The sequence below is a fragment of the Alligator mississippiensis genome, chromosome 11, assembly GCF_030867095.1.
Source record: "Alligator mississippiensis isolate rAllMis1 chromosome 11, rAllMis1, whole genome shotgun sequence".
Lineage (NCBI taxonomy): Eukaryota > Metazoa > Chordata > Crocodylia > Alligatoridae > Alligator > Alligator mississippiensis.
The window spans coordinates 31,489,467-31,777,824 of NC_081834.1; the positions used below are offsets into that span (position 1 = coordinate 31,489,467).

At 43.0% G+C, this 288,358-nt stretch overlaps 3 protein-coding genes across 4 annotated transcripts; 1 reads left to right on the forward strand and 2 right to left on the reverse strand.

Moving 5' to 3' along the window:
• Positions 1-748: 748 nt before the first annotated feature.
• On the forward strand, positions 749-178,190 carry HERC1 (HECT and RLD domain containing E3 ubiquitin protein ligase family member 1). The gene is given in 79 exon segments (XM_059714771.1): positions 749-849; positions 31,488-31,601; positions 31,604-32,442; positions 36,687-36,782; positions 37,871-38,065; positions 44,011-44,322; positions 45,117-45,213; positions 48,906-49,049; positions 51,334-51,461; positions 55,166-55,310; positions 55,405-55,576; positions 56,943-57,077; positions 58,229-58,394; positions 64,833-64,958; positions 70,025-70,246; positions 71,382-71,534; positions 71,783-71,915; positions 72,725-72,916; positions 74,450-74,671; positions 79,419-79,592; positions 81,962-82,076; positions 82,160-82,280; positions 84,833-85,004; positions 86,413-86,719; positions 89,021-89,141; positions 90,505-90,556; positions 98,939-99,210; positions 99,434-99,649; positions 103,485-103,605; positions 104,765-105,002; positions 105,926-106,119; positions 109,171-109,326; positions 109,511-109,617; positions 109,827-109,937; positions 110,019-110,195; positions 112,711-112,950; positions 113,175-113,258; positions 113,791-114,311; positions 115,937-116,712; positions 117,898-118,096; positions 120,768-120,928; positions 124,529-124,645; positions 124,832-125,063; positions 127,265-127,389; positions 127,619-127,839; positions 129,379-129,647; positions 130,482-130,534; positions 131,575-131,775; positions 133,237-133,411; positions 134,307-134,577; positions 135,604-135,817; positions 138,308-138,513; positions 139,333-139,460; positions 143,363-143,490; positions 146,366-146,566; positions 148,482-148,612; positions 151,601-151,800; positions 152,224-152,338; positions 153,021-153,167; positions 153,744-153,845; positions 156,122-156,295; positions 160,241-160,534; positions 161,851-161,916; positions 161,996-162,121; positions 163,415-163,553; positions 164,831-165,012; positions 166,831-166,986; positions 167,541-167,663; positions 168,486-168,588; positions 169,399-169,568; positions 170,901-171,039; positions 171,269-171,438; positions 171,794-171,963; positions 172,158-172,323; positions 173,085-173,161; positions 173,632-173,884; positions 174,494-174,646; positions 175,963-176,268; positions 177,533-178,190. Coding segments are annotated over 78 exon segments (14,589 nt in total). The 5' UTR covers positions 749-849; positions 31,488-31,513; the 3' UTR covers positions 177,719-178,190.
• An 8,135-nt stretch (positions 178,191-186,325) lies between these two features.
• FBXL22 (F-box and leucine rich repeat protein 22) lies at positions 186,326-191,455 on the reverse strand. Its single transcript, XM_006261335.4, has 2 exons — positions 190,781-191,455; positions 186,326-187,378 (listed from the first exon to the last, which is right to left on the reverse strand). The coding sequence occupies exons 1-2, from the start codon at positions 191,113-191,115 to the stop codon at positions 187,033-187,035; spliced, it is 681 nt and encodes a 226-aa protein (XP_006261397.2). The 5' UTR covers positions 191,116-191,455; the 3' UTR covers positions 186,326-187,032.
• Positions 191,456-195,245: 3,790 nt separating this feature from the next.
• Positions 195,246-262,492, reverse strand: USP3 (ubiquitin specific peptidase 3). Of its 2 annotated transcripts, none has more exons than XM_006261334.4 (15): positions 262,150-262,492; positions 239,190-239,250; positions 237,002-237,133; positions 218,337-218,420; positions 216,632-216,713; positions 213,560-213,642; positions 212,048-212,161; positions 211,010-211,123; positions 206,358-206,504; positions 203,880-203,986; positions 203,615-203,695; positions 201,401-201,519; positions 201,112-201,225; positions 200,939-201,006; positions 195,246-198,992 (listed from the first exon to the last, which is right to left on the reverse strand). In XM_006261334.4, exons 1-15 carry the CDS (start codon positions 262,238-262,240, stop codon positions 198,827-198,829), a joined length of 1,563 nt encoding a protein of 520 aa, XP_006261396.1. In that variant the 5' UTR covers positions 262,241-262,492; the 3' UTR covers positions 195,246-198,826. The 2 variants fall into 2 exon arrangements, with proteins under 2 accessions (XP_006261396.1, XP_014452848.1); XM_014597362.3 differs by lacking the exon at positions 262,150-262,492 and adding an exon at positions 259,477-261,800.
• Positions 262,493-288,358: the final 25,866 nt, after the last annotated feature.

Below are 288,358 nucleotides of genomic sequence, written 5' to 3' on the forward strand. Positions count from 1 at the left end.
TGGCTTTACCCTGGGCAGGGTGGAGGGATAGGTGGGATGGGGCTGATCCCGCCTGGGGCTGGGGGCTGCACTAGGTGACCTGTCAAGGTCCCTTCCTGCCCTGCTTCTCCCTTATCCGGTCTGACCCCCTGGAGAGCGGGCTCTTATGTTCTCAAGTGAATCCCAGCTGCGGCAGAGCCGGAGGCGCTCAGAAAGGCGGGGCGCCGCGGGCAGCGGCCGTGTCGGAGCCAGGTGCCGCCTCCCCCGCAAGGCCCGGGGCAGCCGCGGGACCAGCGCGACGAGCCGGGACCCGGGCGCACGTGGCGGGCGCGTGACGTCATCCCGCGGGCTCGGGGCTGCGGCAGCCGCTGCCAGGAGCTCGGCTCGTCCCTGTCGCGGCCCCGGCCGGGCTCCCAGCGCGCAGGCAGGTAACGCGGAGGAGACGGGAGCGGAGGAGGAGGACTATGAGGAGGCCGGGTCGGGCCGGGCCGGGCCACCCGCAGGCAGCCACCGCCCCCCACCCCGCCGCTGAGGCGGGGAGCGACCAACGCTCGCGAGACCTGGGTGCCAGACCCGCGAGATCTCGCTGCCTCACTCCTCCCGCGTCATGTTTTCTCTTTGACAAGCCGCCGCCGCCGAGAGGACGCGGCTGGGCCCAGCCGCCCCCGACCCGGTAACGCCGCGCGGCGCCCCCCTGCGCCGCCGGGCCAGCGGGAGGAATGGGAGGCGGGGCAGTGGCGCTTCTCCTCAGCGCGGGGCCGGAGGGGTCACCCCGCCGCACCCTCCCCTCCCCCGGGCCCGGGGCAGCTGCACTCGCCGCCGGGCGGGGCCCGCAGTCGGGGGGGCGCCTCTCCCTGCCGCCAGCGTCAGGTGCCTTTGTTGTGTGACCGGGTTCCTCCCTTCGCTGCGTAACCGCCGCCTGTCCGCGCGGGCTTGTGCTCCGTGCCCAGCGCTGCCCGCCCGGGTCGGGGCCAGGGCCGGGGCCGCTTCCCGCTGCGCGCGGCTCCTCTTCTGGCCTCGGATTTGCTCCCGAGGCGGGGCTGGTCGGGCGCTGCGGTGAGGTGCGGCCTTCTCGCCGCTCCCCGGGGCCTTTGGGCTGCTGCGCTGCTGGGGTCGGCCCCGGGGGGGAGCGGGAGCGGCGCCGCCTGCCTCGCGGCGCTGGATCCCCCGCGTGGTCCTGCAGATGCTGACACAACATCAGGACAGCCACATCTCCGCACCCGCAGCAGCCCAGTGGGTCGCTACAAACAAAAGGGAGGCCCCAACGGCTTCACTTGACTGCTTTGTAACCCGGGGCCCCCACAAGGCACAAGTGTTGGGGCAGTCCCCTCCACCCTTTCTTTTGTCGACTCCCCCTTTTACGTCTGATATAGTTCTTTCTCCTAATCTGAAATTGCTGAAGACCATTTGTTAATGCTGCCTTTCTTGAACAGATCATGGATCATTCCACTCATGGCCTTAGTGGTAAAGGTGTCATGGTCTCTGTGGCTGGGGAAGTGGAAAGAGATCCAGGGTTGGAATTAGCTGCTTCTTAAGTATTTAAAACAAACAAACAAACCAGAAATGGTTTTGTTGTCCTTCTCTTTTTGCCATCAAAACCGTGATTGTGCATCAGCACGTGGCATCGTGATGTATGTGATGCTTGATTCTTGTACTGCAGTCCGTAGAGGTGCCTGGAACCATGTCGCTGCTGGCAGATTTTCGTCACTTCTAGTTGCACATGGTTACTTGGTGATCCATGTACTGTGCAGTGTCATGTATGTGGAACATCTGGAGCCATCAGTTCTGTTTTCTGCCCTTCAGTACCTCCAAAAAAATAGAAAAATAGATGTTTTTGTTCCTGGTGTTGCTTCTGAAATAACTGTTCCTTCATGATGTGCTAGTGACAGGTCAAAAGAGATCAGGTAATGCAGCTGAAGATGAAAAAGATTTTTCCTTGAACTTTGTGGTTGTTGAATTTAGCAATCAATAGCAGAGACTACACACTGTCTGGGAACTGGCCAAGTATATCCTCCGGCCTTGATTGCCTGTTGTGATTGGCCTGCTGTCATCAAGTCTGTTGAAACGTGTCCAGGCACCTCTAGCAATAGCATTCCCTGTTGGAAGTTTCAATATGATTTAAAGAGGAGCCAGAAATCCGTAAGTCCTTGTAATAGGACACATCATCTGTGTTCAGAGTGGTCTGAAGTAATAGATTTTAATTCTGAAGAAAAGAGCTTAAAGTTCTTTAGAAATGTAATAATTTATGTATTAGTTCATTATTTGCAATCTGAGAAATTTATATGCCACATGTACAAGACTTTTTTTTCTCTCAAACATGTTTGTTTCAGTCTTGCTGGAATAACTAGGAATTGTACTTGTATGAGGGCAGAATTGGCCCATCATCTTACAGCTAACTAAAATACTGTATATGTATAGTGTCAGTGAGCAAAGATGTTTTGAAAATCTTACCTTCATTTTCTGACTTCCTGCCTTTAAGGGTGATGGGGTTGAGAATAAGTTTTGGTTAATTTCCTTAGATTTACAAGAGAGAAGGTAGAAAAAAAACATACTTCCTTTGTATTATGACAGTCAGAAAGGGTTTGACTACACAGCTGTACAATTATATGAAATAAAGGACATAACAGGAGACCATTCTAAACTTCATAGAAACTTCATACTGCATGTGAACATTACTCTGTTTCTGTAACTTATAACTTTGATTTTTAAATTAGATCTTTTAGCAGATTGAGATGGCACAAGTCCTCAGTGAAAATAATTTCTTGGGACGTTTCTGTTCATACCTTAAAACTGTGCTTGAGTTGTTCGTATGAAAGATCGTACTTTTACAGCAAAATAATTTGTCATTCTTATGTAACTTAAACATTCAACAAATAAGTCTTATTTTTGTTTAGTTTTTCCCCCAAACCTCTTACTTTTTTTAAAACCTCTTAATGTAACGGGTGGTAACACTTGGCACCCTCCTTTCCACCTCCCCCCCACACCTTTCCATGCTGCCACGTGCACACACTCGCATCTTCCCCACATGCTTCTTAGCAGGACTTGGAGAAACCAATAACCTTGCTAGCTCCAAGCTCTTGAAAGTTAGGGTGAGTGGAGTTAAGCAGATTGCAAGATCTGATGGAATTATTATTTTTGTGCTCCCTGCTGTGGTGACGAGCAATAGTACATCCTTGGAAATGTCCTTGGACATTTATTAGGGACTTCATCCCATGTGTTATTCTCTAGTTAATGTGTTTGATAAACTTAGAGCCTTTTTCTGTTTACTGGAAATGGAACAGGCTGTCTCTTGACAGCTACAGGCATGCTGATGTGAAGCATCTTTCTTGATCGTTCTCTCTTCTGGCTGCTCTTGAAAATGACTTTAAATTTGTGCTGCTTCTCTTCCAGCTTCTGCTTTTGTTTAGCTCCGGTGTTATGTCTCTTTCCAAAGAAGTGACAAAGCGAATTGATACAATTCTTGTTAGTTTCTCTGTTGTTGGCCAAATTCTAAATAGTAATAATAAAGCCAACATTTCAATTTCTCTTCTTTTTCTGGGGAAGAGCCTCATAGAGTGACCAAGGTGGCTGTAGTGTGTCTTAGTTTCAAGGGCCATCTTAGTTCAGATTCTGAGGGTTTTTCTTCACAACCATGAAGTCTAGAAACTACTTTTAGTACTAATTGTACAGTGGGGGGGGAGGAATAACTTGAGCTTCTTTCCCTGTCAGTTTCCCATTGGCAAATAGACTTTTTCATGTGATCATAAGTAAAGGTTTTATGTACTCCTGGGGCAGGGAGATCACTCCTCTGGCTATCCTCCCTCCCTGGGAGTTTCATGCACTCCTGGGGGTGGGGGCATTGCCAGGGGGCCCACTGTTGGGACCCAGTGTCCACAGATATGGGACTCTGGGTCTCAACAGCTGGGGGGTACTGCTAGAACCCAGAGACCGCAGCCACTTGGGCTGGGAGTCCCAAGCAGCTGTGGGACTCTCAGCCCCCACTGGGCAATGTGCACCTCTTCAGTTTGGAGCCGTCAGTTGACAGGGCAACCAGTGAGGAAGGGGGGGGGGGGGGGCCCTGCTATAAGTACAAATTAAAACTCAATAGCAACCAGCTATAAAGTTGTACACATTTTTGAGGTCTAACCTTATAGCTGGTTGAAGCTTTTTTTATTGTGTGATAGGTACTTTGCACGTGTCACTGGTCTTAAGGTAGTTGCGCAGGTAACCAGTGAATTTCACAATACCTGTAATTAGTAGACGGGGCCTAAATGTGATTTTGCTCGGCTCTGTTCGAGTCCCTGAAAAACAGTCAGTTCCAAAGGTGGATGTTTTTTGTGACTCAATCTTGGAGGTCAGTGGATGGTATTTTACAAAAAAATATATATTAATGGGTTTTTGGGGACTTGAACTCTGGGAACTTGATTATGCTTAGGAGCCTAGGTCTGTTTAGATGCTTAATAGGTGGAATAAAATCTGGCCCTAAGGTGGGGTATGAATGCTAAAGATGGGTGGGAGAACAAGTGATGCTGCATGGGTAGCTGTACCCCTGCTCCCAGTAGTTTCCCTCCAACTGGGGTGAATATACCATGCTGTGAGAGCAGCAGCTGGGATCTTTTCTTAAGTCCTTCAGTTAGGTAACAGTCTTCCTTTCTGTGCAATGCAGTTTGTCATTTCCCTTCTCTTCCCTTGTCTGCTGCTGTCCCCAGCTGACAGGGGTGGCGGGTGGGGGAGGAAGAGGTTCCAGAACCACTCCTGCCCCATTCCAGCCAAGCTATACATGCACACAGGACTGACTAGAGACAACGGCAGCAGCAGCAGGCAGGTTCCCCTCTTCTGTGCCTGCTCCTGGGATGTCAGGGAACACTGAGGGACTGTGCAGGGAGGAGGAACCCACCCACTGTTGCTGTCCCTGTCTGAGCCCAGCTCACTACAGAGCCTGGCTGGAGAGGGGCCGAAACAGCTCTGGAGCCTTGTCCCTGAAGCAGCTGGGGACAGGGACAGCAGGGTGGGGGAGGCAGCATGCTGCTGAGCCTTGAGGAGAAAGGAGGGGGTGGGGAATTCTTTCCTGATTTGGGGACTTAAAAATATGTGTCTAGTTGTTGCTAGAGGTGCACCGATACATTGGTCTGCTATCAGATTGGCACCGATATAAAGAAAATTGATTATATCAGAAATGGGCCTGATGCGGCTGATAAACGCCCGTGTGTGCACGCAGCCGCAGCGTAGCATATAGGCGGCGAGGAGTACAGCCTGGCAGCTTGGAGAGCTACGTGCAGCTGGTAAGTCTGTTGTGGTGGAAGGGAAGCGGGGAGGGAAGGGGTGTTGGGGACGCAGCTCAAGGCCCCTATGGTGAGGGAGGAAGTAGGCCTGGGGCAGGCGCTGCCCAGCTGGGGCAGGGTGTGGGACGGAGCCATGGGTTGTCTGGGGGGCACAGGGAGGGGGTGGCTCCCGTCACTATGCGCACCACAGGAGGGCACGGGGAGGTGGGGGGCATGTGCCCCTGGATCTGCATGGGGCATGGGTGGGGTGAGCTGTGGGGTAGGGCCAGGGGCTGTGCTGGGCTTTTCCTGGTGCGGGGGGGGGGAGGTTGTGCCAGGGCTGTGCTTGGGGCAAGCGGTGGTGTTGCTGGGAGTGGGGATTACGGGGGAGGATACAGTGAATTTTGGGTTGGTTGCAGCCCCCTACTTCCCAGCACCACTGCCACCTGCCCCCGAGCGCAGCCCAGCCCAGTCCTGCCCCCCCACCCCGGGGTCAGGAAGAGCCCAGCGCAACCCCAGTCCCAGTCCACTCTGCCCTGCCCTCCCTGCACAGATCTGAGGACACCCCTACACCTATGCCCATCCAGGGTGTGTACAGCAGCAGGAGCCGTGCCCTACCCCTCCGCACTTCCTGGAGGAGCTGCGGCTCCATCCTGCCCCACTCCCTCCCTCATCTCGGGGGGGGCCTTTATCTGCCCCACCCTCCCCTTCCCTCCCCTCTCCCCTTCCACAAAACAGACTTACCAGGTGCATGCAGCTATATTAGAAATTGGATCAATATTGGCCGATATGCCTCCTTAAAAATCTGTTGTTGGCCCCCAAAATCTCTATCAGTGTACCCCCAGGTGCTGTTTCTGAAGCATCATGAAAGGGGGGTGCATCTGAGCCATTGCTCCCTCTCTGGATCTGCCCTTGACCATGAGTATGTTAAAAAATAATGTTATAGTTTGCCTAACAAGCATCTCCCTTTTCTTATTCTATCAGCTGCTCCCTTCTCTTTGCTTCTTGTATAGATCTAATTCACCCCATGTTTTTTTAGATATCTAATATAGAATTAAACCAAATGGCTAACAAGGAAAAAGGGGGAGACCTGTCTAGGGCAAGGATGGCAAAGATCTAGCCCACAGTCAGGATCCAGCTCATAGAGCTATTGTATTTTGGGTTGTAGGAAGTGTGGGGACATGGCCTGCATCACAATTTGGGCCCTTTGGGCCCCTATATACATGGCCACTGTTGGCATGGGAGCAAACAAAGACTGTGTGGATGCAGCCCTGCTTGTTCTGGTGCCATTAGACCCTAGTTGTTACTAACCCTGTGGATCTTGTCTAGGAGGAGTCATGTGGTTCATGTGCAGCCTGAATGAGTTTGACACCCCTGTTCTAAGACAGTGCCTAGGTAAGATGTCAACTCTATCTATTACCTGTTGCTGGAGTGTTGTCCGTAGAATTTTGCATGGTGGCTCCTGTTTTTTGCATTGGTTTCCAGGTGCTATTTAAAGTATTTTGGACCTTGCCTCTCTACTTGCAATTTGTACCACTTTAACTATATCAGTGTAGTTGTACTAATTTAACTGTATTGATACAGTTTAACTATATTGATATAGTTAAAATGGTAAAACCTATATTAGTATGGTTCAAGTGGTACAATCTCCTTAGTGTGCGGGAAGTTATACTGGTATCGTTTCTCTTTCTTTCCTATATGGAAGTAAAGGCTTGTCCTCAAGGGAAAGTGTATGTGTATGTTAATTATTTTCTTAATATGATATTCAGTCCTGTATCTATGCACAAGTGGTGGTAGTGTCGTGCCCCCCCCATTTCAACTTATATGAAGTATCCTGCTTTAATCCACTTTTAAAGTGACCTACAATTTTGGGATGAGTTATACTGGTATAAAGTCCATGGAAATTAGGGCTGTGCCAAACAGCACCATTTAGTTTCGACTTCCATTTCGACAAGACAGTGTTTTGTTTCAAGTTTCCTTTATTTTCAAAAGCACTGTTCCGTTTCATTTAATCAAAATTGCTTTGCTCTCTCAGCGCTGTTTCAACGTTTCACCCATAAGCTATAATGGGGAATCATGAAACTGCCTATAACTTTGTCATTTTTTGACAGATTTGGATGAAAACAGCAGGGATAGTAGCCCCTTCTGAGGGCATGAAGCCTGCCAGCTTTCAAGGAGATAGGTGTAGGGGTTTCTGGGAAACTGCACCTCAAGCTGCTGACAAGCAAAACTCATGACGCGTGAGTGTGTGCGTGCGTGCGTGCATGTGTGTGTGTGTGTGTGTGTGTGTGTGTGTGCCCTCGCTGGTGCTGGGGCCTCTACACAACACGGTAGTGTGCCCCAACGAGGTCTCCTCCTCTAGAGCCTCAGTCCGGTCCACCACTTTAAATAACAACAGGTAAAATAATAACTTAGTGAGCAGTAGCACTAGCAGCATCTCAGGCAGCCAAACTGTGACAGAGCCCTTCTTCCCTCTCCTGCAGGAGTTTCTTTTCCAGCGTGTGTGCTAAGGCACACCCTCACTGTGTCCTTTCCCCCTATTCCCCTTCCCTTTCCTTACTTTCTGTTTCCCTGCAGGCAAGCCCAGCTTCAGCTTCGAAACTTGAAACATTTTGCCCTTGTTTCGTTTCATTTCATTTCGATGTTGCTGTTTTGAGCTCAAAATGAGTCAAAATGAAACAGCTGGCGAAATTTTGCACAGCTCTACTGGAAATGTATCCTTATTTCAGATTAACTATATCACTTTTGTCAGCCCATCTTCTGCCAGATAATGATACATTGCTTCACAGCTGAATTGCTTGTCTCCTTACATACATCTGGGATCTTTCCCATTGTACTTGGCCTCGGTGAGGCCGCAGCTGGGGTGCTGCATCCAGTTTCGGGCTCCACAATTCAAAAAGGATGTGGAGAAGCTTGAGAGAGTCCAGAGAAGAGTCACATGCATGATTAGAGGTCAGGAAAACAGACCTTACGTCGACAGGCTGAGAGCTATTGGGCTCTTTAGCCTGGAAAAGCTCAGGCTCAGGGGTGATCTGATGGCCACCTGTAAGTTTATCGGGGTGTTCACCAGGATCTGGAGGAACAGTTGTTCACTAGAGTGCCCCAAGGGATGACAAGGTCAAACGGTTATAAACTACTGCAAGACCGTTTCAGGCTGGACATAAGGAAGAATTTCTTTACTGTCCAACCCCCAAGGTCTGGAATAGCCTGCCATCGGAAGTGATGCAAGCACCTACTTTGAACGCCTTCAAGAGAAAATTGGATGCTTATCTTGCTGGGATCCTGTGACCCCAGCTGACTTCCTGGCCCTGGGGCAGGGAGCTGGGCTCTGATGATTTTCCGAGGTCCCTTCCAGCCCTAATGTCTATGAAATCTATGAAACCATCTTGTTTGGAAGTAACTTTCCTGCTGACGTGTGCCCCTGGAATTATATGCTTGTAACACCCCTGGAATTATATGATCGAAACAACCGTCCCCCGTTTCTCTCTGTGGTTCTTTCCCTTGTTTTTTGGGGAGAGGTGTTACATTTTAGAAGCAGTCACTGGAATGCCAATAAGGGGGAGAGAGAGGCTGCAAATAGATTTAGACAGACTACAGAAGTGGGCAGACAAGGATAGGATGGGGTTCAACGTAGATAAATGCAGGGTGCTGCACCTTGCGAGAAGGAATCCACAGCATACATACAGGCTGGGGAGTTCCCTTCTTGAAAGCACAGAGGCGGAAAGGGATCTTGGAGTTGTTATTGACTCCCAAGATGAACATGAGCTGCCAATGCCAGACTGCATCTCAGGCTGGTTCAGAGAGGTGATACTCCCCCTCTATGTGACTTTGGTCAGGCCGCAGTTGGAGTACTGCGTCCAGTACTGGGTGCCGCACTTCAAAAGGGATGTGGCCAGCCTGGAGAGGGTTCAGAGGAGGGCCACCTGCTAGGTGAGAGGGCAGCAGGACAGGCCCTATGAGGAGAGACTGAGGGACCTGAACCTGTTCAGCCTCAGCAAGAGGGGGCTGAGGGGGGACCTGGTGGCTGCCTACAAACTCATCAGAGGAGATCAACAGCAAATAGGCAGAGCCCTTTTCTCCCCAGCACCATCTGGGGTGACAAGGAACAATGGTAATAAGCTGAGGGAAGAATAGGTTTAGTTAGAGATCAGAAGGTAATATTTTACAGTTAGGGTTGCCAAAATCTGGAACCAACTTCCCAGGGAAGTGGTCCTCACCCCTACCTTGGGCAAATTCAAGAGGAGGTTGGATGATCACCTGTCTGGGGTCTTGTGAACCCAGCATTCATTCCTGCCTGTGGCAGGGGTCAGGCTAGATGATCTGTTCAGGTCCCTCCTGACCCTAGCTACTATGAAACTATGAAATAAATGTGTGTCTGTTAAGGGAAACATGAGAGAAGGGGCTCTTCCAAGCCATGTTCCAGTGCTGGAGCATCACAAAGGAGCCCCAGCAGAATTAAAGTAATTTTTGGAGACAAAAACAGTACTCTGGTAATACTCCTGTTCTAACCTGTGCTTATTAAAAGGAACTGAACTAGATTCTTGCCAAGGAAGGCATCATCGACCATTGGAATAGGCATCTGGAAAGTTTGATTGTGGCATCAGATAGGTACCCAGCTGACTATGAACCTGGCTAGGAGGAAATTCCCTTGGACAGCCAAAATATTTTTGGGACTGGAGGTATTCTGAAAATCCAAAGGAAGAGCCAGCCTGACAGTGCAGTGAATAAGACTCCTTCCAGTGGTTTCTGTATTAACATACAACTATATATGGGGATTTAAAAAACTGTGCTCTAGCTAGTGTCGGGCATGCCTTCCAAGTTAGTGAACGTGAACTATGAGTCTCTCTTCACTTGCTTAACTTATTTCAGCTCTTGCCCATGGGTGTTCAAAGTGCAAGATACTTTAAACTGAGAACTGCATTGACTTCAGTGACTTAAGAGGAGTAGATTAAGCCAGCCTAAAGAGGGTAGTAGGGGAATGCACTCCTAGGATAGTTATATCAGTGGGTAAAGAGGAAAAACTAAAAGAGACTTTCTCATGCTCATGAGCTCTAAGCTATGCCAGTATAATAGTATGTCAGGGGTTTCATAGATTCATAGACACTATGGGCTGGAAGGGACCTTGCAAGATTCAGTCCAGACCCCCTGCCACAGGCAGGAAGTCTGCTGGGGTCAAATGAGCCCCACAAGGTAAGCATCCAAACGCCATTTGAATGAGTCCAGAATAGGTGCTTGCATCATCTCTGTGGGGAGTCTGTTCCAGACCCTGGACACTTGGACTAAAGAAGCTTTTCCTTATGTCCAGTCTAAATTGGCCGTCCAGAGATTTGTGGCTGTTAGATCTTGTTATCCCTCGGGGAGCCCTGGTGTACAACTGTTCTCCAAGATCCTGGTGTTAACCCCCTTATTACTTACAGGCTGCCACCAAGTCCTCCCTGGGGCCTTCTCTTCTCCAGGCTGAAGAGTCCCATGTCCCTTAGCATCTCCTCATAAGGCTTGCTCTCTTGGCCTTGGATCATGTGCGTAGCTCTCCTCTGGACTCTCTCGAGCTTATCCAAGTCCCTCCTGAAGTGGGGGGCCCAAAACTGGATGCAGTACTCCAGCTGTGGCCTCACTAAGGCCAAGTAGAGTAGGAGGATGATGTCCCTGGTTTCACTTGAGATGCTTCGATGGATGCATGCCAGAGTTTGGTTTGCTTTGCTAGCCATGGCATCGCATTGGTGACTCATGTTTATCTCGTGGTCAATCAAGACCCCCAAGTCTCTTCCATTCGTGGTGCTAGCAAGCGTAGCACTGCCAAGCCTATAAGTATGAAGCTGGTTTTTCCTCCCACCTGGCACTTCTCTGCATTAAATCCCATCAGGTTATGGTCCGCCCCGCTTGTGATCCTGTCCAGATCAGCCTGTATTCCCAACCTGTTCTCTAGTGTGACCTCCTTCCCCCATAGTTTAGTGCTGTCCGCGAGCTATGCCAGTCTGCATCTGATGCCTGAATCCAGATCATTTCAACATTTTCATTAGAATACTGACCTGAGTACTGAGCCCTGAGGGACACCACTAGTCACCTCACACCATGTTGATTTGCTCCCATCAGCCAGTATTCTTTGGGTCCGACCCCGGAGCTAGCTCCTCAGCCATCGGACTGTGAGATGATCGAGGCTGCAGTTTTCCAGCTTAGCCAGGAGGGCATCATGGGAGACCAAGTCAAAGGCCTTCTTGAAATCTAGATATGACATCAACCTCGTCTCCCTTGTCCAGGCAAAGGAGACTTTGGGCAAATTGTCAAAAATACCCGCAACCTTGGCTTGTAAGATGTTGGCATGCCAGGAAAAGATGGCAGGGGAGGGAGCCAAGAGGGGCCTAATCCTTGCTGTGGCAATGCAGCCCCAGTCCTTCCCCCTCTGTTCACCATGGGGCGCGTGTGCCAAACAAAATGCCTTTGTGTGTATAGCACTTGTGCTGGGGGTTGCCTACCCTGTTTTATATTAAGGAGATAGTACCGATATAGCAAGTTTGGCTTTAAAAAATATCACACTAATTGCAGTAGTTATACTGGTACAAAATCTTTGTACAGGCCAAGGCATAGATTTTGTTCCCGTTTCTGTTTTGGAAGGGAAAAGAATCATTACTTTTTCACCTGCAGAGTTGGGGGGTGGCACATGGGGGGCGGGGAGGGCGACACAGCACTTGAATCACTGGCTGGAGCCATGCCTCCCCCACCTGTTGCTGCTGCGGACGGACCGACAGATGGACAGGGGACGTGGCTCCCCAAAATTTCATGGCACACCTGTTCATGCCTAATGGCAGACCAGTTGGGAAATGCTGCTCTAGAATACCTTACATGGGTGGGAAATTGGTAAATAAGCAGGTGAATTCATGAATTGATCAGGTTCTTATTTTTTTAAGTAGAGGTGCACCAATACACTGGTCCATATTGTATCAGCATTGATAAAAGGAAAGTTGACATTATCGGCAATCGGCTATTTTTGGCTGATGTCGCCGATAAATGCTGCTTGCATGTGTACAGCTGTCGCATACACGTGGTCCGCCTGGCAGCTTGAAGAGCAGCGTCTGGCTGGTAAATCTGTTGGGGAGGGGGGCTGATAGAGGCCCCTGTGGTGAGGGAGGTAGTGGGGCTGGAGCAGGTGCTGCCGAGCAGGGAGGGGCATGGCACAGCTGCGAGCAGCTCATCCAGTGTGCGCAGGGCAGGCAGGGCAGATCCTGCTGCTACACATACCCCCGGGGGAGCCATAGGGGGCATGTGCTTCCCCAGATCTGTACATGGGAAGAGAGCAGCCTGGGGGTTGTGCCAGGCTCTTCTTGGTGGCAGCGGGGCTGGGCCAGAGCTACACTCGGGGCGGATGGCAGTGGCGTTGGGAGGGAGGACTACAGGGGGTGCTATGGCAAATTCTGGAGTAGTAGCCTACCCCATAGCCTCCCCCCCAGCCCAGCATTGCTGTTGCCCGGCCTGAGTGCAACCCTGGCCCAACCTCTCTCCCAGGTGGGACGAGCCCAGCCTGCAGCGACAGCCCACCTTTGCCCTGCGTGCAGATCCGGGGGACCCCCCCCCCCCCCATGGCTCCCCAGTGGGACCTGCGCCTCTCCTCCCCCCCCCTGACAAGCCTCTCGTAGATCTGTTCTGTGCCCTGCTCTGGCTGGGCAGCACCTGTCCCAGCGCCTGCCCCAGCCCCACTCCCTTCCTCCCTCCCTCCCCTCTCCCTCACCGCAGGGGCCTCGATCTGCTCCTTTCCTTCCCCCTGCCCCTTTCCCCCCCCAACAGACTTAGCAGCCGGACGCTGTTCTCCAAGCTGCTGGGCTGCATATCAACAATTAGGTTGGTATTTGGCTTGTTAATAATCAGCCATTGGCATCAGTCCAAAAAATCTTTATTGGTACACCCCTATTTTTAAGCAGTACAAAAACCTGAAAAGATTATTCAACTGCCCCCAATTGAATGAATTATTCAAATTCATTATTGCAACTTGGCAAACCTGCGAGCAACAGCTCAGCTGTCTGCTGAGGTTGAAAAATAACACTACATTGATTTATCCACAGTTCACATTGAGAAGCTTTTCAGAACCATATGAGTAAGGAACTTTTCAAATGAAAGTTTAGACTTTTTGGGGAGGGAAGTTGCAGCGGGGGTTTTGTCATAAAGCAATAGTCTTAAATTTCGCAAAAGCTTTTGATGCTTGATGAGGAAGGATTTTTTTTCATCATGGGTGAGAGTTGATTGGTTTGTTTGTTTTCATTTGAATTCTCATAATATATTACTAGCTTCTAAATTAATTGTAACAACTCAAGAAAAATGCTTGAGTGCCATTCTGGACAGCCAAATGAGAATATCTATTTCCAAGCACATCAGTTATGGCTACTTTGAGAGGTATGTGACTATATTTGGTGTTTGGCTTGCTTTTAAGTAAGCAAATACAGTACATTTTAATAATTGAACTTACCCACTCCTGCTCGTTTTTTTCTTACTTGTCATGTTCAGATGAAAATTCTTGGAGCAGGCACAACATAACTTGATTTGTGCTTAGCACAGTCGTTCTCAGCCAGGCTGCTAAGACACCCTGGGGGTGCCTCAAGGTCCTTTGAAGAGTGCTAGAGGAGATGAGCTAGGCTCAGGTTTGTCCCTGCCTGGCCAGTCCCTCACTCCCACTGTCTGATTTCTATGCAAGGAATTAAGCACAGTAATATATAAATTATTTTTTAAAATTGTGTGCTGTTCAGTTCACAAAGTTTTGGAAATGTGCCATGATTCCAAAAAGATTGAGAACCAGTGGTTTAGCCTATAAGGTCCGGATCCTGATAGGGGTGTTTTATATAGAGTTGCACCGATACATTGGTCCAATATTGGATCGGGACTGATATAAAGAAAATTGTCTGCATCAGAAATCGGTCTGATGTGGCTGATAATTTGGCCGATAAATGGCCCATGCATGCACGTAACTTGTAGGCGAGCTTGGAGAGCTGTGTCTAGGTGTTAAGTCTGTTGTAGGGGAAGGGGCGTGGGGTGGGGACAGATAAAGGCTTCCATGGTGAGGGAGGGAGTGGGCTGGGGCAGGCTCTGCCCAGCTGGGGCAGGGTGGGTGCACGACAGAGCTGTGGCTCATGGGGGGGGGCGTGGCAGGGGCTCATGCTGCTTTGCACACCCCAGGAAGACATGGGGGGGCGTGTGCCCCCACATCTGCATGGGTCAGGCTGGGGCTGGAGCTGTGCAGGGCTCTTTCTGGCAAGGGCTGGGCCAAGCCGCGCTTGGGGCGGGTGGTGGTGGCACTGGGAAAGGGGGTTGGGAGGGCTATGGCAAATTTTGGGGTAGCTGCAGCCCCCCCATGGCCACTTCCCAGCACTGCCACTGCCTGCCCCAAGTACAGCCTGGCCCAGCCCCCACTGGGTAGAGCCCCGCTGGGCCTGCAGCGGCAGCTGCCTTGCACCGGGCAGATCTGGGGGGGCACATGCCCCCCCCGCCCCCCCACGTCTTCCTGGGGTTCATGCAGTGGCGGGAGCCGCCCCTCTCCCTGTGGCCCCCCCGATGAGCCACGTGTGGCTCTGTCCTGTGCCCCACCCTGCTCTGGCTGCCTGCCCCAGCCCTACTCCCTCTTTCTCTCCCTCACCTCAGAGGCCTTGATCTACCCCCCTCCATGCCCCTTCCCTTTCCCTTCCCCTTTCACCACAACAGACTTACCAGCTAGACACTGCTCTTCAAGCTGCTGGTTTGGTCTTGGAAATTGAATCAGTATTGGCTGATATGTTTCCTTAAAAATTGGCTATTGGTATCAGTCCCAAATATCTCTGTTGGTGCACCCCTAGTTTTAGATATTAGATTTGTGCAGTATAAAGTAAAAACTTTGGAAGCATTGTACTGTCATAAAAACCGAAGGTTCAGCATCATATAATTTATGAGAAGAGGATGAAAGAACTAAGATTATTTAGAGCAACAGTACTAAATCTTTTTCCCTAGCAGGCTGGCTGGGCAGTGCCCAGTCTGTCTGTGTGCCAGTGGTCCCAATCTGGTGGGTGCTGTGGGTACCATCCATCTGTTCAGGGTTGGGGGATAGGCTGGCCCTAATGTGGCCCTATAGGGTATAGGAGCTTGACCCAGCCCTCTGGGGAAGATGGGGTATGACCTGGCCCTACAGTGGAGGGAGGGGTTGTGGCTCCGTCCCAGCCTAGCCCTGCTGGGGGAAGGGGGCATGGCCTCAATGTAGAAGTGGGGGGAGGGAGTGTGGCCTGGCTGCAGGGGACAGGGGAGGGGCAGTTAGGAGGCATGGCCCGGGTCCAACCCACAATGTGGGACTTAAGATTTGGGAATTTGGCAGAGGGCAGGGTTAATATTAGTGGCCAGTGGTCCCCTGTGACCAAATTTCTGGACCCAGGGGGGGGAGCCTGTGAGACAGATGCAATGGCTCCACAGGCTGCATTTGGCCCATGGGTTGGAGGTTAAGCATCCCTGGTCTGGAGAGGACCAAGGGGGATTTGATAACAGTCTTCAAATACCTGAAGAATTTTTACATAGAAGACAGAGAAAGACTTTTCCCAGTGGCTGTAGGGGGATAGAGCTAAGAGCAATGACCTGAAGCTGCAACAGAGGAAATCTAGGTTGGAGAGTAGGAAGAACTTTCTGATTATGGTCAAGCTTTGGAATGGGTTACCTAGAAAAGCTGTGGAATCTCCATCCCTGGAAGTTTTTGGGAGCAGGTTAGACAGTAAGGGATGATGAGATCCCGTCCAGGCCTGCTTTCCTATGGTCAGTAGAAAACTGCTCAGTTTTTATCACAGTACTTAAAAAAATGTGTAACAGAAAGAGGAGTGCATAAATGGGAATGTAAATAAATTATTACAGATTTTGAAACAATTCCACATAAGAGTCTGAAAAGATTGGGCTGTTTATAAGGAGGATATGAATCGGAGGGGGTATGATTGAAACACAAAAATAATATAAACTTTTATAAATTGCTTTTTTGGTTTTTCCATATAAATATTTTTAAATAACTTACTAATAAAGTAAAAATAATATAGGAAAATATAGAAGTGTATGCTTTCACTGAAGTGTTATTATAAGCTAATATAAGAAAACATGTTAACATGGCTGTTGCACATACTTAAGTCTTGTAGTATGGCTTCTGTGACATTAAATGTGGAACATTTTGCAATCTTTTACCGAAAATAAATAGCCTTGGCTAGAAAAGTGACTGTAGAATTGGTACTTTTTTTGCTTTAGAGATTAGTTTACCTGCATGCATTCCAGTTCATCTGCTTACCTTAAAGAATAAGAGGAAGCCTTTATTTATATTTACTCCTTTTAATACTATAGATCATTCCAGCTTCGGGTAAGTAAGGTCAGTGGCTATAGTGACCCAGCGGAATTTTAATTACATTATTTATGCAAAATGTTTTACTAATTTTAGGCAAACCAGAAAGAGCACATCATGGTTTTTAGGCTATATCTGCAAGATAATTTTAAACCAATAGCTTTGTGTCTTCTCTTTTCTATGGTGGCCTTCCAAATATTCAGACGTTTTTATGATGTCTCCCCTTTTCTCCATACTAAAGATGCTTAGTTCTCTCAATCTTTCCTTGTACAGTGTGTATTCTAGACTGTTTATTTTCTTTATCATTCACCTCTCCAGTTTCTGTGTGTACTGCATTTACCCAAAGTCCAGGATGAAGTTTTTTCCCCGCAAACAAGGGTGGGGACTTGTTTTAGATTTAAGTACTGGCCTGGGACAGGTGGTGGCTTATATCTGGCTTTGTGTAGCCTGGTTTTGAAAACTGCCAAGGATGGAGACTCTACCACCTCTGAATAACATGTTCCAGTGTTTTCATAGATCTCATAGACATTAGAGCTGGAAGGAACCTTGGAAGATCGAGTCCAGCCCTATGCCCCAAGGGCAGGAAGTCAGCTGGGATCAAAGGCTTCCAGCAATATAAGCATCCAAACGCTTCTTAAAGGAGTCCAGAGTAGGTGCCTGCACCATCTCTGGAGGGAGCCTATTACAGGCCTTGGGGGCTCAGACAGTAAAGAAGTTTTTCCTTGTCCAGCCTAAAATGGTCTTGCAGGAGTTTGTGACCATTAGACTTTGTCATCCCTTGGGGTACTCTGGTGAACGGGCATTTCCCCGGATCCTGATGCACACCCCTTATGTACTTATAGGCTGCCACCAGGTCACCCCTGAGCCTGTGCTTTTCCAGGCTGAAGAGCCCCATGGCTGTCAGCTTCTTTTCATAAGGTCTGTTCTCCTGCCCTCTGATCATGCGCATGGCTCTCCTCTGCATTCTCTCAAGCTTCTCCATATCCTTCCTGAATTGTGGAGACTACCCTCCTAGTGAGAAAATTCTTCCTAATATCTAACCTAAACTTCCCTTGCTGCAACTTGAGGCCATTGCTTTTCGTTCTGTCATCTGCCATCACTGAGAACAGTCTAGCTCCATCCTCTTTTGAACTCTGCTTCAGGTAGTTGAAGGCTGCTATTAAATCCCCTCTGTCCCCTCTTCTCTAGACTAAATATGTCCCATTCCCTCAGTCTTTCCTCATGAGTCATGTTCCCCAGCCCCCTCACCATTTTTGTTACCCTCTGCTGGACTCTCTCCAATTTGCCCACATTCTTTCTGTGGTGGGGTTCCCAAAACGAAACACAGTACTCCAGATGTGGCCTCACCAGTGCTGAATAAAGGGGAATAATCACTTTCCTTGACCTACTGGCAACACTCCTACCAATGCAGCCCAGTATGCTGTTATCCTTGGCAACAAGGGCACACAGTTGGGTCATATTCAGCTTATTGCCTGCTGTAACCCCAGATCTGTTTCTGCAGAGCTGCTGCCCAGCTACTCAGTCCACGGCCTGTACAGGTGCATGGGATTGTTTTGTCTTAAGTGCAGGCCTTTGAACTTGTCCTTGTTGAACCTCATGAGATCCCTTTTGGCCCAATCCTCCCATTTGTCTAAGTCACTGAAACCTATCCCTACTCTCCAGCATATCTACTACTCCCCCCAGCTTGGTGTCATCTGCAGACTTGCTGAGTCCAGGTGCACTCTGTCCCATCTTCCAGGTCATTGATGAAGACAACAAAACCGGACCCAGGACTGACCCCATTGGTACTCCACTTGATATTGGCTGCCAAGTAGACATCGAGCCATTGATTACTACCCTCTGAGCCTGATGCTCTAGCCAGTTTTCTATCCATCTTACAGGCCATTCATCCAGCCCGTACTTCCTTAACTTGCTTCTGAGAATGTTGTGGAAAACCACATCAGAGCCTTGCTAAAATCAAGGTGCATCACATCTACTGTTTTCCCTGCATACACAGAGCCAGTCACCTCATCATAGAAGGCAGTCAGGTTGGTCAAGCATGACTTGCCTCTGGTGACTCCATGCCAACTGTTTACCTAACCACCCTTTTCTCCTCCAAGTGCTTACAAGTGGATTCCTTGAGGATCTGCTTCATCACTTTTCCAGGGACTGAGGTAAGGCTGACTGCTCTGTAGTTCCTTGAATTTTCCTTTTTCCCTTTCTTAAATACAGGCACTATGTTTGCCCTTTTCCAATCACCTGGGACCTCTCCTGATCGCCATGAGCTTTCAAAGATGATGGCCAATGGTTCTGCAGTCTCCTCAGCTAACTCCCTCAGCACTCTTGGGTGCCTGCCATCTGGCCCCATGGACTTGTGAACGTCCAGCTTTTTGAGTAGCCCCTAACCTGTTCTTCCACCACTGAGGGCTGTTCACCTCCATTCTAAGCTGTGCTGCTTGGTGCAGCAGTCTGTGACAAGCTGGAGAACTGCAGACTTGACAATTAAAATTAGGTAGATAAATAATTGGTTGTATAACAGTAAGCAAAAAGTAACTATAAATGTATTAATGTCAGAAAGGCAAGAGGTCTCAAATAAGGCTGGGCGTGTGGTGGGACGGGTTGCATGGTGGCCGTACTCTCTGCCTGGCTGCTGCTGCCGGTCTGCCCTGCACCCACCACTAGGGGTATTGGGTAGAGAGGACAGTGGGTGGATCTCCTTGTACACCAACCTGGGATCCCTGCAACCAGGGGTGCTTGACCAGGCAGATGGTTGGGGCCACAATTGTGTAGGAAGCAGCATCTGAGAGCGCTTCCCACATGTCCCTGCGACAGGCGCTGCTTTTGCCTGCAGGGGCATGAAGGGAGCGGATTGCATTTCTGTCCAGGCCCTGGCTCTGCACTGTCACCTCCCCACAGTCCCAGTTCTGGCCCCAGCCCTACCTGCCTGTCCCGCTCCCGGATGCCGCTTTTCCCCCTCCCCCCACCCATCCCATTCATCTGACTGCACATGCCCTGCCCCCACAGGTCTCAGGCTAGTCTCCATGGACCCCGTCTGCTCTGTCTAGTGCCCCTGGTGGTGGGTGCGGGGCAGATGACCTGGGGCCAGATAGGACCAATTGCCTTCCCCCCAGCCCTCCACAGCTCTCTGAAACTTCTTAAGTGGCCCTCCAGCCCAAATAATTGCCCACCCCTGCCCTACCCTGTTCTTCAGCTATTCTAGGCTGCTTATTTTCTTTTTTATCCTTGCTGCCAACTACGCTTGTCATTTGGTAGCTGACCTAATTTATGAAGACTGAAGTAAAAAAGGCATTAAATACTTCAGTCTTCTCCACATAATCCATTATTAGATTACCTTTTGCATTTAGTAAAGCACCAACACTTTCCTTGGTCTTCCTTTTGCTTTAGACATACTTGTAGAATATTTTTTTTATTGCCTCCTTATTACATTTTTTTTCTTAAATCTCTTGCTGGTTGTATTTTATATCTTGCCTTTAACTGCAGAAAAGAGGAAGTTGGGGGTGGTGATGATGGATTTAATTGATGCAGACCACTTGGGACTCTGGGAGATTTTGGAAGAAGCTTCAGTTTGTGAGTCAGTTTGTTACTGTTAGTGTCCAGCTTGAGTTATGCTTCCACATAGGCCCCTGGTAGACATGGAAATGAAGATAAGATGGGATCTTGTGTGGGATCCCCACAATTGTGTTGCTTGCTATGTCACACGTGCGTGGCAAGGAGGTGTGGCTGTGGGATCCAGCATCAGATCCGATCAAGCCTTATTGCTGGTGCAGGGGGAGCCTAGGATCACAATCCTGGGTTCCTCGTGCATTGCCAAGTAGCAAGCTCCTGCTTCTGGGAGCCGCATCAGCTGTTGGGTCTTCCAGCCACAGGAGTGTACCCTCTGCCACTACAGCTGGCAGCCCTGTCAGCTGAGGGGGCTCCTAGCCATGGAGTGGGGGGGACATATGGTGTGCCCCTGCAGCTAGGTTCCAAGCCTGGCCACACGTTCAATTAATGGCATGATAGGAGCCAGCTACAGATTTACTACACACTTTTTGTATAATAACTTTATGGCTTATTTCTTGTTTCATTACACCATTACTTATATTAATATGCATCAGGGTGACAGTTTAAGACTGGTTAATCACATCTTAAATGTAATGTGTCAGGGGCTTTAGAGTTCTCTAGTTGCTTGCTTTTGGAGTCCTGTTTGATCTACCAGTGTCTGTTGGAGACAGAGAGGAATATGGCTCCAAATAGGAGCCTGGACAGATCCAACCCTAAGAGGCTGAAGTCACCATGATTTGTCACCAGTTCAGCCAGTAAAGACTTAAAACAGAAGGAACCTGTTCTGCTACTCTGGTACCCATGTCTGAAATAACTTATGCTGCACTACCTAAAGAATGCGTTCTGCTGCCTGTTACTCGAAACCCTTAGTACTAAGCACTTTGTAATTAGTATAGAGAATGGGATAGATTTGCAGAGAGAGCAGTATCTTACAGCAATGTGCCAACTATCTCTGGTATCTTAGGCTTCAGATATGCCTGTGCTAGAGGATATGGGAAGTAAGATGGGTCATTATGGTACTTGTCTCTTGTGTTGAGAGTTCTGTCTCATTTGCTTACAGTTGGAGTCTTTGGGCAGTTGAGCTTCCCCAACTACAACTACTTGAGGGGAAGAGAAGGTTTTTTAACTTAACCCAATGGAGGAGGCCCTTACATTTTGGTTCAACCAACCATTCAGGTTAAATCCTAGATCTTTCCCCCCTCCCCTCCAACCAATGAGCAATATTCATGTTAAAGTGCAAAATATTTGTCAATTCTTACTTATTTAAATTGGTAGATTCATGATTTTTATAGAATGGGATATGCTGTCTAATTTGGCATAACTTTTAAAGGGATTTTTTGCCATGCTTAATTCCAAAAGGTGAATGTTTCTAAAAGAATGTGAAACAGCCATGGTGGGTGGATGTGGTATGGGGGTGGGCGGGTGTGTGAGTGAGGGTGGAGGGGTGAGGGGATAGATTTTATATAGTTTGCCACTCCTTGAGAGGCAGTGATTCCTTGCCTACTGAAGAAGGCCCCATTCTGGATTGTAGTTGGATTCAGCCTAATACCCAGCTGTTCAGTTTTGTAGCTGTGGCCAAGAATGTTTTGTCTTGCCAGAAGGCAACAAAACTGTTCCTACTTCCTGTGGACAAAGGTCTGGTTGTAATACTGTGTTTATGTTGCTGGTTACATCAGGCTGGGTTACAGAAGTGCTTTCTGTCTATAGAAGTTGTGCTAGTTGCCACATAGAAGCTGCAACTAGTTTGAAATGCAGACACCTATTCCTTGTATGCAAATAGTATAACATGCATTGCTCCATTTGTTTCCCAGCTGATACCTTATCTAAGAGGAAGTTTTTATTCTTGTAATTAAAGATATTGTTTAGATGAGTATCATTAAGACAATGGGTATGATGTAACTGAGCATATTTTGGCAAAGCGTATCAGGGCTGAAAATGAGGCTCTTGGGGAAAGGTGCTAATCTCTGGACGTGTTTTGAAGGAAATCAGAATTGATATAAAGGCAGCTTCTTCATATGTCTCATTTCTTCTTAGACGACTTCTTCAACCAGGGCATTGCCACAGGAGGTGGAGTAGTTAAGAAAGAAAGAGTCTGTGGAATGTGAACCTTCTGAGGGATAAATAAGGTGCCTTAGATCATCTATTACATAATCGCAAAATATAAAAGTAAGCCTTGCAGCTTGCTTTTTCTCACTAGCTTCTCATTAAGTTATTTTTCTTTCAATTAAATTGATTAGGAAAAACTTGTACCTGATTGGGGGCATCAGAGTACCAAAGAAACCAAGTCTGTCTCTAATTAATTTAAAATACTATACAATATTAATTTTATTCCTTCGTGAATTCATAATATAGTAAAGGGCTGTTGCCTTTCATAGATGCTAGGGTTGGAAGGGACCTCAATAGATCATCGAGTCTGACCCCCTGCATAGGCAGGAAAGAGTGCTGGGTCTAGATGACCCCAGCTAGATGCCTATCTGACCTCCTCTTGAAGACCCTCAGGGTACGGGAGAACACCACCTCCCTTGGGAGCCCATTCCAGACCTTGGCCACTTGAACTGTGAAAAAGTTCTTCCTAATGTCTAGTCTAAATCTGCTCTCTGCTAGCTTGTGGCCATTATTTCTTGTAACCCCCGGGGGCACCTTGGTGAATAAAACCTCACCAATTCCCTTATGTGCCCCCATGATGCACTTATAGGCAGCCACAAGGTCGCCTCTCAACCTTCTCTTGCGGAGGCTGAAGAGGTCCAGGTGCCCCAGTCTCTCCTCATAGGGCTTGGCCTGCAAGCCCTTAACCATATGAGTGGCCCTTCTCTGGACCCTCTCCAGGTTATCCACATCTCTCTTGAAGTGCGGCGCCCAAAATTGTACGCGGTATTCCAACTGCGATCTGACGAGCGCCCGATAGAGGGGAAGTATCACCTCCTTGGATCTGTTCATCATGCATCTGCTGATGCACAATAAAGTGCCATTAGCTTTTCTGATGGCTTCGTCACACTGCTGACTCATGTTCATCTTAGAGTCCACTATGACTCCAAGATCCCTTTCCGCTTCCATGCCACCAAGCAGGTCATTTCCTAGGCAGTAGTTATGCTGGACATTTTTCCTCCCTAGGTGCAGCACTTTGCATTTCTCCTTGTTGAATTGCATTCTGTTGTTTCCTGCCCATTTGTCCAACCTGTCCAGGTCTGCTTGTAGTTGTTCCCTGCCCTCCAGTGTGTCCACTTCTCCCCACAGTTTGTGTCATCCGCAAACTTGGACAGAGTACACTTCACTCCCTCGTCCAAGTCGCTGATGAAGACGTTGAAGAGTATCGGTCCAAGGACCAAGCCCTGCAGGACTCCACTGCCCACACCCTTCCAGGTCGATACCGACCCATCCACTATGACTCTCTGGGTGCGACCCGCTAGCCAATTTGCCACCCACCAGACTGTGTCGTCATCCAAATCACAGCCTCTTAACTTGTTCACCAGTATGGTGTGGGATACCATATCGAAGGCCTTCCTGAAGTCTAAGTAAACGATGTCAACCCCTACTCCTGCATCCAGGCGTTTTGTAACCTGGTCATAAAAAGAGACTAGATTAGTCAGGCATAATCTACCTGCTATGAACCTGTGCTGGTTTCCCCTCAGCATAATTTTTCCTGCCGGGCTCTCACAAATGTGAGCCTTGATAATTTTTTTCAAAGACTTTGCCAAGGATGGAGGTGAGACTGACTGGCCTATAGTTGCCCGGGTCCTCCTTCCTCCCCTTCTTGAAAATGGGGACCACATTGGCCCTTTTCCAGTCCTCCGGGACCTGGCCTGTGCACCATGGGTGTTCAAATATTCCCGCCAGTGGCTGTGCAGTGACGTCAGCCAGTGCCTTCAGTACCCTCGGATGGAGCTCATCTGGGCCTGCCAACCTAAAGGCATCCAGTTCCTCCAAGTGACTCTGCACCATCTCAGGGTCTACGCATGGTAGTCTGGCGCCCTGCTGCTGCCTCTCTACAATCCCAGTGAGAGACTTGTCTTGCCCCTCGCTTAGGAACACTGAGGCAAAGAACTTATTGAGGAGTTCAGTCTTGTCCCCCCTGTCTGTCACCAATTGTTTCTGCCCATTTAGTAGGGGCCTATTCCACCCTGGACCTTCCTTTTACTCCCTATATATCTAAAAAACAATTTCTTGTTATCCTTAACTTGGGATGCCATCCTCAGCTCCATGGTAGCTTTGGCCCGTCTAACTGCCTCCCTACAAGTGCGAGCAGAGGAGGTATACTCCTCTTTGGTAATGTCTCCCTGTTTCCACTTTTTATATACTCCCCTTTTAGCCCGTAGGCTGCTCTGGATTTCTCTGGTCAGCCAGGGAAGCCTCCTGGCCCCTTTCCCTCTTTTTCCTCGCATCGGGATCGTCTCCCTCTGTGCCCAAAGGATCATTTCCTTAAGGCACAGCCACCCTTCCTGGGCTCCCATCTCTTCAAAACTCCTACTCTGCAGTGCGTCCTTGACTAATCACCTGAGTTCATTGAAATCAGCTTTCCTAAAGTCTAGCACTTTCACCGTACTAGTTACCTTACCCACTCAACGTCTTATGATGAATTCTTTTATTTGGTGATCACTGTCCCCCAGGTGACCACCGATCTGTAGGTCCCCTACCATGTCATCCCCTGTTGCCAATATCAGGTCCAGTAAGGCATTCCCCTTAGTGGGACCATGTACCTCCTGCTTCAGATGGAGGTCCTGTACGCCAGATAGGAACCTGCGTGAACTGTGGGACTTTGCTGTCTGCGTCTCCCAGCAGATGTCTGGGTAGTTTAGGTCCCCCATGACTACCGCCTCCTTAGTTTTTATGGTCTCCGAGAGCTGCCTCAGGAGCCCCAAATCTAGCTCTTCCACTTGGTGTGGGGGTCTGTAACAGACCTCTACCACCAAATCCCTTTCTCCTTGACCCCCACGTAACCTAACCCACAATTCTTCTACTTCCTCATCCTTCGATTCCGTCTTTGTTGGGCCATCAATTAGAACTTGGCTTGAGTAACTAAAAACAGTTATTATTCAAAGCCTACCATGTGGCCTGTAGTTAATAACTTCATTTTAGATTTTATCTCCTATTTAGTTTCTGTATTGCAAAAACTGTCACTCATTACAACAAATCTACAAGTACAAAGAGCTTAACTGGTACTGACCAAACTACTCTTTTTCTTTATAAGTGATTCTGTAAGAAGACAATGAGACATGTTGATTGTAATAAGGCTGTTCTGTAAAGCAGGATGCACCCCATTTTGAGATCTTTTAAAAGAAAAATACCAGTTTGTTTCATTTTTATTAATCCCTTGAAATGACATACCACTTACAAGAACAGAAGCACTTTAAAAACTCATTCTTACATAGTAGGTGACTTCTAAGCACTTTAGGAGTTCTAGTCTGAAGCCTTAACAGAAACTGGAGCCATGCTAACTGTAGCAAGCAAAGGAAGAATAAAGTAAATGTGTCCCATTCCAAGAAGTTGAGGTTGATAGAAAGGGTCTTTAATCCATATTTGGGTTGCAAAACATAGTCAAGATATGAGACTGTGCTTTGAACCAGGACTCAGCTAAACTTCAGAACAATGCTTATGGGACCCTTGCTTCATTTTAATTAACTTAGTCATTACTATGAGAGAGGCTCGTTCATTTTTATATATTTTTTTTAATCTTGCCTTTACTTTGGTTTCAGAACAGCCATAAGCTATTAACTTTTCCAGTGCAAGAAGAAAGGGGGTAAGGAAAGAACAGAACACATGATAAAAGGACATGATAAACGATGAAAAAGTATGTGCATCTCTTCATCAAACTTTGCTGTTATGCATTGTCCTTTCTCTTTGAAGAGTGAAAATAGGAGGTGAAATGAAACCTTTATTAACTTAGGCTTGAAATGTCACTTGACCCAAAAAATTCCCACTTGCCTGGCTGCCTTCCTTTTGCTTGGATTGTTGAACCAGTGGTCAGGCTTGGCCTTATTGTCTGCTACTGTGTATTGTCTACTGCGCTGATGAAAAATGAAGGTGTTATAGAATAAGGCTGGCAATCTGTTAGTTAAGTGAAGTCACTGTGTTTGTCCTCCAGCCCAGGGGTGTCAAATATACAGTCCATGGGCCAGATCTAGCCCATGAAGCCGTATGATACGAACCGTGGATCTCAGACTGACCCTGCATGTGATGTTCAGAGCCAGTCTGGCACATGGGCTGGACCCAGTGCCACAGGCACTCAACATAGTACAGAGGGTGGGTCTGGGGTGCACAATGCATGCGGAGTCTGTGCTGGACTGGCCCTGTGCACTGGTGCCATGGCTGGTGCCAATCAGGCCATGGTGGAGTCAGTGCACAGGTCCAGTCTGGTGGAGTATGCCCCGTGTCAGCCCCCTGGCCCACATGCAGCGCACACAGCACTGGGTCTGGCCCATGTGCAGGGTGCACTGGCCCTTCTTTGGGGCTTGTTCTACCTGCTGTGTGGGGGCTGGACTTGGTGCTGTATGCTGACTTTGCACACACAAGGAGCCAGTACGCAGGGCTGGTTTGGCAGGGTGCCTCATGCAGTGCACGTCCTATGCTGGCCTGCATGCAGTGTCTCTGGCACTGGCTCCAACTCATGTGCTGCCTGTGGCGCAAGCCATGGAGCAGGGCCAATGTGTACTGCGCGCAGCACAGGGGGCTGGCTTGGGGAATGCAGTGCACAGAGTGCCCTGCCAGACTGACCCTGCATGCTGGCTCTGGTGTGGCCTGATTCAGCCTGCAGCCCAGCCCAGAAACCCTTATTTGGCCTCTGGCGCTGAATTAGTTTTACACCCCTCCTCTAACCTATTTCCAGAATCAATTTGCAAAGATAATACTTGCAGCTTTCCTGCTCTTATCTAGCTGTCAGATGTTTCTGGTTAGTTCTAGCCTGTAGTGCTTAATATTCTGGGGAGAAAAGTGTTAAAGAGAAATCTGTCAAATACCTCCTACTCCTGAGATACTAGTTTGGACTTGCAGTTGGTTGTTAAAATCCTGTTTGAATCATGGCTGTCATGCAGGCAATTCTGCAGGGTCTGGAAAGATGCCTTGCAGTCCTGGTTTTATTTTACTTTATTAAGCTTGTTTCTTTTGTGTCCATTCTGTTAAGAGAACCAAGATGCTTAGCCTGTTTACTGATATGGGGTTTGCTCTTGTGAAAGTTCAAGCAAAAACATTTAATTCCTCCCTTGTGGATTCTAAGATAGCTGAGTTGAATAACTTCATACGTGTGAGCACTTAGTGAAACATTATTGCCTGGGATCCTGGTTTTCTCAGTTGAAATATCCCAAATTCTTTTATTTTAAAAATAAATTCTCTGGTTAAAAAGGTTCAGCTGTGTCTGTACTTCTCCCCCCCCCTTGCTTTGTGGCGCTGAGCAGCCCTGATATGCCAGTGCCCTGTCCCTGCCCTGCACTCCCAAGCCACTGCCCCCCATCCCTGCTGGTGCCCCTCTCTCCAAACCCAGAGCCCCCTGGCCCTGTCAGTGCCCCTCGCTCCTGAACCCATAGCCCCCTGCTCCCAGCCCTCCAGTGTGTGAGGAAGGGAGTCCATGTGTGGGGAAGGTGCAGTGTACTAAGATTTCTGCTCCCACAATGGGACATGGAGCTGCTAGCTCTGGGTAGGAACTGGCTCCATGGCCCTCCGGACAGGACCTGGCACCACACTACGATGTTGTGGTGCAGCAGTGACAGTGATAGCGGCGTGGAGTTGTGCCCCACTGCTGCCAGGCAGACAGGGGGAACCTCACCTTGGCAGCCATGGTGGCGCAACACTCACTCCCATGCCATGTCTTCCCTCTGGGCGATGGAGGCGGGTCCTGCCCACAACTGGTCTGACCCTGCTGCAGCCTCTCACCCCGCTGTGGACGCAGAAATCTTGGGTGGGGGGGGCCATGCTTCCACCCCCACAGCCCAGTGAATGGCCTGTCGGGGGGCCCCCCCCTCCCCCTCCAAAGCATGGCATATGCTCCTTTCCCTCCTATCCCTGCCCAACACATGGCTTGGGCCCCTCTGCCTGGAAAGTTGCCAGCCTGCAAGGGGAAACCTATGGTTTCCCACTATTTTTTCTTCTTTAACGGAGAAGGTCTGTGACTTTTTCTCATTTGAAAGAGATAATGCACATTTTCCTCTGTTAAAGGAGTAAATCCACATTTTTCCACAGCAAACGGAAAACCTGGCTCCCTGATTATTACCTTACAACATACCACAGCTTAAAGTTTCAACCTCTGTAACTGCTGATGTCCTACAGTTTAGGATTCAGCCTGCTTAGACATAATAAATCAGGGGTGTTGGTTGTAGCCATGTTGGTTTAAGGACATGGGCAGACAATGTTTTTTGGGTAAGTGTAATATCTTTTATTAGACCGACTAAATAGTTGGGAATTTTTTTTGCAAGCTTTTGGGCACAAAAATAGATGCACATATTGAGCAGTGCTGAGCTGTGGGATCACTATGGCTTGAAATGCTGTTGACTCTGGTGGGTCCCAGCTCACTGAACTGTAGGATAAATCATGAGCTTTTGCCTTGGACTAATATCATTTAAAGTTCTTATTACCTAAAAATAGGTGCCAAAGTACTGCTTAAGAAGTGTGTTTATGGAGTACCTGTGCTAAAACTTGCAGCAATTTTAAAAAAGGTAACATGCATCAATTTTTGATTAACTAAGAATAGGGGTACTATGTGCAAATTGCTACAGCCATGTTTAATTTCAAGGGTATTGTTTTCAAATTTGGTTCTCTCTTCCATATACTTAGAGACAGAAGGATCTGACAGTAAAGAGAAGGGGAAGGGGAAAAAGTTGGGGGGAAACGGAGCAAATTCCCCTCCCTGCAATTTATTTTTTCTGCTATTGCAGTGGGAGGGGGACATATTCAAGGCAGCCCTCCAATAACTAGTTTCTGTACATGGGAAATTATAACAAATTAATACATTTTCCACATATAGAATCTAATTGCGGAGGTGGGGGGTTGTTTTATAATCTGGTTTATTTTCTATTCAGGTATGTTCAGTACTAATGAGAGCCCAAATGTCTTTCAAATAATTTTTGGGTTAGACAAAATGTTAGTTTGTAAGTCTTTTAAATGTTCATGAATTTTAAAAACCTGTTTTTACCCATCAAGACCTAAATTTTGAATTAGACTGTCTGTTAGATTGTATTTGAAGTAGTAATTTGTGAAGTTTAGATTAGATTAACAGGTGAAAATAAACAGATGTAAAGAAAAATATGATCTAATATGCAATTACAGTTTTGTAGCCCTGCTCTGCTTAAGAGAGAAACTGTATAGGAAGAAATCTCTACAACTTAAAAGGAATAATACCATGCATCACTGTACTTGATAAAAGACCCCTACCCAATAATTGTGCTTTGTTTGTCAGACAGGAGGCAGATAAGTAAATCATTTTGGCATACTGTAGATCTTAAAGATGAATTGATCATCCAGCTAACTCTCTTTGTTCAAAAGAGAGCAGAGTCAAAATGAATATGACTGTGTTCTTGCTACAGCTAAGATTGTGTAGTTTCTTTGGAAAGAGTCCTCTGAGGCATTCGTTTTATCCTTTTGTACCCCAAAACAAGTGTTTTGATGTTTTTAGCCATATCTCACTCCCTAAAGGTACAAAAAGGAAAGTACTTAATAATATCTAATATTTATTATTTGAATATTCATTTTTTTACTTAGAATAAATGTTAAATCTCAATATCCCACTGATAAATACAGTACAACCCATGTAATATGTAAGTCTTAAGTTTGATGCCAAGCTCTTTTTGCTAGCCTCCACTGAAGCATTTGTATGCCACTGTTCTTTACACATGTGCTAAGATTCTCATTCTAGAAATGAGTGACTACTTCCATTGACACTATGTCCAGTAGTAAAATTAAGCCTGTTGATTTTTTCTGGGTTATGCCTTTAGTTGTGATATACTTTTAGACTGAATTAGTGTCTCTGGCAATTGTCATACTTAGTTTGCCACTGCTACCCCAGTTTACTGTTTTGTTTTGGGTTTTTTTGCTTCAGTAATATCCCAAGTTTAAAGAATCACGGAATACTTGTTTTGAGAAAAATGCATAGTTATATAATTCTGTTAGCCTACCACACACACAATATACCTATATGATAATGAATGTAAAAACTTTTTGTGCATCTGATCATTTATTCCTTTTACTCTCAATATGTATGTCTTGAAAGATGCAAGTTTTGTGTAAGGCAAATGCAGAGTATTTGTGTGATTCTGCATGTAACGTTTGCCTGTCTTTTTGCTGTCTTGTCTTACATTGATGGTATTACCTTGCTTGTTTAAATCCAAGGCAATTTTTTATTCCCCATCATTTAACATGGCGCCGGGGGGAGGGGGGGAGGGTCGGGTCCCTTGTCTTGGATTTCAGTACATGTGGGGGGCAGGCAGCCACTGTGGCTCTTGACTGTAGCCCCTTGAGTTGGAATTGGAGTCAGAAATGCAGTTTCTGTCTGCCCCCTTGCCACCACTTACCTTCTGGCTTTGGTTCCAGCCTGGCTGTATAGCAGTGAGGCCAGGCTTTGCTGGAGCCATGTACTCTGTACCCCAGGCTGGAGTGGGCTGGAGCCAGGGCTGGAGGGTAAGTAGTGGCAGGGGAACAGGTGGGGTTGGGGCCAAATGCTGGGGAAAGCAGGCAAGTGGATGGGACCAGGTGCCAGGAGGCACACACACATATGGGGTACAGGTCTCACAGCAGGGGCAGGCACTGGGAGGGGGAGGGATTTGGGGAGGTGTCTGGCAGGCGGTAAGAGGCAGAGGTGAGACCACTTGACTCCCCTTATGCCTGCCACTGCTTGACTTGCTGCAGCAGTTGGGGTGGGGAGTGAATTTAAAACAATTCCCCAATAATTAGATTATTTACATGTATACAATTTGTTAATAGTTTTCCATTTTCCATGTATAGAATCTAATTATTAGAGGTAGTCTTAAATTCAGAGTAATCTTGAATTTAGTTAAATATGGTACTTTGATTCTGAAGTAGGTGATGGTACACATTTTATATTGTAACTTCTTACAGTATATTGTTAGGGAGCCATTGAGGTGTGCTTTCAAGTGAGGATCAAAATTAGTCTGCAAGAATTCTGTGCATATTTCTACACTGTAACATTTTGACATCTGGTGTAACTGGTAGGAAATCTGGTATAACTGATAGGAACTCTAATGGTGTAACATCAGGCAACCAATTCAGTAATAAGTGCTTGACTTGCCATTTTCCAGTTGGTCTAATAAAAGGTATCATTTTGGAACCAAGAGTTCTAGTTTTTTGTATGACTTTAAGCACCAACTATTAGAAAACAGTTCCTTTATTATGATGGATGTTTCAATGTGAGGTGTCAGTAATGTGAATGACTTCGTATATATCTATTTTTATTCTTTTTATTTTTGGATCTCTAGGACTAATGGCAGAAGAATAAACAAACATGGCAGCTATGGTTCCACCAGTGAAGCTGAAATGGCTTGAACATCTAAACAGCTCTTGGATCACAGAAGATAGTGAATCTATTGCGACAAGGAGGGAGTGTCTGTCTTGTATTCTAAATTAGTCAGCAATAAGGAAGTAGTACCATTGCCCCAACAGGTTCTGTGCCTCAAAGGGCCTCAGTTGCCAGATTTTGAGCGTGAATCCTTATCCAGTGATGAACAGGACCACTACTTGGATGCCCTTCTTAGCAGCCAGCTGGCACTGGCTAAGATGGTGTGTTCAGACTCTCCATTTGCTGGAGCACTTCGTAAACGTCTACTTGTGTTGCAGCGAGTCTTTTATGCACTTTCTAATAAGTATCATGATAAAGGCAAAGTGAAACAGCAACAGCATTCACCAGAAAGCAGTTCTGGATCAACAGATGTTCATTCTGTCAGTGAACGTCCCAGGTCAAGTACAGATGCGCTCATAGAAATGGGGGTTCGGACTGGACTAAGCTTGTTATTTGCACTACTGAGACAAAGTTGGATGATGCCTGCATCAGGACCTGGCCTGAATCTTTGCAATGATGTCATCCACACTGCAATAGAAGTTGTGAGCTCCTTGCCACCTTTATCTCTAGCAAATGAAAGTAAGATTCCACCAATGGGGCTGGATTGCTTATCACAAGTAACAACATTTCTTAAAGGTGTAACAATTCCCAACTCTGGGGCAGACACTTTAGGTCGTAGGCTAGCTTCTGAGTTGCTGCTTGGTTTAGCTGCCCAGCGTGGTTCTCTGAGATATCTTCTTGAATGGATAGAGATGGCTTTAGGTGCTTCGGCTGTAGTAAACACCATGGAGAAAAACAAAATGCTGCAGAGTCAAGAAGGAATGATCAGTTTTGATTGCTTCATGAATATATTAATGCAGATGCGACGATCTTTGGTATGTATGCAAAACTTGCATTTGAAATGTGTTAATTAACAGCTTCAAGTAAAGCCAAATTAAAATAAATGTATTCTAATTTGACCTTAAGCTGAATGGGATGTGGCAGCTTTTAATGGTATTACAGTTGTTTTGAAGATGTTAGAAATTGAATAGGTAATGTCTAGAATGAACCTGTTGGAATTTCATTTCTATTACCAAATCTTCTAACCCAATAAAATAGCAACCCCCCCCCCCCCGTCATCCTCCTTGGAATTGCCACTTTTGTTTTTTATGGTATCAGATAGGTTTAAAAAGTATCAAAGACATACTGTATAACCATGTTATCTGCTTTTAGGTATAATTTTATTCCAAAATTATAGTGAAAAGTACAGAACTTGGTTCTGAAGCTTGCTTTCTATTTGACTTGCTCAGTATTCAGAGTTATGTATCATGACGTTTTACCTGCCCACCTCGTTCATGTGAACCTCTGTTGCCTGAAATACTGTGGATTCTTCACAGTCTGAAAATTATCTAATCAATTTCACTACTGCTCAGAACTTTATACAGAAAATTGTAATAAATTCTTGTTGCATTGTGCTCTTAACACTTCCTAGGGAGAGATTCTTCCTCACCACTTGTGAACATTCTTTAAACCAGTGATTCTGAACTGGGGTGGTGCAAGATCCTTTTAAGGGTGCATGGTGCCACACAATATGAAACCAAACTGAAATTAATGCTGTAACAATATTACTGTTGTGTGTGCAAACACCTACACACAATTCGCAAGATGAATCCAGAAATTTTAAATAGGAGTCCAAAGCATCAAAACATTTCTGGCCTGTCATGATGTTTCTGAGATCTTTGCAAAAGAATTGCTCTATTTTTCCATAGTCAACAAATAAGTAAAAGCTCAGACAGAGCTGGGCTTTTTTAAAGAGTGCCTTTATTCTAAAAATTTTGAGAGCTATTGCTTTTAACCCATTAAAGTCCTGAGGGGATGCATCATCACCAGGGATCCTGGTTTCTCTGTTTGCCAAATTCTTTGATTTAAGAAATACCAGTCTTATTTTAAAAACCCTAAATCCACGTTTTTCTGTGATTGAAATGAAACTCTGTATGTGCTTGTGTGTGTATGTGTATCAGTTCAACACAGGGGTGTAGGTTGTAGCCCTGCTGGTCTAAGGACATAGGCAGACAAGGTTCTTTGGTGAATCTGATATCTTTTATTAGACCAACTTAAATAGCTGGAAAACAATTATTAAGCAAGCTTTCGGTTCAAAAACCCTTCGTCAGGCTAAGGAAGTTTCAGCAGTTGGTGTGTGCTCTTCCTAGATGGAATGAAAAGTAAAGAAGCCAGAGGCTGGTCTCGTATGCATACAAGACAGGTAGTCAGTGAAAATGTAGATTGAGGAGTCAATGGGTGAGAGAGGCGGGGGGGGGGGGGGGGGAGAAAGCCTAGCTTGTCTCTCATCCATTGACTCCTCAGTCTACATTTTCACTGACTACCTGTCTTGTATGCATGCCAGCCCAGCCTCTGGCTTCTTTACTTTTCATTCCATCCAGGAAGAGCGCACACCAACTGCTGAAACTTCCTTAGCCTGACGAAGGGTTTTTGAACCCGAAAGCTTGCTTAATAATTGTTTTCCAGCTATTTAAGTTGGTCTAATAAAAGATATCAGATTCACCCAAAGAACCTTGTCTGTCAGTTGAACACAATGTTTTACTGATATATTTACAATTTGCAAGCAATTTGAGACACTGTAGGCTTCCAATCAGTATAATAAAATAAATTCTAAATACCTATATATTTTCACATTTTGATTTTGTTTTTTTTTTTTAATTGTAGAAAATCAGAGCTCTTCCTACCCCTTTGCTCGCTAGGTTGCAGGTCCAGCTGCTGCTGTTCCCCATGCTGTTTTGCGGCACTGAGCAAGTCCTTGATATGCCAGTGCCCTGCCCATGCTGTTACCCCTTACTCCCAAACCACAGATGCCCCCTGTCCTGCCCCTCATTCCTGACCCACAGCTTCCCCCTGCCCCCAGCCATGTTGGTGTCCCTTGCTTCCAATCTGCAGTTCCCTGTCCCTGTCAGTGCCCTCACTCCTGACCTGCAGCTCCCTGCCCTACCCCCCCAGCCTGCTGTAGGGGGCCTCCAGCTGCTCCCTGGCCTGCCCAGCCCAGCCCTATGCAGGCTCACAGAACTCCAGCATGGAAAGGGGGTGATGGTCCTTCAGGGATGGTGGGGAGCTGCATGGCCAGGCCACTGGGGACCAGGGCCCGTGCTCTTGGGGGCAGGGATGACTTTGTGGCTGGGAGATACTGCCTGAATTGGAAGGTGGGTTATGACCAGGCCACCTGGTGCAGCACAGGTGCTACAGACATCTCCTCCTTCTCCCTGCAGCCCGCACCAGGGCTGGGCTCGCTCAGTGCCGCCTGCATGAGCAGAAGCCGCCACAGCCATTGCAGGCAGGATGGAGACTTCCTGGAGTCCCTCGCCCTCCTCTAGCTTCCTGCAGCATGGTCCTGGTTAGAGCCATGCCCAGCTTCATACTGCTGCATCAGTCCTGCCAAGTGTACTGCAGTCCCAGCCGCAGCTGGCAGTGCAGGGTAGTGTGTAGTGCCCCAGCCGCTGCCTTTGTGCCATGCAGTTTCCCACCCCTCTTGAAGGACCCCCCACCCCCCTCCCCCACTATTGAACTGGGTTTGCCAGTGGCACTGATCACTGCCTCAGCCCTCCTGCCCTATTTCAGCCCTGGCGGCTGGATTTCTTCCCCTAGTACTGGCAGGCACCCCCCCCCCCCACACACACACTGGCTGTTCCACCAACCTTCCTGGCTGTATGCTGGCCATATGTGTGCACACAGGCACATATGTGGTACCCTCTGCCTCCATCACGTTCCCCCTCTGCAATGGGAAACTTGCAGTTTCCCATGGTATTCTTCTTTAAAGGAAAAAACCTGTTTTTCTGCAGCAAACAGAAAACCTGGATCCTCGTCACCAAGAACTCTACTAGCTTAACACCCCCACCTGAACCCTCCCAACCTAAATTATTAAACTATTTTTAAATAGATTAAAGAAATGGGAATTTATTTTTTTAAAACTGAATAAGTCATATAGGCTGCTGACAGTTGTGGACAACCCCTCTCCTCCCCCCCCCCCCCCCCCCCCCCCCAAAAAAAAAAAAAAAGGAAAAAAAAAGGCATAATACAGGAAGAAGCAGCCTGTTAGTTTGACTCGGCTGTGCAGCGTCTGTCTAGATCAGGTGCTTCAGTGAGGCTTTTTGGTGCTTTTATCTAATAGCTGATTCAATTTGCTGTTAGATAAGAGCCAAAAAAGCCCTGCTAAAGTGCCAGATCTATGCACATGTTGGGTGAGCCAGGTGCAACTAACTTGATGCCTTTTCTGGGTATGCCTGGGCTCAGCATGGGGGTGCATGGAGTTTAAAGTAAAGCACCTTTTTTTAAATGTCTGTAAGCAGCCATAAAGGATTTTTTCCCCATTTAAAAAATAACAAATTTCCTATGGAAAACACTATCTGCATTCATGGTCACCCTGGTAGTATAGTTGTATTGAAGCTTGTATTTAACTTTGTTGAAGAAAATTGAGCTAACTGAATTAGGGTAGATCTAGTGCTTTATTGAATGACTTGTATAAACTCTGAATCAAAACAAGTGCTGTGAAATGCTTCACTGATTACTGCTTGTCTAACAGATCCTCAACTGTGTGTTACAAAAGTTCTGTTGAAATCAATGGGTTTTTTCTTTTTTTTTCCCCCCAAGATGCTTTTTGGGTGGAAAATATTTTTTGGTGGAAAGTAAGTTAGTGTGTGTGGGGGGGGGGGGGGGGGGGGGGGGGGGTGCGCTTGCTTGTTTTTTAATTTTCAGTATAAAAATATAATTGGAAACTTTCAAAGCTTTGTACAGAATAATCTACAACTTAAGTATTCTAACACACAAACACTTCAAAATCATATTAAGGGAAATTGAAACTTAGTGTTAAGGATTAAATTGCTAAATTTCAAAAAATGAATAATTAAAATATAGTCCCAAAGTCTTATTTCTCATGTTGTAGTTAGTTGTTAGAAACATCATCCAAATAATTCAGTTTATTAGTAGAAATGGCTTAATTTTTTTTCTATTGCTTTTCAGAATAAATTTATTGCACAACTGTAAGAGCAAATGTATTGCATATTTTGTTTAAATGTGCTGTTGACAAATGGGCTGATCTTTTTTTACAATATCAACGATATTTTTTAAATTATAGGGATCATCTGCCGATCGAAGTCAATGGAGAGAACCAACAAGAACATCTGATGGTTTATGTTCCCTTTATGAAGCAGCTTTATGTTTGTTTGAGGAGGTATGTCTTGAAATGAACCTAGAATTTAAGCTAATTTCACTTTGCATTGTCACTTTTATATTTGTTTAGCTTAATAGTATTTTTTTAAAGCAAAACTACGAATTTTTCAGTCATTCTTGAGATGATCAGTTGCTTTACAAACAATTGAACCAGGCCTCGGATCTACCCTGTAAAGAAGGGAACAAATCCCCATTTTACAGATGGAAGACTGAGTCACAGTGAAGTGAAGTAACTTGACCAAGATCATAATACAGCAAATCTATGGGATGACTGGGCCTAGAAAGATGTCTTTTGACACCCATTCCTGCATTCCAATAAACCTCAGAAAACATGAAGGTGGAATTATTCAGAATATAAGATTTAAGATTAGTTGAGGATTTTTTGTGATATGTTTTTAATAGCTCAGCTCTTTAGTTGGGAGAGATGTTCGACAGTTTTTCAGGCACAAAGTAGTGTTCTTCAGGTCTGGGGAAGAAGCAGCCCCAGGCTTACCTTAATAATAGTGGCTTGTGTTTCACTCCATGTAAATGAAAACAGTCACTTAAAGGATAGAGAATAGCTGTAAAGTAGGAGCAAAGAGATGTTATCCAAAGTATGTGCAAAACAAGGAAAACACAGTTTAATTGATAACTTGATCATATAGAACAAGGGTAAGCAACCTTTTCTGTTTGCAGGCTGGAATGATCCACCCCAAGCCAGAGGTGGGTGGATGGGTGGTAGAACCCTGCCAGAGAGGCTGCTTGTCTCCCTGGCAGCATGGGGAGAGCATCTCACAGCCAGTGTTCGCTAATGTTGTCAGAACCTGTGCTGGCTCTGAAGGTTCTGTGGGTGGCATCTGGCCTGTGGGGCACAGGTTGCTGACCCTGGGTGTAGAAGAACTTAGTTTGGCCTGTGCCTGCTTCTTTCCCCATAAAACATGTCATACTTGCTTCCTGTATATTTCTTGGACTATGACAGCTATGCAGCACTCTAACCCTGCTACAACATAGATTTAAGATTACTCAGTTAGTGTGTATGATGAATTGGAATTAATTATGCTCTAGTTTAGCTACTTTGTGGACATCTTTTTTTTTTTTTAATTTCAATAGGTTTGCCGAATGGCATCAGACTACTCTAGAACATGCGCCAGTCCTGACAGCATACAAACGGGTGATGCTCCCATTGTTTCTGAGACTTGTGAGGTATATGTTTGGGGTAGTAATAGCAGCCACCAACTGGTGGAAGGAACACAAGAGAAAATACTTCAACCCAAACTAGCACCAAGTTTTTCTGATGCACAGACAGTGAGTGATATTTTTTTTTTGTAGTGGTATCTAGTGTAATGTAAGAGTTAACTGGCAAGTGTCTTATTCTGTTTAAAGTACAAAAACCTGATAAACTTGTATATATCTTATATATCTATAAAGATTTTTTTGAGATTATTAGTATCAAGTCTTATATTTAAAAAGAGTAAATTATCTGGAATATCGTAATTGTTTGTGCTTCCATAGGAAAATGTGATTTTTTTTTTTTTTAATTTTATTTAATTTATTTATTTTTTAATTCCTAACAACAGGTTACACACACATCTATATGTAGAGCAGGGATGGGCAAAATACAGTGTATGGACTGGTTCTGGCTCACCAACTGATTGTATCCAGCCCATGGTTTGGCAGTTGCAAAGTTATAGGATCTGGTCCATGGGAGCTGATGGCTGTAGCCGCTGTGTCGTGCTGGGTGGGTTGGCATGTGCCAGGCAGGAAGGCAGGCATATCCTGGTCCCATATGCAGCTTACACCAGCTCCCACCCTGTGTGCTGAATGCAGAGCCAGGTGTGCGCCGTCATTAGGTGTGGATGCTGACTGTAGGTTCCCGCTGGGGGTCGGGCCAACTGCCCTGGACCACAGCTGGCATGCTGATGCAACAGTATCACAGTGGACATGGGCGGACAACCCAATCCCCAGTGGGAAGTTGCCGGCTGTGCCTGGCGCTGATGTCTGTACCTGTTCAGTGCTGCTTCCAGCACATGGGGCGAGAGCTGGTATAAGATGTGGGGATGTGCTGTAGGTGTGGGACAGTTAAGGGAAAGGTGGGGGTGGGGAGCAGAGAGAGGCGGCAGCTAGTGCTGGGTGCCAGGCAAAAGCAGGACCCAGTGGCGGGCATGTTCACTGCTGCCGGGGCCCTTCTGGTTGCAGCTGCCCAGAGCCCACTCTGGGGCTGTCCTGTGGCTTCTCCCCACCACCATGTGGACCCAGGGCAACCTGGAGGTAATGCAGGGCAGTAGCAGCAGGGAGTAGCTGCAGGGCAGCCCCAGTGTGGGCTCTGGCTGCTGCTGCAACCAGAAGAGCCTGGCAGCAGCAAGCGCACCCACTGCCGAGTCCTGCTTTTTCCCAGTGCCCAGCAGTGGCCGCTGCCACTCATCGTGGGCATGGCTGTTTCTTTGTTGTCCCGCTCTGCCCCCCCACAAACTGTCCCACACCTACAACACATCCCTGCAGCTTACACCAGCTCGTGGCCCGGATGCAGGAAGCAGCACAGGGCAGGCACCGATATCGGTGCCAGGTGCAGCCAGTGAATTCCTGCTGAGGATTGGGGCATCTGCCTGAGCCTCCTTGGGGTAGAGGGGCAGGCTGGAGGCTGAACCTGCTGCCTGTGCCTATGCCAGCTTCTCACCCCCCCCCCCCCCCCCCCCCCCCCCCCCCGTCCTGCCCTGCCCGCTCTTGGCCCCATCCCATTCCCACATACGGAAGTTTTTGGTGAGCTGTTGTGGGGGTGGGAAGATGCTGACCTGGCCCATGAGAGTTCTCCAAAATTCCCCATGTGGCCTGTGGGCTCAAATAATTGCCCACCCCTGATCTAGAGAATGAGAACATAACTTACTGCATTAGGTCATGATTAAGAGATGTTTGAAAGGGAGATTATTCAGGTTATGTTGATCTAAATCAAGGCGACTTAGATGATCAAGTAAAAAACCTGTTTTAAATTAGTGACTTTAATGAGCTTTTCCATTTACACTTAAGTTTTTTTTCTAAAGAAGGGTGCATTCTCATTGTTAATATAATCATCAAAGGATGTAGATTTACAACTAAATACAGTATTTACACTGGAGTTGATATGTTCTTCTGTTACTTTGGAGGGTAGACTCCAACTGCATGCATTTTATTTTAAGCAATCCTCTATTGTGCCATATCTGCAAAGCTTGGCTTTAAAAGTAAGATTTCTCCCTGATTTTTCTTTATACAGAAAAACATGCTGCCTATAACTCAATTTTTTTAAAAGCTCATTGTTTTAGGATACTGTATTTACTTTTTGTTTAAATGCTTAAGAGAATGTAATTTTAGACCTTAATTTATCGTGCATTAATGCAGACTTTATTTTAAACACATTTATTTTTAAAAAGGAAACTTCTTTATAATTTAAGCAACAAAAAACAAATACCAGATTTTTTTTCTAAATCATCTATTTTTATCAACCCCAAGGTTATTTTTTTAATTACTATCTTTTTTTTTTTTTTACTTGACCCTAGTTGTGGGTATGTGCTTTTGTGGGTTTTATTGATATAAGAATTTTCCAAGAAGCCAAAAGATGTTGGAGCTGCTGTTTGCTCTCTATTAATAATTTTCACATGAGATTTGCTTAGTGTAAAAGTCTGAACAGGACTGTCTAACTGCTGGCACAGCATGCTCAGCTAGCTTTCTGAAAATCAAGCTGCAGTATGTTCTTTCAGCTTTCAGTCACATTCTATAGTCACAACTTAGCACTTTTGTTGATGGATGACACAAAATAGAATAGTTTACTCTTCTGTTGCTTTATTGGCTTTGCATTGTTGACTTAAGGTAAAAGCTTGTGTTTGGTCACTACACAGAGAGATGATAATACTGTAGTGCAGATTCTGCAATAATTCCTAATGAATCAATTGGATTTTAATGTACCAAAGGACTTCAGGTTCAGGTTTTGCAAGGCAGCCTTATGAATTAGCATAACTGCAGTGTTAGCAAACATGCTTATTGTTTGGATTACAAGTCAACCTTTTTCACTTCAAAACATAAACATCACTTCAGGTGGCAGGGGTTCAATCCATACTTGCAATAATATGGTAATATTATACAGACCCTTAAAGGCCACAATGGCTGGATATGATACTAGGGGAGCAGATAGTCCTGTACAGCACCCTTAAGGACCAGCTGTTGTGGCCCCACAATCCAGCTGTTGTATCCCTTAAAGGTACCACACAGGACAATTACCTCTGGCATGGCAGATTCACGATGTTCATAGAAGGGCCAAAGTAGCTGAGTGAACTACCTTGCAGTTCCCAGGATCTCCTTGGTCTGCTTCACTGCAAACTAAGATATTAATCCTTCATTAGGGAGCTAGGAACTGGGCATGGAAACAGACATCACCTTTGTGCCACCATCATTTTTATGGCGTCCCCTGGAGTGACATATCTGTGTTAGCAGGGAAACTTGGGCCTTCGGGGCATGCATGTCTGTAAGTAGGCATTTCTTGCTTGCTAACATGCCCCTGGCAGCATGCAAGGGAACCCCTCTGCAGGGGATTTCCCTGCATGCCTCTGCATGTATGTGTGCGCGTGGTGGGGGGAGATAGGGGAACGACACATGACTGTCATGGTGGGGAGGGCTTCAGATTTCCAACTTGTGCATTGTGCAGTTATCCCATCTCTGTGCTTGCAGATGTGGGGAAATTCCCTGCAGAAGGATTTTTCTGTGCATGGGTATTTGTCAGTTTTTGGGGGCGACTTGCTTGCAGATATGCCCAAGGGGAAATCTCCTGTGGGGGAATCCCTGACTCCCCAACGTGGGGGACATTTCTGCAAGCAGGTGTTTTCCCTTGATCAGTGCATCCAAAGTCAAGGTATGGTAGCTGGAGACTTCTATAGACGTCTGTGGAGCGCAGTTAGCTGTGTTCTGACATAGTGGTACAGCTGATCATGCTCCATTGAAGATGCCCTGTTTCCAGCCTTAGACATGCTATATCAGGTTGAGGCTTCCAGATCTTGGGCTTCATTTTAGCAAGCAGGAAAACCAGCTTGGTCTCCACCTCTGTGCAGTCCATGTGACAGGTAGCTTCTAGAGCCACAGAGCTAAGAAAGAGCCCATCAAGTGAATTGGCAGAAAACCAGGCAGAGCTCTGTCTGTGTTGTTTTAAGTTGGCCAAAACTTAGGATTTGTTAAATTAGTATCTTCCAAGAAAACTGAACAAAAATTGCCAGAACAATCCCATACAAAAGCCCACTTTCTACATCCCCACATCTTTAAAAAAAATTGGGAAAATTTGGATTTGGAACTGTTTGCATCCAAGACTTTGGTTCTAAGTATCAATGAAATTTGAATCCAAAACTGCAATCCACTTCTGGCTATTTAGTAAGGGCCTATCTTTGTTTAAGCCTGTAAATAATTTCCATTTAACTAAAAATGTTTGTCTGTGTGTTGCCATGGAATTTTAGGCTTAAGACAATTTTAGCCAAGACTCACTGTATCATCTTTGGTACAGAAGACAATTTTTAATTTTACATTTTTAGTGTGCTTAACCAATAGCATCTTTCCTGCTTATTTGATTCTCATGTGAGATTTTGGTAAGGGCTGAAGCAGTTCAAAGGCTTTTTTATGGTCACTGACTTAATTAAAATTAGGGAAAAACTATTTTTTCTAAGCTTTGACCCCACATTTTCAAGTTCACTTTTATGCAGGCTGAACTTGTACTCTAAACAGTCCAGTAATACATAAAGGCAGGATGGTTGTTTTATGTGTAATTCCTTGAAAGATACTGAGATTCTTTTTCCTGAGCCACAAGTGGCTCTTCGACTTTTCACTTGTGGCTCTTCATGTAAAATTTGAAAATGTCACCATGGTGGTAGTTTTTTAACTGCATGCACTGGGTATGTGGTCATCTGTGATGAATCATTCAAACTGCAGTTTTCTCATTTGAACTCCAGTATTCACATATGTGGTATTGTGGCTTTTTGGTTAATAGTAGTAACTTCTTGTGTCTCTCCAGTTAGGAATTGTGTTATTGCCACAAGTAATGTAATATATACCTGCAGAACATATTTACATGTTTTATGGTTGAGGTGCAGCAGTTCTCGATTGACTCCTTTAATCTTCATATGGCTTAACTACATGGGAAACCTTAGTGTACAGTAATTTAGGGGAGGGCTGTCCAACTTCGGAGATGCTGGAGACTGCATACTGTGTGGTGTGGGCCATCCTTCCACAGGCATCCCTTGCTGTGCGCCACTGTGAGTGCCCACCTCTGCTGCCCTGTGTTGTACAGCATGGGTGCCCCTACATTGTGTAGCGGGCCTTGGGCTTCCTGGTCCCTACAGGCTGCTCTGTGTCCCCATGGTGTTGGCAAGGGGGCAGGTGATCTCAGACCTGGGTGATAGCAGGAGAACAGTGAGAAGAGAGGCACCCAGAGTGCATGCAGCCTGTCAGTGGGACAGCCCTGAATTAGGTACGAATTTACAGCCCCAAATCTCCATGTTCATGTCATTAATATCTACTAAGGGCACCTTTGCAGAAGGTGGCTTACTCTACTTTGAGAGTGGAATAATTTAATTTGGACTTGGTACACACTGAGAGTGCTCCTATGAAAACTTAGTACATAATCGTTGGTGCACTGTAAGTTCCTATCCCAGTCTGCTCTGTACTAACTTCTCCATGTAGACAAATCCGTATACCCTTAAGTATACTGTCCTGTGGACTTATTTTCCTTAAAAACATAATTTTTCTGTTATATACATAGCTGTACAGTACACACATTGATATTCAAACATCTTGTCCAGCATTGTGTTGGGCCATTTGCTATCTACTCTCTGTTGTGTTAAGTTGTTCTTATTTAAAAAAATGTTCAAAAGCCACCCCACTTCTTTTCATGGATCTGATGAACCTTGGGTGGGCCAAATCCTGCTCAGGAAAAGTTTGCTTTTCATAATGTGTAAGCTATGTTTTGTAGTGAAGAGATGCAAATGTACAAGTAAAATAATTTCACTGTTGAATTTAAACTATCAGGGTAACAAGAAAGCGGATCTTAGAGTTAAGAATAGTCTTAAGAGTTGGATTTGAGTTTCCAAAGCTTGTTGAAATGCAAGTGCTCCTTATTTTTTTAGAATGCAATATCACAAAAGCAATATGTAAACATTTTAAAAACAATCTTTTAGTCCCATGCATTTTATTAGATAGGTTTGAAAATATTCATTCCTTTGTAATATTTTAATCCTTTTTGTTTATAGATTGAAGCTGGACAATACTGTACTTTTGTAATTTCTACGGATGGCTCTGTAAGAGCCTGTGGTAAAGGCAGCTATGGAAGGCTAGGACTTGGTGATTCCAATAACCAGTCTACACTGAAAAAACTGACTTTTGAGCCTCATAGATCTATCAAAAAAGTATCATCTTCAAAAGGATCTGATGGTCATACATTAGCATTTACAACAGAAGGTGAAGTCTTCAGCTGGGGTGATGGTGACTATGGAAAACTGGGACATGGAAACAGTTCAACACAGAAATATCCTAAACTTATTCAGGGTCCTCTACAAGGAAAGGTGTGTGATACTGTGGAATTTGTTTCGTTATGCCTTTTTAATTCAGTATTTACTTCCTTAAGACTTCAAAATTTTCTACTTGTATGTTATATTTCTGTTTGTATTGGAGGTGATTTTTGGACCATATTTCAGCAAAACGCTTAAACATGATCAGCTTTAAGCATATTGTGTGCGTGCATGTCAGGGCGGTGATTTCGTTTGCTGAGAGATAAGTTTGTGCTTACATGTTTTGCTGAAGGAGGCTTTAATTCCAGAAGGTTGTCGTTTTACTTAAAGTAGTATTACTCATAACAGTAATTGACTGGAGTCTCTGGAACGGGGTGTCCACTGCTTGTAAAGATGCTTTGTGGTTCCTTTTATGCTTTGCTCTAGATTTACACCTTTAAAGAAGAGGGGCTGATGATAGCCAGGGGTGGGTGTTTCCTGCTTTATCATCTTAATGCTGCTGTCAAGCCAGGCTGTCTTGTAACATATCCTGTTATAAATTCTTTTATTTATATTTGCTTGATTAACTAGAATTTGGCCAGGTGGTTACAACTCATCTGTCTGCAGTCATATTAACTCCCCCTTCCCTTTGCAAATACTTATTAAATACTATAATAAATGATTCAGTAAAGAATTAATTTCTGAACAAATTCAGTGTTCTTCAGAAGGGAACTATATAATAGGTTTATAGTACACTGGTCTCTTAACACGGACTTTCACAGTCTGGTTCTTAGACTTAGAATTCTGTGACTTCTGTTTGTGCAACAGGTTTGGGATTAGCAGTACTTTTTTTCTTTCTTATAACACAGGTGGTTGTATGCGTGTCAGCTGGATACAGACACAGTGCTGCTGTCACAGAAGATGGAGAATTGTATACTTGGGGTGAAGGAGACTTTGGAAGACTAGGTAATTTAAAATTTCTTACATAAAACTGATCTGACCAGACACGTTTGGGAAAACTCCACCTGTTCAGTAAATGGCGCTACATATTTATTAGTCAGACTTTTCTTTCAAAGTGATAGGGTAAGGAGTCTTGAAACATCACAAGTATAGCATATTTTTATAAAAGATAGATGTTCTCTTTCCGCTCAGATTTTTAAAACAAGATAACTATTGCACTTTCTTATCTTGCTGGGAAAGCTCATCTTTTTGGCAGGGCAGAAAAAATTCTTGGTATATTTTTCAGTTTCTATGTTCCTAAAATGTAAATAAGAGTGTAAATCAAATGCCATGATTCCTAGTCATGAACTGTGAAACAAGAACTCCGAGAAGAGTGAACTGTCTCTGTTTATTTCAGTGGACTATCAGTTGACCCTAGAGTTTTCATATTTAGATTGCAAAGTAAACTGTTCCATGGAAGATTATTTTAACTTTTAAGTCACATACCTTTCACAGGGCACATCTACACGAGACACTATGTTGCTGCAGCAATGTAGCATCAGTGGTCACAAACCATGACGCTGCAGCTACATCGCCATAGCAATGCGCTCCCTCACTATAGCACATTGCTACAGCAGCATAGCGGCTAAAAATAATCATGTGCTGACCATCATTTAGTACTTCCCAAAGTAATAACGGTGCCATAGAGGCACGTGTAGACATTCCTACAGTGTCCCAAACTGTCTCTGGTCTTCTCTGCTGACAAAAACCCATTTGTCCAAAACTCCATCTTTTCTTAACTTGTGTAATATGGTTATTTTATAACACAACTTCTGCTGAACACTGAACATTTGAATTAAAATGTAGATCAAGCTTGTTCGTAGAATATATAGTAGGATTATGGGCAAAACTATCAGTTGAAAGTTAGAAATGTTGTGGCTAATCCCATACATAGTCATCAGAGGAAAAAAGTTGGATAAAAAGATAGCAACGGTTTTTCTTGTGTAAGGATTAGTTTGTGTAGTAGGATTTGTATTCAGTTTTCTTTGGAGGCATTTCTAATTCTGGATATTTTATCTTTACATAATTAGTGTATAGCTTACTGACTTGAAAAATGCACTTTCTATTGAATGGTAGATATGTTAATGGATAATTTGGTTTAGTTGCTGGTAAAATCATTTGCAGAAGTAAACTCCTAAATCAAACCAACAGTGCTCCAGGAATTCTCAAACAGGATGAATCGTATTAGCTGCACTAAATGAAAAGTAATCTTGATTCTGTTTTATAGTTTCATAACTTGCAAGTTTGCATATGTTTTCTAAAAGTTGTTAGGAAGTGATTTTTTTTCACTGCAAAAAGGTGGCTTAAATTACAGTATCTCTAAAACATTACAATTTCTTACTGAGTAAAGTGAGCTACTCTGATTTATTCAAATTTGCAGACAATTAAAGCAAATTTTTCATAAATGTTTTTTCATTTATTTGATTTTTGTCCTGTGTTATCTTAGACGTTGGGTAATATAGTTTTTCTTCCTTATGGCACTGCCTCTACACTTAGGACTTGCTGCATATCAGAGTCCGCTTACTCCTATTCTCAGTAGATGAATACTTCTGCTCGATGCTCTGAGATTTAGGACTTTTCTGCTGCATATTGGATAAGCTGCGCCTGGACGCAGGAGTAGGGGTTGATGTTGTATACTTAGACTTCAGGAAGGCCTTCGATATGGTATCCCACACCATACTGGTAAACAAGTTAAGAGGCTGTGACTTAGATGACTACACAGTCCAGTGGGTGGCGAATTGGCTAGAGGGTCGCACCCAGAGAGTCGGAGTGGATGGGTCGGTATCGACCTGGAAGGGTGTGGGCAGTGGGGGACTGATACTCTTCAATATCTTCATCAGCAACTTGGACAAGGGAGTGAAGTGTACTCTGTCCAAGTTTGCAGATGACAAAACTGTGGGGAGAAGTGGACATGCCGGACGGCAGGGAACAACTACAAGCAGACCTGGACAGGTTGGACATATGGGCAGAAAACAACAGAATGCAATTCAACAAGGAGAAATGCAAAGTGCTGCACCTAGGGAGGAAAAATGTCCAGCATACCTACTGCCTAGGAAATGACCTGCTTGGTGGAACGGAAGCGGAAAGGGATCTTGGAGTCCTAGTGGACTCCAAGATGAACATGAGTCGGCAGTGTGACGAAGCCATCAGAAAAGCTAATGGCACTTTATCATGCATCAGCAGATGCATGACGAACAGATCCAAGGAGGTGATACTTCCCCTCTATCGGGCGCTGGTCAGACCTCAGTTGGAATACTACGTGCAGTTTTGGGTGCCACACTTCAAGAAGGATGTGGATAACCTGGAGAGGGTCCAGAGAAGGGCCACTCATATGGTTAAGGGCTTGCAGGCCAAGCCCTATGAGGAGAGACTGGAGCACCTGGACCTCTTCAGCCTCCGCAAGAGAAGGTTGAGAGGCGACCTTGTGGCTGCCTATAAGTTCATCACGGGGGCACAGAAGGGAATTGGTGAGGTTTTATTCACCAAGGTGCCCCCGGGGGTTACAAGAAATAATGGCCACAAGCTAGCAGAGAGCAGATTTAGACTAGACATTAGGAAGAACTTCTTCACAGTCAGAGTGGCCAAGGTCTGGAATGGGCTCCCAAGGGAGGTGGTGTTCTCCCGTACCCTGAGGGTCTTCAAAAGGAGGTTAGATAGGCATCTAGCTGGGGTCATCTAGACCCAGCACTCTTTCCTGCCTAGGCAGGGGGTTGGACTCGATGATCTGTTGAGGTCCCTTCCGACCCTAGCATCTATGAATCTATAAGCTACCTTCTTATGTTTAGGTTAAGGGCTGCCATAAAGAAGAGGGAGAACCCCATTTCTTTTTTCCTGCAGTGTAGGACATGGACTAGTGGCTTGAATTTGCAGCAAAGTAAGTTTACACTGGATATTAGGAAAAACTTCTTCACTGTTAGAACAGTGAGGCAGTGGACTAGATAGACTACCCAGGGAAGCTGTGGACTCTCCATCCCTGGAGGTGTTCAAGAAGAGGTTGGACAGCCACTGGTTGGGGGTGATCTAGGCATAGCTATGCCTATGTTGTTCTGTGGGTATTTGTAATGCTTCTTGGTTTTGCTGGCTTCTTCATGGGGCAGGGAGTGATTGTTCCCTCCCCATCTCCCTTTTTCTGCTGTCAGATGTTTGTTTTTCAAACCTTCCTTGGAGGCATTGGGTTTTGGCTGTAGCCAAGGCTGGGGATTTTGACTGGGCTGTGTCAGTACTCCAGCTGAGACTTAAACCCGGAGATTCCTGCCTAAGTGGGTCTTACCCCTCTGCTTAGGGTCAGACCTATTGCCATATTTGGGGTCAGGAAGGAATATTATCCCATGGTCAAATGGGTATGGACCAGAGGTGGTTTTGCCTTCTTCTGTAGTGGGAGGCGTGGCCCTCTACATGGGACCTCTTCAGCGTATATTAACAACTTTTTAGAGAAGCAGGACACTGACTGCTGTGGTCCCCTTGGTAGTAATATGCCTTTAGTAATTTTTCTATTAACTTCTCAGAGGGGTCACAGATTTTTTTTATTTTTTATTATTTATGTTACAAGGTTGTATAGCCTGGCAGAGTTCTGTTGGAATTTTCATACAGAGTGGGTCTTAAGATTCCCAGAGGAAGAAGGAAATACATAATTTTTTTTTCCTTTTTTTCCCCCCAAGGTCATGGTGACAGCAACAGCCGTAACATTCCAACATTAGTAAAAGATATTAGTAATGTAGGAGAAGTTTCCTGTGGCAGTTCACACACTATAGCTCTATCCAAAGATGGAAGAACAGTGTGGTCATTTGGAGGAGGAGATAATGGTACGTAAAACCTAGAATGGAATTAGTAGTTAGTAAGTCTCATTTATGGTCTGAGAAATTATAGTCTTTTAATATATTTTTGTAAAATCTTCTGTTCTTCAATTGGATTGAGTCCCTTCGTAGATAATTGCTAAAACTGACACAAAATTCAAAATTCCATTCCAGGTGCAAGAATTGGAGATGGAAAATTTCTTATGAAATTATGTAGATGGTTAGAAAGGAAGGAGAGGACATTGTTGTGATCTGAGAAGACTGGAGTTCATGTGATTAATCAGAAGGTTTTTTAAAGACAAAAATGCATTTGTACAATACAATTACAATTAGAAAAACAGTTACTATTTCTGGTTTTATATTAAAACTCCATTATAACGTATTCTCTGTTCCAACAGACTCTTAAATATCTCCAAGAATTTAATAAGGTTTGTAGAAGATTTTACTGAAATATAGTGATTGGACACAGGCCTGGGACCCAGAACTTACGGTCTTGGTTTCTGTATAATCTTACATAGCTAAGTGACTTATCCATCAGTTCTCTATCTCTTAATTTTAGAATTCTTCATAAATGGGAAGATCTCATAGCTGTATTGTAATTATATAACAGTTTCTCTAGTTGTCTCTGTGCATGGTAATACATCTGGGTATGAGAGATCAGAATCTAATCAGTGGTTTGAAAGTAGGTGAACTGTCAAAAGATGCAATGAACACTAAATGGTGTTTCATCATGTTCATTACATTCAGAGCCTGTAATACATCTTAATCTCTAATGCAATGGTTTATATACTATAGTTCTGTACAGACATCTTAAGTATATTTACATCATATGAGTGCTCATATAATTCCATTACAGTTTCATATTTTTTCATCTATATTATAGTCTGCTCCTGTAAAAAGCTTACCGGTACAAATATTTGTTCTGATACTGACTTCATGGTATCATTTTTGTTTTAATAAGAGTTATCAAGTTATAAAGAAGTCAAATATCAAGGACTATCAGATCTATGAAATGAAAGCTATTCATGAAGATAGTCTAAAAGCTATCTGCAAAGGTTTTTTAATGTTTGTTTATTTTTTCAGCTTATGAGATTCTTAGTCCATGAAGTTTTGTTAAGACTTATATGTGTAAAGATTTTTATTGATATGTTTTTAATATTAGCATTGGTTGTAATAACTGCCTTATTCTTACAGAAAATTAAAAAAAAAACTGAAGAAGAAGAAACCTGAGTTTTGACCCTTGCTGATTTCATAGCTAGTTGTATGCCAACCATGCAAATTGCATTCCCTTTTTCTCATCTCTTTGACTAGCAATGTTTTGATTAGAGCTTGCTGTGTCATTCAGATTAAAGTTGCAGCACAGCTGTTTCCCAGTACATTGTGTGTAGAAGGCAAAAAAACTAGGAGCAACTCCAGCTGGAGTCATCAATTAATGGAACTGATTAGTTCTTCAGGAAATACCAAGATGTTAAAATTCATTTGGTTCCCAATCAAAATGAAGGCAAAAATCTCTACTGCCCCCCCATCCCTTAAAAATTTTCAGTAATAATTTTTTTAAGCATTTCCTTTCAACTTTTACAGTATATTAAAATACTGATTTTGAACTGTTTGTACAATATTTAATACTAATGTAATAGATGTAAGAAAACCAAAACAAATGAATCAAAGCATCGGAAATCTTGTTGAAATAGTACTTATGAGTCATACACTTTGATTTCTGCCAAAAAAAAAAGTTCAGGTTTCATCAAAAATTGTTCTATTGAGTATTCAGTAAGCTCTAAACTCCATGGAACTTTGATGTCATTTCACAGAAAACAAAACAAAAGGCTGTAGTTGAAGAAACTTTGAAGTTTAAATTATTTGGTTGGCTTAACTCATGCTTATGAAGACTGCTATAAAAATTCACATTCTTTACATGTTATATTTTTAAGAGGGGGAAAAATTCAGTAGCCCTTCTTTTGTGTTGCTGAACATGCCAGGGCTTTATGTATTTGATGACTTCAAATGACATCATAAAATGGGGAGCTAAACAATGCATTAGTGAAGAAAGATGGCTATTGACCTTACTGTTTTAATAAATGCTTCCATTTAAAACTGTAGTATAACATGTCTGTATTCTTCCTTCTATTTGATAGGAGTGAAATAGAATATTTAGCCATTTTTTTTTTTTTAAATGAAAAACATGGAGGTATATTTTTGGAAATGAAAAATTCTCATTAGAAATTTAAATCTTCACATGACTTGCATATCAGTTTACTTTAGTGTAATGCTATCTTGTATCTCTGTTTAATAGGCAAACTTGGCCATGGTGATACTAATAGAGTATATAAACCTAAAGTTATAGAAGCTTTACAAGGAATGTTTATTCGGAAAGTGTGTGCTGGGAGCCAGTCTTCACTTGCTTTGACATCGACAGGACAGGTAGGTAAAAAGAAAAAAGAAAAAACAGACATCAGGAACATATTTTATTTTAAATAGGTCATAATTTCGAGATACATTATTGAAAATTGTCTAGTGCTGAATCTTTTTGCTGAACATTAAGCTTGGACCTCAGGTTAAAAAGTCAATTAAAATTATATAACTTCAGTAATCAAAGTAATACGTTATCTAATACACTATTACCCATAATATAATGTTAAAAGTTTCTATAAGTATAGTCTCTGTTGTTTCATTATTTAGCTAGTACTCCATATGCCATGAACCCAGATCTAACAGCTCATACCTGTTAAGAAAGTCAGTTAAGCATGTACTTAGGCCCTGTAGATGTCAGTAGTAGTAACATGCCTAGTTAAATAGGTATGGTTCAAAGTAGGTTTTTAACTACTATAATTAAGAAATTGGGGGGAAAGGCATGAAAAAAGTGTTCCCCCACAACCCCCATCCTGCCACACACATGGGGGGAGAGGGGGTGTCTAGGGGGCAGGGGGTACTAGGTTGAGAGTGAGGGGCACCAGCAGGGCTGTGGCAGTGAGGGCCTGTAGGTTGGGAGTGAGAGGCAGTGACAGGGCTAGGGGACTGTTTTCTGCTTAAACTATTACACTGGGTTGGGACTAGCCATCAGTGTTTACAAATGCGTCTTGGTACAAAAAAGTTTGCAAACCACTGATTTAAAGGGACCCCTGGCACAGCTTTATGAGCACTCATGGTGCTCTGGTGTGGTGCCAGAGGACTGGAAAAGGGCCAGTGTGGTCCCCATTTTCAAAAAAGGAAGGAAGGAGGACCCAGGAAACTAGGCCCGTTAGTCTTACCTCGGTCTTGGGGAAGCTTTTTGAGAGAATTATCCTTGCATGTGTCCACGAGGGGCCAGCAGGGGTGAGTATGCTTAGGGGCAACCAACATGGGTTTATTAGAGGCAGGTCCTGTCAGACCAACCTGGTGGCCTTCTATGACCAGGTTTCTAAATCCTTAGACGCAGGTGTAGCAGTGGATGTAGTCTTTCTGGACTTTAGGAAGGCCTTCGACACTGTCTCTCACCCCATTCTCATTAAAAAAAACTAGGAGACTGGCATCAACACCTACACAGTCAGATGGATTACTAGTCGGCTGGAGGGCCGTGCCCAGACAGTGGTGGTGGATGGGTCTTATTTGACCTGGAGGGATGTGGGCAGTGAGGTTCCCCAGGGCTCGGTCCTCGGGCCCGCACTGTTCAACATCTTCATCAGTGACTTGGACGGGGGTGCAAAAAGCACCCTGTTCAAATTTGCAGATGACACTAAGATGTGGGAAGAAGTGGGCATGCTAGAAGGGAGGAATATGCTGCAATTGGAGCTAGACAGGTTACAGGGGTGGGTGGATGAGAACAGGATGGGTTTCAACACTGACAAGTGAAGGGTACTGTACCTGGGGAGGAAGAACCCGCAGCAGACCTACAGGCTGGGGAACTCCTTCTCGTCAGTGCAGAGGCACAAAAGGATCTTGGAGTCATTATTGATGCCAAAATGAACGTGGGCCAACAGTGTGGGGATGCGGTCAGGAAGGCCAACTGTACCTTGTCATGCATCCACAGATGCATCTCAAGCAGGTCCAAGGAGGTGATCCTCCCCCTCTATGCAACACTGGTCAGGCTGCAGTTGTAGTACTGCATCCAGTTCTAGGCGCCGCTCTTCAGGAGGGATGTGGACAAGATGGAGAGGGTCCAGAGGAAGGCCGCTCGGATGGTCAGGGGTCAGCAGGGCAGGCCCTACGAGGAGAGGCTAAGTGACCTGAACCTGTTCAGCCTCCACAAGAGAAGGCTGAGGGGGGATCTAGTGGCCTTTTACAAACTAGTCAGAGGGGACCAGCAGGCATTGGGGGAGTCTCTGTTCCCCCAAGCACTACCGGGAGTGACAAGAAATAACGGTCACAAGCTGGCAGAGGGTAGATTCAGACTAGACATCAGGAGGCGCTACTTCACTGTCAGGGCGGCTAGGATCTGGAACCAACTTCCAAGAGAAGTGGTGCTGGCTCCTACCCTGGGGGGTCTTTAAGAGGAGGCTAGATGAACACCTAGCCGGGGTCATTTCACCTCAGTACTCTTTCCTCTTGTGGCAGGGGGTCGGACTTGATGATCTGCTCAGGTCCCTTCCGACCCTACCAACTATGAAAGTATGAAAGTTATTAGTCTCTCAAATATATATATATATTTTTTGTAGGTGTAAGTTGGAATATAACTAATTGAAATGTTTTTGGTTTGGGGTTTTTTTTTGGCCTTTGCTTGCCAAAATAATTAATATAGGGAAGACAAATTGGTTGATAAGTACTTAAGTGGGTAAAGCCCTGATTTGTATGACGTGTATATATACAGTTATACAACTTGTGTGTACAGCAGGGGTGAGTAATTATTTTGACTGGAGGGCCACTTAATGAGTTTTGGTGAGCTGTCAAGGGCTGCTAAAATCCTTGAGAAGTTATCATCTTAACCAGAAGAATACATATACTAAAAATCAAATATCTACTATAACATTTTCAATTTTTTTCAAAAAATAACTTTTGTCCTGACTTTGTTTTTTTGAGTAGTGTATATAGAAGCAATTGCATAATAGGTCAAAATAAAGTCTTGCTCTTGTATATTGTGTGAGGGCTGGGGGAACATGGGGTGTTTGTGGTGTGTGTGTATGTCTGGGGGGGCAGAGGGGGGCTTGCGTGTGTGTGTGTGTGTGTGTGTGTGTGTGTGTGTGTGTGTGTGTGTGTGGGGAGGGGCTGTCCATCTGTTAGCTCCTGGGAGAGTTGGCTTGGAGGTAGGGGGAGAGAGGGGGGCAGAGGTGGGCAGGGGGCACATGTAACAGAGCTTGTCTGGGCAGTGCAATGCATGTGTAGTCCACTCCCCTGTCCTCCCCCAATCCAGCCTGTAGCTGACCCCATAGCACTCTGCCTGCTCCTGCCCAGAATAGCCTGCACTGTGCTCCTGCCCACACCTGCCCCAAACCCAGCAGATGGCCCTAGCTGGTGCACACAGCTGTCCAGCAGGGCTAATGTTATAACTGCCCACTTACTGCTCAGCTCCCCCTACCTCCAGCAGCAGTTTCTTCTCCTGCTTCTGTTGTGCTGCTCTGGGCAGCAGATAATACAGGGAAGTAGTGGGGACTTGTGCTGGGCAGCAGATACCCATCCAGGCAGGGGGAAGCTGCATCCAGGTAACTTCTGCTTCAGCAAGTGGGGCTCCTGGTTGCCTTCTACCCACTCTGCCTGCTCAGCATGATGAGCAGCCAACTGCAGGTGGCCAAATGGGTGGAAGGCAGCCAGTAGCTGGGGCAAGAGCCACTCAGCTGCAGCTTCCCTGTGCTACCTGCTTCCCGAAGCGGTGCCACAGGGGCAGGAGGAGGAGGAAGAGGAGGAGCTGCTGGATGCCGGGCAGAGCCGAGCTGTACCTCGGACAACTTCATTACCCTGAGTGGGAGGGAGCAGGGCCCAGTTCCATGTGGAGTGCCGCAGGGGCAACTGCAGGCTGGATCCAAAGAGTTTTTGGCACCTGCCCACAGGCTGGATCCAGTCATTTGGTGGGCCTGATCTCACCTGCAGGCTGTATTTTGCCCTCCCCTCATGTAGAATTAAATGTCCAATTGCAGTAATTGCATGTGTAATCATCTGGAACTTGGAATCTTGACAAATTCAATAACTTGTTGAAATAAATTATATTTGTTTTTTAGGTGTATGCGTGGGGCTGTGGTGCATGTCTAGGCTGTGGTTCTTCAGAAGCTACTGCTCTTAGACCCAAGCTTATTGAAGAGCTGGCTGCCACAAGAATAGTTGATATTTCAATTGGTGACAGCCATTGCTTGGCACTTTCTCATGGTAATATAAATATGGCATTTAATATTTAGAATCTTCTTTTGATGAAAAGGCACAAATCTCACATTTTTGTTTCCTCTTTTTGTTGTTCCTGTAGATAATGAAGTTTATGCTTGGGGTAATAATTCCATGGGACAGTGTGGTCAGGGAAATTCTACTGGTCCCATTACTAAACCAAAGAAAGTAAGTGGTTTAGATGGAGTAGCAATTCAGCAGATTTCAGCAGGAACTTCCCACAGCCTTGCCTGGACAGCCCTTCCACGAGATAGGTAAGTTACTGTGTTATTTAAAAAAGTACACTGATGAGTGTGTTTGTGTTTGTCCTTTGAAGTTATTACTGAGATTATACACCATGTGCTAAAATAGTGCTATTGCAGTAGAAATATTGTACGTTAAGCATTTGTCTTTTTACTGTTGTGATTCATTTTCACTATTGGTTCATGTTGAACAGCCGTGACAACAGTACATTCAATCTGAAAATTATTTTTGTTTGAAGATTTTGGACATCGCATCAAGTTGCAGCAAGGGAACTCCTAGGTGCTTCCTGCCATATCTCCTACGAATGGCAGAAGGCGTGATCATGGAATTGAGCATAATGCAAAGGGAGCTCCTTGTTTTATTACACCATTAATTGAATGAATTTGTGATCAGGTCACTACTTAAGATGTGATTAACCAGTTAATCACGTCTTAATTGTAACTTGTGTTAGGAGGTCTTTGTTCTTTGTGTTAGTTATGTTTTCTTGCCTATTGTGTTAACAAAGAAGAAACTTTTGAACTTGTATAAGCAAGAAAGTTGTACCAGATAAAATATTAAGGTATGAATATAAATAGATTTAGTTAAATTCGGGTAAATATTTGCACGTACACACTATTTTGAGGAGAATGGATTTTAGTTTGGTTTGGATTGGGGTTGGCAATTTATGGCCATTTGAGTTGAATCCAGGCTAGGAAGAGATTGGATCTGGCCCATGAAGGTCTAAACTAGCTTTGGGGCCTACAGTGGTTGCTGGTTACAAGTGGCAGGGCACCATTAGTAAAAAGTTGCTGAACTGTTGTATAGTTTTTAGGAAATTGATTTCAGTTAACAGAACTAAACTGTTCTATAAAAATCAGTGTTTGTAGTGGCTTAACTGGAGAATTTTGGATAATGCCTATATTGAAGATCCTAAGACAGGAGTACAAGACTCTAACAATTTTAAAGGATTTCAAACAATATAGTAAGACATGCTTTTTCAACAGATGCCATGTTAGACAACAAAATTTTAAAAAATCAGGCTACTTCTAATAGATGACAATATCCTTTTCAACTCTGCCTGTATTGTGTTCAAAACTCTTTGGCAAGATTCCATGATGTCAGACTTGCTCTGGGAATGCATTACAGCTTCTGTAGGAGTCAGTTGAAGGAGGAAAGATCTGTATCCTTACATTTGTGGCACCTGTAAAACAAAATAATCTTCTTTTAATTATTCATTGTTTGATTTGTAGAGAGATTTACAGGAGAGGGAGAGAAGCTAGCTATAAGGATCAAGAAGACTGGTGTTCTCTTTGTAATAATTATTTTGTTCAAGGTGTCAGCCGAACATTCATGAAACAGTGAACTTGTAATCCATGCAGCTCTTTTGTTTGATTCTAGACAAGTTGTGGCCTGGCACAGACCCTATTGTGTAGATCTTGAAGAAAGTACCTTCTCCCATCTCCGTTCCTTTCTTGAGCGGTACTGTGATAAAATTAACAGCGACATACCCCCTCTTCCTTTCCCTTCATCAAGGTATATATAAAACAGGCATGTTAAGTTTCTTTTTTTTTTTTGTCTTTGGTACAGCAGTGATGTGTGGTTCTGATGCTGTTTGTTTTTAATTCGTAAAATATTACAGATAGTAACATATTCTGTTTTCTTATATTAACCTGTTTCTGCTTTTCAGGCATGTTTAATTTTTGCAATACAGTAACTTTTACATTAAAAAATTAAAAAAAAAATTAAAGCTGTACCAGAAACCTCTTTATCTGAAATTTATAAGTGGTAAATTAATCTTTTCATTTTAGATTATTCCTTTGTGAAATAAAATTAGTTTTCTGGATGCACATGTACGCACACACACTTACAGTATGTTTCACTCTGTTTGCCTGTTCTTCATAATTTCCATTCCTTTTATTGAGTCCTGTTTCAGTGGTTATTTAGCCAATTATTTTTGGTAAGTGTAAAAAAAATTGGAGTGATAGTCTATATACTTTTTTTTTGGTTCTCAGCTTGAGAACATAGAAAGGTATGCGTACCACTCAATGGACTCTGCTGACTACAAGGATCTTTCTGCTCAATCTATTCTTGTCAGACTCTTAGGGTAGGGAGCCTGATCTGACCCTGAGCATGTAACTAAATACGTTCATTTCTTTTACCTGTTAAATATTTTTTACATTTAATTAAGCATATTTGGCTTTCTTTACTGCCCTGCACCATAAAAAAATACCTGGAAAATGTCACTTTCAGAATGTTTATATATTTTTTAAAAAGGAAAGAAAAGATTATTTTTATGTTTATTTTTATTTTGCACAGTTGTATACTCATCTCAAAATCACTTCAAAATTGAAATGACCACTGAATAGTCTTCCTAGTTTATTCATTTTGTGTACAGAGTTTGTCTTCCATGGTTTTTTTGTTTTATAAAATTGTACAGTCAGATAGGCAGTGTCTCTCTGAGGAGTTGATTTAAAGTCATGATAATGATTTCTTCTCTTCATTTAGCTTGTCAAATGTCACAGTAGGACACACCAGAAATACTGGTGAACTGTACAGGGTGGTGAAAATTGCAGCAGAAAAGTAGAGAGAAGAAAGTTTGATGTACAAGCAAACATTAAGAATGACTCTTCTTTTTTTTCTCTCTCTCTCCTCTTCCCCCTGGCCCTCCTCCCCACTTGCTCCAGGGAGCATCACAGTTTCCTCAAATTGTGCCTGAAGTTGCTTTCTAATCACTTGGCTCTTGCATTAGCGGGAGGAGTAGCAACTAGCATTCTTGGACGTCAGGCAGGCCCACTTCGAAACTTACTGTTCAGGCTTATGGACTCCTCTGTCCCAGACGAAATACAGGAAGTAAGTCATTTAAAATAATCTGTCAGTTAGCTGTTTTAAATATGTGGTTATTGTCAAAAGTAGGTGTTCTGTAAAACAACTCCCCAGGGATCTGGAAATCTGGTGGTGGGGGAGTGGTGGTAATTAACACTGCCACCACTCCCCCACTGCCAAATTTCCAAGCTTGGCAGGATTGGGCCCCAGCCATGCTGGCCCTGTGTAGTGGGATTGGGATTGGGATTGGGATCAAGATGCAGCCTGTAGACTGACCTGACACAACTCATCTGGCCTTCAGGGCAAAAAGGTTTGGCACCACTGGTATAACTGATACTTGATTTAGCACTTCAAAAAACAAAACAAAACCTCTGAGTTGTAAACAGAGGCTGTTGGTTATGTGATTATTGAGAATTATTATATGTGGGATCCTAGTTTATTTCCAATCTGCTTTTTAATCATACATGTAAAGTTGTTTTATATTTTTCCCTTGTTTTGAATGAGTTGCTCTCCTTAATTGGCAACATTATTTTTATCTTAAAACCAAATGGGGGAAATAGAAAATCTATGAGTAACAAAAGTTTTTTGGGGGGATGGGGTAAGACTATACTTCTGATTGTGAAAACCCATAGCAAATGCCAGATTTGTTGACTTGTACAACTGTTGTCATTAGAATGATGAGCTTGCCGCATCAGGCTCCAATCTGTATACTTCCTTATAACTTTTCCACAAATTTATAGAATGAGCTATGGTACAGCAGTTACTTTTGACCAAAATCATGAAATCACCATTTAACTACATAGGGACTTAAGGCACTTGGAGAGCTTCAAATGTTAAGTGCTCCAAAAAGTGAGGATACAGATGTAAGCTGATGAAACATTTCAAGTTGGGCCAGTCCACCTCAAATATGGCCTTGGAAAAACAGGAACAACTTTGAACCACTTCCTGTTGCATTTTTACACTTCAGCATAGTACAATAGGGAATTGCTGAGTTTGGAATCCCATAATCCTTCATTTCCTAGCCATCATTGCTTTGAGGAACTGTCTCTGACTCGAGCTGAAATCCATTGCTCCGAGGTCATCCAACCTGCATGGCATTTGACCTCACCTGTCTATAGTCAGGTATGAAGGCACGCTGCAGCTGGATCTCCAGTCAGGGCACTCAGCATCTCCTGTACTGGAGCAGTCTTGATGTCCATTTGAAGTATGCTGATGGAGCCTGCACCCAGAATGTCAACATCACTGTCCTTAGTTGCATCTGCAAAGTGGTCAAACAACTGGAGGTGGACAGGGGTAATGGACCCCTTTGCTATCTTGGTGTAATATGAATTCTAGCACTCGTTGTGCATGAGCACATTGCCTCTAAAATGGCTGCTTGGGAACATAACTGGCTGGTACCAGTGCTGTACCACAGAAAAAGTACTGAAAACACAGTTTGAGAAGGCACATGATGCCACTTAGGTCTTGTAGGTGACCTGTACTTACTCTGAGTGGGATATCCATCCTTTTGTTTGGGAGCACTGAGCCAAGAGGCTTACCAGCCATCTGGGCATGACCACTCTGATGCTACTGGCATCAGCCTTTCCCACAACTTCACACCAGACCAGTCTGTCAACTTCCTGCCCTACTGTATTCATCTGTGCAGCAGATTCCCCTCCACGTTTCTACCAACTGCACCATTTCCACCCCTGCCAAATCTTGTTCTCCTCTACTGACAAATATCCTCCCATTCCTGTGACCAGCCAGACCTTTCTCCCATCACTCAGAATCCAGCCACTAGGGGACCAGACAGCGCAGATGGCCACCCAGCCACCTGGTAAGTTTAATCATTCCAGCATAGTGACAGCACTCGTGTGTTTCCATACTCCTGGCCCTTCCCAGAGACCCTGGGCATCATTAGGCTGTCCGTGGGAGGGCTTCCTGGCAGCAGTGGGGCATGGGAGAGGAGGTACCATGTTAGAATTCTCTGCTTTAGGGCTTGGCAAGACTCCTTGGGGCTGTCACTAGGGTGATTAACTACTCTCCCCAACCGTAACAGTAAAACAGTTATGCTAAAAGGGAGAATGATTGAGCTATGTTTTTGGTGGGGGGAGAATAAGTAATGCTTTGGGAAGTTCTGCCTGTTCCAGAGTGGTGTTCATGGAGTTATATGATGGTTATCAAATAATTCACCATTGGGTAGCTTAACACTGCTTTGCCACCTGAATTGGTGAACAATAACCTTTTCTCTTCTCACCTCTCAGTCAGGGAAAGCCTTTCCTATTCCCAGCCCTCCTTCAGTTTCTATTAAGAGGGAGCTGTGGTAAATGCTGACTTCACTTGAGCACTAATTACACTCCCACCCTTGCCAGTTAGTTGGGCTAGCCACACAAGAGTGGCCAGCACCAGCTGTCCACTACTCACTCTGGGCACTCCCAACCACTTCTCCCAAGTGGCTGGTTTGGCAAGCAAGTAAGCAAGGGAAAACAAAGTGATGTTGTAAAACCCAGATAACCCCATTCAGAACCTTTGACATGCTTTTGTTTGATCTGTTGGTGCTGGCTGTGGGAAGATCGCTACCACTCACCTCCTTCTGGTGCTCATTCCCCAGAAAGCTGCAGATGAGTACCCATGCCCCTCTATGGAGGTCTCATGCTTCTTCTCCACACAAGGCCCCCCAGGATTGTGGGAAAAGAGAGAGATTGTCCATAGAGGGGTGGGAATACAGCAATTAGCCATGGTACTGCTTTTATTTGCTAACATGGGCCATCTCAGCCAGGGCAATTGGATATTGAGAAAGGAAAGCAGTAATAAAAAATAATGTTCACCAGCAAACCACAACCCACCCTCATGTCCAGGCCCCAACAGCAGTAGATCACTGTGGTTCACAGCAAGATGACAGCTTTTTAGAAGACTGAGCCTAGAGTTAGTTTCTCGCAGCACAAAGTGGTAACGCACTGAACCCAGGGAATCCCAACACAAATGCCTTACTCAACTTCCTTCATTCATTCTATTGCCAGGATCAAGAAGCAGGGATGGAGTGAATAGCAAGACAGAATGGGGTGATTTGTATTTTTCACAGCCCAGAACAGAGTCCCAAGGGCAATCCTTGCAGAGCTCTCTGGCTTGCTAAAACAGTTTAAAATGTCATGGGCCAGATTCTTGGTTGCAGCTGAAGTCCACATCTGTTAGTGTTGCAGCAAGGGGTGGGATCCAGGATACCCAGTTTGTTGGCATGGATTCCCACCCAGATGTACAAGAAATGATACTCGGTTCATTCACCTGCCTTTGGCTACTCAAAGAACTTTGGCAGGCAGGCCTTGTAAGGATGGCAGTGGGAGTCTGCAAGTTTGCAGATCTCATAATGAATGAGAGATCCTATGCTCTGCTTGAAGTCTCTGCACAGTTTTTGCTGTATTCCTTCAGCCGAGATAGTCAGTGGTCTTCACTGACTGTTAGTTAGTTGGGGACAGGTATTAGAACTTCCTCTGGAGGTACTCTGTCAGTCAGGGCCTCACATTTAAAGGTAGCCCTCTTCTTTCCATAGAGCCAGCAAAGCAGGCCTCTCCGGGGGGCTAGATATTTGGGCAGGACCATCTTGTTCAGTAATAAGAGACCATATAGAGTGGTGTTGCCCCCCTGCTTCCCTCAACAGTTAGTTGTCTGTGGAGCATGGTCACATGGAACAGGGCAATTTCCCTATAGAAGAAAGTGTCCTGCAAAATTAGGAATAATGATGGAGAGAATCTGAGGTATAGATCCTGACTAGGGAGCCCCCACCTCCCCACACCTCAAAGAGATATCCATATCAGTGGACAGGGGAGAATCCCATATAGGGGTCCGCTAGGGATTGTCCACCAGTATACCACAGGGCATCAGGTCCCTGAGCCGGGTTTTGGAGATGAGTGGCTACTGTCCTGGAGCACTGGGAAAAAAGGTGGGAGCCAGGATCATGTTGAGGTGTTCATCACTGTATCTTTACATTGCTGAAGGTTAATAATGGGCTCTTCCCTGCCCCCTACCCCTTGCTGTCATTTCAGGGTCAACACCTGCTGCAAATGGAAATACTGCAGTAATGGGCATAGAGGCCCCAAGGTCACCACCCAAGAGTGCAGAGCAGATTCACCTGACATAAGAGGAGAAGATGCAGCAAGGGAGAGTTGTTGGCTGCCCTGGTTGTCATCTTGCTTTCTGATTTCCCACCTCCCATGCCCAGAGTTTCTTCCAGCCCTGGTGGCAGGCCTGAGATCAGGGCCACAGTTAATGATGTGGTTACAGATTCAGATACACCTGAGACATGCCTTTGCATAGCCCTTGTGCATCTCCAACTCCCTTCCTTCTTTGATTCCAGCCTTTATCTTTGCATGAGCTCAAGGTCAAGGACCCTTACTTTCACTGGAGAGTTGGGATCTGGAGGAACTCAAATCTGTGACAGTTCTGGTCCACTAAGGGCATTGCAACCTTGAACTTATGCCTCCTTTGATTCCTCTGTTCAACATGATGGCATGCTGTCAAAGAACCCTCTCCCCACCTTCCCTCAGGCACCACTTGACAGCCTCCATTTTCCCCACCTTTCTTTTGACAAAGTGCCCTGTGTTCTTCCCATCCACAGCCTGTAAAGCACTCCCTTGTAGCTAACACAAGTTTTTGGGCTGTTACAACTGTTTACCACTGTCTTTCAACTCTACAAAGCCATGTAGTAACCATAATTTTTCAATATTTTCTCAATAAAGTTTTTAATCTAAAAAACCTCTTTTGGTTCTCTAAGCAATCATTGGCTGTGCCCTTTGCCTTTTTCAGTTTTCACTCCATTGTGCCCTCTTTTTGCTCTGCAGCTGGCATTGTTGAAGTGGTTTGTCTAGGCATCCTTGACAAGAACATTCTGATGATGGTTGTGCTTTAGGGTCTTGCCACATTCTGACCCTTACACTGCCAAACTTAACTCCTCTGCCCACTCTTCTCCCTTGGCCTCATAGATGTGCAGGATGCAGGCCGAGATCAGCATCAGAGCAGGTAGCACTCTGGCATCCATGTGCATAGCCAGTGTCCCCCTCTGTGTCTTGAAGTGTTTAAAGCTGTACTTAGTGGTCATGTGACAGCTGCTCTACTAGTAGTTGAATGTTTTTTTCCTGGTATCCAAGTACGCAACCTAGAACTTCATGACCTGGAGCGGATGGAGTAGGGTGAGATTATAAATTCTTCCACTTGAGTGCTTGCACAGAGGGCCACCAGCAATGTCAGGGGCACTTGTTTGGAGTTCCCAAAAACCTTGGCATCACAGACTTTAGCTGACCAGTGGTGGTCATGCAGTTAGTATGTCCCCCAATAGTCCATGATATCCTGCAGCACAACAGAGGAGTAGCCCTTGAGAATTATATGCTTTGGGCAAGAAAGGTTGCAAGTGTAGGGAGGGAAGCTATCTTACATAAGTAATTCCCAACCCATTTGGAACTTTGTGGTTCAAAACTAACCCTTTTTTAAAATAAGATTATTAAATTTACTTTAGATACCAACAGATATTCAGTGTAGGTGCCATATTGCTTTGGTGAGATACTCAAGCATGGAACAGATTTTTATTTCTGTTTCAACTTATCGTATTCCTGCATGAAACTTAAGAGTTTATCAAGAAACAGTTTCTATAGCAATAGAAGTCTGAAAAAAATAAGGTAACCTTAAATTTGAAAGCTAGCTTGTTTAATAAAATCTTTTCTTTTGCTAAACCATATAAAGGCAAGTGTTCGGTTAAATTTTGAGACTACATTAAATCACTGAAGGATGAAAGTTCTGTTTTAAGAGCAGATCTTGATGCAGCCTTGGCATTACAGCCATTATGACACTTCCATAAATTGAATAGTGTATGATATTGTATAAATAGGTGAAAGGAGGCTATTTCTCAAGGAGGCTAGTAAATCATGAATTGCAAACCACAGGTGAAAAGCACAATATAATATGTATATATTTTTGTTTATTTTTAAATGCATAAAATGCACCCTTTGAGTTGTCCTTTTTAAGTAGGGACTGACCATCATACTAAATTTGTGATGGTTAATTTAATTAAAGTTTATGGTAGTTTATAAAAGAGAATTTGGATTAAATTTAATTTTCTACTGCATGTAACTATTTTGAGATCAGTCTCTGGAGTCTTGCAGCCAACTTCTCTTCATTTCTGGATTTTTGTTCTGTTTAGTTTTGTTCTGATTCATACCTATATAACTGAGTAGAAATTAGCATTCCAGAATTTGTCCAGAAAGCTGCTGATACGAGGAACTGATAAATTCCAGAACCTTAGGTGAAGATTAGAAATTGAACTGACAGAACTGATCAGAATCAACACATTTACTTCAAGTGTTAGGATGAGTATAAAGCTAAATTGTAGATATGCTGGATCTTTGATTTCAGTTATAGTCATTTTTTTCTAAAAGTGACATTGAATTGATATAAATGATTTTGAAATATACAATTTTTTTCCCCCTACTTTACTTTTAGGTTGTAATTGAAACTTTGTCAGTAGGAGCAACCATGCTACTTCCACCACTGCGAGAAAGAATGGAATTGCTGCATTCTCTTCTACCGCAAGGCCCTGATAGATGGGAGAGCTTATCAAAAGGGCAGGTAAGGCCTTGTTAAATGTGTGTAGCTCTTTCCAAACAGTTGTGTGTATCCTTATGTTAGAGGTTACATCTGGTATAGTTTGGTTAATTACTGTTAAGGATCAAGTTAATTTAACAAATTGGATTAACTTTACCTTAATCTCATTGTCCTGAGTCTTTTTTAAATAATTCTTACAGCGTACAGTGTTTTTTTTAATATATATAATTTGGCTTTTGCAACACTACAAGTGAGTAGCTATTACTATCTCTGTTTTTACAGATGGTTACAGAAGATTAATACAGAAAAGTTAGGTAATTTGCATAGTGTCACACAGCAAGTTAATGATTGAATCCAGGGCACTGTTGTCCAATGTGTGTAGGTGGGTAGCCCTTTCCTGCTCCCAGACCTCAGTGGTAATGAGGATGTGTACAGTCATGAATTAGGTGAGTGAGTGTGCTGCAGCAGTGCCCTGGAATGTGCTGCAGGCCAGGCTCTTCCTTCTTGTCTTCAGAAAAAAAGAAAGGTATATTTGATGAGTCGCTATGGAGAAGAGGAATTATACCTGGCAGTGCCTCATTTGTTGGAGCAGTGCAGATCCTGTTGAGACATTCCTTTTGTCTATTTTATCATGAAAATTATTAGGAAGTAGTTCAAGAAGGACTCGCTCCTTGGTCCTCACCCCTTTGCTGGAAGGGTAGCATGGCCTGGCATGTCCCCACCAACAGTGTGGACAACATGACCTGGAGGAGAGAGGGGAAGACTGGAGACTCCAGCAGCTGTAGAAGTGGTATGGGAATGGCATTTGGGTGGGATGTATGGCCCATAGGCTGCCAGTTGGTTAGCCCTGTGTTAATGCAAGTCTCATTTTAAGTCAAAAGAATTAAACCTGAAGTATCAGTTTTGTCTTTAAAGAAATTTAGAAATGTGGTAAAAATTAGTATATTATGCTGTTCCTGTGAAGCTTGGTAAAAAAAATAATAAATTGATGGGCAGTTTCATTTTCAGGAAGCTGAACTGAATCAAGGAACAAGCTGAACATTAATAGAACAGTGTGAATGTGGTGTGGATACCTTTTAACAATTATCTATGTATAATTTATTTACCATATGCTGTGGTGGTACTGAGGGAATTTAACAACATAAATATTGGTTGTGCCCAGAAATCGTCTGAAAATGATTAATAAAGAGTAATCTGTCAATTAAAAGAAGATTATGCTCTGAACTGTATGAGGGGAAAAACATATTTTGGTAGTGAAAAAATGCTGAAACACAAAATTGGCCTTTCTCTACACTTTATGCCTTTAAAAAAATACCTTGTTCAGTGTAATTGTGGTGACTCCTAGGATTTGTCAATGCAGCAGAGTAGGGTAGAGATGCTTAAACTAAGTTTAAACAAGCTAGCTTGTATATTGGAAGCAGTGTGTCTTCGATGGCACAGAACTGCGTGAATTGTTTTACCTTGCTAAGAAATGGCTAGTTTGGGTACCTCTGCACCTAGCTCTGCAGTATACGCTTTTACATAAGCTTTTGTACCTCTTCCCCAATGCTGCCTTTCATCTTAATGGCTTCTAATAATAAAAACACTAACTACATAATTGCCATATTCACTGAAATCTAAGACATCTTTGAATTTAAGGCGACCCCCCCCCAATATTCTAGATATGGAAAATTATAACAAATGTATACATTTTTCATGTCTAGAATCTAATTATTGGAGGATTGTCTTGGATTTGTACTTCCTGCCACTGCAACAGGTCAGGCAGCCATCTGGGGGCAGGTGGTGGGGTGTCAAGTACCCTGACTGTTGCCCCTTTGCCCCCTGCAGTGCTTACTCCGTTTCCTGGTCTGCAGTAGGGCATGAGCCAGAGAGTAAGTGGTGAGGGAGGGAAGGGGGTAGGCAGTAGCTGGGGGGCAGGTGGCACTGGGCAGAGGCAACAGCTGTGGAGGCAACAGCTACGGCCCAGACTCTTAACCCAAGCCTGGGGGCTGTAGCCTCTGGCTCTCCCTCCTCCCCCCCACCCTCCCTGGACTTGAGTGGGAAAGAAACCTTGTCTTGGGTTTGAGTAAATAATGGTACTAGAGTGCCAGTTGATACAAACATAGTGAAGTTTTTCTGCTTGCGCATCATTTATTCTCTTTTTAGTGAAACAGAGCCCAAGAATTTTATCTGCATAGACACAGCTTGCTGTCTGTATCTTTTAAGGTTGATAGATTAGATTTTCAGAAGGCCTTTAGTCTGCAACCTGACCTGTCTACTCCAATCATGACTACATTGAATTGAACAGCTCTAACCAGGGCTGTCCAGCTGGTGGTCTGTGGGCTCGATGGTGTCCCTGAAGCATTAACCATTGATCCTCAGGCTCCTGATTCAAACACTGCTTCCTCCACTGTTTCAGCTGCTTTCTCTGGGCTCCCCACATTCCTCCTTCAGTTTCCATTTCCTGCCACTGCTCCTGGGAATGAGGTGGGGCAAGGGCAGCCCATAGTGTAGAGAGAGACCACAGCTGGGGACCCAGGAACCCCACACACCACAGGAATAGCAGAATGGTGTAGTACAAGGAGCGCTGCTGCATTAAGGGGTTGGAGGGAGGGCTGTGCAGCCTGCAGTCCATAGAGCATGTGGCCTAAGGGGTGTATGGCCTTCACAGCGTGGCTAGTGGGGGGGCTATGATCCCTGGTCACTCAAAAGTTAGACAGTTCTGTTCTGAATTATCCTAGTTACTGTTAGACTGCTTTCTAGTACAGTATATTTATTATCTAGGTTTGACAGTCAGCAGTAAAAACTTGTACCAGCTTTTTGTTGGTAACTGGTTATATCACCCAGTAGGGCTGTGCAAAGCTTCAGTCCCTGATTCGATTCAGTGGAGGTTCGGCCCAATTTGGTGGCCGAATCTTCGAATCCGAATTGAATCAGGGGACCCTTTAATCTCTCCTAATCGAATCGGAACCCTCCGAATTGATTCAGAAAGATTTGGACGTAGATGCAGCCTTACATGTTTTTTCTACATACCTCTAGGTAGCAGGTGGCTCATGAGTGCTGTAATGCTGGGGCTCATGGAGAGTCCCCCAGGAGTGCAGGGGACTCCCCAGCGTGCTCAGCAGCAAACCCATAAGTGGACAAGAAGTCCTGTTTTAAATACATAGGGGGTAAAAAGAAGGTACCGGGTAACGTGGGACCGCTGCAAGACATGCTAGGAAATCTGGTCGTTGCACCAGACAACAAAGCTAACCTATTTAACAGTTTCTTTGCCTCCATTTTTCTGAGCAGGGATCAGATCACCACTCCCCCCCCCCGGAACCCCCATAGGCCCCAGGGGAGGCGCACCCAGGCCTAGGGTCAGTGAGGATCTAGTCAAGGAATTTCTGGAGGGACTGGACATATTTAAATCAGCTGGGCCTGACAATCTCCACCCCAGAGTGCTGAGGGAATTAACAGAGGTCATAGCTGGACCCCTGGCACGGCTTTACAAGCACTCATGGTGCTCTAGCGTGGTGCCAGAGGACTGGAAAAGGGCCAGTGTGGTTCCCATTTTCAAAAAAAGGGAGGAAGGAGGACCCAGGAAACTATAGGCCAGTTTGCCTTACCTCCATCCTGGGTAAGCTTTTTGAGAGAATTATCCTGCCGCATGTCCACGAGGAGACAGCAGGGGAGATTGTTTAGGGGCAACCAACACGGGTTTATCAGAGGCAGGTCCTGTCAGACCAACCTGGTAGCCTTCTGTGACCAGGTCACAAAATCCTTAGACGTAGGTGTAGCAGTGGACGTAGTCTTTCTGGACTTTAGGAAGGCCTTCAACACTGTCTCACCCCATTCTCATTAAAAAGCTAGGAGACTGTGGTGTCAACACCTACACAGTCAAATGGGTTACTAGTTGGCTGGAGTGCCTCACGCAGACAGTGGTGGTGGACAGGTCTTATTCGACCTGGAGGGATGTGAGCAGTGGGGTTCCCCAGGGCTTGGTCCTCAGACCCGCACTGTTTAACATCTTCATCAGTTGAGTGACTTGGATGGGGGTGTAAAAAGCACCCTGTTCAAATTTGCAGATGACACCAAGATGTGGGGAGAAGTGGGCATGCTAGAAGGGAGGGCCACTCGCATAATCAGGGGTCAGCAGGGCAGGCCCTATGTGGAGAAGCTAAGGCACCTGAACCTGTTCAGCCTGCACAAGAGAAGGCTGAGGGGGGATCTAGTGGCCGTTTACAAACTAGTCAGAGGGGACCAGCAGGCATTGGAGGAGTCCCTGTTCCCCCGAGCACTACCAGGAGTGACAAGAAACAACGGCCACAAGCTGGTAGAGGGTAGATTCAGGCTAGACATCAGGAGGCACTACTTCACTGTCAGGGCAGCTAGGACCTGGAACCAACTTCAAGAGAAGTGGTGCTGGCTCCTACCCTGGGGGTCTTTAAGAGGAGGCTAGATGAACACCTTGCTGGGGCGTTTGACCCCAGTACTCTTTCCTGCCATGGCAGGGGGTCGGACTTGATGATCTGCTCAGGTCCCTTCCAACCCTACCAACTATGAAACTTCCAGTCCACTTCCGAGTGTGTGCAGGGGGCCCCCCCGTGCTCCCTCTGACTTGGCGACTGGTGCCTCCTGAGTCGGGGGGCTACACCTGGGATCCCCCCGTGGCTGATTGCTGAGCCAGGGGGGCCCCCCAGTGCGCTCCCTGGCGGACCTGGAAGTGGACCGGAAGTATTTCTGGTCCACTTCCAGGTTTGCGGCTGAGCACTTGGAGGGCCTGTGGGACACTCCATCTGCCCCAGCATCATAATGTTCACAAGCCGCATGGGTACTTCAAGGTATGTAGAAAGAATAATTAAAGCTGTGTCTGTGTCTGAATCTGATTCTCCAAATAGGCATCGACCGAATCGAATTGGGGACGCTGGTCTGAATTAACAAATCGAATCGCTGCCCCGGATTCAAGCTGAATCTGAATTGAATAGGGCCTATTCATGGACCCCTATCGCCCAACTATTTTTAATAAGTATTAAGAAAATGTTTTAACTTTTCCTGATTTTTAAGCTCATTACTATTCTGTCTTTGTTGTCTAACAGGAACAATTATTCCTATCTAATTCTTTCCTTTAGAGAATGCAGCTGGATATTATTTTGACAAGTTTACAAGACCACACCCATGTAGCTTCCCTACTTGGTTATAGCTCACCGTCTGATACAACAGATATTTCTTCTCTGTGTATCGGCTATGGAAACCTCTCTGATCAAACATATGGTGTCCAAAGCAGCCATCCAGATACTCATCTTGCTGAAATTTTAATGAAGACCCTTCTAAGAAATTTAGGATTTTACACGGTATGTTTTGGATTTGTAGCAGTAATGTTTTGAATAATTCAAGAGCTGAAACCTTAAGATTTTCTTCACTTTGTTTAAGTAGTATATTGTTTTATTCTTCAAATTTGTTCAGAAGATAGGGAACAGCAACTCCACACTCATTAACCTCTGAATCTGGACTAAAATCAGTTTACTGTCTCGTGAGATTAAGGATCCAATATTACTGTTATTACAGTTGTGTATACAACTCAAATATAGCATATGTAGCGTTTAAGACATGTTTTTGTGTATGAAAGATGAAGATCTCTTACTGTTCTTTAAACCATTCTGGAGCCAATTTCCCTGGAATATTTTAGGTATTATTTCATATGTAAGCTGAAGTTCTGAGTCAGACACCAGGATATGACAGCAGAACACCAAGAATTTGGCCATCATTTTATCAATTTAAATCACTTGGAGAAAACTTTCCAGCAGTAATTCAGCCAGAACAGGTCAACCCACTTTTCATAAGCTGTACCAGCTCGAGTGGTTCTTCTCAGGTGCAGGATGGTACAGCATTTGGGGGGAAAAGGACTCTGAACCTTCTCCCTAAATGTGTAGGTGCCATAACTTTTTTGCTGCATCATTCCTTCTAGGGAACCAAAATATTCCCAAAAGGAGTTGGGGTAGAAGAGGTAAGAAAACTTTACACAGTTCTTGGGGTTCTTCCTTTTGCTGGCTGAAAGTCTTGTTGCCTTCATTTTTATTTCTCATCAGTGTACTGTCAAAAAGTAATCTGCATTCACTGTGAATCCCTATCCAGTCTTTTACCTGAAACTTCCAGTTTCAGCTCCCACATGAGAAAGAGAACAATATAGTTTCCAAGTCCCATTGATACCTATTTCCCCTCTGTCTTTTGAAAATCTGCTAGAGATTTTCAGTCCTGATAACAGTCACAGTTACTGTTCCAAGGATCAAACTGCCTGACTTCAGGTCCACTTCTGTTGGCTGGGATTTTTAAAAAAGCCTAAGGGAGCAAAGAACCCTTTGATTTTAGGTTGCTTTCAAAATCCCAGATATAATTGCTAGTGATAGAAGGTTTTCCTTTTGAGGTAAAAGTAAAGTATTATAATACATAAAGGCAGGTGATTGATGATTGTTCCCCTTGTTTAATTAGGATCAAGCCTTTGGAGAGCTGGAAAAAAATAGTGATAAGTTTTTACTTGGGACATCATCATCCGAAAACAGCCAGCCTGCTCATCTTCATGAGCTATTGTGTTCGCTGCAGAAACAATTGCTGGCTTATTGTCATATCAACAGTGTTAGTGAGGTAAATAGTTTGCTTATATGTTTTTTGGAAATACATTATAACTTGTTAGCAATTTGTAAATATCAATGCAATAATGATTTCAAGAAGGTTGTTTAGTGTACCTGACAATTCATAATATTAAGAAAAATTACAACCTTCTGAAATACGGATACTGTATATTTTGGTGTATAAAGGACTTTTCGGAGGGGGAAAATATGTCTTAAACTCTGGAAAAGTAAATATGCTTTTTTGTTCTGTTTTGTTTCCAGAATTCTAGTAGTGTGGCGCTGCTGCATAAACACCTTCAGCTTTTACTGCCTCATGCTACAGATATCTATTCACGTTCTGCAACTCTACTTAAGGAAAGTTCTTGGAATGGCAGTGTTGGGGAAAAACTAAGAGGTACATTTTGCTTAAAAAAGTTGTAGTTAATGGAACACCACCAAGCTAAAACAAAACCAAATGAAGAGAAAGCAAGTTTTGAGTCCACCCTGTATCTGAATTTCCTTTGGCAATATTTGTTTACAATCCAAAAAGTCTTCAGTGGTCTCCCTTTTCCTTTGTTTGCTACATGGAGTAGTTTTTCCCACAGTAGAAAATTGTTTAAGTGTACAGACACATCATCAGGCGCATGATGCATTTGATAGCACATAGGGTGCAAAGTAAAAATTGCAGATAAAATGAAGATTGTTTTAACCTCTAATCACATTTGGTGAGAATATTTAAAGTTGACATTTCTTTAGTGAGTGCAGGTATAAAGTGCAGATTGGGTGTGTGCTAAATAAACATAAAGCCCAATTTGGCATTTACTTTTTAAAAGTGTTACAGATTAAAATTTGTATGCAGAAAACTCTAATGCTTAATATTGTATCTTTTTCTATAAGTTGTTATTATTTATTCATTTATTTATTTATTTTTACTGTAAGTTGCCCTGAACCTTTTTTGGAAGGGTGGCATACAATGGAGTATTGCTAATTAAATGCTCATTAAGAGACTGTATGTTATTTTATACATACAGATCATTTTAGTATTTCATTTAATAAAATCATAAAGGATACTTAGATTTTTAAGGATAGTTAAGATGTTTCTATCAAAACTTCCTTAAATATAAAAGGTGACTATTTAATATTTTAAGGCTTTTATATTGATAAAGTAAAAGAGCAATTCAAATTAATTGAAAATCTCTCTTTTTTTTTTTTTTTTCCTTTTAGATGTAATTTATGTATCTGCAGCTGGCAGTATGCTCTGTCAGATTGTTAACTCGTTATTGTTACTGCCTGTGTCAGTAGCCCGTCCTTTATTGAGTTACCTGCTAGATCTGTTGCCACCTCTAGATCGCCTTAATAGACTGTTGCCTGCTGCTGCCCTTTTAGAAGATCAAGAATTACAGTGGCCACTTCATGGTAAGTAAAATAACAATTATTTTTTGACTGAAAAAGGAGATAGATAAATGTACTCTCTAAATTGGAATGTGATTTAACCGTCATCAGTTAGAGTGTGATCTTTTAAGCTAAGGTGTTTCACTGTCCTTCCTTTCTAGTCTTTAAATTTATTATCACAGATTTGCTATAAAGGAAATATTTTGACCACAAACAAAGAGTTTGATCTTGTAAGCCTAAAAATCTTAATCACTTTGGGAGTTTAAGGTGTATGAGGGATGGGAGAATACTGTCCAAAATGTCATATTAACATGTGAACATGTACTTTTACTGAAAACCTTCCAGGCATGCTGTCATATATATTTATAATACTCCAATATCAAAATATTATGTTTTTTATTTGTAGTTTGATTAAAATTAACTTTAATGGATAAAATTGCTATTGTTTAACAAGTGCTGTGAAATATTCATCGTTCTTATAAAATAGAAAATGGAGAAAAATAGGGGTGTACTGATAAAGATTTTTTTGGCCGATACTGGTGGCCAGTTATTAATGAGCCATATCAACCAATACCTATCCAATTGCCAATATGCAGCCCTGCAGCTTGGAGAGCAACATCCTTCTGGTACGTCTGTGGAGGGGAAGCAGTGTGGTGGGCACATCGAGGCCCACACGGTGAGAGATGGAGTGGGGCTGGGGCTGGGCCAGGAGCAAGCACTGCCCAGCCAGGGTGGGGCACAGGATAGAGTTGTGGGCAGGCAGCTCGTGCAGTGTGGGGTTGTGGCTCCCACTGCTGCATGCACCCCTGTGGAAGGCATGGGGGACATATGCCCTCTGGATCTGTGTGTGGGGCTAGGGCAGGCTGGGGGCTGGTGACTGCACTGGCCTCTTCCCGGCAGGAGGGCTGGGCCAGGGCTCTGCTTGGGGCCGGCAGGGGCGGGGCAGGTGGCAGTGGCACTGCTGGGGGGTCTATGGGGTGGGCTACAGCCACCCCAGATTCACTGTAGCTTCCTCATAACCCCCGCTCCCAGCACCACCACCTGTGTATGCCAAGCACAGCCCTAGCCCAGCCCCCCTGCTGGGAAGAGGCTGGCACAGATTCCAGCTTCAGTGGGCAGCCTGCCCTCATCCTGCACACAAATCTGAGGGGCATATGCCCCCCATGCCTCCCTTGGGGGTGCATGCAGCAGCCAGAAGCTGCCACCTCCTCTTTGGCCCCTGTGGCTCTGTCCTGCCACCTACCCTGCTCCAGCTGGGCAGTACCTCCCTCAGGCCCACTCCCTCCCTCACCATGGGGGCAATGATCTGCCCTCCCCCACAAGCCACCCCCCTTCCACCCCTCCACCAGGCTTGCCTGCAAGACGCTGTTCTCCATGCTGCCCAGCTGCATTCCTGGCTGTGTGCATGCTGTGGCTCCGTGCACGCACAGGCATGTATCAGTGACATTATCAGCCACATTGGCCAAAAAAAAGCACTAAGTTGTCACATAATGTTCGTGTCTGTTTAACAGTATGAAAAAACAAGTCTGATTTGCCCAATTATTGCTTAATACTTAGGTGGACCTGAACTTATTGATCCTGCTGGAGTGCCTTTACCACAGCCTGCTCAATCTTGGGTATGGCTTGTTGATTTAGAGAGAACTGTAGCTCTGCTTATAGGACGCTGTCTTGGTGGAATGCTTCAGGGACCTCCAATGTCCCCTGAAGAACAGGATACAGCCTATTGGTTAAAAACACCACTCTTCAGTGATGGAGTAGAAATGGATATTCCTCATTTAGGTAATTTGATACACAGCTATTCTTTGCTATATATGTGAAGTTTTTAATACTTTGTTCTTCTGTTGCTGCTTCATCTTACTGCCTTTTAAGATTGCCATTCCTGCAGACTGTTTAGGATATTGGGAGGCTAGGCAGTAGGAGTTCAATGCCTTTTTACCTTCCATCTTTCATGAACTCAAGTGTCTACATTTCTTAGAAGCTTGATTTTTTTTTTTTTTTTTTTTTTTTTTTTTTTTTTTTTTTTTAATAGCAGGGCTAGGACACAGTAAACTTAACACAGTGGTAATTATTGAAGCTGAACCTGTCTTTTGTACTGATGAAAAACTGTTGAAAAATATTATTAGAGTCAAGAGCTGTAAAGGCATTGACCTCTTTAAGCTGTCTGTTGTCTTCAGGCTCATGATTTGAGAATGTGTAGTAGGTTGGTTTTGGCTATGGAAGAAAGGCACAAACTGCAAATTCTTAAGAGTGGTTTGAAAAGACAAAAAACCCCCAATAAAACCAGCAAATATTTATCATTTTTGTACTTGCATATACTGCAAAAAATTTTCTGTAAGTTAATGTCCCTGTATTTACTGGCTTATTACAGTATACAAAATTAGAACTGCAATTTTTCAGTTTTTCTGAAAGAAAATTCTATCTAAAAAAGTGCAGGTGATATTTTGTAAAATGGAAGTGTTGCCATAACCCCCACTCCCAAAGTATGTATGACTAGAAGTTAAAGCTACAAGTACAAGATCATTTTCTGCCTCTGTGCTGATGAGAAGGGAGTTCCCCAGCCTGTAGGTATGCTGCTGATTCTTCCTCCCTGAGTGCAGTACCTTGCACTTGTCAGTATTGAAACCCATCCTATTCTCATCCGCCCACCCTTGTAACCTGTCCAGATCTAGTTGTAGCCTGTCCCTCCCTTCTAACGTGCCAACTTCTCCCCACAACTTAGTGTCATCTGTGAACTTGAACAAGGTGCTTTTCACCCCCTCGTCCAAGTTGCTGATGAAGATGTTGAACAGTGCAGGCCCGAGGACCGAGCCTTGGGGAACCCTACTGCCCACATCCCTCCAGGTCAAAAATGACCCATTCACCACCACTCTCTGGTGTGCGGGCTGGGAATGATCCGAGGCCCCTTTTTTTGCGCCGCGGGCTGTGGCCAGCAGCCCAGACACGCTGGGTTGGGGAAGGCAGGCGGTGCGCTAGAATTAGACACGGACGCTTAATGGTTGTTTAAGATTGTTTACTTACACGGAAGATGGTCGCAGTGTAGGCTGGAACGTTTCCAGGAATACTTCGCTTAAATCCTAGTTTTAGGACTCGGACAGAACTCTGGATTGACTCACAATTCGCTCACACGAAGTTGTCGAGGCTCCGTGGAACTTTTGCGCGCAGGGAAGGGTACATCGAGGGATCGTTCGGCGACAGAGAGAAGAATCGATAGGTGATCAGTCTATCGATCAGCTTAGCCGCAAGTCAAATCTCCTTAGAGGCACTTTGCAGCGTGCTCAAAGTTCTCCGACTTGGGCGGAAACCACCCAAGCCTCTTATATGGCTAGCAAGCCAATCGCTAGCCGCCACATAGGAATAATTTAGAACTGACCAATAGTGGGGCACGAATTTAAATACAAATGGCGGGAACTCCTTGCAACGTGCATTTCTGTGTTGCAACAGAGAAATGCACCCTGCAAAGAAAGCTACAAATGGTGGGAAAATAATTCAGCAGTGCCAAAGCGCACATGCAAAAAAAAAAAAATCACACCCTTGGGTTGTGACATCTGGGTGCAGCCCTCCAGCCAATTTGCAACCCATCTGACTGTGTAGGCGTTGACGCCACAGTCACCTAATTTTTTAATGGGAATGGGATGAGAGACAGTGTCGAAGGCCTTTCTAAAGTTCAGAAAGACTACGTCCACTGCGACACCTGTGTCCAAGGATTTAGAGACCTGGTCGTAGAAGGCAACCACATTGGTCTGACAGGAATTGCCTCTAATGAACCCATGTTGGTTGCCCCTAAGCATAATCTCCCCTGGTGGTCCCTTACAGATGTATTCTTGGATAATTTTCTCGAAGAACCTCCCCAAGACCGAGATAAGACTAACAGGCCTATTGTTTCCTGGGTCCTCCTTCCTTCCTTTTTTGAAAATGGGGACCACATTGGCCTTTTTCCAATCCTCTGGCACCTTGCCAGAGCACCATGAGTGCTCGTAGAGCTGTGCCAGGGGTCCTGCAATGGCCTCTGCCAATTCCCTCAACATCCTTGGGTGGAGGTCATCTGGACCTGCTGATTTGAAGATGTCCAGTCCCACCAGAAATTCCCTGACTAGGTCCCCTCTGACCCTGGGCCTGGCTGTGCCTCTCCTGAGTTCGTCCGGGATCCTGGTGGGGGGGATGTCCTGGTTCCTGCTCAGAAATATGGAGGCAAAGAATTTGTTAAAGAGGTCAGCTTTATCATCTGGTGCAACCATCAGATTGCCAAGCGTGTACTGCAGGGACCCCACGTTACCCAGTGCCTTCTTTGTACTCCCTATGTATTTAAAAAAGGACTTCTTGTCCTCTTAGATCTGGGTTACTAGTCCCAGTTCTGTCTCCGCCTTAGCCTTCCTGACAGCCCCCCTACAATCCCAAGCAACAGAGGTATAGTCCTCCCTGGTGATGGCCCCTCCCTTCCATTGGGCGTACACCTCCTTTTTAGCTTTGAGACGTTCCTGGATGCTTTTGGTAAGCCATAGGGGCTTTTGAGCACTCTTGCCCCCTTTGATCTGTGTTGAATTTGCCACCCTTTGGGCTTGGAGGATTGTCTCCTTCAGGAACAACCACTCTTCTTGGAATCCTAACTTCCCACCCCTCCGGGACCTCAGTGCCTCCCTGACTAGTCTACTTAGCTCGATGAAATCTGCCTTCCTGAAGTCTAGGGCTGCTGTCTTGCTGCAGGCCTTTGTCACCCTGCGCTGGATGGTGAATTCCAGTAGGTGATGATTGCTATCATCCAGGTGGTCGAGAACCCGCAGTCCCCTCACCAGGTCGTTGCCTGTGGCCAGGGCCAGATCCAGCAAGGCATTTCCCCTGGTGGGACCGTGCACCTCCTGGGTTAGGTGGAGGTCCTGTATCTTGGCTAGGAACCTGCATGAGTAGTCAGACCTGGCTGGCTGCTCCTCCCAGCAGATGTCCAGGTAGTTTAGGTCACCCATGATGACCGTGTCCCTTGACCTAACTGCCTCTACAAGCTGACCTGAGAATTCCCGGTCCAGCTCTTCCCCCTGGTTGGGTGGTCTGTAGTAGACACTCACTGTTAAGTCCCTTCACCCCTGACCCCCTTGTATTCTAACCCAGAACGCTTCAGTGTGCCCCTCCTCTGACCTGGTGCTGTTTGTTGAGGATGTGTATTGCTTTCTGACATAGAGCACTACACCCGCACCTTTCCTCCCTGTTCTATCCTGCCTGTACAGTCTGTAGCCCTTGATGTTTACCGCCCAGTCATGCGTTGAATCCCACCACGTTTCAGTGAGTCCCACTATGTCCGGGTTTGTGTTAGCTAGAAGGAGGGCAAGTTCCTCCTGCTTGTTCCCCATACTATGAACATTAGTGTGGAGGCATTTAAGGCCTCCTGTGGGTGTATGCACCACCCTCCTGATCCCAGGACTATCTGGACCCCTGCCACTGACCTGGGTACTTCTTGTGCTCATCGCCTGTCTTTGGCTGGGAAGTGTTGTCATTTCCCCCTGTGGACCCATCCTCCAGCGAAGCTAGTTTAAAGCATGCCGTATGAGATCAGCCAACCTGGAAGAAAAGACATGCTTGCCTTTAGGGGAGAGGTGAAGCCCATCCCACCCGAGCATGGCCCCTGTGTGAAATGTGGGTCGTTGTCAAGGAGCCCAAGGTCATTATTGATTCCAAGATGAACATGGGCTGCCAATGTGAGGACACAGTCAGTAAGGCTAACCTCACCTTGTCGTGCATCCACAGAGGCATCACTAGCAGGTCCCAGGAGGTGATCCTCCCTCTCTATGTGACATTGGTCAGGCCGCAGTTGGAGTACTGTGTCCAGTTCTGGGCGCCATGCTTCAGGAAGGATGTGGACAGCATTGAGAGGGTCCAAAAGAGGACCACTTGCTTGATCAGGGGGCAGCAGGGCAGTCCCTGTGAGGAGAGGCTAAAGGACCTGAACCTGTTCAGCCTCCACAAGAGAAGGCTGAGAGGGGATTTGGTGGTCGTCTATCAACTTACCAAGGGGGAACAGCGGGGAATGGGAGAAACCCTGTTCCTCCAAGCACCACCAGGAGTAACTAGGAATAATGGCCGTAAGTTGACTGAGAGTAGGTTCAGGCTGGACATCAGGAAGCACTACTTCACGGTCAGGACGGCTGGGATCTGGAACCAACTTCCAAGGGAAGTGGTGCTCGCCCCTACCCTGGGGGTCTTCAGAAGGAGGCTAGATAATCACCTTGCTGGGGTCGTTTGACCCCAGCATTATTTCCTGCCCATGGCAGAGGGTTGGACTTGATCATCTGCTCAGGTCCCTTCCGACCCTACCAACTATGATACTACAGAACAATTGTGCAGTAACAGGGCCAATTTTAAAGTCAGATAATGAGAATACTTCTCCTGGCTAATACAGCAGGGGTTATTGAGTTCTTCCTAATGGTTTGATGGAGATATTAGTGGGATGTACTTCCATCAATAGATATAAAAAGCCATTGGATGTATGTACCAATCAAAATCTGCTGAATCTTGTGTGTAAATGTTTCCCTTCCTGTAGAAAAATGCATGAGTTCACTGCTGGAAGTTGCCCTTTCTGGAAACGAGGAGCAGAAGCCATTTGATTATAAATTGCGACCTGAGATTGCTGTCTTTGTTGATTTGGCCTTGGGTTGTACAAAAGAGCCAGCCCGTAGTCTCTGGATCAGTATGCAGGACTATGCTGTCAGTAAAGGTAAGATGAGGAGAACAAGAGAAATAGAATTCTACTTACCTTGCAAGCCTGGAAGATTGATGTTCAATGATACAACAGTGTTCAAATTTCTGGATACAGCAGTGTTCACATTTCTGATAATTTTTCATGTTACCTTATGTGCTTCAAATCAGTAGCATTAAACTCATTTGGATTCATGAGCCACACAGGTCACATGGGGCCAGATCAAGCCCATGAAACCCTCTCCCTCACCTGCAACATACCTGATCTGGCAGCTGCTCCAGCATGCGGCACTATCTGACCAGAGCAGTAGCTATACTACGCATGGTGGCCACACTAGCTGGACATAACTGAATGCTGGGTGGGGGGAGGGAGGAGGGAGAGGGAGTCTGTGGATGTGGACTGGACCTGTGCTCTGGGTGTATGCCATGCCGTGTGTGGATCTGTTCAGACCCAGGGGCAGAACTGGAGATAGGATGATGGGGTTCTGTGGGCCAGATCTGATCATGTTTGACACCCCTGCTTAAAGCCATTGACAAAGCGTTATGTATTCTGACAACCAGCTCTCCTGTTACTTGATAATCTTCATTCCAAACATCTACAACACTCATAAATACACACCATTTTTTATTGTATTTTTTGGTAGAATCTTCGACCTAGTTACTGGGAAGTTGTTTGCATGTTACTGGGTTTGAAATCTAGAGGAGAGCTTGATTTGAGAAGTGCCACTGATTTTGCAATCTAATTTTTGAACCACCAGCAGTTTGAAAAGATCAGATGTTAAGGAGAAAAAGTACATAAATAAGTTTTGGTCTTTTAAATTGTCACAACTGCAGCAGCTTGGTGATTTTTCAAACTCAGCAGGCAGATCTGTGAGCCATTGTCCAAGTTGCTGAGATAGTGATGTTGATTTGTAATGCTACAAAGTACTGAGGCTGTAAAACCTCTGTAATGTGCTGTTAGAACCTTGTGCAATGGGGGCATATAGGTGTTCCAGCCCTCTGGCTGAAGAGCTGCAAAAAAGCCTCAAAGCAGACTTTTCAGGCAGAGTTGATAGCAGACTTCACTCCCAGGAGAGTCTGATCCCTGTTATACTGCCCTCTCCCCTGCCAGGGAAAGGTACATGTTGGCAGTGATCCACTGGTGACCTTTGGAGAGCAACAGCTGTGAAACACAGCAGCTGTGAATCTACTCTCCTTGCCTTCACCACTCCTGTGAGTGCTGCTGCTGCCAGAGTCCCTGCATCAAAATTGTTGCTGCTGTTTTAAGAGACCCAGCTCTGGCTGGGGCTGTTGAACATGTGTTGTCAGTTGCAGAGCCCCATCAGAGGTCCCTAACAGCTCCACACCGCTGGGTGGGCTATTAGCAGGTCAGTCGCTCCTGCTCCTCCCCATTCCAAATGTAGATTTTCCTTTTTGAAAGGGGTACTATTTTGTAGTGCTTTCACCTTTTTTGTACTGCTTCGACTACTAGAAGGGATGTACGCTTGCTTTTTGTAGCGCTACAAGGCTGTATATTGGGCCAGATATGTAACTCCTGTTTGTGCCCTGAGTCTCTCATCAAATGTAGTTTTTCTGGACTAAGAGGAATGTGTTATATGGCTAGTTATGAATTTGAAGATTACAAAAGTTACTAAAAGTTGTTTTTCAACATCATAACATTTGTTTTAAAAACCAAACAGATGGAAAATCTGATTCGTATTTTTATGCTCTTTCACGGGCAATCTGCAGAAGAGGTAAAAAGCTAAAATTGACTCTCCTGAGTGTCCTGAAATGTGTCTCTCAAATCATTTGTTAACCAGAACTCTAGTATTATTCAAACTTGTATTGATTCTATGCAGTATTTTGTAACTTACAATTTTGCAGTGTTTGACCAGGTATAGGTTATGTTGTTAATTAAATGCTTTTCCTAATTTAGATTCTGAATCTGTTAAGAATATTCCATTTTATAGATTTCAGAGAAAATTATAAGCAATTCACATAATTTTAAAGCAAAGTAAAAGTCCATCTTACTAATGTTGCTATAACTTTTTTCAGTAAAACGCAATGAAGTGTGTGGTTGGAGGGCTCCTTTCAGACATTTCAAGTCTTTTCAACATTAGTTTGTTAGTTCTTGACGTTTCCCTGAAACAAATGATGATGTCATTAATTTGATTTTATTTCAAGATATTCCAAGAATTACATTTTTCATTCACTCCTTGCTGGTTGCATTATAGTTTGTGTAAAACTACTTTCAATTTATTTAATGAACACTTAAGTCATTTATACATTGAAAAAGTATAAAGGGAGAACCATTTTAGGTTATTTCATTATTGATGCTGCTTAAAATATATTCAGGATTATTTATTTTGGAAAAATCAGCAAGTTCTAATGATTCATTTTTATTTTCAGATTGGGACACTGCAACCTTAAGTAATGAGTCACTCTTGGACACTGTGTCTAGATTTGTTCTTGCATCTTTGCTGAAACACACAAATTTACTTAGCCAAGCATGTGGCGAGAGCAGGCAAGTAACTTGAAACTGCCTTTAATAATTTATTTATGTTTTTAAGTTGTGGGATCTTTTTTCTATGACTGTCCTTCTTTCAGATATCAGCCCGGCAAAGCTCTGGCAGAAGTATATCGCTGTGTATATAAAGTTCGGAGTCGCTTGCTTGCTTGCAAGAATATGGAACTGATTCAAACTAGGTCATCCTCAAGAGACAGATGGGTGAGAGTGATTACTGGTGCTTGCTGTATGTTGCTGTATTTCTTAAATATTTTATATATTCTATGATTTAATGAGAACTCTCAAAAAAAAAAAATCTCTTGTTCTTGCAGCAAGACTTTTGGATATCTTGTTCAGTTACTTTGTCTTTAAAACATGTTTTACGAACTAAAATGTGGAGCACGTACCTAAAGATTCAGTAGGCTATAACAGATATAGGAGAAAAATACCACATTTACTTGAATACAAGACTAAGCTTTTTTCCTCTGTCCGCATTACATTCTCATACAAGGAACCCTCCTTAAATACATTGTCTATTCTTAAATTGCTGCCAAAAGCAGCATGTGCTCAGTAACGGAAAAGCCGACTATGAAGTTGATATAATGCTGCCAATGCTGACAAGACTATAAAGCACATGATCCATATTGGGCGAACATATTGATGGGAACCTTAAATTTTTACCAAAAAAAGGTCTCTCTGTTTCGGTCTCTCTTGATAGTAGCTATACATACACACACATATACATATAACTATAGATAGAGATATAACTTCTAAATATAGATCTATAGACAAGAGCTATAAAAAAATATATATAGATATATCTTGCTATGATCTGAAAGAGCGCCAGTGCTGAGGGAGACTGCATTCAATGTGCCCATTATACCATACATCCAAATATACCATATTTAGATATATCTAAATATATACTAATCTAACATGTATCTAAATCTGAGGGGCTGCACTAGCCCATCTTTGTTGTAGGAGCGCGGGTCCATAGGTACATGTTTTGTAATGGTTTAGGGGTTTGTTATGCAAGTTGAAATATGTAGGAAAAGTGTACTAGCAGGTATATCTATATAGAGATATCTATATATAGAGAGAGAGATCTATATAGAGAGAGAGATATCTATATATCTATAGATAGATAGATAATTATATAGATATAGATCTATATAGATCTATATATAATTATATCTGTATATATATATAATTAGCACATGGATCCTTTGTGGGGGCATCTGGAGTACACACACATACTGAGCAGTGCTGAGTTGTAGGGTCACCATTGCTTGAAATGCTGTTGACTCTGGTGGGGCCCAGCCCAATGAAATATGTTGTCAATCATGAGCTTTTAGGCTCTGGACTGATATGTATAGCTTGTAGTATGTATAAAGAAATACAAAAGTGCTGCTTAAAAGTGTGTTTATGGAGTACCTGTGTTAAGCCTTGCAGCAGTTTCAAAAGTAAAATGCATCATTTCTGGGTGAACTAAGTCTATGGGTACTTATGCAAATCATTACAGGTATGCCTGTTTCAAGGTCACTGTTTTTTTTAAATTTACTCTTTCTTTCCATGTGCTCAGAGAGAGCAGTGTCTGACAGTAAGGAAGGGGAGGATGGGGCTGCAGGAGGAAGCAACTGCAGGGGAGAGGGCAAGAGGGCTATCTGCCCTCCTCTCCCCTAATTTATTTTTTCTTCTGTAGCAGTGGGAGGAGGACAAATTTTAAAACAAAATATCCAATAATTAGATTCTGTACCTGGAAAATTATAATAAATGTATAAGTTTTCCCTGTATAGAATCTAATTATTGGAGTGTTTGTCTTCTATTTCGGGTCATGTTACATTCATGTAAATGTGGTAAATCAATTTAAGCAAGTTATGATTTCCTGTTTTATATATGAATTATTTGTTTAGAGTTCTTTACAAAGCCTTTTGTTTAAACGTGACCCTATCTAAACAGCACAAGGTCAGTGCAATTAAAGGATGACATACGAGGCATGAGAGCAAAAACTACCAGTCAGGGCTATATTATATCAGGGCTGTCCATCTTGTGGGTTGTGGGCAGTGCAGATCGTAAGCTTGCCAGGCCCTTGCTGGCTATTCCTGTGAAATGGAAGCTGGAGGAAGGAGTGGGAGCCCAGGGACTCTGGCAGCAGGAGTGACAGCTGGGACTTCAGTTGGACAGCCTTGTTCTGTAATTCATAGTCTTTCCTTTCTTATCTCCTCCAGTTAAAAATGTTGCTTTTTTCATGATAAACTGCTTCATAAATTATATGTGCAATATGTGGGAGAGAGAACTGCCAGGTCAGAAATTAACTTCTGTGTTCATTTAATTTCAATTAAGTGAATTTGAAGGCAAGGGTATAAGAATGTAACATTCAGTTCTTAATGCAAAACTGTGAGTGAATGAGTATTGCATATCACTTGAAATCAATTCAAACATTGACCACAGAATGAAACGTTTTAAGGTTCATCTAAAATTTAAAGAGAACTCTTCTCAGGAACATATGAATGCTATGTTACAAAGTTTCAAACTTGGACTCTTGCAACTGTAGGAAAGAGCACGTGATGATGGTATATGTATATACTTTTCTGTCATTAAAATCTCAGCAGAAATAGCTTTCTACATTCACTAATTACTTGATGCAGAATCCTAAATACTACTTTCCCATGGGAGAATAACTTTGGTACATAAGTTATTAAATAAAGTAATATCTATATACTTTTTTATGTGGTGAAAAGTGATTTCACAATGTAATTTTAAACTTCTGTCAGATGTCAGAAAACCTGGAGTCTGCAGATACTGATCCTCAAGAACATTCTTTTACCCGTACCATCGATGAAGAGGCTGAAATGGAAGAGCAGGCAGAAAGAGACAGAGAGGAAGGGCATCCAGAGCAAGAAGATGAAGAAGAGGAAAGAGAGCATGAAGTTATGACAGCTGGTAGTAAGTAAACATTAACCATGTGATGTTTTCTGGGGAAAAAAATAAATTGTGAGACAAAAACAAATGAAAAATGGATTTAAAAGGTTTGTCTTCAGATATCTAAAAACAGTGTCAAAGGTTTTTTTTTTTTATAAAGTCATGTATTTATTCTGTTTAAACAGTGGAAAAAAATATTTCAAGGTTTTTGTTGTGTGTATAGATTGTTTGTTATGGGAGGTTGTGCATGTCTGTGTGTCTACTTGATCAAGCCATATGCAGCCACACTCAAGTGACCAATTTTCCTATTACTGTGAGGTTCCTAGAATGCTGTAGCCTAGTGAAGTTATGATAACTTTGGAAAAATCCTGGAAAGTGAATTTGACCTAAAATAAATCAGCTAAATTTTGTTGTTGAAACCTTATGGATTATAATTTTTAAGTCAAAATAATATATTATGTAATGTGAAAAATACTTAATATTTTGAAAATGTATTTTCAAAGAGCCATCATATTTTGTGCCACGGCTTTGACAGACTTCTCAGTGACCAAAGCTCTGATAAAAGCTTTGGGCTATTTCCCTCAGAGCAGACTGGAGGTAGAGAAATACTACTTACTGTGAGTGGTGAATAGCAAGTGGTGGAGACTGGATGATATCTAGAAATATAATTCTATAAGGAAGCTTGGAAGAATTTAAGACCGAAGAATTGGCAGGGGCAGTAGAGTGATCCCTGATGTCTTATTTAAGTCACTTCAGGTTTAGTCTGTCTAACTTCTTCTAGAGATATGGCTTTCCTTTTAATTATGTCCATCTTTAATTAGAAGAACAAAAGGACTTTTTTCCCCATTTTGCCTCTGGGCCTTTCAGCATTGATTGGAAGCTACCAGTGTGTTTTTAGACTTGATTACTAAAAGACCACTTTTTTCTACAGTCTGCTTAACCAGTCTTTGTCGAAAATATTTGGCGACTAGCCGTAAGAGTTTTTTGCCTGATTATCCTTTTGAAAATCTGACAGAAGTTTATAACAACACAATCAAAACTTGTTGTGTGACGTGGTGGTAGTGTACTAGATTCTTTATTTAGTTTGACTGTCCAAAGGCATTCAGAGGTAGAGCTGCTATAGAATTTTATTTTGTTTCATTCTTCCTAACTATGGATTAAGATTATAGTAGGAAACAGAAGAAATTGTGTGTCAAATGTTGATGTCCTCTAAATGTAACATTTTAGATACTTGACTAATTAGTCTTTTTGCATTATTTGCATGTATATGTGTATGTATATGTGCGTGGTGTGTGTGTGTGTGTGTGTGTGTAAAATAATTATTTTTTTTCCTCTCAGAATGTCAATTTTTAGCCTAAAGTGCAGATGACTACTTTGTGATCATTTAGCTTTACCAGAAGTTAAGACCTTGTTTTTGTGTTGCATGTTACAGAAATATTTCAATGTTTCCTATCAGCACGTGAAGTAGCTCGCAGTCGGGATCGAGATAGAATGAACATTGGGACAGGGACTAGAGTTGATGATCAACCTACTCAGACCCAACAGGAACGAAGAATCAGCACAGATCTTCCAGAGGGTCAAGATGTGTACACTGCTGCATGCAACTCAGTTATCCATAGATGTGCCTTATTGATCTTAGGAGTAAGCCCCGTTATTGAGGAGCTCCAGAAACGAAGGGAGGAAGGACAGTTGCAGCAACCTTCAACTAGTACTCCTGAGGGAATTGGACTGATGACTAGGTGGGAGTCATTAACCATGTAACAGAGTACAGTTAATTTTTTGCTGTTCTTCTAACATTGCTTTGCAAAATGTGTGACTTTGAAGGCAAACTGTGATATGATAGAACACATCATAAAGCTTGTGCTCAGAAGGTAAAGGAGCTTCTCTCCCCTGTTCCACAAGCAGTACTAACATATAAAATGTATGTCCATTCTGGCATCATCAATATAGTATAATAAGTTTGCCAGACTTTAACTTTTTTTAAAATTTGGTATAGTGGGTAAAGAGATCAGAATGAAAACCAGATCATGTGGGATTTCAAATAATTTTATATAGCTGAAAATTTCCTAATTTTTCTCAATTTTTATTATTTTGTTCTTTTAAAATGCATTTGTACTTAAGTTGTCATGTATAGTGTTTTCTAAAGTGTTTCCTCTTGCATGGAAAAATTGGACTTTGGTTTAAAAGTAAATGGCTCAAAAATATGATGTGAATAGAAACGTGTTTGAATATTTTCTGGAAAACACATATTTGCATTGCGTTAGTTAAGTTCAGGAGAGCTGCAAACTAAGTGAAAGTTTCATTTAGGCAAAAGAACAGAAACATCACGCAAAGTAAATACTATATTTATTTGCCTATGTCCCACACCTTTTTCCCCAAAATTACACATCCTAAATTAGGGTGCACGTTTTAACTGAGGAAGGTGATTTTCTATGCAAGTGTTCAGGTATGGGGATGCTGTAATGGCTGGGCTGGGGGTTGTGCTGCCTTTCTGGGCCCAGGCAGGAGGGGTGTAATCCAGTTCTCAGTGGGTGCCTCTACACGTGCACTTTACTGTCAAGTTGACTAATTAGCTCTGCAGTAAAGCATCAACATCTACATGTATGCCGTATTGGAGCACAGTAAATTAATTAACTCTGCTGTAAGATAGCACTGTCCGAGACAAGTACTATCTTACAGCAGAGTAATTTACACTGCCTCAGCGCACATGTAGACAGTGACCGGGGCTGGCTGTAGCATTAGTTTGTTACAGTGCGGGAGCTGCCTGCTGGCTAGCCCCACACTGTAGTACCCTCATCCCTCAGCCAGCCTCTGTGCTGCCTGATGTCACAACCTGTAGTCCGGGGCTGCTCCATCCTGGCTTTAACTGCTGCAGTCCCAGATGCATGTATATACGCTGCTCTTAAGAGCCACAGACTCTGGCGCTAACAGAGACAGAATGTATTGCTCCATGCTAATTGCACGTGTAGATGCACATGGTATCAGTCACCCTGTCCTTCCAACTTCAAAGCTCAAAGTTGAACCCAGTAACAGCCACTGCCAATTGGCAGCAGCTTTTGGCTGTTCAGCTGGAAAAAGAGAGTGAGTGATGCATCTGCCCAGGAACATTTAGCAAAATGAGCCCATGCTTTGGCAGGAAAGGCTATGGGGAAAAAAAAAAGATTTTTCTTTGTTCTACCTTCTTAAAACAAAGTGTGCCTCTTACTTGAGGGCATGTGGTATGTGAGAACATATGGAGTAGCCTACTTAATTTTTTAAAACAATTTAATCCTAAAAATCTCAGGTGTTATAGGCAATAATTGTGTAATTTTAAAATAAAATTGTTATCCTACAGTTCAGTAGCGTTATACTAAAAGCCTCTCAGTGTTTTAGTTCTTATTTTACTCTTAAATATATTTCAACTATATTTAAACAGATAATTTTAATAGATATTTTTGAAAACTGTCATGTTACATACCCTTGTAATTCTCTTTTTTAACTGTTTGCTGGTAGCCCAGGCATTAAAGCATGGATGGCAGTGTCTCTTTTTGTTAACAAGGCTTTAATCTCCAGAATATCAACCTTAGGGTGATATTTAATGTGTGTGTATTTAATGGGTGGGTTTTAAATAAGGTTAGTGCCTTTTCACCCACTTGTTCCTTTATTATCATGTCCCTCCATTCACAGCATAACTTCTGCACATTGTCCTTAACACTTACCAAAGAGCTTGGATGGTCCATTATAAGAAGGCCCTTGGTTCCTTTTTACCATTAAGGGTGCTGAAGAGAGACAAGAAGTTTAGTTTCTCCCAAATGAAGCTGTATTGCTAGCTGAGTTGAGATTTTATTGTAATGCTTGATGTTATCTGACGTATAAGTTATAGTGATACAGATACGTGCTTTTATTCTTAATGGATTGAATGTTAATTTTGAATTTTATATCCTGGAATCCTTAGCAGAGCATCTGTAGAACAAGATCTAATTGCTGCTAATTTACTTTGCTATATATTCTACAGTGAGTATTTGTGAACAGTTTTGTCTTGTGTGTTTATTTGTGAACAGGAGTGAAAGTCTTACTGCAGAGAGTCGCTCAGCCCATACTAGTTCAAGCTATAGACTGATTAAATCAAGGAGTGAATCTGATTTGTCTCAGCCTGAATCAGATGAAGAGGGTTATTCACTGGTATGTAAAATTTAATGTGATGTCTTGTAGCTTCACTTTTGTATTCTCTCTTTTCACATATGCAGTGCATCCTAAACATGCTATTCTGCTTAGCAGCATTATTCATTTATAGGGAATACAGAAGAGACCTACTGCAGGCCACCTGCATTGTTATAAGGGAATACATTGATTGAACAAAAGTGAACTCTTTAATTGTTAAAGGTTGGAGTTTTGTTGTGTGAATTACCCCATTGAAAGTTCTGCAGCAGATGTTTTCCAAAAGTCTGATTTATGTAAATAGAATCTCTTAAGGATTATAGTCTAGATTTACGTTTCCAAGAGTAATGTACCTGCATGGGTGGAGGTATTTTGTTCAGGGTCTTTTCCTTTGGCTTGTCCAGTTATGGCAGTTACAAGAAATACTTTTCAGTAATGGGATATGTTCTCAATTATGTTGTTGGCAGATTAAATCTACAAATAACATCAAATTGGGTAGGGTATCTGACACTTTAGAGGAATGGATTAAGACGGAAAATGACATAAGTTGGAAAAGTGGTCTGAAATAAATAAGATGAAATTCTGTAAAGGCAGGTGCAAATTACACTCAATAAGGAATGATCCAATACATAGGTTTATACACATATAAAATAGGGTGTGATTGGTGAGGCTGAAATACTGCAGTAAAAGAGGTGAGCGTTTTAGTGGTTCACAGGCTGAGTAGGTGTCAACAATAATGTAATATTTTGAAAAAACAAAAAAACCTGTATAGTATATTTGGATATTTTAACAGGAGCATCATACAAATTATAAGAAATTATTCTTCTGCTCCATTCAGCACTGGTGAGGCCTTATCTGGTGTTCTGTATCCAGTTTTGGAACATCACACTTTTTAAGAAATATATGGACAAATTAGAAAGAGAGCAAATTACTATAGGCTGAAAACGCACGCAAGAAAAGATTGGAAAAATTATGGTTATTTCATCTAGAGAAGAGAAGACGGGAGGCAGGGGTGGAGTTTGACAAGTCTTTAAATACAAAAATGGTTGTTATGAAAAGGATGGCAATTGGTTCTTCTGTGTCCACAGGAGATAAAACAAGAAATAACGAGCCTAGATTGAAGTAAAGGAGATTTTTATTTAGATAATAGGAAGAACTTTATAACTACGAAAATGGCTGTGCACTGGAACAGGTTATTTTAAATTGTGAAAATTTGGTCACTGGAAGTTTTCAAGTGCAGGTCAGACAACCATTTATCTGGATTTGTTTTGACAGAAATGATTTTGCTTAGAGCAATGAGATGGATTACATGGCCACTCTAGATCTCTCCCAGTCCAATTTTTCTATGACTCTAAATGTGATTTTGTATTTATTCTTCAAAATGTAGAGTGGAAGGCGAAATGTTGATTTGGACTTGGCATCCTCGCATCGAAAGAGGGGTAAGATTTTTGTTTAGGTTAAGATTTTGTTTTGCGGTGTAAATAATGTTTCTTAAGGTATTTTTAGATTAACTAAAATCACATCTTGAAGCAGAAATTCCATTTTAAACAAATAGAACTGTTGATTAAATTGAATTGACAAAATGAATTGTCATTTATAAAAAAATTAGAAATGTAAAGACACTTTTTTGAAGAAATGACTTTACCATAGATAATATCTCTCCTGTCTTTCTTTTGACTGAGTCTTTTTGTGGCAAGGATATCTGAATGGTGAATTCCATAATCAACTGTAACAGACTATACTTAGAATTTCCCACCTTCTAATTCCCTCATCCATTGTCTAGAATTGTGGTAGTCCTTAGGAGATAGTGAGTGATTCCATTACTTTTTTAAGTTTTCATTTTACTTTCTGAAATTTCTCCATCAGCAAAATTTTATTCTTTTGCTTATAACATGTTTGGTGATAGAAAATAATGCATAGCATTCAGAATTCTAATGCAGAACCCAAATCACTTACTTACTCTACTGTTACACATTATTTTGCTTGATATGTATGAATCAAATTTCTGGCTTTGGTAAATGATTCCACTTCAATCTGAGGGATCTCAATGGGCTTCTTTCTTTCTCAAGAGCATCAGAGATCATCTTGCAAGTAATGGAGCAAGTAAAGTTTGTCTGTCTTCTAGAGAGAGATACAGTTGTATACATCTCTCAACAATGAGCAGCCTGTGCTGGAATCATTAACAGCATCCATTGTCCACTCTCTGCTAAAGGCTTGGAAAAGCTCAACAGGATTTGATGTGTAGTTATGATATGTTTTCAGTTTGGGGAAGCTTAGATATTTTGAATGATTAGGGCTGCTTTCAGGTTTTTTTTGGTTGATTAGTACCTCCTTCCTCATTACTAAGGGAGAATAATAAGAACATTGACTTAAAAAGCAAGAACCTCTAATCATGCCAGAAAGCATGCTTAAGTTTGTGACTCAGTAATATAGAATTGACTTCCCATTTTAGATTCTTCTGAATAATTACATTTCAGAATGTAAAGAAGTAGTTATATTATTGTTGGGTGCTCAAGTTGTCTTAACAGACGGTGTTCATAAAGTGGCATAAAACTACTATTTAAGGGTGCCTATACATGAGCGTGGAGGTGGCTCTGATGTGCTGTAATTAGTGTGTTGGATCAGACTCAATTTAATCGAGTCTGCTTGAGCATGGTAATTACCGTGCTCCTGTGAGGCTCTGCATCGTGTGCTCCAGCATCCCTGCGCTTCAAAATGGCAGTGGGAGTACTTTATCTAAAGCTCATTGAATGAGCTTTAGATAAAGTGCTCCCGCTGCCATTCTAAAGCATGGGGATGCAGGGGGGACACAGATACATGAGACACTGCAGGTACTTTAATTGGAGCAGCTCTTGGATCCGCTCTAATTAAAATGCCACACACCTGGAACACGTGTATAGATGCCCTAATAGTCTAGGAAAACTCAACTCACTCCCCTGGAAATATCTGGAGTTAGCACATTATATTTTCCTTTAGGTTATTCTGTAGTTAGTTAGATTCTACTGTAGGAGCTTCTGAACTCAAGATCAAGAACTTTTGGCTAAAAATACCTGCATGGTGCACATGCAGCTGCATAGGATATGGTCTTCTGGTTTGTTCTGATTGCAAAGAAAAAGCTCAGTGCGACTCCTGCACCCTTCTTGCAAGCTACTACCTCTTAGTTCTAAACTGAGCTCTGTTGTCTGCTTGACCACAGACTTACAACTTCTTGCAGTGTAGCTAATTTTTGTAGTTTAATTCTTATATTTCTGTAGTTAATTTTCTTTCTTTGCTGACAATTGGAAGCTTTTGTTCTTCTTTTGTCTTGATTTTTCAAGGTAGGAGTCTACTGCCTCCTACCTTCCTTCATATGAATGAGCTCATTTACCTCCCCTCATATGCCCTCCTCAAGAGCATGCAGGTTTAACTACTGTTCCTTCTGGGATGGGGGGATTGGGCTGTTCTTCCTAGCATTGGAGTGCCTTTACTTCCTCAATAACTCCCATATTCCATGCAAATTGTTCACTTCCTAGACCCCCATGGATGGGGAGACTAGACTACAAGTTTACCTCCTGGGTAAATCTATAAATCTTAAACAACCCAGGAACCCAAGAACTCCCTAAACATCCAGCTGAGGTTCTAACATATGTACCAGTGCTGGTGCTATGCAGTACCTTGTTAGGTAAATAGGTAGAGGTCTTTGGGTAATTTCTGATTAAAGGCTGCTCCAAGAGAAGATCATCACCTTGGTCTTCCCACTGAAACTCTTGAGTTTGTGTGCTTCTCAGTGAAACTGGGCTTTCCTATGGCACTGACTGGCATCCAAGCCTCAGACTGAAAACCCCAAATGCCCATGACATCTGTAAGACTGTCCTGCATACTTTGTCAGAGTGGTTCTTTCACAATGAAGACCTCCCTCAGATTTTTACATTACTTTAGAAATTCTGTTTTTCAGACCATTTTAAATAGTGAGTTACTGAATTTAATTTTGTACCCTTCCCCATCTCCTCCTTTCACTGAACTATTGGAACATAATCTGATTTATAGTGTTAGTAGCAAAACAACTGTAATAAAAATGTTTGCTCTGTCTGCTGATTCTGTGGGTGTGTGGAAGAAAAGCTTTGTCCTTTTTTGTCTTCATGGACTCCTCTTGCGACTGAAAAATGTAAGCGGGGACTGTTTGATTAATCCTCTGCTTCCCCCTTTTTTTGGTCGTTTCATCTGAACAGCAGCATGACTAAAAGACTCCCACTCCAGCTTTGCAGATCTTGTCTCCACCTGTTACTAGGTCAGGTTCAGCTGTTATCGCAACAGGAATCTGAAAAACCTGCTGTAAGATGCTTTTGGCTATTGTGGGAGAGAAGAGATAGTTTCATAGTAGCTAGGGTCAGGAGGGACCTGAACAGATCATCTAACCTGACCCCCTGCCACAGGCAGGAATGAATGCTGGGTTCACAAGACCCCAGACAGGTGATCATCCAACCTCCTCTTGAATTTGCCCAAGGTAGGGGCAAGGACCACTTCCCTGGGAAGTTGGTTCCAGATTTTGGCCACCCTAACTGTAAAATATTGCCTTCTGATCTCTAACCTAATAAACCTATTCTCCATCAGCTTATTACCATTGTTCCTTGTCACCCCAGGTGGTGCTGGGGAGAAAAGGGCTCTACCTATTTGCTGTTGATCTCCCCTGATGAGCTTGTAGGCAGCCACTAGGTCTCCCCTCAGCCTCCTCTTGCTGAGGCTGAACAGGTTCAGGTCCTTCAGTCTCTCCTCTTAGGGCCTGTCCTGCTGCCCTCTCACCAAGCGGGTGGCCCTTCTCATAACCCTCATCCCTTTTGAAGTGCTGGCCACATCCCTTTTGAAGTGCGTCACCCAGTACTTGACGCAGTACTCCAACTGCGGCCTGACCAAAGTCGCATAGAAGGGGGGAGTATCACCTCTCTGGACCGGCTTGAGATGCACCTTTGGATGCATAACAAGGTATGGCTGGCCTTGCTGGCTGCGGTCTGGCATTGGCGGTTCATGTTCATCTTGGAGTCAATAATGACTCCAAGATCCCTTTCCGCCTCTGTGCTTTCAAGAAGGGAACTCCCCAGCCTGTATGTGTGCTGTGGATTCCTTCTCCCAAGGTGCAGCACCCTGCATTTGTCTACGTTGACCCCCATCCTATTCTCATCTGCCCACTTTTTTAGTTTGTCTAAATCTAGTTGCAGCCTCTCTCTCCCTTCAAGTGTGTCCACCTTGCCCCACATCTTAGTGTCATCAGCAAATTTGGACAGCGTGCTTTCCACCCCCTCGTCCAAGTCGCTGATGAACATGTTAAACAGTGCAGGCCCAAGGACTGAGCCCTGGGGTACCCCACTGCTCACATCTCGCCAGGTTGAGTACAACCAGTCCACCACTACTCTCTGGGTGCACCCCATCAGCCAATTTTTTACCCATCCAACTGCGCAGGCATCAATGCCACAGTCGCTTAATTTATTGATGAGGATGGGGTGAGGAAAGACTACTTCCACAGCGACACCATCATCCAAGGATTTAGTTACTTGGTCATAAAAGGCAATCAGGTTGGTCAGGCAGGACCTGCCTTTGGTGAACCCATACTGATTGCCCCTGAGCATGATCTCCCCTGCTGGCCCCCCACAGATGTGCTCCTTGGTGAGTCTCTCCAAGATCTTCCTGAGCACTGAGGTGAGGCTTACAGGCCTATAGTTACTTGGGTCCTTCTTCCTCCCCTTCTTGAAAATTGGGACCACATTAGCCAGTTTCCAATTCCCCAGCACCTGGCCAGATGACCATGAATGCTCAAACAGCCGGGCCAAGGGCTCTGTGATGACCCCTGCCAGCTCCCTCAACATACTTGGGAAGATGAATGTCTTCCATTGGGCTTCTGGGGCCTTTTGCTCTTTTGTTATTGATTCATCATTGTCGCTTTTCCTAGACCAATGTGCGTCCTCAGCAGTGATGTATCTCATTGTACATGCTCTTCCTTGGAGTCTTTGTTTGTGCCCCCAATCCAGGCACCATGTGTTACATAAATAAACAGTCATTAACACAGATCAATGCAGAACCCCATTTCCATCTATTTTACAATGCATGTACATTGAAAGATGCAATTTTGCACACATTTTTATGGATCAACAGAGGTTAGAGCATGACTGTCCTGACCTGTTGGGAGTTACGTCACATAAATATTCATAAGTAAATTAATACCAGCGTGTGATATGTACATTGCAACACTTCTCTAGTCAATTTCTAGTCATTTGATAGTGCACCAGACAGAAGAGCAGAACTATAAAGACCAATAATGCATTTAGCAAACTCAAAGAAAATTTAAAATACATAATATTCTTCTAGTTATTGAAACATTTTTTTGTGTTGGTAATAATAACCTAAGTTCTGAATTTTAGTATTAAATTATTGTGTTTTTAAAGGATGGGATATAGGTGTATGCGAGTATCTGCATATAATAGTAATAGAAAAAATTTAAAAATAGTAGACAGATAACTTCCAAGATGTATGACATCTAGATGATGCAAATTAATATGTATTGTAACCAAGAAAATGTTTTTTTTCAAAACTTTCTTAATGATTTTTGTGCATGGCCAAAATATAGATTGCTCAATGAAAACTGAGTCAGAGTAATGTGAAGAAAGAGTTTTCATAAATGTTGTCTTCAGTATCAAATGTGTCCTTTTGTTTTCTGATTCTTGTGTGGTAGTGTATTTACTCCTTTTTGGCCAGTTGAGCCCCAGAAAAAAGAAGAGCTTCAAGCAAGTACATGATGGCATGTTTATTTTTTTTCTCTGTAGCTTCCCTACATATTTTATGTTTTATAAAGTATGTATTGCAGTAATGCCACATTCATTTTGAAAGCTCCATTGTTAGAAACTATCTTATAAGGACAAGTAAACATTCAGTCTTTTTTTTTAATAGATCTCTCTCTCTCCCACAGTTATTCCTCTTTGGGATTTTTTTTATATCATTATATTAATGAAATCTTAAATGCTTGGAAAGAAATCCTTGGTTTAACTGTGTAAGTCCTCACGGGCATTGTTACACAGGATGACGTTGCTAAGCTAATACAAAATGAAACATCTTAAGTGTTTTAAACATTGTGATGTGATGTATTTATTTTTTAATTCTTGCTTTGTAAGCAAAAATGTTTATTCTTAGTTATGGTAATTTTGCCTTTATTATTATCATCTTTTTTAATTGGGCAGCCTGCAGCCAGATACATTTTTAATTGGTTTGAAACTTTTTTGAGATTTCCTGGTAATCTCAGCTGCTTCCCTCAAGTTGTGTCTGTATTAATGACCAAAACTTAAAATTTGCTTAATGTTTTATCAGACCTTGAAACGGTAGCACCATCCAATACAATTTTTAGTGGGTATTTTGGGGGGGGATGGTTGCTACTGTCTTTTTTCCCTTGGCAATCTTTTTGATTCATGCAGTTACAGCGTGAAAGTCTATACTGTGCAGCATAGAACGCAGAGGTAGGGGAAGAGGAAGATGAGGTGACAACACCATCAGTAGTCGGCTTCCTTAATCTTGGGCTGTGCTTAGGCCTTAGAGATGGCTTTGGTGCAAGTTAGGCATCCCTTTGGGTGCTTCTGAATTACAGCAGATTCTTTATGGCTGTTATATGATATCACATTGCCTGGCACCTCAGGACTGTTGTGGTGATGTCTACTATGTCACCGTTCTGAGAGCATCTTTATGAGTGTTGTTAATAGTGCCTATGCTAGAAGAAATCTTTCCTGGACTGAAATAAGGGATTTTAGTATCCCTTTACACCACCTTGCCTTTTTATCTGGTATTTCCCCACATAACTGAGATTAATATTCATTATAATAGTATTCAATTTAAGGCCGTCTTTTAAAGTAAAAAAGGATTGTGTCTCTCGTTCCCTCTTGTTCTTCATAGTTTCTTGTTTAAATGTTGTCACCAAATAGCATTTGTTTAAAAAAAAAAGTAATAGAATTCCTTTGACTTTAATAGAAATCCCAAAATAAATATCATCAGTACTCAACAGCTGCATATAAGTCCCATCTACATTTAAACAGTAAGGTTGTAATATAAACCAGAAGCTGGGAAATCAAGCCTGATGCCTCTGACTTAGATATCTATTTCTGGCTTTTTCAAAGTGTACGTAAGATAATAAAAAATTTTAGTTTCTGAAGGTATTATGGTCTTTTATACAAATATGTTTCTTTATAACATGCAAACACTCATGGAAGTTATTTACAAAGTATAATTTCTCACAGTGTAATGAATTATTTTTTCATTTTTTTCCCAAAAAGTTGAGACTAAACTATGTTATAGATTTCCTTTTCAAAAGAAAAATATTTGAAACTGAATTGAAGTGTTTGTTCAGTTTTAGTTAAAATTTTGCACTGGTTAGAGTTTCTCTGAATTACAGTTTGCATGAGTTTAAGCGAATGCTTATAACCAACTTAAACCCCATGTCCTGCAAATAGAAGGTTTAAAACAAAAATGCTGATATAATTTTGTTGCAGTAGTGTGAATGCATAACTAATTTAACAGTGAAGTTTTGACTCTTATAATTATGGTTCCATGCCCATGAAAGATAATACTGATTTAGTCCACTGTAACTGCCTTACTATAATTTAAAATAGATTTTCCAAAATTAATTTAATTAAATAAAACCTGTGTGTGTGTCCCATTACTATCTATGTCAGTTGAAACCTTCTTAGAGTAGGGAATTATCCTTTTCAGGTCTAGTATAGCTTCAGACATACTACTAGCTCTTACCAAAATTAATAAAATATTGATTGGTAAAACTAGAATTAAGTCTAAATGCCTGAACAAGTGTGATTTAGTGACATTGCACCCATTTATACCAGAAATGCATTTAATCTATAATCTAACTTTGCCTACTGGAGAGAATTAACCTGTTTTCACATGAGTTTCAATAACTTGTGTACTGCATGATTTAGCTGCAGTTGTCGACAAAGACTAAAGAACTGGTTAGTTTGTTTCTTACCTTAATGTGGAATTAAACCATTTTTCCAAACTGGTTCTAGTAAATTGTTTGCTGATCCTTATCTGCATTGGGTACATTTATTATTGTGTTAAGGGTTAAAACTAGTGAAACAGTTACTATAGAAAATATTGAAAATATTTCAAATGATTCTCAATGAATCTCCTGCCAACCAGGATCACAATTTGGATAGATGACTGGGTGTAGTTACTTTATTTTATTTAAAATATATATACTCATTGATACACCATCATTAGTAGTTAATATTTTATATAAGATTGACACTAAAATATTTTTTCTTAGTTTACTTGCCCTTCTTGACTCATATGTTCTATAAATATTTCATCCAAAACAAGCTGTGACCCATTTTGCTATTTTGACTATATAAAAAAAATTATTGGTTTAAGTTGAATAAACTCCTGGGTTTGCAATCAGATTTTACAATAAATTGGTTCTTATAATAATTGCACATTAATTTTTTTTTTTTGTAACAGATCTCCATTTATTTCATTTAGCTGCAAAGCATTTTTATTCAGTGTTGTAACTTTAAGCTAAGCAGTTTGACTGGCTTTTGCCTTTTCTTTTTCTCCTGTGGCAGCGTATTGCTATTTTGCTTAAGATGCATAGTGAGAGGAACGTGGCCTTTCCTTTAGTTTGTCACATTGCTATAATTAAAATGAAGTGTTTTGCTCTAATTTGCTTTTAATGCATGGTAAATTAAACATGCATACCATTTAACACCTTTTCAAACAGCAACATCTGCACCTTACCTACTTTTAAAATTCAGTGTTTTGTAGTATACTGGAATTTATGAAATTGTTACTGTGTGTATGTCTAGGAGCAATGCACAGTCAAGTGGAACCTCTCAGTGACTCGTGGGCTCGACTAAAACACAGCAGAGATTGGCTGTACAGTTCCTCTTACTCATTTGTTGAGTCTGATTTCGATCTCTCAAAATCCCTTGGAGTTCATACTTTAATTGAAAACGTTGTCAGCTTTGTAAGTGGAGATGTGGGAAACTCACCTGGTTTTAAGGAGCCTGAAGAAAGTATGTCAACAAGTCCTCAGGCTTCAATAATTGCAATGGAACAGCAGCAGCTAAGGGCTGAGGTAAGACGCTGTTAAACTATGTTATATTCCTTATGTACTAAATAAATATTCTGAATTTTAACTTTAAAATTAATCTGTATCAGGGTACTGACCCTTAAGCCCTGGTAGAATGATTTTGAACTTTGATTTGCAGGTGAGCTGATTATGTTTTCTTGACTTCTGAATAATAAAATTATTATATGTAGTGTCTCATCAGCAAACAACATTTTTCATTGTTTTTAAGCTGCGTTTGGAAGCACTTCATCAGATCCTGGTATTGCTGTCAGGAATGGAGGAAAAAGGCAGTGCACCACTAATGGGAACCCGTCAAGGGTCAGGATTTCAGTCTTCCTCACTGCTTACTTCTGTTAGGCTACAGTTTCTAGCTGGATGCTTTGGCTTGGGCACTGTTGGACATGCAGGTTCCAAAGGAGAGAGTGTCCGACTGCATCACTATCAGGTACGAGACCTATTTAAGCAGCTTGAAAAAGTACTTGTTTTCCATTTCTTAAATCTGTCTAAATAAATGGCTTCAGGTGTTTCAAGTTGAAAATGTTAACAGCTCTTACTTAAGTCTAGTGGTGCTCAACCTTCTAGCCTCACAGGCCAGGTGAGTGGTGTAGGGCCAGTCTGTGGGCAAGATCTGTCCACAGGCCAGTTCCTGCCTGGTGTCAGTCCACAGATGCTATCTGATGCACCAGCCACACCCTGTGCACCAGATCTGGCCATGGCCAAACCCCATGAGCTGGTATGAGACCAGAAACATGGTGACAGGGTAGTAGTGATATCGTTAATCGCTGCAGCCCTTGAAGCCATAGCAATTAACACTGCCACCTTTCCTTACTACCAAATGTTCAGCCCTGTGGAGAATCCCATAGGCTAAATCACTGCAGCTCTTGAAGGTAGAGCAATTAACACCACCACTTCTCCCCTACTGCCAAATTTTCAGCCCTGTGGGGAACCACATGGGCCAGATGACTCAGACCTGTGGGCCAGGAGTCGAGCACCACTGCCTTAGTCTGATCAAAGCCATTAAGAGAATCCTTTTGCAATTTTTGTGCATATATAGCTTCAAAAATTTTATGTGGAGCCTTAAATTTTTCTCTGTGTAGAAAAAATGTTCAGGGAAGGTAGGTTTTTGCCTTTTTGATCCAGTTAAAAATATTGTCAAGCAGCTAGATCAGGGGTCAACAACATTCTTGGGCAGAGTGCCAAAAACACCCGCAACCTCAGCTTGTAAGATGTTGGCGTGCCAGGGGTGGACAGCAAGCGAGCCTCAAGGGGCCCTATCCTTATTGTGGCAGTGCAGCCCTGGCCCCTTCCCTGCCATTCTTCCCATGGCATGCATTCATTCGCCACCAACAGCAGCAGCTGAGACTCCACGGACCCCAATGTAGCTGTTTGCAGCCTTCCAGCTGCCTGCCACAGCCGGCCCAGGCTCTGGGCTGGCCCCCGCCACCTACCATGGAGCCCAGGCTTCTTGTAACAGGTGGTGAGGAGGCCTCAAGCAGCTGCAGCAGCATCTGCAGAGCCCCAGGGCTCCTTGCTGGTGGCAGGTGCATGCAAGCCTCAAGGCGGATGGTGGAGAAAGGGTCAGGGCTACAGACTGGACCTTGCAGCTCCCCCACTGTCTGCCCCAAGGCATGTGTGCGGAGCAAAATGCCTTTGTGCTGGGGGTTGCCTATCCCTGACCTAGAGTCGCATATACTGTGCTTTAAAAAAAAAAAAAAAATCTATTTTTTCTCTTTACTAAATATAAGAGATGGTTTAAACTTGTCCTCAAGATTGTGGTACATCCCCTCATGTCTTTTCACCTTTCAGCTTTTGTCTCTTGTGATTTAAACCACAGTCCTATCAGTTGTAATCTTGTCTCTGTTTTTTGTACTGTACCAAATATTTTCCTTAGCGCTTTGTTTTCAAACACTTGCAACCTTTTTCCATTTTTCTTTGTCAGCATCCAGGATTCAGATCTGTATAAAGGGACAGAGCATTTGTAATATAAAATTGGATTTTAAGGTTGTTTCAGATTTTCCACGATTCCATTATTTTATCCCGGCTCAATAGGCATATATATTAGCACTATAAATTTTCATCTTGATTTCTCCAGTTAATTAATTGTCCTCAGTGATTATTGTTTGTAAATATTTAAATTCCTCTACTTTTTCCACATTGTCATTCCCTATCCTTATCCTTATCTTCCTGTGATCTTGAGATTTATTTCTGGATGTGATTGTATATTTAGTCTTCCTGACAGTGATAGCAAGCCTACTTTTTTGGCTCAAGTATGATCTCTGTATTGTACTGTTTCCATTTAGTCTTCTACTAGGCAGGGATTGTCTACATACCTGATACAGTTGTTCAGCTGCAGACCTTTTCCTTCTTCCTCAGCGGTTCTTATAATCTTCTCCAGCATCAAGCTGAAAAGCATCAGTGACACTGCATCACTTTGTTTCAGTACACATCTTAGTAAGGCATACCAAGTTCCTGGGAAGTCCAAACCCTACCATGATTGACCACAGTGACTTTTCTATTATTGTATCAGTTGCAATCCTAGCTTCTTAAAATTGCTTTTAAGGCAGCAGCAAACAATCCATTGCCTTGTCTTCTCTTGTTCCCATTCTCTCTCTGCCTGTAGGAGGCCAAAAATCCAAGACCTTTGACCCCTAAATGGGGTTTGATGATTTTCCATCTCCCCCTCCCCCTTCATAGTAGAGAAGGGGCCAAATAAAGGACCCCAGCAGGAAAGAGATGTTTCTTCTCTGGGAAGATCCTCACAAGAGGAGGAGAGTTCACAACTCTTTGACAGGAGGTATGAGGTTTGGGCAACGTACTGAGAACTCTGCTTCCTTTCACCCTCCCCAGTTTGAGACTGTTCTTGAGAACATTCTCACACAGTGAGGGAATTCTCTTCTTTTGGGACTCAACAAACTATACCAATAGTTTGGACTATAGTGGACTACACCAGGGGCGGGCAATTATTTTGGGCAGAGGACCACTTAGTGAGTTTTGGCAAGTCATTGAGTGCTGCATGACAGGCAGCCCAGGATAGATAAATATTAATTTTCTAAATTTTTTAGGGGCCAGATAGAATGGCCTGGCGGGCCACATTTTGCCCACCCCTGAACTACACTGACCAAGGAGTAAGTATTAGATTGACCTTATAGCTCTCAGTCAAGCCTGCCTCTAAAAGGTGAACACTTCAAGGCTCCATTTCAAGTTCCTATATGTGAAACAAAGTGATACAGTAAGAAATCCAGTGATTTTGTTTTTTCTCATTGCTGACTTTTGCCTTCCCAAAAGAAAGATTTGGAATGTTATAGAGATGCCTGCTTAAACGTCACCTTTAGGTTATATATTGTAGGATGAAGAATGTGGATACTCTACAGGGGTGAGTCGGGTGATATTTTTCTCCCTACTAGAGTCATGGGATAATTTTATCAGTGGTAGAAACCTGTTGAGTAGTGTGCAATTCCTTTAGAGATGAATTAGAGGAGAGGCTGTTGTCATTCAGTTGGAATGGTAAATGAAAGTGTTACCAGCTCAGTAGAACCCAGACTTTTCAAAGGGTTAGAGTCCTTAGCTCCCTGCAAAGACATTATTGTGAACTAACTGGGGGTGTACGTAGAGTCAGTAACAGCTGTGCAGGATGGCTGAGGTGCTCCAGCTGTTTGCTGAGGCTTTTGTTTCTAAGGGTGCTGTTTCACCAGATGTACAGGACTATGGCTTTGCTCTAAGTGAAGTGGTACCCTTTTGAAGTAAAGCCACAGTAATGAGCTGAGTGACTTGTTAATTTGGCAACCCGTTGCAAGTTAAGCTGTTAACCATTAAATTAACCATCCCTGTACAAGAAATCTGGGTTCCCCTGTACCAGACTTTCTTCCTGTTGGTGTATATATTACCATAATCTGCAGTTCCATATCATTCTGAGTCTGGGGAAGTCGGAAGCACTTTACAAACCCAAGTGACTCCATTTTCATAACGTTTTAACAGTTGAAAAATATTGACAAAGAGGTTCCATGACATTCCCAAGGTCAGATAGCAAGACTGCAGTCAGAAGTAGAATCCAGATTTACTGAGTCATAAATACAAACCATATTTTCTGAATCCCAGGGTTGCATTTTAATCATTAGCCTATATTTCCTGTTTATTACTGTAATTAGGATCATAGGAGAGTAGGGCTGGAAGGGGCCCTCACAAAGTCATCTTGTCCAGCTCTGCTCAAGACAGAATCGTCCCTGATTAATTAAGAAACTAAAGTTCATACAGCTATTACAGTGCTTATTTGTTTGATGCAGGATGGTATCAGAGCAGCTAAGAGAAGTATTCAGATTGAAATTCAGGTGGCGGTGCACAAAATTTACCAGCAATTATCTGCTACGTTGGAAAGAGCACTGCAAGCAAATAAACACCACATAGGTAAATAGAGAATCCACTTAAAAATGCAGTATAATCTGTTTCCACACAGAGCCAAACTCACAGGAGAAGTGATTAATTTATGGGGAAAAGAAGTTTTATTTTTTTATTTACCCTGTGAATGTATGTGTAGAGTGAATTACTGCTTTCCCTAGAGGTGGTCCCTCCCCATCAACAATGAGTAATATCAGAGTGGTTCTATAGAGAGCCCTGCAGGCTGTGGCCTTGCATGCTAGGTCAGGTGCATGGAACAGTCTTGGCCTACAGGGGTGGCACAGGACCCTCCAAGTGCCTGACCCTGGCTAGGCAGGGACAGTACAGGCCCCCACCACAGGGCCCAGTCTGGCTGGTTCTGTGCTATTCATCTGGCCTGTGGAGCCACAACCATGAACACCACTGAATTGCATTATTTAGAAAGAAATTTGGTTGGATTTCCAGTTTTCCAAGAGGTTTCCAATTTAACCCTAGGTTTTTTTATGGCGCAAGCAAAATTTTAAGAAGACTCTGAAAAGTCTCGCGCACTTCTCCTTCATGTACCTGAACAGTCTTTGAAAACTGGAAAGGAACTATGAACAGGAAAGCTCTTCTGTTTCTAAAGCTATTTGTCCTAGCGTCTGAGGCAGGCAGTACTCATTTGTTGCCAGCCGTAAAGAATACTCGTCCTTAAAAGATCCTAACCCAAAGTATAATTTAACCAAGAGTATCTGGGGGATTCTGTACACAGGACAGTTAAAATGGTTACAATTTTTGGTTTTGGCCCAAACGTACTTCTGGGCCATGTAGCTGTTGTCTTACTGGTTTCTTTTGTGAGTTGAATGGAAGTGAAATAAATTGCATTGAAATTAACTTCAGGTGCATGTAGGAAATGTAAGGTTTTGTCTCACTTATCACTTCTGGGGAAACTTCAAGATGTGAGGCAGCGGCCCTTGGGAATATAATCTGAAAATTGCCACACCACACTCAGTAGCCTATCCCCCAGACACGTCACTGGGGCAGACCATTTGCGGGAGGGCCCAGTGGTAACCTGGAAGGAGCTGTCTGTACTTACATTGGGCTTACAAAAAGAAAAAAAAATTAGCCATACTGCTCATTGACTTGACTGACATTCCATAAACAGTACCTAATTATTGTAGTATGTTGACTCTACTGTTTTACTTTTTAGAAGCTCAGCAACGCCTCCTACTGGTAACTGTCTTCGCTCTAAGTGTACACTACCAGCCTGTTGATGTCTCCCTGGCTATTTCCACTGGTTTGCTTAATGTGCTGTCCCAGCTGTGTGGCACAGACACCATGTTAGGGCAACCACTGCAGCTGTTGCCCAAGACTGGTATTTCCCAGCTCAGTACTGCTTTGAAAGTAGCCAGTACAAGGTTACTTCAAATCCTCGCTATCACTACAGGGTAAGCACTGAAGTTTGTTTTTTTTTTCCTTTGGGGAAAAAAACCCCGTGTAATTACAGAACGGTGTTCAGAAGTGCTTCAGCTAAAAAGAAAAACTAGACAAAATTTTTAGAGAAGAGCTAATCAAAGTGACATTCACCCTTCTGATAAAGTAATTAACTACTGCTGAGGAGAATTCAAGTGTGCGTTCAGGATGCTTAATGTCTGCCTTCTTTTCTGATATCATCCCCATTTCCTATGTAGCCTTGGTGAAGCTTTATGTAGCTTTCAGTAAAGATTGTCTGGACTATTCTGAAGCTAATAATAATGGGATGGGATTTCTTGAGTTAGAGATACTACTCTGTCACCCAGTTTGCAGACTGTTTTCTGATCACTATTGGTATCTGCTGGATCAGTGAATATGGGACTAGTTTACGTAGTTATATACTTAATGAAGAAAAGATCTGGTGGAAAAAAAGTCTGTTTTGATCAAGAGTTGTATGAAATGTTCAGTTTAGTTCATTTCTTCTGATGCTTAAAGAAGGAAACGCAATGGTTTCTAAATCTGCCTTTAAAAAATCTGGGGCTGTGGTGGTAATGTAACTTTTCAAACTTTTGAGAGGTTGATTCAGTGCCTATTTAAGTCAAAGGAAAGGCCTCCTGCTGCCTAAACTTTGGACCCTCCTCTTAAAACCAGAGGTCAAGTTCTTGTTTATCATAAATGAAAATAAGTTATCATAAAACTAAAACTAAATAATTTTATATCCTGGATACTGTTTGCTGAAGTGAGTCCAGGGACTAGAAAAGTGCATAGCTTTTCTGGTATGACTGACTATATATCCAGTGTTATATTAGCATCTTATTTTCATATGTACCAAATTGATACATACTTAATAATTTTTTCTTGCAGTAACTCAAACTTTAATTTTCAATTTTTCACATAGAACCTATGCTGATAAATTGAGCCCCAAAGTGGTCCAGTCTCTGCTGGATTTGCTGTGCAGTCAGTTGAAGAACCTTTTATCACAAGCTGGTGTAATGCTTATGGCTTCGTTTGGAGAAGGGGAAGTGGAAGAGGTTGAGGAGGACTCGAAAAAGATAGATTCAAATGGAGAAAATGAGAAGAGAGACTTCAGAGGTACTGTGTTGCATTATTTTGTTATTTGGAATTAAAAAAAACCTCTATGTTGATCTGCCATTTACTCACATGTAGAATAGTTCAAAATGATACTAGATAAATATTCTCTGCTCTTACCAGTATTATGCCCAGTTTGCCATTTCTAAAGAGCTGTGTAAGTTGCAACAGATTTAGTTTCACGTTGTTTCCTTAGTTTACAGAATTAGGAAAATATTTTTCCCCCAAAATAAACTTGTCATACTGGCAATTTTCACAAGTGAGATTAAAGGAAAGCAAAATTTCCAAAATGGTCAGAATTCAGCTCTGAATTCTATACTGCCAATCAGTATGGCATGTTCTCTCCTCGTTAAAATTGAAGGTCTGTGGAAATGTTGAATTTCTGCAGAGTTTCAGTATGAATTGATGGAAAGAAGTCTGCTTTAAATCTGAATATTTAGAGGTCTGTAGTTAATACTTAAAATATGAAAGTGATCAAATAATGTTGTATCCCATAAGGAAAATATTTGGTATGATAAGATATACAAAACAGTTTTAATTGCTAGGGAAACTGTGTTCAAAGCCACTAATGATGATGATTTAGTTCTGTATGTGTTAATTTATTAGACTGTTCACAGGCATCTTTATTTTTTTAAATAGTTTTGTAGCTGATGATTCAGAGGATGGGATAATATTAAGTATGTTTAATACAGATGAAGATTTAATTTTCTTTCATCACAGTCACCCACTAAGTAAGACAGTAATGGTAGATTTAGTGCATTCTTTTACTAAGATTCAGGGACTAAGCAGCACTAAGCAGCACTTGGTGTATAGCATCGCGAATCCAGTTGGGGAAAAAAAAAAGAACCTATTAGTAATATTGAGGATATGTAGTCGTTAGTGTCATATTAATATTTTTTAATTACTTACAAGCATACTCTTTACATAATATGAATCTGATCAATTTAAACTTGATTTTTTTTTTTAATGTGCTATTATGCATTACAGGTAATGAATTGTACTCATCTGCATGCCAAATGGTCTAATTTTGTATATGTAGTTGTAGTAATTGTGCATATAATTGTGTGCACAACTTAATTTTCCAATCCAACTGTCTGTTGGCTGAAGTGTACCTGTGCCTGATATTTTTTTAGAAGTAGTTAAGATGTGCTAGAGACATATTTGTAGCCTTAAAAATCAATTTGTAGTTAAGCTTGTGGCATTTTGTTCTCGACTTTCACAGTTCTGAAGAAAAAACCTAATCACACCTGAACATCTCCCTTAATTTTAAATGATCTGACTTTCTTCCATTCTAATTGTGTGTAAATGTAGGCTGCATATTAGGGGCACACTGATAAAGATTTCCTTGGCTGATACAGATAGCCGATTATTCATCAGGCATATCGGGTGATACCTAAATGATTTACAGGAACGCAGCCAGGCAGTGTGGAGATCAGCACCCTGCTGGTAAGTCTGTGGAGAGGAAGGGATGTAGGGAAGTTGCAGATCAAGGCCCCCATGGTGAGGGAGTGGAGCTGGGGCTGGGGCAAGGCTGTGAATGGGACCCCAGGGCCAGGGTAGGGTGCAGGATGGAGCCACAGGCAGCTTTTCCAGGGGATCAGCGTCCCAGCGCTTTAAAATGGTGGCGGGGGTGCTTGAACTAAAGCTCATTGAATGAGGTTTAGTTCGAGCACCTCACCCTCACCACCATTTTTAAGTGCCTAGGACTCTTTTAACCAGAGTGGGGCTGAGCAGGGTGAGGGTGGAGGTGGGCTGCCCGCTGTGGGCTTGGGGCTCTTTGCTCTGCTGCCTTTGCCTTGGGAGCCACGCGCTGGCTGCGCTACGTCCCCTGCCTGTCCAGCAGTGGGCGGCACAGCTTGCCACCACCACTGCCGCTGGACAGGCAGGGGACATGGCATGGCCAGCATACAGCTCCTGGGGCAAAGGCAGCAGGGCAAAAAGCCCCAAACCCACAACGGACAGCCCGCTTTCGCCCTCACCCCTCTCAGCTTGTCTCTGGTAAAAAGGATTGGGGCACTTAAAAATGGTGGCGGGGGCACTTGAACTAAAGCTCACTTGATGCCACCACTTTTAAGCACCAGGACACTGATTCCCTGGATGAGCTGCCTGCAGCTCTGTCCTGTTTCCCCCTGGGCCCCAGGCTCCCATTCACCGCTGTGCCCCAGCCTTAACCCCTGTCCCACTTCCTCCCTCATCATGGGGGGGGCTTCATCTGCCCCGCCTCCCCCTGCCAGGCTCCTTGCCCTCCCCAGAGTTACCTGCAGGGTGCTGCTCTCCATGCTGCCCAGCTGCATTTCTGGCTGTGTGCATGAGTGCGGCTATGAGGATGCGTGCAGCATCTGGGGGCCCTGGGCAGAAGGCATATTATATTTATCAGTATGTTATTGGCTATACTGGCCAAAAAAAGCTGATAACCAATAATGTTAATTTTCCTTTTATCGGTGCTGATCTGATATGGCACTGCTATATCAGTGCACGTCTATTGCATATACACATTCAAATGATCTGGGAGAATTTTCACAGGTTTGTTCTCCTGTTAGAAAGAATTACCTGGAGATGCCTGAACAGACATTTGAGTGTTGTGCCCTTGAAGAGCAGAGAGCTTGTAGTGGTAATGTTGTTCAACCTGGGAACCCTTTTGCACATATCTTGGCCTGCTCTGCAGACTCCCTTAGTCTATCTAGAGATAGATGGCAGCTGTATACAGAGCAGCCCTGATTAGCTGACCCAGAGTCATCCTGTGTTTCCCTGCTGCACAATGTGAGGATTGTGAAGGGGGGGTGTTCTGCTCCCTACTCAGCTGAAGTAGTAGCATCCAGCAAGTGACACACTGTCTGTGTTGGGTGAGGGGGAAGCAGGAACAAAACACCTTGGAATGCTGGAAGACTATGCTCTGGCTTCTGTCAAAAGAGAATATATACAGAGCAGCAACTCTCCCAGGAAAAACAAAATATCTGTACATAGCTATAGAATACATTGTTCTGTCTGGCTGCTGCAAGCTTATTGTTCATTTCTGTTATGAATTTTTAGTAGTAATTCTGTTTAAATTTCCAGCGGCGCTCCGAAAACAACATGCGGCAGAATTGCATTTGGGGGACTTCTTAGTTTTTCTTCGACGTGTTGTTTCTTCAAAAGCCATTCAGTCAAAAATGGCTTCTCCAAAGTGGACAGAGGTTCTCCTCAACATTGCTTCTCAAAAGTGTTGTTCAGGTACAAAAGTGGAAGGGTTCCATGTGTATATGTGTCTATATGTGTTGTTTACAATGACAGATAGCATTGAACTATATAAGTATTCACTGGATATCTAAACTGATTTAGTCAATTTTACTGTGTGGCTATCAATATCATTCTATTCAGCATGTTTTAGGGTTGTTGTTGCATTCTTTTTTTTTAGGAGTACCCCTCGTGGGAAATTTGAGGACCAGACTCCTTGCACTCCATGTGCTAGAAGCTGTGTTGCCTGCTTGTGAATCTGGGGTTGAAGATGATCAGATGGCTCAGGTTTATATATATTTTTAATTTATTTTTTAAATTTGGTTTTCTACACAGAATCTTAAGTTGCTCTGTGGCTTTTCAGAATTTTGACTTCATGGTGCTCACAAAAGATGCTCATGTTTGCTGTAAATTGAACAGAATCATTTTAATGAATATTATTTTCCATCACCTATTTTTGGGATTCAAATTATTTCACTTTTGTTCTAATGCAACAGGTTGTTGAACGATTGTTTTCACTTCTGTCTGATTGTATGTGGGAGACACCTATAGCTCAGGCTAAACATGCAATTCAAATAAAGGAGAGAGAACAAGAAATGAAGCTGCAGGTAAATGTCTTTCTCTTCTATTTTCATTAGATAGAATTGAGTTGTTATTATAAAGTATTTATTTTGTTCCACTTCTGATAGAAGCAAGGAGAATCTGAGGAAGAGGATGAGAATCTTCCTATACAGGAAGTTTCCTTTGACCCTGAGAAAGCTCAGTGTTGCATAGTGGAGAATGGTCAAATTTTAACTCACGGCAGTGGAGGTAAAGGATATGGCTTAGCATCCACAGGAGTCACTTCTGGATGTTACCAGTGGAAGGTATGTTGTATAATTGCATATTTTTTTTAATTCTGTCTTCATCTCTTCCTTCCTTCCCCTCCCCTTCTTCCCAGTATGGCTTCTTAAGTAGTCAAGCAAATGTACCGCCCTATAGGAGAAACATAATCTACTAATATAAGGCCCTTCTCACTGTAAAGTGTACTGTTCACAACTACTTTTTTTAAGTGCCTCTAGTACCACTGAAGCAGGTTTAGAGTTGCTGTGAGATCTGGAGACAGTGGAGCCTTTGTGTTTTCATAGAATCATAGAAAATTAGAAGTGGAAGGCACCTCAGGAGGTCACCTAGTACTACCTCCTGCTGAGAGCTGGACCGTCCCTATCTAGATCATCCCAGCCAAGGCTTTGTCTAGCTGGGCCTTAAAAATCTCTAAGGTTGAAGATTCCACCACCTCTCTGGGTAACCTGTTCTAGTGCTTTACTACCCTCCTAGTGAGAGTTTTTTCCTCATCTAACCTGAACTTCCCTTGCTGAAGCCTGAGACCATTGCTGTTTGTTCTGTTACCTGCCACCACTGAGAAGTCTCACTCCATCATTTTTGCTGAAGTCTCACTCCACTCCTCAGGTAGTTGAAGTCTGCTATTAAATCCCCTCTCAGTCTTCTCTTTTTGAGACTATATAAGCCCAGTTCCTTTAGCCTCTCCTGAGAAGCTGTGTGTCCCAGCCTCCTCTTTTGATCTTCTGTTACTGTGTTCTATCTGGTTTTGCCCTTCTGTTATAAATTATGATTTTCTCTTAAAGCTATGGCCAGTATAAAATTAATTTAAACCAATTTTGCAAAAATCTGCTTCTCCCTCAGAGTTTTGTGATTTTTGGATAGGTGCATTAATATTAAATTTTACTTTGTCACTGATCATCATGGTAAAAGTGCTGAGTACATTTTGCATTGGACCTAACAAATCTTCATGGCTCTTTTGCAAAGCTGAATCTAGTTTCAGAAAAATCCAAATGTGAGGGAAATGAGGTATAATGCTTTAGATTTGCACTTTGTGGGGAAACTCAGTTTGGAGATGTGTAATAAGGAATTGATCTCCTTGAGCTGCTACTTCCTTGTTTGCTTGATGGGCACCTGTAGGGAAAGTGTTGAGAGCATGTGAGACAGTCTAAATGGTTCTTTTGTGGCTATGTAGTACAGCCTGGTTTGACCAAGTCTCTCTACCTCTACACCATGCTTTTCATTAGTCATGTATTGCAGGCTCTGAGGCCATTATTTGTTAGTGTACTCCACTTTTTTGCATGACTGAAGCATTTATTTCTCTGGCCAGTATCATTTCAACCATCTTGTCTACAACTTTGTAAATAAGTGCATATACTATTTATAAACGTGCACTGATGCATCAGTCCGATATCAGATCAGTACCGATATAAAGAAAACAGGCTGTATTTGATATCAGCGCAGCCACAGCACAGCATTCAGGCAGCGAGGAGCACAGCTGGCAGCGTGGAGAGCTTCCTCCAGCTGGTAAGTCCCGTGGGAGGGAAGGGGTGTGGGGGGAGCAGATCAACACCCCCCCACGGTGAGGGAGGGGGCCAGGGGCAGGTGCTGCTGGCGGGGGGGGAGGTGACTCCCACTGCTGCTTGCACCTAGGAGGGGGAGCATGTGGGTGGGGTGGGGGGGGAGGGCTGCAGTCAGGGCTGCGCAGGGCTCTTCTCAGTGGGGCTTGGGCTCAGAACAGGCACCGGTGGTGCTGGGAGGATGCTGCATTCACCCCAGATTTCACTGCAGCATCCTCCCAGTGCTGCTGGCACCTGCTCCGAGCCCAACCCCACTGAGAAGAACCCTGAGCAGCCCCAGCTACAGCGTGCCCTGCCTCACCCCACACAGATCTGGGGGGCCCATGCCCCTCCATGCTCTCCTAGGGTGCAAGCAGCGGTGGGAGTCACTACCCCTCCCTCCTCCATGAGCTGTGGGTTCGGCCCTCCTGCCCTACCTGGGCAGCGCCTGCCCCTGCCCCCTCCCTCACCACGGGGGAGGGGGGGGGGGCATTGATCTGTTCCCCCTTTCCCCTCTCCCCTCTTCTTCCACCACACTGGACTTAACATCTGGAGGCAGCTGTCGGAAATGGAACTGTATTGGCCAATATGCCTCCTTAAATATAGGCTGCCAGTATCAGCCCCATAAAACTCTATCAGTGTCCCCCTAACCATTTGTATTGAGTGCACAATTCAGTTTTGCATGCAATAAGCAGTTTTGTTGGTTGCTGGTAGATCAGAGTCAGTTGCTTTTCAGAGACTAAACTTTTACATGAGAAAACATATAATTTAGAGGTAAGAAAAAGTTCTGTTCCCACTATATTAAAGGTATCAATATATGAGGATTTCAAAAGCCTACACCTAAAAAAAATATGCATCTTACTTAAAAATGAAATGCATAACCTTAAGATATAGTCTCTTTGTTGCTTTGGGATAATTTTTACTGCTCTGCTTATATGTGAAACTCAACAATGTACTGTCATATTTAAATATATCATGTTAATAATTTTTCTTTGTCTTCTAGTTCTTTATTGTGAAGGAAAATCGTGGCAATGAAGGCACCTGTGTGGGAGTGTCTCGCTGGCCAGTACATGACTTTAACCATCGAACTACCTCAGATATGTGGCTTTATAGAGCCTACAGTGGTAACCTGTATCACAATGGGGAACAGACTCTGACTCTTTCCAGCTTTACCCAAGGAGATTATATCACCTGTGTATTAGATATGGAAGCGAGAACAATTTCCTTTGGTAAAAATGCAGAGGTACTGAACAGTATTCTGTGTTCCCATTTTGTTTTAATATTATTCTGTAATAACCTTAACTTTACCGTTTTAATAATTCTAGCATGATTTATAAAACTACAAGAAAAGTTCAAATTTATTATTTGAAAAAGATTATAAAAAGAGGCAAAATATTTTACCTCATTTTAAAAAAGTCTGGTCACTTGTTTTTACAAGTTTCTTTTCCTTGCTTTGGTTTTGATTAGGAGCCAAAACTGGCTTTTGAAGATGTGGATGCAGCAGAGCTATACCCTTGCGTAATGTTCTATAGCAGTAATCCAGGGGAAAAGGTAATTTAAATTTTATAATGCTATAACAACACGTCACAAATGTAATCTTTACTTCCTGTTCTATTAAATGAGAATGTAGAATTTTTTTTTTAGCTCATCTGTGACAAGAAATCCAATCCCTACTTTGGGGCACTAATACAGTATTAGACATCTGTTACATTGCTTTGTTTTGCAGTCAAATATAAATATGAACTGCACATATACTGTGTCCCATAAATAAGAAAGCCTTTGAAGACTAAATTTTGAACTCAAAAATCTATCAATGGAATTGAAGCAAATTTCAGGATTACAAATATTTCAGGTTACTGTTTGGCAGCCTAAATTATTTTAATTTCTGTGTCTAATAATTTTACTGGAGTTTATAAGTTTATTTTCTGTATGAAACCAATAAAACAGTGATGAATTTTATAGGGAGCTTATGCAAAAGGAAAATAAAGCTATAAACTTTTTCAGTTCACCAGGAAAGACTTCAGACTAAGTTTTGCAATGATGTGTTGAAAGTGTAACTTTGTGAAATTTTTTGAACACTTAGGTGAAAATCTGTGAAATGCAGATGCGTGGCACACCCAGAGATTTGCTACCTGGTGACCCTATCTGTAGTCCTGTTGCTGCAGTGCTGGCAGAAGCCACTATCCAACTTATCCGTATCCTTCATCGAGCAGACCGTTGGACTCACTGCATCAATAAAAAAATGATGGAGCGGCTGCACAAAATCAAAATGTGCCTTAAAGAAGCAGGTCAAAAACTAAAGAAAAGTCGTTCAGTTCAAAGCCGAGAGGAGAGTGAGATGAGAGAAGAGAAAGAGACTAAAGAAGAAGAGAAAAGTAAGCATAGTAGGCACGGTCTTGCTGACCTGTCCGAACTTCAGCTGAAGACTCTGTGTGTGGAAGTATGGCCTGTGCTGGCCGTAATTGGTGGAGTTGATGCTGGTCTTCGAGTTGGAGGTCGATGTGTACACAAGCAAACTGGGCGTCATGCTACGTTACTCGGAGTGGTCAAAGAGGGTAGTACTTCTGCCAAGGTTCAGTGGGATGAAGCAGAAATTACTATCAGGTACAGTGAGTTAAATTATGCTTTCCAGAAATTGCTTATTTTAGTGTTTAGAAAATGTCATAAGTTTCCATCTGAAATGTGAAATATTAATTACAAATAACTGTAACATTAAAAAATAGATATTGCAAAGTCTGTTTGTTCAAGCAATTGCTATATTCTGTATGAGTGAGCTAGAGGAACAACGTTGTATTTACACTTCCATAGAATTATGAATTTCCTTTGCAGAAATACTTGGGCATCTTCAAAGAGGTTATACCTTCTGCCTTAGCAGACCCTCAAATATTTGTCTTGCATGGAAATTATGAGGAGAACTTCATGAAGTCTCTTGGTCTCTCTGCCCCGATTTTACAGATTATGGGAATTGGCTGTGTGTTCCTTCCTGCAGAAAATAAATGTCACTGTCTTCTAGAGATGTTTGCGAAGATAGCTTAAGTCTCAGTCTTCGGGGGAAAAAATTCAGCGCCTGTAGATTTTTTTTTGATGATGGGCATAATTAAATTTAAATATGAATGGAGGTATTTGTGCCTTTTAAAAATATTTCTTTAATCTCTGAGTAGACTACGTTTTGTCTATACTCATAAATTGCACTCATCTAATTTTTAGTGTAGTTATCAAATTACATTTAGTTGTTGACATTTGTATGCCCACACAAGGAATTTTCATTAATTTTGAAATCAATTTCCGTAGTGAGTGTAGTGTTTGTTTATAGACTAGTTCCTTATCTATATACAAACTAACACTACTTTATCAGTTATGTTTAAAGTATTCATTTAATTATTAAAGTAATTAACATTTGAAGCTCGCTTTTATTTGTGAGTGAATGGGCTTTGTACTTTTTGTAATTCTGAAGAAAACACTGAAGATAGCAAAAATCTGTGAGGGAGTCTAAATTCATAAATCTGCTAGTTGTATGGCAAATCCAAGACTACATTTTTCTGTTTGTCCTGTTTATGATGAATGCAATGATCTATATGTAGCAGTCTTTAAAACTATAAAGGCTGTATCACCAAGTAAAAGGAGCTTTTATCTATAATGGTATGCTTCTATTGTATTTTCCATTGCTTACTGTTTGGGCTTCAGTGTTACTGTCTGGCTATCAATTTGGAACATCTTGGTGACAGACAGAAGAGTAAAACTGATACATAAGCAGCCTGAAATTAACATTTTAAAAGTTCAGAATTAGTCACTGCAAAATCTTTACGGTTGTAAGCTTCACAAATTAAGTTGTTATTTGAATATAAAATTCGGCCTAATCCAAGTATCAGAAGTTTAAGTGATCCTTTAAAATAATTTATTATACATTTCTTAACAAATTTTAATCATTTTAAAATAATACAACATAAGCTTCTGTCATTACTCAAATGGTAGGTTACAACATGTTTTGGGATTTTAACATTCATTGTGGAAAAAATGTGTGTCTTGTCTTTGCATTGAGTTTCATATTTCCCCATTTTCTGATCATTACCTCATTTTCCCCTTGTTCACATTTAATTTTTAGAATTGGTTCATTTAAGTTATTTTATTAAGCATATTTTACATCTTATTTTGCCTACATTATTTCCTGTACTTTCCTCCTGTCTATCCCTCACTTGCTTTTTCCTGTGTCATTCTGATCTTTATTAAAGCTTCCCAACTTTTTGGTCGCCTAGTGATACTCCATTGTATAATCTGGAGCCCTGTGAACCACTACCTTTTGATGTTGCAAGATTTCGTGGACTGACAGCTACTGTGTTGTTGGACCTTACCTATCTGACTGGTATTCATGAAGATATGGGAAAACAAAGTACCAAGAGACATGAGAAAAAACACAGACATGAATCTGAAGATAAAGGAGAGACTGACCAGAAAACAGAATATGACACTGGATCAGATATGCGATCAGTACTAAGTGCTGATGATGTCAAAGGACACAGCACCACAAGTTCCAAATCAGAAAATGAAATAGCTTCCTTTTCTTTAGAACCAACAACACTAGGTATGGAGTCTCAGCATCAACCCACAGAAGGAAAAAGAAAGAACCATGAACATACTCCAAGAAACCATGATGTAGTACAGTCAGAAATCAGAGCAGTACAATTATCCTATCTTTATCTTGGTGCTATGAAATCACTTAGTGTCCTTCTTAGTTGTAGTAAATATGCTGAGTTACTGCTGATACCAAAAGTCCTAGCAGAAAATGGTCACAATTCTGATTGTGCTAGCTCTCCAGTTGTTCATGAAGATGTTGAAATGCGTGCTGCCTTGCAATTCCTGATGCGACACATGGTGAAACGGGCAGTCATGCGCTCACCAATAAAAAGAGCTCTAGGACTGGCAGATCTGGAGCGAGCCCAAGCCATGATCTACAAGTTAGTGGTTCATGGCCTGCTGGAGGACCAGTTTGGTGCCAGAATTAAACAAGGTACATTTTCACTTATGGCAATATATTGTTTAAATTAAATTGAATTAATTTGGAATTCTCTTAAAAATAATAAATAGGCTTATAGGTCTATAGTGCTTGAAACTTGTGGTAATCTCAGTCACCAAAGTAGACAAATCATAATTGCTATATGAAGTTTGTGCACATAGATTTCCCCTTATTTGCTTAGATTACTAAAGGTGGAAAGAACTTGTAACAGTTCATTTTCTTTAAATACACATCATAGTAATTTAAATACACATCATAGTCTATGAGAGAGAATGAATTTATATGTTGCCTTTATAAACAGGTGAGGGACAGAAGGGCAATTCTTTTCTATATTTGTCAGTGGGATTTGATTGTGACACAGGTCTACCTAATTTTATCATCATTGAATGGGATTATTGAACATGAGTGTTAAACTGTTATCCAGTTTGGTGGGGAACCTTAGTAGTCAGGGTTTATTTGGAATTATCTGTTCTGATACTAACAATGAAGGGATAAAGAGATCATAAATGTTGTCTCTCGTAGTCTCTGTATACACATAAAATAATACTATTCCAACTTCAAGGAAGTTGTTTATGATACTATCTCAACCTTGGCCAGTTAAGTGACAGATTTTGAACCTGTTTATGGGTTTGTAGTGGTTTTTGGCTTTAAAAAATACAGGAAAATTGCAAAAACTCAATTGTTCAAATGTCAGCTTCCTTTGATATTGTATATTCTTTGGCTGAGAGATGTTCACTTTGTTTTATCATAGTAATTTCTGTAACTATGGAAAACAATATCAGAAATACCAGTTGTAACCTCTTAAACCTTTCTCTTGGACAAAAGGGAAAGTTAAAACTAAGATGCTGTAACCGATCATAAGTACAATGAGATCAAACCATACAAAGAGGGAGAAGTCCCTTCAGCTCTAGAAAAGTCTTGTTTCTCACCTGCTTTTCATAAATGTGAAAATAAGCTCACCAAGCAATACATTTACATATATCAGCAGGATATTGGGTAGAAAATATTTATTAGTGTTCGTGCATCTACTTGTATGTTAAAGCACACCATTATTTCTCTTTTTTTCAGGGAGAATTTTAAAGAACAGTAATTTATTGCTCAATTTAAGGCTAGTTAGAACCATACATTTGTTCTGTATGGTTATGTTAATGTTGCTGTAACATTCTCTTTGTGTTATAGAAGTAGATCAGCAAGCAGAAGAAAGTGATCAAGCTCAGCAGGCCCAAACACCAGTCACTACCAGCCCTTCTGCTTCTAGTACTACTTCTTTCATGAGCAGCTCTTTGGAGGATACTACTACTGCTACAACCCCAGTAACGGATACTGAAACAGTGCCAGCTTCAGAATCACCTGGTGTTATGCCTCTTAGCCTTCTAAGGTAGAGGGGTTTTTTTTAAACGCATTTTATAACACTCATCAGGGATCTGGGTTTTCCATCCACCACAGAAAAACAGAGCAAAACACAGATTGTCTCATTTTGAAGAGAAAAATGTGGATTTTCTCTTTTTAAGGAAAAAAAGGGGGGAAATGGTGGGTTTCCCCTTGCAGGCTGACAGAATTCTAGCCTGCAAGGGGCTGGGGGGGAGCAAGAGGAGGGTGATCAGGCATGCACACAAGGGCGTGTGAATACATGCATGTGACAGCCTGGAGAGCAGCTACCTGCAGATAAATTGTGGGGGGAGGGGAATTGGACCCCTATAGGGAGGGAGGCAGGATTGGGGGTACTGCCCAGCTGGGGTGGTGTGTGGGGTTTGGGGTCCAGTGACAGGGTGGGAATGGGCGGCCCAGGGCCCGGCTGTGGAGTGGGACGGAGCCGCACAAGGCTTGTCGGGGGGGTTGACAGGGTGGCTGGCTTCCTGCCATTACGTGCACTCCCAGAGGAAGAAGAATGGGAAGTGCCACAAAACAGGATGAAGAATGCTCCCCAGATTTGTGCATCAGGCAGATGTGGGCTGGCAGCTATGGGCTTGGGAGTCCCCACCCTGCTCCCCTCCCTCCGGGGACCTCCACAGCTAGGGGGTGGGACCTGGCATAGCAGGGCAGGGGAGTCTCAGCGCTGCCACCGGGAGCTCCAGGCCACCATGGGGAGGCATCCCCTGCCCACCCAGCAGCATCAGGGGTGGTAGCATGGAGTTGTGCCCCCCGCTGCTGCCTGGCAGGCAAGGGTCACCTAGCCATAGCTTTGCAGGGCTCCTGACCATGGCACCAAGCCTCCCCACCACACTGTGCCCTCCTGTGCCAGGTCTCACCCACTGGGCCACAGAGGCCCCTAGGGAAAGCATAGCAGGGCAGGGAGCTGCCAGCCTGCAACTGCCTCCTTCCCCCACCCCCTCCCAAGCTCCACTCCAGCCATGCCACCTGGGGAAGGGAAGCTGTGCCCCACTCTGGCCACAGCAGCCACCACCTCCCACAGGCAGCAGCTGGGACTTGGGCACTGTTGGTGGGGGCAGGCAGCTGTGGACCCAAGTCCCTGGCCATGTTTAGCCTTGGCAGCTGGGAGCCCCCTCCAGTAGGGCTGGGTGGGTTGGGCAGGGAGCTGTAGGTCACGAGTGCGGGGCAACAGCAGGGATGGGGGTGTTGTGGGTTGGGGAGTGAAGGGTACTGATAGGGTTGGGGGTCTGTGGGTGGGCAGTTGAAGGTCAATGGCATGGGCAGGGCACCAGCATATTAGGGCTGCTTAGTACCACAAAGCAGTGGGGGGTGAAAACGACAGACTGCCACAGCTGGATTCATGTCCTGGTGAGGGAAGGGGCAGGGGGAGCTCTGATTTTCCATGATAAAAAACCCAAAATCAAACACCAAAATGTATAGGTATTGTTTTCCAGTAATACCTGTATGTATAGTGATGTTTCATTTTAATCATAGAAAGACATGGATTTGGGGGGTTTTAATTAGAGAATTTGCAATTTTTTATCAGAGAATTTGTGATTTTTTTTTTTAAACAAAGAAAACTAGGATCTCTGTCCATCATACTGGGCCAGCTCTATCCTTTTGTATACTATTATTTAATGTCATCATCCTCTTTTGAGGGGCTCCTGTCATTTCTCATGCTTTCATTTTTTTATCATGGATTATTTCTAGAGAAATATGCTGTATGTTATAGACAGACTTAACAGTTGCTTTGTTATCGAATGGATATAAGTAGTTAAAATGCAACTTCTCTGTCTTCAACTTCTGTAATACAAGTATAGCAAAACTGCTCCAGCTTTAACTCTGCTTAATTCAGGATTAAATTTAGGGTGATTTAGCAAATTCATACTACTGTAGGATCATGCAGCAGCTAAATCAAAACAGTTGCTACCTGCTTCCAAGTAGCAGCCCCCTCACCCTTCTACAAGTTGCTAAAATGTATGTCCATTCCCTTAGTCTCTTTCTGTGTCTCAAAATCCACTGGATTTCTAGTAGTAGGAAAGATGTTAAGGGATATTTGCACACTTAGAATTTGAATGTTCCAGAACAGGAGGGTACAAAAATATCTTCCTTGTATTATTCTGCATTTCCTGGGTTTTGTTTGATTTCTTTAAACATCATATTGCCACAATTTCTATTTTAATGAACCATTGATTCCCAAGCTTGAGCAGGTCTTGTTTAAGAGAATACTTCTTTAATTTTAGTTGTTATTTATTCACATATCATCTGACAGTGTTAAAGTTAATCTCTTATGGTGGAGATTGTGGCCTGCAGCACCTAAAGTTATCAGCTTACAATGCAACCTGTGCTGCAGACCTGCAGATCTCTACCACCTCACAGCGTCCAAGCTAGGTGGTAAAGAGTGGATGCTGCAAGGGAGATTGAACTGGTATGAGCAGGGTTTTTTCCACTGTTCCTACTTGTAGCCTCCAGCATTTAAGGTCTAGGAAGTTCAATTCAGAGGCTGTATCCTAACTCCCATACTCAGTAGCTACTGATACCCGCTTCCTCCAAGAATTTGTTCAATCTATTTTTGGCTTGGCCTGATTGCTTTACTACTAGATAAAGGAGGCATAGTGTGAAACTTCTGCAGTAAGAATCTGTACTGAAGTATAAATATATTTTTTTCTTTTTTGAAGGCAAATGTTCTCCAGTTACCCAACTACAACAGTACTTCCAACACGACGTGCCCAGACTCCTCCAATATCCTCCTTACCCACATCTCCTTCTGATGAAGTGGGAAGAAGGCAAAGTCTGACCTCTCCTGATTCCCAGACTGCCAGACCTACCAATCGTACAGGTATACTTGTAGGCAAAAATAGTGTAGTAGGAATTGATAAAAGTTGTATCATTCATATAAGTTCTGCACAAGCTTTTAAGGCATCATTAACTAATCTGTTCTTAAAAGCTGCTGAATGTGTATACAGATGGTCATGAAAAAGAACAAGCAAGCAGTATTACTGGCTATGATGAATACTTTTAGAATGTTATTTCTGTTTGGTCTCTGTTCCTAGAGTTCCTTGCATAGATTATAAATAGGTTTGGCATGATTTGATTTTCATTGGTAAATGTCAGTAAATGGCTATTTCACCTCACTCGCAGACCAGCAAATATTTCCATTGTTATTAACTGGAATTTATATAAATGGGATGTGAGAATAGGCTGCTGCTGCACTGCCCCAGTGGGCTCCTGCTGAGTGGTGGCTGGAGGCAGGGGGGTGGGCTGGGCACTATGTGCCTGTGTGTGTCCGTCCCTGCCCCTGCCTCCCCAGCTGGATGTTCACAGGGTGCCAGCCAGCCAGGCCGTCCTTTGCAAACTTGGGCAACAGCTGGAAGGCAGCATGAGCCGCTTGCTTCCATTGCAGCAGTAGGTGTCTTTTCTGGGAGAGGGATCGGATGAAGCAACCGCTTTGGTATAAAGGAAAGCAGGTGCTGAGCTCAGTGGCTGTGCATGGGGGGCAGGAAGTGGCCAGACAGCCCAGCAACTTCCCCATGTCTGCTTTGTGCTGGGCTGGAATAGGAAGCATGCATGTCTATGTTTATGTGTGTGTGAATGTACACACCCCCGCACTCTTAATTTTGCTCAATCCTGAAAAAAGTAAATAGATAAAAACTTAAATACTTAAAAATAAACACACACGTTTGCTGTCAAAATTACTAAAAAATAAGAATTGGATTCTACCAAGCCTATAAGTTATAAATTATATGTTTTAGCTTGCGGTAGATCAAAAAAAGTATTGGTTTATTTTATGATAGCCCAATTAGCCTTCTAGAAACTTTGCCACTCCAATGAGTCTTGTCAGTGAGTTAGAAAAATAAGCTTCTGTTTGGAGAAATATATATTAAAAAACAGTAGTTCAGGTGTTTTCAACCTTCTTTAACAAGTGTACCGCTTCTGCCTCAAAGTTTCAGCTCATGTACCCCTTTATATTTTTTTCTTGTTTTTAAGTGAGGAGGCGGAATGTTCAAGGCCCCCGTGGTGAGGGATGGAGGGAAGAAATGGGGTTGGAGCTGGGGCAGGTGCTGCACAGCCGAGATGGAGTGCAGGACAGAGCAATGAGAGTGGTTCATCGGGGGGGTGGGGGGCGGCGGCGGCAGCAGCTCCTGTCGCTGCCTGCACCCTGGCAGAGGTCCGGGAGCACATGCCTCACAGATCTATGCGTGGGGTAGAGGCAGTTGCTGTTGCAGGCTAGACTCTGCACCCTGCTACTGCTGCCCCAAGAGCCACATGACACCATGTGCCTCCTGCCACTGGGCGGGCAGATGCAAATGCACACAAACACACACATACCCACCCCCAGCAGGTAAGTGTTTGTGGAGGGAAGGGGATGGGGGGTGCAGATTGGGAATGCCAGGGGGGTGGGGAGTGTGTCTGTAACTGCTCCCAGGAGCGGGGGTGGGGCAAGGGCAGCAGTGCCCCTCTGCAGGCCACACACACATGACCTGGCCGGCCAGCCAGGACGGCACAGGAGGCTTACATGTGGTGGCTGCCACCGTCACTAGCACCCACTGACCCATGCCGCCGCCGCTGCCCCCCCATGCCACTTTTCTATGGTCCATCACATGTGTGGCTCTGCAGGCTGCTGATGGGCTTTGCGCCCAGCCATTTGTTCGCCGCCCATCAGCAGCCTGCGGAGCCGCACGTGCAATGGGCCATAGGAAAGTGGTGTGGGTGCAGCAGCAGCATGGGGCAGTGGATGGTGGTGATGGCGGCAGCCACCACGTGCAAGCCCCCCCTTGCTCCCTGCCCCCCGCTCCAGCTGTCTGGCCGGGCAGCGTATGTGTGGCCCGCAAAGGGGCGCTACTGCCCTCAATGCCCCCCAGCCCTGCTCCTGGGAGTGGGCACAGAGTGAGCTGAGGTGGGTCCAGCGGCGCCTGGCATGTACCCCTCCTCCAGGTGAGAAAAAAAAGTATGGAGCATGCCGGGGGAGATGCTGTCGCTGTGCCCTGGGGTGCACTCCATCCCCACTCGCCTACCCATGTGCGCATACCCCCTATGGCCTTTCTAAGTACCCTTAGGGGTACGCGTACCCCCAATTGACAACCCCTGGAATAGTTAAAAAATATTTTTTTAACTAGTTTCCTCTTTGGGAGAAATGATGTCCTGTTAGAAGTAAATTTTGTTAGCTTTTGTTCACTGCAACAGGAAATCCTTACTCATCCTGTTGTCAGAGTTAATGTAGACATCACTGAGTAAATTGTTTTCACTATATAATATTTTTAAGTCACCACATTTTTAGTAAGTTAGCATAAAAGAATCACTCGCTCTCCTCTATAATTCATGCTCACAGTATTGATGAGAGGCATTATTTTAAACTCCGAAATGATGTAGGATAGAGATCCACAACTTTTACTTCTATCCTTCATATTATCTCCATTAGCCCACAATTCTGAGTTGTCTCCTGTAGCAGCTCAGACTGTTGCTTAGCAACCTGTCTGGTCTGCCTCATTTTATTCCCTAAATGCTTTGCCTCCAACATCAGGGTCAGGTCACAGCAACAAGTGCTCGTCCTACTCTTGTGCCTTCAGTTATTAATCCTTGCCCTTCTGGCAAGTAAGAAGGAAACCTTATTTCTTTCCAACAAAGTTATGGTCCCTAGTTCTTGTGGGAAATCAAATTTTAGAGAGATATGGTTGTTCTGTTCAGATGATATGTTGAAAAGGTATCCCGCTATCTTGGTTTGATCTCCTGAAGGCTACGTGTTCTGTGTGTAAACAGCTCCAACTAAGATGAGCCTAGTCCAGCCTATTTGAATGGAATCTGTGAAGTCTGAACCAGCATTCCCTCTAAGCTGTGTAGTGTGCGTGGCCGCGCAGGTATGTTCATGCTGTGCATGCCGTGTACTCTACACAGCTTAGAGGGAATGTTAGATGTAAACTTCTAAAAGAAATAAGTTAATTCAAAATGCTGAAATCAAATTGACCTTAGTTGGTCAAACACATGTTTACATATCCTTAGCAATTTTTGATTGGCCAAAGAAAGGAATGAGCTGCTCTGACTTAGGCTATGTGCATACATTCATTTTCTTTTGAGAGAGATGCTGCTGTCCCAAGGGAAATCATGAGCATACAAATGTTCAGGATTTATCTCCTAGAGCAAAAATGGCAGCTCCAGGGGAGAGAGAATCTGGGAACAACTAGGGTTAAAAATTACTCCCAGGTCACTCGCACAAGAGTTTCTCCTGGGACAGCAAATGTTTCTACTCATTTTCTATTACAGGAAGCAACTGATCAGTGCTGTAAACCAGTGAGGATGTTAAAAGGAAAGCTATTAAGGATAAATCTTCAACTAATAAGGGATAGCTACTGAATGAGTAAATAACTAGCATAAGACCAAAGAAAGGCGAAGCATATAAATGAACTATCAGTTAATATATTATCTTCCTCTCCTGTCTTCACAGCTTTATCAGACCCAAGCAGCCGGCTTTCAACTTCCCCTCCTCCACCTGCCATTGCAGTTCCATTGTTAGAAATGGGCTTCTCGCTCAGGCAGATAGCAAAAGCTATGGAAGCCACAGGTGATCTATATTGCATAATATATATTACATTTCACAACACGGGTTAATGCAAAACCTTATTTTTAATGGAATACTCTGTGTAAGCTTTGAACTTGCAAATTCCTTAACCAATTATGGAAAGAGGAAGTATATTTTTCACAAATAGTGACATGAAAATCTTACATGGCAATTATTTACTGCTTCCAGGTGCAAGAGGAGAAGCAGACGCTCAGAATATCACAGTCTTGGCCATGTGGATGATAGAACATCCTGGAAACGAGGATGATGAAGAGCCCCAATCAGAAGGCACTGCAGATTCACAACATGGGACAATAGTTTCTGGAACCAGTGGAAAATCTAGTGATCAATGTTACTTACAATCACCAGGAGATATCCCTTCAGCTGATGCTACTGAAATGGAAGAAGGCTTTAGTGAAAGGTAAAAAGTAGCTTTCTGCTTACACAAACCTTGCTGCTGGGATCATAAATGTCACTTTCAGCAAGTTGGTAGTTGCAAGCAGAAAGGTAAAATGCTACCTTGAAGGGCTTTTGGTATACCATATCATGAGAAATAAAATTATCACCAGGTATCCTGTGTTTTTCTGTTTAAAAATTGTGTATTCCCTGATTAAAACCCCCTCAAATCTACATTTTCTGTGATTTAAAATGAAATGCCACTATGTACATAGGTGTCAGTTGAACACGTTTTATTGATATATTTCCAATTTTAAAGCAGTTTGGAAGCCTACTAATGCCTCAATCACTATAGTAAAATAAATTCTAAATAACTATAAATTTTGGCATTTGACATTTTTTATCATTGAAATCAGAGCTCCCTGTGCCCCCTTCACTCATCAGCTCTGGCTGTCCCCTCTTACTATTTTGTGGCACTGAGCAGCCCTGATATGCTGGTGCCTTGCCTATGCCATTGCCCCTCACTCCACACCCACAGCCCTCTGGGCCCTGCTGGTGCCCCTCACTCCACAACCACAGCCCCTCCACCCCTGCTGATGCCGTTCATTCTCCACTCGCAGCCCCTGCTCCCCAGCCCTGCCAGAAGGGGCCCCCCATCTGTCAGGGCTTTGGAGCCAGAGACCCAGGTCTGCAGCCCCCTGCAGCAGTGCCCAAGTCCTGGATGCTGCATGTGGGAGGCAGAGGCTGCTGCACCAGAGTGAAGTGCATGCAGAACCTGGCTTCCCCTCCCTGACTGGCAGCACAACCCAAGCCCATGAGAGAAGGTGGTGGTGAGCTGCCCGCTGTGGGCTGAGGGCTCCGTGCCCTGCTGCTCTCTCCCCAGGGCCTCCCTGGTACAGCAGGTGGAACCCAGTGCAGCAAGGCAGAGTGGGGCTGGATGGGAAAGCTTAATACAGCTTTTGAAGACTTGCACTGCAATGGTGAAGCCCCCTACCCACCCTGTAGCAGTGGAGATGGGAGTGTGGAGTTGTGCACCTCGCTGCTTCTGGCTGGGCAGGGGGCGCCTCACCATGGTGGTGCAGAGCTTATAGCGGCAGCACCTAGCTTCCCTGCCCTGCTCTGCCCTGCTATGCCTGGTCCCACCCACTGGGCTGCAGAGGCCCTGTGGGGAAGGCAGCAGGGTGGGGAGCCCCAGGCCCTCAGCTGACAGCCTGCTCCCGCTCTTCTCACAAATCTGGGGGATTGTGCCCCTCATTCCCCCGGGAGTGTGTGCAGTGGTGGGGAGCCAGCTTCTCCCCACCCCCCAACCAAGCCACCCTCAGCCCCATCCCACTCCCTGCTCAGGCCCTTCGGCCGCACATTCCAGCCCTGGGCCCCAAGCCCCATGCACCGTCCCAGCTGGGCAGTAGCTCCAGCCCTGCTCAACTCCTTCCCTCACTATGGGGGTCTCAATCCCTCCCAGACTTACCTTCAGGGAGCTGCTCTCCAGGCTGCCTGGCGGCTATGTGCATGTGTACACATGCACATATTCATAGCGCCGCCTGTCTAACCAGCCTCCTCCAGCTCCCTGCAGCCCCTTGCAGGCTGGAATTCTGCCAGCCTGCAAGGGGAAACCCACCATTTCCTGTATGTTTCTCCTTAAAATGAGAAAATCTGTGTTCTACCACATTTTTCCATCATGAATGGAAAACCTGGATCCCTCATTATCACTAAGTTTCTTGTATGGCATGTTTGCATTATTATATTTGAGAAAAAAGTAAGGTAACTATCTCCCTCCTCCAGAAAACCAAACCATATAATATTAATGTTTTCATTGCAACAAGGAGAAAAAAATTGGATTAAGTTTTTACTTTTTAAAAATATAGTGCTCTCATTAAGCTCTACAGTGCCAATGCATTTCTTCGTTGGGCTTCCTGTGGTTCATTCTTGAACACTCTGTTGTACTGATGAAGAATGAAATGTCAGCCTTACTGTGTCCCCTTACTTGGGTAATGCATGCATGTAACTCCCCTTCACTATCAGTGGGTGTTCTAATATGTGTATAGTTGTGGGATGAGATTATGTATGTATTTATGTATGTATGTATGTATGTATTTAAAAAGAAAGAGAATCAAATATATTAATACCAGTGTGTTAGCTTCTTCCTTCTCCCCCCTGCTTTACTGTACATGAATATGTAATAACTGTTTTTGACTTACGTGTTCAACATTCAAACTATTCTCTTAGTCCTGATAATATGGATCATACAGAAAATGCAGCTTCTGGTAGCGGACCCCCCTCAAGAAGTCGATCGGCAGTAACAAGGAGACACAAATTTGACTTAGCTGCCCGGACGTTACTAGCACGTGCTGGTAAGTGTACTAAAATGCTTCATGTACCTTTGTTCATCTGATAAATATGCAAGAAGGTACCTAATATAGAACTTTCAAAATTATATCTTTCATATACACATCTGTATATATTTCACTTAATTTCTTGTTTGCAATAAGTGAATAGATAGCTTTTAGTGGGCAAAATTTTTATAATGTGCTATCTTTTTAATTACGTGTCAAGTAAAGTATGTTTTCTCTTTGATTTGAGCGGGATTATACCGCTCTGTACAGGCCCACAGAAATCAGAGTCGGAGAGAGGGAATATCTTTGCAACAAGATCCAGGGGCCCTTTATGACTTCAACTTGGATGAGGAGTTAGAAATTGACCTTGATGATGAAGCAATGGAAGCAATGTTTGGACAGGACCTGGCCAGTGATAATGATATTCTGGGAATGTGGATCCCAGAGGTATTGGATTGGCCTACCTGGGTGTGTGTGACTGCAGCTGGGGCTGCTTTGACTTACTGCTTTTTGCAAAATCATACTTTAAAAAATTAAAATAACATGTTACTTTTATAACTTTCTGCTTGGATATAATACCTTGCTACACACTAATCGTATGTCAAGTCATTTCGGTGTATGCAGCTTTATTTTAATGAGGAAAGGAGTGCATAATGAACATGTTCTTTTGGTTCTTTCCATGCATCTCTAAGTACTTCATTAGTTTCTTTTCTAAAAGAAAGAATACTTAAGTAAAATTACTTTGTGACATTTAGTAGCAAGAAAGCAAGTGCACGTTCTTGACTGCTCAATTGAATTCAAGATAAAACAGTTGCTGGACATTTTTTGGTTTTAAAAACCTGACACTATATTGTTATAGAATAAAGTTCCCCTTTGGTCATTCAGTTGTGTCCTTGTTTGGCAAAAAAAAAATCCTTCTATTTAGATAAAGGAAGAACCATTGGTACAACTAGCTTTTGCTTTGTAGTGTAGCTGGATGAAGAGAATGGGAGACTTTGTATTTTGAGGGAAATTTCCTTTAATACTACTTTTTTTAAGTTTAGCAAAAGCCAATTTTTATTCTTGCTACACTTGTATATCTTAATTGACTCAGAGTTAGTCCTGGCATAGCAGCGTAATGATGAGGACTGCTATGTTAATGTGACCACGTTCAATTATGCTAATATTTGTAAGCAAAGGTTCTATAAAGTCATGATTACCATTTCACAATACTCAAATTTATTGTATTTTTCAGTGTTCCCTATATGTAGCATGAGTGATGCATGCAAATAACCAATTTATTTAATTATTGTATTTTGCAGCTTTGTGGACTAATGAATTAAAACATGTAGGCCATACTTGCATTTTTTTATATAGTAAAGTGTTGACCAAGCAGTCGTCATTGTTGCTTGCTACACGAGAATTCACCAGTCTGAGAAGTTATTGGGTTTTTTTTTCTTCTCTATACAAAGTCTGGCAAATTCTAAGGTTGAACTGAATAAAACATAAAGACAATCTTGGATGGGTTCTAACAGAATGTGTGAGGACTAGATGCAAAGAATTCAGAATTTCTCATACTGTAATAAGGGACAGATTGGGAAAATCTCTTCCTTTTGAAATGTGATATCCTTCTGTTTTTGTCTTTTCTCTACCTTATAAACTATTAATTGGAAGAACAGCTACTGTTTGAGCTTAGCTCATTACGTAGAAGAAGAGGTAGATACCAATACTGGGCTTCATAAAGGTGATAAATTATGCAAGCTTTTAACAGCCACTCTGAGCCTTTTGGATGGAGTGGGATATAAGTTTAAATTAAATAAATAAAAATATATCTATTGAGGAAGTTGTGTTTTATAATGAAAAAAGGAAAAGACTTCTTTACCCCACAGTAAGTTACCTAGCTTTGGCCTGCCTCTAAGTCAAAGCTAGGTAGCAACACTTAAGAATAGGAAAACTTTTATTTTTAACATGAATATATTCAATTACATATCCAATAACATAATTTCATATACACATAATCTCATGCAGCATGTTTGCGAGTCGGAAGACAGAGAAGAAGTGGTGGTTTGTGAATTGTGTGAATCCAGTGTTGTCAGCTTTAATCAACACATGAAAAGAAATCACCCTGGCTGTGGTCGTAGTGCAAATCGACAAGGTTATCGTAGCAATGGTTCTTATGTGGATGGATGGTTTGGTGGTGAATGTGGAAGTGGAAACCCATATTATCTACTGTGTGGTAGCTGCAGAGAGAAATATTTGGCCTTGAAGAGTAAATCTAAGACATCGTCCTCGGAAAGGTATGGAAGAAAATTGTGGTGGGAGATTTCATTATATATGACTAAAAGGGAAGAATTGAAAATGTCTCGAGTCTATGCATTTTAAAATCTGACCAGCTGACACTGCAATTTGTATGAGAATTCTTTATAATAACTGCAATTTAAAATATTTTTGATTAATTTTTTTGTGGAAAAGGGAAATAACTTTAAAAAATATTTCTAAGTATTTTGCTGACCATTCATTTCAGTTTTCTCCTGGCCAACAGCTTAAAAAAATATTGTAAAAGCTTCTTTTATTTCATTAGGAAATATTAGGATTGGATTTTGTGTTTAGGATAAAAAACTGAATTTTTCTAGTTCATAAGTTAGTGAGGTTTCCATTCTTACCAGACATTTTATTTTATACTAACCAATTGCCCATCAAGAATGATGGGGGGGGTGGGAGGGGGCTGGGATAGAGTGCCGCCACCTAATGCCCCATGCTGCTGCTGTTCTGCCACTTGCAGGGAGTGGGGTGGGGGAGCCAAGGCCAGCATTCCTGGCCTCGGCTCCCCCACACTCTGGTCCTAGGTGCAGCTTTGGAATCATGGTGGCACTCCCCCACACTTGGAGAAATCTGATTGGCTGTTTCCATCAGCCAATCAGAGCACAAAAACAGTGTTACAGACAGACAGACTTAGGGTTTTATAATATTAGAATATTCCATTATTATCTTCATAAAACATTTTTCTGTAGGACATGTAACTACTTATAGTTCTAGTTTCAAAGTGTGTATGTGTGTGTGGGGGGGAGGGTTAAGATTTTTTTAGCTATTTTATTTATATCCTTTTAAAAAAATGTTACTGTTTGGTGTAGGTACAAAGGCCAGGCTCCCGATTTAATAGGCAAGCAAGACAGCGTCTATGAAGGTATTTCTTTGCTCTGAGTTCTTTGAAACACAAAGTCACTTTTATGTAGCTTTGCTTACATGTGTTAAGTTTTTAAATATAGTTGCATACAAATACATCTGTAGTTCAGAGTATACTCCAAGCCATACACTAAGAATAATTTTAGTATTTTTTCAGGATCATTTTTTTTCACATCAGTTTCAGAATCTCTCTCTAGTCTTTCTTATAAGTAGATGAAGTAGTGGTTTGGGTGATTGGGCTACTGGTTTTAATAGCAATTTGTTTTGTAAGGTACTACAGATTGAAGGCAGATCCACTGGCAGGAGCTGTCCAAATAAGTTCTTATATTTAAGTTTATAGTCACATACCTTTCTTTAGGCAAGTCTAGTAATTGGCAGATGCTAAAAAGCAGAGGTGCAACAGGGCAGATCTGCACCCTGCCAGAAACAGCAAAGGGCATTGCCAGCTGTTGGTGGCAGTGGTACAGCTATTTTTGTCGTCATCCATGTCGTTCCCCTGCCCCCCTACCCCCCGCCGCACCTCCCTGTGGTGTTCCTAGTCATTCCCGATCTCCCCTACCCCACCTTTATTTTGAGCCTTTTCAGCAGTAGTATAGCTAAATCTACAGGCATTCCCACTTTCTGTTAGGTGGGAATATTCTAGGACATCTCTTCCTCCTTAGTGTAGCCCCTTCTGCCTGCTGTGGGAGAGCTCTTTTTAAGTCCTTTTTTGATTGGATCTCCTTCACTATGAGTAGGCACTCTCTTAATATAACAAGGTGTCCTTGCAGTCACTTCACCCAGTCGCATGTTCCCTGAACACAGACCCCAACCTTAAATTTATACTGCATTGTATCTCTACAAATGAGGGCTGATATTAGTAAAATCAGGATGCAGGTTGAAATTCATATACATTCTTTGCTTTTATGCAATGGCTTTTAAATTCATTGAAAATTATTTATATGAACAAATACATTTATAATTAAAGACATTTCCTTATTGTACAATTGATGGCACAATTTAGATTTTGTACCTAAACTTTGTTTATTTCTTCAACCTCAGAAGATTGGGATATGCTGGATGTGGATGAAGATGAAAAGTTGACAGGAGAAGAGGAGTTTGAGTTGCTGGCTGGGCCCCTTGGATTAAATGATCGCCGAATTGTACCTGAGCCTGTTCAGTTCCCTGATAGTGATCCACTGGGAGCATCAGTTGCAATGGTCACAGCCACCAACAGTATGGAAGAGACCTTAATGCAAATAGGTAAATTAGGAAGAGATAGGTAGTGTTTTAAATTAGATTTGAAATACAGTTTCTGCTTAGGTGGACAGTTACAGTATGATTGGGCAGGTGTCTAACATGGATGGTCTATCTTGTTTCCCCACAGCAAGAAACACAGCCAGGAAACACAGCTTTTTTTTAGGGATGGTCCAGTGGATGCAGGTCAAAAGCCTTTATGTTGAACTTATTTTTGTTTACATTGGACATGTCTACATTTTGGCACTGGTATGTCCTGCCTGGGCTGTTCCCAGACATAATCCACTGATCCACTGCTGCTGGCATGCTCCAAACCCCAAAATATGCTGGTTGAGATGCCCAGCTGTGCTTCTCTGGCCACTCTCAAGACACAAGTCCCCAATATTGACAGTGGTTACTGAAGAAGACCCTGTGACATCTTTTGTATATTTCTAGGTTGTGGGTGTGTGTAGATGCAGGTGGGCAGGGCATATACATCTGACATATGCTGCTGTGGTGTGGGCATGCCCTCTATGGCCCCAATCCTTCTTTTGAACTCCGCTTGTAAGAACTCAAGAGCCTGTTGACTTAAACTGCATGCATTCATTGCTGCCTGAAGAAATTTCTTCCAGTAGAAAAATAGCTCAGGAGCTGGTATGTAAGATCTCTAGCCAAGGGGCAATAGAAGGCTGCTCCCTGGGCTACCAGTGCCCGTAGGGGAGCCCATAAATTGACAGCCTGTCCTCTTCCATGCCTGAGAAAGGGGAAAGCTGTCAAGAGGCAGCTGCTGAAAAGGGGCAGCAGCCACAGACAGTTGGGGAGTGTTCCTGCCCTGAAAGTCAGGGGAACCTTTCTCCCAGCTCCATTCCTGGTCTGGAGAAGGAGTTAAGCTGGGGGAAGGTGTGCATAATCCAGTTTCCTGGGAGAAACTTTCCCAGGAGTGATTTAACCCTGGTTGTTGTTGCCAGGTTATTTTTCTCCTGGAGCAGACATTTTTTCTCCAAGAGAGAATACCTTCAACATCTGTACATTTTTTATTTCTACTAAGTAGAACAACAATTCTCCTCTTGGAAAATGAATGTCCATACCTGATCTTAAATGGAACTATGCAGAGAGGACCACACTAATAGATGAGATTATACCACTTGGATTTTAAGTTTGCAGCCCACCATAGTGGAAAGAGTTTATTTTTTTACTTTTTTTCAGTATGGGTTGTTGTCAGATTATTCCCCATCTTTTGTCATAAAATTAGAAAGGACTGAGTTTGGGTTAGAATTTTAGGAGTGTTGTCTTCTGCTATCTACAAATTATAGTAATAGTTCCATGTGTACAAAAGATGAGAACAAAGTGCTTAATTTGTGTAATGCATTCAACACAGTGCACACTGAAGTCTGCCAAATTTTGTATTGCTATGCATGTCATAACTTTGTGTGCCTTACTATATTGTAATGTATTCTATTTTTTCCCTTTCCTGTTATCAATTTAAAGGGTGTCATGGCTCCATAGAAAAAAGTTCTTCTGGCAGGATAACCCTGGGAGAACAAGCAGCTGCTCTAGTAAATCCACACGACCGTGTTATGGCTTTAAGAAGAGTGACAGCTGCAGCTCAAGTGCTCCTTGCAAGAACTATGGTTATGAGAGCACTCTCACTGTTATCTGTCAGGTCTGTGAGGTTCTTGATGATACTGATGTATTTCCTTTGCATTTAATTTACTGTGCCCTTTATATATTGGTAGTGCAGAGGTGCTGCAATGTTAACGTGGTAAAATGCACAGTAAGAAATGGTTTCTGCTCATGATACAAATGTCCAAGACAGACATTAGAATTTCTAAATGTAAAACAGTCAGAGATTGTGGTTAAGGTGCATATTTTGGACATGAAAGGTAAGAGCTAAAATGTCTTTTCACAGATTTCTTATGCGACTTTAAGAAAGTCACACAAGCCCTGATTTAGCACACATTTATCCTTGTATCCCTGTATTTAAGTATGAGTCATCGTTTTGGGCATTTATGTGTGTGCTTGAGGGAGGTGGGGGGGCCATTAATTAGAGCAGCTCTGAGACTGGCTCTAATTAAAGTGCCTGGAACTTCTTGTGTATCAGCATCCCCTCACCTAAAAATGGTGGCAGGGGACTTTAACTAAAGCTTGTTCGACAAAGTTTAGTTAAAGCAACCCTGCTGCCATGTTTAAACATAAGGACACTGATACGTGAGGTGCTGAGTCCACTGGAGCGTGGTAATTACCTTGCTGCTCATGCATTAGATGCCCTTTGTTTCCAGTGAAACTGTACACATTCTTAAAGTTAAGATTGAGTGGCTGCAAGAAAAGGGCCAGGATCTCTCTCTGTTCCCCATCTATAATCTAAGGATAATATAAACTTTCTTTCAGCCCTTTGAGGGAAATTAAGTTTTCACTAATCAGGCAAGGAGTGTTTATTTCACGAAGGTTGTTTGGGAGTAACTAGATTGTATACCAGTTAAGATTTCTTATTATGTGTTATTACATTTGAAAGAAGAAAACCAACAAACTAAAGCTGGGTTTTTTTCCATTTTTGACAGTGGGTCCAGCTGTAGTCTTGCAGCTGGTCTTGAGTCTTTGGGTTTAACAGATATCCGAACTTTGGTTCGATTAATGTGCCTAGCAGCAGCAGGGAGAGCAGGCCTCTCCACAAGTTCTTCTACTATATCCAGTACCACAGAGCGATCCAGAGGAATACACAGCAAAACAAGCAAGCCCATATCTTGCCTGGCCTATCTGAGTACAGCTGTAGGGTGTTTGGCATCAAATACTCCTAGTGCTGCAAAGTTGCTGGTACAGTTGTGTACACAGGTATGATTATTGATTACCTACCTTTGCATCAAATTTGTTTTATTTTTATAAATGAGCTGAGGTGCCAAGGTTTGTGAGGAGTGGTTTATGTGAAGGAGGTACAAGAATGCCTACTATGCTGTGCTGTAGTCTGCAATTGGATGCAAAAAAATATTTCCTTGAATTGACTGGAGCCTGTTTGAAAATCTGGGTTGAAATTTGCTTGTATGTGACCCCTTTTCTTAAAAAAGAAACAAGATAAAAATAAGATGGAAGAGACTATGTCGTCCTGTCCGTCGTCGTCCCCCCCTCCCCCTGCTTTAACAAAAAGATCCCATATTTTTGGAAACTTAAATAGTTTTATTTGGTTCCAAGGTTTATTTATCTGGTGAGGAAAACCAAATCTATTTGGAAAAAAAAGTCACACTTGCATATACAGATCTAAAGGGAGTGATGTTGGTATACAAACTACCTACTTTATTGTATTAACTATACTCAGATCAGATGCATCTGTTGTAAATGGGGATTTGGTCTGGTAGAGAAAAAAAGAAAAAAGTGAACATACAAGAAGTGAGTGTATCTGTAATCTCTAACTCATACAAGATAACTGATTTAGCTTTTTGTGAGTATAGACTATATACATGTGGAAGAATGCAAGTATTCTGAGAGAGCAGTTAATTTTATTATACACGTTTGGTTGTTTGTCGTCCCCCCCCACCCCTGCTCTAACCCAAAGACTTCTAAGCTTTCAAAGTTTTCTGATATATTGAATTCCCTAACTGCAGCTGCTGCTGGTGGTTCTTTAAATTCTGTTGCTGACCCTACAAACTGTTTCCTGTGGGCAGAGAAGTACACTCAGGCCACTCAGTTTGCAGGATAGAGGCTTTTACTGTTCTTATTTTATGTGACATTTACAGTATAAGAGGGTAGGAGTTAGAAGATGTTGATTTTTGCAACTAAACTACAGATCTTGAAAAAAATTTACATTCTAGATTTTGACAGCATATTAGCTTGTTGAAAAATTTGTCTTAATTGCCTCTCTTTTAGAATTTGATTTCTGCTGCAACTGGTGTAAATTTGACTACAGTTGATGATCCAATTCAAAGAAAATTTTTGCCAAGCTTTCTGCGAGGAATTGCAGAAGAGAACAAGCTTGTAACATCACCCAACTTTGTGGTAACTCAGGCACTAGTAGCATTGTTAGCAGACAAAGGGGCCAAATTAAGGCCAAACTATGATAAAGCAGAAATTGAAAGGAAAGGTATGATTCTTTTTTTGCTTTGTTTTTTACCGCTAACATTAACAAAGTTCTGTAGTTTCTTGGTTCTGTTCCCAGACAAACTGCATAATAGAAATTAAGTTACTGCTATATACTGTAAAAAGTCAACTTGATTTTTCTCCTTATGTGTATGAATTTAAAAGCTGATTTCTAAGAGAGCAGTCTCCAAATTCAGGAATACAATTTAATGTCTTTTTAAAGGTTCTGCTTCTTTTTTGAGCTTTACAAGTAAAGCTATCCAATTGATGAAACTTTTTATATGCATATTGCTAGTAAATGCACAAAACAAAATAAAGACTACTGTAAACGTGTTTCATTAATCTACTTCATTTAGATGCTGTAATGATAGGAAATGCAGACTTTTGGATAAAATGACATTTTTAGGTTGTCGTCCACTTGCAGAAATCCCACAAACATTCAAAAGCATGGATATCTGCAGATAATACAAATTCAACCTTAATTTTACCTCTACAATGTGGTAATAGAGATAGGTGAAGACATTTCTTGGATAACTTCATTCTTGCAATATTTTTTCTTCAATGACAAAGTGAACTGTTTTAAATCTGTATAACTATAATTGCCCCATTTTCAGCATCTTCTGTGTGCTGTTACCCTTTTCACAGGAGGCATTTAACCAATTTCCGATTGTCCAGATATCATGCTAAAAGCAGTTGTTCCTGTCTTTAGTATTTCACATGCCACCAGTTACTGAAGTCTTGTTAGACACATAAGGTTCTAAATGTCCTAACCATAGATCTATAATGATTATGGTGTTTTCATGAAAGAATAAAGATTAGTGTGGCAGCTGGTTTTATAGTAAATTTTGGAGAGCTTTATTTGCTAGGTTAGCTATAAAAATCCTATTTGACATCCTGTTTGCAGTTCAGAATGCATTGTCGTCCCTTATCCTCTGTCATGGTGTTCTAGCTTGGCTCCCTATGCCTGTGTAGTATCTTGTTGAGTGCTAGTGTGACCCATATATCCACAAGCTTATACTTTCAGCTCGCAATAAAGATTGGGTCTCTAAAATCTGTATTCTCAGGATGAAATCCTGCTCCCACCAGAGTCAGTGGGGATTTTATCATTGACCTTAACAGAGTCAGTTTCACCCTTTGTCTAAAATACTCTAAGGCCCCATCTATGTTACACTTAAGGCATGATTAACTGGTTAATCACATCTTAAATTGTGACCCAGCCCCATGTTCCATCAATTAATGGTATGACAGAAAAAGGAATAAGCCACAGAGTTATTCCACAAAATGTGGAATGCGTGGCCAGGTGCTCCTCTGTGGCTGGGAGGCTCATCAGCTGACGAGGCTCCCAGCTGCAAGCCCTGCAGCTGACAAGGCTTGCAGCCAAGGGAGCTCATGGAATGCTGCCCCCACTGCAAGCCTCATCAGCTATGGGGCTTACAGCTGTGGGAGCTTGTTACCTGCTGGTTCAGGAGGAGCCTGGGATCATAATCCCAGATTCCCCTGCACTGGCAGTAAGATGAGATTGGATCTGATGCTGGATCCCATAATCACGCCTTCCATGTGGCATGGGAAGAGGCATGATTGTGTGGATCATACATCAGATCCTATCTGAGGTGATACTTCCCCTCTATAGGGCACTGGTCAGACCGCAGTTGGAGTACTGCGTGCAATTCTGGGCACCACACTTCAAGAGGGATGAGGATAACCTGGAGAGGGTCCAGAGAAGGGCCACTCGTATGGTTAAGGGCTTGCAGGCCAAGCCCTACGAGGAGAGACTAGAGAACCTGGAGCTTTTTAGCCTCCGCAAGAGAAGGTTGAGAGGCGACCTTGTGGCTGCCTATAAATTAATCACGAGGGCACAGAAGGGAATTGGTGAGGTTTTATTTACCAAGGCGCCCCCAGGGGTTACAAGAAATAATGGCCACAAGCTAGCAGAGAGCAGATTTAGACTGGACATTAGGAAGAACTTCTTCACAGTTCGAGTGGCCAAGGTCTGGAACGGCCTCTCAAGGGGAGGTGGTGCTCTCCCCTACCATGGGGGTCTTCAAGAGGAGGTTGGATATGCATCTAGCTGGGGTCATCTAGACCCAGCACTCTTTCCTGCCTGTGCAGGGGGTCAGACTCGATGATCTATTGAGGTCCCTTCTGACCCTAACATCTATGAATCTATGAATCACCCTTCTACCAGAAAGTCTATAGGGGGTCCTAAAAGGTTCTCTTATTCTGTGGGCTCTAAAAGACTTTTTGGGGAGAAATGAAAATGGGAAAAGGATCATTTGTGTTCTCTTAGTATATGTAGTTTTTTTCCCCAAGTTTTTAAGATGCGTGCTACATTTTTGTAAAAATCTTGCTGAATTATTCTTTCAGAAAATTATAGTTAACACTTGGCTTGTTTAATGATGTTGATACTGATTTTAGGCATCATCTCATTGTTTTGTTTAAGCAGGTTTAATTGCCCATTTGTATGCCTATCCTTCCTATGATCCTTCTGCTGTAGGCCCTCTGGAGCTGGCTAATGCACTAGCAGCTTGCTGCCTTTCTTCAAGGTTGTCCTCACAACATAGACAGTGGGCTGCACAGCAGCTTGTGCGAACTCTTGCAGCACATGATCGAGACAACCAAACTAGTCCTCAGACTCTTGCTGATATGGGAGGAGATCTGCGAAAATGCTCCTTCATAAAATTGGAGGCTCATCAGAATAGGGTGAGCAAGATTCCTCTTCACATTACTCTCTTCAGTATTTTTTTTCTCATCCACAGAACAGCTTACTTTTATAAGAGATTCTGGCCTGCAGCTACTGATTTTATTGTTGCTACAGATGTTTAAAATTAAGGCTTTGTGGTACTTTGTCCCTGACTCCCTTTTTCTACAAAACAAGTAGAGGGAAGTTCATGGTAAGTTATGGTAAAAAGAAAAGAAAAAAAAAATAAATGAGAAGTAAGGGAGTATGAAGGTAAGTTCATTTGTAGTTCCTTATCACAATGGAAGCTTTGATAATTTAGGTATTGGTCCTGAGAATGCATCTCCTCATAGGCAAACACTTTCAGCTGTGCTGACATTCCATGTAGAGGCAAGGATCCACCCACAGAGTTAATTGCAAATTAGTTCCTTTGAAACTTTTTGTGGATAAATCAGGAAATGTTATTTAATAAAGTAATAATAATTCAACTGACTTTGAATTTACAAATCTTCTCTTATATTTTTGCTTAAAGATAAAACAAAACTATTAATTTGTTCTGTCATAAAAGATAAGCTGGTGAGTGGTCTGTGAATGATAGTTCCAAATATTGTGCTGTTCCCACCCCCCCTTCTGCCTTCCAACAACATAAATAATTATCCTAAATTGTACCATGAAGGGTATTTTATTTTGGACATTGTTGGATTCCACTTGGTATAATTTATTTCAACAATATTGCTAATCCCTTTGCTCAAATCAATTTAAAAATTCAAGGGGTTGCATAGGAAAACTATTTCTTGGCTTAGATTTTAAACTCTTGTTTAATGCTAATTTAATTTTTGCAGGTCATGTCCTGTGTGTGGTGCAACAAAAAGGGACTTTTGGCAACTAATGGGAATGATGGGACAATAAGAGTATGGAATGTTACAAAGAAGCAATATTCATTGCAACAAACATGCGTCTTCAACAAATTGTAAGTAGTTTCTTTATGAAAGAGTGATACTAATTTCCGTCCTGATCATACCAAGTTTGGTTCTTTGTCCAGTACTTGCTTGCCTGCCTGCAGAGGTGGACAGCTTCATCTGTGAGTGCTGTGAAGTTCAAAGATGGGAGGAGGAAAATGTTTCCTTGTTGCTTAATTAAGAAAGATTTTTCATAATCTTAATGAAGGAAATGTAGCCTTAATTTCAGCTACTTTCACAATTTAGCTACTGTCATTTTTTTGACTGCATCTTCATTAGTCAATTTTAGTAATTGTTTTAGTGCATAAGCAATTGATCTTCAACTACAGTTCAACACAGTTGAATCCTAATTCTTTCTCCTTGTAATACGAAGCTTTCAGAGCATTTTCAAAATTAAAATCCAGTTTTTTCTTCTATTCCATCCATTTTCCTGGGTATCTTTAGTTTCATTAGGGATTAAGAGCAGTTCAGACTCTGATCCACCCACTTTTTTGTCGCATGTAAATGTTTTTAGTTCTCAAACTGAAAAAGAGAGTATTTTAAAAATAAGCAGCTTTAAATGGCCAACCAAGAAGGCCTATATTCAGTTGTTCTCTCTTGCTCTCTCTCTGTCTTTGGACAGATGGATCTTGTCTTTTAGTTTCATAAGAAAATTATTTAAGCACAGCCAAACAACTAATTTCCAAATTAAAAAGAGTAATCAACTGTAGCCTTGGTATATTTGTACATAAAACATCTAGTTACATAATAATAGTATTGACAAGTTATGTATTGCTTGCATTTAGATGCAAAATATTTGAAAAGGGAACTTTATTTGCCTTTTTAAGCGGGAATAAAAATTAGAATGGAAAAAGTCTTCCACAGAATATTTTTTCAACCACAAATGTTCCCCTTAATGCTTGAGACTCCAACATTTTAGAGTGCCTCTAAAATAAATTGTTTTCAGTATGTGTTCAATTTGTGGGGGTGAACATTAAAACTGAGGTGCCTTTTTAGGGAGTTGGGTAGAAGACACATTTCCTTAACTTTTGAGAACACAATTTGTTTCTAAATATTCCTAAAACTGTGTAAGAATTATCTGCATATTTCATAGATTTCATAGACATTAGGGCTGGAAGGGACCTTGGAAGATCATCGAGCCCAGCCCCCGCCCAAAGGGCAGGACGTCAGCTGGGGTCATAGGATCCCAGCAAGATAAGCATCCAGTTTCATCTTGAAGGTGTTCAATGAAGGCGCTTGAACAACCTCCGGCGGCAGGCTGTTCCAGACCTTGGGGGCTCGGACAGTAAAGAAATTCTTCCTTATGTCCAGCCTGAAACGATCTTGTAGTAGTTTGTGACCATTTGTCCTCGTCATCCCTTGGGGCGCTCTGATGAACAAACGTTCCCCTAGATACTGGTGATCACCCCTGATAAACTTGTAGGTGGCCATCAGATCACCCCTGAGCCTGCGCTTTTCCAGGCTAAAGAGCCCCAGGGCTCTCAGCCTGTCATCGTAGGGTCTGCTTCCCTGACCTCTGATCATGCGCGTGGCTCTTCTCTGGACTCTCTCAAGCTTCTCCACATCCTTTTTGAATTGTGGAGCCCAAAACTGGATGCAGTACTCCAGCTGCGGCCTCACTAAGGCCGAGTACAGGGGGAGAATGACGTCCCGGGATTTGCTTGAGAAGCATCTATGGATGCAAGCCAGCGTTTTGGTCGCTTTACTAGCCGCAGCATCGCATTGCAGGCTCATGTTCATCTTGTGGTCAATGATGACCCCCAAGTCTCTTTCTTCCATAGTGCTAACCAACATAGCACTGCCGAGCCTATAAGGATGCTGCGGGTTTTTTTTCCCAAGGTGGAGAACCTTGCATTTATCGGCGTTGAACACCATCAGATTCTCATCCGCCCACTTGCTGAGCCTGTCCAGGTCAGCCTGGATCACCCGCCTGTCTTCTGGCGTGGATGCTTTGCCCCAAAGTTTGGTGTCATCGGCGAACTTGGCCGGTCTGCTTCTGACTCCAGTGTCCACATCGTTAATGAAGATGTTGAACAGTATGGGTCCAAGGACAGAGCCCTGGGGGACCCCACTGGTCACAGGACACCACGATGAGTGACTTCCATCAATTACTACCCTCTGGGTCCGACCCCGGAGCCAATTTTCCAGCCAGTGGATCGTGGGGGACCCAAGGCGACAATTGGCCAGTTTCTCCAAGAGACGATCATGGGACACCAGATCGAAGGCTTTTTTGAAGTCAAGATATATGACATCAATCTCATCTCCCTTGTCCAGGTGATAGGTCACCTGGTCGTAGAAGGAAATGAGATTGGTCAAGCAAGACCTACCCGCAACAAACCCGTGCTGGCTATCCCTTAAGATGTTGGCGTCAGCCAGTCCATTAAGGATGGCCTCCTTAATAAACTTTTCTAAGATCTTCCCCGGGATATTAGGCTTCCCTTTTACACCAGAGGGATTTTGCTGGCCTTCTGACTTTTCATGAAATATTCCTTCATTTTGAAATGTCACATTCAATACATTCACAACTTTACACTTGAACTGCTGTTAAATATTTTATGTAAAACACATTACAATAATCCTACTTATATACATCTGCTGGTGCTGGCCCCGGGTTTGGAGCTGACTCAGATGCTGCATGTAGTCCCTGCCACAGCTGGTCCAGGACCCAGGAGAGGACTCCATATGCCTCATCTGGCCCACAGGGGCAGCCACATGCCATTCATTCAGCCCATAGACTGGCCCTGAACCACTCATCCTACCCAATGGGGGCAGATGAATTTGACATGCCTGTTCTATATCAGGGGTGTTCAACCTCTTGGCTCTGCAGGCCAGATAAATGGTGTGGGGCCAGTCTGTAGGCCTGGCACTACCCTCTCCCACCTTCCACATGTTGGGGTTGGATCCCAGGAGCCTGGCCATATGCCCTCCCACTCCCACACACAGGAATTGGGGCCCAGTGCCACCCTCATCCAGCCCTGCATGCCAGGATTCAGCATCCTGTCCAGCACACAGGGACCAGGGCTTCTCCAGAAATTTGGCAGCAGGTCCAGAAATTTGGCAGTAGGGGAGCAGGCTGAATGACACACTGCTGTGGGCCAGATCTGGCGGGTAGAGCATTCCTGACTTATATAATTAAATGTGCAAATGAAAGTACAACCTCTGTTCTTTAATTGTTTTGGATGGATGTTAAAAATCATGGTTTCTTTCTTTGGAAGGAAACAGTTATCTTTTGGAGTCACTACAGGAACAGACAAATTTGTACTGACCTAGCAGCATAAGAATAAATATCAATATTTGTGTCAATATTGAGGTCTATCCCCTAAAACTCTAGCAGGCAACATAACAGCTGGGTATCAAACCCACTGATCATGTTCCTTGTGCTAGTCACAGGAGAGTGGAGGCTGTTAAAGCTGCTCTGCTAACCTCAACAGTTCTTATGTAGTGAGGTGATCCTGCTAAATTGGTAAAACAGATTTAAAATAGTTTTACTCTGACAGACCAGTGGAAAACTGCCTTAATCATGGGGCCATCAATCAAAGAAGAAGTGCTGCTTTTTTGTTCTTATGCCTACTAACAAACCTCTTTGACTTCATTCAGGCTTCCCAGAAATTCTGCTTCTGCATAAGACAAACTTTGTGACAGCCTGAAATGGTCAGAGGTAGTCAGAATTGGATTTTATTACAGAAAGCTAGTTTCAACTTTTTAACTGCAGAGATAATTAATATGTCTCTAACATTTTTACTAGAGGTCAAATGGAATTAAAAGTTTTCAGGAAAATGCTTTTATTGTATGTGTGTAATAGCCAGAAATTCTAGAAAAGACTTGGAGCTCAGTGATAGATTAAGATTATTTTTCCTCATTTGCTTCAGTTTTCAATTGCCCTCTTTAAAAGCACCATTTTATTGCGTTGTAGTGAAAGTGATTCAGAAGACAGTCTGGGATCACCCACTGATTCTGGATTGTCACTTGTCTGTTGGAGCATCAGTGGCAAGTATTTGGCGGGAGCTTTGGAAAAGATGGTGAACATATGGCAAGTCAATGGTATGATCCATGTATTACTGAGTATTTTTAGTGGTATAATCTAATTCAGGAACAGCTGTGAGAGAACAGATAGGACATTCCTTGTATAAATGTATTTTAGCATGCTTGCTTGCCAGTTTGTATTCTTGCCTTCCTTCATTGTGTCCTGTGAACCTACCTAAACCAATGTCACTTTAGTACAGTGGTGTGCATTATTTGGGCTGAAGGGCCATTTTCGTAGTTTTGGTGAGCTGTTGCTGCAGGGAGGTCGAGTCAATTGAACCTATCCAGCCTTGGGCCATCTACCCCACACCCACCACCAGGGATACAGCGGGTGGGAGAGCGGAGTCTCCATAGAGACCTGGTCCAGGATTCCCATGGATAGAGGGTGTGCTTGGTTAGGCAGTTGGGATGGGACTGCAGAGGAGGGTGGGGAACAAGGTTTGGAGGTGGAACAAGCAGTCAGGATGGGGAACACTGGGTTGGGGACCTGGACAGAGCCATGGACAACTCCCCACACGTTCCTGCAATGGGTGCGAGTTCCGTAGGTACCTGGTTCACACTGTGCCTGCTTGGCGTCCAGCAGTGTGGGGCAGCTGCAATGGATCATAATTGGCCTGACCTGGGGAGGAGGGGGGGCAGAGTGCACACCTGTGACCTAGCTCCCACTGCCCCCAATCCGGCACAGGCGCATGCAGGCAGCATGGCCTAATCCAGTCATCGTTCATCGGGGCCACCCTGTGCTGCCACTCTGTGGGCAAGCACAGTACAAACCAGGTGAGGCATGGGGCCAGGGCCCAGGGCAGATGCAACCAACTCCCTCCTCATCCCTGCGACAGTCGCTGGTTCTGTGGGCCTGGGCTGAGCACAGCTGCTGCCTGCAGAACCACTGCCTGTCGCAGGGACATGCAGAGAACAGATCACAGCTCTGCCCCTGACCCCAGCTACACAGTCACTGCTCTGTGATCCTAGCCTCACCTGCCCATCCCACTCCCGGATGCCACTCTCCACCCACCTGCGGCCCCATCCCATTCACCTGTCTGAGCACACTGTGGAGCCAGTCTCTATGGAGACCCCGCTTACCCCTGCCACTCTGGCTGGTGTCCCTGGTGGCGGGTGTAGGACAGATGGGCCATGGTTCCTGGGCAGTGGTGCTGGGGCTGGTAGCAGTGGCAGGACATGCACCTGCTCCTGAGCAGCAGCGGTGCGGGCTGCCAGGAAGCTGAGTCCAGCTACCCCGCTGCCTGGTCCTGTGGACTATAATTCCCAGCATGCCAGTGAGCTGCGCCCAGGGACAGGATTAGCTGTGCCAGGTAGCATGTTTCCACCCAGGAGTGGTGCGACTGGCCAGATGCACCACAGCCCAGACTACCCCCCACACCTGGGGTGGACAGGGCCAAAGGACCCACTATAGGCTGGACAGAATCACGCTGTAGGCTGAATCTGGCCTGCCCCTGTCTTAGTACCTTTCCTTTCTTCAGTGTGTGTTGCAGCATAAGAAGTACTAAATATAAACCTTGACCAAAAATGGCAAACTAGCAGTATAGGACTTTAGACTTTCCCACTGCAATAGCAGTTGTTGCCTGTAAATACTATTTCATTTATAGTTTATAATATACTTTTTAATAAGCAAGACATCAAGATAGATATATTCAAATAGGAACAGGTGCAGAAAGGAGGATAAGATGATTTGGCTTGTTCTGCTTAGCTAAAGGTGGGCCAAGATTAAATATAATTGTAAACATGTTTGCTACAATGGTTAGCAGCAGGGAGGGCAAAGAACTGTTTAAGCTAACAGGGAATTCCCTCACCTGGGAATAAAATGTTAATAAATAAATAAAGGCTGGAAGCTAGAAGCTGACTAACTTTTGGAGGAATAAGGTACTGGAAAAGCCTAGAGACAAATACCATATTTCACAGTGTATAAGCCGAGTTTTGAAGCCCAGTTTTTGTCTACCTATACAGTGAAATATGGTAATACAGCTAAGAATTCTAATATAAAAGCCTCTGTCTGTCTGTCCGTAACACTTTATTAATTCTCTGATTGGCTGACAAACATCTGGCCTCGAGCCTCCATCCCACCCCCCGTCCTGCTCCCTGGAGGCAGGGAGTGGGGGAGTGGGCCCAGACCCCAAGCAGCAGGAGGTAAAGGGGGAGCAGGCCGGAATGGTGGGGGCACAGGGCTCTGTCCCCACCCACTCCCCCCCCCGGTCATTTCTGACAGGCAGTTGTCTAGTAGAATTCATAAATTTCTGATTTGGATTGTTTGGTGTGATTATGATTATTCTGTTAGTGGAAGACTTAAGATAATGACTAAGGAGATATCTACACTACAACGTTTTTATTTCTAAGGACCTATAGATAGAGATTTTTTAAAATAAATTGGATTGTTCTTTCATTGCACCCAGATTACTCCATATCTTTGAAAAGAACTTTGAAAAAAGAGTGTTATTCTTTTAGATGGTTGCAAATTCTCTCAACTTCAGTTTTGTTGTCTACGTAGGCTTGCAGAAAGCTACTTAATTTTTGACCATCCATATAGGAAAGGTCTTTTAACAAATTAAGTAGTTGTCAAACACTTGGTTCAGTGCATTTAAATGGTTACTGGGAATGCACAGAAAACAGCACTGGTATCTGAATGCTTTCACAAAATGTAACTTCCGACTTTTACTAAAATAATTAATTTAAGAATTTTTAGGGGCTTATGGCTTTTTGTATAGATTAGTAACCAGTTACTTTGTAATAGTGTTCTTTATGTACATTCAAAGGTTATTATAATCATCAGTAGTATATGTCCTATCTGCATACATAGCTTCTCACTGTTGTTGTATGTCCTTGATCTTTTAAACTGAAGAAAAATGAAGTATTATACTAACAGGGATGTTTTGGTTCTTAGGAGGAAAGGGACTACTAGATCTTCAACCACACTGGGTATCTGCGCTAGCTTGGCCAGAAGAAGGGCCAATTGCAACATGGACAGGAGACAATCCAGAAGTGTTATTAGTAGGTCGCATGGATGGATCCCTTGGACTTATTGAAGTTGTAGACATTTCAACCATGCACCGACTAGAACTGGAGCATTGTTACAGAAAGGATGGTAGGTGATAATACCAGTACTTCTAAATTGCTACACATTTAGAATTTTTCTACACTTTGTTTTTAAAGCATCATGAAGTATACTTAAATTATCTTTCCTGGAGCATGTTGTGTGAGTGCCTGCTGAACAAATGGCATACTAGAGTTGAATACTTCCTTTCGGTAGTGCTTTTGTGAGCTGTGGTTCAATATTAAATAAAACCCATGGACTTCATAGGAGACTCTCTGTAGAATATACCCCTCAACTTATTACTTGTACAGTAAGCAGTCCAGGTTTTCTGTGTTGTTATGCAACTGACTAAGGAGCTTGCCCTAATGCTGTCCACCCCAGTGGGGTAATACAGGCAACCCCTGCTTAGCACTCTTAATTGGTTCCTGAAAAACAGAGCGTTAAGCAAAAGAAACGTGAAGCAAACCTGAAAGTATTTGATGACCCAAGATGGCGATCGCAATTCTTTTGAATGACCCAAGATGGCGACCACAAGCATTATAACGAAACTCACTGAGCGCTAAGTGAAATCAGGTTTCTATTTAAAATGAGTGTTATAGCAAAATAGCTCTAAGCTAAGCAGTGTTAAGCAGGGGTTGCCTGTATCTTTACAGTTGCATTTATATCCAAGTGTCTACATCAAGCTTTTCTGGTTTGTCTCTAAAATAGCTTGGTTAGAAATGTATGACTCTAGTGGTGCTTAGGTATGTAAGGTTATAGACATCTAAAAAAAAGTGTTAAAAGATACATTACCTATCACTGTGCTGCATTGTTGTCATTCAGTTTTGGGTTTCTGAAATTACACTACAATACGATCTGAAACCTAAGTTCAAGATGAGCAGTTTTGCTTATAATCAGGGATCCAGGTCTTCCATTTCTCATGGGAAAATGGGGGAAAATGTGGATTTTCCCCTTTACTGAAGGAAAACACGGATTTCTCTTTTTAACAGAGAAACCTGCAGATTTTGCAGTTTTGCAGTGAGCTCTCTGAAGGCTGGCAGTTCCAGCCTGCAGAAGGCTGGGAGGGAGTGGGAGGAGGGCAGTCAGGCAGGTGGTGCCATGTGTATGTATATGCACATGGCAGCCCGGCAGCTTGGAGAGCAGCTCCCGTAGGTAAGTTGGGGTGGGGGGAGAGAGAGGATTGAGGCCCCCCATAAGGAGGGAGGGAGTTGGGCAGGGTTGGGGCTGCTGTTCAGCCAAGCAGTGCATGGGGCTTGGGGCCACAATGCACCATGGTACTGAGCCAGATGGGGCCATGGGCAGCTCATCCAGGGGGTGGGAGGGGTGAGCCAGCTCCTCACTGTTGCGTGTACTCCCAGCGGGGGCAGGGTGGACCCATGTCTTCCAGATTTGTGCACAGGGTGGGGGCATGCACAAGTTCCCCGGTGCAGGAGCGGGCTTCCACACTACTGCCCTCCTCCGGGACCTCCACAATCCAGTGGGCGGGACCCAGTGCTGCGGGGAACTGTGGGGCCATGTGGGAATCTCCTTGCTGCTGTGAGCTCTGTGCTATCCTGGCAACGTGTCCCCTGCCTGCACGGCAGCAGTGAGGGGCACAAACCGCGCACACAGGGAACAGCGCAGAACTCGTAGCAGCCAACAGCCTACCCATGCAGCCTCACTCTTCCCTGTAGTGCCCAGTCGCACCTGTTGGGCTGTGGAGGCCCCGGGGGGTAGCAAGGTGGGAGCCTGAGCCTGCAGTGGGCAGCCTGCACCCAGGGAGGCTGTGGGGGCAGGGTGAGGGGCATCAGCAGGGCTGGGGGAGCTGTTGAGGGGGTGGGGAGAAGAGTGAGGGGCCCCTCATTTTAATCTCAGATTTTGAGGTTATCATCAGAGAATTTGTGATTTATTTATTTATTTTTAAATCAGGGAAAACCAGGATCCCTGCTTATAATTAATATATTATTTATATTGTTTGTTCCATTAGTGTCCGTCACATGCCTTGCCTGGTTCAGTGAAGACAGACCATTTGCAGTTGGCTATTCAGATGGAAAATTGTTGATAGGTACAAAGGAGCCACTTGAAAAAGGAGGAATTGTCTTAATTGACGCACATAAGGTAAAGTTAAATTTTGCTATTTTATCCATACAATTTATACTTTCTTTGTTGTTGAGAGAGAATTCAATACTTGTACTATAGTTGTCCTTTCAAGAATGTTTAAAAACAAATGGCGAATCTGTTAAAAATACAAAACAAAACACAATCTTACCCTGATTGTAAGCCAGAAAAAGTGAACCTAGTTTTGCTTTAAAAAAAAAAAGCCACAGCAAGTACATTAATTATGTAGTTTAGTAAAACAACAGAAGTGCATTTAAAGATTGGCTGCCTACTTTTGATCTCAAAAGGGATAGTTCTTTATGAACAATTTTACAAGTTAAGAGTAATTTAGATAGCCCATATTCTAACATTTTAAATGTTTGTGTTCCTACAATAAAAAAGCTTTGTCAAATTAAATATTTTTGTCTAAAAATAGTACAGTTTTTTGTTAAGTTATGTGCTGAACAGTGTGATCAGCAGAGTCCATAAATGATTTTCAGTTGTCTATAAGAGAGAGTTGCCAGCATCAGACTACAGTGGAAAGCACTACAGCTACCCACACCCAGTGTGTGGGGCATACTGGTAAATGTTAAGAGAAGGAAAGAGAATAGCTATAGCACTTGGTAATGTATAGAGGTTCTGGTTTGTAGTGTAGGCCTTAATTGGAATGGCTGTCACAAATTACAGAATCTCCTGGGCTGTTACTGTGTTAAATATGTTTGAGGTGCAATAATGAGAATGTTCAGAACTTCAGGTAACCAAACTCAATTAACTTAATAAGTAAAAAGTAAAGACAACAGTTATACAAAGAAGGCATTTCATCTCATTAGAGAGCAGTTGTAGCGGTTACCTCAGGTTGGAGATTTGCTCCAAAATGTATATTCAGAAGCACACATTTATCTTCAACAAGCAGACTAGTGCAGGTTTCTGTGCCTTTCCTAAACTGATTGACCAGCTTACTTTATTTAGACCATGGTATCTCAAATTCATCAAATAGTTTTATCTTTGGCACAGTATGATGGTTTTAAATCATTATCACATTAAACTCTAAAGATTCTAAAAAATAGAATTAGCATATGAAATGCATTCTGATGCTATGATTTATAGTTAAAGTTTGCTTAAATGCAGATATCCTGGGACTTAGGGTAGCCATCGTAGAGGACATTCCAGTTTTCTGCTACTCTGTCCTCTGTCTTCTATTGATACGAAACCTGGCGCCTTTATGTCCTCTATTTTAGTCTTCAGTGTCTCTATGCTTCAAAATGGTGGCGGGGGTGCTTTATCTAAAGCTCGAATGAGCTTTAGATAAGGCACCCCCGCCACCATTTTGAAGTGCAGGGATGCTGATACACAAGATGCTGGAGGCTGCTGGACTGCAGTAATTAGCAGACTCAATATTACAGCTCGTCAGAGCATGCTTGTGTATGGGTGCCCAGAGAGTCTCCAGGAGGTGTCTCACCCAAACGGTCTCCTGGGATAGCATACTTCCTGGACACTCTGGTTTCAGAGAAGTTACTCTGTGACACAAGCTTAGGCCTCAGACCTTTGCAAGGGCAGTAGCTGTGAGTTCTTTCTTTTAAGTAATTCTTCATATAAATTCCTGTCAATGAAATGTCGTTTCCACATCACAGACCTCATTAAGATGCGGTACTACCAGAATCTCACTTGTTGCTTCAGACACGAGCTGCAGTGCTCAGCCAATAACTGGCTGTGAGAGGATCAACATAGGACTCCTTTTTGCCTTTGAAAAGTTTTGTGAAGAGAATTACTGATGTTTTGTCCTTTCTTGTGACAGGCCCCTAGAAGGCTCTAGGATTGTTTGCTGGCCCTTAGCAGTCAGCTCCCTGCCTATCCCACCTGTCTGCCTATCCCACTGCCCAGTTGCCTGGTCCTCTCACCTGCTACACCTTTGATGTTTGTACTTCTGGGCACAGGCCTCAGTCTAGACTCTAGTCAGAGAGCAGCCTTGGGTACCTCTTTGCATCATAGGGCCCTCCCCTTTCTCCAGGCCCTTTCATGGTCCAGTCTTTGTGCACCCTGCTCTCTTCACTCATTCTCTCAGGCTTTCAAGCCCCTGCTCAGTATACCAGGCTGTCCTGCCTAAAGTAGTCAGAGGGTCTTACTAACCCAAACCTTCTCCAGGTGGCTGATGTCCTAAGTCAGTCTCAGCAGCTTGTTAGCGCAATTCAATTTCAAGCAACTTGCCAACCCACATATTACCAGTGGCTGGATTGTCCAAGCCACTCTCTCAGGTTTATCGGCTCCTAATCGGTCCACAGGGCTTCCCTACCTCAATTCAGTCTCTCAAGTTTATCAGCCCAAATCTACTTGAGTGGCTTGTCAGCCCTTGTAGGGCTCAAACAGCCCAGAAATCAACACACAGTCTGTACACCCCAGCCTGCATTCCCCTGTCCCAGAGGGTCTAGTTGCAGACTCCCTTTTCCCTTCCCGGCCACCCCATGCCTCTTGGCTTTGGCTTCTGTTGCCAGGATGTTTTGCAGGGCACTTGGTCCTTACCAAATGCCCTGCCTCACAGGCATCATCCTAGGCCTTCATAGATGCATCTGGGTGTCATCCAGCTCTGGTGCTTTCCTGGGCGTACACACATTTACAGGTTGTGAGATTCACCTCTGTTCAACAGCACCTCTTCCTCCTTTCATTGTCAGGGCCTTTCTGCTGCTGGGTCTGTACAACCCCAGAGAGGGTGGTACATCTGGCCTGAGCTGTCTTGCCTTAAAGGCATAAGCATCCTCTTTCCCTTTCTCTGTTATGGGGCTAGGGTCTCCATTACAGTCCTAAAGTAGCATCAATTCTTTGTGTTTTGAGTGATGCCCCTATACTGTGTTATTATCAACAGTAGTAGTGATAGTAACTATAGCAATAATAAAAAATGTGTTTGTTACTATAATGTTGCTTTCATACTGGGAGCTTAACTTTTTTAACTGTGTTTGTAATATGATTTATGCAAATGCTAAATGTTGTTTTTCTCTTTTTGTTTGACATATTTAGGACACCATTGTTAGTATGAAATGGGATCCAACTGGAAAGATTCTCATGACATGTGCTAAAGAAGAAACAGTGAAGCTCTGGGGATATGTGGGGGGATGCTGGAGGTGTTTGCATTCACTCTCCCACCCAGCTATTGTAAATGGTATTTCCTGGTGTGCTCTTCCAGGGAAAGGAACCAAGTTGCAGCTTTTACTGGCAACGTATGTCAATATTTTTACTTTAATATCTCCTTTATAGTTTTCATACTGTTTATTAAGATCTATAACAGCTTGAATTCATATAATATCTTTCATCCTACAGGATTAGTCAAGTAATATTCAAAATGGTATTGAACATACTTCAGTACACTATTTGTTTTGGTTTGTAGAGTATTAGTTCAACAACAACCCACATAAAAAGGGACTCAAGATAAAATTACCATCTGTTTTTCCTATACCTCCTATGCTTTTCCCTGGAATAGGAGCCCTGGAGTAGTTCCTGTTCCAAGTAGTAGATTGTTGTGATATGCTTCTGAAGTAAAATAATAAAGAAAAAACATGACACATTTTTAGGACTTTTTGTTTACTGGTGCTATAATTTAATATTTTCCCTTTGCTTTTCTGATTTATACTGTCTTTCTTCAGAGGATGCCATAATGGTTTAGTATGCGTGTGGACTGTTCCTCAAGACATGACAATGATGTTGCAGTCAAGCTCAAGTTGTTCAGAGGGATGGTGGGACCAGGAAACAACAGGCAGGGTAAGGTCATTCCAGCCATTGTTATTAATATATCTTGTAAGATATAGGAGGGGATGGGCTCAAGATAATTAAATGTCAATATGGGTAGGAAGATAAATGGTTTAAAAGCATTTAATTTAAAAACTTGTGCATTTGCAACATAGAGGTGTTTTCAGGGCCGGAAATAGTTCGTTGTTTAAAAATGGGGGGAAGATGGGGTTAGCTAAAACTTAGCATTGTTAAAATTTTATGTAGTTGGTTCCAAAAGAGAAAACTAACATAATATTGAAGGTTTCTTGGCATACACAAATTTTTGTTTTGACTAAGTTTTAACTATAATTGGTAAACTACAGCTGTAACGTGTTACAAACCTAAGGTATTTTGAAGTAGAAAAAAACTTGGTAATAACTCAAAGGTGAACTTAAAATCACTAAAATATTATGTTTTCCTACAAAGTAAAACTACTGTCTATTATAAATAAATATTTAAAAGAATACTTGTCAAGGACAGTACATCATCTTTAGAAATACTCAGAAATTATTACATAAGCTGATTTGCTCCCCTAAGGACTCTTTACTTGCCACCATAAAAAAATTATACCAGAAAAAATGAGTAGTTCTAAATCTAAAATACTTTTCTATTCATAAGTTTTTTTTATGTATGTAGTCCAAGATGCATCACAATAATGAAAATAATTTTGTAGGATGGATACAGAAAAGCAGCAGAAGCCAAGTGCATTTTTCAGCTGAGAGGACATATTACTCCTGTTCGAACTGTTGCCTTCAGCCCTGATGGTCTTGCATTAGTGTCTGGAGGGCTTGGTGGACTGATGAACATTTGGTCTTTACGGGTAAGATCATCTGAATCACTGTTTGAAGGTTTAAGATATGTCTTATGTTTAAGATGAGCTAATTGACCAATATTGTTTTGTCTTCCACTTCCATTAGTGTCATAAAACTGAGAACCAGCAGAGTTTAAAATAGTATAAAGTGTAAACTAAAAAGTGTAAACAGTAAGTTTTAAATGCTCATAAATCGAGGGGTTAAAAAGTAACTGAATTCTAATCCTATCTGTCTTTGATTCCTCATGTAGACTTGGTAGTCAGTTTGGGTCTCAGACTGCTAACCAGTTTTCTTCTGTAAAAAGTGAATAACAGTTATCTACCTCACAGGCTGTTGAGTAGGCTACTTAATGTTTGTAAACTCACCCTTGAAGATGTCTTAATGCTAATTTGCACTTTAACTATCATTAGGAAAATGCATTTGCCTTTTTCTGCTGGTGCAAGAGTTTTTTGGTGGAGGGGTTCAAAATAATTGAAATAGTGTTTGAAATGTTTGGTGTGTTTATATTATCCTTCTTTAGGAATACCAATATACAAGTTTAAATAGCCAAATAAGTGTAATAATTAAAATATATGTTTTCTTAGGATGGCTCTGTATTACAAAGTGTTGTGATCGGTTCTGGAGCTATTCAGACGGCTGTGTGGATTCCTGATATTGGAGTAGCTGCTTGTTCCAACAGATCCAAGGTAGTATTATATATTAAAATACAGTCCTTTTAAGTTTTTCTATGTAGAATTGAGGAAAATTTACTACAGAAAAATACCAGTTACCAAACTCCTTTCTAACAAAGTGTTGGCATCTGTAACAGATTCTGTTGCCTCTCTATTATTTGAATGTTTTGCAGTCAGACAAGCAGTTTGAGTATTTTGCTTTCCACTGTTCATAGTTTCTGGTTTATATGGAAGAAATATTGTTTGAGTTTCAGCTCCAAACAAACTTCAGCTTGGAGTTTATTTAAAAAAAGAACTAAAAAAAGTATTTTGAGACTTCGCTATGAGAGAGGCAATTAACCAAAAAAACCCTCCAAAACCACAGAATGTTTTTAATTTGAAATGTACAGCTTGTGAGAGAAGTCTGTTTTTTCTTTCACATACACGTGTTAGATCATAGTAATAGAAGTAAAAAATGGTCCAGAAAGTTAAAATAATCCTTGACCCAAATTCTATTCCACCTTTAAGGTATACAAGTGAAACTTGGGTAGTTAAATTTTGGCATCAAAGTTACTATACAGTATTGTATTCCACCTGTGTAGCTGCAAATTGACAAAAATGTCTAGATTCCTTGCATCCCTCTATTGATCTGGAAAGATCTCTAGACATTTATATTTGGCATACTTCGCATGCTCAGCATCAGTCCAAAATGGCCATTTTAATGTCTGCCTCCACAATGGTCAGTTTTTATCCAGTGTCTTCTGGGAATGTGTAAACTCTGTGTAAGCCCCTAATTCCTCAGATCAGGTCAGCAATTTACAGCCTGCCAGTTGGATCCAGCCTGCAAAGAGTTTGGTTTAAGTGGGGAGGGGAAGAGGGCTACATACAGTGGCACATGCTCCAACCCTCTGCTCTGTGTCAAGGATTAGTCTCTCATGCTGCCTTGCAGCTTTGCTTGCCCTCATCACCAAATTAATTATTCATTCTTCGTTAGTGCTGGCAATGTTCTTCAGCAGTGCTCAGTAAGCGGAGACTGCATTAGGGAGGTGCAGGAGACCAGCTTAATGAACAAAGCAGGGAGAGCACTGCAGAGAAGACAGGACGCCTGCAGCAGTGGCTGGGTCACAAGACTGCCATTCTGCCAGTCTCAAAGTGTGCTGAACCCTGCCTTAGAAGAATGAAACCCGTTTGAAATGATTGGTCGATGCTGTAAGGATCCATATTCCTTTTGCCCAGTAACCTAGTTGTAAGAGCACAGAAAGTTAGAAGCCAGGGTTCTGGGACATCTCAGGCAGCGAAAGTCTGAACCCACGTCCAGCATTTCTCAGCTAGCTGCTAAGCAGGATGGGATTTTCCAACACTCTTGGTGATCCAGGGGGAAAGCTATGGAAGAGGGAATCTACTGAAGGAAGGTACTCTTGTGAGGGAGGGAACCCTGGCTTCTGGCCTCTGTCCTCAGTACGATTTAAAATAACTAGATAAAAGGCATCAATATCACGGGGAGAGGAAATCAGGGTTCCCTCCAAAGGAAGCTAGATTGAGCTGGACCACAAAATGATAGAAGTATATAAGGTGGCTCTGAGAGAGCAGAAGAGCTGTGTGCCTCCCAGTAATAGTAAATAGGAACACCCTTTGGAGTTGCATGAAGTTACCCTTTCCTAGAGTGGGAAAGCAGTGGTTCTCCACAGGACAGTATAGGATCAGTACACAAGGCTGCCCAATGTGAGAAGGGAAGAGGTGTGCCTCAGGGTAGAAGAAATACATGCAGCTTGTCATTTTTTTCAAAAGCTTATGACTTGGACAAATTTGGCTGATTTTTTTCACAATAAATATCAAATAGTACACTCCTGACATGGGCCACACCCTGTTAAATTTCATGTTGTGGGTGCAATATAAAGTCTCAAAGAAAAGATTGCTCCCTTCCCCTCTTTTTTAATATTTCAAACCAGTATACTTCCCATACCTCATTCTCATTCCCAATGATTTAAGTTCGGCCATTTTAAGGTATTGGAAACAAGGGCTTACAATAGGAAGTATAAGGCAGCCTTAATAATAATTGTTGCTTCCACCCTGTTTAAATACTCTAGAAGAACAGTAATTAATTGCTAAATAAATGTAGAGTATTATTAATAGACTGCTATAATTTTTCCTCGCTCAACATTGTTCCTTAGAAAAGGTATTCAAACTGCTTTATTTAGGCACACTGCCAACTTGGGGGCTAAAGATGTTGTGGGAATATTAACAGAGCTGTGTAGAGTTTTCTTTGTTTAATTTCTTGTTTATTAAATGCATCTTGTGACTGTATTAAACAGGATGTGTTGGTGGTGAATTGCACATCAGAGTGGATATCTTCCAATCATGTTCTTGCAACATGTAGGACTGCATTGAAACAGCAGGGAGTTCTAGGTTTAAATATGGCCCCTTGCATGAGAGCTTTCCTGGAACGCTTGCCAATAATGCTTCAGGAACAGTATGCCTATGAAAAGGTAAGAATAATTGAATGGGAATATATAAAGTACAGACACAGAACAGGAGATGTCTGTTTTGAAGTGCATTTAATTTCACAGTCTTCAGACACCGTTGTGAGGTTCAGTCCAATCTTCAGGACATCATATTTAACTTAACTTTTTTTAACACTCTAGCAGAATGTATATTTGCCTGATATAAGGAGCTTTGTTGGCCTTCCTCTTGCTTAATTTCCTGGTACAAACTTCTGTGCTTTTTTGGCGTAATACTGTTGTTCCAGCTATTTCAGAATGCTCTGCTTTGACAAAAAATTTTCTTACATCACTCTGGTGTTAAGACTCTGCTATGCTACTTATAACTGAATAAGAGATGCAGTTATCTTATTCATGCATTACAAATAATGTAATAATGTAACCAGTCACCTGGCTGGGGTCATCTGACCTTGGTCCTCTTTCCTGCCAAGGGCAGGGGGGTCAGACATGATGATTCATTGTGGGCCTTTCCAACTCCACAATCTATGAATCTCTGAGGTGCACCTATACCCTGCCTTCTGCCTGACTTCAGACTAAAATGGATCTAGTACTGTCAAACTGCTGCTTCTGCATAATCAGACTAAAGAAGTTCCTCCTTTTAAAACAAAAATTAAGCTTTTTCCCTTTGTTTTTATTTTTTGCAGTATCTGGGGATATTCCTTTTGAGACATTATTTGAATGGCCTTAAACAGTACTAGCAATATATGATTTTTCCAATAATTTGAGTCCTCCAAAATAAGAAATATGAGGGCTGGAAAGTTATTCTCCCCTCAAAGGAACAACTTGATGCTTATTGTTACAGACACAGTTAAGCTCTTCCCTTCTGTGGAATAGAGGTTGCTGTACCCAAATGCAAATTTCAGATCCAGCAAGCTGCTTCATTCCTGTGCCTCTCAGCAAACTTTAAAATAGTGTTTACCTCTTTGCCTCAGTTGGATTTTGCAATCTTTGCATCTGGCCTCTTGGACTTGTTACAGGCTGCCACTTCCAAGGGATGGGACCCAGGGTCCAGCTGCCTGACGCGCTTGGGACTACTGCTAATTACCAAGATGCTCTAGTTGCTCAAACTTGTTCTCCCCAGGAGTTATGCACTTGCGGGGGACTACTGTAGTTTTCCGTCAGGGTCATGTCAGTTGAATTAAGATTGGTTAGAATTTATAAAAGCAACTGGAAATGAATCATTTCTTACTAATAAACAGCATTTGGGAGAAAAGAAGGAAAGACAGACCTATATGCAAATTCCTGCCTCTGTTTCTTCAGTACTTCGAGAGTCTGTTGACAATTGTTCAAAGAATCCAAGTTTTTTCTGTACCTCCTGCTTACTCTTTCAGCTTTCTTTTTACTCAGCTTGCTTGCTTGCTTGTTCTGATAAGAATTTTTTGGGGTAGTCCTTTGTTCTCCTATTTCCAGTTTTCTCTTTTGGGTGTCTTGCTTGGTCACCTTCAGCCCTCCTCAGTTGATCCTTTTCTTGTTACCAGTTCATTTAGAAAAATGTTTCCCCATGTGGTAGCCTGCTTTTTGTGCTCAGGTCTTTCCATTTGAAAGGAGGGTCACCAAGATTTAATGACCTCTTGTTTAACTTTTGCCAAGTGCATAATTTTTTTCTTGACCTTTCCTATGTGTTTTAGCTTCATATAAAAGTTATGGAACCAATATAAAGGCACAGAACAATTTTACAATCAAAATGGCCTCTAGAATATAGAGTGGAGTGTTCAGATTTACATACAGCAATACAGATGTACTGTTTTTTTAGTCATGTTTATGTTGGTTATTCCTTTGTGCAGAATCCACTACATATCATTCCTTTAGCTCTTTTACATATCCTAAGAGCTAGGATACACGTATTTTTTTTCAGGGTCTTCTGAATTCTAGCCCTCATTTCCTTTTCTGTATGAGAATTCATATGTTTATTATGAAGTGTTTAATCCAGTCTCCAGTGCTGATATTAATAGCTGTACACGGAATCATTTCTTGGTCCTGGTGCAAACATATTTGATTATGGCCACTTAGCTATTCTATCAGCAATTTCTTGCAAGACCTTCACTTTGTGTCTCATTTATTCAGCTACATGCCTGTGAGTATTTCACAAATATTTCCCCGTGCCTTATTGCTGCTGGGCAGGAAACAGAATTAGTGTCCTGAGGATTATGCACATGGTAGAAATTCTGAACTGAACAGGCCTTCCTGTATTAAATATTGCTAGTATGCTGTAGTTTTCCTAGCCTAATACATACCTCCCAGAAAACTAGACGTGAGAAATTTTTCTGCTCAAAGAAACAAAAAGACTTTTTGCTTAGAGGTTTTAATTTTCTTGGCTTTATCAATTCTTGGTCATACTGTTACTCCCATCATACTCCCTGGACACTTTGAATAAGTAAAGAAGATTATATAAAATGTATCGTATGCATTGTGCTAGACACAAAACTGTTTCTGGGCTTTTGTTGTCATATTGTCCAGCAAATTACATACTGGACATGGGCTGTTATGGTTTCTAAATTGATACTAACCATTGTCCTCCAGATCATCATGGCTGCTGACAGATATGGGGGCAAAAAACACACACTTTAATGGAAGAAGCAGCACTTCAGCAAGGATTTTTGGTGCTTTTATCTAAAGCTGATTCAGTTGATCAAACATCTGTACAGATGTTTGGCAGCGGGGTCCAACTAATGTGATGCCTCTTCTGAGCATGCACTGGGCTTGGTGTTGGGGTGTGCGAGTTTAAAGTAAGGTGCCCATGGGGCGGGGGGGTTACATCTGTAAGCAACCCATGCTACCTCCTTAATGGCCTTTATATGGCCTTCATTCTAATGTAGATTTTGATTGTGATTGGCAAGAGATTTTGATAGGTTGCATCTTCATAACAAGAAACCTCTGGGAATAATAAATTTTATCATGTTTGGATCAATATTCCTGAAGTTCATTTTATATCAACTACACAATCTGTGGCAGAATAGTTAGTGGAAACTTTAATAAAAGACATTGCGTCTTGGTTGTCTGCTTTAATGAACCCTAAAAAAACTGGAGTTTTCCATACAAAATAACAAGAACTAGAATGCTGGATGGCTCTGAGCAGTAAGTAATTTGGAGTTTCATTTCTCAAAGTGTGTTTTATTTTCTCTGTTTAAACTATCAAGTTCTCTTTAGCTTTGTACATTATTCTGTGCATCGTGACAACTATACCTGTGTCTGCTACATATCCTTTTCCAAGACATTTTTGTATTCCCACCACTTTATAAGACTCTTTAAACTGAAGAGCACAGAGACATGACAATCACTTTATTCTTCTGCATGTTTGATGCTTTTACTCAGTTTTTGCTGCGATAATATCCATCACTTTCTGTAGTTTTCTTGATCTCGGATCCTCAGACCTTGTGATACCATAACAACATCTTCCATCCAGGCATAGAGGAGTGCTCACTTCGCAATCTGAGCTTCCAACCCAGGAGGAACAACACCTAGTCTGAAAAGTGTATTTATTTTACATGAGACATGAAAATGAATAAATGCTTTTTCAGATTATTTGTTCAATGATGAAATTCTGAACTGATAAATTACATGATTTTACTGTTGATTTGGTAAAGGAATTATATACTACATTCCATTTTAAAAAGTTAATGTGTTTTTTCATGTTAATATTTTTACAGGCAGTAATAAATAATTTACAGTGGCATGCTGAAGCTCATTTACTAGCAAAATCATTTCGGGAATTAAATGATGAATGGGAGTGTGAAGGCTTCTGCTTTAAAAAAAAAAAAAAAAAGTCCAGGTCATTTGTGAGGGAAATTAAACGAAAATACTGGAAAGGGGTTTTTCAGGGAGCTAAAGGAGGGGGTATTTTTTTGCATGGAAAGCTCTTTGGAGAGTTGCTGTTTCTAAAGTGTTGAAAGTATGCCTCTAACTCTTCATGTATTGAACTCTTTTTTCCTCAAGCCTCACGTAGTCTGTGGAGACCAGCTTGTTCATAGTCCTTATATGCAGTGCTTGGCTTCACTTGCTGTGGGCCTTCATTTAGATCAGCTTTTGTGCAGTCCGCCAGTACCACCTCATCACCAGAACTTCCTCCCTGATCCTTCAACTTGGAACCCCACAGAGTGGGCCTGGTTAGAATGTTTCTCAACTACCATAAAAGCTGCTGAAGCTCTGGCCAAAGGAGCCCAATTTCCAGAATCCTTTACTGTTCCAGATCTCGAACCTGTGCCAGAGGAGGAACTTACTCTTCTAATGGTAAACTGCACTATTTTGTACCAAGGAAGAGTGCAAATTTGACTCTCATATAAATAGTATTAATATGTATATAAATAGTATTAATATGCATTGCAGTAACTGACATAATGATGCCTTTTCATAGAAGTAACTGAGTATAAATGTGACAGGTTCCTACTCACTAGATCTGTTCCATCTATGTCTATTCATTCCTAATTGTTTGTCTTACTAAGTACAAGAAGATTTTTTTCTGGTTTTCTTAATCTGCAAAGTTGACTGCTATTTAAAATTGATAAGGATTTTTATTCTGACTTACAAATCAGAGAAATGACTCAAAGAATTAAGGTTACAAAGTACAGTGTCTGATTCACTAGCCTGGAAGTTTAATTGTGACATTCCAAGGGGTCTTCCAGAGGAAAAAATCCAAAAAGCAATAAATGCATAAATAGTAGTTTGTTAGGAAGTCAAGAGGTGATAAACATGGAACTTAAACATTCCATTGTTAGGGTAACTTTTCAGAGTTAATTTACACTTTGACCCTGGTGGCACTTCGAGATGCCAATACATGATCTGCCAGATAGTTAAATCTGAAAAAAGAAACTTGGAACTTTATGTATAAGTCTGTATACTCTTAAGAAAATAATTCCACCTAAAACTTTTGAAGGTTTAGGTATACTTTTTTTATCTTATAGAATAATAGCAAGGGGCAGGTAGAGGAAAATAAAATTAGTGTCATTATTCTCTTCCTTACTATTTTTCCTCATTATTTACCTATTGAACTTGCATCTGAATAAATCTTTTTTTGATTTTTTTTAATACTCATACTGGTTATGACAGTGATCAGAAAACATTATCCCATGTGTAAATGTAGGTTTTGTCTGCCTTCTGATGCTATGGGACATAGGTCACTGCAAAGTATAGTTGCTTTGCCTTGTGCTGTCCTCTACTGTAACAATTAAAGGCAAGCATTTATGCCATAAGGATTTTAGATGTAAAAATTCTTTATTCAAATTTGTATAACTCTTTAAATCTTAAGTTAATATTAAGCAAATGGGCTTAGCTCAAGTACAAAAATGATATTTTAAAGCAGTCTTATTCAATATTATTTAGTAAAACAATTCGTATATCAATTTAGTTTAATCACAGTTAAACCATTCTATATTTGCATGTAAAATAAGTTTGTTTTTCTTAATAGAATCATTTCAATGGCTATTCATTGAGATAAAGTTTTGATGTATTCAAGAGACTACTTGAAGAGAAATCAGTAGTATTATTATAATAAAATAATTCACAGATTGTGGATGGACTCCAATATACATTTTTTTTTTATCTTATAGGATAATAGCAAATGGATTAATGGTATGGATGAGCAGATTATGTCTTGGGCAACTTCAAGGCCAGAGGTTAGTAAAACTGATTATCCTAAATTTAAAATGTTACATTCACTGATGGTCTACAGTGCTCTTTTATATTGTTTTGTAGGATTGGCACCTTGGTGGCAAATGTGACGTGTATCTGTGGGGAGCAGGGAGGCATGGACAGCTAGCAGAGGCTGGTAGAAATGTTATGATACCAGTCTCAGCACCTTCATTCTCACAGGCACAACAGGTAATAACAACAAGGAAGTTTTAAGCCCTATTGTGTACAAATTTTCAGTTGTTAGTGACAAAATTGCTTGCAAAATCCCTTGAGGTTGAATGGTAAGAGTTTTCCATCAAACAAAATAAATCCAGAATGTTTAACTATGGAAGTTTTAATAGCTTTGCACCAGTTTTACCAAATTCATACTGAAAAGCTTTTGAAAATGACAAAGAACATATTTTTTAGGGCTAACCTCAATAAAATGTAAACAGATAACTGTATGGCTTAATGTACGTGGCAAGATTGTTTGCTGAAAGGAAGTAATATGCAGGATGAAATTGCTGGGAGAATCAAATCTCTGGTGGGGAATGTACTATGAATCTTAAGAGTGCCATTGAAGACAAAGCTACCATATCTTAATAATCCTTCCATAAACAGGGGAAGTCCTTTCATCTAGATCATGGCTGTACAACTGCATTCCATAGGATACACACAGCCAGGAGGGGGTAACCTGGAGCCCTGGTTTCCCAGCCTGGGTGCCATTCCCTCTACTTCTCCAGCTGCTGCTGCTGCTTTGCTTTCCTCCTACAGCTCCTATTTCCTGCCCCTGCCCTGGGGATGGGATGGCTGAGGGAGCCTAAAGCAGGGGGATTTGGGCAACTCCAGGACTTTGCACAGTGTGGTACAGTGGGGGTTGAGGGGAGGGGAGAGGGTGCTGTATGGTACAACAGGAGGCACATGATGCACAGACATACTAGCGTAGTGTGGTAGCAGGGGCACCTACCTGCCACATGGTAGGCAGGATGAGTGCCTGTGTGGTGCAGCACAGCATTGCAGGATCACATGGCTCAATGCGGGACACAAGATTGCTGGTGCAGTGTAGTGTGGGGTGCCCATGTGGTGTGGCATAGCATATGGCCCATGTACATGGTAGGTGGGCTGGGGGCCTACAGCCCCTGGCCACTTGCAAGTTGCACAGCTTTGGGCTAGGCCATTAAAAAGGCCTGCTGTATGTTGCCAGCTGATTTAGTTCCCCTGGGGCTGCATCGCCTAACACACTGAATAAAATAATTTCTTATTGTAGTGTGATTATGTAACAATTTTCAGTGTAAAGCTTATTTCCATTCAACATTTGGAATGAGAGAAGTAACATGGAGATAATAAAGCTAAACAACATGTAGTCAATAGCTGCCTGAGCTTGTTGCTTTCAGTGGCAAAATGCTTTGTGATTTTAATGCAGATTATAACAGAAAGACATCACATGATTTATATAGTGATGTTACCACATTTGTTTAAAAAAAATCATCTTTCTTAAACTAGGTTATTTGTGGTCAGAACTGTACCTTTGTTATTCAAGCAAATGGTACAGTTTTGGCTTGCGGAGAAGGCAGTTATGGACGATTGGGACAAGGCAATTCTGATGACCTTCACGTGTTAACTGTTATTTCAGCACTTCAAGGTAGTGTGCACATTTTTAAAAATTTATTCATAAGCAAAGCATAAGAATATATTTCATTAGCTAAAAGGACAGTTATGTATGTAAACTGTTTTTTAACTGAACAAATTTACTTTTAATTAAAGATTATATAGTCACACAAATAGCAGTAAAACAAACTAAATGTTTGGTTCCCTTTTGATGCATTTGTTCAAGTTTTAATTAGTAATATTTTGAAACTGTCGTTTTTAAGAAGGAATGGAAAAGGCTATCGACTTTTGTATGTAAGCATCTAAATAAACGTAGTAGACCAGGAAAATAGAAGTAGATAATTATTAATATTTGCTGTTGTAGCAGTTAAACATGCATGTGATTTCTAAATTTAAAATAAATTGGCCTGATAACATGTAGAACTAGGCAGGGCTTTTAGAAAAGCGAATTTTATATTCCATGGCTTATCTGTCTGACTTCAATTAAAGACAACCAGTGAATAATCCCTTAGAATCTTTACTGTCACGTTAGAATGACCGTTTTATTTTGACTGGATTTTATTAATAAAAAATGAATGTATACAGTAACATCTTTCCCACAGCACATGTAGTTGTTATTTAGAAAAGGCAAAGTAAAAAAAATTAAGAAGACTTAAGAAATGTTTTCCAGGGAATGACATTTGGCATTTTTTTAGCAAAAAAAAAAAAAAAGTTTTACTGAATTTTCAGATATTATCAAATATGAGTACTTAAAGCCAAGTGAATTATTCTCTTTTCCAGCATGAATTTGCCACCATTTATAAATTCATTTAAATTTATGTTAGAACTTAGTATAAACATATTTTCTTTATTACAGCAGTTCTTCTAGTAGTCCCCTCTGTTTAGTTAAATCACATATTTGTATATGCTTATAATTTCCAAAATCTTGATTCTTGTAATTGAATGTTTCCATGCTTGGTCTTTTTGTGAAACTAAATCTAGCCACAACTCCCTTTTTAATTGTGTTATCCTAAATGATTTATGCCTGAAATCTGAAACTTGGCCTAGAGTTAATAGTCTTTAATAATAACTGTTACCTTTTTGTTAGTTTGGAAAAAAAAAATATTTAGCTAATTTAGGAACAGTTGAAACTGGTGGCAAACCAGAATTGTTGTTTCCATAAGAGGGGGCAATGAAAAGTGTCTTAAATTACAGTTTTGTTCTTTCTATTTCTCACATCACCAGACTCATTCCTGGTTTCACTGTGATCTATTTTGCAAAATTCAAGGAAATGTCTAATATTTTCTGACTCGCTTTTTCACTCCGTTAAAGGTTTTGTTGTAACTCAACTAGTAACTTCTTGTGGATCTGATGGACATTCCATGGCTCTGACAGAAAGTGGTGAAGTGTTCAGCTGGGGAGATGGAGATTATGGCAAACTTGGCCATGGGAACAGTGACAGACAGCGCAGACCAAGACAAATAGAAGCCTTGCAAGGAGAAGAAGTGGTGCAGGTTCAAGTTCAGATTTATTATTCATCTGCTAAGCATAGATATAAGAGCCACTGTTGGAATTCTAGCTACAGGTTCAAAGTGAAACGATAGTAGGTGATTGGATGGCTGAGGCAGGAGCTGACAGTGGGAAGGGGAGCTTTTCTATTCTATTTTTCCAATTTGAATTCAGCTCAGGTAAGTAACGAATGAAACTGGCTATGACAAGCTTTCTGGAAATTTAACATATTTTCTTGTAGGAGTAACATCACAAAGCTCACTATTGTGGCTGATACAATTTATCTGTCTGTCTGTCTTAGTTCTGGGGAAGAACATGAATTTGAATGGGCATGGAAACTGAACTATTTTCTCTATCCTAAAGGGGGTCAAAGTTTAGATACGATCGAAGGGCAGTTCTGGAGAAGCTTTCATTAGCATGCCACATCTCTTCAGTTTCCAAGGGTACTGAGCAGCTCTTTGCACCAGCACTGAAAAGTTAAATACTAGTAGTGATATTGTTTCAGGGATATAGGTTATAGCCATATTGATCTATAGGCAAAAGGAATTGGAACTCATGGCAGAAGTGATATGAAGTACAAATTTTCACTTCTACCTAGGAGAAATTGTACAGATTTACAATCTTTGCATTCTCCTGTGCCTGAGGAAGGGTGTGTGCACCCTAAAGCTTGCAAATAAAGACATTTTTGCACATATCTAAGTTGGTCTAATAAAAGTTATCACCTCTGCCATGAGTTCTGATTCAGTAGTGACATTGTACATTTTAGCAATATACACCAAAGTGCCCATCTTCAGCTGTAGGTTTCTTTGCCAACACAATCAAAGTAAAACCAGCAACCACTTCATATTTGTAGAAAAAGACCAGCACAGTAAACTCAATCAAAAGTAACTTTTCTTCCCACACAAATATTATCTGGTTTCCTGATGTACCTTTTCTTCTCTCAAGAAAAAAAAAAAGTTTGCCAAAGAGATCATTTGAAAAATCATAGTTAATAAATCTGGCAGTTGAAGCAGAATGGTCTACAACAGGAAAAACCTTCAAACAGGAACGGTAACATAAGATCCCTAAACTGTTTTGTTGTTTAAAAAAAATCAATCTATTAACAGCTCATATTGCACATTTCACACATTTAAAATAAAAGTGTTAAACATATTTTCTAGTTCTGCATGAATATGTAGTTTAAATAAGCAGAAATAGTGGTAGAAATTGAGAGAAGCAATATGCAGCCATTCTTTAGAAAGCTTTTCTATCGTATTTTTTTAATGAACTGACTTATAAGAGTGAGTGAATCTGCTGATCATATGTTTTCTGCCCTGTGCTGTGGCATTATTTGTTGCAAGTACTAAGAGAGAGATGCTTGTAGGTACTTGTTTTGATATAGATACTTGTAGGTAATTTTTGAATTTTGAATGGAAGATGGAAGAAAGGTCGGTATAATAGCGTAGAAAACCAAAGGAAATGGTTTAATTTTGTTAAGGATGCAGCAATTGCAGAACTCTAAATTTAAGTTGGTAAAATAGCTAGGTATACTGGAGCAAATTGGTGCTAGGGAGATCAAACTCCATTTTTCACCATTTAAAATGGTCATTAAGAGGATTATTTGATTTCCTGCGTCATTCACTTGTTCGGACTTTGTATTTATTATGGAAATACAAGAAGAATTTAAACTAGTTAATTTACTCAATTAGACAGTGAATATTTTTAATTACTCTTAGGCTGAACTGAATTATTAGATCCATATTCAAAAAGGTTTGCCTTGATCTTGAATTATACATTTCTTATATCTATTAGAATGTATAATGAATATTTATTCTGCCTTCTAGATGTCATGTGGCTTTAAACACTCAGCAGTGGTGACAGCAGATGGCAAACTGTTCACTTTTGGCAATGGTGACTATGGTCGACTGGGGCTAGGAAACACTTCTAACAAGAAACTTCCTGAAAGAGTGACAGCGCTGGAGGGTTATCAGATTGGACAGGCATGATTTATCTCTTATTAGTTACATAGTTATGCAATAACATGTCTTTCATTCAATAACTGTTGTGTAGCAACATGTTCTACTGTGATTTTTAGTTGGGGCAGTTTTTTTTCTCTGCCTATTAGTATTTTTTAAATATGTTTGAAGAATTCAAGCATCCATAAGAACTTGTCTTGCTTTGTTTTTGAATATTCTGATCCTTCTGCTGCAAAACTGCTCCAATTTCATAACATTTATAAATATTGCATTATGAAATAGATTGATAAAATTGCCCTTTGTGGTTTTTGACTCTTTAGCTATAAATTAATTAACATTGAGATGTCTGTACAATCTCTCTAGTTAAAGTTGATTTTCATTTGGTGTGAGGGAAGAATAATAGACAAAAATTGTTTTAAAGGTATTAATGCATAAATATTATTACATCATTTCAGAATAACTTTTAACAGTAAGTGTTAACTTTTAAAGTGACATCATTGTTTTAGAGTATGGTTAAATAATATATTTAATCAGTAAACTGGCAGAAACCTAATTTAAACTGTATTACTCTGAACCAGGTGGCCTGTGGATTAAACCATACTGTAGCTGTGTCCACAGATGGTTCAATGGTGTGGGCTTTTGGAGATGGAGACTATGGGAAACTTGGTTTAGGAAATTCCACAGCAAAATCCTCACCTCAGGTTAGAATTCATAATGAAATTAAACTTTTCATAATTTTTTAGTGTCTGTAAATGTGTGTTTGCAACATTTTCAGCCTCTTGCCACTGGTTGTAAATTTTATTTTGCTTCCATTTATTATGCAATGTAAAATTCTTGAAATCATCTCATAGGACTTAGTTGCTTTTGAAAATTTTACTCATTCTAATATATATATATATATATTAAGACCAGTATAGTTGTTAGAATCAGCAGTTGGTAATTTTATGACCATGTTATGAGACCATTAAGTTCTCTAAGGAGCATATAGAAAGCACCTTTTATTTAAAAAATTAGATCCTGAGACTTGAAAACAGTTTAAACAGTGTTATATGGATTTACTAAATGGCCAAAAAGGTCTCAGACAAAAATAAATAAACACTTCTGTGCAGATCTGTAAATAGCAAAGCCTGATAGTCTCAAGTAGAGATGTTTTTCACAGTAAATATGTGCATTTAAAATCATTTCACATAAAATACGATGATTACACCAATTCTTTAACAAAATAGTAATGTAGAACTCTAGAACTCTTGGTTCAGAGGTGATACCTTTTATTAGACCAACTAAGAAATAGCAAAACAATATCTTTTTCTGCTTAATAGAAAAATTACTTTTTTTCTATTAAGAAAATAGTATTTCTTGTATGTTCAGTACAAGGATAAGACTACAGTTATGGTTTATACATGTTTTTCCAAATCACCTTTTGGAATGGGGAAGTAGAAAAGGAAGGATCCCATGTGTTTACTTTTCTGTATGAACACTCTCAACATCAGCTTTCATATTGGCTTTCTCATTCTTATTCTTAGAAAGTGGATGTTCTTTGTGGACTTGGAATAAAAAAAGTTGCCTGTGGAACCCAGTTTTCTGTTGCATTGACAAAAGATGGTCATGTATATACTTTTGGACAAGGTAAGATTTTCTGTTAAGCTACTATACACTAATCTTCTGTACACTTTAAATTATAGAGAAACACACAATGTTTTAAATGATTGGCTAGAATGTATGACACCAGCCAAAACCATGCGTCACATACATAATAATTTGCAGGTGTAGACAATTTTATTCTAGAATTACCACCATGGCTATATTGTCATTAATATATCATAAAGTCTGAAAAGGAAGAGTATTAACCATAAAATATATAACCATAAAATTAAAGAGGTATATTTAATTTTGTGCTAGGCTTAAATAGAGGGAAACAGTCAAGGCAAAATATAATTAAAGCATGCATGAAGTCCAGATTAATAATTGTTTGTCTATTTTGTAGGCAAAGACTAAGCATTTTAATTAACTTTCAGATTTTGTTGTGTTTTTCTTGCATCTCAATTACATTCAATATGAGCACATGTTAATGGGTTTACATATGCTTGCGTGTAAAGGTTTGTGTTCAGTTATAAAGAATTGAGGCTCCAAGTTAAATGCGTTAAAATATGATTAATATACTCCCCTGTGAACAGCAGTCTGTCACTATCTAGTTTGTATCATAGTCTGACACCATTAGAGTGTGATTGATTGAGTCGAATTTAAAATACAAATTGCAGAAGCTTGAGGTCAGTACTAATGAGTATCTGCAAATCTTTTAAAGAAGGTAATACACCAGAGTTTTCTCCAGCCAGTTGCCTGAACACTGCCAGTTGCCTCTCTCCATAATAAATGTAGTCCTTTAAAAATGGATTATATTTTCTGTGGAGAACATGGGGAATTTTTGTGCAATTTTAGATCGGTTGATTGGCTTGCCAGAGGGCCGAGCACGAAATCACAACAGACCACAGCAAGTTCCAGTATTGTCAGGAATCTTCATTGAAGATATAGCTGTAGGAGCAGAGCATACACTAGCTTTATCATCAGCTGGGGATGTATATGCCTGGGGTAGCAACTCAGAAGGGCAGGTATGTACAGTATTGTGTTTGTGGTTTTCATAAGGGTAAGCATGTCTGTATCGATGTACTTGGGAACTTTTACACCCCTTGGTAAAAGAAAAAGACAGGTATTTTACAAGAATGATGCTGTAGTTTGTTCTCTTTTTTTGTAATTTTCCAAGGTTTTTGGCAGAGATGGGCTCTTTTCTGTTGGTAATAATTAGGAGAGAACATTGAGGGTAAACTGTGGACTTTATAACCAGCCTGACACTGGAACAAATTTGTGAAAATGTCGGTATTTTTTTCATTTGGAAAGTCTAAATCTCAATAAAGCTTTTCGGGTTCCAAATTCAGAATTTATTTTTTACCAATTGTACATGTTATCAGTAAATTTTTGTGGTGTCTTATAATGGGGATAAAACTATTTGGGTCAGTAACTCACAAAATGGCCAAATACATTCCATAGCCCACTTTTTTTTTCTCTCATCCCTCTGTAAATTCCTAGGATTTGAGGATTTTTGGCTGTCAAATGGCCTTTTTCACCATTCGATGCATTGCAAAATTAAGAGGAATGTTTTTATGGTGTAGGCAATTTGTATTCATGGTAGAATGGTGAGCTTTGACTCTCTAACATTGCTGGAACTGAGCAGACTGAAGTTGGTAGGGTGAACAGGCTGATTTGAAGTCTTTTAAAGAAAAGCGTTAGTCTTTCTCTGCTGGGTATTTCTGAATGGAAAAAGATTTGTTTGGGTTTAAAAAATAGTTTTGATTTTAAAACTATATTTCTTCCATTGCAATGTAATGGCATATAGTGTTCATACAAGTATGAATTTAAATTCTGTAAAGTCATAAAGGACAAACTAGGAAAACTGAAAGCATACAGAAAAAGAAATGTGTTCCTTTCCAGATAATGCATTTTAAAAGTCTGTAAGAATTTATACATGAAAAAAGGTAAATATTTATATTATGTACACAATGTATGAACTGTGGCATCCAAAATATGTATGAGATTTCTAATCGGCAAAAGGCTTTAAGTTGGTCAAAATGCTATTAACTCTAGATGTTTTAAAAGCTGTCAGATATAGGTCGTATATATTTTTTAGTTTTGTTTTTGCAGTTTAAATTAACAGGTCTTGGTTGCTATTTCTTTAAGTATGAATGTGATGATATATTAGAGGGATACCGTAGATGTTATATCAGGTTTTCTAAGAAGTTTGCTGCTCCAGCAGGTGTTCAGGGAATCGTCTTGTCTGAGGGTGTTTTTATTTCACTGTTTTTTCTGAACTTCCTTTTGGAGAATTTTGCATGGATACTTATTTATTTTGGGTATTTGTAATTTATGTATCATTCTTATATTGTCAGCTTGGCCTGGGCCATACCAACCATGTCAGAGAACCAACCCTAATAACTGTTCTGCAAGGAAAGAATATAAGACAGATTTCAGCAGGGCGTTGTCACAGTGCTGCATGGACTGCTCCACCTGTACCACCAAGAGCTCCAGGTGAAGAACAGGAGATTGTTTGTTTGTATTACCATTTTGTTCTGCTTTCTGAGACTTTAATAAGTTTTTCTTGGATTGGAGTACAGAGGACATGTTAATTTTTTTTCACTTTCGATCCAAACTTGTTCTTATTGCCACTTGTAGGAATTTTGACACCAGCTTAGAGGAGCATGACCAGGAGGCCTTTTTTTATATTTATATATAACAATTTCTTTTCTTCCTGTGGTAGGTGTGTCAGTGCCTTTGCAACTTGGTTTTCCTGATGCCATTCCACCACAATATGGGACACTGAAGGAAGTGAGCATTCATACAGTAAGGGCAAGGCTCAGACTGCTGTATCATTTTTCAGATCTTATGTATTCTTCATGGAGATTACTTAATCTCAGCCCCAATAACCAGGTAAAATAGCCTTTAAAAAATTTAAGTTTATATATAGGGTAATATATACACTGTTGTGCCTTGTCACTAAAGCATTCCCTCCAAAGTCAAATCTTACCTGAGTAACAGTGAAAGCCATTGGTGTAAAATGCTTATAAAACCAATCTCTCCCAAAAGCAAATTTGTAAATTCTGGTTTATATTAATCTTAACACGTCAACATCTAAATCTCTGGAAGGTAGTAAGCAGACATCTCTAAGTGAAAGAAACCTTCTGAAAATTTCTAATAAATTGAAATCCTAATATTTCATTCTGAAAACATTTATTCCAGAAAGAATAAAATTAAAGCGTATTTATTTTGTGCTGTTGTATTGCAGAATAGTACATCTCATTACAATGCTGGAACATGGGGAATAGTTCAAGGTCAGCTAAGACCATTATTAGCACCAAGAGTCTACACGCTCCCCATGGTACGCTCCATAGGAAAAACCATGGTTCAGGGAAAAAACTATGGGCCTCAAATTACTGTAAAAAGAATATCAACCAGGTCAGTATTATTTTCAGAAGTACCCTTGAGACATTCAAAACATATTGGCATTTGAGCATTTTCAAATGTAGTTTGAGTATTGCTGTCTAAATATATAACTATTTATTATTTCTTTTATGACTTGTTGTGACTTAGAGTATACAAGAGTTACATACCTGTGAATTACATTGTTAGCAATTTCTTTTTCTTCGAAGAGGTCGGAAATGTAAGCCTATTTTTGTACAAATAGCAAGACAAGTAGTGAAGTTGAATGCTTCAGATCTTCGCCTCCCTTCCCGTGCCTGGAAAGTGAAACTGGTTGGAGAAGGGGCTGATGATGCAGGGGGGGTGTTTGATGACACTATTACAGAAATGTGCCAGGTATGTGAAGTACATTAAATCCCTTAGGTATTTGTTTAAAGCACTGAAGTTTTTCTTTTGTGGGGTTTCATTTTCCCCTTCCATGATCTCATTCTGCTTTTACCATGAATTTTGTCACATCTTCCCATTCAGTGGCCAGCCTGAATGCTAAACTGCTCTCATGAGAGAAGGCAAATCCTCCTTCTCAGGGCATACCTCGGACTGTCTGAGAAGCTGTGTTGTAACTACTGCTGCAACAGTTCAAAGACTGCAACAGGCCTCATCAACATTGATATGCCCCTTCTGCAACATGAGAGAACATCTATGTGGGATCTGCAGGCTTCCATCCTGGTCAACCAGTATTTTTAGTAGAATCATTCTCTTGGAGTCCATGAATCCCTGCAGCCTCTGTCCTTTTGATGACAGTTGCATCTTGATTATGATCCCATTAAGTGTCTTCACTGTATGGGCTACATTTAACATAGCCAAAAATAATACAGTAGTCTGAGCTATGTCCTTATGGTAGCAGTGCCACACTGTTTTCCTTAGGAATGATGACAAAAATAAATTGAACTTAAATAGCATTATAAATTGGGTATGTACTTCTGGTTTCTAGATTATTATATGATTTATCCTGACAGAACTAGAAGACAATATTATATTTAGTACATGTTGATTTTCTAAATAAAGCTTGAAAGGCTTCCTCTGGCAAATTGATTTTCAGTATAAAACAATGTTCTAAGCCTTAATGCTGAAGAAGCACTTTCCTTTTTATCTTTAAGGAACTTGAAACTGGAGTGGTAGATCTGCTTATTCCTTCTCCAAATGCTTCAGCCGAAGTAGGCTATAATAGGGATAGGTAAGTTGGACTAGGTTTCATTTTATTACAGAATATTGGCCAACAAAATTTAAAGGAAAAGCTTTTTGTATTGATTCTTTGATAACTTTTGAGGCTTCCTGACTGCTCCTAGAGAGTACAACCTCCCCTTCTATATCCACAGATACTGATGAAATTATGAGGGTGTGGGAAGGCATAATATCAAGGTATGCATATGCAAATAAAGGCTCCAACGCAGTAGCCTCCAGAAGGATGCTGGAGCCATAAATTTAAAGCAGTACTGAGAGTGCTGTAGCTTGTGGCCAATTTTGGAACGTGGCAGCCTTGGTATTTGGAGCGTGAGAGGACACTAACACTACCCTCTCATATCAAATGCTGCTGTGGTGCTCTTGAACCTGAATATTTTTTGTCTTCTAACCAATGCAAGGGTGAAATGAGTAAGAGAAGCTGATTCTAATGAAGTGTTTACACTGTTTCTGTGCTCTTTTTAGGTTTCTTTTTAACCCTTCAGCCTGCTTAGATGAACATCTGATGCAGTTTAAGTTCTTAGGCATTTTGATGGGCGTGGCTATTCGTACCAAGAAGCCTTTAGATCTTCATTTGGCCCCAATGGTCTGGAAGCAACTTTGTTGTATCCCACTCATTTTGGAGGACTTGGAAGAGGTAGATCTGCTCTATGTGCAGACCCTCAACAGCATTCTTCACATTGAAGACAGTGGGATTACTGAAGAAAACTTCCATGAGGTAAACTACAGGGACAGTATACCCCCAAAATAATCTGAAACCAGTTGTTTTCTGTAAACTGACCTGAATTCCATTACAGATTTATTAGGAAAATGAAGTGGTATTTATAAATCAGGGTAATAGACACTTTATAACTACCTCAGATTGGCATTTCCTTCAGATACCCAGTGGACATGTCTACATGTATGCATTTACTACACAGTCACGCAAATTACTGCTCAGTGCGGGCCCATACTGCACAGTAAATATGGCGACTTATGCCGACTTGTGTATAAATTTGATACTGGCATCATGCAATATCAAATTTACGCTCAATTAGTTACTGCTCAGTAATTCACGTATAGATGCCTTACTGCACAGTAACACTGTGTATGTGGACTGACTTGGACTTGCTTTAGTCCCAAGTGAGTCCACACATGGCGTTAATGCGCTTTAATGCCTGGACACGTAGATGCTGGCCTATTCCTGCTTACTGTGCAGTAATTTAGTGCACAGTAAATTTAAGCCAGCGTAAATGCACATGTAGACATACCCAGTGATTGATAAGTTTTAATTCCATTTTACTTGAGTGACTTTATCCTGAATATATTTTTTCTTTTCTGTTGATAGATGATTCCTCTAGATTCTTTTGTTGGCCAAAGTGCTGATGGTAAAATGGTTCCCATAATCCCTGGTGGGAACAGTATCCCACTTACCTTTTCAAACAGAAAAGAATATGTGGAGAGGGCAATTGAGTACAGACTTCATGAAATGGACCGGCAGGTAGGACTCTCACTTTATTCTACCAGTTTTCTTAAAATAAACAATGGCATACTATCAGAGTATGCTGAGAAATAACAGAACTGTGTTTGCACATTGCTTAGATTTTCATTTTGTTTTTTGCAAGTACTCCAAATCTTTTAGAAATTTGCTACATCTCAGGTTTCACCCAAACATCCAGAACACCAAGGAAAGGCACAAAACTACTGAGCAGCAGACCTTGTTTTATTCTCATTAGACTTCCCCATTCAAAATATTAAATTGAGTACCCAGTGTTATAACCTTTACAGCACCACATGTTCTAGCCTGGGCCATTCCTAGCAGGGGGCCAAATCAGGGCGACTGCCCCAGGCCCTGCACTTTGGGGGCTCTGCAGGGCTGGGTGGAGTGGCCGCAGCTACTCTGCGCTGCTGCTGCTGGCTTTGTGTCCAGCCATTTGCTACCCCCTCCCCTGCTGCTGCTGCCGATGGCGCTGGCAGCTTCTTTGGGTCTGGGGAGCATGGGATTAGAGCAGGGCCGGGGCCCCTATGGGCTGATTTGCCCCAGGCCCTGCACCCTGCTCAGGTTGGCTCTGATTCTGACAAAGTCATTTGGGAACACTGACATTTGTTTAACTTATTAAATATATTCTGTGGATATATTTTTACATAACATTTGCCTGATCTGCTTTAAAATAGGAACTGCAAACACTTATAAATGGATTGAAAAAATTGGCCATTAACTTAAAATACCTTTGTCCTATGATTTATACAGTAATACTGTGTTACGTGAACCTTATGTCTTAGTATAACAACAGTAGGAGAGGGAAATGCTTTCCCTCTTTCTCTGTAGATTAAAGCGCACACAATGGAATAGTTGTTCCATTTTAGTGCAATAGCTTCTAAACATGAAGTTCCCAAGTCTAGCAGATCCAAGAGGGGCCATTAACATGACTTCATACCAGTCCTAGTAGCGTTGTATCAAAAGCTTTTGGTTTAGCAGCTCCTCATTAGTGCTGATCATCACTCTTTAGTTTTCTTTAGAAGATATTATCTGAGACTTCCCTAGTTTACAGTTGTTATAAAAACATTTTTGCCAAAAAAGGTCTCTGCAATGGTTCTCTATTTTATGAAGGGGATTATTATCCTCTGGATGTAGGCATGCATGAATATATAGTATTTGTTCATTTAAGATGCAACTTAAACCTGTACTAGCTGCATTGTCAGTGTGTGCATTCAGTCTCAAAATAATAGCTTTACATAAATGGGTTATAGTAAGGAGCAAAGATAAATGTAATGTCACTTAAAAAAAACCCAAACCCTGTTCTTTCTGGGTTACAGGTGGCTGCTGTGAGAGAAGGAATGTCTTGGATTGTCCCAGTTCCATTGTTGTCTCTTCTGACTGCAAAGCAATTGGAACAGATGGTCTGTGGAATGCCAGAAATCTCAGTTGAAGTTCTGAAGAAAGTTGTGCGGTACAGAGAGGTTGATGAACAGCATCAATTAGTTCAATGGTTCTGGCACACTCTTGAAGAGTTCTCAAATGAGGAGAGAGTTCTTTTCATGAGGTTTGTGTCGGGAAGATCTCGATTACCAGCCAACACTGCTGATATTTCCCAACGATTCCAAATAATGAAGGTTGATAGGGTAAGATACTGTTTTCTTAATCCATCGTTCATTTTTGGCCAGTTTAAATCACTCCCTTGGCAATAGGTGCCAGGTTTCCCCAACATTAAGCTCTCAGACAGAATACATTGAGATCAGCTCATGACTGATAGTCAGGAGATTTAATTATGTATCAAAGTATGTATTACTCCATGGTTAGAACATGTCAATATAAGTACTTGATGTAATTCAGGATAATACCTGCGCCACATAGTGTGAATCACTGCACCATAATTTATCTAGTTATTTCCTATTGTAATACATTTTTCCTTTTAATGTTTAAAAAAGGAAAAATCACAGCCCTATGTTGTTGTTTCTAAAATAGTTCCCCAGCTATGTACTGCTGTTGAATAGTACACAAGGGCATTTTGTAAGGGGTACACATCACAGCATTTCCCTTTATCCCTGTCCTTTTCATTTACACCTGATGATTAAGGTATATGGTGATCTGTGAGAAATGTTAAGAGTGAAGTGATTCATTGGTCCAGACTTTTAGGAAAAACTGTTCAAAGGCTATTAAATAACATGTCAGTTTAAATATCATGATCTTCTGCTGAGGTCTTAAAATCCTCATAAAGAATTGGCGTTACTATTATACATTAAACACTGTTCAATCTAATTGAATCATGTTTTAGTTTGCTAGTATGAAAAATACACTCAACATACTATGCAAGTGAGTGACTTCAGCAATAAGAAGATAAGTAGTTTGGCTCTCACTGTTGGCCATCCAGTGTGTCTCTAAATCAATTAAATCCCCAGTCTTACCCATGTTGAAACCCATTAGATTCAAATACCACCCCAGGAAAAGATTTGCTTCTCGCTGATTCACAGATGTACTGTTTGAAAATTAATTTCAGCTTTTTCTTAATTTTAAGAACAAACTTTAAACAATTTTTTAACTAACTTATGAACATTTAGTCACGAAGATTTAAGGTTTCACATATCAACAGAAACAGAGAAAGTATTCCTAACTCAGGTATATTAAACGTCCTTTTACAGGGACATGTCCGTGACACTTTGAGAGGTACATAGTGGAAGCAGTAGTGTTTTAATTAATTCCAAGTTGAATTGGGCCATGCCAATGTAAGATTTTTAGGAATTATTGCTAGGCAAAATTAATTGCATGACATTATGGGTGAGGGTTGCTTCTTCAAAAGGTTTTTTGGTTTGAAAAAATTTGAATTTGTTGCACCTTAATTTCTTTTACAGTCTTAACCATGTCCTACCTTTTGTCCATTTCCTACAGCCTTACGACAGCTTGCCTACCTCACAGACTTGTTTCTTTCAACTGAGGCTCCCACCTTACTCCAGTCAACTAATCATGGCAGAGCGTTTGCGCTATGCAATCAATAACTGCAGGTCTATAGATATGGACAATTACATGCTCTCACGTAATGTGGACAATGCAGAGGGCTCAGACACAGATTACTAACTTTCTGTGAACAAAACCATCTTCCTTTTATTACAGAGAGTGCCCTAAGTCCGATTTCAATGTTTATGCAATTTTATGGTAACCATAGATGTTTTAGGAGCATAAAAACAGACATTAATAAGCAGTGGCCACATTTTAGTTACTCTAAATGTAACAAAAAATTAGATGTTTTTATTTTTTTGTGATTGTAAAAAAACAAAACAAAAGGAAAAAACAAAATAGTGCGCTCAGTAAATTTTTCTTCATATTTTGGTCACTTTTGATAAGTTTGCATGGAGCCATTTTGGTGCATTTTTGTTGGGAATGGTACATTTGTAAGCCCTCCCAGTGAACATGAAGAGTTGTACATTGTGTATAATTGTTCATTAGCAAGGACAGTTTTACATGAATATTCATATATTTATTTTGTTTTAATTTGAATTGCCTGTGCAGGGTTCCTTATGCAGAGAAAATAAAGCAAATTCAAGAATCAGTTTTTCTTACGTGTTTGTCAGCTGTTTATTAGCCTGAATGTTTACAAATGTTGATAGTGAAGTTGCTTAATTGGCCAATTTTAACTATATGGGGTTGTATAGAAAGGTTGTTTTAAATCACTTAAAATATTTAAAAATAAGTCACGAAATATGTAGTTATTGTGCCCTAAATGTTGAAAGTATGCCAGCATTTTAACACTATAGCACGAGCTTATTGGGTTACACTAGTGCTTGCCACCTGTACAACTGAAAATTGTTTTTGATTTTGACAGCTCACTTCCTTCTTGCCCTCTCATTTCAGTAGCTCTGTTTTTCCTCCAAAATAGCTTATGTTGATAGTTCTAAGTCATTACCACTTTGAGACACTGAGAATATCTTTTAAAACTATTTATCAGAAAAAATACAGAGGGATCACTTTGAATCGGAGCTGAGGGAGGTCGGTTTTGGACAGAGGACAAAGAAGAAGAAATCTACAAATATCTTTTAATTGGTGGAGGATGCAGTTTTATAAAGGGTATGCATTTTATTTTTTTCTCTATTTCTAATACCGCAAGTCACATATCTGGTCATGTCTTGATACAACGAGAACAACGTATGGATTATATTAGCAGTGTGCATAATTGATAGAATGGTAATGTACTTTATGAAAGGTAAAATCTTTTGGAGTGTAGCTGAAGAAAGGGTCTAGGGTCCCACTGTCTTAGCACTACAGCAGAATCATGTCTAATCAGTATCATAATTTCCCGCTGTATTTCACTTAAGACACAGGAAATCAAAAAGTTGAACTATAGCAAAAATGATAATTCTGTATTGAAAGCTTTCTGTTAGATTTAGGCTCAGTGTTGGTATTTGGAAAGAACTCAGGGGGCCTGTTGACACAAGTTGCATACTGCACGGTAGCTTAATAACGCTGGAGTAGCATGCCAGTCAAAACCAGGCTAATAAGCTACTACTGTGCAGTGTTGTTAAGTTACCACACAGTAACTGTCACAAAAAAACATGCACCAGCGCTATTTCATGGTAAATGTAGTTACTGTGCGTTCAGTTAGTACTTCATTAAGAAAGTACTAAACTAAATGCACAAAACTATGGATCATTAATGAACATGTAGACATGCCCAGAAAGACCACAACAGGTCAGAATGTTTTTCACTGTGGATTCCTCTCTGAACTTTTTGGATTTATCTTGTGAATGGTGTGTAGGTGCTTGCACCCTGTGGCACACTTACGAGGATCTCATAACACCCAGGTTGAAAATTGTGGCCTTTAGAAAAAGAGAATGCTAATAAACCTGGGGTATTTGCTGGTTTGCTATTTGTTATTCATCCCATATCTTTCTTGATGAAGAAAAATGAAATCAAATGCTCTTAAATCTGACTGACTTTTATAGCTTAGTCATTTGGTGATACAGTTGACTGAAAAAGTGCCAATATTTCCTTATGCTACAGTTCTAAAACTAAGTAGTTTAGTTTTCCAAGGTATTCACTGAGTCTGTATTTCAAAGTGTGCTTATTATTTCTGATTTATAATCTGAATATCTATGATTAAACCCTGTAATGTTCAGTTGTCTGGTAACTGCTTGTTAATATTTACCATGGTGTCAGTGCATTAGATAGAAAGTTATTTCCTCATTTTGTCTTTTGCAATGCAGTATCACTTAGCCTTTGAATTATTTCTTCCTTTGTATTGCTTAGGTAGTCTTTTAGATTGTCTTAAGAAAAACCGAAGTGTTTTTTTTTTTTAAATGAAGTGCATTCAGAAGTTGCCTTTGTTTGATTGATACTAGATGGACTATGGCGTGTCAGTGAAAATCTGAAGACTCTTCTGGGCATTGGTTGCCACATTCTGTAATGGAACTATAAGAAACTTTAAAACTGCTACGCTTTTTTTAATAATCTCTGATACAGCTTTTATGTGGGCATGTTAGTTTGTGCTGCCATTCCATTTCTACTTCTTGTGAAATAGTGCAGAAGATATCCCTTGTTGTACGCACCTGGTAAGTTAGCACCCAAGCACTACTGTGTGGACAGTAATAGTTTGCTTAATATGAACAGCATTTTGAAAGAATCCTGAAAGTTTTGTACAATCCAAGAATCATGATCTTCAGTTGTTATAAAATATAACCACTGCATTGCTAATGGCACTAAAACTATAGTATTTACTGAAAACAAGATGATCCTGAATATAAGACTACCCCCCAGTAAAGATTATATGTATGGAAATGTATAAATGTGTTTATAATCGAATTGGAGGGTTATTGTGAACCCTGCCCTGCCTCCTCCCCCAGCTACAGCAGGAAAAGGGGGGGGGGGGGGGAGTGGCTCCCTTGCCTTGTGCCGTACTCATTTCTTCCCCCTGCAGCTTTCTTGCCACTGGCACACCCACCCCAACTCCCCACATGCTCCTCCCCCCACTCCCTTCTTTTTCTCCCCCTGCTCCCCCCAGTCTCTCCCTCTTCCCCCCTACCAAACTCTTCAGTCTGCCTCTCTCCCCTCCCATGCAGCTTGTGCTGCTCTGTCCTGCAGCACAGCTCATGGCACCTAGGCCCTTGCCTAGCCATGCAGCACTGTTGGTGCTGCTGGTTGGCTAGGCAAGGTAAGGAGTTTCCATGTGCTAGGTGTCCTGGAGAGACGCCAGCCCAAGCAGGAGCTGAGCTGTGCCTGACAGTAAGGGGGGGAGGGGGGCAGAAGCTGTAGAGGGGAACCGGAAGTGGTGGGCAGGAGGCTACTGTGGGCCTGACTCTGGCCTCGCCCCAGGCTCAGGGCCAGAGTCAGAGCCACAGCAGCTGCCTGCTCCTCCCCCTCCACTTTGTATGCAACTATAAGACAAGGGGCTTTTTCCCACATGCTGATTGGGGGGAACCTGGCTTTATATTCGAGTCAATATGCTATTTAACATGTCATCTAGCACAGCTGTTGTGGTCAGACCTACTTTGTCATGGAGAATTTGTAATGCAATGGAGGGAAATGATGATTATGGCTCTCCACGAAAACAAGCAACCAGAACAGACAAGAGATTGTTGCAGGATTTCTTTTTTTTCTTTCTTTTTTTTTTAAACAGCTAGGGAATTAGACATTTGTTCTGAAATGTTCCCAAATGTTTGGGCCAGAGGAAAATGGACCACATAGACATAACTAGGGCCATGTGCAAATGTGTCTTGCAGGGGCAATGTGTATGGTGTGCACACGGGGGCACATGCACGCCCTGCAAAAAGGCGCCACCGACATCTGGGTTCTCCTGGTCTGGGAGCAGAGTGGGGGCTAGACATCTGGGTTCTTGGGAAGGGAGTTGGTGTTGGTGAGATGGAGCTTGGAAGCCTAGGACCCTAACGCACAGCTTTCCTCCTCCACCCAGATCCCTCCTCTGCCCTCCTCCTGCTGCTGCATGCCAGGACTGCTCTGTAACATGCAGAGGGAATGCAGCAGGCTGCAAGGGGAAACCATCACCCTGATCCATACACTTCGTGTGGTCTCAGCCAGCTGTGGCTGGTTCAGAGCTCTCCCATCCCCTCATCTCAAGCCAGAGAACACAGGGGATTGGATCCCTGTGGCACCCACTTCAGATGCCATGCACCAGGAGAGCGTTTTACATGGCTCAGTTGCAGGCAGGAGCTGGAGAAAGTCTAAATTAACCAAACTTAGCCCTGGTTAATTAATATTTTCCTACAGTGCCTGGTCTCCAGCTCAAGGCTCTCACCCAGCTGTTTTGCAGCCCTCTGGAGGAGGCTTGGGTCCCCAAGCAGCACTGGGAGGGGGATTGGCTGTGACTGTCCATGCTTTGTCCGTTCTCTCAGGACCCCTGCTGGTAGAGGCGTGGCGATGCGTCCAACCTCTGTGAGCTGCTTTAAAAGTGCCATATGCGTTTACCACAGTGGTGTGATTTATTTTGACATGTTGAGGCACAATCTGAACTGCAACAACTTCATTATCTGGTTTTACACTAAGCTAACATGCAGTGACATTAAATTCTTGTGTTGTGCCTCTTGGGAGATTCTTTTGCCTGGTGAGACTTCCTCAAACACAAACAGGATTGCCTCCTGCCTTGTAATTCAGAAAACCCTACCTGGATTTGCTGCATGTGTATTACTTCTGTTGCCTGCTTCCCTTTCCATCTAAAAATGGATTTGTTCTTGTGGAATAGAATAGTATTTCCCAGTATTGCTTACTGACTTCACTTGCCAAAAAAAGCTCAGATTTCTTTCCTGACATAATAAGCTTTCAGTGTGAAATAAAGTATTGTGATAAGTTTCATAATTAATTGGGCTGAAAATCCAGCTGTTTTATTTGTAGTTTGCTGTAATGATTCCCTTAAGCTGTTTTGCTGTTATATTTTAACAGCAATTCAGTGTAGTGGGATATAGTTTATATAAAAGGAAAAGAAAAGATGAACATGTGTCTTTATGAAAAATACATTTGGCACCAGCTCTTCATGTTTGAATAAGTGTGGAAATAGTGAATGAGGTTGTGGTGGCATCATAGTTTTCATTTGTTCAAATTACCATCTCTCTACAGTTCACCATGTGGATTTTTGCACAGCCTAGAGTTAATAGGGATGCTGAAGTGATACCAGAGGTGCCATGTGCAGAGCTGTGCTAGGAAACCTTGGACCTGCACCACTGCAGCCCAGACCCTGGTAAAGAAGAGGTTTGCCTTCCACTTCTGGAAAGCAAAGCTGATTCCAGAAGCTCAGATTAATGCCTTGGCCCAGTTCACCTGTTAAAAGCTAGCACTGTTTTTACAGCTGTAGGTGGTGGGGTGAGTTGTTATATCAGGTACCAAACCTAAATACCACTCCCAGAAAAAGGCTGTTACATGCTAATTAGACATTGCCAACGTTTTTGTGAACAATCTAGACAAAACTCTGGCATTTAGGGCTCTGTTTGTTCTGACCCTCCCACCAGTATGTGGCTAAAATATAGTATTACACAGAAGCACCAGCCTGTTGGTAGGAACTATAACTGATTGTGTCCACAGCACCTAGTACTAGGGCTGCCAAGTGTGAGGTAGTTCTGTAACAGAAGCATAAATAGAAGTAAAGTAAAACAGCAAAATCCTACAGGAAAAGTCAAACTTATTGAAAGGCCTAATGGGCCGACAGGCCATTCATGTTCTACAAGGTACAGATCCTTAGCTAGGCATCAATTTCCTAGATGCTAGGGGAGGCATGTATTATATGGGCATATATAATAGTGTTTGGTAAGAGGCACTGGGTAGTGTGGTCCCACAGTGACCCTGTAAATGAGATCCCAGTAAAAGGTTTCAGCTTGGGTAAGGGAGAGATAACACTTTGCCACCTACAGATTTCTTTTCCATAACTACCCAACATTCTCCATTCTAACCCACCCTACATATAAAAGGACAGAGTGCAGTGACATTTAAAAATAAAAAGGTACTGTGCTCAGTAGCTAAAATGAACTGATTTAGGAGTTATCTGTAAGAATAAAGCTTTTTTTTTTCCAGTTTTGAAAGCATGTTGCCCGAGTTATGTTCCAAGGGGACGAATCAAACCCTTTGTGCAGTGTCCTGACAGGTGTGGTTTTATAGGAGAAGCTAAATCATCAGGTATCAAGTTTATTCATCTATCGCTTTCATAACCATAAAATCCTTCATAGTTTCATAGTTGGTAGGTTCATAGATTCATAGATGTTAGGGTCGGAAGGGACCTCAATAGATCATCAAGTCCGACCCCCTGCATAAGCAGGAAAGAGTGCTGGGTCTAGATGACCCCAGCTAGATACTCGTCTAACCTCCTCTTGAAGACCCCCAGGGTAGGGGAGAGCACCACCTCCCTTGGGAGCCCGTTCCAGACCTTGGCCATTCGAACTGTGAAGAAGTTCTTCCTAATGTCCAGTCTAAATCTGCTCTCTGCTAGCTTGTGGCCATTGTTTCTTGTAACCCCCGGGGGCGCCTTGGTGAATAAATCCTCACCAATTCCCTTCTGTGCCCCCATGATGAACTTATAGGCAGCCACAAGGTCGCCTCTCAACCTTCTCTTGCGGAGGCTGAAAAGGTCCAGTTTCTCTAGTCTCTCCTCGTAGGGCTTGGTCTGCAGGCCCTTGACCATACGAGTTGCCCTTCGCTGTACCCTCTCCAGGTTATCCGCATCCTTCTTGAAGTGTGGCGCCCAGAATTTCACGCAGTACTCCAACTGCGGTCTGACCAACGCCCTATAGAGGGGAAGTATCACCTCCCTGGACCTATTTGTCATGCATCTGCTGATGCACGATAAAGTGTCATTGGCTTTTCTGATGGCTTCGTCACACTGCCGACTCATGTTCAACTTGGAGTCCACTAGAACTCCAAGATCCCTTTCCACCTCTGTGCCACCCAGCAGGTCATTCCCTAGGCTGTAGGTGTGCTGGAAGGGAGGAAGGGACCTGAGCAGATCATCAAGTCCGACCCCCTGCAGTAAAGAGTACTGGGGTCAAACGACCCCAGCAAGGTATTCATACAGCCTCCTCTTAAAGACCCCCAGGGTAGGAGCCAGCACCACTTCTCTTGGAAATTGGTTCCAGATCCTAGCTGCCCTGACAGTGAAGTAGCGCCTCCTGACGTCTAGTCTGAATCTACCCTCTGCCAGCTTGTGACCGTTATTTCTTGTCACTCCCGGTAGTGCTTGGGGGAATAGGGACTCCCCCAAAGCCTGCTGGTCCCCCCTGACTAGTTTGTAAATGGCCACTAGATCCCCCCTCAGCCTTCTCTTGTGGAGGATGAACAGGTTCAGGTCTCTTAACCTCTTCTCATAAGGCCTGCCCTGCTGACCCCTGATCATGCAGGTGGCCCTCCTTTGGACCCTCTCCATGTTGTGCACATGCCTCCTGAAATGCGGCGCCCAGAACGGGATGCAGTACTCCAACTGCGGGCTGACCAGTGTCGCATAGAGGGGGAGGATCACCTCCTTGGACCTGCTTGAGATGCATCTGTGGATGCATGACAAGGTACGGTTGGCCTCCCTGATCGCGTCCCCACACTGTCGGCCCATGTTCATTTTGGCATCAATAATGACTCCAAGATCCTTTTCTGCCTCTGCACTGATGAGAATGGAGTTCCCCAGCCTGTAGGTATGCTGCTGGTTCTTGCTTCCCAGGTGCAGTACCCTACCCACTTGTCAGTGTTGAAACCCATCCTGTTCTCATCCGCCCACCTCTGTAACCTGTCCAGGTCCGATTGCAGCTTATTCCTCCCTTCTAGTGTACCCACTTCTCCTCACATCTTAGTATCATCTGCGAATTTGAACAGGGTGCTTTTTACCCCCTCATCCAGGTCACTGATGAAGATGTTGAACAGTGCGGGCCCGAGGACCAATCCCTGGGGAACCCCACTGCCCACATCCCTCCAGGTCGAATAAAACCAGTCTACCACCACTCTGGGTGGGGCCCTCCAGCCAATTTGTGATCCTTAAGTGGCTTGTATTGGGTGTGGAGAGAAGATTTAAGGTAAACTTAGATACAGATGCAGCAGGAAAGTGGTGACTGGGTTTTATTGACTTAGCTATTTTGTATGCATCTGAAGTTTCCTTTGCCTTGAATATGTTACCTCCAGTGTGTATCAGATTTCTGGCTGTTCAGTATAAAGTGTAGAGCTCAAAATTGGATGTTTTAGTAAAAGAGCTACTCTAGTTCAAACAGGAATGAATTCAGGGATGGCCTCTGGTCTGTATTAAACAGACCAGACTTGGTGATAACTGTGGTCTTCTCCTGGCCTTATAGCTTATAATATTCATTACAAATACTGAGGTATAATGTTATCTTAGGTAAAAACGTTTCACGGTTTTTATGGCAATCACTGTACCATATTGTCTTGGAATAAACTGAATAGTGTGGAAATTACCTTATCTATAGAGAGGTAGATGCGAGTCCTGAAGTCTGGCACAATATCAGGTGCTAGTTGAAGAATTTGGCCCAAAGTGCAGAACATTGTATATAAGGCCAATTTTGGACACCAGATTAAAATCATACTGGTTATTTAAGGCCTATCTGTAATTAGAATATAGTATCCATGTAGCAACGCCACATACTAACGTGCTTTATGTATGCATATGATAGTAGAAAGCAGAAAACTGACAGTATTTTATATAATTATACAGCAGGAGGTTATAAAATTGTCCTTTTGCTGTAGAACATTTGCACAAGAGAATTGTAGAGCATATGCCATTTACTAACTGTAAACCACTGTCTTCTCAGCTAGGATACAAGCATGTGGTTAATATCAGTCTTACAGTAATATTTATATTGAGTAGACTAGAGTTTAAGTTGTCAACATACATCATGTAAGCAATTGAGCTTGGTTTCTACTACCTTCCATAGTATTTGCTACTTGTGTGATTTGTCATTATTGACACTGTAGTCCCCTAGTGAGTGACTTGTCAGGGAGCAGGATCTGCCTTAGCACTTGTTGAGTTCTTGTGGTAGCTGGAGTTTGGCTTTGGATTGTTCCTTCTCTGACCCGAGAGGCACGTACCTGGTATTTCTTTTGAAATACTGTTTCCCCTCAGTTCTGTTTGGCCCTGCAGTTTGGATACATCATAAAAGTTAGCCAAGCAAAATTTGGGATGAAAATCAGTAGCATAAAAGTGAAGAAGCACATAGCCTGATGGCAGTTGTCTCTGCTCAGGCCTTCACTGACTTTTGTGCCAACAGATGGCATTTTCTAGGCCTGTGAAGCAGTGTAAAATATGCAGTGAGAGCTTTGTGGTCCAAGTAAACGCCCATGTGTTGGGTTTGTTACAAAATGCTCTTTTAAAAGAGGCTAAATTAAAACGGGCTTAATTGCAGCACTTACATTGAGTGGGAACTGAAAATGTTGCTCACTATACACATGGTGAATCTCTGCCATTTTCCCAGCTACTGTTGTACAAGTTTTCTTCTCATCCTTTCCAGCACCAGCTTTTCTTCTGGTTTGCAGTCTGGAATCATGCTGGCACTCTTTTCTGCTTTCAGCATGACTGAAGGATGTTTCTTTCTGACTTCCTCTAAACCAGCGTGGGTGATATTCCGGCAAAAGTCCACATGGAGCGTGTGTAAAGAGCCACCGTAGTGGGTCACTGCTTCCAGAGTCTGATCAGTGATACGCACACAGTTTTCCAGTTTCAGTATCTTGAGATTTGGGCAGCACTTGAGCAGCAGCGTGAGGTAATAGTCTGTGACATGGCCACATCCAGACAAGGTCAGGGACAGCAGGTTGGGGCACCTAGAAATGTGGTCATTGATGTACATGAGATAGAAAAATATTAGTCTACAGCATTTGCAAAAGGGATTGTCAAAATCAAGTTGTGGAAAAGGCAATAGATGCAAACCCTGGCTGAAGGTAAGTTGGACCCTATCTGAATGAGAGGAGGCTTTCTCATCTCTTCAGGAGGAAAGTCTGGTAAGGAAACCTTTTCTTCACATGTGTACACTGAAAAGGTAGAAATTAGTCTCAATCAAAACACCTTGGCTATATGGTGTGTATATATAGACTTTCTATAACCCAGAAGAACCACCTCAAGAGGGAGGGAAATAATACAAAGCAGTTCTGCTTTTTAAGCCACTGCATTATAGAAATCCAGGTCTAATAAATACACATGTGTAGAGTCAACTTCCCTAGTGAGTATTGTATAATCCTTGCCCAGGTGCAACTGCAGAATTCTAGGAGGGTGTTCCTGCCAAATGCTAAACAAAAAAGCAGTGTTGTTTTTCCACGTCTCCTCTGCCAGCCTGAAAGTGACTTGCCTAGTTTGCATGCAAACTTAGAATATGGTAGCAGCTGCAGTTTGGGACAGGTGACATTTTTGCAGGTGAGCCTTTTACCAGGTACCAGATCCCTTTACCTGAAGGGATGTTACTTTCTTGATAGCTTATGCTAAGTAGTTTGAAGTCCCTGGTTTTGTTTTCTCATTTATTTAGTTAAATTGGCTTAGTGATAAAGCCAACAAAGGGTCCTTTTAGGCTTTGTTGTGCAAAATTTTTGTCCAGCAATGGGTGAATTACTTTCCTAGAGCCTAAGCTTAGCTCCATCAGTCTTTCCAAATGAAGTGCCATCCCTTCAAGCTTTGAAGGAATTGTAGAAGTCATGACCACAGACAGTGTAAAATGGCCCTGGTCACATTACTATAGAGCAGCAGCTGAGTTAGTGAACATGCTCCAGATCAAACACAACCCGCTACTGCAGTGAATTCCCCATAATGCCTGCCTGCTTCATCTTTGCAAGGAGGCAACAAAACATGATCATATCAGCAGGAAGACGGATCCTTAGATGCTGCTTTGTTGTCTGCTCCTGAGGCTAAAGCAGAAAAGGGGCTCTGGAGGAAACTCAGAGTGCTGCGTACAAGGATTTGATTTGTTCCTGCCCAGAAAACTTTAGAGGTTAAGGATGCAGACACTTCACTGCTTTGTCGAGATCAATAGAATTGAAACGCTCAGCCCAGGGAATGCAGCACGGACCTGAACTTCATTCTATGTATTTATGCTGTTGCCATTTTCTATGTGCCTGTGCCCCAAGTTTTTTGTATTGGCATAACTGCACTGGTGAAGTTGTTGTAAGTTGTCAGCTGGATGGAAGAATAATTAGGGATTTGTGAATTGGGGAAGCTAAAAGAGTGTCCAACTGATGGATAATTCAGTGCTACTACAAACTGTCCTTGCTAGGTTTGCAAGAAACAAGGTTTGGTAATATCTTCTGTTGGACCAGCTTTGTAGGTGGGAGAGATGTTAGATAAGTTTTGAGGCCCAAAATGTCTTTCCTCAGATCTGGAAAAAGAAAGACACAGCCTAAGCTAAACAGTAGGTAAAACAATGACTTTCGTTTAACTCCATGAAAATAGTCACTTGAAGGGGAAGAAGGCAGTATATTTGCAGAGCAAAGAGAAGGCATCACAAGTAGCTATAAACCAAGTAAAAGGCAGCTGAACTAGGTCAACCTAATTACATAAGAGACTAAGACCACTGACAAGGGAAGAGAATATTAATTTCATATGGGGTGCTATTATATGCATTTAGGCCATAGCTTTTAGTGTCCAGCAAAGAGGTGAATTGTTGTTTCCAGGTACACTGTTTGTATGTATTGCATAGGTTTTACCTTGAGTGCGAGGCCTGGGAGGTGGAATGGTTAGGTTTCAGAGTGAATTTACTGAGATGAGCAGGCTTAAGAGTTGTCAAACATTGGTTAGAGTCACAAAATCAAGTCACCTTCAATCCAGCAGGATTAGGTGGGAGGAGAGAGGTGTGAATGCCACTGGCACTTAAGTTTATGCTGGCTTCTGAGAGCTGTCTAACTCGCTTGCACTGCATGAGGACACCAAAGGTACCTGTTGCCACAGGGTTGTGAATGTTATTAGGTACCCATGTGCTAGGTGCTGCACAGCTGAGTGCTACATCACCTGTTTGTCCCCTTAGATAGCTTGCCTGTAATTTATGTATTTAAAAAAAATAAGCGGTGCACTGTTCTATGACTGGTTTGGGGAGGCTGCTGGAAATACCCTGGGTGCTGAAGCAGCAGAACTTCAGAATAATTACAATTTGCTCTCAATCAATTGGCTAACAGCAAACAGAGCATTGGTCTTTAAGAGCTTGTTCTAGGACAGCCATCTTGAACAGCAGCACAAATGTTGGATGCTGAGGGTCTGAAAGCAGTGCTGGTCTCCTCATCTATCCACATGCAGACCTGCCTCTGCCAGAAAAAGTAGTAACATGGGGATGACTTTTCAGTCTTTTGATTCTTGGCTTCCCTGTAGCTCTGGCCATGTCTCACCCGACTATGCTCTCCCTTGTTTCATGTACAATACAAATGCACAACTGATGTGAGTTAAAATCTCCCTCATTTCTATAAATTAATTATTCCCCATGGTCACACTGTCTTCTGCAGCCCTTTATTATCTGAGAACTGCAGGGTCCACAGTGTAAACGTGCCAGGGGTCTAGAATGCTAGTCTTACCCATAGCAATTCCCTGCTACTATCAAAATGCACTGGCAATGGCTCTGCCTCTGCTGCGCTGGTGTTCAGCATTTGAGCAGTCCCAAAATACAAACCCAGTAGAGGGGTAAGTTTGGACTGAAGGCTGCTTTTTTCTCGGCATTTTCTCTTCATCTGTTTGAGCCCAAAAGCACTGCACACACAGCTCAGAAATATTTTATAACTGTTGCACCTTAGCATAACCTGGTGTTATTATTTGAGGCTTAGTCAGCAGGACACAGAGTAGCATGATATAAAACTTAGATCCATCAAATATTTGTCATTCATGAGAACTGGAATTTGTTTAGTGAATTTATCACTGTGTCTTGCAGCTGCCAGATTTATTTATAAAGAACAGTCTCTTTTGCATAGGGCCTCAGGCTTCCTACGAAGAATCTGTCCTACACAGAATAGCACCATTAAAGTCTTTTAGCATGCAGTGACTAATACCTTGGGTCAATGAGTAAGCGCCAGGCTGGAGAAAGTCAAGTCAAAATCAGTAGAAAGACATGTTACATTTGCACTTAAAGCTGGGGGTTTTCACATGTAACAACATAACCTTGCTCCAGAGTCAACACCATTTGCATATGTAAAGCTCTGCACGGGGAACTATTAGTGTTCAATCTGGTAAACCCGAGCTTGCACGCTAGCTGTAGAACATACCTGTTGCAGACTTGTAATAAAAACTCATTGACGGTGTTTTCATGCTTGCTACAAATGTCTTTCTGGAATGAGCTTTTCATCCAGTCCTCAATGTTACACACTTTGACTCTGCTTGAATGCCAGCAGATGGACAGGTACTTTAAAGCTGCTCCCAAGAGAAAATTATCCTTCTTCAGTTCCACGGGAGAATGAAAACTCAGCAGGGACCACAGGGAAGGATCCTGGAACACCTCAAGCAGTCTTTGACATGTCTGTCCTAAACTTTTTCTACTGCTTTTGTCCAGGAATGAAAATAGATGCAAAAGGCACTCTCTATTCAGCTGGGTTATATGCATAGCACTTAGAAACCTGTGCTCTCAGCAAAAGAGGACAGTGTATCTGGCACTGTGGGCTAAAAGCAGTACTGCAGGGGCCTGACCCGCCTCTGTCCTCACCAGGCTGTTGCACATATATGGTTGTGGAATGGTGTTTATTTTTGGCTGGCAACTAGTGCAGAAGTTAAAAACTGGGAAAGGATCAGCGACCCATGTGCAGCAGGCTGTTACTCTGTTTCTTGTCCTGGAGAATGGAATAGCCATAGAGAAAAGCAGAAATGGGCTCAATCTAGTGTTTCCATAAAAGGGATTATTTTCCTTTCAGTCAAGCCTGATGTTTAACACAGGCCTTGTACTGCTTGTGGTGACTGCCCAGTAGCCAAGGCTGCAAAGGCAAAGCTCTGCTCCCCTCTCTAGTTTGTGAGCTTTGGCATTCAGTGAAGCCTTCAATATGCTCAGCTGTTAATTTTCTTAGAATATTCAGTAACAGTTAAAAAGGCCCAGGGGCTTGTGTTACTACATCTGAGGCTCAAGTCCTGCGCATTATTGGTAACTTCATTAAAACAGTCAAGCTACCCAGGAAATCCAGCAACACTGGCTTGTAAAACAGACTTAAGTGAGACGCTGAAAAAAAGAAGTCTTAAACTACTGATAACTGATTTAAATGTTCTAAGTACATCAAGTCTAGTTGCCAAAACTTTAACAGTCAGTAATTGTCCTTGCCTATCCGAACAGCACTTCTCATAAGCAAGCATGTCAGTGGCAGGCTACAGTGGAATATGTGGCCTAAAAACACTCGCCTTAAAACCTCTCTCAGGGCCCCTCTGCAAAGGCATAATGGGATCTAATATATGCACCAGACAATTGCACCTCCTGCCACGCCACGCCACGCCACGCCACGCCACGCCACGCCACGCCACGCCACGCCACATGAGCATGGCAGGAAGCGTGGTTGTAGGATGAATCATTGCATCCTATTGTGCCTTACTGCCTGTGCAGGGGGAGCCCAATCCTGGGGTCCCCTGTACCAGCAAGAAATAAGCTCCTGCAACTGGGATCCCCCTTATGAGCCCCCACCCCACTTTTCCAACTCCTGTCCCCACTGCCAGGACCCAGCCACATCCCAGCTTTGGGGAGGCACATTTCTGAGACCTAGCTGTGTGGTGACTGGGGGGTATTGCTGGGATGCTGAGTCAGCAGCTGTCAGAGCTAAGTCCTCTCAGTTGCTTGGCTCCCAGCCCTGGCTGGTATGGGGCACCCCTTGCAGCTGGGAGAGCTCCCAGCTGCAGGGGAGACCCTGCTACATGTGCAAATTCAAGCTGCTAACTTTCAATTTGTTGGGCCTTTTTACTTTGCATGTGTAGCCGGTTTCAGTTATTGTTCAGTTAACCAGCTCATTGTGCAACATTGGTGACATGTAGAGGGTGTCCCTGTTGTGCCTTTACTTGCACGTGTAGAGGGACCCTGTGGTAAGTTTCAAGGGGAGTGTTTTTAGGCTATATATCTACATATATATCACTTCAGAACTCCAGAAACATGCCTGATGTTTCCTATATTCTGCATGCAACTCTCAAGTTTCTGGATGACCATTTCCCACTTAGCCATATTAAATTCTTTTGAGCTAAAGACTTACTTCTACATGTCAACTTTTTGCCTGAAGATGTCTAGTCAGTCTTTTTTCCCATTTAAATAAAGTAGAAATGTTAAAATGGTCTTGTTATATTTGTGCAGCCAAGATTAGAAAACAAACTGAAAGCCATTGCAACAATTAAATGTGGTGGTGATTTAAGCAGAAACCTTAAGTCTGTGGTGGCTTAGCAGAAGGAATTGGAGAAAGATGGTGGGTATCATTTAGCTTGACTAAAGAAATGTTAGAGCAGCCAAAAGAAATAGATGGCTACTGAAAAGATCACATCCATGGCCAAAAATGGTAGCAGTGTCCCACGTAATGCATCTGTTAATAGTGCTGTTCTAGCAACTTTGTGTGTTGTGAAGGGCTTTTGTGGGACCTGGAGACAATTTAATTCAAGTTTGTCTTCAGTCAAAGCCATTTTTAGCATAAACAAACACTATCATAAAGTGCACACGAGTGACTCTGAAGGCAGGACCAAAGAATGTTTTTAATTGGAAAAAAAAGCAGTTAGTAGGGTTGTTTCCTATGGGTGACCTGCAGTGGAGAAACCTTCCACACTTGACATAGTCAGAGTAATATAAAAAAACAGGTTACAGTGAATGCAGGGCTGAGTTTCTGAAGCAAAAGTGACAATACTGAGCAAGTATCTGGAAGCCTGGGGCTGCAGCATCCAGCTGTTTGTTAGCTCTTACAAAATAACTCGGTTGTCTCATGCAGTGCAAGAGCTACAAGCCTAAATGTGCATCTTCTATGCACGTTTGATGTAAACATAACTCATTAGCATTTGCACTAGATTTGTTATAGTCTCTAATGGATTTTTTTTAAAGCTGATTCAAAGAAATCTAAAGTGCCAAGAAATGCATCTAAACTTGCATTTTATAAAGGTTTGAATTGGGTTTTGTTTTCATTTGGGAATGATGATAATACTGATGGGTCAAGTTAAATACCTCCCTAGGAACTGAATTACCTCATTGTTCTGGGAAGCAGGGACTTCCAAAGCTCTAGCTGTTTTTGTTTGGTGTCCTCTCTTTAAAGCCATTTCTTGTGTGCAGGGTACATATATTCAAACAAATAAATCAAGGAAGTAGCAGAGATATTACTGGCTTGGTGAGATAATTCAGTCAATGCTTTAACTTTTGTTGTAAGATCATAGCTACTTCGAGGATGTATCTAGTAGTTTGACACAAACCTGAAAGTTAAGTGTTCTCAGTTGATTTAAGGTATTTATCAACTGTGCTTTTAAGCACCATTTCATTCTCTATGGTTTGGGTGGGAGGGGAGAGTGGCATCTGTCCCAAGGCAACTAGGGCTGCATTTTTTTAAATGGGAGACTGGAGTTATAAAAACCAGAGAATGGACAAAGGGACAGTGGAGCCTATTTAGCACCTGAAACTACTTAATGTTTTGAAACTCCCATTAGCCAGAGAGCTGGTCAGTCATTAGAAAAATGATCAAGGTAGAAGGTGAAGAGTCATGGCCATTTTCAGTGACACTTTTTTTTGAAGTTCTAGGTACTCTCATAAGGCAACTTTGTCCTAAAACAGTTTCTTGAAGTCTGAGGCATACCTTACCTTTGCAAGGAATTTAAAGCAAATGTTCCAATTTATTCACACACCAGTTCAGCTGCTGCCAAGTTACCCATTCCAATACTTATACCAGAAAGGGACAACTGCTACAGGGTACAGAGCTTCCTTTCAAGCATGCACGGACTGTTCATTTACATGCTAAACTAATGAGTGCAATCTGATCACTCCATTATGGTGGAAGTACTTTTGGAGTGGCACAGCTGAGTTATTTAACCTGTGCTCCTGTGACTTCAATTCTTATTCAAACGCACAGAATATACTTAATGCATCAACACTGACTTCTGCTTATAGGTACCACACAAAAGTCGTTTGCCAGGAAGTTGTGCCTTAGCATTTCACTAAAATTATGCAGAAAAGAGTATGTTCTTAATGTATTAGCTATTAACTAGCTGCTTCAGCTGTTGCTTGAAAGGAGAGCTGTATAAAAGGAAGAGAACCCCCTGCCCATTTGCCCTTAGTTATGTGACTGAATCCTTGCCAGCATTATAATGTTCCAACTTCAGACTCAAGGGACTTTTGGAATCCCAACTTGCCCAGTAGAGGCTACCCCAAACTCTTTTACCCATGGACATTAACTGTGGGTGTAATTTGCTATGTAGTATTAGTGGAACTGACTGAAGGATACTAAGTAAGGAGTGGAAGCAGTGAAAGCAGATCTGATTTTAAAGAAGCTTTTGCTAGTGGATTTTTCAAAAGGCAGTGGAGGAGGAGGTAGGGCTGGGAGGGGAGCAGGGAACAGCTTCACCTTGAGTCATGGGGGACAAATTCTGAAAGCTTGAAAAAGGATAGGAAAAGTTGCATATTCTAGAGAGAGGAGAGACTTTAATGGCACATGTTTCATTAAAAAAAAAAAAAAAGAATACCCCACCACACTTGACTCAAATTACCGCATTAATGCTCCAAACACAATTAGCACAGTCAATGATCCTCCATGAAACTTGCACTCTAGATTTTAATGGTAAACAATTACAGCTATGGCACTACAGTACTTGAGGGTATCCTAAAGCACATTGAAATCAGTTTAAGGTGCCAATTACCTCATCAGTGAGACAGACACATCAGTAATGAAACATCCTTGGGGAAACTTGAACACAAGCATCACATTTTCCATCCACTTTACAAAATCCTTACAGATGGCCTTGTGCCTTTGATAAGTCCACTTAGCCCCAGCTGCCTTGGATAGATCCAAATCCAAGCCTATACCATTGACATCAATGATCTTTGGGAAAAGCATCCTCTAAGCAAGTTTGCAGAAGGAGCCCATACTGAAACTGCCTTAGAGCATCACTTGGGGCAGCTCTCCACCCAATGCACTGAAGTAGGAGTGTTGGATTGGGAATGCTGCAGTTCTGTTTCACAGATTAAATTTCCAGTTGTATACATGGCAGAACAATGAACAATACAAGGACAACCTTCTACTGAGCAAGTTTGAGGGGAAAAAATATGCAAGACTGAACTGCAGAAAGCAATTGTTGCTTGCAAAACACTCTCACCAGCTGGACATCCCTGCCAGTTATATACATGAAGATCAGCAGTGATTAGAAAAGAAACCAACTTGGCTTAAATGAAATAAAATATCCCTCCCCTCCCAGAAGCCAGTAGATAAATATAGGCTATACAAGTAAGGATAAAAATTTAATAGTAGGCCAGGTGCAGTATATGTTACTGGTTCAGTGCTCAGTTATTTTTGACACTACACACTGAATAGAATACAGTGTATAAGCAAAGTTCTCCACCAGGAAGAGAAATACGTGTGTTGCCACAACAAACTGCTTATACTGTCCATCTGTGTTTGCAGTGGGAGAGAATTAAATTAGGAAAGGATTTATGAAGCTGCTTGTTCCAAAGAAATGTATGGCTGAATCTGTATCAGCGCCTGCTTCAAGAACAAGATATGGCATGAGTGTTCTTAGGACCACGTCCTGAACAGAATATGCTGCTGGTTATGTCAATTCATTTATGTTACAGGGGAAATGTGCATGAATAGTAACTGGACAAAAGAAAATTGATGTCCTATGGCAAACAGAATTGCTTTTAAAATAAGTGAATAATGTTGATGAATATTACAAATTTAAATTCCTATAAAAACAAAAAGGCACATTTACATCACTGAACTGTGGGAAACTAAATTTGCAGAGTTAAATTCTCTGACCAGTTTGGTTACTACGAGGTTTGAAATGAAGCAAAAACCCTAAATTTCTAGAGCAATCCAAGTAGCATATAGACATGGCTCAAATTCCAAATTGAATCCAAGCAGCATATGCTCAACCCCAACATTATGTTTTTAAATTGACAGTTAAAATTGTTTTAAAGGACCTTTTTTTTTGTCCTGATGGAGTCTGCCAATTACTGTTTTATTGTGTTTAAGTGATAAGAGCTGCCTCTTCCGAACACAACATAATTCTGGATGCAAAAGTCTGAAAACAGTAGTTGACAAGCTGTCTACAACTTGAAGCAATGAACAGCTCTATTTATTGTTCAACCTTAAAAAAAACACCCCAAAACCAAAAACAACATCTTTGTATATCTGTCACTTAACATATCAAATGCTAGTCACATTAGGTTCAGTAGGGATACAGTTTACATCTTCATATACAATTTAGCAATATTGAACACTTCTGTTGCTTTATACAATGCCAATTTTTTTCCCTAAACAGTGAATGTGGCAGTTCTGGATTCATAAAGCAATCAGAAAAGGGCCATGTCTTATACACAGGCAGCTGAAAACCCCCTCTTGATTCAAGACATAGATGCCATATATATCCACATTCAGAGAATCCTGCTGCTGCCTAACGTTTCCCTCAGATTCAGCTACAGCAGGGGTGGGCAATTATTTTGGGCAGAGGGCCACTTACTGAGTTTTGGCAAGCCATTGAGGGCTGCATGACAGGCAGCCCAGGGCAGATAAATATTAATTTTCTAAAAATTTTAGGGGCCCTGCAGGCCGGATAGAATGTCCTGGCAGGCCGCATCCAGTCCCTGGGCTGCATTTTGCCCACCCCTGAGCTACAGGAAGGGCGGGCACATTTCTACTCAACGTTGAAGTGTTTACAAACAAGTCTGGTTATACTTAATCACCATGAGTAAGAGGTTCTGGTTGGTTGGACTTGGCAGGAAATAAGCCTTAACCCTCATCAGTCAAGAGTGTGGTGTGCATTGATAATCAGAGTGGGGGAGGGGAACCTACAAAAATCACTATTCAGTATACACTGAATACAGACCCTAATAAGCTTCTCTTCTACTATCCACCAGGACTCTCTTCCCCAAGTCTCACTAAGGGAGAGTGATGCAAACTGGACTCCTCACACTCCCAGTGCTATTGAAAGTTGAACTAATTAAGGGGATGAGTATGTCAGGGTTCAGTTTACATTTCAGCATACAAAAGTGGATCCTGGCTCCCCCTTCATCAGAAGACTCTAACAACTGCTGAGTTAGTAATTGCATGCCAGGTATAACCTCCTGAGTCCCAACTGTACTTGGTGTGTGGTACCACTGCTCTTCTCCCCTCCCATCTTCCACCTGAGTCTGACCTAGGTATAGCGTGCCTTTTGCAAGCCATCTCCAAACATTCTGGTAATTCAGTCCTAAAAAGAGCCTGCTGATTTTATCAAGCTGGATAGGGATTCTGTTGAGACCAAACCGGAAGAATGAGGGTGTGTTCAGTCCTGATCAGGAAAAATGGGCCTGCTACTTTCAAAACAAGTATTTGTATCAAACTTTGGGGTACAGGTTAAAATTAAGAAGTCTCTAAAGCAATGAAAATTAAATCCCCACACAATTACAAAAACATATGATTAGGATAATAATTTAAATGTCTTTTTATAAAGGGGGAAAAGTACAGACGAGAAACATTTGAATTAAAATCGGCAGTACAGATAAAACTCACCCAACTAAGTATACACATTGAGTCCTGAAAGACAGCAGCCTTGTATACACGGATAGCAGCAATTACCTGGGCTATTTAATGATGCCACAGCTCCCCTCTTCTGCAGGCAAAAAATGATTGTTCAGAGGTCACTTAAGTTTCTTACACTGGGGCAAATAGTATGTGCAAGCAATTCCTTGATTTACAGAGATTCAACCTTGTCTACATAACAGCTGAGAGAGCAGCATGGAGTTCTATTGCTCTTCGTAATCAGAAACACATTTATCTTCCTTCTAAGGAGGATAGAAAGCGTCTCTGATGTAAATGTGCCTTTAGAAAGTGAGAACTGAAAACATTAATATAAAAAGTCAAATAGCTAAAGTAGTTCATGAAACTATATATAAAATTGAGTTATCACAACTAAAGCAGCAAATCAAAATATCTGCTGAGGTTTTCTGGTATAACTAAAAAAGTTAGTTTGTGTCCAAGTTCAATAAGTCAAATGCTACCATTGACACAACAAAACTAAAACCCACAAGAGGAAGTTGAAAAGTGCACAATGAAATTAAAAGTCTTGGATCAAGTATTTATGGAGAATTGGAAATGTTTTGTCCTGTGGACTTGATAAGTGAGGCTGAGAAGGAGGTATTAAAGTTTATCTGATCCAGATTTGGCCTGCCGCTCCACATAGAAGAGGATGTAGGCCTTTGCCTTTACCACGGTCTCTTCATCAGTCAGAGTTACAGTACTGTCATTGAAGTGGAACCAGCGACCTTCATGAGTTGCATATGCAGTATAATGTCCAGAGCCCACACTGAAAGCAAAGAGACAAAACAGATGATTTGCCATGAGGTTTCATACAAGTTGTGGTCAGACAGATTTGGACACGCTCCCCCATTCCCACAATGCTGATGGAACCCAACACACAGAAGAGGAAAACGGTGTTCCAAGCTGTTAAAGATTGACAGTAAGAATAATGACCAATAGCTCCTTTTGGAACTTCTTGTTAGGTTCACGTTGTGAAATCTCAGCAGCTTTTGCAAGCAAAACTCCTATGGAACTTCACTGCAAATTCACTGCATGTAAAGGACTTAGACCCACTAGCATTTAACAGAACAGCCAGCCTTCAAAACACAACAGGGGTTTACTAAGTTTTGGTATCAAGTTTTATGCTCACAATTCCTTCTGAATTATTCTAGAAGAACCTGGATTGAGTGATACAGGTTTCAAAGATGCGGGGGAAGAGTAATCAAAAACATCCACAACAAGCACAAATCACAACCTATGAAAGGGAAACTAACTGAAATTGGTTTTACAGAGAGACAGCATCTTGAAGCCACAGCAAATATAACAGTCAGGAAAAAGCCCACTTTCATTAATTACTCCTGTCACCATAAAACAAGGCCAACTCTTACTTGCCTGACTAAAGGTTGCTTCTTATACTGCATCATAGTTTCCAACCACATTCAGCTTACATCACTGTCCATTACAGCTATATTCTATTTTCTGATTGCTTTGAAGCAGCAACCACGAAGCTACTGTGGTGGTGCTAATGAAGGCTTCCTTTTAAGTCATTTAACTATTACTTCAAATTCAGATCATTCTTTAGAAAATGACAAGGGCAGCCTGCCAGAGTGAACACTGTTAAATACATTCTTAGTTGTGTCACCCTAAACTCAGCCTAAGGTGGGACAGAAAAAATTCCAGAGCATGGCTGAGTTTCTTCTTCTAAGACCTCCTCCCACTGCAACTCAATCCTGGTACTTCCTATGCTCCTAGGGGAAGGAAGGAGCCATCCTACTGCTACTCCTGATCTTCAAATAACCCAGTAAGGGTTGCAACAATCTCTTCAAAGTAGGACACTATCCAAGTCCACACCACTGGGAATAAGCTTCTGCTTCACTCCTGTGAAAGAAAATGTCAGGCAAGGACTACAGCTGTCATTGTATCAAATTAAATCTAATTCAGTCCAGATTAGCATACTTCCTTAACATAAATATGCATGTAACAGGATGTTAGGGCTAGCCAGCTTGGGCCAAGGTCTGCCTTGCTGAGGTCAAGGAAGCATTAGCTGAACGAGCTAGTTTGCAGCTATGCTTAGATAAATCATAGGACTGGGGGATAACCCAAGCCCTGGGGGACTGTACTGGGAACAACTGTCCAGGCATTTAAGGCAACTTGGTGGTAACAGGCTGTTCATCTCCCTATGTTCAACTGGTCTCACTGTTCCTGCTATTGGCCCAGACCTCCAGCTTGCTACCTGGTCTCAACCTTTAGATCACCCATGTCCCAGTTTGTTACAGTAGCTCCTGGCCCTCCAGTTTGCCTCCTGCTCCTACATTTTGGTTCTAAGCAGTGGGCTGGACCACCAAGAAACATGGATGTGCTTGGTAAGTAGCAAAGTGAACCGTCAGTTACTGATGACCCCACAGGGCTCGCTCAATTAAATACTTATAAGTGGCTCTTCCTTCCAGTTGGAAGGTAAGAATGGGCCTGGGCTTACTGGCACTGTATTAGATCTCCAGTTTTTGCAAGAGGGATAAAAGTGGGGATTTGCAACAGTCTTCTGATACATTTACCAGCAATGTTAAGTGGCAGAATTCCTACTGGAATATAAAAAAAACTATTCTTGGTTTCTTCTGTTATGAAAGATGTAAACATCCACTCAGAGTTTGTTCTTCACCCCAAAGAAGTCAATGGCAGTTCTACCACTGGTTTGACTGAAGCCCTAGCAAGAACAGCCTCACTCACTGTACTCACCCGGAACCATGATGCACAACAACTGCTGCAAGATCATACAGGCAGCTTTCTGGGCCGCTGTTTTCTGGCTGCAGTTCAAACAAGAGAAAACAACTCTTTAAAAGTGAAGTGGCAACTGCTCCAAATTAAATTAAACAGAACAGGTTTCCTGGGTATATAACAAGTCTCCATACCTCTAACAAGTAACATTTCATATCTAGACCTCGAAGGGGAAATTCTACGTATGTATCCACCTTGTTCCTCAGATATGCTGTCCAGTGAAATCGTTTCAAGTGTAAGCATAGCACCTGTAGGATTAAAACACATACAGGACAGAGTTCCTTATGATGAGTCTTTGAACAGGCCAGACTTAGTAGTGGCTTATTACTTTTGCAGTAGTTATTACTGCTGGAGACCAGGATAGCTTAGTTCTTAAAAGATCAGTGTTTGCTAAGACTTATCAGGAAACACACTTGCACTAACCTTTGGTAGTTTCTGAATCCAGAACTTTTTGGTGGACTTTTGTTTCTTTTTACATTTGTGGCACATATAGAGCTCCGTCTCATCAAGTTCTTCCAGGTCTGTAAAACTGCGAAGACAATCTAAAAAGAGAGTAGATTCAAACACTTGTTACAGTTCTTTAGAGCTACTAAAAACCCACTTAACACACAAAGCTTTTAATAAACACAGGATGTTACAACCTTAAGAAAATGTGGCATGTCTGCAAAAAACAAAAACATTATGGATCATCTGTTGGGTGCATCCAGCATTGCTTACATAACAGGGAAATTTAAATAGTTTGAAATTTCATCTTTGACGGTTTTAATGTTTGTTGCATAATTTTACTTTCATTAACCTCATGAGCACAGATTTAAAAGCAATTCAAGAGTAAAGGAAATGCATAGCAGAAACATAAATGGAATCCCTCTCACATCAAACAAGATTCCTCGTCTCTCACGGCTGGAATTCATATTTAATTGGATGCACTTTGGTTTCTCTTGATGATTACATTAACAAGCAGTACTTTGTCAAAGTGCTGGAGTGGACAGAAAAGAAAAATTTCATATGGCTATTAAACATACATTTACAAATCATAAGGATGTGGATTCTTTACTTCCTATCCCCCTCAGAGAAAAAGGGAGTCAGTCTATCACTACTTCTCATCCTCAAATCAAAGTCACAGGATTACAATATTGCCGGATTACTTTGTTAGTTTTTAGAAGCCATTTAACAGACATTACAAACAAAAGCTATCCCTACTGTGTAAGAGGCATGTTGCCAAGACTGCTGCTCAAACACAGAACCTTAAGTACTAACATGTGTGCACATGTGTGTGAGACAAAGACAAACTGGAGGCTTCTGTAGTTTTTCGTGGGCAGGTATCCCCCTCACAAGATGTCCTGGTTGCTCATCTCCTTAGAGGATTGAACAGATAGAGAATGAAACACCTCTTCCCCATATAAATAATTCCTGAAGCACAGTGTCTAGGCAGGCCCTGATGGGGGAAAGCTTGTGCTTGTAGTACTGGTCCTATAAATTTAAGGTGGTTAAATGGAAAAAAATCAGGTCCCAGAGCTAGTGAATTCAGCTATTTTTTAAAAAAGACAATACCTTTAAAGTCATCTGTTAATTAAGTCTTGCTGCATGTGCTCAAGACTGTCTTTATGCACTTTACCCAAGAAAGTAAGAGATGTCCAAGTATACAAGAGAAGTCTGTTAACTCTGCACCTCTGCTTTAGTGAAAGGACATAAGCAGTCTTGCCCTTGGGACGGAATAATTGAATGCACAAATAAAGCCTGTTGAATGAGTGGCTAGGCTGTAGTCCTGCAGAGAAGGACTTAGTATACTGTTGGGCTTTTTGCTGTAACCCCTGAGTTATATCAACAGGAGTATCGCTTGCAAATCAAGAGAAGTGATTCTTCTGCTGTATTCAACACCAGTTAGTATGGTGTCCAGTTTTGGGCCCCAAACTTCAAGAAAGACGTGGACAGATTGGAATAAGTCAGTGCAGCACTACAAAAATTATTAGAGGCCTTTCATTAACCTCAAGACTTTCATTAACCACGTGACTTAAAAAAAGGCTGAAAAGGCTAGGGTTATTAGTCTGAAGAGAAGGCCAAGGGAGGATGTGATAATTCTTCAAATACCCAAAGAGTAATTAGTACAGAGAAGACAGAGATGGACTCTTCTCTGTGGCTGTAGGGGATAGAACTAGGTGTGAGGTGCTCAAGATGCAGCAGAGGAAGGTCAGATGGAAAATAAGCGATTTTCTGACTATGAGGGTGGTCAAACATTACAACAGGTTACCTAGAAAAGTTGTGGAATCTCCAACCCTGTTTTCAAACAGCATGTTGGACAGACACTTGGTTGGGACGGTTCAATCAGGGATAATCTTGGTTTGGGGAAAGGGCTGGACTAGAGACCTCACGAGGTCTCCCTCAGATTTACTTTCCTAGGACCCTAAAGTCAAGACTTTAAGCTGCAGCCATTCTGGAAATAGCTAAGTCTGGACTCCAGCTGCTAGTAAGGTTCTTACTCAAATTCACTATAACATTTCCGAAAAATAACTGAACGATACACAGTCACAACAGTCAGATTATACCCAATTTGGTTGATATCTGATTTGCACTGAACTCAGTGGCTAAACTCCCATGAACCTTCACTGGTCCAGGATCTTGCCCTCCAGGAAATCTTACCCCTTAGTGTGCACGTTGGTCCATTTTCTTGGTTCTTAGTACGTTTATTTCTGAATTGACTTGGAATATCTAGTGAGAGGTCTAGAAAATAAAGAACCAAAATGAATCTCTCAGAGCTTGTTAAAATACTACCATGCAAAACCCTATCATCTAGGCTGATGAAGATTCAGAGTTTTACCATAAAATTGCATAGCAGTTTGTTAGACGAAAGAGAGAAAGTAAAAGAGAAAGAGAAAAAGAGGAAAAAAAAAAAAAGAAATATTACCTAGGAATGGGTCAAACTTTCTAGATTCAGTCCCACATATTAAGCAGTTTACTTCATTTTGAAGAATGCCGCCGAATATAGCTGTGACAACTGTAGAAGCTCCATTTCTAAACCAACCACCAGAAAAGAAAAGGAAATCATCAGAATTTCTGGTTTGGTTGCATTTTTACAATTATTTTATTTATTTTCACACTTGCACTCTTACAAGTCAATAGGCAGAGCAGTTTGGTTTGTGTGTAATATAAACAAAAAACTCATTTAAATGTGGTTTTACCCATGTCACGAAGCAATCATTTAAGCAGAAATATAACAAGTATACTAGAAATCTGGAAAGAATTAGAAGCTATACTAGGCAGGTAACTGGAAATTAACAGATGCTCACCGATGACCTAGATTAACGTCCTCCGTCTTTAAAAAAAAAAAAAAAAGCCAAAAAAAAAAAAAGCTCTGGGTGACTTCAGGCACAGGCAATTCTGTACTTGTAGTAGCCCATGAATTTATACTAAAAAAAAAAAAATTGAAGAGGAGATTACACCTCTAAACTGAAGTCTTTGAAGTCTGTGCAGTGTGTATTTCTTTTTTGGACTTGCTCCCTTGCAAGTCTTTTATGTTTGTAAGTGAGTTTCTGTATCATTATCAGTCATCTTTACTTGCATAAATAAATGATAGTACTCTTTGTTTTAGTAGCTACAACATAGAAATCTTAGTTGGACTCCTAATAAAACAAGGCCAAACCAGCAATACTGCATGCACAATGAGATATGTTTCTGTGACTTAGTGCTAACACATGGTGAAACGAAAATCACAAGCAAATGCAGGATAAGAAAAAACTCAGGCAACCTGTGTTGATCCAATATGGAGCCTCAGGTGAACTGCTCTCTCCTGGCTGTACCTGAATAAAGCTACTATGCTGGAGGTAATAGCACATTAATAACTGGGTTCTGCCATTTTAGATTGTGTAGGTTCCCAACACCTACTCTGACACTTGGGCACTGCCACAAGGTTCTGTTTTTTTGGTCAGGCAAAGCAGCTTTTGAAGCCCATTTAGTTTTATTGAGACCAGCTGAGAACTGCAAGATTTTGGTCCACTTTAAACTATGCCTGAAATGTCCTGTAGAACTTCTCCACTCTGTGAAGCTGTACAATTACTCTGTGGAACTGCATAAATCAAGAAAATGTAATAGCCAGTGATGCTTTATAACAAATCTGAAGAGTGTAGATTTCAAGTAGTAAAATTTACACAGTTCTCATGGAACACAAAGCATACTTTCAAGCTCACACATTGTCTGCATCTCAGGTCTATTTAACATGTCATTCTTTTCCCTACATAAATCAGGACAGACAACTCTCTGCTACTCCTACTGTAAGAAGCCTGCACAGTAGCTCAAGTCCAAGTTGCACTGATTCAACATCCTTGCCTAAAGCAAAAAAGTTTTTGTCACACTGCGGATTTCATTTTAATAGAGTGTACATGGAAAAAAAACAATTCATTTCCAAAGGAAAAGATGTGAAAGGCACCTAATGTAACTCAATTCCAAAAAAAGAGAATGATTGGAAAAATCAGAAAGAAACCAGAAGCATGACCAAAGGTGAAGTAAAGCAACAGCTGCTTCAAACATGCCTCATAAGTGATAAATAGTCTTATTAATCGAAAAAATCCAATTACATCAAATTATAAGCATACTATTCACTCCCTGATCCATTCACATCAATACAAGAATACACTGCAATCTGTGGCCCCTTTTTAATTAAATTATAAATACAGCAGGTGAGAATTCCTTCCCACCCTGCAAAATTTCCAACTCACTCAGGCCATTGATTATTAAGAGAGTTCAGACTCCCTGAACACATCATACAAAACAGACAACTGCAGAGAATAGTGAGGCTGGGTTTAGTTTTTAAAGACAGTGGATCAAAATGTCACACAGGTTGATCTGCTATTAATTCTTTTCTTTTACATGCTGAGGGAATTCAACAACTCATCAGAAAAAAATGGATCCAAGATGCAAAGTAAAAACAGTTAAAAACAACAAGCAAGTAAAAAGGCCTACACAGCAGAGATAGTTAATGTTTTGGGCAGAGTGCCAACCCCTCCCCCCCTTTGACTTGGCAGGTGTTGGTGCGCCAGCGGTAGATAGCAGGGGAGCCACAAGGAGCCCGATCCTTGTTGTGGCAGTGTAGCCCTGGCTCATTCCCCACCATCTGCGCCGAGGCGTGTGCACCAAACAAAACGCCTTTGCATGCCACGCTCTGACACCCATGCTGGGGATTACTTACCCCTAACCTAAAGTGTTATACTTCGGAATTTCATTCTTTTACATATACAAAATAATGATACAGTAAGAAAATTCAAACAAGGAACCAACTTAGATACTTCAATCTTAGCTTCTCAGTGATATGTGAATCGAAACTTTGATTCAGACACACTGTCACTTAAACTATTGGGGGAGGGGGAAAAACCAAAATTAACAGTCTTACATGCAACATTTGTTGCTTGCAGAGAGACCAGAATTTTCTTGCAAGATGACTGAGCGGGAAACACCATTGAAGCCACCTTGGAGTTCCAGATGTAGATGGTCCAAAAGATAACGCATGAATTCATGGGCATCCTGTTGCTGGTACCCCCTTAATGCAAGGATATGCAGTGAATGCAGACTGCATCTTTATTGATGACATATTAGCAGAACACATTTGCAATGTTCGAACTGACCTTACAGCCAATTACTTACCATTTTACAGTGCTCACTTGTTCATACTATTCTAGTATCAGTAGTCAACCAACTTCTGCAACTGTGGCATTAACAGGTCTACATCAGACTGCAATACTTGATCATGATCTCAAAAGACACAGCTTGTGAATCTGCAGAAAATGTGAGGTGCCCCTCCCTTCCCATCCAGATCTGTTGCACTTAAAGTTTAATAGTTTAAAATTAAATGGTGGGGAGAAGAGGTGACAAACCCAATGAAAGCCACATTGATAACACTATACAAAACAGCAGGCACCAGCCAATACTTGTTTTTTAATGTATATGTCAGTTTGCTTCTTTTGTGTTGTTTTGATAAGTAACAATACCTACAATACTGCATAGAATTGTAGTTTTTAAATACAGACTGGTGCTTCATGTGAACTGGCTGGCTGGGTGAAGTCCTATCACTGGGCCAAGGCCACTGTAACTGCTGGCCAACAATGAGAACTTACTTCATATAAAAGGTTATCATCTGTTGATATCCAGCACTGCTTTCAAGCACTGGGATTAGACAGACCACTACAGAGGTAGCAGATGGAGGTGGCTATTGATTATCTCCTCCCCCCTTGCAAAATCATTCTCTCCCTTCCTCTTTTGGGCTGCTGGTTGCACATGTCAGCAGTTTGTTGCATGCTAAGTGAAAAAGGGGTATAGGCAGTTGGACCCAAAGTTGGCACAGCTGGGCTGTGAAGTAACTGTGCAGGGCTGCAGGCTGAACTGATCATAAGTGATACAACAGGGGGGCCTCAGTATCATCTAGTATCAAAAGTACATTTTTGGCAGTAAGATTCAAGAGTATCTGGCCAATTTGGGTCAGATTTAATTCAGCCACAAAACCATCATTCCTTTGGCACTGTCAGCAGGTTTTCTTTTTCTAAGTAAAGGCTTTCCTTTTCTGGGTGATAGCTTCCACATCTCCTGCATGACAAGCTCTTTAAAATAATACTTGTGAAAGGGGAAATATTTCTAATATTTCTAGACTGACTTTCACATCTGTATTTAGAATAGCATGCCTCATCCTCAAGTCACTTAGCAATATGTGAGGGAAAGAGGGTATCTAGGCTCAACTAAGCACATCTGGATTTGGAGGTAAACTTCACCTACTGAAGTTTCCTGGAGTGTAAGGGCCACAATGGATGCAGTAAGCAGAAAGATGTTGCCTAGACAAGATGACCTTGTTGTTGTGCAGGTAGCCAGGTACTGGGAGCAGAAGCAGTCAGGCTAAACAGATTTTTTTAATTAGTCATTGAGCTAAACCTGTATCAATTTAAGGAAAGACTGGAAGACATGATCTTAATCTTCATAAGATCCTCAAATATCCAGATGTACAAATGGTGGGGGTGTTCAGATGTTACACACACAGAAACTACCTAGTGTTCGCACACTGGTGGTGCATCACATGTAAAATCAAACAGCAACCACAATAATGAGGGCAACTGCGACTCGGATTATTCAAACATGATTGTTTATGCTGCAAACAGAAGCCTCCTAAGATCAACTTGGTTCCTCCAATACCTGCTACATCTCTAGCAGTAGAATACAGTGCTTTATCTAACCACTAAGAGGGATTTTCATTATTATCCTTTGCTGCTTTAGCAACAAGTAACTAGAAATATGTTTAGAACATACTAAAATAACACATGTAACCTTCCTGGGTGAAGGCATCTTCAAAATAAAAAAGGTCATTAGAGGTGGAACACTGAATTCAAAAGATTACTAAGCAAAGGCAAGTATCTTGCTACAGTAATAGTCTGTAGCTTGTACATAGATAGCACTTTTCATCTTTAGAGCTCAAAGCATTCTGCTATGCAGGTGAGTATCTAACGCAGTCTTACAGGTAGGGAAATCACTTGCCCAGTCTCCTTCAGCAGTTCAGTGGCAGAGCTGGAAAAAGAACCCAGTTCTTCTGAGGTCCATTCCTCTATTTCCAAGTTAGCTGTTTATATACAGATACTGACCTATGAGATACTTAGTACTCCATATTGATTATCAATCCTATAGAATACATGAATGAGGCAGTTCAAAGCCAGGTGCTAAATGTAAAAAAAATATATCATTTAAATGCAAAAAGACTGGCTAGGAATTACTGAATTAATGCAGAATTTGTTTACTTTATCTGCATTTTAAATTTTGAGTAAATTATACAAAACTGCCACAGAAAGGTTTCTGGGAATAGAAGCAGGCAGAAAGACTACATTTCAGACATGAAAAAGGGAACCTGCATTTTCAACACCTTAGACTGGATTAATAACATGAACATATTTAGTCCAAAAGAGATCTTTTTTAATGAGAAACATTTGATCTTAAAAATGTGCTGCACATTCATTTGCGATGGCATTTATAGCCCTGTTCTTTCTGATGGGTATTTGATTTACTCAAGTATAAACAATGTTTTATGGGCATAAACCTGTTTTAGAAGGTATGCTTTTAAATATGATCAAACCACCACATAATTGACTATGAACTATCTACAGTAAAATGATGAACACATTTTCTTTGACTGGAAATAGTTTCTCATACCAGAATCTCAGAATTCACAAAACATTAGCAAAGTAACTACTTCAACCCAGCAAGATACTATAGAGCTTAGAATGCAAGGAAGTGAGAGCAGCAGGTCAAAGGCCAAGCTCTCACAGCAAGACTACAGTGTTTAAGGGGAAAATCTTATTTGTCACTACACACATTCTACTGTAGTTGTATTAAACTTGCATCTAAGTGCTAAAATGAGCTATACTCTCTATTTATACGTGGAACAGGAAAGAGAGAATTGACCTCAACAGTTTCAAGTTGCTTTCCGTTATGCTACATCCAATTAGGAAGACAGGGTCTGTGGTGATAAGAACAGGTAAATGCCATTAAAAACTGAACTCTGAAATGTTGAAATCCATAGGAAAAAACCGACAGCTGGCCAGGATGTCAAGGTTCCACCATCACGGCACTCAGTGAAGTAGTATAGTGGCAGGTCAGCAACGAGACCCCCAACTCCAAACCTAGCACCTACCTCCACATGACCATTATAGTCTGGCCACATCACATGGTGGGACTACACATTCTAGCTGTAGTATCAGTAACTTAAGTACCATGGTGCAGTTCCACACTGAACTATTCCTTTAGAACTATCACCCACTGCTCCTCCAGGCCAGAGGAATGGAGTAGAAAGCAGACTAAGCAACTGAATAGGCAGCCACTGTCCATACTGCGTTCTACATTCTTTGCTTTACCCAACACAGAGAGAAACAGATGGCCTGAAGGCTAAGTACACAAATATGCCCCTCTAAAAAGTGTGCACTTGTTCCACAGTAACTTATGTTACAAGTGGGTAGCAAGTTTCCTTCTACCACAAGAGTGCCAAATTCCCAGAAAACAACAGCACTTTTTCGTTAAAAGGCACAACAGAATCCACAGTGCTGAAAATTTGCTAGAGGAACTTAGACACAGATTTCTTATTTAGTCTCATGAGAATTAGAGAGTGGATTTATTACTGATAATGGGGTTACTGGTCAAGGATATTAAAGATGATGTTTTGATGCCTACAATGTTTGGCCACTGCTTGAAACTACTGGTATTAAAACTTCCTTGATTCTATTAAGTCAGTGAAATGCTTATTATGCAGTGTGCAGAACAGAATAGATGGCCTTTTATTATCTGGGTTATCCATCTAAACACGTATGTTCACAGCATCTTTTCAGCACTGCTGGAGATGTAACAGATATAGAACATCTTTACTACCTGAGAACATGGAGCAACTTACCTTCATCACAATAAATCCTAACAGGTTTCAGTGCTCCTTTGAAAGAGGTTCAGGGGCCAGGACAAGGCGACCTTGGAGAGGAATGATACTTTGATTTACTTGGGTAACTTTTTGTCCCTTCTTTTGACAGCACGGGTGCAAAACACCTATTACATACAGACTAATTCTCTCATAGCCCTTATCTAAAAAGTTACACAGGTAGCGGTTACAATGTTTTAAGAGAATCAAGGAAGTTTTGCCCAGTAGGTTTTGTTCAGGCCTGTGGCAGCTATATGTTTTTAACATCCTTACAGGCTAATACTTTGATTCTGTCCAGTCTTTCTCCTCAGTGATTTACCTATATGACACTTCTGTAGTTTTCTACCCCCTGCAGCAGCCAATACTCCAAGTAACTAGCTACTACCCTCAAATCACATATGAAGAATTTGTCTTCTCAGACATTGTTGCATGTTGAACACAAGTCATTACCGATGAATGCAAGTCATAGCATTGCACTCCTTGTCATAAGCAGTATTTGCAAGCACCGGGGAGGCTACATGCAGCATGTTCCAGGAGCCAGCAAGTCACAGATTAGGCTGTAGATAGGACAAAATTACTTTCAAAAGCATTTCCCTTGGTCTTGCAGAACTTACCTAAAATTTGGCATAATTTTCCAAACGACATAAAAAAGAGACTCTGGGCTAAAAGCTGTTTGACTGCCCTGCCAGAGGGCACAGAGAGTCTTCCTAAACTCTTCCACCAATGAACTGGGGAAAGAAAATGAAAGTGACCAATTAGCAAAGAATCTTATATAATCTTCAGGTCCTTCTCAATTCAGTGGAATAAATCTTACACGAGTTATTTTAATGAAAATGGTCCCTATCTGTAAACTGTTTTACTTTAAACCCCAAAACATATCCCAAATGTCTAAAATGTTAGACATCTAAACTCAAATCCACAAAGCTGAAGAAAGCCAACATCATAGAATCACAGCTGCAAAGGATGAAAGGGACAGATTTTCTGTCTACGTCTTCATCGCCATGGCTATCCAAGCTGTTCTAAAGCTGTCCCTGTAAATCCTGTCCAGACTATTTACAGGCTGGTATAATTTACAAGCTTCCTGAAGATTTGGTCTACTCAGCCACCCTATGAATTCCCATTTGTTATCATAGCCTAATTTAACTGGAAGGAAATGTATATTAATAACCTAGTTCTTTTACTTAATTAATTCACCCTATTATATTAAATTTTACCATAAACCCACCTCATCCTCAGATCAAGCTGAGCATCTTTCTTCACTTATTAAGTGAATTTTGCCTTCTGTTTCTCATACTTCTCCCCATCTTTCTCAGTTCAACACAATGTCTACCATTGTTTACGGTCCTTCTAGCAACTGAATACATTCTTGTTTGCTCACTGAAAAAACATATCTGAACAACTGATTCAGCATTAAGCGCTGGGTGACACATAGTCCAGGTAGGTTAATTAATTCCAGACTTTCACTTGATCACACTCTAGAACTATGTGATGTACACAACTCTCCCCTGTGCACTAACAGCTACAAGAACAGAATGGAAATCATTTAAGCTTCTCCATCTGTCCTGACACTAACAAGGTAGGAGGGAACACTACTGTAAGTACCTGGTGCTACTTCTTGAAATTCTGTGCTAGTAAGAAATGTGTTAACTTACACGTTGTTATCCCCTTGGCTCCTGGTGTGGTAAGTTCGCCTGCCTGCTGTTTTCCCATTCCGCAATTCCACAGCTGGCAACTCCTTGAAGTAGCAGCAAAACTGCTGAATGTTACTACAGGAAAGGAAAATGTAAGAGAAACATATAGGATAAAGAACTGAGACAAGACATATGCACTTTGACAAAGTCCTTGGAAGTGCTCACCTGCTACCTTCAAATTATTTAAGTGATCACACTGAATTGTTCATGTTTCTCATCGACAGAATTAGTCTAGATGCATGTAATACTGCAGCAAGATTACTCATTATATGTACAACGAGCATAACTATAAATCACCACCCTGGCTTTAAACTGCAATAGCTATTACACTTCCTTTGATAAGGAGAGAACAGAATTCTGTCTTTTGTAGCAAGACAACAATTAAATCTTACATGCTGCCGTTGGAGTAGAAAGATTCTACTGCTGTGCTACAGAACCAGGGATGGTACAATGCATATGGAGAGGATAGAGAAGGGGCCAGAAGACTCCCTATTTCAGTGCAGCTCTATGCCAAGCTGTATGACTTTTTCTAACCATGTTTTCTGAGGAGACCCTGACCCTGTAAATAGGAGCAAAAGCTCAAAATGAAAAGCAAACGTATCCATCCCACTTCCCTGGGCCTAAACAAAAGGAGTCTGGGCTCAGGCATGTGAGTGTGAGCCTGGCCAGAATGCTGGTGACACTCAGCTACCAAAAGGTCCCTGGCAGATGTTATACTTCAGATGCGATTAACCAGCTTAAGTAGTAACCCTGCCACATGTTCATTCAATTAATGGTACAACACAATAGGGAAGTGCAGCGACTTTGTGGCTGGCTCCCACTGTGCCTGAAACTGAACATGCAGCCAGCCTCAAGGACTCCATGCACTCCCTGTGTCTGGGGAGCCCAATCAGATAACCAGCTGCAGGGGCACCATGCACCCAGCTTACCAGTTTAGGGCACTGGTATTATGGCGCTATTGGGATCCAATCCCTGAGCCCTTAATTGTGACTCCAGCCGTGCGTGAATAGTGTGGTAGGAGGCAAAACTGTTAGGTTCATGATTCAGTTAAGGCACAGTGGGATCTGAATGTCTGCCAGGCATCACTGCCACACACCTAGGTCCAACAATGGATTACCCAGAAACTTTGTTACCATTTTCACAACAATAATCTCTCCCCATCTTCCCAAACTACCTCAGGGCAAAGACAGTTTCATCAACACCCTAACATTACTCCCATGCTTTCTTTGGGCTGCGGTGCTGCTCATGAACTAGTTGTAGGGGTCACTTTGGAGAGGGGAGAGGTCCTTCACTTATCCTGGAAGACTAAGTATTTAGCTCCCACAGCACTTCCCATTCCTGCAAGTCCATGAGGGGATTTGGATAAGAGCAGCACAACCCTTGCGCCTTCCACTGCAGCACAGGTGCCACCAAAACCCCACTGGACCAGCACAGAATCTGATTTTGTCACAGCACAAAAGATGTCACCAGTACCTGAGAGACTGGAGAATTGCGTTCATGAAACATGTGTTCCCCAGATTCCGGAGGCCTGTGGCACAAAGGGCAGTGGTGCTCCCCTGTGAACCAAAGAAAGCAGAGGAGTCAGAAGAGACAGGTGTCTGCCCCTTACCATGTGCCAAACTCACCTGCCTGGAAGAACACATTTAAATAAAACTAATGACAAACCTGAGCTGGGGCAGAACCCACTCAAATGGTCTGAAGGATCTTAAACTTCCAGTCAGTTTTTGAGGGGCAGTTTATCTATTCACATTCAAGTCCATTTATTGAAAATGTGCTACTGTCTGCGTACATAAACTCCTTGAAAGGACAAGTCACACAGACTTCATCATTGTGGGTTTTTTTTTTTTAAACTCATTTCTTATCTAGTGCGATTTTGAAGAGCATTTAAGGACCTGATTTCCAGTGGCTTTCAGGGGCAGGAGGTACAAGGAGAATGGGCTGGAATGGTTCCACACGGGCCAGGCACATGGCATTTCAAACTACTGATTCCGACAATTTAGAGCAATACTGCATGGACATTAACTTGTTTTTGCCAAGTGATGTGGGATTTTGGAGTTATTTTTATTTGCAAAACCCCACCCCTCGTGCTTTATCTGCAGCCAATCAAATTTAAGTATTATGTAAGAACTGTGTGAGGAACTTCTAACCCTTAAGCTGTGTAAAATAGTATTTAAAATCTTCTGCCAACACTATTCCAAGTGTAACATAAAAGCACACATCAGAGTCAGTCTGCTTTCGTGGAAGGATGAGGGGTGCATGTTCAGTTATTTAGATACTGTCCTCTAGCTTACATCCTAGTATCACAAGAAAACTTATTAGCCACCACAAACATGCAAAAGCTTTAAAATGTAGCAAAGCCTATAGACCATCAGGGTATTTTTAAATATTCTATCAGAAAACTCAGTATTAATCAAACACACCATTCAGCTTTCCAGTAACTGAATTAACTATTTTTAGGATGGTCCTGTTTCTGATAAAGAAACAAACATACACCTTAAAATAACCCCCCATAATGCTCTATGACTGTCTTTTACCCAACCCCCCAGCCAGGGAGGCTCAACATAACATTACTGCAAGCAATTCTGGTCTGCTTTTTCTACATTATGATCCAATGTGCCAACAGTGAAAAAAATAATTGCCCTGGGCATTACTCAAGTATCAATAAAACTGAGAAAATAGAACAACAAACTCTAAAGTTGATAAAAACATGATTAATTTTTTTTTTGATTTGCTGTTCTCAATACCTAAAAGTCATTTGTAATTTTAGAACATACACAGAAAATAAGAACTGCCATTTACTGGGTCAGACTGTAGATCCATCTTGCCCTGTATCCTGTGTCACAATGGAATGGTGGAGAATGGATACCGAAAGGGAGAGTGACTAGGGTTTTTCTACTTTTCTTCTCTTGCAGCGTCCTGCATTTGATGTATAAAAGTTCCAATTCGGAGGCTGTATCCCTAACTCCCATGCTCAACAGCTACTGATGCACCTTTCCTCCAAAAATCTGTCCAATCCCTTTTCAAATCTGGCTAATGTGTCAGCTTCTACAACATCTTGTGGTAATGAGTTCCACCCTTAAGTTACACGCTATGTGAAAAAACTTCCTTTTGTAAATTTACTACCTATTAATTTCATTTTACAACCCCATAGTTCTTGTATTGTAAGAGATAGTAAATAATAAATGCCTATTTACTTTCCCTTCACCATTTAGTATTTTGTAAACCTCTATCATGTCACCCCTCAGGCATCTCTTTTCTGAACAGAATAGGCCTAGCCTCTTTAGTCTCTCCTCATATGGAAGCCCCTCTACACCACTAATGATCCTTGCTGCTCTTCTCTATACCTTCTCTAGTTCTTCTCTTCTTTATTTCATATTTTAGTAGCTTTGAGTTTTCCAGATGCTGAAAAAAGGCTGTGGTATTTCAAAAACTTCCTCAGTTCTCCCGTAATTAGGACAGCATAGAAATGTATCAATTAGACCAGCTCATTTGGAAAGCAACTAAAAGTACATATGTTCCATCATAACAACTTATATGGGCTGCTTGGAACTGTACGTGCAGCCTGCTTGGGTACGAGTGGCATTGCTTTTCCCCCAGCTACATACCTCTAAAGAAGTCCTGCCTCTCCCAGAAAGGTAAGGCTGCAGCAGGGCAGGTTTAGCAGTCAGCACTGTGGCACCAAAAGTGAAGAGAACTGGTACTTCAGCTTCCACCTGGTAGGATCCCCTCTGGCATTACATCCTTGTGCTGTTTCAATTTATATAAATGCAGCCAATGGGGGCTGAGAAAAGGGGATGCCAGAGACTGAAGGCGATGCTCCTCAGCCAGCTTTCTTAAGGCAGATGGGCAAGACAAATTCTTCCCTCCCCAACTACCCTGGGACTGGAAGTAATTAGGATTGAGGCAGTCAGGAGATTTCTTCCCCCAGACTCTAGCCAGACACCCTCCCCCCCCCCCCATCTGAGACGGGGCCTGAATATATGAAAGGGAATATACAAACAAGTTACCTCAAAGGTAACTTTCTGCACAATTTTAGATATAAAATAAGGGTAGCAATGTAAACAACAAAAGAAACAAAGGGCAAGATTTTCAGGAGCACCCAATTCACTTGGGAATAGGTGTCTTGCCCCTTCTAAAAGCTTTAAGTAAGCTCCCTTTTACTTAATAAATTGCAGTTAGGACCATAAGGAATAGGGAAAGGTGATGCATTCCTTCTTCTGCATTCTGCGCTGGAGAACGCTGACTACGATTCTAGTCCGTCAAAAAAGGCTTGTTATTGACCTCTCTGATGTCAGTCCTAATGAACACTGACTGCTTTCTAGTTAGCTGATCCTGCCAAGCAGCAGGGAAAATCAAGTACGAGGTCAGTGTGATCACAACACTACACACCAGCAATTCTTTAAAAAGAAGGGAGTTGTTCCTCCATTGGTGGGTAAAGGCAAAGCAATAGAAGTTGGAAGCCAAATTATAACCGTTTTTTAAACCCAGGTCAACATTATCCTAAGTTGAGAAATCCCCTTCAAATACTAAAAGCACTGTACTTACATTTACTTTTAATAATTTGCTGTTTAGAGATGAGTTTTCCAAGAGCTTTCTTTTCCTATGTCTGTCTGCTGTAAAAGCTGAACTATAATAATGAAATAAAACAAGTTACATACTATAAAAAGAAAACATTGTTTAAAATAGAGTGAAGGAGCATTCACTGTACTATCTATCATAATAGTTACGCTTGCAATCACTGGCAGCTGCAAAGATCGTCTTCTGCTTTCAGCATAAGCTTTTTGAAAGGTACAAGGTACAAGATAAACCTAACATTCTTCTTAACACAGACAGCACTCTGGGAAAGAGAGTCTTACTAGTCACTGTTGAAAATAGAAAGTATCAGAACTCTGAACCATTTCCTAATTCGCATGCCACCTCTGATATGACACAAGCGTACTTGTGTTCTCAATCAAAAGAACACCACCACTCCAGAGCTTAAAAAGAGATTCTAAAGTAAGTATACATCACTAGAGTCACTCCCCTTAAAAGACAGAAAACCTTTAGGTCATCAACACAAGTTTATATACTGTATTTACTTGAATCTAAGATGAGGCCCCTCACCTCAGTCAGGATGGGGGGGAAAGCCCTGCCCCTTAGATTCACATACAAAGCAGGGCAGGAGGTAGGGCAGGTGGCTGCTACGGCTCTGACCCTGAGCCTGGGTTAGGGCCAGAGTCAGATCCACAGCAGCCTACTGCATGTTATCTGCAGCTTTTGCCTCACCCTTTGGCCTCCCTGCTCTCCCTCTTTCCCCACCACCTACCATCAGGCAAAGCCCAGCTCTGGCTCAGACTGGATTCCCTACCAGGCATGGAGCACAAGGAAGCTCCATCCCCTGCCCAGCTAACCAGCAGTGCCACTGCTGCTACATGGCCTGGCAAGGGCTGTACAAGGAAAGAGAGCCCAAGCAAGTTCTGATAGTGGGGGGAGGGAGGGAGTGGCAGCTAGAAGCAGAGGCTATAGAGATTTGGGACAAACCCAAGGAAAGGTGTAAGGGACACTGAGTCTGCCACTATATAGAAGACTTTCCACATCACAAGCATTACTTAGTGGCAGTGATGTCTGAATTGTAAGGGATTAAAAGTATTTGGAAACACTGGCTTGTACACAAACTTCTGCTAGGTATTTTGCATGATTTCCAAGCAAACTACTAAAATCTGCTATCTAGAACTGTCCCAAGTGTCTGCATTATAAAGTTACTAGTATTTACAAATGAGTGGAAGAAAACATGTCATGGAAAAAGCATAGCTCTACCCTAACTATACATACAATTGCAAGTTCCAGACTTCTTTCTGTTTGGAAACCAAACCATTAAATGAACATTTTGGATATTTCCATCTCCCATTCAGCTTTCTTCTCAGCTAACCAACCTATTCTTAATTTTGGGAAACTTATACCTGCTTTTTGGGAATCCTGTTTCCACCTTCCATGGAAGAGAAAAGACTAGATGGCAAGGTTGCAAGAAAATTCCAGAGAACAAGTCTGAATTCCTCCATCAACCTACAGACAAAACTCCCTATTAATCTTGCTTCCTCCAAATGTCAATGATGAAAGCAGCAATCCCTTAATTCCTGTATCTCTTTTCAGTGATGGTGTTTTAAAACATATTATGGTATCTCACATATTCAAGGACAAAACAAGGAACTAAAAGGAAATACCATTCAAGTGAAACAACATCCAAATCCAGTGTTATAAACAAGTTACTTACTTTTCCAGGTTCTGCAGGTGTTCTCTGACTTTCTGTACCAGGCCCAGCTTGGTATCATTGACTACAAAATCATCACAGCGATAACTGCAGCGGAGAAAGGGGGGAGGGGAAGGGAACTCCATCAGCAGGTGTAAACATTTCCATTTAAGCATAACATCAAGACACTTCAAAGGCTGAAGGATCTGGGAATGTTTAGGAAAGGGCGCACACACCAAATTTAACCCTCCTCTCTAAACTGCTTTTATCCTTACAATTGGTGCAGACAGCATCTTACTCCCAGAACTAAAGTCAAGAAAAAAATCTTAATCTCTCAATAGCAACAGCTTGCATCTGTTACAGCAACAACAGAAACATCTTCATCTCTTAATAGCAACAGCCTAAAAATAAAACCCGAGGTTCTAACTATCTTCCCACTAAAATATGAACCCGAAAACACTGCATGTCACTGATCCTTCACCAGAATTCCAAGGCTTCAAAAATGTGAATACATGGTTATGAACATAAGAAACATTAGTGCAGAGAAAAGTCATATCCCAGTAGATAAAATTACAGTGCAGGCAGTACAACACATAAATGAAACCTGAAGCTGCATATAATGAAACTATACTTCACAATCATATTCAATATCTAGACCAGAGATTTTCAACCCCTGGCCAGCAGGCCAGATTCAGCTCAGGGTGCCATGTCATGTGGCCCACGGAGTTCCCCACAGGTCCTGAAATTTGGCTGTAGGAAGTGGTGAAACCACTCCTCTGCTGCCAAATTTCTGGACCTGTTGAGAGCCCTGTGCACTGGACTGGGCATGCAATCTCTGCACACAGGGCCAGGTAGGGGTGGCACCAGGCCCCAGGGCCAATCCTGGCACAGAGGGGACAGCACCAGGTCCCATGGCCCAATCCCAGTGTAAAAGGCTGGGATGGGGCAGCACCAGACTCCAAGGGTCAATCCCAGGTTGGGCAAGGGGTGGCAGCAGGCCCCTGGGGCCCGATCCTCATGTATGGGGATAGGAGGAGATGGTGCCAGGCCCCAATCTTGGCACGCTGGCCTCTATCTGGCCCACAGATCAGCCCTACACCACTCATCTAGCCTGCAAAGCCAAAAGCTTGAACACTACTGATCTAGACTGTTTTTATTACAGTAGTACTCAGAGGCTAAAAGTTAGATCAGGACCTCATTCTGACAAGCAGTGTACACAGATAAGTGGAAGTCCCTGTCCCATAAATAGGGACAAGGGGTGGGGAACTGAGGTACAGAAAAAGATTACACCAGTTGCCCAAAGGTATACAAAAAATATGTGGCAAAGCTAGAAATTTAGTGGAGAATTCTGATGTCCTGATACAGAGCCTTAACCACAAGATCTTCCTTCCTCCCAGGAAACAAGTTTTTGTAAGAAATTCTCAAGGCAAATTATCAGCCCCTGAAGGCTTTGAATGTTTACAGTACTTCAGTGATTAGCACCTCAAACACGCTAACAGAATGCTGTAAGTATTTGAAAGCCTTCAGCTGAGGCTACGAAAGGAAGGTTCTGCCATTACAAGAAAGGATAGCTTAGCTGTGCAAAGAAAGTGCCTGATTCCCCATTGCTTCAAACACAGTGTGCACAAACTAATGCCAAATCAAAATGACAGCATTTTACATCCACTGTAAAAGCAAGGGTGCCTGTCGCAAGGTAACGGAGAATCTATACCCAGTTATCTAAGAGACAGCGATGAAATACTTACAGAATTCAGACAATATACAACTTCAAATGCATGTTTCACAGCAGTCTACATATATCTGCCTGCAATGGTACTTTTAATGAGAGTACTTATGTTGCTTTTATGATAGAGCAAATAGTCCAATGTGGAAACACAGACTTCGAGAGGTTAGATTTTACTCCTGCAGTACAGCTGGCTATATATACTCTGTTTAAAACTGAAATGTCACATTCAATGAAGACTTCATCTTCTAAAGGAAGGCAGGGTATTTGCAGAATGCTTACAAAAACAACACCCCCTCCAAAAAACCCCCTAAGCCTGAAAAACCAACCTCCATTCTGTGTTCTTCCTAAAATATCAAATGTGTGAGAGCACTGGGGCTGCAGAAAGGAAGACAACAACAAAGTAAAACCTAGGGAGAAGTTTGCTTCAAGTACAACCTTAATTGCTTTTTTGTTCAAGCTTTCCAATGTCCTTCCTCACATACCCACAGAAGGAAAGAAAGCAGCAAAGCTTCCACTCCATTGGTCTAGACCCAAGGAGCCACATCCCCTCCCCTTCTACTTAAGGAGGGCTGAAAGAGGAAACATGCAGGCAGGGAGTGCACACATTAACACTACCACAATGAAAGTGATGCAGAGGCCTGTAACCAGAGATAAAGCCATGCTTCAGCCCTGCAAAACGCTGGGCCTGGTAGGGCATGACCAGACTCTATTCAACTCTCACCTTCTCCCAGAGTCAGCCGGGATGTAGTGCTACTTGCAGTCACCCAAAAGAAGTTGCAATCTGATGTTCCAGGCTAGTCCAAGGACTAGCTAATGCTGCTTGGGAGTGCAGTGACCTGTGTACAGTACTGTAAATGAGGGAGACAACCAAGGCACCGTCCGATGGAGGGGAATTAGAAGCAGCTGCAGTGCTAGACCAGCCACCACTGTGCTGCCAGGAGCACCTTTTCACCTACAAGATCAGTCTGCCCCGGATTCCTGCAAATGCTGTACTGGAGGAATGAAATCCACCCAACTCCCTAGAGACGTCTAAGGGCTTTAATTATGAGGGGAAAATGTGGCACGCACCATTCTGTTGCCAGAATTGCACCAGCTTCCCTAAGCTCTGCCAGCAGAAGCCATACTCCTCTAGCAGAGCTGCACCCCCACGGGGGATTTTGCCAGCATAGCTACTTTGACAAAAGGCAGGATCTTCCCAGACCCACAACCAGGAATCCAGGTTTTCCATTTGCCATGGGAAAACATGGATTTTCTCCTTTAAAGGAGAGTTGAGGCAGGAGGAGTTGAGGGTAACACAGCACCCCCCACTCCAGTCCTTTATTCCTTGCGCTGCTGGCGGCATGGCTGGCATGGGGGTCCTGGCAGCACAAGCAACAAGTCCCGCTGCCCCATTCTGCTCCACTCTCCCATGCCAGGTCTGGGTCTCGCCCATGCCAGTCCAGCCAGGCTGCAGCACCATGGCTACTGTGGGCACACAAATCTGGGGGGACATGTGCCCCCCCCCATGCCCTCCTGATGCATCACTTATGGTTGGGCACTCCTGCCCTGCCCCCTATACACTCCTGCCCTGCCCCACACGCTGGGGAGCTGCAGCCTGGGGGCAGTGGGTCAGGAGTGAAGGGCACCAGCAGGATTGGAGATGGCTGTAGCTTGGGAGTGAGCGGCACCAGCATATCAGGGCTGCTCAGCACCACAAAGCAGTGGAAGGGACAGCTGCAGTTGGACTGGTGTCCTGGTGAGCAAAGGGGGCAGGGGAACTCTGATTTCCTATAATGAAAAAACAAAATCAAACACCATAATAGACAGGTATTTAGAATTTATTTTATTATAGTGATTGAGGCACTGGTAGGCTTCCAAATTGCTTTAAAATTGTAAATATATCAATAAAATATTGTTTTCAACTGATACCTATATATATAGTGGTGTTTCACTTTAATCACAGATAAATGCAGGTTTAGAGGTTTTTAATTAGAGAATTTTAGCTTTTTCAACAGAAAACACCAGGATCCCTGCCCATAACCAACACAGCTACACCAGCAGAACTTTGCAATAAAGACTAAGCCTAAGGCTTCTGAATAGATCCAATTACCACTTTGGAAAGGCCACTGCCAACATGGGAAAATGTGCTTTCTCTTGCCTTCTCAATCTCACCGCCAATGCACCAGGATGACTAACCAGGAATGGTTTACCCGTCAGCTGGTCATGATACTGGTTTATGAAAAAAATTAATTCAGCCTTACTAAAGCAGTACAGCCCTGACTGCTTTTCTCCCAAGAGGCCCACCCCTCCAAATGAGGCAAGCTAACCAGACTAACTGGAAGGGGTGGAACTGATGAATGCAGGACCACCCTGTGTGATTCCTAGCATCAACATGCCCATGCCCTTATCTGATCCAGCACATTAGCAGAACCACAGTGCACATATGGCTGCAAACAGGTAGCAAAAGCAACCATAAATGCAACTGCAACAAAACACTTTATCTGAGATGAAGGAACTGTAAAGCTGGATTTTAGAATGTTAATTATTTTAGTTTTAAATAAATCAAAGGTGTTTTCAGTTTAAGGACTTTTATGAGGAATGTACATTGACAGCAGCCTTTTAATTTGTGATCATCACGATTAACAAAAATTAAACCATGCATTGGTTTGCATATTATGGATCAACTCTATACTTTTGACAAAAGTTATAAGGCAGAGGTAGGCAATGTTTTTTCGCCAGAGTGCCAAAAAACCCCCAAATGCCTACCTCGGAAGGTGCCGGAGTGCCGGCATACCAGAAAAACAAAACAAGGGCAGGGGGTACATGGCAGAATGCCCTGCTTGTGCCCCTTGCCCCCCACCCAAAGCCCCTGCCCCCCAGCCCTGCTTGTGCTCCTGCTGCCCCTTGCCCCCCAGCCCAGGCTCCATGGCTATCAGCAGCTACCCAAAACCTGGACCAGCTGCAGCCAGGAGGCTGCAAACAGCTGCTGCCTCCCCACCCCGGCCCCAGGCTCCGGGAAGACAGCAGGTGCAGGCACTGTGCCTACTGGGGCCAGGGCTGCGGGCAGCATGGGGCTGGGGCCAGGGCCCACTGGCAGCGTGGGGCTGGGGCACATGGGCAACAGGGTGCTGGGGCCTGGCCGTGGGCAGCGCAGGGCTGGGGCCAGGGCCTACCGGCAGATGGCACCACCGCTGCAGCTGGGGCCTGGGCCTGGCCCAGCCCCAGCTGGCTGCTGGGGCAGCACCAGGATGGGGCTGGGCCCCGGCCTCATCCTGATGCAGCCGACAGCCCTGGCCCAGCAGCGGCACTGGGCCGGGGCCGGCAGTGGCGGTGAGGGCTAGAGCAGAGACCATAGATCTGCGTGGGCCTTAGCCCCAGCCATGTGTTGCCGGTGAGCCTGGCCCCACCCAGCACCACTGCCGCCGCTCGTTCCAGCCCAGTGCCACTGCTGGGCCAGAGCCGTCAGCAGCGCGGGGATGGGGCCAGGGCCCATGCGGGGCTAGGGCTGTGGACCTGCTCAGGCCTCAGCCCCATCCTGGCGCTGCCGACCCCATCGCCGCCACCCAGCCCAGCAGCAGCACTAGGCTGGGGCGGGTGGCAGCCAGGCCTGCCGGCAGCATATGGCCAGGCTCACGGCGGGGGAGGCCCCGCACAGGCCCCAGCCCGGCAGCAGCACTGATCTGGGGCTGGCAGCTGTGGTGGTACCAGCTGGGGCAGGGTCCGCTGGCAGCATGTGCACAGGCCCGAGGCTGGGGAGGGCCCAGCCCAGCAGCGGCAGCACTGGGCTGGGGCCAGCCATGGCGGTGGTGCCAGCTGGGGCCAGGCACAGGCAGGACTGGGGCCTGCCAACAGCGCGGGGTTGGGGCCGGGGCCGTCAGGGCGCTGACAGCCCCCGGCCCAGGTGCGGCACTGGGCCAGGGCCAGTGGTGATGCCGGGCTGGACTGGGGCCCAAGGGGCTCTTACCTGGCTGGGGTCAGCGGTAGCGCAAGGCTATTCCCGGGCAGCCATGTGCTGGTTCATTTGGGTTCAGTTCTTCCCACCCCTTGGGATGGGAAGCAGGCTGTGCGCCAATCAAAAGCATGCTGCGTGCCACCTTCTGCATGCGTGCCATAGGTTGCCGACCCCTGTTGTAAGAGATCATTTCTGCCTGGAGGTGGGGGTGTGGCAGAAATGCCACCCTAGGTGCCCCTCTCCAGAGATCTGTCTCAGCCAGCCTGGGAGGCTGGTGTTGAATCCCTCAGGGCGGGGATCTCCCACCTTGTCTGCATGACAAAAGCTTAGGGCCTGGGAGGCGATGCTCTGGTCACCTGGGCAGGGGGGAAAGACCCGGCCCTGAGCGGGCCCAGGTAGCCAGGGATGCTTTGGGAGATTGGTCGGCTTCTGGCCAGTATTGGCAGCTTCGATTGGACCGGGCTGCGGAGGTCAGAGAGGTTATTTAAGGGCTCGGTCCAAGAAGAAGGCAGCCATTAGCCATTAGGTCATCCAGGTGAATCTGAACCTGGCTCTCTCCCCATCACCGCATGCTCCAAGAGTGCCCTGCCTCCAGAGGAAACAACAACCACCTCTGGACGATGCGTGTGAGTAAGCTACTAGAGAGCCGATTAGATATTTAGCTTCAGTAACTCAGATGCGTGTTTAAACGGCTACCTCAGCCACCCTGGTCTGCTCTATGGGATTCCTTTGATATTCCTGTAATATTTCTATGATATTGCTCTACCTTTTACCCTGTTTCTGCCCTACCCCCTGTAATCAATAAAGTTCTCCTTTGTGACTGGTGTGGGAGACTTATTGAGGGGTGGGTCTAAATTATGCCAAGGAGGCCCCTTAGGTCTGTGGACTAAGGGAGGCTTCCTAATAAGCCCCAGACTTGGGGAAGTGCCCCAAGTGATTGTATTGGGTCTAGTACCCATTGGATGAACAGGCCTGTGTTTTCCAAGGTGCACAGAGCCAGAAGTGAGTCCAGAGCCTTGGATGGTGGCAGCAGAAACCCCAGGCTAGCGGGTGTGCTCCAGGGAAGGGGTCGGCCGGATGTGAGGCACCCCAAGGGAGGCACCCGGAGCCTGGAAGGTGGTTGGGCGCAGGGAGGTGGGCGGCTCAACGCAGGAGCGCCTCCTACTGGCCCGCCACACCCCCTCCTCCTTTACAAGCTCGGACACAGGGCCTCTCAGGGCCGTGGGTCCGGGCGTGTCAGGTCAGGGAGTTCCCACGGGATGCCAGAAGAAGGAAAAGGGAAAAACCTGGAACATGAAACAAGTTAAGACAATAACATACAGAAACCATAAAACTTGATGGCAGTCTTACACTAGTGATCTCCTCACTAGTCCCGAGTCCCAAGGACCCACTACCCAGAGTCCTTTCATGACAAGGTATCCGCTATCACGTTCTGGCTTCCTTTTATGTGTTGGACCGTAAAATTAAATTCCTGCAGCTGCCAAGACCAACGTTGCAGCTTGGCATTGGTGTTTTGCATGGTCTGCAGCCACTGCAGTGGGGCATGGTCCAACAGGACGGTGAACTATTGTCCCCACAAATAGGGCTTCAGCTTGTTCAGGGCCCAGACGATGGCCAAGCACTCCTTCTCGATGGAGGACAGGTTTCGCTCCCGAGGGATTAGCTTCCAGCTGAGGTACGCCACAGGGTGCCGTGTCTCCTGGTGCTCCTGTAAGAGCACAGCTCCCAGTCCTACGTCGGAGGCATCCGTTGCCACGTAGAAGGGTTTATCCTAGAGCGGTGCCTTCAGGATCGGTTGTTTGACCAGGGCAGGATCGGTTGTTTGAGGATGTCAAAAGCTTCCTGGCACCCCTGCTTCCAGACCACCGGGTCCAGGCTGCCCTTCGTGGTCAGCTCGTGCAGCGGGGCTGCGGTTGCTCCAAACCCCGGGACAAATCTTCGGTAGTAACCCACCATGCCGAGGAAGGCTCTGACTTGCTTCTTTCTTGGTCTGTGGAGGCGGCCAGTCTTTGATGGCCTCGATCTTGTCCCACAAGGGAGCAATATGACCTCCACCCACACGATGACCCAAGTACACTACCTCCGATAGTGCCCACTGGCACTTCTTGGCTTTCACCGTAAGACCAGCTTGCTTGATCTTACCTAGCACGGTGGTCAGGTGAGTCAGGTGCGACTCGAAATCCTGGCTGAAGATGGCGATGTCATCGATGTAAGCCATGGCAAACTGCTCACATCCTTGCAGCAGATTATTGATCAGCCTCTGGAAAGAGGCGGGCGAGTTGCGCAAACCGAAAGGTAAAACTGTGAACTCGTATAGCCCCATAGGTGTGGTAAAGGCAGACTTGGCTATGGCATCCGGGTCCAGGGCCATCTGCCAAAATCCTTTGGACAGATCGAGAGTTGAGATCACCTGGGCTGGACCCAGGCGATCCAGCAACGTGTCCATCCTGGGCATAGGGTACGCATCAGGGGTGGTAATGGCGTTCAGCTTCCGGTAGTCCACACAGAACTGGATGGTCCCGTCCTGCTTCCGGACGAGTACCACCGGACTGGCCCAGGGAATCATTGAAGGCCGGATTACCCCCAACTCCTCCATCTCTGCGATCTCCCGTTTTATTTCTTGCCTCACCTTCTCATTGACTGGGTAATGTCGGGAGTATATAGGGCGATGGCTGCCCGTCTCTATCGAGTGTACCGCCAGGTCCGTTCTACCTGGTTTATTAGAGAACGCAGTCTCAAAGTCCTTGAGCGCTGCGAGCAGCTGGTCCTTGTCCTGGGAGAGCAGATGGTCCGGCAGGCGGAGTTCCTCGATCCCTGCCTTGCCATCCCAGTCTCCATACATGACCGGCTCCTCGGGGTCCTCCGGAGTTCCCTCAACAGAGGGGACCCAGAATACCATCTCCTTTCTGTCGTAGTAGGGTTTAAGCATGTTCACGTGAATTGTCTTAGGTTTCCTACCCTTAATACCCACTACATAGGTCACATCATCCAGTTTGTCCAGGACAGCATGGGGACCTTCCCAAGCAGCTTGCAGCTTGTCTGTTTTTAGTGGCAGGAAAACCATCACATTCTCACCCCGCTCAAAGGTATGTAAGCGGGCCTTCTCATCATACCAGGACCTTTGCTTCTCCTGGGCTTGTCCCAGGGAGTCCCGTGCCACCTTCATCATGTCAGTCAGTTTCTGACGAAAGTCAAGCACATACTCCACCATGGAGGTCTTTGTGGAAGCGATCTTCCCTTCCCATTCCTCTCTCACCAAATCGAGAGGACCTCGCACTCGCCTCCCGAACATCAGCTCGAAGGGCGAGAACCCAGTGGACTCCTGGGGCACCTCCCGGTAGGCAAAGAGCAACTGCGGCAATTTCTCATCCCAGTCATTGGGGTTGGAGTCCACATAGGCCTTGAGCATCCCTTTCAAGGTCCCGTTGAACCTTTCCACCAGCCCATTTGTCTGAGGGTGGTAGGCTGTGGTCTTAAGGTGTTGCACCCCACAGCAGTCCCACAGGCACTCCATTATCTCCACCATGAAGTTCCCACCCCGGTCCGTCAGGATCTCGGAGGGAAAACCCAGCTGACAGAAGACCTTGATGAGGGCATCAGCAACCACAGGTGCCTCGATGGTGGTCAAGGCAACTGCCTCCGGGCACCGCGTTGCGTAATCCACTAGAGTCAATATGTATTTCTTTCCTCTATGAGTCCTATGCTTCAGCGGTCCCACAATGTCCACTGCCACCCTGTGGAAGGGTTGGTCTATGATAGGGAGGGGCTGCAGGGGAGCCCTTCTCTTGTCCCCGCTTTTGCCTGTCCGCTGGCATGTCTCGCAAGATTTGCAATAGTCCGTCACATTCTGGGCAATTCTGGGCCAAAAAAAGTTCACCTGTAACCGCTGGCGTGTCCGTTCCCTGCCCATGTGACCAGCACACAGTAGATCGTGAGCCATGGCAAGCAATTGCTGTCTGTATTTTCGGGGTACTATGAGCTGGCGCTGGGGCTCCCAGGTCTCGGCATGGTTCTTTGGCACCCACAACTGATAGAGAAGCCCCTTATCCCAGACCACCTGTTCCCGTTTGTCCGGAGTGAACTCAGTCTCTTGCTCCTGAGCCATCTGCCAGAGTCCCTCCAAGCTGGGGTCCTCCCGAACCTCCCGCTTGAACTCCTCTTGCCCAGCTAGGCAATCAGCAGGGAGTGCACACTCACCCACAGGGACTTCCTGGGTCTCCTCCTTGTTAGTGTCACCTCCCTCTGCCACCAGCGGAATACACACCTCCCCGGGATTGTCACTTAACTCACCCTCGGGGTTACCGGTTCCCTCTGGGACCAGGGTGCAATCGCCGTCTGCAGGGGTCCCTTCCCCTGCAGCCAATGGTTTGACTTTCTCCTGGGGGTTTTCCAACCCCCCTTCTTTAGACTTCCTGCTCTGCAGGCGAGTCACCGCATGAACAGTGCGGGGCTTTGACTCTTGGGTCTGTTCCCACCTCCGGAGCTGGGCTTCCTGCTCTATAAGATCCCGTCCCACCAGGATGGGGACCGGAGCCCCTTCCAGTACCCCCATTTCCAGGTACGTTGCACAGTCGTTCCACACGATGGGTGCTTGGGCTACCGGTACCATCACAGGTGTGGGCCCCACCCCGTGAATAGTGAGGGTCTTCCCCGGGATTATGTCTGCAGGCGAGACCAGGTTGGAATTAATCAGTGTCACACTGGCCCCCGTGTCCAGTTCCCCCACAAGGGTCCTCTCCTTCACCGTGATCATGCTTTGTGCCCAAAGGATCGTTTCCTTTAGGCACAGCCACCCTTCTTGGGCTCCCATCCCTTCAAAACTCCTACTCTGCAGTGCGTCCTTGACTAATCGCCTGAGTGCATTGAGATCAGCTTTCCTAAAGTCTAGCACTTTCACCCTACTAGTTACCTTACCCACTCGCCATCTTATGTTGAATTCTATTATTAGGTGATCACTGTCTCCCAAATGGCTACCAATCTGGAGGTCCCCTATCATGTCATCCCCTGTTGCCAATACCAGATCCAGTATGGCATTCCCCCCCTAGTGGGACCATGCACCTCCTGTGTCAGGTGGAGGTCCTGTATACAGGTTAGAAACCTGCGTGAGCGATGGGACCTTGCTGTCTGCGTCTCCCAGATGTCCGGGTAGTTTAGGTCCCCCATGACTACCGCCTCTTTAGCTTTTATGGTCTCCGAGAGTTGCCTCAGGAGCCCCGCATCTATTTCTTCCCCTTGGTGTGGGGGTCTGTAGCAGACCGCTACCACCAAATCCCTTTCTCCCTGCCCCCCATGTAGCCTAACCCACAATCCTTCTGCTTCCTCAACCTCGGATTCTGTCTTGATGAGGGTTGATGTATATTGCTCACTGACATAAAGTGCAACCCACCCCCTTTCTTCCCCGACCTGTCCTTTCTATACAATCTATAGCCCTCAATATGTACCGCCCAGTCATGGGATGAATCCCACCAGGTCTCTGTTAGCCCCACTAAGTCATAGGTGTTTAGTGCAAGCAGGAGCGCTAGTTCATCCTGCTTGTTCCCCATGCTCCTAGCATTAGTATATAGGCACTTGAGCCCTGCGACTGGTGCCTTTGCTGCCCCCCCCGCTCCGAGTCCCAAGGGGCCCATTGTTTCTTTCTTCTTATTGCTTATTAGGAAGCCTCCCTTAGTCCACAGACCTAAGGGGCCTCCTTGGCATAATTTAGACCCACCCCTCAATAAGTCTCCCACACCAGTCACAAAGGAGAACTTTATTGATTACAGGGGGTAGGGCAGAAACAGGGTAAAAGGTAGAGCAATATCATAGAAATATTACAGGAATATCAAAGGAATCCCATAGAGCAGACCAGGGTGGCTGAGGTAGCCGTTTAAACACGCATCTGAGTTACTGAAGCTAAATATCTAATCGGCTCTCTAGTAGCTTACTCACACGCATCGTCCAGAGGTGGTTGTTGTTTCCTCTGGAGGCAGGGCACTCTTGGAGCATGCGGTGATGGGGAGAGAGCCAGGTTCAGATTCACCTGGATGACCTAATGGCTAATGGCTGCCTTCTTCTTGGACCGAGCCCTTAAATAACCTCTCTGACCTCCGCAGCCCGGTCCAATCGAAGCTGCCAATACTGGCCAGAAGCCGACCAATCTCCCAAAGCATCCCTGGCTACCTGGGCCCGCTCAGGGCCGGGTCTTTCCCCCCTGCCCAGGTGACCAGAGCATTGCCTCCCAGGCCCCAGGCTTTTGTCATGCAGACAAGGTGGGAGATCCCCGCCCTGAGGGATTCAACACCAGCCTCCCAGGCTGGCTGAGACAGATCTCTGGAGAGGGGCACCGAGGGTGGCATTTCTGCCACAGGGGGGTTGTCACGGATATAATGAACACTTCTTTGTATGACTGATTATAGTATTTTCTTCTTTATATAAAGTTTTATTTTTAGCAACTCAACTCCAACTCCCAGACCCAGGCTCTCTGGGTTCCCTTAGCTGCTAAAAATGGCCCCAAGCCAATGCATATATGTAATGCTCTGGGAAATAGTTAAGTTTATTTCCTGCAATACCACTAGATTACAGAAGCTGAAGGTACCAAGTCAGAGCCTTCCTTGGTCTGGTTGCATATTACAGGCAGTTAGTTTGTCCTTGGATTTGGAGCGACGGCAGCTCCCCTACATGAGCTGACCAAGAAGGGCAGCCCTGATCCGGTGGTCTGGAAGCAGGGGTGCCAGGAAGCATTTGACACCCTAAAGGCTGCCCTGATCAAACAACTGATTCTGAAGGCACTGGTCCATGATAAACCCTTCTACGTAGCCACGGATGCCTCCGATTTAGGATTAGGAGCTGTACTCTTCCAAGAGCACCAAGAGACACAACATCCCGTGGTTTACTTAAGCTGTAAATTAATCCCTTGGGAGCAGAACCTGTCCTCTACTGAGAAGGAGTGTTTGGGGGGGGCACGCAAGCAGGGTGACTGGCCTGGGCACTGAAGCGAAAGGTCGCCAACAGGTGCTGCCCAACCGGGTTAGGATGTGGGGTAGAGCCACTGTAAGACTGAAGACCTAGTTGAAATTTAGGTGACCATGTGGCCGGCAGGTACAGGAGAGTAGAGGGCCATGTGGCAAAGAGAACCTGCCATGTGAAGAAATCTAGTGTGACGTGTGGAAAACTCCTGGGTGCCGTGTGGAAGTTACCTGTATGAGTGCCACGCGCAAATGAGAGTGCGGTGTGCAGAGGGAGTATAAAAGGAATTTTTCCCTCAGAGTGAGGGTTCAATTGGCTCCATCGGTGTGCCTGAAAGGTGGTCGTGTGTGCACCTGCAAGGTGATAGATAGAGTGGATTTCTGTTTGAGAGACTGCTTGGGAGGCTGATTTGAGTGGATTCATGCCTGAGAGGTGGAACCCGTGAGGCAAAGAAACTAAAAGATACCTACCTGAAGCCAAAGTCTCCCACCACTGATACAGAATAAATCAAAACTACTAGCATACTACAGAGAGGGAAACTGTGAGGGTCATCCTGGTTTCTCTGTCCTTACCTTCCCCCCCAGTAGCACAACCATGCAGCTCCTATAGGTAAATATCAGCCCTTCTTCGTGTTTTATGTCTGCAAGTACCCGTGTGTTACACAGTGTTGTAAACAGCAGGTAACTCAAGTGCATGTGTGTGCATGCGTGCATAGGAACAGTATAGTGTTCTTTTAGGATAAGGTATTGATATTTTACAGTAAGTGGTTGTTAGATGTTAAATAAACTGTTTAATTCATTTATTCTTAAATTGTGTGCATAGTCCCTTATTTAGGAAAGGTCCGGGTATCTGGCTGACAGATGCCAGAGCTCAGGTCCACTCTCTAGCTCTTCCCTGCCCATCGTTCATGGGGTGGCTAACACTGAATTAAACTGATTTTGGCCCCTAACACCAAGAGCAGCTCCTTGCACTGCGCACACTCCTGGGCAAGCCTGAGGGGGCATGTGCCCCCAGGATCTGTGTGCAGGGCAAGGGTGGCCTGCCACTGCAGGCTTTGTTCCAGGCACCAAACTTCATGGCTACGGCACTGCTCACAGGGGCTGGTTCCGATAATACTCTCTCACTCTGTCGCTTCCTGGTCTAGGCATGTGTCACATTTTAATCTGGACACTGCACCTTGAAACAGAACATGGATCAGTGCGTGTCAACTGGGCCTACCCATGTAGCCGTGTGAGGAACATGAGGGAGGGCATTTTAATCTCTGGTGACATGGTGGGTTGATTTTACTGCTGAAGGGTTTCATGCTCAGCCCCTGAGAAGGTTACATACCTTTACACTTTCAACATTTGTTTTTATTATTTGTACTATCCAATTGCCCATCAAGAACGATGGGTGGGAGGAGGCTGGGATGGAGTGCTGCTACCTAAAGCCCCATGCTGCCGCTGTTCTGCCTCTTGCAGGCAGTGGGGTGGGGGAGCAGAGGCCAGCCCCCACCCCGTCCGGCCCTTGGCACCACTTGCAGGGAGGCCTCGGCTCCCCCACCTTCTGTCCAGTCCTTGACGCAGCTTCGGAATAATAGTGGTGTGCTCCCCCACGCTTGGAGCACTCTGATCGGCTGTTTCTGTCAGCCAATCAGAGCACAAATAAAGCATTACAGACAGACAGACAAACTTAAGACTTTAATAACATTAGAATAATACAGGTTTAAAAAAAATAAGTCATTTTTACCACCACCATAATCCAATGTTTAGGTTGTTGTCAATAAAATGGGTAAACCCAAAATTTAAAAAAGTTTTGTTTTAAATCAAATCTTTAATTTTATAAACCATTATTTTCGCAAAATCTATAGTCTAGGCCTGACACCAGAACTACACTCTCTCTATATAAAAGAGAGCATGACAAGGCTGACAAGTCAGAAATATGACTTACGAGTTGTGGCAGGGACCACATGGACATGGGAAGCATTTTAAACCAAGTCATAAACAGGGCTCTTTTTTCAGCAGTGTTAGCCAACTGCCTATGTATCAGAATAGAGAAAACATGAACCCTTCTTTAGAATAATTTATACTTCAAAATGCAGCCTTCTGACAAATTTAATTTTACTGATAGAACACAGGAAAATAGGCGAGTAGCAATTCTCAAGTACTTCTGAAGCTAATGCAGTCAAAATCTTTGTAGGCTCTTAGTAGGTATTTAAATAAAAACTAAAAGGCCATTTATCAACTAAGAGATGGATGTTTTAAGGATATGAGCTTCACCTAAAACTCATAATATCAAATTTACATTTAATCTGGGGATCTGCATTCCATCTACTGGTTCCAGAGTTAGCAGGAGGCCAAGAGAGAATGTCCTAAACTAGGATCTTGATATGCAAGAAATGGTTAAAAAAAAAATAAATAAATAAATTGTGGATAATCATTGAAAATCTTCTAAAATGTGTTTAAGTACATTCACCTATACATCCCTGCGCATGTATCCATGCACATTTAAAAAAAAAACATCTTCCCTTAAAATGCTTCTTCAAGACCCACCTCAATTTGTGGTTGTTTGAGGGCAGTAGGAAGGTAAGAAATGGGGCAAAAGCAGCAGAGAGTAAGGAAGGTACATCTCTTAGCTTTGGAAGTTCCCCTTCAATTCACTGTTCTTACCAAAAATAAAAGACTGAATATTTATTGTAGGAAGTCACTGCTTTTCCACTGTCCTAAACTGTAGCTAGACTCTCTTCCAAACCTAGATTTATGTTCATGTCACTTCACTTGTGAAGACCAGTGTCTTGGGGATGGTGAGGAAAACAATCTGCTGGAAAGCAAAATCCTTTACTCCTGAATATTCTGTTCTGAAGAAACATTTTCTGTGTTTTTTAGAATCTTAGATTTTTACTGTTTTTATAAAGTTTCTAATCCCCTGGGCTGCAAAAATGTCCTTTAACTACAGCCCTTTTCAGGTATCCCAATCCTACCAAAGTGCAAATGTTCCCCAGTCAAAACTTAACTAGGAGCCTATCAGCATATAAAGCAAATATACACACCCTGTGCTTAGTCACTGAAACTTAATTACAGGAAGCTATTTAGTGCAGTTTTGATTTACATCAAGGTTACATGCAAACTAGAAATAAAATTAATCATACCCTTGTTATCCATTTCAGTACTAGAGGCAGAAACACTAAGTAGCTTTCTGACAAGCTGATCCAGATGTAGATTTTTATTTTCAGAACCTCCCTGTGCATTTCTAAAGGCTCCTCATAAGAGTGAAAAGAACTAAATGCACTCCAGACAGAAATATAGGAGAATACATACAAGCCTTGTCAGGAGAGCTTTCCAGCAGGCTAAAGGATGTAGTAAATGAGGCCCAGGACATGGGAATGGAGGTCGCTTCTCAACTACAAGCAGAAAGAGAATAGTAAGGTGCTCTTCCCTACACAGAACCTTCCCCACAAATAGCTTTAATATCAAAATGTGCATACCAGCAAGAAGGAAGCCCCCACACACCTTCCACTAAGATATGTCTCAACCAAAGCTGAGTATTTTCTTTTATGCTTCTGACCCCTTGCCAATGGCCACAATGATCACATAATGTGCCAACATTCATTCCAAGTATACGCTCACTTGGAAAGGGCAAAGTTGTGCATCTTCCACAAAAATTGCAATTTGACTACGTCCCTACTTCTAAGATCAGCATGCACTGAATGCATATTCTCTTTCACCTCCCAAGAAGTTCACGTATACAATGCAAATCACATAAAAATGGTACCTATAGTCACTTTTAATAATGCCAACAGAAGACACCTCTTAGCAAAACCAGCTATGCATTACTTAACACGAGGAAAAATACTTAGGCCTTTCTTATGAAAGCAAGGGATTTTTTATCTTCTGAAACTTGTCCATCTTCACACAGCTTAGCACAAAAGCCTTATAATTTGTTAACAAATTACAGTGAAACATAAACTCTCCATGGCAAAGTATCTGCAATTAATTCCAATTCATTCATAACTTGACAACCTTTTACTCAGCTAGTACTGCAAAGGAAGTTTCACATGCTACACTGTTTTTCATGTATTACTAATGCAAATGTGTTGCGATTTCAGTGTTTGGCTATTACATTATGATTTCATCATTCCTTTTGTCTATTTTGGTCTGAAGGCTCTTTGGCACTTGGGAAAATTAAATGTTCTTTCAACTTCATTCCAAGATTTCAGTGAGATTTCACAGTGAGGTCGACTGTGGGCACGTCTACACGTGCCCCTACAGTGCCATTGTTATGGCGCCATCATTTAGTACTTCCAAAAGGAAGTACTTTTGGAAGTACTAAATGATAGCTCAGTAACAGCCTGTACTGTGCCATCTGCATGGTGCAGTTATTTTTAGCTGCTACATCACCATACCAACACATTATACTGAGGAAGAGCATTGTGGTTTTTGCCCACTGACGCTACGTCGCTGTAGCACATTACTATGGCGACAACATCATGTATAGCCACACCCTTTATTGTTCTAACGAGATGGTGCAATTAAGTCAACAAATTTTGGCAGGCTATTACAGTAGCAAGTCCTGCGCATCATCTGAGATCTCATCTGCTCTGCAGATTTTAAAAGCAAACTGAGGATATACCAAGGTTCTAACTACTACCTGTGTCAAATTCTTACATACATCCTTACTTTCAAGATGAATATAGAGTTTCATGCCAAAAAATGATACTGCTTCATAAAAACTGAATTATTAACTGCACATATCAGAACTGCGGCATTAATGTTCTTACAAGCCCTACTTTGCTTTATGTATATGCATTAGAATGGGGTTCTTTGATAACATTATCACAGAATCAGGTGAGCCTTTTTTTTGGTCAGGAAAACATAATATGAATGGAAACAAGAGTCCATACGGCTTTTCAAACCTAACTTTCTTCTATGCTTATCAATTTATGTACAGCATATGGCATTACTGCCTACATCATGCAAACTATGATTCTTTCTTTCTGATGTTCACTAAACAATCATCTCAGACCACAAGAGGAGGACATTTACTACACAACCATCTAGCAGGATACTTGTCTCAGACCACAAATTCTACCTAAGAACACAAAAATGTGAGGCAACCTACTCAGAACAGCATCTTATTCAGCGGCGAAGGTTAGTCCTTCTCTAGCTATGAACTAGTCACCCAAAGCACAGGCCATTTAATTCCTATTCTGCCTCTCCTCCTGAGCAATCACATATGTAGCAATAACCCTAAAGCCAAGAAGAAAAAAAAAAAACCGCTCTGGGGTAGAGAGGGTAAAAGATGATGAACACAAAGTACAACATTCCCAGTCTTTGCTGTCAAGAACAGAAGCAATATACTCTGAAAAGAGGGTGCCATTGTTGAGCTCCCTATTATCCTGCCCTAATAGCATCCATATCACATTTGCTCAGTTCACAGAACTATTGCAGCACAAAGTCAGACCGGCTGTAGTGTCTTCCATCATGATCAACAATAATTCTCCTATTTCAACTTGACCAACAATTTGATGCTGCATCTGAATGGGGTCTCCTTCATTCTTGCCACAACCGTACTATTTCTTCAAATCTACCAGCAGAAATAAATGTCTTTGCAGGGATGTGGGCAATGACAAAGGCATATGCACTGGGAGCCAATCTGTTGAGCAAGAAATTGCCATTTTTACTTAATCACTTGTTCCTTTGACCACAATCGTACTTGAAGCATCTGTAAATGTTTATTCTGTGCAAGACTAGCAAGCTCTATGAAATGAGTAACTGGAACTGATTGTTAAGTTTCTATTTGTCTGCAAAGGGTATGTTCTAAATCATACTCCAAAAACACGTGAAGTTGCACAGTAACTGCTGCAATTAAACAAATCCATATAACTCGCATTGAAAAGACCCTTGTAAAATGTCACTTGTAATACAGGAGTATCACCTCAATCAAGGCTATAAAATCCTTTCCAAGAGACAGCTTTCACATACTGTCTCTATAATAGCTAAGTCTGGAAATACATATAATGTTTTACCATATTCCCACCACCTTACCAACATGTGTGCATCTGAATGTGCAAAAAGTTCCTGAATAGAAATGTTGCAACTGCTTACTTACCAGTATGTGCTGTAACTACTGCAATCCATACACACAGTGTGCTGAACTTTCTCTTGCTTTTCTGTTTTCTTATGGTTGGTTAAAGGAATCTGTGCATCTTCATAATGTTTCTTTGCATGGCCATTGACATACCTTAAAAAAACAAAAACAAAAACAAAAACAAAAAATCATAAAAAAAATCCTCTTTATTTTTTAAACAAAACGCCTGGGAAAACAAACACTGGTTAAACTTCTTAGAGCTGTCCTTTCTCAAACACTCTTTTTCTCTGTAAACCGTTGTCGTCTTTAAGGCAAGCACCAGGATTTGGGTCTCCTTTGACTTTTTCCAATTACAAATATATGACAAAAGAATATTAGGCCCCCTGGCCCATATCAAGTGACTGACATCTGCATTTACTTGTCACGTAGGGGTTTTCTGTCCTTCTCCCTGGAAATTCAGGACCAAGGTTTCTACAAGATTTCAGACAGCACAGCTAGCTTTGTTGGTCAGGGATATGAAGAGGTACAATTCCTTCTGCTTTGCTGGCATAAAACCCTAGATACAATTATACTAGCAAAACTGCGCTTTTACTGATATAGGCTGTTTTGCTTGTTGCTGGTGTTACAGCTTTTCTAGTATCCCTGCTCTCATACTAGGAGAGCTTTGCTAGGACAGCATACCAGTATTTCTATTTCAGTAAAGTACTTCTTAAGAGGATACAACCTAGGAAAGAGAACTACCTGTCACTTCAAGTCAAGATTTGAGTGGACACAGTTTCTTTTCCTTTTATGTTATGTTACCTGAACAAAAGGACATGTTATGTTGGCTCACAAAATCCTTGAGCTCTCAAAACCATAATGGTGGTTTTTTTATGAGGTGCATTAACATTTCTCTCATTCAAGTATGTTCAAATACTTGGGATGACAGGAGTTTTAAGAGCTAACTCCAAACGAGTGAAAATGTAATGCAAAGCCTATTAACTGCATACAAAGGTTTTATAAAAAATAATAAAATGAGCAAAATATTCCAAACTTTGTATTTCAGCCTTTGAGCATTCGCATAATATGATGAAGTTTCACATCTCTCTCCTGTCAAGCTATTAATTTTTGAAATACAGGAAAAGCAACGATTTTCTGCACTAAAGCTTTTGATAGGAAAGAAATGATTAACACTGTTAGCACATTCTTATCTCTACATGAGCAGACATTTAAAGAAACACCAAAATGGGAATTTACTGGGATCTATTTTAATAAGAAACTCACCAAGTTTAACAGTGGTTTTCAGTATAAAAACCTAGCTGTGCACATGGTAGACCTCACTTTAAATGCTTTTACTTCCCGTCACAGCAGAAGCTGTGGGAAGAGTGGTGGCCGGACTAGAGCTGAAAAGCTGCCAGTTGGACACCTTGGTATGAATGACAGTCAATTAGACTGAGCATGCACATCTCAGGACACTTGTTCTTTGAAGTGCAAAGAATCATTTCCATCACTACATTCTTGCACACATTTTCAGTGTACTTCAACAAATACATATAGAAAAAAGATGCCTTGTGAAAGACCACCTCTACCAGCTATTGATAATATAGCTAAGGGCATGTATTTTGTTTTAGGATTCTCTATGACACGCATATAAAATCTCTGCAGCTTAAACTAGCTACCAGCTACTTCTCAAAACAAACTGGGCCAAATTTTGGTTTGCAAAATACTAAGGAAGAGCTGCTGTTTGTTTTTAAATCCACAGCAGAAGCAACTTTATTTTAGAGGGTGGGGAAGAACCTAATTAGTTCATGCATAATTGCTATTGTAATTATACAAGTGTGTGAAAAGAACTTAGCTAATATTTGAAAAAGGTGGGGGGGAAGGGACACAGCACAGCCTAATAGCTCCACCAACACAAAGTTGGAACTGACTAACAGTGTAAACCTCTTCACAAAAGACACTTCATGCTTTCAAGCCAAAGGAAAGCAAAATCACAGACTACAAGAAAGTAGAGAAGAACATTCAATATGAATGTACAGCAAAAAAACTGCTGAACTGCAATAGCTTCTATGCGACTAAGGTATAAGGGAATCATCAAAAAAGGGCAATCTGATATATTTTTGAAAGGGAATAATTCTAAGCAAAACATGCAGCAAAGGAAAAATGATGCAAGAACTGTAAAGAGAAGTTGAATCATGTAAGGAGTTGCACCAATTTATCCTCTACCTACCTTCCACAATGGACACTTGAACAAGTCAGACAAACCCAGGGACTTTTATTTGATCGGCACACTATTAAAAAACAAAATAAAAAGTTAGGGGAATTAGCCATAATAACAGTTATATAACCCTTCTTGCGAGATGGAAATAGCTCTGCCCTGGCTCCATAATAGCCGAATGGTTATATAAAGGGGTAGCTATGTACATTTAGCTATATTTAGGACTGTAGGAGAGATGGCGATTCTAAGACATTAGTCTGGATTTATTTTTACTTACACTATAGGCAACTAAGACATTTATCTATTGATCACATTTTTCACTTTCATTAAATTCAGGAGGTCAATATTCAATTTCTAAATACAAGTACTGGAGGTAACAAACTATGAAGGGATGAAAATCTGAAATTAAAACATTTTGTTTGGCTTTTAACCCTGCAGTCTATATGGATGCTACCCCCCCACCCCCCTCAAAAAACGCTACCCCCCAACCCCCCAAAAAACCCAACAACTGCATATGGCCATTATTTCAAAATCTGTTACACAAGAGACTATTTTAAAGAAATGACTATGGAAGAACATAGCAATTCAATAAGTGTACAGAATAAATTAAACTGTAAAATGCAATAACATGCTCCATTTCCACAGTGCTCATTTGTATGTGGAAGCACTGCTGAAGGCCTTACCCATAACATTTTAACCTTTCAGTCACCTGTGCTGGATTGAAAGGATGAATTGAGATGAAGTATTGTATTTTACAGTCCACTCAAAAGCAAAGAAAATAAACATCCAATGGAAAGGGTAAAAAAGGAAAGGTACAGAGGTTTGGATTTCTCAGTTCTTAAATAAGAGTCTTATAAATTCACATACAATGAAACCTGCACTGAAAATTGCCTCTGGTGTCTTCAGGGATCATAAAATATCCTTATGACCATGATTATATAAACAAGCTACTATTCTTGATGGGCACCAAACCAACCAGCTTTCAGTGTCAGCCACTCCTTCATAAAACAATGAGAAAAATAGTAGGCACAAGGAAAAACACTTGTTTAGGCAACACGGTAAAGTTTTATTGGAAAAGATAAGCCTTTTGATTATGTGCCAAGCTTAAAGAAACCTAAAATAAGCTGTTACATTACACATATGAGTCTTTGAAATATCAGAAGTCTAATATGTCTTCCTTTGTGGAATAGACTTGTACTGGGTCCTATGGACAGGTTCACTTTTTCAATCCAAGGAAAAGTGTTGTTTTCCAGTCTGTGCTAAGAAATAGCTACAAATGCTAGACCAAAACTTCTCAAATGGAGTGGTCTTGACTGACACAATGTAGGACGACACCTGAAGGAACTCCACCAGACTGCTGACAGGCATCAGCCAGAACACTGAAGAATGAAATTTTCCTTTTAAGGGAAACAATTTTACCAAGAAATCCTTTACCAAAACACACATATTTCAATAAAATTCTTCCCTCCATCTTATAATTTAAACAAGAATGTAATTAAACTAATTTATGCTCCCCAGGAGCACTATGTCCCTTTCTGATTTCAGTCAGAACAGAAGATAACAGACAAGTAGAGAAGTCACTTTCACTTAGGGAGGTTCTGCTACTTCAGCACAATGCTGCTGTGTTTGAACTCACAATTCCTCGAGGGAATATTTAAAATGTAAAAATTCCAGTGGGTTCATTGGGAAAAAATGCATTAAAATATTTCTCTCTGTTGTAAAACTTTTTTTTTTTTTAAGCCCTTTTTGAAATTACAGTAGCTACCAGACTGTGACAATTTAAAATCATGATCTAGTGACAGAAAGCCCTCAACATTCATATTTAAACTCACCATGACTGAGAAGTTCGTTTAATTTTACTTTGAAGAACTATTATTTACAGGACATTTTTTGCTCTACTGTTGAAAAGCCAACAACAGAAAATTTGAAGTGCCATTTCTAAAGCCACATGGATCCCCACCAGTGATAAGGATGACACAAAGCAGACAGGAAAGTGGGGTAGAACCACAGTGATTTGAATTTCCAATTACAAAAGGAGAGAGGAAAAAAATGTTTTGCCAAGTGGAAAAGAACAAGACTGGTCAAAGAAAAAAAGAATTCAAAGCTTTTAAGTCTATCTTTTCTCAGAACAAAAGAATAAGGGATGTTAAATGCTTATAATCACACACAGGATGATGATGCACTAGCCTAGGCCCATTAGTCTGATCTGACATGGCAATTCCCATGTCCCCAAGTCACAAGATTCAAATAAAAAATTAACTGCGTAAGACAAGGGGAGGGGGGTGTAAGGAGACAACATGTACTGAACTTCAGTCAATTGCTACCTACTGCAATTAAATGTAGGTGCTAAATGACCAAATCATTACCATGAACCTGCACTTCTCTTGCCAGGAGCGTAAAACTGCCATGCTAACGTTCACTGAAATTTTGGCAGACACCTAGCCTTTTTATCACCATATGCATGTGTTATTGCACAGTCTGCAAACAGAACTATTTCACAAGAAAAGTAAGAATCAGTGTGGTCTGCACTTTCTTCTCTTCACTCTTTTACACTGGCCTTACATAGAACCAAGATCTTGCAATTAAAAACTTCAAATTTCACCACCATTTGATCAGCATGCATGCACTGGGCTAAACTACATTAGACAAATGTTCACACCTGCAGTTCACGGAATATTTAAGTATAAAATTGATACTTATGCTTGGTTATAATGCCAGCACAAATGCAGCGAGTCTGCTTAATTCTACACACTGGAATTTCAAATGCCTCTGTCAACATTGCTCCACCTTTCATATTAAAGAACATCCCTCATTAAAATTAAGGTTTACAAACACATATTTTAACAAACTACAATATTCTAAAATAGCAGGGTTAAGAAAAGGTTCATCTTCTGCAAGATAGAAAAAGGAATCCAAAACATTACAAGGAAGTAACCCTACAAAGATAAGCAGAGATCAAGATTGTAGCTGCCACCAATAGTACTAGGGGTACACCGATAGTGATTTGGGGGGGCCGATACCGATAGCCAATATTTAAGGAGGCATACTGACCCATACCGATCTGATTTCCAATACAGTTGCATGCAGCTGGTAAGTCCGTTGTGGTGGAAGGGGAGGGGGGAGATCAACACCCACCGTGGTGAGGGAGGGGACAGGGCCAGGAGAAGGTGCTGCCCAGCTGGGGTGGGGTTGGGCAGGACACAGGATGGAGCTGCACAGCTCCTTGGGGCAGGGGGGGGCTTCCACTGCTGCTTGAACCCCAGGAGGGCATGGGGGCTGAAGCTGTGGGTTGGAGCCAGAGATGCACCAGGTTCTTGTCAGCAGAAGCTGGGCTTGGGAGGTGACTGCAGCCACCCCAAATTTCACCACAGCCCCGCTCCTAGCACCACTGCTGCTGAGCACCCGGTGCAGCCCTGGCTTTTCCTGGCATGTGGGTAGAAGCAGGGCATTGAGCTGGCGGCAGCGTTGGAAGCAGGGCTACAGCGAAATTTGGGGTGGCTGCAGCCTCCTCTGTAGCCCCTGCCGAGAAGAGCCCAGTGCAGCCCCGGCTCTACGCCACCGACACCGCCCTGCACAGATATGGGGGCACACATCCCCCCCCCATGCCCTCCTGGCAAGCAGCAGCAGGAGCACCCTGGCCCCCCACCCCAAGGGGCTGTGGCTCTGTCCCACACCCTGCCCTGCCTGGGCAGCAGCTGCCCCTGCCCCCTCCCTCACCACAGGGGGCATTGATCAGCCCCCCCCATACACCCCTTTCTTCTCCCCTTCCCTTCCACCACAACTGACTTACCAGCTGCACGCAGCTCTGTTCCTCCCTGCCCAAGTGCTGTGCTGTGGCTGCATGCATGCACGAGCATTTATTGGCCGCATCGGGCTGATTTCCGATGCAGTCATTTTTCTTCATATCGGTACCAATCCGACATCAGACCAATGTATCGCTGGACCTCTAAATAGTACTGTATTCTAGGGATCCCTGTATTCTAGGGATTACAAAAATAATTCCTTAAAGCAGAGACAACTTCAGGCACAAGTGCCAAAAGCTGCATGGCCAGATTGTGTGTGTGGCACGTGGCCAAACAGGGAGGGAGCAGATGGCAGAGCACAGATCTTTCAAGGGAAGGGAATCAGAGCAGAGTTCCAAGCGAGTGTGAGATTAATTTGTGACATACCTACCAAAAAAGGTCAGCCCCTACTGTGTTAACAGGTGGTAAAGATTTACATTCTTTATTTTTTTGAGACTGACATAATGGCTCTCATATCAGCGATCTGTGTTTAAATCTTGGGATTCAATGCTTTCCTCAGTCCAGACTGGGGAGTCAAAACATCACCAAAAAGCATGATGGTCAATAATCTAAGGAGCATTTTTTATTATTGGTTTGTAGAGGCTTCAGTTTGGGATTTGGGTGCACTGTGTAAAATGCCTTCAAATATAACAAAAAATGATCACTTGAAGACTTACAGTGAAGTTAACACCGAATTACCAAGCCCAAGTCTCAACGACGTGCACTTCAGTCCTCTGAGCTAAGGCACAGCCCATAAGGACACTAAGCTTAATACTAAGGGCACAGAGACTAGAAATATTTTATTGAGAAACCTGGTTGTTTTAAAATACAAGGTCATGACAAATTCCTCCTCAGTTCTAAATAAAGTTACTACTACTCAACAGCTGCCCCACGATTTACCAAAATCAACTTGAAGATTTTGGAAAAAACAAATACATCACATTTTTCCTAATATATCTTGACTCAGTGGGAAGTGACAGAGTTGAAGGCAGTTCTAGTGCCATTTTAAATACTGGAGACAACAACAGTCCCCCAAATGAATCTGAAATAGAGCTATGTCCTACAAGCAGCTTACTTGAGACATTTAAGTGAGCATGTAGCTGAGCAGGCAGAGGTCAATGCACCTTATCTATTTTATATTGAATTATTTTCTATTAAATAAGCTAAAAAACCTTGGTCGTGCTGGAAGCTTGAGCTAAAGCGGCCACTACAGCAAACACAGGTGGCTCCATGTTGCTATATTGTTAAGTATGGCATCAAGTGACTAGATAACATTTTATGATGCTGCTATGCTGCCCCAAATAGCATGTCATTTGCCATTTTACATCACTGTCAGCTGGCTCAGAAGTGCTGCAATCATTATTTTAGCAGATAATAAGGGAAATACTGTCTTTTACAGTCATTAGTACAAGTGAAACCTGAGAATGAATCAATTATTTCAGGTACTTGTATCTGAAAGCTTGCAAAGATTTTTTCCATCTACTTAAGTTAGTCTAATAAAAGATATTAGATTTACCCAAAGAACCTGGTGTGCCTCAGTTATTTACATAGTACCCAAAGTGGTAAAGCATTTTGCAAATAAATAAAGAAGCAATGCTCCCTCTGCCAAGGAGTAAACAATGTAACAGAAAATGCACAGACTTGCACGCTCATCTACACAGAATTTGAGAACACTGAGAAATAGGTTTTAATTTGATTGTTTGCCCATCCTTTTAGCCTTCCATTTTCTTTATTATCACAGAGGTGTAGCAGAAACATTAAATTCCACTCTACGCAAGCTGTGCAGTGCAGGCTCATCACAGGGTACCCGTGTCTCAAGCTGAAGGTTTCTGCAGTGAGCACTCTGGGCCTTGCAAATTTAGTAACTGCATTCAGCCTTCAAATGCATTCCAATGAAGCAAGAATACCAGTGGAAGACTTGACTCCCATACAGCACAGAGCTCCAGGCGCTCTCTGTAGGAAAGTTACAAAGTATGCGTTGTATATAAACAAAACCCCAAACTAATAGTTTTGTTTAAACAGCACACTGCCTAATTCAGACACACAGGCAAAAGGAAAAAAAAGGAGCAGGAAGAGCAGAAGACAAACAGGAAATTGCCCTTGTAAGGTAGCCAAGTTAAGAACCTACGTGATGCAGTACCCAAAAAAGCATTTGGCAGTAATCCTTATTAAGGAAGGGTATGTAATGAACTCAAACTGGCTGTTCTGAAAGGAAGAGTGAATAGAAATCATCTCAGGCCACAGTTAATACAGATATGAATTTCCATCTAGGTTTTTTAAGTTGTACTTTTATGACATCAAAAAGAAACTAAGGCAAAGCCACAAAATACTGGAATAAGTAACACTTTGGAATAAGTATATAGTTAAGCCATTATTCTATGGAGCACAGATACAGTCCGAATAGGAACAAGATTAAAATCATTAAGACCTTTCCAATACCTGGTCCTACATCCTTTTCAAAATAGCTTAGACCTTGCTAGGCAAGGGAATTTCCTTGAAACACTGTACAAGTATAACTATGTGACTATAGCTACACTGATGTAACTCCCAGTGTCCATACACTTACTTGGAACCACAGAAGACTTCTTTCAGTTTCATTTGTGCTAATTCAGTATACCACTAAATTGACCTAAATTACACTGAAAAAAGTTTCACTGTTACCCCAAGTAAGAGTGTCCACAATGGGAGTTACTCTGGTGTAACTATAGCAGTGTAATTATAATGGCAGAATGTCTGTAAATCTCCCCACAGAGACTGTCTTTGAGACAACCAGGTGCATTGGATCTGCAGGGAAAATTACATGATGAGAACAGCATTAAAATATTCTGGAGACTGAATTAGATCTCCTTTTTCTTCCCTGTATTTGTAATCTTATAGCATTGATTAGTCATCCACTGCTCTGTTTTACTAAGATCTGGCAATACAGTAGGGCAGTCCTATCTCTTTCTCAGAACCTTTACTGCTGACATGCGAAACCTGCAACACAATAAAGAGAGCTTAGCCGACTCCAGCAGCAGCAGCCCTTCAGGGGAAAAGGAGTAACAGCTTACAGGACAAAATGTGAAATAGCAGCTGTGTTGTCTGACACATGATGACGTGTCACAGGATAGACCCATCAGGCCTAGGAAACTAGGCCAAGATCCTTCTCTAGTAGCATTTCTACAGACTTAGGAGATAAAGACAGACAAGAGCTGCAAATGAAAAAAAAATAGGCAGGGGATGAAGGAGAAGTAATCAGATGTGGTGAAAGACAAGATTTTTCATCCACATGCATTAATAACAGTTAAAGTTTTTATCACTTTCATGAAAATTCTGCAAACCGCTCTGAAGTAGTAAGAGGCCTTCCACCATTCAAGACTCTCAGAACACTGCAAAGTCTCAGCCCCATTTTACAGACTAGAAAAACTGAGGTACAGGTAGGTCAGTGACTTGCCAAAAGTCTCACAACAAATCAGCGTCACAGTTGAGATTACTATCCTAGTCAGTTAGCTTCTTGACTTGCTTTTCTTTAGCAACATAAGTCTAAATCCACAAAAGGACTTGGGAGCCACACCATTCAGCACTCTAGTTAGTGCTCAACGTCTGGTGCCTTGCCACCACACTGGAATCCACAGTCTCAATCCAAGTGCCTTGGATCCTGTACAACACACAACATGCCAAGAAGGACCCCACACCAGGCAATTATAAACAGCAATGAGAAGTGGGTCTTCAACCTTGGCCCTCTCTAGGACTTAGGTGCATTTATTTTGACTGCAAGGTGGTACATCCCTCTCCCTGGAATTCACAAGTTGGAACCTTCTCTTGGAGTTAGGAGCAGCCTAACTTGAAACCTAATTTCAAAACCTTGGCAACCTAAGTCATGCTCACCTGGGATGTAAAAGATCCCCTTTCATCACCCTCCTCTGCCTCAAGAGATTTAAATGCACATCCTCCAGCCACCCAAGCCACAGGGCTCTAGGCTATTCTGCAATCACAAAGGAATACCCAGGTTTCATGTCCCATGAATAATTAGACTGATTGGACAAAAGAACTATATCAAGAGTGAGCGTACTCTCTTTGGTTAGGACACTCACCTGGGAGGGGAGGAGGGGGGAAGAGAAACCTGGATTCCAGTCCTTACTCAAATGACTGATAAAGAGAGTAAAAGTGAATAAACAGTCACTGGAATAGGGACCATAAAACGTCCAAGCCACTAGGCTAGAGTCACACACACTAGCGCTTTCTGGTCAATAAATCTATAGTTAGCTCATGTAAAGTAGAAAAGCCTCCCCAGAAAAGACGGAGCACTCCACTATCAAGAAAGCCTGCCCACCTAGAGAACTCCACAGGTAAAAATTCAGGTGTCTAGGGACTTGGGAACTTTTAGAGTGAGGCAGCAACTGACAGAGGTTCTGTGGACTACATTTCAGACTTTGTGGCGAGTACAACAGAAATTAAAGAGGAAACAGATGTCTAAATCCGTGCGTTGATCTACCACAGTGATTTTCAACCAGCATGTTGTGGCACCCCAGGGTGTCACAAGATCCTCTGAGTGCCACAGTACCTGGCCCCTGAAAGAGGCAGTACACACTGGCTCAGCCACATACCATGCACTATGTGCCTGCCCCAGACTCCAAGCCGCACTCCTTACATAGTTTCATAGATGTTAGGGTCGGAAGGGACCTCAATAGATCATCAAGTCCAACCCCCTGCATAAGCAGGAAAGAGTGCTGGGTCTAGATGAACCCAGCTAGATACTCGTCTAAGCTCCTCTTGAAGACCCCCAGGGTAGGGGAGAGTACCACCTCCCTTGGGAGCCCGTTCCAGACCTTGGCCTCTCGAACTGTGAAGAAGTTCTTCCTAATGTCCAGTCTAAATCTGCTCTCTGCTAGCTTGTGGCCATTGTTTCTTGTAACCCCCGGGGGTGCCTTGGTGAATAAATCCTCACCAATTCCCTTCTGTGCCCCCGTGATGAACTTATACGCAGCCACAAGGTCGCCTCTCAACCTTCTCTTGCGGAGGCTGAAAAGCTCCAGGTTCTCTAGTCTCTCCTCGTAGGGCTTGGTCTGCAGGCCCTTGACCATACGAGTTGCCCTTCTCTGGACCCTCTCCAGGTTATCCGCATCCTTCTTGAAGTGTGGCGCCCAGAATTGCACGCAGTACTCCAACTGCGGTCTGACCAACGCCCTATAGAGGGGAAGTATCACCTCCTTGGATCTATTCGTCATGCATCTGCTGATGCACGATAAAGTGCCATTGGCTTTTCTGATGGCTTCGTCACACTGCCGGCTCATGTTCATCTTGGAGTCCACTAGGACTCCAAGATCCCTTTCCACCTCTGTGCCACCCAGCAGGTCATTCCCTAGGCTGTAGGTGTGCTGGACATTTTTCCTCCCTAGGTGCAGCACTTTGCATTTCTCCTTGTTGAACTGCATCCTGTTGTTTTCTGCCCACTTGTGCAACCTATCCAGGTCTGCCTGCAGCTGTTCCCTGCCCTCCGGCGTGTCCACTTCTCCCCATAGCTTTGTGTCATCTGCAAACTTGGACAGAGTACATTTGACTCCCTTGTCCAAGTCGCTGATGAAGACATTAAAGAGTATCGGTCCAAGGACCGAGCCCTGCGGGACCCCACTGCCCACACCCTTCCAGGTCGAGACCGACCCATCTACCACGACTCTTTGGGTGCGACCCTCTAGCCAATTTGCCACCCACCGGACCGTGCAGTCATCCACATCGCAGCCTCTTAACTTGTTCACCAGTATGGGGTGGGATACCGTATCGAAGGCCTTCCTGAAGTCTAAGTATACGACATCCACCCCTCCTCCTGTGTCCAGGCATTTCGTAACCTGGTCATAGAAAGAGACTAGATTGGTCAGGCACGATCTGCCCGCCACAAACCCATGCTGGTTTCCCCTCAGCATAATTTGCCCTGCCGGGCTCTCACAAATGTGAGCCTTGATAATTTTTTCAAAGACTTTACCAAGGATGGAGGTGAGACTGACCGGCCTATAATTGCCCGGGTCCTCCTTCCTCCCCTTTTTGAAAATGGGGACCACGTTAGCCCTTTTCCAGTCTTCTGGGATTTGGCCCGTGCGCCACGAGCGTTCGAATATTCCCGCCAGTGGCTCTGCAATGATGTCGGCCAGTGCCTTCAGCACCCTCGGATGGAGCCCATCCGGGCCTGCTGACTTAAAGGCATCCAGTTCTTCCAAGTGACTCTGCACCATCTCAGGATCTACGTATGGAAGTCTGGCGCCTTGCTGCTGCCTCTCTACAACCCCAGTGAGAGACTTGTCGTGTCCCTCGCTTAGGAACACTGAGGCAAAGAACTCGTTGAGGAGTTCAGCCTTGTCCCCCCTATCTGTCACCAATTGTTTCTGCCCATTTAGCAGCGGTCCTATTCCTCCCTGGGCCTTCCTTTTACTCCCAATATATCTAAAAAAACAATTTCTTGTTGTCCTTTACTTGGGTTGCCATCCTCAGCTCCATGGTAGCCTTGGCCCGCCTAACTGCCTCCCTACAAGCACGAGCAGAGGAGGTATATTCATCTTTAGTGATCTCACCCTGTTTCCACTTTTTATGTGCTCCCCTTTTGGCCCTTAGCCTGCTCTGGATTTCTCTGGTCAGCCATGGAAGCCTCCTGGCCCCTTTCCCTCTTTTGCCTCGCTCGGGGATCGTCATGCTTTGTGCCCGAAGGATCGTTTCCTTTAGGCACAGCCACCCTTCTTGGGCTCCCATCCCATCAAAACTCCTACTCTGCAGTGCGTCCTTGACTAATCGCCTGAGTGCATTGAGATCAGCTTTCCTAAAGTCTAGCTCTTTCACCCTACTAGTTACCTTACCCACTCGCCGTCTTATGTTGAATTCTAATATAAGGTGATCACTGTCTCCCAAATGGCTACCGATCTGGAGGTCCCCTATCATGTCATCTCCCGTTGCCAATACCAGATCCAGTATGGCATTCCCCCTAGTGGGACCATGCACCTCCTGTGTCAGGTGGAGGTCCTGTACACAGGTTAGAAACCTGCGTGAGCGATGGGACCTTGCTGTCTGCGTCTCCCAGCAGATGTCCGGGTAGTTTAGGTCCCCCATGACTACCGCCTCTTTAGCTTTTATGGTCTCCGAGAGTTGCCTCAGGAGCCCCGCATCTATTTCTTCCCCTTGGTGTGGGGGTCTGTAGCAGACCCCTACCACCAAATCCCTTTCTCCTTGCCCCCCATGTAGCCTAACCCACAATCCTTCTACTTCCTCAACCTCGGTTTCTGTTTTGATGAGGGTTGACGTATATTGCTCGCTGACAAAGTGCAACCCCCCCCCCCCCCTTACGGTTGCTCCCACCAGCTCTGGGAGCAGGGGAACAAGCAATGCTGAAAGCACAGCCCCTTAGCCAACTACCCATGCTCCAAGAAGCTCTCTCTGCTGTGGGCGGGCAGACATGGGGCCATGCTTTTTCAGCCTGGCTCCTTCCCCCCACTCCTCCCATACTCCAGGAGCTACTGGGAAGGGCCAGGGAGAATGGTCCCTCATTCAAACAGCTAGAGGAGCAGGGGTTACATTCATCCCATCAGGTACAGACTGGGGGCAAGGAGTGAGCAGACTAGAAAACAGGGCATGGAAGAGTCCTGTCCCTGCCACCCTCACTTTGATTCTGCACCAGTGACCACTGTCACCCCCTTTAGCCTCCCCCAGGATAAGCTGCCTCCTTCAGGGCTAGAAACAGAAATTACACATAAACCAGTGTAAGTGATCAGAAACCAGTTCAAATCTGTAAAACAACAGAAATTCAGTGCACATAAACTGCTTTCAAAATGGCTGAAACTGGTTTAAAATAAACCTGGATGATGTGGTATCAGACTCAACTGATTTAGGTTAAATCAGTTTATTAAAGTTCTGTTCCAGATCCCCTCAAGATTCAAATTAACTAACTGTCCCCCTGCATCCCAGGATGCTTTGTACCTGCCCCAGAAACTTCCCTCTCCCCCTTGCAGGGTGGGTGCGCTAGCCTTGGCCCAAGCTGCTCCAGCCAAGCAGGGATACATGATCTAGCATCCCCTGGCTTCTGGCCTGAGCCACTGCAGGCATGTGGCTGCATTTCTGGAATCACAAGTGAATGTCTAGTCACTTGCTTATCAGTTCAATCTACGCAGCTTAAACTAACCTGCAAAGGTTGAATCAATTCAGCCTCGGGCTTTTTGACTGTACTTAGCCCAGGGGTCTAATGACCCACTCACAAGCTCCACAATCTGCCCTGCTGAGCAGCCCCTGCCACTCCAACTGTTCACTATCCCCTGCCATGCTCTCAAGGGTGCCCTACCCAATCTGGCACCCCACAAGATCCTTTTAAGTGTGCCCCAGGGTGTAAGAAGCACTATAAAAATGTTATTCTTTAAATGGGGTGCCACTAAATTCCGAAAAGTTATCAAGGAGTACCGTGAATCTTAAACAGTTGAGAACTACTGACCTAGCTCATAGCAACTTAAGTCTAATGATTGGTTATTAAAACTCTTAATGCTATTGCTGCTGGCTAAACACAGCACCTGCTCCTTGTACTGATGGGCTCCCCTACTTATTCAAACAAATGTTGTTGCAAGGTTCCTACTGTACCCGTTGGAATTAAAAGCTGGCAGCACTTTTCTTGTGATGAGCTAAACATCAGAACACAAATTACTCCAAAACCGGTCTTATTTTCTCACTCACCATGGTCCCTCCCCTCCATAGGGGACTTGAAACTACCACCACTGATTGTATTAATGGCATCAGACCTTCCCCTATTTCATTCATAACAAACGTGCAATCAAAACATGCATCTATAATAAACAAGGTATACCTTAAGTGACAGAGGCAGCTACAAGCATACGTGCAAGTAGTACTGGCAGCAAAAGGACATACAAGTCACTTTACATTCAGCAGGGGTCAGTTAATGCTGAAATTAGTAATATTTACAATCAAGACAAAGTCAGATGAACAGTATATCCAGACAGGCACTAATATACATAGAACTGGACTGAAAAGACGGCCAAGGAGAATGCCAGAATTTTATAAAATTAACCTTTTGTATCTGGTGATGGAGGCCGGGTTTTAAGCACCCAGATACCCATATAAGCAACCTATACTGGACTATATACATGCCTATAAGAAGTATTTGTTTTGAATTCAAAAACTGAATAAAATCAGCCCTAGTGGAACGAGTATAATAAAAGTTTTGTTTAAGAAGATGGGAAGAAAGGGAAGGGAAATTTTCAAAATATTAAGGAGGAATTTAGCCACCAACATCATCCTAATTAACTTGATGGAGAATTGGCAAATGTATGTGTTGCTTTGAAAATGTAGGAGAAAAGTTGTTTCTAGGTCTCATGCCAACATGAGGCTGCAATGTTAGTAACTCTACATGGAAGCTTATTTTTCAATTTACCATTGATTTTTCTAAATGGCAAATTCTGTTCTTGTAGTCAGAAACAATTAATTGGCTTCAAACCCTTCAGCCCAAACAACCCTTCCTTCATCATCACCACTTCTGGTACCAATGAAAATTAGAAAACAAACAATACTACAGAGTGCAATGTCTGTAATCTTTCAAATTTGATTCCTTTACTGATATAAACAACCTGGTAGTATCCCTTCAAATGAGGACATCTGCCTCAATAATAGAAATGCTGGTATTTAATCATCTTCATATAGAATTTATTCACTTACATTTTCAGTGTGTGAATAAAGTTTGTATCAATGCTCCCATGCTATCAATAAATCAAGGCTATATTTTTAGGTTGCATTAAAATAAGACTGGCAGTGAATAAACTCAGGCTTCATTTACTTAAAAAACTCATCATAACAGCTTATATAGTATTTTAAGGACTAGGGAATGATTACTTTTTCAATTAATATTTTCATTTTTTTCCAAAGCAAGTCATATTTAGATTAGCCAAGAAAATAAAATAAAAACTATGTAGTATAGAAAAAAATAAATTCATTAAAAACCTTTAGCAAACTGCAATGATGCAGTCTGCATTTGAGTTGGATGCTTTTGCTAAGTCCCAGCTCTCACCATCCCAGTTTGCCACTCCCATCTTCCCTGGAAGAGAATTAGTACTGAAAGTACTGGTACACTCAGGTACCCACCTGGCAAGGATACCCATTCACATGAACCCTTATGTTGCTCTCTACACCCTGAGCCCCACAGTCTGCCTGCACACTGGGTTACAGAATCTGGGTCTGTAGCATAATTAATGTAAGTGTCATCTCATGTAGTACTGAGACTTTCTACTTTGTAAAGATACTCAGCATAGATATTCACATAAAACTTCACATGGAAGTGTACTGGAAAAGAACTAAAATGTTAAAATTGCAATCTAAACTAACAAGTGAAAACATTAATCAACAACTTCAAGTTTTTTCTACTGTGGTGGTCCTTTAGACCCTCTGGGCAACTGGTGAACTAGTAAAATGGCATTACAGATACCACTTAAGGTGCTGACCTTCCAATAACCACCATGACATGGGAAGGTATGTCCTCTTGGAGCCTCCATGAGAATCTTACTAGCTCTCCAAGGACCCCCAAGTCCCTCAACACAAAACTCTTTGCAACATCAGTCAAGTGAAACCAGGCAGAAAGGGGAAATTATTTTAATTAGACTATTTAAAACAATTTTGTTTTTGTTAACACCCATTTCACAAGGGAAAGGAAAGAGAAAGAAAGACAAAGGCAAATTAATGTCTCAACTGTCGAAGGAACACATTTGCAAGGAAAACTAGTTTCTCAGAGGATATTACTAACTGCCCAAAAATGAGTTGACTGTTCTTTTCATATCATATGCCCTTGTGACAAGTCACTACACTGTGAATACAATATTACCTGGCTGAGACTTCCTATAAAAATACAGGCCAAGAATGGTGCTTTAAGAATAAACCAGCATTCTTACATCCATCTCAAAAGTGCAAAACAGTCTAATTTCTTTTGCCATCAGCCTTCACCATAAAAAGCAGAACAATGATTAAGTCCTGTCAGAAAAAAAAACTCTCACCACATTCTCTTTTCCTGTTCTCACGCACTCACGAAAGTGATTAATATATAGACACTCATGCACTACAGAACATTTGCAATATTTCCTGATATTTACTCTTCGTTGCTGTAAACACTGCTTAGTCTGATGTAAGAACTTTCCCAGCTGGCCACAGTCAACTTCATAAGGGAAACATCATACTTATACAGAAGTTATTTGGCAGTTCTGTATTAAGAGCTAAAAAGAAATATAAAAATAGGTGAACACTTTTTCCCCTAGAATAAAAAAAGTAAGATACTAAAAAGTCTGAGGAACATGATAACATTGAAGCATGCTCAGAGAATAATACATTAACTTTGCCTACAATTCACTTCCTGTGCTGCACTCAACCCATGCTGGCTTGAAGCCCTGGTATTTTGTGATTATGCAATTAAAAGTTTCATACTTCAAGAACTTGGAAATGGAAAAATGTAAGTTCCATATTTGTTTGCATTCGTTAACTGAGATACTGGATGTACAGACCCTGAGGCAGGGGAGGGGGAAAAACCCTTGAAATTAAGTGAAAATTTAACTCAGAGTAAACAGTAGTACCAGTTCCTGAGGAAGTGGTTAAACAAATAGCAAAAACACAGGGCAAACATAAGTTAGATATTACTAACAGGAGGACACATGCACAATCAGAGGGAGGGGTTGTGTGTGGGGGTTTTTTTTCTTCAGACCAGGGAAAAAGGTCACTTAACCATCATTAACAGCAAACACAGTTGCTCCCCCAATAAAAGCAACAAAGTTATTTTTCACTACATACAGCTGCTGTATTTTCTGGCAATTCATGAGGTTTTCTACAGAACAAGCAGACTTGGCAGCACATTTCAAATCAGAATGTCAGTGATTAGTTCCCCCTCTGCCTTCCATAAAGAATTTACATCCTCATCCAAAATTTGCAACAAGGAAAAGTTTAATGTGTGTTATATATTTGACTAGAGGCAAATTAATGTAGTTTAACATAAATTCAATCTAACAACTAAAAATAACAAAATATGATTTTATTTGTACATCTGTTGTTGTCTGCTTCTCCATCACATTCTGAACAGTCTGTATCTGAAGGTATGCGCTGAGGTCTAATTCTTGCCAGTGCAAGCAGTTACTTCAGTTTTTAAAAGTTCTTAAATTGTGTTTAAATTAAAAAAAGCATTAAAAATAGTTCCTTCATGGCTTGGAAGACAAATAATTTAGAACTGTAGCATGCAATTGAAAAAACAGTAAATGCAGAAAGTGATCAAAACAAAAGACGAATCAGACAGATCAGTGAAAACTAAAGCGAAGATAGCACTTGACTGCTATTCTTAAGAACTCTCCAAAGCTAAAGGAAAGGAATTCTATGAATCCCCTAGTAATCTGATGCCATAACTTTTTTTTTTTTCTTTTGGAGGTAGGGTGGTATAGGGCTATCAAGAAGAGAAGAACCCAACTTCCCATTTATTACAGACTCTCTCAATTCTCTCTCCCCTAAAACAGTAATAGGTAACAGTCTGAGCCAAGATGCAGGGAGTCAAGAGTCCCCTGGATTAAAATCTTTTATTTAACAACTGAAGCAGAAAACAACCAACCAAAGCTATTAACCATACAAGGACCAGATCCTGGAACTTTACCTAGACACAGACATTTGTACTGGCACAAAATCTCAAGCGATATAAACACTGCTCAACCTAGCACAAGGGGTCTGCCCGTTGGTAGGCTCAGGGCCTCTGAAACGTGCTATTTTACAGGAAAGTTAAAATGGTATCTGATTGCAATGTAGTAGAAAATCTGCTAATTTCTATAAGCCAGTTAATTATCTAGGGGATTTGTGGTATTTCAACTAGATATAAACGGATAATGTGACGTTTCAGTTGCATTGGGTCATTTAAATTTAACAGATATTCTGAAAAGAGAGCAGTTTTAGAACAAGAATTTATTTGACAAATCATTTTAAGACTCTGATAAACAGTCATCTACAAAAAATAGGAAACCCCTTGCATCCAAAAACATCTTATCTTATGCTGTCGCCAAATTACACACATTGAGTATGTAACATGTGTCGTAAGGAAATACACATATCACTTGTATTCCACCCTGAAATAAAAGTTGTTGGCCCTCCACACACCCGCACCTAAAGTAAAAAAATCTGACAGAAATTAGGAAGATATTTTTAAAGGTTTAACTAGACAGAAAGTGATGTCACTAGATAAGAGAGCGAGTGATGTTGAGCAAGTTAACTAATAGGGTCTACCCTTCACACCAAATATTGGTAAGAGAGCTAACAAATCTTACATTAAAATGTCAGATCAAAGAGCAGAAACTATTCTGGTTAGTTCTGAAGCATGCATCCAACCTACTAGGCCATACTGTCTTCCAACCAAGTTAATGAAGCTGCCTAAAAATAGACTAATGCAAATACTTTGCATTTACCTACTGCTTTTCCACCAGTACATACTTGAGAAAGGTAGGTGAGCATAATTAGACTGATTATAGTTAAGACAACTATAATGAGATTTGGAATAATCTATATAAGAGTCACTCTAATAGATAAGCTCGGAGTCTACCAACTCAGATCAGAGCTGCATCTACAACAAGCTTCCTGTATAACCTTTGGCAAGTCATTTAAAGATTCAGGTAGGATTGAACACTAAACGTAGAGAAGTTACCTCATTTCCACAGAACACAAAACTATTGATAAAAGAATAGAACTCTGGTTCTTCAGCTCAAGAAACACAGGCCTCTAATCCTTGAGCCGAAGAGGTACTATAAAAATGTCCTTGTATTCTTTCCAGGCTGAGCCAGAGGTTAACATGCTATCATACACAGAGCACAAGATCTATCCTGACTTTAATGAAAGAATGGGTCCAAAACAAAACAGTACAAAAAAAAATGAACAAGCTTTACTTATTTCTAAACTACCTTTTTAAAATGTAGTTGGTGCGTGAGCTTTTAAAGAACTGTAACAACGCTTATTACCAAGCCATTTTTTTAGCTGCAGAAACCCAGATAGATAAGCCATCAGACTTTGAAATCTGATTTGTGTGACTTTTAACTGAAAAAATGTGAGAATGTACCACAAATACTCTCTCTTTTAACTTCAAAGTCAGGCTCATAATTTTCAGGCCGCACCAATTTTCCAACGCAAAGTTATAGGTCAACAAAAAACAGAATAATGGAACTTGGTTGCAATCATAGGCCTCAGTCCCACAAATGCTTACGTATGACCTCAGTGGGTGCATTTACACATGCAATTAATGCAAAGGGATAAACTCTGGAGCTGTTTAAGCTGGAACATACTGCTCCCAGGAATGCTGTCTACACGTGTGCCCAGGGCAGCAGCACTTTTGAGCTGGGGCAGAGCAGACCCAGGCAGGCAGCAGGCTCAGCGGGGTCAGTTGGGTGGCAGCGTCAGGCAGCAGAGAGACTGGCTGAGGCACAAGCATGTCAAACATGCGGAACCACGTGGGTAGGTGGCAGGCAGGAGTCTGGCCCTGCTGGCTGAGCTGACTGGGCACAATTTACACCCGGGTCAGCATTTACATTGTGCATTTTACTGCAGTTAATAACTCTGCCATAAAACATCACTGTCCCTGACAGTACTACCTTATGGTGGAGTTAATTAACTTACTACGCCCTAATACCAGCGCATGTATAGACAGTGACACTTTACTACAGAGCTAATCAGTCTGCTCCACAGTAAAACGCACATGTAGGTGCACCCAGTGTCACTAAACTCAGTTGGACTCTGGCCATGTCCACACGAACATGGACGTCTGGTTTCTGGAGACAACTAGAAGTAAGTCAACTTATGCCACCGCTAGTTGTCCCCAGGGAACACCAGTGCTACGTGTCCCCTGGTACACAACAGGTTACCCTAGGTGGGGTAGGGGAGGCTGGGCCCAGCAATGAGCTGGCCCCAGCAGCCCTACCTGGGGTCCTGGGGGCCTCCCAGGGCTACAGTAGCAGTGATTTTGCCACTTGGAGCCTGGATGCCAGCCAGAACATGGCTCCAGACAGCCCAACTCCAGTTATGAGCAGCGCATGCTCCACTTTTTTTTATTTTCACTGTGAGTTTTTTTGACCCCTGGACATCCCACACTGCTCCCTTGCAGCACAGAGAACACATGAACATGCAGTATGTGGTCTGTGGCACCACATACCGCAGGGCTGCACTCGTCTGGACATTGCCTGTGTATGGGGAAAAATGTCTGGCCACATGAAAAATCAAGGACTCAATATTGAGCATGTTCTAGTTGTCTATAGGGGCTATTATCCCCCTCTATATAATATTAGACTGAGACAAGAAGGAACAAACCAGGATCTTATATCACAAGAAGATGCAGGAAACTAGAACTGATGGGGATAAGAGAAAAAAGGAGAACGAGGAGCTGAGATGAGACAGAAAACAGAGGTTAAAGTCTGCATACATGTGCTTTTACAGTATATTTGTCTTGGCGGTGCTTACAAGTTAAAGACTGCAATGCCAAAAAACACAGCATGGCAGGACGCTGCCACCTACCCAAATGAATAGGGAACAGTGTAACTAATTTATCTAAGGAAAAATAACCAGCAGTCAGAGTCAGATCCAATAACATGGTATCCTTGAAGATTCTTCCACTTCCACTGAAAGGGTTTATAAATAAAGGAATTTAGAGGATACCTAGTTAGCAACTCTGTTTTGTAAAATTATTCTATCAATTTAAAATAAATCTTACATTTTGTCATTTGTATTTCCATTCTAATCATATTTCTCTAGGCCTTGAATATTTCCCAAACTTACTCTTTTGTACTCTTTGTAGCCCCACAGCAATCTGCAAACACTAGAATATGACTCTGATCAACTCACCACAAAGTAAGAGGCAAAGACCAAACAGATTCCAAATTAACCTATTTAGTTTTGGCAGGAAATATTGTTATACCACCAACAGTCCTTCAATTCTTAACAAAACTAACCATTAACTTTACTTTAAAAATCTGGTATTCAACAGAAAAGGATACAAAACACTTGAGAGTGTAAACATACTAAAAAAAGTACAAGAGTTTCCCCTTACAAAAATTAAATCTCTGATTCAGTAGACACAATCCTATCCATCTAGAGTTGTTTTTCTGGAGGTATTACTCAAAATGTTATGCTGCACAAAGAATTAATTCATCTCATCCATACCAGAAAAAAAAATGCCAGCAGGACCCTTCCAAGCACACCTCTGTAAGCCTGATGTTCACTGCTTTGCGGGCAAGATACAGCTCCTTGTGGTTGCACAAATTTATGAAAAATTATTGGGAAAATACCACATCTGAGCTGTTGCAGAGTGGTTTTAAACTGACATGACACGTGCATTCAAGCTGTGACACTTCACAATCCTGCCGATGCCCCAAGCCAACAATGCCTCCAACTTGAATAGAAGTCAGAAAGATTAAAATGCATGGAAAGTTTTAACTGGAAATACTAGACACCTGTACATATTTCAGAACACTGCTGATTAAAACAAATTTCAGTACATTTCTGAACAATTTCTGCCTTACCTTGCTTTTTCATCTCCCTTTTCAAGGTCCATCAACAAGCCAGAAAACAAAAAATATTATTAAGACAGAACTTTGCTCCAAGTTGTCCAGAGTGCATTTGGTGCTGTCTTTCTACTTAGTTTGCAAACTCCACCAAGGCAAGGAAAGAGCATGCTGCCTTCGGCCCACAGCCATGTACACTACCAGGTTTAAATAACGAGAGGACAAGCCTCCTGCAGTAAAGAGAGAAGATGGGAACTCTCAAGTTTCTGACCTATGAAATCAGCCCAGACAAAATGTGACAGAAGTTCTGAAAGCATCAAGAAAGAAGCTTTTTGTCAGTGAGCACAGTCCTCATTCTTCAATTTGGAGCAGAAGTTTTCCTATGTAGCTTTGGCTCAGCATGTTCATGAAAGCTGCCTTTTATTGCTCTCTCAATTCTCCATTATCAATCAAGAGACTTCCAAAGGAATCCCAACTGTCTGCATAAAAAATGGCTAATTTAGGTAAACAGAGCCCTTCAGCCTGGCATACACCCTTCAGCCTGGCATACACCTGCCCTTAGCTGCTCTCTGACTTTGATGATGCTCGTTTCCATCTGCAATACCCAGCTGACAGATGGCATTGTTATACTATAGCCTCTCTCACAGAAGCACTCCAAAATGTTTCCAAATGACATGTTATGCTGATCTTGCTATCAAGGGTCTGTTTTGGGAGTAGAAAAGGAAAAAAAAACACTAATCTATAAGAAACAAATCTGGACATAAGGAAGAACTTCTTTACTGTCTGACCCCCCCAAGGTTTGGAACAGACTACCGCCGGAGGTGGTTCAAGCACCTACTTTGAACGCCTTCAAGAGAAATATGGATGTTTATCTTGCTGGGACCCTATGATCCCTGCTGACTTCCTGCCCCTGGGGTATAGGGCTGGACTTGAAGATCTTCCAAGGTCCCTTCCAGCCCTAACGTCTATGAAATCTATCAATATGCAGCAGTCAGTCAATCTGATACTGGGAAAACCATTTTCTCCAGGATACCGGAGATAAGTCACTGAGTGTTTGAAATGCTTGTCATGAAGGACCCATTCTCCCAGGTGTTCCAAAAGGTTCTGTCGCCTGCAGCAGGTCATGGGCAGCCAGAGCAGTCCCTACACATCAGCATCATTTCTTCTCCTTTTCTCAGTAAGGTCAATTGTCTAATTCAGAAGGGGGCACCCACACCCTGAGACCATACTAGTTTTTCACTGCCACATCAGTGGTCAGACTAGCCCTGGAACTGCACACGGAAAAGAACAGAATTTAAAAAAACCAAAACAACACACCTGCTAAATATTTTTCTCCAACTTCAGAAACCAAAAAAAGAAAAACCTCTCAAGAAGTCATTACTGATCTAGTCTGCAAAGGACAAGAGATGAAAGTCTCCACTGAAATCTGGACAGTGGATTCAGATGTGCACAGCAGACCACTTCTTTTGGAGTAGCATGTTCTCGTTTATTGAAACATGCAAGAAATAAGACAATTCCTGCTGAATTTGTTTTCTTAGGCAGCAAAGGGAAAAACAAAGGTGGCAGTGAGAAGAAACAGAAGATATTCAAAGACATGTTGTAGTGTAAGCAGTAAAACTGCCAGAGACGTCTATAAGGGTGTAATCTAGAGCAGCTGAACAGGATGGCGCGCTCAGGAGCGCTGGATTTCTTCTGGTGAATTAACAGCTGTCACACCCAACACACTCGACTGCTACAGGCGCCACTCAAGGCATGACTGTCACTGACATGACGACAAACAAGAGGCAGCATTGTGCACACCACTGTGGAGAGAGCGTGGCAACAAAGAGCGGCCTATCCCAATGCACAGCCCACATGGGCAGCCTCACTTAGTTGACTAATGAAGGGTTTGACTCTCCTCCCATCCATAAAGGCGCAGGCCAGTAATGGAAGGTTTTCCATCTGGGGTAAAAGTTGCATGAATTTTCTCTCTCCCCTTGTTCAAAGTTATCAATCTTGCGCTATTTTACCAATCTTGCCAAATCTTTCACACGTGCTTTGTGTCCCAGTGTATGTAAGCAGCAGCAGATTGGAGGCGGCTCCGTTCCCCGCAGACAACTCCTGCAGGCCTCCCCGGCCAGGCTCCCCCTGCCGAGCCGGCACCCGCGCGGTGGAGGAGCCGGCGCTGGACTTCTCTTCCGCCACAGACCCAAGCGCTGGGCGGCAGGGCTGAGCGGAAAGGAGGTTTTCTGCAACCTCACGTCCCACGTTTTCTCCGGCTCCCTGCTGTGGTCACGGGGCCGCTCTGCCGCTGCCCGCCGGCGTCTGGCAACAGCTCTTCCCGCGGCGCTCCGCGGGCAAACGTGGCCCTGCCCGGAGATGACAGGGCGGCGGGCGGGGCCGGGCCCGGGCCCGGGGTCTCCTCCCCGCGACTAAGCGCTCCGGGCCCGGCGGGAGCCGCACCGGGACAAAGGCCGAGCGCAGCCCCGCCCTCCCGGCAGACCGGGGCCGGCGGCCATCGCCCGGCACGTGGCGGCGCAGCCGTTACCGCCCGCCCGCGCCAACAAAAGGGGCCGAGCCGGGCCGGGCCCCGCGCCGCGAACAAAGGCCGCCCGCGCCGCCGAGAGCTGGGGCGCCCCGGACCCGCCCGCCCGCTGCGGCCAGGCCGGCACTGCCCAGGCCGCGGGGAGCCGAGCCGAGCCGGGCACTCACCGCTGCAGCACCAGGAGGAAGGCGAGCCCTGCGGGAACTTGGCCGAGTCGGGCGCAATGCAGACGCTGGAGCCGAGGTGCGGGCACTCCATGGCGGCGACGGTGGCTCCTCACTGCGCCTCGCACACAACAGCCATCTTAGTGCCGCCCGCGCTGCGCTTCCTCCGCCCCGCCCCGCCCCGCCGGGCTCTGAGACCAGCCGCTCCGCGCGCCGGGCTTTCCGCGCGCCGCCCGCGTCCTCCCGTCCAGCCCCGCGCCGGGCTTTGCGGCCAACCGCCGCCTCCCGCGGGATCCGCTCGCCGCACGCTCAGGCCGACCGCGACCCCAACCCGCTCCCGATCCGCCCGCCGGGCTTTCCCGCCGCCCCTTCCGTCCGCGCGCGCCGCGATCCGCCCCCCCAACCGGGGGGGAGCTGTGACGTGCGAGGGGCCGGGGGCAGTGCTACCCGCCCCTGCCCTGCCCTGCCCTGCCCTGCCCTGCCTGGCCGCCGCCGGGCGCTGTCCGCGCGGCCTCTGCCCCAGGCCCTGCCCGGCATCAGCGTTAGGCCTGCTCTGGGCACATGCAAGGGAAGAACGAAGATTAAATTAAATTTCTGTATTAAGATGAATCAATTCTATTATTTATGGCCCGGCACAGCCGGCAGTGCATGCTTCCTCCGTCCAGACCTATTCACAGCACTTTACTCCGGGAATACTTTTCTTCTTCTTGGGGGCAATGAACAATAGTGTGTTCATTGCCCCCAAGAAACAAGAGGAAGTAAGAGCCTGTTCTCTACCAGCCGACTGTCCTCTCTTGCTACTAAAATATGTGCTTTGTACTTTAAAAAGTAACTGTTAGCTGCCCTAGACCTCCAGTTTCTTAACTGAACCCTTCCCTGTGCCTGTAATTGCCACCCTGGGGTTAGGTGGTAGTAAACAGATGTAGTGTTGGCATTTCCAGACAACCCTGGAAACCGTGGCTCAGAAATCTGCAGGCTTACACTGGGTCAACACAAGTGTGCTACGGGGAACCCCCCAGCTCTAGGGACAGGTGAAGTTCACCATTGACATGGGTGTGGCGCAGGGATTTTTAATCTGTAAAAAGAAGTGGGTTGCCTGCTGTGTTGTATGTGGACATTTAATAAAACTACATACAGTGACTTAATAAATTATGCTATTTCATAAAAGACATAATTTAGCAACTGACAAATAAGGATTACTTGATACTATGTAACCATTTTGAAAGCATCTCATACAATGTACCCCTGAGTCACAAGATGCCTTGGCAGGGGAATATTGTCTTGTTGTCCCAGGCAAGTAACTCCCATTGACATTAAATTCAATCCTGCAATTACTCTGAAAGAGAAGGAAGAAAAAGAAACTACAAGTGGTCTACTTACAACATCCTAAAATTGACTTCAGGTCCTTGCATTTCCAGCTGTGAAACGGAGTTCTGGATTTAGTTCAGGGATTCAGCATTCTGAGTGAAATATTCATAGATTCATAGATGTTAGGGTCGGAAGGGACCTCAATAGATCATCAAGTCCGACCCCCTGCATAAGCAGGAAAGAGTGCTGGGTCTAGATGACCCTAGCTAGATACTTGTCTAACCTCCTCTTGAAGACCCCCAGGGTAGGGGAGAGCACCACCTCCCTTGGGAGCCCGTTCCAGACCTTGGCCTCTCGAACTGTGAAGAAGTTCTTCCTTATGTCCAGTCTAAATCTGCTCTCTACTAGCTTGTGGCCATTGTTTCTTGTAACCCCCGGGGGCGCCTTGGTGAATAAATCCTCACCAATTCCCTTCTGTGCCCCCGTGATGAACTTATAGGCAGCTACAAGGTCACCTCTCAACCTTCTCTTGCGGAGGCTGAAAAGGTCCAGTTTCTCTAGTCTCTCCTCATAGGGCTTGGTCTGCAGGCCCTTGACCATACGAGTTGCCCTTCGCTGTACCCTCTCCAGGTTATCCGCATCCTTCTTGAAGTGTGGTGCCCAGAATTGCACGCAGTACTCCAACTGCGGTCTGACCAACGCCCTATAGAGGGGAAGTATCACCTCCCTGGACCTATTTGTCATGCATCTGCTGATGCACGATAAAGTGCCATTGGCTTTTCTGATGGCTTCGTCACACTGCCGGCTCATGTTCATCTTGGAGTCCACTAGGACTCCAAGATCCCTTTCCACCTCTGTGCCACCCAGCAGGTCATTCCCTAGGCTGTAGGTGTGCTGGACATTTTTCCTCCCTAGGTGCAGCACTTTGCATTTCTCCTTGTTGAACTGCATCCTGTTGTTTTCTGCCCACTTGTCCAACCTATCCAGGTCTGCCTGCAGCTGTTCCCTGCCCTCCGGCGTGTCCACTTCTCCCCATAGCTTTGTGCATATTAGTGCATCCTGACACTAACATTTGAAATTAAATATATATATCCTTCAAATTTATCTTTTATGCAGAATTAGATGAATAACATGTTCCAGTATACCACTTACAGGCTCTGTAGGAAAGTTGGGTTTTTTTATTAAAAAAGGCAAGAATATCCAGTCTGATTTTATTTATAACCTACAGGACACAGGAATGACAAGATTTATATTAAAAAATTCATATAAAAAGACCTGCCAAAAATCTAGGACATATTTTCATAAATGTGATGAATAAGAAGATTACTGTTCTATTAGTACATTTGTATATAAACCACTGGATTATTTTGCTGCTTCTCTCTCTCTGAAATTTTCTTCATTCTGTACAATAAAGATGCATGTTAAATCAGGTCAACAGTTGAATGGTATTTGCATTCTCTCTCTTCCAGATAACATCTCTTTTTAACACTCTCCTTTCCCTGGTACACTGCCTTCAACAAATCAACAAAAGTCTTTATTGGATCCAGCCTGTTCTACTTGAACTTGAGTAGTTGCCATTAACTCTCATGATATTGGCCTTCTCTAAAGAGGTATTTAGAAGTCAGAATTTAAATCTTTTCCAGTTCATTTTTCACTTTACAGAAATGTGGAGCTGGGAATATTATGATTATAGTTAAAATAAAAACCCTGGATTTAAACATGGGCTAAAAATTAGTTTCTTCCCATGCATCTTTTTGAAGCTGCAAAACACAGTAACTTAAAACTGTTTTAAAAAGAAGCATGGTTGAACTCATAAAAATTGGTTTGTTTAATTTTTTTCTTGCAAGTTTCAATAGGTTTGCTGTATTAGTAGAAAAACATAATAATAGAAAAATACATTGGACTACCCATTCCTATAATCTTTAGCCTAGTTAATGGTCTCTTTTAGTGATCCAGTACTTATCCTGTTAATATTGTTCCTTCACTTAAAACAATCCCATTTACACTTGCTCAGTCAACCTGATACTATCATTCATTGATTGTTTTTTTTATTATCTATACCACATCAAAACATCTAAAACATATGTGAATAACAAGGCAAGTCAGAGACAGAACACTTTTGTTGTACAAAGATATTAGAGTAGGTTGTCATAGCTCCAAAGTTGATTTATCATCTCCGGAAGTCATGGGAGCTATGACAGTTTACCCCAGTGCAGGTCCTGTAAGAATAAACATGCTGGAAGAGCAGCATGGAAAAGGTGCAGCTAACTCCAACTCTATCGTCTGATACAATGAAGCACGTTATCCATTATTGTTTTTTAACCTGCCATTTGAAAAAGCAGTATAATATGGCTTTTCTTTTAGATATCATCACCTTCAAACAGAGGAATTGACTAACTCAGACTTCTTACAAACTGAATGTTTTAGCTCATATTTATTTTACAGCACATGTACAAAGTGCATTTACATGCAACCATAATTTAGACTGATTTATCCCTAACAGAGTTAGGTTCAACATGTTAGCTTTTTATTAACTTGGAGAAAACCCAATGGATTCACAGGATTTCCTAGGCCTGAATGTGCTAACAGCACCACCTCTCACAAACATCTGTCCTGAAGGACTGCATAATACATAACTTTTCTGAAGAATTAAAATGGGTAGCACAAATACCAAGACAACTGCTTCACTGCATCCTATTTATGATTGCAATTATCAAGCTTGGAGAAAATCAGTGTGCAGTTACTGAGGAACATAGTTGCCTACATACTTACAGTTTTTTTCTCCAATTAGCAGTAGTGGCCCAGAAGAAAAAGCAAGTGAGCAATTGTATTGTTTCCCACTGCAGCCAACAGCTTCAGGATGCAGCTGGTGCCTGTGCCACAACTTCATGAATGTGTACCATAACTTCTGCTGCTGATAGAAGCAGCCTTTAGGTTTGCTTTCACAATTACCTTATTGCACATATCACAATACTAGAACTGTTACCAACAGGATACCCCATTGAAGGGTAGGTAATCCCCAAAATTGTGACTTGTTCCTAACTGTAAATACCATGTTTACCCTATTGTAGCACAAGGAAGTATAAGGGTTTGGTGGGTGGAGAAAAGAAAGGGAAAGGCCCCTGCCAGCAAAGTTCTTAAGAAGACTTGCTGGCTGGGATAGACTGGACTTCATAGGGGGAGGATATCTGGGATGCAGAAAAGAGGGGATGTGCCCTGCTTTGCTCAGGATTCCTTGGATCCACTTGATTCCCTTCCCCACTCCTCAAGACTGGAAACTCCTTGGCTCAGAGGGAGAATGTGGCTCTGGTTTGATTTTTTTTAAATCCTTCCACCCCACTGCCCAGGCTTTATTTCAAGAAGCATCCAGAGCATCCAGTACAACCCAACAAGGGTAGAGGTGGTTAGCCATGTTAGTATGGAGTCAGGCAGAAGGTAGGATAGGATGGCACAAAGACTAACTGGCTGTATAGTAGGGTGAAATCCTCCACACCTCCAAGCAATGAAGCTTGAGCATCCCAGGGGCCTGGGTAAGGAAACCCTACCTAGAACAATACTTCTGCAAAGGAAACTCTGCCTTGCCTAACACTGTGCATTGAGGAGGGTGTCATACACAACAGAACAGATCTTCTCACTGGGCTTCTAGCAGCCACCAACATCCCTTTAGAATGCTGCCCCCATCCCAGCTTCCTAAGCTCAGTTCTGGATCCCAGCCACGTTCTGCCAGTTTGCTTATGCTCTCATGAAAGTGTGCAGAGGGACAGTTAGCGCAGTGGGGGCCAACCTTTTTGGCAGGAGTGCCACAAATCAGCCCTGTACCCTTCCTGTGTCAGTCCAAGCCCCCTCCCCTGCCTGGCCTGCTACTCTGCTTTCTGCTCCCTGCCGCCTGTCCCTTCCCTGATCTACCACTTGCCGCACACACAGGCTGCCCATTGAACTTGTGGCACTTATGCTGCTGTTTGGCCACCTCTAAACTAATGCATGAAAAGCAGATATTTGGAAGGATCAGAACAGAATTAAATATAAGTGAAATCAAACTGAGTGAAAAGCAAACCAGCCCTATGAGTGGTAATATTTTTTTAAACAAACTTGTTAATTTGGGAGAATGAAGCCTTAATATTTATGAACTGTAACACATGGATTTTAAAACAATTACTTTTCTAATTCATTACAATTAAGTCATCCCACTGGCATAGTGAGAAAGTATAATAGCAACTATTAGAACTTACTGGAATAGTTGGTCATCACTGCAGCTCATTACTTTTAGTAAAAGGATTCAAGTAATAACTTACCCAAATAGCACTCAGAGATAAAAGTAGGGCTAAATAAAAAGGCACCAACTTAACAAAATCGGGCCCTTCATCTTCCACTCTTGTTAGTTGACAATGGGCTCAGCTACATCTGAAATTAATTCAATGCAATAAACTCTGGTGCAGTTCATGCCAGAGTTTATTGCTCCCAGGCACAGCATGTTAGCTGGGGCAGAGCAGCCCCCTGGCTGGCAAGGGGCCCCAGGGGGTCATGCTGCTGGGCTGGGGCTGCTCTGACCCGACTCAATATGCTGCAGAGGGGCTGAGGGTGGTACAGCGTGGGGCTAGCCAGAAGTCAGCCCCAGTCAATGTTTATATGTATGTTGCAGCGGAGTAAATTACTCTGCCATAGGATGGTACTTGTGTCAAGCAGTAAAATCCTACAGTGGAGTGAATTAATTTACCTAATGCCTAACAGCACCTCGCATATAGATGTAGACGCTCATGCTTTACTGTGGAGCTAATTAGTCAGATCCACAGTAAATGTCTCTTTTAGATATGCCCACTCAGCTGAAATGCAAATTACATATATTTACATGATGATAAATTCATTGTTATTCTTACCTGCTTTTCTCATTGGAGCTCCAATTCAGTGAAGCACTTTAAACACCTGCTTCACTTGCTTTGCTGAATTAGGATCTTTCTGAATTAAACAGAAAAGTTAAAAGGCTATCTCCCTTCCCTTGGCTGTAACAAGGCTAATAGCTTTTTGTATGTTAATCACTAATTGTCACCGTCAATTACAAATGCTTAAGCACCTATGATTCCATCCATCAGAAAACAGTGCACACCCAGGTTATCAAGCACATGAAATTACATAAGGACAACTGTAATACAGAACACTGAATTATCTTGTAAGGCTAAGAAGTAGTACTACATGATAGGAACAACTATTTAGCATAGCAGAGCCCTGGCTATAACAAACACAGTACATGTTTCCCGCAATTTATGCTGTACTTGCGTTCCTAGAACACAGCACATAACTTGAATTTGCATAAAGGGAACCCACTTTGCAATGCAATAAATAGGGATACATTCCAAGACCTCAACTGTACTGACCTCTGCACTGCTCCTGGGGCAGCTGCAGCTCCAGAAGCATGGGCACCAGCTGTCCTGAGTGGCAGCCATGGGCCACAGGCACTGCTGCTGGGCAGCTTCATGGCTCACAGCTCCCAGGGCACTGCACTGATAGGGCTGAACTGGGTCAGGCTGCAGGGGCCAGCACTGGGCACGGGGCTGTCCCTGGGCTGGAGGTTTCACAGTGGTGCCTCCTTCATGCTGCCTGTCACGTGCGGCGCTGGTGCAGGGGTGGTGGGAGCCCCTCCACACACCTGGACTAGCCGCCTATGCTCCACCTCTCCCACCACCTGGCCCTGCTGGAGCCCCACTCACTGCAGCCCCTACCTCTACCTGTGCCCTGCTCCCTCCCTCACCACGAGGGCCTTGATCTGCACCCCCAAGCCCCTTCCCCCTCCCCCACAGACTTACCTGCTGGGGGTGTGTGCATGGGCCCACAATGCACTGCACAAAGCAGCTGACTGTGGGCTTCCAGCACACTGATCGTGTAAGAGTGAATATACCTCTCACCTACCAAATTTTTAGTATAAAAAGGGTCATTGCATATGAGCAAATTCACAAATACAGAACTCACATAAAGCGAGGGAACCCTATATATAAAATAGTATATATAGTGTAGGCAGTTATCATGTACTTCAATGGAGCCATGCAGGAGCATCAGAGACCAAAATCTGACCCTAGCTTGGTAGTGCTGTACATTTTCAGATAATAAAAAGGTTACATATCCCTCTGAAGCAGGCATGCCAGCTTCTGGTACCAACAGCACACATAAGAATAATACAGCTAGCATCACATCTGGTCGCTTTACACTCCCAACCTAAATGACCACATACACATTTATAGCTGAGCTACTTTTGTGTCAAGCTGGAGATGTATGCAAACTCATGCCTCAGGCCACAGTTTAGGCATTACCCAGAGTCCTCCAACACATTTGAAGCTGAGCCACTACACCTTTGTCCAATAGTCATTGGATAAAATGGATAAACAGCACTCGAAGGGTGCCTGTACAGTGCACTGTGCATTCTATGAGCACACTTCTGGCAACATTAACAAATCTATTTCCATTTCCTGCACATCCTCCATAAATAAAGGTCATACACCTTTTCAGTGTCTGATCAAAGTACCACAATAAGTGGTTCCCTTTATAGGGTCCAAGATTTTTTACAAGAGACAAACATGATCTATATGAAAAACAGAACATTAAATCAGGAAACAACACAGATTAAGCAACTCTAATTTGTTTTATATGCTCAGCAAGTGTGATTCTTCTTAGTATCATAGTTTAAAATAGGATTTCATATACAAATGCTGTTTCAAAGTACTATGATTACTTTTTAATAACTGCTGACCAACAGAGTGATAACATTTTCTGCATACAACATATTTTTCTAGAAAATTAGCAAGCCTTCTTTATAAAAATGGCTTTTTGAATTATAATGTTATAAGCAAAAAAAATAAAAAGGAAAAGCTTTCAGTATCATATTCTGACATGATCTGACTTTCATGATCATATTCTCATTTTTCATTATTTTGACTTACACAATAATTTAAAAGGTGCTGATCCAAGACTGCCAGTCCCTAATACCTCATTCAGAGAAGGAAAATCCAGCACCATTAAAATAATCCTTTCACAAGAATATAGCCACTCAGTTGCCTACAAGAACTTCTCCCTATCTCTTCTCAATGTCAGAAAGCAACCTCCCTCCCCACAACTCTCTCTGGAAACCTCCATTTTAGACAGATGTCTTTTGAGAGAGGGACCAGGTCACCAACGTCAGGGTGTCTTGGACCATGCCAGAGAGAAGTTCCAGAGTCTGGGAATTCTCACAGAAAATGCCCTGCCAGCCAAGGAGCAGCCTGCCTCTAAGGAGCAGCGGTCCGGAGCGCGCCACCTCAGTCCGGCGTGGGACACTTACCGAAGGGGGCTGAGGGCTGAAGGCCGGGGGCTGGGGCCAGGGGCCAGAGGCTGGAGCTGGGGCTGGATGCTGGGGGCTGGAGCCGGGGGCCGGGAGCTGGGGGCCAGAGCTGGGAGCCAGGGGCCGATGGCTGGAGCCGGAGCCGGGGGCTGGAGCTGGTGGCTGGGGCTGGAGCCGGGAGCCGAGGACCAGGGGCTGGAGCTGGGAGCTGGGGGCCAGAGGCTGGAGGCGGGGGCTGGCGCGGGCTCCCCGGCTCCGGGGAAGTGCTCTGCTCCCCCACATCGGGGCCGGGGAGCGGAGCACTTCCCCGGAGCCGGCAGAGCCCGTGTCAGCCTCCATCCTGCCTTGCCTCGCCTTGGGGAGGTGCGGTTCCGCCAGCTCCGGGACACTGCTTTGCTCCCCGGCCCTGACGCCATGTGCCTCCTCGCTCCCTGAGGTGATGCTGGGGAGCAGAGCAGTGTCCCGGAGCCGGCGGAGCCTCACTCGGGGCAGGAAGCGGCTCCTCCCCAAGGTGAAGCAAGGCAGGGATGGAGGCTGGGGCGCGGGGCTGGCGCGGGCTCCGGGCAAGTGCTCCACTCCCCGGTCCTGATGTGGGGGAGTGAAGCACTCCGCTTCCCAACATCGGGGCCAGGGCGTGAAGCACTTCCCCAAGCCAGCGGAGCCCGTGCCGACCTCTCCTGGTGCACGGCCCTGAAAAGGCTGTGCGCGGCCGCGGACACGCACACCTTAGAGGGAACCTTGCTGCCAGCCCACTTTCTAAGTCAAAGAGATCCGGCTGGCTCCAGTTGAAGCACTATTTAGTCTAGTGTCTAATACAGCCCCTGTCTGAGTCCTGTCCAGACCCTCCTGTACAAGCACAGCATTGAACCCCTCCAGCCCTGAGCCCCAAGGCAGTGCTGCACCAAGCCCCTGGCCCCACTGCAGAAGGGGGAGAGCTCTGCCCGCTGCAGCCCCGAGGCAAGGCGGATGGATGGCGGGGCTGGGCTGGGCTGGGCCACAGGGGCAGGGCCCTTCCCAGATGGCTGCATCTCGAGCTGGGACTGCAGAAGCTGTTCACCCAGATTGCTCCTGGCTCCCCACGCCCAGACTGAGCTGGGCTGTCATGGAGCTGCTGCACGGCAGGGCTCTCCCCATCCTCCTCCTCCCCAGTGGGGCCACAGGAGATGGGGGGTTCTGTGCAGCACTGCCTCAGGGCTCAGGGCTGGAGGGGTGCAGTGCTGGGCCCTGCTGTGGGGCAGAGGGGAAAACTGGCCACAGGAAGCCCTTGGTGGCTTTCCCCAGCAGTACAGAGCCCCCGGGTCGGTGTTTTCAGTTGTGCGCGTTGTGAGCCAACCATCTGCTCTTTAGATTGTCCTTGTATGGGAGAGTCTGGCCAGGTTCAGGCAGGGCCTGGATTAAACACTAGAGGATCTCTGGAGGTCCCTGCCAGCCCCACTTCTCTGATTCCCCCCAGCCTCCTGCCCTTCACTTCTGGCCCAGGGCTGGAGTCTGGCCATGCCCCCACTCTCACTGCTTGACCCTTTGGTGCCAGCCAGGGGCCAGGGTCTGGCCACACTCCCCACCAACTAGAAAAGCCTGGCAAAGGCTGCTTCCTCCCACCCAGCCTCCAGGCACACCCTGGCTGGGGTGCAGGCCAGAGTGGGGTTTAAACCCCTTCCCAATCATACTCTTCCTGCTGGGGCTGGGCCACACCCTCACTCAGCTCAGCTTCCCTCCAGTCTTCCAGCTACTGCCGAAGGGAAGGGAGGGCTCACTCTAGTGCCTACCTGGCTTCTAGCCTGAGCCCCTGCAGGCATGTGGCTGCATTTCCAGAATCAAAAGTGAATGTCTATTCACTTGCTTCTCAGTTCAGTCTATGCAATTTAGACCAGAGGTGGGCCAAGTACAGCCCACAGGCCAGATCCAGCATGCCAGGCTATTCTATCTGGCCTGTGAGGCCCCTAAAAATTATAGAAAATTAATATTTATCTGCTCCTGGCTGCCTGTCAAAGATGACAGGACCCATGGGGAGCCAGCAGTAGGACAGGAAACCCAGCCCCACCCACCCCCAGCCATTTGCCTGTACTGCTCCAGCACCATGTGGCTCCCAGCTGCATCGCTGTACCCTGGGAGCATGGGGCCCACAACAGTACCCCGGGGCCAGGAGCAGGAGGATGTGTATGTGTGTGTGTGTGTGTGTGTGTGTATAGGAAGGCAGAGACAAAGTGTGGGGGGGGGAGGGAGGGACAGAGTGTGTGTGTGTGTACATGGGTTTGTAGAGCGAGTCCCACACACACACCCCACCATACACAGGCACCCACACACCCCCTTGTACTGCCATATATGCAGACCCCCAGACCCACCTCCCCTCACACATCCCAGCCACTCTTCCACACATGACCCCCCCATAAACCCCATATTCACCCATACTGCACATATACACACACCCACATGCTCCCTTACCCCACACCTCCACCTATCCACCACCCCCACAAACACCCCCACATACACCTACACCCTCCTCCACACCCCACATATCTATACCCTGCCAACAATACACAAGAATAAGACTTCATTTTAAGCTATTGTGCAATCACCTCTATGTACACTACACAAATGCATATAAATAGGAACAAAATATTTTTTTAAATCAAATTAATGAATGTTGTAGATGCTTGCTTTTCAGAATATAAATCTGGTATTTTTCTGGTTCCATGATGCTAAAACCCCTTGCTGAAAGGAGTACTTCTGGGGGCAAGGGGAGGGACTTCTGGTTACAAAGGTCAGGGGTTGGGGGAGGGACTTCCGGTCACAAGATGGCAACCAGGGAGCAGGGAACCTCTCAAGGTGTGGGGCTACCTATGCGGCTCTTGACAGCTTGCCAAAACTCGGTAAGCAGCCCCCCGCCCAAAATAATTGCAAAGATTGAATCGATTCAGGCTTGGGCTTTTTGAATGTCTGGTGCAGTTTCACCAGGCTAAAACCCTGCAAATGCTAGTCCTAGAGAGCCAGAAAGTTCTCTTCTGATGGCAAAGGCATTCACCAACAACATGGGGGTCTGGGATGCAGGCTGTCCTCCATTGCTTCTGTGCAGATGACTAAGGAGGATGGCCCTGAGGCATTTCTGAAGGCTTTGAGAAAGTTGCCATAGCCGTCTAATGGGAGAGACAGATGTTGGCACTATGTCTAGGAATGTTATTGGTAGGGGAAGCTCAAGTCAGCTTTGGGCCAACCCTAGGGAGGAAGCTGCCAAGTACGATAAAGAGAAGGAGCTGCAACTAGTCTGTTTTAAAATAAATATATAGTGTACCTGTTTATCTGATAGTTGTTATACTTTTTTTCTACCATGCTTCAAAGGATTAACTCTTGCTGGAGCTCACTACAGATAGAAGACAGGGTAGCTTTGCACCTTATGGACTACCCAAAGTAAATATAGTCCAGGGGTGGGCAAAATACGGGCCACATCCAGCCCAGCAGGCCATTCTGTCAGGCCCGCAGGGCTCCTAGAAATTAAAAAAAAAAAAATATTTATTTGCCTCTGGCTCCAGTCAAAAGTGACAGAAGCCAGGGGTAGTAGGACTCAGGGGAAGCCAGAGCAGGCCCCTGGAAGAGCAGGTGCCCTACCCCACCCCCACAGCCGAGGGGACCATGAGGCTGTTCCTGCCCGTGCCGGAGCGGGAACCTCAGGTAAGAGGGGGTTGGGGGGCACACTGGTCCCCGCCTGGCCACCCTGCTCTGGGCCCCACTGGCACTGGCCCCGGGGCACTGCCTGGATGTTTCTGGCTCCCAGCCCCCCCTGTCTGCCCCTGGGGGCAGCACAGGGGGTGCCTGGGGCTTCTGGGGGCAGCATGACCCAGCGGGAATGTGGCCCAGGGAGGTGGTGCGGAACTTCCATCCTGCGCCTGAGGCTTGAGGCAGCAACAGTCCAGCTGCCTCCCACCATGGGAGGCCCTGATGGGTGCTGCCACCCCAGGGGGAAGGCCCGGGCCTCCCTGTCCCACAGGGGCCCAGCAGCAGCTCGCTTCCTGGCACCAGGATGGGAGGGGTGGCTGCACCAGGAGTGGGAGTGGATCCATGGCTGCTTTTCTGCTCCAGAAGTTCCTGCAGCCACGAGGAGCCCAGGGGCCCTGGGGAAGCTCCTGGCCAGCCCCAGGGGCAGCACAGTTCACCTCCCGAGGCTGCTGGGGGTTATACGACCTGGCAGGGTCCCAGCCCAAGGCACGAGAAGCTTGGGGAAGCCACAGGAGCTTTCAGAGGAAAACAGCAGCCATGGCTCCGGTCCGGCTCCTGGCACAGCCTCCCACCTGTCCTGGGGTTGGGGGCGCAAGCTGCTGCCAGGCCACTGGGCCCCTGTGGGGTGCAGGGGGCCAGGCCTTTCCCCCAGGGTGGTGGTACCTGCTGGGGATGTCCGTGGGGGGGGCAGCCAGGCCATCACCATCCCAAGCCTCAGGCACAGGATGCAACTTCTGCGCCGCATCCCTGCACTTCCCATGTCCCTGGCCATGTGCCGCCCCCAGTGGCCTCAGGTGGCTCCCTGCACTGCCCACAGGAGCTTTCCCGGGGCCCCCGGCCTCCTGGAAGCTGCAGGAGCTTCTAAAGCAGAAAACAGTCACAGCTCTCCTCTGGCTCCTGGCGCAGCCTCCCTGCCTGTCCCACGGCCTGGGGGCAAGCTGCTGTCAGGCTGTCGGGTGGGGGCCCGGGCCACCCATGGGGGTGGGCAGCCAAGCCTTTGCTACCCCAAGCCTCAGGCACACAATGGAAGTTCTGTACCACCTCCTTGGGCTTCCCACGTCCCGGGCCACATCCCCACTGACTCATGTCACCCCCAGTGGCTCCAAGAGCCCCCCGCACTGCCCCCTAAGCCTGACAGCCACTTCCCTGGCAGCCCCCGGCCTCTTGGCAGCAGCAGGAGCCACTGGAGCGCAAATGTGGCCATGAGGCTTGGGGCAGCAAGTGCCCGGCTGGCTCCCACCCTTGCAACCCTTCCTGCAAACCCCACAGCCACACCCTCCTCCAGACACAATCATACATCCCACAAATACCACACACACATACACACATCCACCGCTCCCCACAAACCCCACATCCATCCATCCACCCATACCCCTCAACACCGCTGCACACCCCACATGCTATACAAGAGTAAGACTACATTTTGAGCTATTATGCAATCACTGCTACATATAAAGCACAAATACACAGGTATCAGGACAAAAATATATTTTTTTATTGAATTAAAATATAATATTATGAATATTTGATTTTTAGTACATAATTTGTTTTTTTTCCCCAGTTCTAAGATAGCAAAAACCTTCTTTTCCAAAGGAGTACTTCCAGTGGCAAGGGTCAGAGGTCAGGGGCGGGACTTCCAGTCCCAAGATGGTGACCTGGGGGCGGGGCACCTGTGAAGGGGTGAGGTTACCCATGCGGCCCTCGACAGCTTGCCAAAACTTGCTAAGCGGCCCTCCGCCCAAAATAACTGCCCGCCCCTGATTTAGATCAATCACTCTCAACCTGGGTGCCTTGAGATCCTTTTCAAGAGTGCTGTGGGGTGCCAAGCAATGTTAGCAGTGTTAGGTGATCTTCAAGGTAAACCCATAGATTTCAAATAGGAATCCATAACACTAAAACCATTTTGACCTGTTGTGAACTGAGTTCTTTGCAATAGAAAAATTGCTCTATTTATTTTTCTGGAGTAAAAAATTAATGAATACAAAGAGCTGACATTTTCCAAGAGGTGTCTTAAGTATAATGAGGAGTACCTTGAATCTAAAGAGGTTAAGAACCACTGTTTTAGATTATAAACACAGGAGACTTAAAGAGATAGATCATTTCCATCACAGATTCCTAAGTGTACCTTCAGGGGGCACCCTACCACAAGATATCAGATGTAAAATAGCAGGTAATTTTAGAGCCCAGAATTGATCCTCTGTGTTCCCCCCTCTTTATACTGAAGCTGTATAAAACTATCTAGATTTTTACTTCCATAGGGTTAATGATTTTCCTGTAACATGGAGGTGGAAGCTGTCTCTTCTAAATGACTGTTCCCTATGGTGGGGATATATACTGAAGCATTACATTTGTGTTAGGGTAATAAGGATCTCCATAAAACCTGTACATAGTCTTACACTGTAAAAGATTTTATGTGCTCAAAACTCATCTTCAAGTGTGTATGTGAGGTCTACAAAGTAACTGTGTTCTTATAAATACAAGTCACAGAAGGTGATGAAAGAAATTGCTTTCTGGGAACATAAAGATCAGACAAAAGAGAGGACTTTTAACAGGGAATATTCTCTGTCAAGGTCAGAGTTACAGATCACCTCCTTAGATGGTATAAATTGGAGGTGGGTTCATTTACACAAGAGGAAGATCTACCTTCAGATGTTTCTTTTTAAACTATACTGGGGCATTGTTTCCCTCCCCTCCCAGTCAGTGACTCTGGACAGCTAGAGCCCCAGTTTGATATGCCACTCTTAGAAGAAAGATGACCTTTCCCTTCATTTGTGTTTTTTCCCAGAGTGGCTGAGCCCTTTCCTGCCCTTGACAACACCTGAAGATACCCAAATCTGTCATTCCTAAGTACATCTGCAAAATTCAGTCCCTCGAAATGGATATTTTGCAAGGGTTACTATGAGCTCTTGAGTGCTGGTGATGCAGTTCCCAAGAATGGAATACCCCTGCAGAGGCAAAGACATTAATTCTCATGCGTCCACTACACATGTTCAGTTAGGAAATATTTAGTTTAGTGCCTTCATATAAAAGCCCTTCAGAGCCACCTGGTAGTTTGCAATACAGTGTTAAGAATTATAATGAGAAGTAGGAGACCCTTTTGCCACCTGAGCCCCCTCAACAAAAGACTGTTACATTCAAAGGGCACTGACCTTTGAATAGCATGTTCTGGTAGCAGAAGTACTTCTAAAGCTACAGAAGCAGTTTGCAATAGTAGAAGCACTAATATACAATAGAAAAAGCAAGGAAATGTAATCTTTTCCAGATGCAGTAGTAGTACAGTTTTGGGGAGAAAAATAAATTCTAGGTTGGGGCAGGCAATTATTTTGGGCGGAGGGCTGCTTACTGAGTTTTGGCAAGCCATTGAGGGCCGCATGACAGGCAGCCCAGGGGCAGATAAATATTAATTTTCTTAATTTTGGGGTGGCCCTGCAGGCCGGATAGAATGGCCTGGCAGGCCGCAACTGGCCCCCGGGCCGTATTTTGCCCACCCCTGTTCTAGGTAGACATTCACGAGATCTCCTGAAAGCTTTACCTATCAGGGGCCTATATTCCAGTTTTCCCAAGAATTCCAGTACAAACTTTTAAAAATAAATGAAGTATTTCCACTGTGGTATCTGCAACCCAAACTTCTTTCTATCTTCATGATCTAGTATATGCTGAAGGATATTAACAGTAGTTAAAGTGACGGCTATTCCATTCTTTGCACTAACAAGGGTATAGACACACATAACTGTACCAATATCAAACAACACTGATATAAACTGCTCCACTGTAACTGTTGGTCTGTATGCTTCTATAGAGACATAAGTGTAGAGACAAACTGTTGCTGCAATTCTATTTCATTCAAGGTTAAAGTGATAGTGATGTAGTGATTTGTATTGCTATGGCGTGCAGACAGAACAGTAGCAGTGGAATCGCTGATAAGCACTCTCCCTCACCTTTTAAAGCAGTTAAAAGATAGATTTGTTCATAGCCTAAATGAAATTGTAGAAGTAAAGGGCATGAGTAAACTAGATGTTGTCTCCAATTTAATTTGCTAATATTAGCAAAGAATTGATTTTTAAACTGATGTCCTTTAAAAAGAAAATATACCCCCTGAAGGTTCTTCTACTTTGCAGCTTTAAATACTAATCTGGTCAATCATCTACCATAGCTTGTTCCATTGGTGATGCATTGGGGTTGGGGAAGCATGAAGGGGTATGTTTCCCTCCCCTTCCTCCCCCCCCGGATTGCTGCGCTAACAGCAGGGCACAGGACTGCAACCTAGCCACAGCCAGGGCCTGGCAGCAGAGGGGGTGGCAGCGGCAGTGGCAGCACAATTTCTGTGCCAACGGAGGGGCATGGGGCTGCAGCTCAGCTGGACCCAACACCCAGCAGCAGCTGGGGCGTGGGCAGCGGCACAGAGTTGTGCCTTCCCCTCTCCCCCTCCCCTGCAGCAGCAGCATGGAGTTGTGCTTCCCAACTCTCAGCACTTATGTGTCACCTAGAGTCTGTTCAATTATCTAAGTGATATCAGGGCACAATCTAAGTGTTGTATGTTACTACCCTTAGGTATCATTTATAGTAACTTGTTATATCAGTTCCTTGCATTATTCTCTACAAAGGCAAATTTGCAAGTATAACAATTGTGTATATGTGCTTTAAACACTATTAACTGGTCAACAGCATTGGTTACATCCATTTATTAGTGAAAACAGCATATTTTGGAACCAGTGGGTTTATGTATTTCCATCACTAGACTATGAGTGAGGCTGGCCAAATGATTTTGGGTAAGGCAAGTTTAGGTAACCCAAGGTGTACAGCAGAAAAATCCCCCATCTCATTTTATGTAGTGTGCTGAAGGGGATATACGGACCCCAAGTTCTACCACATTTCTTACTGAAGTGGAACATACCACTCCCCTGTAACTGGAACATTCAGCATTCTTAAGGTGTTGGACGTAACCAGACCATTCAGCTCAAAGAACAAACAATGCTGCACCTAGGGAGGAAAAATGTGCAGCATACCTACTGCCTAGGAAATGACCTGCTTCGGGGCATGGAAGCGGAAAGGGATCTTGGAGTCCTAGTGGACTCCAAGATGAACATGAGTCGTCAGTGTGACGAAGTCATCAGAAAAGCTAATGGCACTTTATCATGCATCAGCAGATGCATGATGAACAGAACCAGGGAGGTGATACTTCCCCTCTATCCGACGCTGGTCAGACTGCAGTTGGAATACTGCGTGCAGTTTTGGGCGCCGCACTTCAAGAGGGATGTGGATAACCTGGAAAGGGTCCAGAGAAGGGCCACTCGTATGGTTAAGGGCTTGCAGGCCAAGCCCTATGAGAAGAGACTGGGGCACCTGGACCTCTTCAGCCTTCGCAAGAGAAGGTTGAGACGTGACCTTGTGTCTGCCTATAAGTTCATCATGGGGCACAGAAGGGAATTGGTGAGGCTTTACTCACCAAGGTGCCCCTGCGGGTTACAAGAAATAATGGCCACAAGCTAGCAGAGAGCAGATTTAGACTGGACATTAGGAAGAACTTCTTCACAGTTAGAGTGGCCAAGGTCTGGAACGGGCTCCCAAGGGAGGTGGTGCTCTCCCCTACCCTGGGGGTCTTCAAGAGTAGGTTAGATGAGTATCTAGCTGGGGTCACCTAAACCCAGCACTCTTTCCTGCCTATGCAGGGGGTCGGACTCGATGATCTATTGAGGTCCCTTCTGACCCTAGCATCTATGAATCTATGAATCTATGAAAAGGAGTAAGGTTCACAAGTACTAGAGTAATTTAATAGCCTAGGCATTTATAGATATGCCCTGAGAGGTGGGGAAAGGGGGTGTGTGCTTTAATTAGAGCAACTCCCAGAGCCGCTCTAATTAAAGCACCCAGAGCATCACATGTATCAGCATCCCCACGCTGAAAAATGGCAGCAGGGGCACTTTAACTAAAACTAGTTGAACAAGTTAGCTAAGTCAGGTAGGAAAAACATAGACTCTAACCTCCATCTACGCAAATATTGAATACTTAAGCTGTTTGCAGGTGTTCCACCAATTTCCCCATAAATAGCTTGTGAACGACTTTAGCAAAATAGATTTGAATGCTTCATACCCTGGTCACAAACAATATAAAGAACTATACTTATAAACTATATGTTTGTGCTACAAATGATTTACTTCTTTCCAGAATATTTAAAATTGTGTAGGATGGTACAGGGCAGTAGAACTAAGCAGAATGGTACAGACACTAAAAAGTGAAGATTTAGGCTGAATTTCATGGGGAAAAAAGTGCCCCAAGACTGATATCTATTAGACAATGGAAGAGACTTCCAGAGGAAGAGGTGGATGACAGATACTTTGTCCAATCCATTTCTTTAAGTGCTGGGCTAAGTCAAAAAAAAGAAAAAAAGAAAAAAAAAAGAAATAATATCCTAAGGAAACAATCCTGCACTGGCAGCAAGGTTGGCTAGGTGAACTAAGGACTTTTTTATGTCTAGCTCCTGGCTGTATAGTACACAGCAGTAAAGTATTGTATCTGTTCTACTGTCATGAATTATAACTGTACACAGACTGTATCACATTTCCCTTTACATTCAACAAGCATGTTGTTTATAGCCAAAATACTCTGTAAGCTATTTCTTCTAAACTGTTTGTTGTAAACTGCTGAGGCATCAGCCTCTGTGCTGCACGTACGTGACTAACTTTGTTTTAATAACTCTGTACCCTATGGTTGCCTGTAGTGCATCTTGCATATATCTGATCTTCATGCCACTCTACAGGCCACAATGAGCACAAACATGTTTTGATGGCTCAGGATACTTTGGTCCTGGAGCAATGTTTTACTTTAAAGCTTAAGGCAAGTAAAGTTCCTCACTGTTTGAAGGGGCAGTGCAAGACCTGTACAACAGTGAATGATGGGTCAGTGGGACTTATGCTAGTGTGGTGAATGGAGGAATTTTGCAAGTATATGGACCTGTCCAAGGGATCTCCTCAGGAATGTTGCAAGAATACAGAGGCATTTTGTGCTTACAAAAATATTTTCCAGGTTTGATTTTTTCACTGTTTACCTACTATCTAAACAAAAAGGAAGAACTAGCTCAAACTCCCCTTTCCTTTCTACATTTTTGCCTACTTCTAGGACAAGGCCTTACACAGGTATATTTCCAAGTCCCATTTGGAATTGGTATCTGAAATGCCAAAATACAGTAGGAGAGAGGAAGAAAGCCACAGTACATGGAAATTTCAGCTTGCTCTAGAATGGGAAGCTGTAGATCTCTCCTGAGAAAACATGTCTCAGTACATTTTTCAAAGGAGTTAAGATAAGCAGCAGCCATCCCAAAATCTGAGCTAACAGACAACATTTAAATGGGAATGGGTCAGCCACATTGTCACAGTGCTTCCACAGAATGCTAAGGCATGTGCCATACCCTTGCATCCATACCCTGAACTCTGAGAAGCAGAGATGTAGCCAAGTCATAGCTTGAAGCCAGAACCCCAGACCTGTCTTCCCATATCAGAAAGCCTCTTCCTTCTGAAATTCTGATTTGCTTTATAGTAAATAATGCCAACCACCCAGATGTAATTTTAATATTTAAAACAATTAAATCTTGTCAAGGGAGAGAATCAGAAAGTTATAATTCAAATTGTTATTGTTATGAAGCAGTTTAAAGGCTAGAATTTTGTTATTTGCAGCTTGAGGCATGTAGTATACCTCTAATGATAAAGAACTAGAAGTCTAGTAAAACATTTACAATCATTTCCATCATAAGTTTGATAGTTTATGTAGTAAGGCAGAAAATTTATTTGCTATAGTGTATGCTCTGTGTGCAGTGGTATATAATGTATAGTATTTCCATGACCTAGACTGTAAATACATGTAGAACACTGCACCTCTTCATCTTTGCTTTACTCACTGATCCATCCCTACCAAGACTTACTACAGAATAACTTCACTTAATAGTTTCTTAGAAACACTTCACTGTGGCAGAGAACTGGCTGCTTTTCCTCTCAAAAACATCAATGATTGGCATTATTCAGTTTGCCCCCCCTATCATATTTAAAAATCTGATAGAGGTGAGCTCTCCAAATAGGGAGATAGGTTACAGGTCTTCCTCAGGTACCAGACCTCAAGGTCTCATCCAGGGAAACCATTTTAGGAAGTTTTCAGATATTTTAGATCTGCAGTGGCTATAACTTCTATTCTTCAGACCACTGTAAAATAAGACTCACTATGACACCTCTTTAAAAACATCTATAAGGACTATTTTTTATTTCTTCACGTGTTAAACAACAAAACATCTAATTTAGTTTCTTTAAAGTGTGCGGCTAGGGAAATTTATGATGTGGCATGAAAGGTTCTATTTGCACTCACTGTGCAACTTATTCATGTTTTCCACTCATGAGTAACCAGCCATCCCTAACTTATGCTGATACTTTACCACCCCAACATGTATTTCTACATGTTCTCAAAAGTCTATGTCTAAAAGAATCCAAGCTGACACATAACTGAAGTAAAACCTGTCATTACTATGATTTCCTTCTGTTAAAAGTGTGCTTTAATGACAGTGATCAGAATAGTCATGCCAGCCCTTTAATGAATAACTTGGTGAGAGCTGCAGTACTTTGTGGTCCCTCATTGTCACATCACCAACTATATAAAGATAATTAGGCAGACACTGCAAAATTTTGTTGTTTTCTTTGCTGATTCAAAAATGTCCTTCAACACCATTCTATATTTCATTCTAACCATCAGCCTAAGCATATACTGTGAACTAGAATAAAAACAGGCAGCAGAACCTTGTTACTCTTTGAGAAACCCAATACCAATGAACAACATTTTGCTAATTAGAAAATAAGTAGAAAAATGAAGCAAATATCATACCATACTACTTGGCTCAAATAACATTTGTTTCAATAAATGGTAATTGTTTTAAGATTTCATATTATCCTGGAAAATTCCAAAACTAAAGCAATGAGACCTCCTTGCATTGCTGTTTCTGCATGTAAGATGAGTGACTACTCCTCACTCCTTGTAAAGAGAGTGAAAGTTCCAAGTCAAGTGCAAGAGCCAATGAATTGTTACCATGGTTTTAGACATAGATGGGGATTCAGATGCAAGGCCCCAAATTCTTTTATGTTTGACGGAATGCCAAGTACTAACAGCATAAAACAAAACCTTTGGATCTAAAGCTGCCAGAATATAAGTCTGAAAAAAAATACTGTATTTTCTTACATACCACATGCCCTGCAAAAAGACACATACCTTGTTTTGGGAAGGCACTAAAGAAGAAAATATTTTTCTACAGTCATGGCTGAGTTCTGATCATAGAGGCAGAATACAGTGTACAGCATGAACAAAAGTCACAGTGTCAGCAACTGCCCTTTCACAGCTGCTGTCAAATTGGCAGCAGCTTTTGGCTGTTCAGTGACTCTGAAAGAGTTAACACTGTAGCTCTGACCCTAAACAGTGAACTCCACCAGTAGGTAGTGAGAAGCAAGTTAGCTATTACAGGTCTCCATGCTTCTTCCATTCTGGCACAGAAAAAATAGCTTCCCCTGTGTCCCAGGGACGTAAGAACGGGCGAGTGGGAAACCACACCTGCAGAGAAACCCAGGACAAACAGGAAAGAAAAAAAAAAACTTACCTCTTGCAGGATGCTGGAGGAACAAGGTAGCATGCCGAGGAGAGAAACCCATGCGGTTCATCAGCCGTGCCCATCTACAGCTTCTCCAGCAAGGTGACCCACTCCAGAGGGTGACGTCAGGTAGAGACACTGCCCGGTGAAGATAAAAGCTGGCCCCGAGAGTACGGGAATGGGAACTCCAGGACCAGGAGAAGCTGTGGGGGATCGTGGCACCGGAGGCATCCAGCACCAGCAAGGAGCCGAAGAGCTGGTTTGGAGGCAAGCGGCTGCAGCAGCAAGGGCTGCAGGAGTTCCCCACGCCAGGTGTGGCCAGCACCGGCGGGGATCGGAAGATCTGGGAGAGAGGCCAGTGGCGGTGGCAGCAGGAGCCGCTAGAAGAGCTTGCATCAGCAGCGGCCATCGCCAAGACGCCGGGCCAGAGGCGGCTCTGGGAGGAGCCGAAGAAAATCCCGCCTGGGGTAAAAGTGCAGGTCCCATCTCAAGGGATGTGCTTGCCTAGGGCACTTGATGTGAGGGGAAAGGGGGGCCAACGGCTCTACGGTTTCCCCTCCTTTCTTCTTTTCTTTCTCTCCTCTTCTGACCCCTTTTTCTTCCTGGTTTTGGGTCATCCCTGGTGTGTTGTAGCATTCCGTCCGTGTAGGTTTTTTTGTTCCTTTTCTTTTCTCTGTTCTATTTCTTTCCCTGCTGAGCACAGGCTTACTCAACTCTCCCTTGCTGGGTTTTGGGAACCAGAGGCCCCAATAGGGGAAAAACAGGCAACGCGGGGACATGGCAGCATCCTTCTTGGAGCACCCAGGGTGTCAGAGGGAACATCTCTAGAGGCAGAACGTTCCAAGACCCTCTGGGCCTAGTGGGAATCCAAGATGTCCGTCCATGAAGGAGGAAGAGTAGGAACTGAGGAAGACATCATCTAAGGGCTAGCCGCAAAAGATCCTGAGGCTTGTCTTGAAGGTTGGCACATGGCCGGGGTGTAGGGAAGGTTGGAGCCCCGTGTACATCTGCCAAGAGACATGACAACTCTGGAGGTATCCTCAACGGGAACCCCCTTCACTGAAGATCTATCCCAAGTCGTGGCAGGCGAGTTTGGGGGCTTCTCCAGAAGTGATCGGGGACTTCTCCGGGGTTCACACAAAGTTACTTGGAGCCTAAGACCAGGCACCTGCGCTAAATCGGCGCGGGAGCAGATCATCGAACAGAGACAGGGACACCCCGCTTATGACATGTACCCTCACTTTTGGAGGGCTGATTTGTGGAGGAAAGGTGAGTGTGGTAAATGATACTTAATGGCCAGGACTTTGAAACATATCAAGAATGAATAGAACATGCTTATATAAGATGTTAACTTTTGGACAGGTACTATATTAATGTTTGCTCAAAAGACTGATCAAATTATTTGAAGTACAGATTGAGTACTCATCACTGTTGTATTCAAACATTATTCTTATTCCCAGATTCTGAACTTGAAGTTTCCACCATCTTCTATAACCATTCCTACAAGAAAAGCCATCCATTCCACTATTCTTCTCCCCACTAAAGAAAGGAGGGTGAAAGACACGTGACAATATATACGCTTCATACCTTTCAATATGTATATGTACCACAAGCAGTTTGTTCTTTTTTTAGAAATGCCTTTAGATATTTTTAGAATTTTAATGATCCAATAAGATTTGAATGTTCAGGTTGGATTTGCTCACATGGCCACTAGTCACATAAACTGTGAGGAAGCCATACCAAGGGGGCAATAGTCAAAATAAAGGCCAGTGCGACTTACCACCATATGGATAGATTTGTTCAGCTAGTGAGCAATTCTTCATACACTGCCTGTCAGTGAAAAAGCAGTTTCCATTCCCACCAGCACCTCTGTAGGCAAATGGTTTACAGTGATCTGTGGTTTTATCATGTTAGAATCTGATTTGAATCTTTTCTTCATATACCCCTCCATCCATTGGCTGATTACATACTGCTCAAGAAACAAAACAACAAAGAGCATGTTACTCAGAGACAAATGAATATTCAGCATTCAGGCAATGCCAGCTTACTCTACTATTGCTTTTCCCATTTGGTTTAATAGTTCTTATTACTACATACAAAGTGCTGGGTTCTAGATTCTTGCAAAATGCCCTTGCTGAGAACAAATTAAAGCCATTGGCCTAGGGGGACAGCAAGAGAAGGAATCTCCTGTGGAGAAAACACATCACCAACTAATTCTCTTCCCTAAAGGACAGACAGCCAGAAGTTTGTACTATGTAAACATGGGCGAGCACTGCAGAGAAGATATTTTTAAAGATAAAAAATTAGCAGAATACATTTTGTAAGGAATTTTGGTATGTAAATGTATAAGCCAAGCACCTTCCAAGCCTTCATTCCAAAAAAGGTACAAACTCCATTCCATTCCTTCTCTTCCCCTGTCTACTTGTCACCTTTAAGAGACTCATAAATTTGAAAATTTCCATAGTAGCTTCTTTCATGTTGTGCACACCATTTTCTTAACAAACACCCAAAACCAAACAAGCATTTTACATCTCATTCCAAAGCTAATGAAATACCTGTGGAGTGTGCTACCTGGACTAGAGCTTGCTTGTAGTTTCTGCACCGCTGGGGATTGTTCTATAAATCCTAGGGCCTATCCACCTAGGGTGTGTCTACACAAGACACTTAATGCGCAGTAGCCTAATAACACTGTGCAGCAAAGTGCCATGCAAAAACCGTGCTAATACACTACTGCATGGTAGTATTAGGCTACTGTGCAGTACGTGTCACTAAAAAAAAAATGTGCACTGGTGGTACTGCACAGTAACTTCAGTAAGCAAGTACTAAACTAAATGTGAAGTAACTACTATGTATTAATGAATGTATAGATGCACCTCATAGACTGACTTAAAGCACAGGTTCCTATGTTGATCTGGACCACTCTTAATCCAAAAGACTAATTCACGAATAAAGGTTTGTAGTTGAATAAGGGTTAATAGCCATCTGTCTGGTTCCATTTTAAAATACACCTTTCAATCATATGATGTTCAGCAGGCACCAATGAGTCACTCCAGACAACTTAAAAGATATTTTGAAAGGAGCTATAAAGTGAGCTTTTCATAATTACAAACAGGCTTGGCTTAACTTTCTGTTTTTGCTTTGTAGTTGGAAGACCTTTAGAACATGCTTAATGAGCAATGTTTATTTTTTCATCAGGCATTCATTTATGTGAAGCAGAAATCACTCTGAGCACAAGACTTCACACAGTAATGCAAGGTAATCCAGGAGTTACCCACATATTTGGGGTCACACTACCCATCACCCAAAGCCTCTACGGTGTCAAGGGTATAATCCTGCAAGATAAACTTCGAGAGCATGCAGCACTGAGCCATCAGTAGGACCACTGAATGTGGCCCTTTGCTGTCATCAGCCAACAACATAAATCACATAGATAGGAGCAAGCACTGCCAGCCGGCAGCAAGCACTACCAACTAGCAAGGACCCACACTCACTGTTTCACAAGGCACTGGTTAGGGATACTGTTTTGTTCTTCCCCTTAAGCACATTTCTGAGTCAGAGGCTGCCCTACCCAGCAGTCCCTTCTCTTGTCCACAGTGGCTACCCAGATATAGTTAAGAGTTGCAGATACAAGGAGCTGCAGATGATATCACAGTAGCCATTTGTGTTCAAAGGACTGCACCCTGCCTGCCTCCCTCTGCTCACTAGCACTCAGATCATTCACACAGAGAGGCCACTTCATTTTCCTGACAGTCTGCTGTTCCCTTGTGCTTTGGTTCTCTGCTCGCCACTCTGCAGCTTGCCTCAGTCAAGCCCTCACTCTGCATGAAGCTCATGTTTTAAATGCCTCCTTTGTCATATGGCAAGATCTCTGTTTGCCTGAGCACTCAACCTGTCTCACTGTCTCAGCATGCTTTTAGCTCTCCAAGCCAACCCAATGAGCACACCCTGGGAATGAGGCAGACAGAGCAGAGAGTAACAGGAGGCTGATGGCAAAAAATGAACCTGTTATTATGAGAGTTATTTATGGTGTGATACAACTTCAGTATAAAGTTGTGAAAAACATGCTGTGTTCCATCTTTAGGAGGCAGTCACTAAACAGTACCTCATGATTCATGGTTTGTTTGTTGCTCCCTTTTTCCTCAGGATTTTGGGCTCTCAAATGTATGCAGACGGAAGAAATATAGTCATTTACCACTACAGACCTATTATTTGGTTTCTATATAAAGCCCACCTGAGAGCTCCATGTACCTGCATTCAAATTGCTGTTAAGACCTTCT

Coding starts and splice junctions, on each gene's coding strand:
- FBXL22 (XM_006261335.4), bottom strand. CDS start 191,115: ATGCATATAACCCAGCTGAATAGAGAGTGCCTTTTGCATCTATTTTCA. Junction 187,379..190,780: donor TTATTACAAGTCTGCAACAG/GTATGTTCTACA, acceptor CCACATTTCTAG/GTGCCCCAACCTGCTGTCCC.
- USP3 (XM_006261334.4), bottom strand. CDS start 262,240: ATGGAGTGCCCGCACCTCGGCTCCAGCGTCTGCATTGCGCCCGACTCG. Junction 237,134..239,189: donor TCAAGTGTCCATTGTGGAAG/GTAGGTAGAGGA, acceptor TGTTTTTTTAAG/GTATGTCAATGGCCATGCAA. Junction 201,226..201,400: donor GGATTCAGAAACTACCAAAG/GTTAGTGCAAGT, acceptor TTAATCCTACAG/GTGCTATGCTTACACTTGAA.